General features: G+C 42.9%; 4 protein-coding genes and 1 long non-coding RNA gene across 19 annotated transcripts; 2 read left to right on the top strand and 3 right to left on the bottom strand.

Annotated features, from left to right (window-relative positions):
- The first annotated feature begins 19638 nt into the window (after nucleotides 1-19638).
- NSMAF (neutral sphingomyelinase activation associated factor) lies at nucleotides 19639-81447 on the top strand. Of its 5 annotated transcripts, none has more exons than XR_010598882.1 (31): nucleotides 19639-19840; nucleotides 33368-33457; nucleotides 33563-33641; nucleotides 33733-33800; nucleotides 33889-33925; nucleotides 40289-40339; nucleotides 44391-44462; nucleotides 45238-45285; nucleotides 45381-45433; nucleotides 46011-46140; nucleotides 47324-47395; nucleotides 48509-48617; nucleotides 51703-51879; nucleotides 53264-53343; nucleotides 55646-55736; nucleotides 55832-55895; nucleotides 56018-56069; nucleotides 56987-57107; nucleotides 57502-57633; nucleotides 59327-59369; nucleotides 59822-59985; nucleotides 65181-65289; nucleotides 66316-66374; nucleotides 67788-68520; nucleotides 73378-74297; nucleotides 74545-74668; nucleotides 75574-75657; nucleotides 76809-76959; nucleotides 77566-77668; nucleotides 78491-78600; nucleotides 81054-81447. XR_010598882.1 is itself a non-coding variant. In XM_065585603.1 (31 exons), the coding sequence occupies exons 1-31, from the start codon at nucleotides 19788-19790 to the stop codon at nucleotides 81146-81148; spliced, it is 2757 nt and encodes a 918-aa protein (XP_065441675.1). In that variant the 5' UTR covers nucleotides 19639-19787; the 3' UTR covers nucleotides 81149-81447. The 5 variants fall into 5 exon arrangements, 2 of the variants coding, with proteins under 2 accessions (XP_065441675.1, XP_023969875.3); XM_065585603.1 differs by having other exon boundaries at nucleotides 67788-67855; nucleotides 74230-74297; XR_010598881.1 differs by lacking the exon at nucleotides 76809-76959 and having other exon boundaries at nucleotides 67788-67855; nucleotides 74230-74297.
- A 15502-nt stretch (nucleotides 81448-96949) lies between these two features.
- SDCBP (syndecan binding protein) lies at nucleotides 96950-126736 on the bottom strand. 5 transcript variants are annotated; one of them, XM_005301162.5, is made up of 9 exons: nucleotides 125987-126736; nucleotides 116901-116967; nucleotides 114362-114440; nucleotides 106670-106779; nucleotides 106118-106276; nucleotides 102677-102852; nucleotides 101111-101282; nucleotides 100307-100398; nucleotides 96950-97758 (listed from the first exon to the last, which is right to left on the bottom strand). In XM_005301162.5, exons 2-9 carry the CDS (start codon nucleotides 116949-116951, stop codon nucleotides 97704-97706), a joined length of 894 nt encoding a protein of 297 aa, XP_005301219.1. In that variant the 5' UTR covers nucleotides 116952-116967; nucleotides 125987-126736; the 3' UTR covers nucleotides 96950-97703. The 5 variants fall into 5 exon arrangements, with proteins under 5 accessions (XP_005301219.1, XP_005301218.1, XP_065441679.1 ...); XM_005301161.5 differs by having other exon boundaries at nucleotides 106118-106279; nucleotides 125987-126249; XM_065585607.1 differs by lacking the exon at nucleotides 125987-126736 and adding an exon at nucleotides 125631-125868.
- Nucleotides 126737-129439: 2703 nt separating this feature from the next.
- LOC112059910 (uncharacterized) lies at nucleotides 129440-207369 on the bottom strand. Its single transcript, XR_006176046.2, has 3 exons — nucleotides 207231-207369; nucleotides 135481-135538; nucleotides 129440-129576 (listed from the first exon to the last, which is right to left on the bottom strand). It is a non-coding gene; the product is annotated as an uncharacterized LOC112059910 (long non-coding RNA).
- On the top strand, nucleotides 152029-170265 carry LOC101944838 (cytochrome P450 7A1). Of its 3 annotated transcripts, none has more exons than XM_005301164.2 (6): nucleotides 152029-152203; nucleotides 156054-156294; nucleotides 159368-159978; nucleotides 161555-161685; nucleotides 166069-166244; nucleotides 167096-170265. In XM_005301164.2, exons 1-6 carry the CDS (start codon nucleotides 152124-152126, stop codon nucleotides 167393-167395), a joined length of 1539 nt encoding a protein of 512 aa, XP_005301221.1. In that variant the 5' UTR covers nucleotides 152029-152123; the 3' UTR covers nucleotides 167396-170265. The 3 variants fall into 3 exon arrangements, with proteins under 3 accessions (XP_005301221.1, XP_065441674.1, XP_065441672.1); XM_065585602.1 differs by having other exon boundaries at nucleotides 152053-152203; nucleotides 156236-156294; XM_065585600.1 differs by lacking the exon at nucleotides 152029-152203 and adding an exon at nucleotides 154096-154591.
- A 1314-nt stretch (nucleotides 207370-208683) lies between the features above and the next one.
- On the bottom strand, nucleotides 208684-240730 carry UBXN2B (UBX domain protein 2B). Of its 5 annotated transcripts, none has more exons than XM_065585604.1 (9): nucleotides 240458-240730; nucleotides 237055-237209; nucleotides 234504-234575; nucleotides 231715-231877; nucleotides 231277-231363; nucleotides 227399-227508; nucleotides 222714-222851; nucleotides 211327-211488; nucleotides 208684-210408 (listed from the first exon to the last, which is right to left on the bottom strand). In XM_065585604.1, exons 3-9 carry the CDS (start codon nucleotides 234527-234529, stop codon nucleotides 210246-210248), a joined length of 849 nt encoding a protein of 282 aa, XP_065441676.1. In that variant the 5' UTR covers nucleotides 234530-234575; nucleotides 237055-237209; nucleotides 240458-240730; the 3' UTR covers nucleotides 208684-210245. The 5 variants fall into 5 exon arrangements, with proteins under 5 accessions (XP_065441676.1, XP_008168998.2, XP_065441677.1 ...); XM_008170776.4 differs by having other exon boundaries at nucleotides 237055-237158; nucleotides 240458-240687; XM_065585605.1 differs by having other exon boundaries at nucleotides 237055-237819; nucleotides 238484-240634.
- Nucleotides 240731-288358: the final 47628 nt, after the last annotated feature.

The raw sequence follows: 288358 nt of genomic DNA, 5'->3' as shown, positions 1-288358 counted from the left end.
TTATAATAAAGGTATTTGTCTAACACTTGACTGGGATGAATCCCTTTTCTGTTTTTAGGACATATTTGTGCAGGACTACATCCCAGGTGCTCCATGGTGCTGCTTTGCAGCACTACTATGTACTCTTCTGGCCTGATCCTGCATTCCTTATACACAAAAAGCTCCTATTGGCTTCAGTGTTAAAGAATGCAGGACTGTTTATCTTTAGTGTAATTACATATACATTGTGCCTGATTCTTCACTCACATTGGTTTGATCTCTGTGTAATGCCACTGACTGCAGTGGAGTTATTTCTGATGTTCACCAGGGTAAGTGAGTGGAGAATCAGGCCCATTATTTCTTATGCTCACCCAGGGTAACTGAAAACAACCTCCTCCGCAAGTTCCCAGGACGCACTTGACTAGGGTTCTGGGTATTGCATTGCCAACTCTAAGCACTGTAATTTTATTTCTTTGCTAAAGACCATTAGGTCTTGCATGCACGGTTAAAGATCAATTAACATGAAAAGATTCTTTATTAATAGAGAAATGGAGAATTAACACAGAGCAAAAATCCTTATTATTGCCAGTGCTTTTAATTTCTGAAGAAGCAAAACAAACTGAATTAAATCTGACGTTTCATGCAATTTTTCATGCATGTAGATCTTGGTATGGAACAAAAGCATGCACTTTGTGTGAACTCCATACCCCCATTTTTTACTTTTTTATTAATTTTTCTTTTGAATTCACAACATGTTTCTTTTATGAGTGCTTTCCAGTGGCCAAAAATAATATCTCTAAATTCCAATGGCTTTTAACCAAAGAGTATGTAGCGCAGTGGATAATGCCTCTGCCTTATATCCCAAAGATATTGAGTTCAAATTTATAGGTGCTGTATTTTTATTTTTAAAATTTCATGGGCTAGATTCTCAGCTGGCATAAATTGGAGAACTTCATTGACTCATGGAGTTGTGCTAAGTTATACTAGTTTAGGACCTGGCCCAATACCTTTTTTTTCAGTATCAAATGCAGCATTCAGTATTAATACACTAACAATTTGTTTGATGTCTGTAACCAGATGTTTTCATTGTCAGTATAAAGGTACCCTGTGCATTCATGAAAATGACTAGGCTGTGTGAAAGCGGGAACGTGGGCATGAAATGATACTAAAATTAGAACTTCCCCAAGCAGACGCCTCCTGACATCTATAGAAAAGATGCCTGAGTAGGGACTGAGAAATCCTAACTGTACTGAAGTCAATGGGAGTTTCACTATTAATAGCAATGGGGCTAGGATTTCACCCATCATCTTTTCTCTAAATACCTTTTGAGGTTCTGGGCCAAAAGGACTGAAAAGGACGAGGACAGAGAACAGAGCCATGGTTTTGCCCCTGTGAATGGCCAAGAGAGCTAATCAGGGGCAAAGGAGGTAAGATGGTTCATGAGTAGTGCAGTGAGTGTGCATGAGTGCCCTACCAGAGAGTCCCAAGGAGGACTTCTGTTTGAGTCATAAGCTTACTCAGGTGAAGGTTTATTTGGAATCTGTTTGAGTAAGGAGCAAAGAACTTGGTCTACACTGAACAGGAACAATGCAGGTAACAGCACTGTTCTGTCAACATGCTGCAATGCTCTAGAGGAAGGTCTGTATTGAGGAATAAGAGGATAGTTAAGTTTCCATGTCCTTTCAGTCGGCACATAAAACAGAATCTAGCCCTTAGTGAAGTGTTGGGGGTTAATATTTCTTAGCAATATCATTATATCCGGATTACCTTTAGAATTAGCTAAGTTTATACTATTTCAACAAATACGATTTAGGAGATAACTGTACAATCATATAAGGAAAGAAAGCTTCTGAGCTGCCATGAAAAGTTAATTATTCTGGTTACAACTATAATCAAGGCACTGCAAGTAATTAAAATGATGATCATTTTTACCATGGCTGTAAAAATTAGTTTTCTGTGTTCTGTGATTCAAGCGGGCTTATGGGAAGTATTAGGAGATTGTGATGTGTAATATCAGAATGCTTCCATGACTGTCTGTAGTTTTAGAAAAGATTTTAATGGGCATCTCCTTATCCTTCTGATTTTTGGCTTATTTCTGTGAGTGTTGGTTCCAGTGATAAAATACAGATTTGGCTTCCAGTACTCAGATTGTCTGCAAAAAAGGCTAAAAATGCACACATTTTTTCTGGCACTTTTGAAAAGATCTTGATAATGATTTTAGAAATAAAAGTTGACTGGGTGCTACAATGAATGGTGTGATTTTCAAATGGTTTTTTATTAGTGTAGCTCACATTAGTGTAGATCACATTTTATGATCAGATTAAATTTTGTTATATTTGGATGAAATGTAGTGAGCCTATAGTCAGAAACCCACAAAAAAAACTAGTTACTTTTAAGTAGAATGCCAAATTCTTCCCAAATATATCTCCTGTGCAAACACATTAACTTCCTGGTTGTAACTGAGGCAGAGTTTGGCCCAGTATGCTGAGGAAATTAATGTAATTTTTTGCCCAAAAAAACCCCAACAACAAACACAACTGAGCTTTAAGTGGATGGAGTCACATGAAGTCACATAGCCAATCAAATATGTTGAGAAGGACTTCCTAGTTGAGCAGCGACACATCTGTCATAGTTCAGGGCAACTGCACCTGTATTTCTGCCTTGTGATCCAGCAAGGGCACCAACTTTTAGGCTCCTAGCTCCTCAGCTTGAGTGAAGACCCACATCTTTCTCCCTCCTAGCCACTGTTTGTCGAGGCTACACAGCTCCCTGCCTACAATATGAGTTCTCCAGTAAGTCAGATTGCCTCAGCAGGCCTGTTTTGCTTTCTCCTCAGAGACTATGAACATTATAATTGCCCAGAGTTATAGGTTACTGCACACCCCTTTCTACACAAGCCCATTTATTCTTAAGGTGAAAGCATTATAGAGAAACATTAAAAATAATAAAAGAACCTACACTCACTAAAAGTTTCCCAGAGATCACTTCCAATCCCAACAACAGCTCTGGCAGACGATCAGTACTTCAAACCCCACCAAGGGGATTTTTCTGTGGTTACAAGTCTATAGCAGCTGTTAACTCAGAACAAGTACACCCATGAATCTGTGAGTCAGTCCTTTGTACAATTTGGGTCTTTGATCTTGAGACCCTGGGAAAAACATCAACAGGCAATCACCCTTCTGAGGGCATAGTTTCAAAGGGATGGGTTTTTGCATAACCAGAGATGGGGGGGAGAGAGGGAAGAGGAGAGGGAAATTGCAACCACCACCGCCTCAGATATTTCCTAGGAAATTCACTTCACACATATTGTCCCAAAAGTTCATGCTTGTCTGCCACATTGTTCAATACAGTCCTTTGATGATCCAGGCCTGCAGTAATACATAACCTTTGCAGTTTACAATGGACTCCAAAGATACTTAAACTTAATTCAGTAAGATCTCCCAAAGATTGCAGGAAATGGCCATATCTGTCACAAGACCCACCAGGCAAAAAAGCATACACTTCTTCATGTCTGAAATATCACAGAAATTAAGTGGATGAGAGGAAGAATTGAAGATCATCGGGGCCACCCAGAGGATTCAGGGGGCCTGGGGCAAAGCAATTTTGGGGGCCCCTTCCATAAAAAAAGGTTGCAATACTATAGAATATTATATTCTCGTGGGGGCCTGGGGCAAATTGCCCCACTTCCACCCCACCTCCGGGCAGCCCTGAAGATCATTAATATCCACGCCTGCAATTGTGAAAAATTGGTATGAGAGAAACATCCATCTGATCCTAATAGATTAACCCTGCTCAATGCGCCAGGAGTAGTTGTAAATCGCTTGGTGGTTTATCCTTCTGCCAGGATCATCAAAGTTCTGTAGTAAAAGGAGTTGCAAATATAATCAGTACTAAAGCAGGAAGGGAAACAAAGCAAAAAAAAGTGTTAAATGTAATTCTAAAACTTCTTGATGTGAAAAGGATTGTTTTAAAACACAATGGCAAGGACCACATTTTGTCCTCCAGTTTTACAACTGCGAGAGAATCTGCCCCATTAGGTCACAAATTGGGGTAAGAGTTTGAAGCATCATGGAATCACCTCTCTGTATTCAACTCTGTGGAAGGTACACGCTGTGTAAACTCTACTCAGTCATGGTTGCTCTGATTTTAGGACTGTGGCTAGGTGGGGAGCAGTTGCACTCCATAGCATCATTTCCCTGAAAACTCCTCAGAGAGCTCCATGTTACAAATGGGGAATTAGGGTTCTGAAGAGAACCAAACAGAGTGCAGACATTTTCCTGGATAATCCAGCTAGCCAAAGCTTGAGTTTGGGGGGATTTCTCTGTGGATTTGGGGATATGGCCATGTTCCCTGCCCACTACGCAACTAGGTCGGACCAACCTCCTGACTGCATAGTTTGGCAGAAACTCCATGATTTTAAGACTGCAAATATTTCTGCCTAAAGTTTTGTGTGGGAAGGCAGGATTTGGGTTTTTATGTTTTACATTAAACTACTGTAATTTATTTGCACACTGCTATATATTACATTATTTTTTCAGATTATTAGAAATATTCCATGAATTAACTTTTACAAGACAGGTAAGAACACATAGGACAAGCAGACACTTAGCCAAGCAGACAGGCTTGTTGATCTTTTCGAGATCATTTTTGTTCTGGGGTAGAATTTCACAACTGATTTTTGTTTTGTTAATCTTATTACATGTGAATCTACCCCTGAACAAAACAAAGCACTTTGCTTCAGGCCAAGCATTACAAAAGTACACTAGCAAATGAATCTTCTCATGCTGTGGGTGATTAATATGTATACAGTGTTAGTTTAGTGCCATCAAGTGACCAAAAATGTGAAACAACACTTCTACATTTTGTAATCAAATGAAAACTGAACTGTTATCCTTTTCATAAAAGAATGGGGAATTTTCTGAAAAGTTTTATTAAAACAAAAGGTATTTCTAAAAAGTGAAAGAATCTAAAAGTTAGTTTCAAAGTCTCTCACATATTTTGATAAAACTAGGCCTCCACTCCTTTACTAGCTAAATTTGTTTGAAGAACATGAACTCTTGGGGTAAAATCCTAGTTCCATTCTCTCTCTCTCACTCACACACACACACACACACACACACACACACACACACTCTCTCTCTCTCTCTCTCTCCTTCCCAGTTATAGCCCGATTCCGCACTCTGGTCTGGGATTTAGGATGGAGTGCTCTCTTCATTTAGTGAGGAAGACATTTGTTTTCCTCAAGGATAGTTCTGTATTTGTAAATGAGCCAGCACATCCCTCAGGAATCAATCACCTCTCACGGTCAGTACTTTCTGTCCGCAGATAGACCATCAATCTATCTAGTGTTCCACAATTGCAGGCCCTAGAGAAAAAAGGGGAGTGAACAAGCCACAAGGGTTAAGGAACAATTACTCTGTGTGGCATATTTTCCCTTTTTCATGGCCCTAATACTATGTTAAAACCAAGATTTTTCCAAACTGGTACTTAAATCCTTATGTAAGTCCTGGACATATAGTACTGGGGCCCTTGAGAGACAGGATACTAGACTGCATGGCTACATAGATTATTGGTCAGATTCAGAATGACAATTGCTGTGTTCTAGAATATATGATGCTGCCCCATCACAAACTCACTAAACAGTACATGTGATAAAACATTTCTACAAATCTATCCATCTAGTTAATGAAACCAAAATATTTCTAGAGCACCCATTGCTGTAGTAGCTAAGCACTAATAAGTTGCCATTTTGATTTTATTGGACCATTTTAAAAATAAACTTTTATTCTGAGTACAGGCATATTTCATTTTTTAGGGTGGATGTGTTGTAATAGAATCACACCAGCAGGGGGAACTCTAAATCAAGCTACAGGGAAATATTAGCCCCCCCCCTTCGCCCCCCCCCCCCCCCACACACACACACACAAGCAGGAAATGCTGTATGCAATCAGATAGAGAACTTTAAAACACATTTGATAAGGAGGCAAGTTATCAAATGTGCTTAGAAAACCAAATGCAAGTGCCTGAAAATCAAAGGGAATACACAAGAAGTACTAAACTATCACCCTACTGGAGTTTGATTGTGGTCACAAGGACGGATTAAAAAATTATGTAGTAGGGCTACAGCCCATCTTGTTAAAGTGGTAGTGCAGATATGACTAATAAGGCTATGGCTGACTTCTAAAGCTATTTTGTCTGTAGCATCCAATACCTCTAAATATATGCATGGAACAAACAGTATGATAGACCATAAAGCTTCACTTTCATCTAAGACTGCTGGTGACAATATAAGCAAGAAGAACAAAGCTTGAGTGGCTTGACCATTTTACGAGAGCCTATTATTTATAGTTTATTCTACTTTTTTAAAATACTAGGATTAAAAACAAAAGCCCTGCATGTGTGCCCTTTAACGTTCAAAGTGTTTGGTATGTTGTATGTTAGGATTCCCATACATGTTAGTGACAGTCGTGTGCCAGCCCAATGCCTTGAACATTTAGAACCGCTGTAAACTTTCAAATGTATATCTAACCATTGACATCACTTCCTCTCATCTTTTTGCACTTGCATTGGTTTGTTCCTCTACCCTTCTACATCTCTTGTTTTTTCATATGAAAGAGTAAATTGAGTATGTTAAAGACAGCTTCCTTCTCACCAGAGAAGTTACTCAAAGCCCTCTGGAGAGAGCCAATGGGGGGAGCAGGGTATTAGTGCCCTCCTGCTCCCCACAACCCTGGCCATGTGGGGCTGGAGCTGTCCCCCAGGAGGTGGCTTTGGCCTTAGGGTGACCACCCAACCTGAATTGGGTGGGACAGTCCCGAAGCATAGTACCTAGATAAATCATTCCAAGGCAGCATTGGTCCCAGATTCCCAGCGGTGCTGCTCTGTGCCTGAGGCTCAGGGGTAGCGCCAGCTTCTTCCTGGTTGGGGGAGATTAGATGGGCCTTAGCCCCGCAACGAGGCCCTGCCCCCTGCTTCTCCTCTGGAGCTGGGCAGTAGTAAGCCACTGAGGGATCCCAGGCTGCTGTGGGGAGTCCTGGACCCTCCACCTACCCATTGGCACACCCCACGGGGTGGGGACACAGGCCCGGGGCTGTTATTGGGCACCCCATCCCCTCGTCCAGGGCAGGTTGAGGGTCATGGGCTCCCCACAGCAGCCTGGACTCCCTGGGTGGCTCTTAACATTGCCAGGCTCTGGCTTCTGGACTAGCCAGGGTCGGGGCCTCAGGGGGAAGAGGAAGAGCAAGGGGCGCGGCTTTTGCCTTTTAGTGGTCACCCTACTCAGCCTATGTCTTCATCAGGAAGGCACAGAGCAACAGCAGCACAGGAGCAAAGGAACACAGCCATAGAGGTGCCCTCTACTCTGGAAAGAAACAAGGGAAACAGCTAAAACACCTTCCCTTCTCCTTCACTGCCAGAGCACCTCCACTTCTATGAAAGTTCCCAACTCTCTGTGGAGGGCAGAGTGGCAGTAGAAGCAGCATCCCAGCCAAAGAGGCCCACCTCCCCACTCACCAAAACCCTTCCCAGGAAATAGACAATGTGGGGGAAGCAGGGCCCAAGTGCTTTTCCTCATCCACTGGCTGGAGTCCTCATTCTCTCCAGGAAGACACAGCAGCAGGGACCGGAAGTCCCTGACAGAGAAACCACACTGCCAGACATGCAGATAGAGACAATGGCAGAAACTGTGTCCAAAGACACTCTCCCTCTGCCACTACCCCCGTCTCTCACTCAGGGCTGGTCTACACTGGGGGGGGGGGGAATCGATCTAAGATACGAGAATAGCGTAGCTGAAGTCGACGTATCTTAGATCGACTTACTTCCCATCCTCACGGCGTGGGATCGACGGCCGCGGCTCCCCCGTTGACCCCACTTCCGCCTCTCGCCCTGGTGGAGTTCCGGACTCGACGGGTAGTGCGTTCAGGGATCGATTTATCGCATCTAGATGAGACGCGATAAATCGATCCCCGATAGATCGATTGCTACCCGCCGATCAGGCGGGTGGTGAAGATGTACCCACAGTCACCAGTTTGTCAACCTTGGCTTTGAGGAACTGTACTGATCACCTGACTGAAGCTGAAACCTGGAAAGATAGAGATGATTCTGGTAGCAAGGGGAAGTACTTACAAGAATTTGCCTCCCTACCAAATTCACGGTCCATTTTGATCAATTTCATGGTCATACTGTAGTGGGTGTTGTGGTACTGTTACCCTTATTTATGCTCTGCTGCGGGCAGTGGCACTGCCTTCAGAGCTGGGAAGCTGGAGAGTGGTAGCTGTTGGCTGGGAGCCCAGGTCCGAAGGCAGAGCCACCGCCAGCAGCAGCGCAGAATGAAGGATGGTATGCTATGGTATTGCCACAGAACCCTTACATCTGTGCTGCTGCCTGCAGCCCTGGGCCTTCAGTCAGCAGCCACCGCTCTCCAGCCGCCCAGCTCTGAAGGCAGCAGCGCAGGAGTAAGGGTGGTATGGTACGGTATGGTATTGCCACCCTTACTTCTGCACTGCTGCTGGTGAGCATATGCTTTTATTAATGGCTTTTTCCTCTTAGGAATTTTGAATGTTTTAATTACTGGAATATATTATGAGTTGCTGCTTAATTTATTTCCTGCATATTGCTGAATGATGCAGTTCTGAGTAGATTCTCACACGTTATACTGTTTCAGCTCTTTGAACATAAGGCCACTGAAGTCAGGTTTATTATAATAAGGCAGCAATGTCAAATAGAGTACTTCTCTTTCAAATCATACCAAGTAGAGATGCTAAGCTTGATGCTTGAAAAATGATCCAGCGCTTATGGATCCAGGCCAGAAACCCCAATGTCGTCTTGGAAAATTTTCCAAACACACAAGGAACCAGAATTGCATCTCTCTGCTAGGATAAAAATCAGAATCAGTTTAAAATGCAGACGACTGCTTCTTCCTCTCTTCTCCTAACCTGTCAGTTGTTATTAGTATAGAGCAGAGTTAGGGGCCTTTTCTCTTTGAAGCACTCTTCTTTTAGTGTCCCAACTACACGTATTTCCTGAAACAATTCCTGTTTTTTAAAAACACTATGAATACAAAAAGGACAAAATCTAAATTGTACTCATTGTTACTTTCTAGAACTATTGGAAAATAGGAGATAACAATACTGACAGGGACAGAAGGTACACAATTTTCCAGATCAAAAAGAATTCTGGTGTAGTGTTAATACCTATACCCATTAAGGCATCCATTTTCAGTCTACTAAATCACACAATATCAGATTTTGTGTAGAACTTATTACCTTGGTGAATCAGGTTCAGATTTATGCAAGAGAGGCTGTTAAAAAAATGGTGATTTTGATCACATATGGGGAAATGTTCCACAGCTAACTGTTTCTGTGAAAAGCAATCTCACTCATGAATCTACTTTACTGAACTGTGATGGTGACATAAATATGAATCCCTCTCATCCTCTAGCACAGTGGTGCCCAAACTGTGGGGCGTGGAGGAACGGCCAGGGGGGCACAGCAGGGCCTGGGCCAGCCCCCACAAGGGGGTGGGGAGGGAGTGCCACCTAGCCCCACTCTGCATCCAGCTCTGCTCTGGCTCCGCCCCCAGCCCTTGGCCGCAGCTACGGCTCTAGTTCGGTTCCTGCTCCCCAGCCCCCGCTCCCGGCCGCAACTCTGCTCCCAGCCTGGAAGAGGTGAGGCGTGAACACATTCTATTACTAGTAAGGGGGGACACGAGAGGAAAAGTTTGGAGACCTCTGCTCTAGCACCAGCTTCTCTTAGCAGTCAGGATGGTGGTGAACTCAGAGTAGAAGTCTCCAGTAAATAAATGGGTTAACATATCATGGGATGTTTGTCCATGGAAAAACTTAGAAGCATTACAAAAGATTCTTAGCTGAGATTTTTTTAAAGGGCTCAGCTAAAGCCTGACTAAGCAAATCAGATGGCGTATCATACGGGGTAGAGCAACAGGCAAATACTTTGTTACTTCTTTTGAACTTTTGGAAATCATTCAGCTACTATGATGAACCACAACTGTTCCCTAAAATACTTGTACAGAATTATCTCCAACTATACTGTCTTTGGGGTTGCCAGCAGTGTCACAATATAAGGGACGGCCCTTTTTTAAATAAAAAATTGCATGCCCCATACTAAATTGGTTGGGGATGCCTTTTATCCCATATTTCCTCTTCTGGCCACTCCCTCCCTTTTTGCAGGCACATCTACACATGCTGAAGGATACAGCAGGAAGAGTTCATTGGTTGCTTTTTCCCTCTGTACTAAGTTCTGATGGGTGGCTCTATCCCCCAGGAGACAGGGCTATTGGGGATGCAGCCAACCAAGAGGGCCCTCCCTACAGCTAACAGAGCCAGCTCCTGCAGGGTAGCTAGGCTTGGCTGAGTCAGGAGTCAGCGATGGACTTGGGGGCTGCCTGGGGAGCTGGGAGAAGGACCAGAGCTGTTGCATAGCCAGAAGGAACAACAGCTAGTTGGGCAGGTTTCTGGATATTGGTGTCAGGCAAAAGCTAAGAACCCCCAACCTCATTCTCCCTCTGCACTTTGCAACAAAGCCTCTCCCATCAGGGGGTCTATCATAATCCCAGATAAAGTAAAGCCCCTGTCTTCAGTATTCTCCTTCAGTACTTCACTCACTACTCCTCCTATGCAACAACTCTAAATGCCAGCATTCTATTGGAATGCCTGCATTGTAAAGGTCCTGGTGGGTGTTTTGCCCCACCTACCAGGTAAATAAGGCCTTGTTTACACACAAACAGTTGAATTGGTTTAAATAAAATAGATTTTAAAATGAATTTAATCAAAGTGGTACAACCCCCTGTGTGGACACACTTAAACTGGTTTGCAACTGACTTATATACATTTAGCAGAATTAAATTAAGTATAGGGTGACCATATTTACCAAAGGGAAAACGGGACACCACGTGGGGCTGGCCTGAGCTGCTGGCCTGAGCCCTGCCTCCCCCATGTGAAGAGCTCTCAACCGAGCCTAGCCGGCTCCCCATGTGGGACTGGCATCACTGCTCATCCGAGACCTACCTGCCCCCCACACATCAGTTGGCAAGAGCAAATGAGATAAATGCCCACTTTTGCCAAAAAAGTCAGGACAGCCGAGACAGGTCTTATAAAAGGGACTGTCCCATCCAAAATGGGACATATGGTCACCCTAACTAAGTAGATATAAGCCAGTTGTAAACTGATTTAAGTGTGTTCACATCAAGGTTTGCAGTGGTTTAACTCAGGGGTAGGCAACCTATGGCACGCATGCCGAAGGCGGCACGTGAGTTGATTTTCAGTGGCACTCACACTGCCCGGGTCCTGGCCACCAGTCTGGGGGGCTCTGCATTTTAATTTAATTTTAAATGAAGCTTCTTAAACATTTTAAAAACTTTATTTACTTTACATACAACAATAGTTTAGTTATATATTATAAACTTATAGAAAGAGACCTTCTACAAATGTTAAAATGTATTATTGGCATGCGAAACCTTAAATTAGAGTGAATAAATGAAGACTCGGCACACCACTTCTGAAAGGTTGCCGACCCCTGGTTTAACTAAATCAAATTAAAAACTGATTTTAGTTAAACTAATGCAACTTTTGTGTGTAGGCCAGGTTGTAGGCATTCCTCTGTGCAAGACAACAGATAGCACAAAATTTTGTTCCTCAGACACAATGGGCCAAATTCATCCATTATTATTATTATTATTGTGGTAGTGCCAAGAGGAATCAGTCAGGGATTGAACCCCATTGTGAGTACACATACATAATGAAAAGATGGTGCCTGCCCCAAAGAACTTACAATTGGAATTCACTTTACAGAATTTAGCCCAAAGAAAGCTATCTTTTAAAAGAGCAAAAATATTAACTCAGATCTTCTCAACACAAACTGCTAATGCCATTAATGTATCAGTTAGTTGCAAAATGTGAGATAATTATGAGAGCTCATTTGAAAATGTCAATTTCAAAATTTCAGTGAAAAATGGTGTGAGGTTATCTGATTTAAATATGACCATATAGATCATTGTTGCAACCACTGTTATATAGTTGCAACAAATCTTGTACAAAGGTTGTCAAGTAAGGTGTCTATGGAAAGGTTATAATTTGCTGAATATGATTATGCTATTTGTATGCATGTATCGTTTTTGTATTTGAAGTTATGAGTATTGGCTCTATACCTGAATTTCAAATGTTTGCTCCTGGGGTAATGCCCACAAGGTATTTAGCCTGCACATCTTGGAGGGACTATTCAGATTAAGTGGCCCATCAAGAAACACTTAACTGACAATGGACCATGGGAGACACCCATCTACACTGAATGGACTGTCCCATAAATGTTCTGTCTGGGATATAGGTAATGATTTCCTGCTGTGACTAAGCAAAATTATGCATGGACATGTGACTTTCCCATGTGACTCCAAACACCATCTTGTTACTGTAATTTTCCACAGTAAGAAAAATGGGATTCCCTCCACATGGCAGAAGATATAAAACACCTCCGGGAAACACCTCCATTTAGCCTCTTTCCTGCTCCAGACCTCTGTCCTGCTCCAGCCTGTGGACTATGGATTTACACTAATGGGAGCATTCTAATCAAGGAATTGAGGACCTTCCAATGAGTTGGAAGCAACCAGAAACCTGACTTAAGCCAGCAGTTTATTCCATCACTGCTACGAGCCTGAACCTAGAACTTTCCAATTATTGTATGTATTTGATTCCTTTAACCAATTTTAACTCTCACCTTTCTTTGTTTCTTTTTATAAATAAACCTTTAGATTTTAGATACTAATGCATTGGCAACAGAGTGATCTTTGGGTAAGATCTGAGTTGTATATTGACCTGGGTGTGTGGCTGGTCCTTTGGGATCAGAAGAACCTGTTATTTGATGAAATTGGTTTTAAAGAACCACTCATTTATAAGTCTAGTGTTTTTGGTGGCGATACAAGGACTGGAATGCCTAAGGAAACTGCTGTTCTGACTTCTTGTTAGCCAGTGTGGTGAAACAGACGTTTACTTTTGTTTCTGGTTTGGTATACCAGTTTTGGGGTATGTCCGCCCTATTTCTCAGCAGTTTGTCCTGAATTTAGGTATTCTCAGTTGTGACCCACGAAGGCACGGTTACAAATGGCAACACATTTCAATGCAATTTTTCTTGGAAGGTTATATTTGCTGATCAGCTCTAGTAATAATTAATAGGCCAGAATATCTCCTCCCAACTCCACTGTTATATAATATGCCACTGGTTGCCTCTTGTCCACCGCTCAGTGAATTTGAAATGTGCTCAGCAGTGGCCAAATATTGCTTCCATTAAAAAGCCAATGGAAGTTTTACTGTTGACTTAACTAGAGGCAGCTAGGACAACACTGAGCACTTCAGAAAACTCTACTCGTACTAATTTTATAGGCATCTAGTGAGGATCCTAAAGTGATTCTTAGCACTGAAAGTTAAACAGGAAAATGTCTTACTTATACCCACTAAATGAGATAACATCTGCTGCATACATATTACCCTAGACATCTCTGCTAATAAAATACTAACCACTCCTGAAACATGACACCTATATTCACATCCACAGTAATGAATACTAGGCGGGCGGGGGAAAGTGTTGTGCATATTTTCTCCCCCTTCCTGAAAACATTTATGCACATGCTTAACTTTATGCTTTTAGGTAACGCTGATCAGAAATTTTATGACTAAACTTAGTTTAGTAGAAAAATGCCAGTTTGGTAGAACTAGTGCTTAATGTCTGGAGGGATGGGGTATGTTGTGGGGGGTCACAGATCTCAGATTTTTTTTTTTTTTTAAGTTTTAGGAGGTCACTATGGGGTTAAAAGCTTCTACCAGAGCTGCTGACCCACACAGCCCCCTGGGCTCTGCTCCACTGCCACATGGACGGGTACTGCCCACTCATTGGCCCACCCATCCATCCACCATGCACTCAGGGGTCTGTATCCCTGGGGGAGTAGAACTGAGACTGGGCTGTGAGCAGCAAGAACCCAGGAAGCAGTAGTTGTAACCTGGCTGGAAAACATTGCAAAGATTTTGGGTGAGCTAAACTTCATTAGACAGGAGAGCATCTTGTTAATTAATCTAGGTGCTAGAATGCGTGTTTCCCACCCCTGCTCCACTCCACCCCTTCCCCGAACTAGGTCCTGACCGGGGGACTGCAGCAGGGGTCGGGTGCATCCTGCACTCACTGGGTGGCAGGAAATGGAGCGACTCAGCCCCAGCCCACTCCGCCGGTTCGTGCTGGGGGGGGCGGTTTCCCCCCTGCCCCCCATGCCTGGGGAGCAGATGGAGTGGTGGGGAAGGGGCATGGGATGGGGAAAAGAAGGGGATGGGGGAAGCGGGGGCAGGGGAAAAGATGCTTATACACTAATGCGAGGAGCCTAGGTAACAAAATGGAAGAAGTAGAGCTACTGGTGCTGAAGTGAAACCAGATACAGCTCTAGCTCGATATAACGCTGTCCTTGGGAGCCAAAAAATCTTACTGTGTTATAGGTGAAACTGCGTTATATCGAACTTGGTTTGATCCGCCGAAGTGCGCAGCCCCACCCCTCCCCGGAGCACTGCTTTACTGCATTATATCTGAATTTGTGTTATATCGGGTCGCGTTATATCGGGGTAGAGGTGTATTAGAGGGATAACAGAAACATGGTGGGATAGTAGTCATGACTGGAGTACAGATATTGAAGGGTATGTGTTGTTTAGGACAGACAGAAATAAAGGCAAAGGTGGTGGAGTAGCATTGTATATCAATGATGAGGTAGAAAAAAGAAGTGATGGAATGGATAAGACAGAGTCTGTCTGGGCAAAAATCATATTGGGGAAGAAAGCTACTAGAGCTTCCCTTGGGATAGTGCTTGGGGTGTGCTATAGACCACCAGGATATGATTTGGATATAGATAGAGACCTCTTTGATGTTTTTAATGAAGTAAATATTAATGGGAATTGTGTGATCATGGGGGATTTTAACTGCCCAGATATAGACTGGAGGACAAGGGCTAGTAATAATAATAGGGCTCAGTTTTTCCTGGATGTGATAGCTGATGGATTCCTTAACCAAGAGGGGATGCCATTTTAGATTTGGTTTTGGTGAGTAGTGAGGACCTCATAGAAGAAATGATTGTAGGGGACAACCTTGGTTCGAGCGATCATGAGCTAATTCAGTGCAAACTGAATGGAAGGATAACCAAAAATAGATCTGTGACTAGGGTTTTTGATTTCAAAAGGGCTAATTTAAAAAAATTAAGGAAATTAGTTAGGGAAGTGGATTGGACTGAAGAACTTGTGATCTAAAGGCAGAGGAGGCCTGGAATTACTTCAAGTCAAAGTTGCAGAAACTATCAGAAGTCTGCATCCCAAGAAAGGGGAAAAAATTCATAGGCAGGAGTTGTAGACCAAGCTGGATGAGCAAGCATCTCAGAGAGGTGATTAAGAAAAAGCAGAAAGCCTACAAGGAATGGAAGATGGGAGGGATCAGCAAGGAAAGGTACCTTATTGACGTCAGAACATGTAGAGATAAAGTCAGAAAGGCCAAAAGCCATGTAGAGTTGGACCTTGCAAAGGGAATTAAAACCAATAGTAAAAGGTTCTATAGCCATATAAATAACAAGAATACAAAGAAAGAAGAAGTGGGACCGCTAAATATTGAGGATTGAGTGGAGGTTAAGGATAGTCTAGGCATGGCCGAATATATCTAAACAAATACTTTGCCTCAGTCTTTAATGAGGCTAATGAGGAACTTAGGGATAATGGCAGGATGACAAATGGGAATGAGGATATGGAGGTAGATATTACCACATCCAAGGTAGAAGCCAAACTCGAACAGCTTAATGGGACTAAATCGGGGGCCCCAGATAATCTTCATCCAAGAATATTAAAGGAACTGGCACATGAAATTGCAAGCCCATTAGCAAGAATTTTTAATGAATCTGTAAACTCAGGGGTTGTACCGTATGTCTGGAGAATTGCTAACATAGTTCCTATTTTTAAGAAAGGGAAAAAAAGTGATCCGGGTGACTACAGGCCTGTTAGTTTGACATCTGTAGTATGCAAGGTCTTGGAAAAAATTTTGAAGGAGAAAGTAGTTAAGGACATTGAGGTCAATGGTAATTGGGACAAAATACAACATGGTTTTACAAAAGGTAGATCATGCCAAACCAACCTGATCTCCTTCTTTGAGAAGGTAACAGATTTTTTAGACAAAGGAAATGCAGTGGATTTAATTTACCTCGATTTCAGTAAGACATTTGAAATGGTTACACATGGGGAATTATTAGCTAAATTGGAAAAGATGGGGATCAATATGAAAATTGAAAGGTGGATAAGGAACTGGTTAAAGGGGAGACTACAACAGGTTGTACTGAAAGGTGAACTGTCAGGCTGGAGGGAGGTTACTAGTGGAGTTCCTCAGAGATCGGTTTTGGGACCAATCTTATTTAATCTTTTTATTACTGACCTGGGCACAAAAAGTGGGAATGTGCTAATAAAGTTTGCGGATGACACAAAGCTGGGAGGTATGGCCAATACAGAGAAGGACCAGGATATCATACAGGAAGATCTGGATGACTTTGTAAACTGGAAAGTAATAGGATGAAAAGTGCAAGGTCATGCATTTAGGGATTAATAGCAAGAATTGTGGTTATAAGCTGGGGACGCATCAGTTGGAAGTAACAGAGGAGGAGAAGGACCTCGGAGTATTGGTTGATCACAGGATGACTATGAGCCACCAATGTGATATGGGCGTGAAAAAAGCTATTGCGATCTTGGGATGCATCAGGCGAGGTATTTCCAGTAGAGATAAGGAGGTGTTAGTACCATTATACAAGGCACTGGCGAGACCTCATCTGGAATACTGTGTGCAGTTCTGGTCTCCCATGTTTAAGAAGCATGAATTCAAACTGGAACAGGTACAGAAAAGGGCTACTAGGATGATCCAAGGAATGGAAAACCTGTCTTATGAAAGGAGATTCAAAGAGCTCGGCTTGTTTAGCCTAACAAAAAGAAGGCTGAGGGGAGATGTGATTGCTCTCTATAAATACATCAGAGGGATAAATACCGGGGAGGGAGAGGAATTATTTAAGCTCAGTACTGATGTGAACACAAGAACAAATGGATATAAACTGGCCATTAGGAAGTTTAGACTTGAAATTAGACAAAGGTTTCTAACCATCAGAGGAGTGAAGTTCTGGAACAGTCTTCCAGGGGGAATAGTGGAGGCAAAAGACATATCTGGCTTCAAGACTAAGCTTGACAAGTTTATGGAGGGGACGGTATGATGGGGAGCCTAATTTTGGCTATTAATTGGTCTTTGACTATTTGCGCTAAATATGGCCAATGGCTTGTGATGGGATGTTAGATGGGGTGGGATCTGAGTTACTACAGAGAATTCTTTCCTGGGTGTCTGGCTGGTGAGTCTTGCCCACATGCTCAGGGTTTAGCTGATCGCCATTATTTGGGGTCGGGAAGGAATTTTCCCCTTGGGCAGATTGGGAGAGGCCCTGAGGGTTTTTTGCCTTCCTCTGCAGCGTGGGGCACAGGTCACTTGCTGGAGGATACTTTGCACCTTGAAGTCTTTAAACCATGATTTGAGGACTTCAATGGCTCAGATGTAAGATAGGGGTTTGTTACAGGAGTGGGTGAGATTCTGTGGCCTGCACTGTGCAGGAGGTCAGACTAGAGGATCATAATGGTCCCTTCTGACCTTAAAGTCTGTGAAATCTATGAAATCTAAAGATAGCTACAGCACTGGTCCCAGGGTTTAAGAATCTGAAGCGCCTTCCAAAATCTGAGAGGAATGATATGTGGAGCACGCTTTCAGAAGTCTTAAAAGGGCAACACTACAATGTGGAAACCACAGAACCCAAACCACCAAAAAAGAAAATCATCCTTCTGCTGGTGGCATCTGACTCAGATAATGAAAAGGAACATGCGTTAGTCCGCACTACTTTGGATTGTTGTCAAGCAGAACCCATCATCAGCATGGATGCATGTCCCCTGGAATGGTGGTTGAAGCATAAAGGGACATATGAATCTTTAGTGCATCTGGCATGTAAATATCTTGCAACCCCAGCTACCACAATGCAATGAGAATGCCTGTTCTCACTTTCAGGTGACATTGTAAACAAGAAGTGGGCAGCATTATCTCCTGCAAATGTAAACAAACTTGTTTGTCTTCACGATTGGCTGAACAAGAAGTAGGACTGAGTGGACTTGTAGGCTCTAAAATTTTTAATTGTTTTATTTTTGAATGCATTTTTTCATACATGATTCTACATTTGTAAGTTCAACTTTCATGACAAAGAGATTGCACTACAATACTTGTATTAGGTGAATTGAAAAATACCATTTCTTTTGTTTTTGTACCGTGCAAATACTTGTAATAAAAATAAATATAAAGTGAGCTCTGTACACTTGGTATTCTGTGTTGTAATTGAAATCAATAAAATGTAGAAAGCATCCACAATATTTAAATAAATGGTCTATTATTTAGGGTTACCATACGTCCGGATTTTCCTGGACATGTCCGGCTTTTTGGGCCTCAAATCCCCGTCCGGGGGGAAATCCCAAAAAGCCGGACATGTCTGGGAAAATAGGGAAGGAGGGCCCAGCGGTGCGGGGCTGGGGGCCGGTGCGGTGCTCAGCCGGGGGCCGGGGGCCAGTGCGGTGCTCGGTTGGGGGCGTGGGCACTTGGCCGGGGGCCGGCGCGGTGCTCGGCCAGGGGCCGGGGTCCAGTGCGGTGCTCGGTTGGGGACGCGGGCACTTGGCCGGGGGCCGGGGTCAGTGCAGTGCTCGGCCGGGGGACGGGCGCGGGCACTTGGCTGGGGGCTGGGGTCAGCGCGGTGCTCAGCCGGGGGCCGGGGGCGTGCGCACTTGGCTGGGGGCCGGCGCGGTGCTCGGCCGGAGCTGGGGCGGCGGGCGCGGGCAGTTGGCCGGGGGCCCCAGGGCCCAATCCAGGCGGGAGACGCCGGGGGCAGAGCCTCTTGGCCTGGGCCGGCCGGCCGCCAAAGAGAGCCGCTCGGCCAGGAGGGCCGGACTGAGCCGCGCCGCACCCCGCCCCAGCCTACCTGCTGCCTCCCTGTTTCAGGCTTCCCGTGAACATTTGATTCGCGGGAAGCAGGGGAGGGAGAGGAGCAGAGGGCAGAGCGTTCAGGGGAGGGGGCAGAGTTGGGGGGGGACCGGGGCCCCATGGAGTGTCCTCCTTTTTAAAAATTAAAATATGGTAACCCTATATTATTATTTAACAATGCAATTCATCGTGATTATTTTTTTTAATTGCTTGACAGCCCTAATCTGATCCATTGAGACTCCAGGAGGACGATGTCCTTAAGGCCTAGTTCTGCCATCAGCTCTGCAGGGGCAGAGTCCCGCGGGGTGCGCAGACAGCACCGCGCACAGCTCTGATTGCCCAGTCAGGGCCCCTGCCCGGCCCGGCGCGGCGGCTCGGGTTATGGGGAAGGAGGCTAGTGGCGGTGGCCCGGCTTTGGCGCCGGCTCTGCGTAACTGGGAAGAGCTGGGAGCCCCGCTCGGGCCCGCCCACTGCCCGGCCTGGTTAATAACCAATAACAGCAGTAGCCGCTGCTTGGGGGCGTGTCCCCCGCACGGGCCCGGCAGGGGGCCGGGCTCTGGCACATCCCTGCAGCCGCCACCGCCGTGCGCCGTGTGGACGGAGCCCGACTCGGGCCTGGCGAGCGGGGTTTGCAGCCGCTCGCTGCCCGCTGCGGGATAAATGCGCCAGGGGCGGCGCGGGCGCCCCGGGCAGTGAGGGGGAGGTCGGCCGGCCCCGCGCTCTCCACCCCCGGCGGGGCCTGCGGGCGGCCCCATGGCTTTCACCCGGAAGAGGCGGCAGGAGCAGCAGCTCTACTCCAAGGAGAGGTGGGTACTCCGCCGCGGGCTCGGTTGGGCCGGGCTGCGATGGGGGAGGCTCCGGCTTGGCCTCCTGCGGCCCGGGCGCCGACAGACTCCCCCCAGCTCCCCCGAGAGAGGAAGGGCAGGTTTGAGCAGCGCTGACACTTCCCCCTTCGCTCCCCAAGGGGAGGGGGTCACATTTGTGCAGCACTGACAGTTCCCTTCTCCTTTCACAGTGCGGTGTCTCCTGCTGGGCTGTGCATAGTGCAAACGCTCTCTCACATGCACACAGACTTATACCCAGGGAGCAGGTGTTCAGGACATATGTAAGACAGGATAAAGATCTGTTTATTGTTTCATTTGTGGTATGGGGTTGGGAAGATGACATAAACGCTACTCTGAGCACTTCTGGTTAATGGGGAAGACCAGTCACACACTTTGGGTCAGGCCTAACTCTAATTAGTATGAAATGATCAGGAGAATCATTCCCTAAAATAGGGTTAGCTAAAGTTGGAAAAGTCTCTTAAAGAGACATAAATATATTGTCTACTTCGGGGGTTGGCAACCTTTCAGAAGTGGTGTGCCGAGTCTTCATTTAGTCACTCTGATTTAAGGTTTCACGTGCCAATGTTTTAACGTTTTTAGAAGGTCTCTTTCTAGAAGTCTATAATATATAACTAAACTATTGTATATAAAGTAAATAAGGGTTTTAAAATGTTTAAGAAGCTTCATTTAAAATTAAATTAAAATGCAGAGTTCCCCGGACTGGTGGCCAGGACCTGGGCAGTGTGAGTGCTACTGAAGATCAGGTTGCCTACCCCTGATCTACTTTAAGATCCACATTAAAACCGTAGCCATGTCGGTTGTGTACTCAGTAGCTTAAAACACTATAAGTATCATTTTTGGCACACATTGCAGTGCCAGTAGCAATAGGGATGGAGTAGTAAACTAATCACGTGCCCATTTTACAAATGCTATTCTTGTGAGTGCTTCTCTGCAGCTGTTGGATGCATTGCACTCTTCATCCTTGGCAAGGAAACCACAGGACGATGAGACAAACTGAATGGCTAACTAACCAATGGCTAATGGAAAAGGAGAGCTGGGGTGAAATTAGTAAAGCATTCTACATATGCATTAAATACAAATGTCCATTGGATTACTTTTATATTATTGAATATTTAATTCTTTTTTTTTAATAATAAAAGATACCACTTTTATGCTACTCTGATGCTTTTGGGGGTAGCGTTGGGCACTGCCATAGGAGAAGGGTGTGAGTCCTAGGAATATACCGCCTTGAGGGTATAAATTAGAGGGGAAAAAATCTTGTCTGAGGAGGAGGAAAAGAACAATCCTTAAAGCTCTGATGGGGCAAAGAAGTTCTTAGAGCGGAAAAGAGGATAGGAAAGAAACACTAAATCTGTTCCACCAAATTTCTTATTTTGTGGAAGAATGGTTTTCTTTTGTTTGAATGGAGAACTTTTAAATTGTAAAAAACATGATGAGATCAGGGATTGGAAAATCTAGTAGTGGCTGATAGAAAAGGTGAGGGTCCCATCACCTGGGTCTGTGGGCAGACTCAAGTCTAATTCACAGTCCATTATTTTTGGACTGTCATCACCACTTCCGAGAGGTCTTCTCAGCCACTGAAATCTATAACGAGTATTTTTCTCCCAAATTTAATCTCACAATTTTATTGCCTACTAACGTTTCTAATTTCAGCAATTCAAGAAATACTGATTTCCGTCTTTACTAGTATTTGTAACCACTCCCAGTTTAATATCTGTGGATTTCATTTCAATTGCTTGCTCCTTCCCAATAATTAGTTAAAATCAAAGTTCCTTTGAGCCAGTGGCTCATGGGGGTGACATGGTTAAGTGATGTCAATTTCATAGCCAGAAGTACACAAGGTAATGATGTGGCCAATGTGTCCTAGTGCCTTTGACTGCCCTAACCCGATGGACCAGCTAGCCATTTTGCAGCTGGGTGAACTGGAGATGGCCTTTCAGTGTGAAATCGAGTGAGACTTGAACCCACAACCTTCAGAATTGTGATCATGTGATTGTACCTGCAGATCCCTTTGTTTTGATACCCAAATAGATGCTCCCCCTTTAGTATATTGGTTTGTACCCTTTTTATGACAAAGAAGAGGTGAAAACATTTAAAGCAGGGGTAGTCAGTAAGCGCAGACTCTGGGCCAAATCCAGACTGCCAGATGCTTTTGAATGGACCCTGAAATCTTTTTATTTTCATATTATCATTATTGTTATTTTTTAAATTTATTTTCTCTGGACCTTGCCTATACATTGACCAAGAAATTTGGACCCTGACAAAAAATAATTGACCACCCCTGCTTTAAAGTGTTTTTCTGCTCCACTGATTTTTTTTTAAAAAAACATCCGTAATATAAAGTCTTGACACTTCTGTTTTTCTTAGATGCTTTTTCATCCCGTAATTGAAGGGCTAAGCTGTTGAATCTCTAACAGAGAGCTTTTCTTCTATTTGCTTGCTGGGTATTTGTTAAAGGCATTTGGACAGAAGTTGTGCCCCTTTATCTACTAATTTGATCTTGGGTATTGTAACTATGTAACTGAAAGAGATTTGATTTTTTCCCCCCATTTTATTTACTTTGTGCATTTGACCGTTTGTGTATAGTCAGTTTTGTTGGCTTTTTGCACAGCAGCATAGAACAATATTTAAGATATAAGATGATAAAAGTAGAAAATTGACTGAGAGGCAGACATAGTACCTCAAACAACATTTAACTCGCATTATGAAACTGACTAGATTACAAGTTAATTATATCCCTTTAAATAGACGACCTACAGAAAAAGTTTTAAATAATCTCAATAAAAATCATTCCCTTCTCAGTTAATCAAGTTTAACTTTCTTAGTATCTGATTTCATAAGCCTCCTACTTCTCCAGTTATCTACAGTTTTCCAGAAAAACAGGACAACACCAGAATTTCTCGTGTGTGTACAAACTGAGCAAATAAAAAAGCAAGACTTCTTTGTATTTCATAAAAAAATGTCAAACACCAAAAAAGGGCAGAAAACCCAGTGTCTTTTTTTCCTTTTCAGGTCATCTTTCATAGGTTTAGAACAGAAATATCTCTTTCAGATGGGTAGACATCAATTCTCATTTCTCTGACGCTTCTTTTCTCCCATTTGCTTTATAAGAAAATTACTTGAGGGGCATGTATTGTGTCCTTTTCAATTGACTTGAACTAAAATCTTCTATTTTGTACCTGCTGTTTTTGCTGTATGTTTGCTATTTGAAGGAAATAAAACTAGGTTTCTAAAAAGTACACTAATTTTAGTTACAAAATTTACAAGTAAAATGAGATGGTTTTATTTCCTGTAAGATCATTGTAGTATTTATGGATTGAGTTCTCTATGCTGTGGGTTATTAGCGTGAACAGATGCGGGTGGGATTAACTCATTGGTCTGACACTTGATACAGAGAATCTTATAAACCTGTATCTAATGATCTACATCTTGCACTGTTTCTTGTTTAGGAAGCTTATCTGTTTCTGCATTAGTGTTCTGTTTGCATGTAAGATATTGGCAGCATACAGTTCTGCGGGTGGATCCTGAACAAAACAATTGTTTGGCTTTTTTTTCTAAGCGAATAACCTTGTCTTCTCCTCTTGGAGCAAAATATCCAAAACCAAAAACTTACTGAGAGCTGTCATGCTCAAATCCCTGTAAATGAGTGTCACTTCTTATTTATGGATTCTTTGTTCAGTTAATAGTGTCTAAATTTTTATTCAGAGTTTTACTTTACGAATAAGCTGGTGATTCCAGCCATTGCAGATGTTACTCACATTCTGATGCTGCAAGCTGTTCTATACAGATAGATGCCTGATAACTTCAGTGGGGCTCTGTGCAGGCGCAGAGGACCACCCGTGTGGGGCACCTTGCAGAATTGAGGCTTAAAGCTGCACAAGTTGGAAATCCTACTTAAAGTTGCCTCCTCTCAAATGAGTATACCTGTGAAAGGCTGAGAGTGAGCTCAGGGTGGAAACGGAACTTTTATTTATTTTATCTTACTGAAGGCTTTAAAACTCTGTAGTTATCTAAAATCTTCTCTCAGTGAATATAATTGGGCTGATTTGGTAAGCAGACAGCTTAGAGACCCAGTGGGAAGGGAGAGTGGAGGGTAGTGAAACTTCAAATTTTCAGGAATCTATTAATCAGATTGATATGGATACATTTCTCAGCAGGATCCAGGGAGTTCCCTCTCTGCTTAGGCGCTGAGGGTGGTAATGATAGAAATGGGCTTCTCACAAGACATTGACCTTGGTATCCTCACTTTCGTATCTACCTCTTGTTAGTAGGTTTGACCAAGGGGTTCCTGAGGTACAGACTCTCAGGGGAAAAAACAGCGTTTCTTAATGATGACACACTCTAGTAACATATTAACAACTAGGGCTCTGATCATCTCACCAGGATCTCAATTGCTCAAGGGTCCCTGGCACCCATCAGCCTTTTGGGGGAGCTCAGATTAAAGCATTATTTGAAAAAGAGTTTGGTTCTCCACCTTTGTGCATGCGAAGCAGTTCTAAGGCTCATGTGCCTATTTATGTGGCTAATGGATTACAGAGCACATGTGCAGAGAGAGGCTAGCTATCTGGAAAATTCTCTCAGCATCACAAGACCTGAGGGTGTGTTATGGTTAAGGCTGCGAATCTGTCACGGATTCCATGACTTTCTGTGACCTCCATGACTTTTTCGCAGCTGCTGCGACCAGTGTGGATGACCCCCTGGGCTACCTGAGCTACTGGCCCTGGGGCCAACTGCTCAGGTGGCCGTAGGGTCAGCCACAGCAGCCGCTGCTGGAGCGGCTCCGCAGCCAGCCGCACTGTCCGCTGTTGGAGCAGCCACACCAGCCGCTGCTTGGTAGCCCCGGGCAGCTGGCCCCAGGGACTGCCCAGGCTGCGGCCGGTGCCACTGGTCCCGGGGGCCCCCCAGAGTAGCAGGCCCCATGACAGTTAAGATTTAGTTGGGGGTGTTTATAGTAAAAGTCATAGACCGGTTACAGCTGTGAATTTTTGTTTGTTGCCCATGACCGGTCAATGATTTTTTTCTAAAAATATCCATTACTAAATCTTTGCCTTAGTTATGGTCACTGAATCTGTGCACCACCTCAGGCATTGTAGACCAGGTCAGAATCTGAAGTGAAAAAAGCAGACACAGTGCTCCAATCTGCCTCTGTCAAAGGGCTGTTCTTATTTTGAGGAAAAGTAAAGTGAATACAGCAGAATATTCAAAAGGTGCTGAAAACATTTTTTTGAAAGGAAAATAAACCTACATAAGGAAATGCTTGCTGGTAGGGGAGGTGATTGGGATGGAAAAGCAGGTGGGAATAGAGGAGAGGAGTTGGTGGATGGGAGTGGGAAGGACGACACAGAGATAAGTGACGGGATTGGGGAAGAATAGGGGCAAGTTCCTGTCAGCTCCACGTTCCCCTCCCATATGTGTGCCATGATCAGGAGGCCCCCAGCCCATCTACAGGGCTGTGACCCTCCTACCATGCCTCCCTCCAATTTGAACCAGGTTCTGGAGGGAGCTTGCCTATCTGAGTGAGGAGGTCTGAGTCCCTCTCACTGTGCTTTCATGTGAACTGCTATCTGGGGGGTTCCTGTCCTTTGGGAGTGTCTGAGCCCTGAGCCATGCCCTGGTGGTGTGCCAGGATCTGGGGGACCCTGCCCATATATGGGGATGTGACCTCTCCTTCCCTAACCTGGTTTCTGGTGTGTGTTTGCCTTTCTGTGGTGGTGCCACCCACTCCCTAACCCCCTTATGTGATATGCAGGTCAGTGCTGCCCTGGGATCCAGAATCTGGGTGCTCCTGCCCATCTGTAGGGGTCTGATTCCCGCCCGTGAGCTAGATTTTGGGGCGGGAGGGGACTTGCCTCTCTTGGAGTGTCTGGAATCTTCTCCTTACCCTCTCATGTGAACTGGGATCTAGATTTCCTTGTGTCTCTAAGGAGGCCTGAGTCCATCTCCCTACCACCTCCTCCCATGTAAATTAGGATCTGGGAAGCCCTGCCCCGGTGGGTGGAATGTCCACCGACATGAATGGAGCAATTTGTGCATCACAGAGCTATTGTTTCAGGCTGTATTAATCTCCATTGGGTGTTCTGTTTCAGCTGAGAACAAGGCCATGTCTATACTACCACTTTATGTCAGCAAAACTTATGTCGCTCAAGGGTGTGAAAAAAAACACCCTCCCGAGCGACTTAAGTTTTACTGGCATAAATGGTAGTGTGGACAGTGCTATGTCAGCAGGAGAGCTTCTCCTGCTAACATAGGTACCGTTGCTTGTGGTGGTAGTTTTATTATGTCAATGGGAGAACTCTCTCCTGTTGGCATAGTGGCTACACAAGCGATCTTACAGCAGCACTGCTGCATCGGTACAGCGGTGCTGCTGTAAGCTCTCTAGTGTAGACATGGCCCAATTCATCGAGATGAATGGGCACTTAACACCTCTCTGAGGCTGCTATGCTGCTCCCCTCCAGTCTCCCTCTAATTTCATAATGAAGCGTCAGGTCAGCCGTAGCTACGGTTGGGATTCTTGCTTAAAGGCTGACTCTTTTGAGGGTGTAGCTACACTTAAAACACTATAGCAGCACAGATAGCGCTTCAGGGTAAATACTACCTACGTCGATGGGAGGGGTTCTTCTGTTGGTGTAGGTAATCCACCTCCCCGACAGGTGGTAGCTATGCTGGCAGGAGACGGAAGAATTCTTGGGGAATACAGATCCTGGAGGTAGTCTGCAATCCTCTGCTCAAGGCTGCTTGGAAGGGGGCTGCCTTGTTTCTTCCCCCATGGTCAAACACTTTGCCATGCCACTGGACAATGACTTCAGGAGGCACCATTGCGGCACACAGTCTAGCAGCATATGGACCTGGTCTGCAGCCAGACACATCCAGGAGCTTCAGTTACTCTCAGGAGTGAGATATCAGGTACAATCACCACCAGCTGTGGAAGACGGAGCTAGTTTTAAGTGCAATAGCCCTATCCGCTTGTACTGATGGCCCAGTGCTATCCCCCTATTGTTCCAACTCACCCCTTTCTTCCCCAGGCTATACTCAGCATGGCTAGGGCTGCCACCATGCTCTGAGTCCCAAGGGGAAGTGAGAATGTTGCGCTTGTAACTTGTGTGGATCAAGAGGAGTAAATGCACTGACAGTAGTACCTCTGCCCATTGTATCTTTAGCAGCTGCAAATGTGGCCTTGAGGTTCTCTTCATCCACACCAGTGGAGTGGCTCAGCCAGATAAGGAGGAAAAAGAAGAGGACAAGGGAAGACATATTCCAGGAAGTCCTGCAAGCCTCTGGTGCTTTGGATTGCGAGCAGAGGGCTTGGCGGGTGGCGATCATGACAAAATGCAGAGGGATAGCAAGAACAGGAGAAACAGGCAGCAAGAGATGATAGTGCTTCTCTAAGAACAGAGACATGCTGTGATCGCTGAATGAACTTCAGGCTGAACACATCTGTTCTTACCTCCCTCCAAAGGCAATAGAGAACTGCATTTCAGGACCTCCCTACACTCCCCTGCTACATTTCACATATCTTAGAGTACACTGGGCACTCCACCTTGCAGGAGATTTACACAAAATGACAGCCACACATACACCCTGTAAGAGCCTCGTTGCTGTATGTGCTTGTGAATTCCTTGTTCCTTCCCCTTTTCCCTGTATGTATGAAGTTTACCTCAGCATTACATAGGTATGTTTGCATGGGTGTGGAATAAAAATTTACTTATGGAAACTGAATTTATTATTCTCCAATATAAGGTGGTTGCTTAATGTTCACAGAGAATAGCAGTGGGTGCATTTGCATCGTTATAGTAGTGTGTGCACAGCAGTCATTACAAGGTTCATAGTATGGTGCAAAAAAAAAAAAAAAACAGTGCCAGGCGCAGCTCACTACAGCAACACACATTACTGTGGCTCATTGTTAAAATGCTCCTTCAAAATCTCCCTGAGCCAGATAGCTCCCCGTTGAGCTCTTCTTATAGCCGTGCTATCTGGCTGCTCAAAATCAGCAGACAGCTGTTCCACCTCTGCGGAAACTTCTCCTCCTTTGCTTCACATATTAGGAAGCACACAGCAGGCACCTATGATAATGGGAATATTGTCCTCGCTGAAGTCTAACCTCCTGAGTAGAAAGTGCCAGTGACCCTTCAAATGGCCAAAGGCCCATTCAGCAGTCATTCTGCGTCTGCTGAGATTGTTGTTGAAGCGCTCCTTGCTGTTGTCGAGGTGACCAGTGTACGGCTTCATGAGCCATGGGAGTAAGGGGTAGGCTGGGTCTCCCAGGTTCACTATTGGCATTTCCACATCCCCAGCGGTAATCCTGCGGTCTGGAAAGAAAGTCCCTGCTTGCAACTTTCTGTACAGGCCTGTGATCCTAAAGCTGTATGCATCATGCACCTTCCCTGACCAGCCCATGTTGATGTTGGTGAAACAACCCCAGTGACCCACCAGCGCTTGCAATATCATAGAAGAGTAGGCCTTTCTGTTGATGTACTCTGTCGCAAAGCAGTGTGGTGCCAAAATAGGCATATGTGGGCCATCTATTGCCCCACCGCAGTTAGGGAATCCCATTGTTGCAAAACCATCCACTATTTCCCGCACAGTGCCCAGAGTCGCAGCCCTTCTTAGCAGGATGCAATTAATGACCCAGCACACTAGCAGCAACCCCCACGATGGACTGACTCCAAACTGATTCCCGACCGATTGATAGCAATCTGGCATTGCCGGCTTCCTCATAGTGATCACCACTTGCTTCTCCGCTGTGAATGCAGCTCTCATTTTGGTGTCGCTGTGCCGGAGGGCTGGGGCGAGCTCTGCCCACCGTTCCAGGAAAGTGTTCTTGCCCATCCAAAAGTTCTGCAGCCACTGCTCATCATCCCATACCTGTATAATGATGTGATCCCATCACTCAGTGCTTGTTTCTTGGGCCCAGAACTGACGGTCCATCGTGGGCAACTGCTCCGTGAATCCCAACAGCAATTTGAATTGTTTCTTTCCATGGCACACAGTAAGGCAAACACCAAGGCATCTGCTTCAGACTCCCAGCTCAGGGAACGCTGAAGGATCAGATGTGTTCATAATGCTCCCCACAATACTGAAAAGCAGTGCAAGATCCATGCTTTTTGACAGAAATGGCGGGTGTGCAGGTTACTGGGGCTGCTGAAAAGTGTTGCGAAACCTACATGGAATGATGGGATGGAGAAAACTGAATCATGGGATGCTGAACCTGCTCCCATGAGGTATTGCATACCTTTTCTAAAACACTCTGCCGTAGATGGTAGCGAGTTGCAAAGTGGGATAGCTACCCAGGGTGCACTGCTCTCTGTTGCAAGAGCTATTACTGTGGATGCACTCCGCTGATACACAGTGTAGCACATATGCAATAGGGTTGCCAATTTTGGTTGGATGTATTTCTGGAGAGTTCATTATATGATATAATCTTTAATTAAAGATTAATCTAATTCCTGGAGACTCCAGGACAATCCTGGAGGGTTGGCAGCCTGACAGTGGTTTAATTACAGCGGCAGCTGTATGTTGCCATAATTTGAGTCAACTTAACTTTGTAGTGTAGACAAGCTTTTGGTGTTAGGATGTTTGGCCGTTTTCCTCCACAGGTACAGTGGCGTGTGTCAACACTTTTTTTTTTTTTTTCCAATATTCAGGTGTAAATAATAATCTGTGGCCCAGGGTCAAGTACTCAAGCAGTTTTCTATTCATGTGTCTTAGTATCTCCTCAGGCGAGATCTTTTTTTTTTTTTTTAATTTCTTCTTCAGAAATTATATTCCACTTAGTCACCACATTGATTTTTCATGTATCTTAGTAAATTAATCCATTAATTTAATTGGCACAGTGTAGAAAACAGAGCTATGAATGAAAGCTGTCCAAGCAAAACTATAGGCTGTGCTTGGTTACCGTAGGCATTTTAAATTCAGCTGGCACTGTGATATGTACAGTATTAAAGTGCTAAGCACTTTCAACACCCACTGACATCAATGGGAGTTGAAGTCACTAAGTACTTTGCAGGTTCTAGTCCCTAAATACGGTGATCTTTTGTGAATATGTAATCTCTTATATAATAGCAAATGCTTTTCAAGCCTCCGGTTACTAGGTTCATACCCCTCCATTACCAAGCTGTATTTCAGGTTTCAGCACATCTCATGAAAGTAACTAACAGGCAGTCTGGAACTCCCCCATCTCCAGTATGTTTTTTTAAAAAGCTAAAACAAACATGTATAAATAGCCCTTTTTTGATATAGACTTTAACAATCTCATCATGCCATTTCAGGGAGATATCCGGGTGAGCCAATACACAATATTACAATGCTTCCTGTTTCACAATCAGTCTGACTTGGTTAATTGAATATCAGTTGAATTCCTTTCCTTAAACTCACATCATCTCCTCTTTTAATGTACACATCGATACTGATGTGCACCCTAAAGGGTTTCCCCCGGCTCTCAATAAATATTTTTACGTAAAGAAGTGAGACCAGCTTGTGATCTTAGGTAGTCACCAGAGTTTCATTGACGCCTTCTGATTGCCAGATACACTTTCTGGAGAATGTTTCTGTGGATGTAGCCCCTTTGCAGGCAGTCTGCTTGCAGACATGGTGTATATTCAATTAAGTTCCCTTACACTGGCTGCTTGCTGGTGTCATTATGTTGGAACTGGTAGGATAGTTGCTTCCAGAAAAAAAATTATATTGAACAGCAGGGTTTGAGTTGGCACATTGTGTTGATAGTGTCAAAAAAGGGAAACTGTACTCTTGTGGTATTCTCTTGTGGTTTCCATTTTAAAATGAATTTCTCTTTGCTCTGGCCTTCTACTGCTGTAATACAAATAATAAATAATTATCTTAATTAATATTTTCACATTGGTTTCAGAAACAGTAGATGGTAATCCTATGTATCCTAGTTGTCCTGCTCTCTCTTAAAATACAGCCCCAAGGCCCCAAAAGTCGGCAGGGTGGCTCAGGCAGATATAGTACCAGAAGCTCCTTTTAGCTGACTAGATTTTAAATGCTCAAGTCCAATATATGAAGCCCTTCCCCTTTCCTAGGCTTCATAGCCTGAGCTCCAGCTCGAGCCTCAACTTCAAAGCAATGTCTCTACAGCTGTGTTTAGAGTGCTAGTGTGAGCCCTGATAACCCGAGTCTCTTGACCCACTCTGGGAGGCTCACTCCTGCTAGTAGCCCCAAAACATTGTGTAGAGTTATCCTTTGTGCTCTTTTGAAAGCTGGCCCCTCTTGTTTAACCAACAAAGATGTCCTTTTCCTTTGTCTTCTGTTTTAAGGGTAGTTTTGCCTTTTTAAAGCAGTCTACTATTTTTCATTCCAATCCCACACTTAAGATAAAATATTGAATGATCCTCAAAGAAGTAATAATTTATCAGATACTCATTATGATGTGTTGCTATCAATGTATTTCTGAGCAATTAAACTGCATAGTGGTTCTACAACTTGTGGCCATATCTATGACAAGTGTGTTGTCTTGACTTACAGAGAGGCAACATAATTTGATTATATTACATACTCCTGGGGGAATTCTGCGACATTGCACAATGCAGAATTTTGCAGAAAATTAGCGTGCATGCAAAATTTCCCCTTTCCCTCCACAGAAATGTGATGCAGAGATGTTGGTCGCCACTAGGGGCCGCTGGACCTAGCAGAGCCCAGCTCACAAATAGATATGGCCAGGAGGAGGGGGAAGAGGAGGGAACTTGAGGGTTCCCAGCCACTGCAGTTCCCAGCATGAGCTCAAGGCAGGAGGGGGTGGCGCCACACAGGAAACTCTATGTAAGCGTGGGACCCAGCATCAGTTGTTTCTCCCTCTGGATCCCTGGGCTCTGGGGAGTAGAGGGTGTGAGCATCAGGGCTGGGGTGCCCGCAGTTGGGCTCTGGGGGAGAGGAAGTGTGAGTGTCTAGGCCAGGGGGAGGAGCCATAGCTGGCCTCTGGGGAGTAGGGGATGTGAGTGTCTGGGCTAGGGGGGGCAGACCCACAGCTGGCCTCTTGGGGATAGGGGGTGTGAGTGACTGGGTGGGGGATGGGCATGGCTGGGCTCTGGTGGGGAGGGGCTGAGTGTGTCTGGCCTCCGGCTGGGCTCTGACTGGGAGGGGGCAGAGAAACAGGAAATGGGCTGTCATAGGGGCTTCTTTAACTCTCTACTCCTGGGAGAATTTTTGTCTGTGTCTGTATTATTACAGACACATTTGCTGACGGGTATTTTGGAATAAATTACCAAAATAATTGAAACTGGTATATTATATAGTTTTATTTTGACAAATACAATTTGCAGAATTTAAAATATTGTGTGCAGAATTTTTAATTTTTTGGTGCAGAATTCCCTCAGGAATATATTACACAAGTGCTTCCTGTGATGCACTTAAAGTGAAGTTTTAGGTGTGGGTCACTTAGGGCTTGAGCCCAACAACATTGAAGTCAAATTTCCATTGGCTTCAATGGGCTTTGAATCAGCTGGTTATAGTGCTGAGCTATTTAATATTGTTAACAATTAGTGTTAATTAGGTAAGTGTCTTACACATGGCAAATTTCTGATAGCAACTGTCGATTTACATACTTCCAGAAAGCTGACCACTTTTTGGTGTTAAGAGAATTCTTAGTCATCCACGGTTCTCTCTAACTTCACAGGTTTCAGAGGGGTAGCCGTGTTAATCTGTATCAGCAAAAACAACGAGGAGTCCTTGTGGCACTTTAGAGACTAACAAATTTATTTGGGCATATGTTAGTCTCTAATTTCACAAAGACCCTAAAGGTAAGGGCCAGACACTAGTTTTCACTCATACCAAATAATGGAATTAAGAAGGGCTGAAACAAATTTTGACTGAAAGTGGGGGGGAAACATCACCCTTTTATTTCTAATACAGAAAGCAAGGCCTTTCAGAAGGATTAATTGTTGTGGTTATTCACAGATTGCCCAAACAATCTTGGCAGTGCAGTTTTAAAAAATGTTTATTATTATAATAACTGAAAAGATTATGCATATACATAATGTTTTCCTTATATTTTCAATAACATGTAAATCTAAGTGATGGTGGCATAGATAATATCAAATGATTCAAGGCTATATGGTAGAGAGAAGCCTTACTTATTTTGAAATAATTGATTGCTTCCTGTTTCCGTTTAAACTGGTGTGAGTTCAGCTTCTGTGAACTGTGCTAGGTGATACTTGTTCCATGGTTTACCTTGATCAGGTTGAGCCATACTGGCCTTTGTGGTCCTGCTGGGTTCATCCAGGTAATCAAGATTGTTTTTTTGACCAGCATAGTAACAGAGCATAAAAGATCTCTTTTATGGTGTTTAACACTTCAGAAATGCCTAAAACACAATTGTATTTTTTAGGAAAGCCCGCCTCCAACATGTCTTTAATTGTGTTACTCCTACCCATTTGACAGTATATTTTAATAAGAACAATGCAGAGTCTGATCCCTGCACGAAGAGAAAAGTTTCTTAAAAAAACGAAAACATTTCCCTCTCGTTTTTTTTATTTGTAGGTTTTCGCTGCTCCTTCTTAATCTGGAGGAATATTATTTTGAACAGCATACGGCTAATCATATTATAAACACAGACTGCAGAGATGAAAGGTAGAAAACCATTTGTGTTTTGAAAATTATACTGGAGTCATTCCGCTATTGGATCTCAATTTGGTTATGCAAATCTTTTTTTTTTCTTTTTCCTTTTCTTTTTAGGAAAATCAGAGGTTCACTAAAAATCTGCTCAAAATCAATTATTTTTGAACCAGATGAGAAAATCCAGCCCATTATTAAGGTAAATTGTCCAGTCTGATCATTTGGTAGTAACTTAGTTTCTTTTTAAAATGTATGTTTAAAGAAATACATATTTCTATAACTTGCTGCAGATCCCATTGCGAGACTGTATTAGTATAGAAGCACCAGAAGATAATGAAGCAAATAATCCTTTCACCTGGTATGTGAATTTAAGATGTTTAGATACTTCTATTTTTGTTTTTAATAAGTGGAATACTTGTATTTCAAGTACCTTATCTACATTATAGGTATACACCTGGAGTGATTTCTGTTGTATCCAATCAGGTAAGAAAAACATATAACAAATTCATGGTTCATAACTAAGAAAAGTTTTTTCTAGGATTTCTTTAAGCATTTTCAAAAAACAATATTGGACACAATGAACTAGAAAATAATATGCCACATTACCGTTCTTAGCATCTTTCATAAATAAGTAAATACAGAAAAAAAGAAATGTTCAACTCAAACTTAGTTGACGTTGACATGTTGAGGGTATCTCTTGAATAGATGGTAAGTCAGATACGATAAATTTACCTCCAAGCTCAATTGCAAATTGCCTAGTAAAGATAATATTTTCAGAAATGAATGGATACAGGAGGATCACTTTTATCATTAAAAACCAAGGGAGGTGTATTTCAACTTTGATACTTCTTGTTTTGGTCTTTCTATATCTCTTGCAGTTTTTCTGACTCTCCACTACCATCATGGCTTGCTTACATCTGTCTTTTCAAAGATTCAAGTGGAAAACTCAGTTCAAAGATTGGACTCTACTGTGTGTGCATTTAAAATTTTCAGTAACTGAACATGAAGTATGGAAGTAATGTTAGAGCATGGAATGTCTTGGATATAGTTAATTCAAATTTGCAAATAATGTTCAACACTCTAAGCTTCATTTAAAAAAATGGAGCGGATCTAAAGATTTCAAAATTAGAAAGACTTCAACAAAAAATGGACACACTTTTCATGAAATCTTTTGAGAAAAAAATTCAACCCATTTTCATTTTGGTCCACTGGTAGATTTCACACTTGTAATCTTGTTTTTGCCCTAATAAAGAACAAATTGCTACAGTTGAAAATTAATTTGGGCAGGTCACTAGACTGTCTACATGGGAAAGTTGTACTAGTTATACTGATGTAGTTATACCCAGTACAGTTAGTTATTCTATTTTCAGTGTAGAGCTGCTGTGAAAATGGCATTATGGGTCCATGGCAACAACTTCTATATAAAATGTCCTCTGTTTACAAATATAAAGATGCCTTTCTAACAACCAGTCCTGCAAACTCAGTCAGGTCCCTAAGAGTGGAGCTATGTTCTTTTCCTTTTCGTCCCCACACTCTCCTGTTAAAGTTGTGAAGAACAAAACACATTAGCCCAATCTGTAGTCCAAGGAGGATTCCTCTTGCAGTATCTCAAAAACATCTTTTATAATAGAAAGTGTTCGGCAAACTAAATATGAGGTAGTTAGGTGCTACCATCTCCTTCCTATAACACTGCTCTACAGCCAAAATGCTTCTGAAATAAATGTAGTCAAACTTTACTAATTCTGGGTCACTGAGAACGAAAATGATGCTTAAAATTGTTGTTTGGCTCTAGTTTTCAAGATATGCTATTGGGTCAGTATATACGACCCTTGACTTGGGAATGGCGGAGGATAAGTGAGTTATAAAGGGGAGGGATCTCAATTTAAACCAGAAATGACTAAAATATATCTTTGACTGGATCTATGACTAAATCTATGACTGGGTTTGGACAGTACTTGCTTTTTAGGCAAAACAATGAATAATGCAATCTGAAGCTGGTATTGGGTCATACATGATATGAATTGCATCATGTTATTCCTAGAAGTAAGCTTTGTTATGATTGTATCATCCATGACATCACTCTGCTGAACAAATTGCCCTATATCAGCTCTAGAAATCATACAGTGTCGTGCTCTCTTATTTGCCAGTGTTTGATTTTGCAAAGGGACACATTTCTGTTTAGCCAAAGTGAGCAGAGATGCCTCGTACTTGTGTGAACAGTGCAGATAACTTCTGCTATGTTTGTGGTGAAGTGACTTTTGCATCATAAAAGCGCAGTATGACCACTATGGTTAAGAAAGCCTATCGCCTTTATTTTGGCTGCAAAATTGGAGATCAGGACAAGAGGTGGGCCCCACACATATGCTGCAACACTTGTGCAACAAATCTTGGCCAGTGGTTGAACAGGAAAAGGAAATCTATGCCTTTTGCAGTGCCAATGATTTGGAGAGCGCCAACAACTCATACCAGCAATTGTTACTTCTGCATGGTGCCTCCAGTTGGGAAAGGTGTGTCAAAGAAGAAAAAGTGGACTGTGCATTATCCAAACATTCCATCAGCTATACGCCCATTACCCCACGGAGAAGGACTGCCGGTTCCTGATGCACCAGAATCATTCTCACTTGAGTCAGACGAGGAAGAGGATGAAACTTCTGGTCCTGAACCATCAATGTCACTGGACCCACATTTTCTCCCATCCTCCTCCTCTGAACCACACCTCATAACACAAGGTGAACTGAATGACCTTGTCAGGGATTTGGAACTACCCAAGAGTAAGGCAGAGCTGTTGGGCTCCAGACTACAGCAGTGGAATCTCCTGGCAGGTGATGTTAGGGTTTCCATGTTCCGTGAGCGTCAAAAGGATCTTGTCCCATTCTTCTTCATGGAAGGTGATCTTGTAGTCTGCAACAACATCGATGGTGTGATTGCAGCCCTAACATCGTTCACGATCCAGATGAGTGGAGACTGTTCATTGATTCATTGAAGACGAGTCTTAAAGCTGTTTTACTGCATAATGGCAATGTTTTGCCATCAATTCCAGTTGGTCATGCAGTCCATATGAAGGAAACCTATGACAACATGAAACAACTTTTGAGGTGCATAAACTATGACCAGTGGCAGCTTTGTGGCGATTTGAAGGTTGTTGCTCTCTTGCTTGGTCTGCAGACTGGATACACAAAGTATTGCTGTTTTCTCTGCGAATGGGATAATCGTGCAAGAGATTCCCACTACATTAAGAAAGATTGTCCACTCCGACAGTCACTGGAGCCTGGGAGGAAAAGTGTTCAGTATCCACCACTTGTTGAATCAAGGAAGATTTTGTTACCCCCCTTACACATCAAGCTGGGTCTGATAAAGAACTTTGTCAAGGCCATTGACAAAACACAAGCAGCTTTCAAGTACCTCCGTGGAAAATTTCCAAGGTTAAATGAAGCTAAGATAAAGGAAGGTGTCTTTGTTGGTCCTCAGATTCGTTAACTTCTTCGAGATGATGCATTTGACCATGCACTGCGTGGCAAGGAAAAGATGGCATGGAAAGCCTTCCAGTTAGTGGCAATAAATTTTCTCGGAAACAACAAGGCAGACAACTACAGGTTGTTGGTGGAAAACCTCCTCAAGGCATACAAAAGCCTTGGTTGCAACATGTCACTAAAGACACACATTTTTTTGCACTCTCATCTAGATTTTTTTCCACCGAACTACGGAGCAGTGAGCGACGAGCATGGCGAGCGATTTCACCAGGACATTGCAACGATGGAGAAACGCTATCGGGGCAAATGGAGCCCATCAATGCTTGCAGACTATTGCTGGACAGTGACAAGAGATGCTCCATTTAATGAATACAAGAGACAAGCCAAGAAGCACCGAGTAGACACTGAATAGGACTAAACTATGTACATAATAGTTTTTTGCCTTTGTTTCATAATAAATTGTATTTATATAACCCTTTAAAAATCAGCAAAAGTGTTACATAAACAGGACAGGTGAAATATCATCATGTAAAGCAACCATAAACACATGAAAAGACCTAGGTTTACAATTTATGATTAAAACTTTATCTACACAATATACATAGACATAAAATGTAAAAACTTAAATATCTTAGAAACAGTAGCCAATCAGTTGTTTTAATTGTCATATTTGAATTCAGCACATCAAAATACATAATAAATAGCACATTTTATCTCTGAAGCAGACGACTTCTCAAAAATTGTAGACCAGTGTAATCAGGTGTGCTGGAACAATTTTCCTAAGGGGGTGCTGATGATGGAAACCAGGTCTTTGGTGTTTGTTATTACTACTTCAAGCCAGAGGATGCAGGAGCACTCTTCGTTCCAGCACCACTGCCGATAATACTGGTAATGTATGGAAATCCTTGGCTGAAAGCTGTGATATAAAAAGCATTTTATATAAAAGGGAGGGAATTTAACGTGTATAAAATGTGTATAATTGACACTTTCTGATGTCTGTCAGACTCTGTGCAGAGAAACCTTTCTTAGTATATAAGACTTAGACCTCATTACATCCATTTTGTAATAAGTTGTAGTTACCGTGAATTATAATGGAACAGGTGTACAATATATTCACAGACAGGATTACTTTCTCTGTAAACTCAAAGCTCATTGCCAGTGTATGACTGAATAAGAAGCCTTTTGTTTTGATTGCTAGTAATGGGCAACTGAAAAGCTATTTAATGCCATAATAGCTGCAAAATAAAACCTGTAATGTGAAGATCATTGGAGATTATCAAAACAGTATAAAAATACTGTAACTTCTGCTTTTGTTATCTCTGAGGAATAACAAGATGCATTAATAATATATGTTAAAACCTGAAAGTGTCTTTTCTGTTATGCTTGTTTGGTAATGCAGATGCTTTCAACCTTCATGTTCTATTTGCTAATTTAAATTTGGGATATCTATTTGAGAGTTCTCCAAACTGTAAAATATTCATTTAACATGCAGTAATACAAGCTAACTGCAATGTAAGCAAATCTTAGATATAAGGCCCCGATCCTGAAATGTGGGCAAACCTCTGTGCCTGCACAGAGCTTGTTGCTAGATCAGCGCTTTCATAGCCATAGTTTGTTTGATTATTACCAGAGCACCTAAGAGCTCTAGTCATGGACCAGTACCCCATTGTGTTAGATGTTGGTTGTACAAAGACAGAAGAAAAAGACAGCCCCTGTCCCAAAGAGATAATAGATGTCTACAGACAGGTAGATGGGGGAGTGCAAGGAAACAATGATCAATATTGGTCAGCACAGTCAGCAGTGCTCTCAGCACACCAGTACCCATTGTCAAGTTTTTTGCAGGTATCACTGAAAAGGAGAATAGTGAGGTAGCTTTCTGGATGTTTACAGGGAACTACTCCCAAGCGTGAAGGGCAGCATGAGAGAAAGCATAAAGGTACTTTTTTGAAAATTTAACAGGTGGCCAGTTGGAGGTGACATCTTTTCAATGGACCGTTCTGGCCTTGGAATCTATGAATCTTGAGAGTAAATGAGAGGCAGGCCATGAAGGGCCTTGAAAGTGAAGACGGTCTGGAATAGTAGTTTGATTTAAATATTAAAACTAATTCAAAGAAGAACATTAGAAAAGTTAAGTGCAAAACAAATTCTAGGAAAGGGCTGTATACCAAACAGCCTTCCAATAAGTATAGTTAGACTTCAGTGCTCTTTCCTTACATTGCATTTAATCCTCTAAATATTGTGGACTCTTTTAGCAAATAGAATAAAAATGCACTAAATCAAAAAAGATGTTTAAGAAATTAAGCTTCTTGGTTGAGTTGAACACTTGTGCCTTTTGTAGGTGGTGGTCATATTGCTGAAAAGCGATAGCTCTCACTAGCAGAAGTCACTCAAACTAAAAGAGTGCAATCCTGCTTCTATCTTGCTTAACAGTAGTTTACTGTCTTTAAAACCAGAAAGTGCTTACAACTTGTTAAACCTGTTCTTACATCAGTTTTAGTCCTTTATTTATTTATTTATTTATTTATTTATTTATTTTATTTTATTTTATTTATTGAATGCCTTTCTTCAGCAGTATCACCAGTGAACATGCCGCGCTAATGACAACTTAAATTCGGGATACAGCTAATTGAGTGAAAGGCATCATAACATAATTTAGTTAAAAACATTTAATATCACTGACTTTATTATTAATATTTGTTTCTATCTTTGGTCTTTTTACATAGCTTAGTAAAACAGTAATGTTGACAAGTTATTTTAACAGTCATAAATCTTTAACTTTTTGAATCTTTGAATCTCAACATCTACCATCACTAAATAATTATTGTCTGATCCCCACATAATTTCCTGCAACTGTAAAAATTTAACTAATAAAAAGCTTAAAAATAAACATTGATATTATCCATCAAAATTATATATACAAAAATTGCATTCTGCCAAGCCTAATTATATAGGATTAGAAAACAAAGCAAAAGCTGCCAAGTTTAAGAATGGATACAAGTCCTCATGCTTTAGGGCATAACCAACTTCTAAATGAAGAGTTTTATGAATGATGTTTTATGAATTTCTAAATGAAGAAATTTTCCTTACAAAAAGGTAGTTCCATAATTGCCCACATCTCGGTTTCTTGCACCTTACTCTGAAGCATCTGGTACTGGCCACTTTTGGCAACAGGGTACCAGATGGGCCATTCCTGGCAATTTCTATTTCTGACCTCTTTGTCACTGTCACTCCCCTCTTGCTTCCTCCCTGCGCAGACCTCCACATACACATCATGAGTGCACACACTTTATCCACATATTGTCACCAAACTATATATTTCATAGAGAATTTATTGTCCAAGTGTATTCTGGCTAAATGATCTTTTATCCTTTTTCAGGCTTTTCTCATTAAAGAACAAAACATTATTGCACCCTATAAAACTGAAAGAGTAAGTAGACATTTTTCATTATGTTTAACCATCTAAGGATTTTATATGAACTATGCTCTTGTTCCTGAAAGAGCAAGCTTGATTATTTAATTGCCATCTGAGTTTTATGGAAAGAAATGCAAAGTACTTATAATAAGTACTTCTGTGTATTGTATAATAAACATAGTCTGGGTATTTGCCTTAATGAATGCATAATGTGTTGTCAAAGGTCTAAGGCTGCCATGACTTGATATTGAAACAAACTTTGTATGCATTTAAAAGCTTTTCAATTGCTAGGTTAAACTAGATCAAGGAAAGGCAAATGAAGAAAGAAAATGCAGTGCAAAGAAACCAGTTTTTATAAATTTGCTGTGAAAGAACATAAGCGCTCAAATACCAACAAACTTCGTTCTTACCCAGAAGTTACTGGAAAAGAGTGAACAGGCACAAGAATTGTTTAAATTGCCCCAAATATTCTATCTTCCTTTAAATAAGAGCAAGATTTCAAGGATAACACAGCCCACAAACTCCTATTTCTATAATGAACAGCAACATGTCTTGGGAATGCTCTCTTGCTCCCTTCACAACTTTTTTAGGTTTTCTGTGTACTGTTTATTAACTAGATCTCTATTCATAAAGCATAAGCACTCTTGAAAGTTAGGGGGAAACAGTAAAAACCTTGTTGCACTGCTTTTCCCGTTATTCACCAGCAGTATGTTGGCAGTACAGACAATAAAACCTTATTGACAGGAAAAGGTCCCTGTGACAGGGTGCTGGGCTGGGACTGCTGAGCCAGCTCTCTGTCATGCCGATTAAGGGAGGTAGATTGGAGCTCCCTAGAGAAACCTGTGCCTGATTGACAAAGGGGAAACATCTGCCAGCCCAGTTAGCCTGGGTCTGCAGAGGAAGGAAGCCAAGGTGGGGCAGACAGAAAGGGGGAAGCCAGAGAGTGGCAGGAGAGGGGTAGTTCCCCACTCCCCCCCCCGGTTGCAGAAATTGAGAAGCCCTTAAGGCTGAAACCTCCAAGCTTTAGCTGGTGAGAAGGCGGTGGGATTACACACTGTAAATAAACTGCACCGGTGATTGCTGAGCCAGAAGGTCTCAGTGGTTTTGGAACAGAGCAGAGGCAGGAGTAAAGGGGGCCCTGCTATGCCATGTTACAGTCCTGGACAATAACAAATCCAGCTGGATTGAGCTTGACGGGAAAAGATTGAGTCCTTGCTCCAGAATTCAAACTTACTGGAGGCTAACTAGTTGGGAGGAACTTTTTTGGTCCAGTTCGTGTCAATTATCTTTAGGTACTGGAGCGGAATTTTTTTTTCTTGTCATTTCTGTTCCTAACTAATCCTTATTTATGTGAGTGGTAGGGAATCATAACTAACACCATAAAGGGATGCAGCTGTATTGCTGCATGTTAAAACAAGAAACCTAGTGTTTCTTCCATAGCTTCAAGGGCTCACTTGTTCTGCTGTTGCCAAACCGATCTTCCCCCTGAATGATTACTAATTCCAGATGCTCATCTGAGTACTTTGCTCTGGTGCTAAGTTTAGGTATGTGTGTTTTGAAACTCCACTGATCCTCTCCAGTTAGCACCTATGTAGTCACACTCTCCAGCAAATCAGAATATCCTGAGTAGTTTTTGTTATCTTTCCATGTGACTGGGGAGATGGACTTTTTCTAAGATCCCTTTTGCCTATGTTGGCTCTAAATAACCCACGACACTGAAAAGCGGCTCTTCTGCAAAATAAATCTTTCATTGCATCTACCTATATCCCAGTGTCACCAAATTCCTCTTAGTATTCATCTTGCCTCATTAGGTTATCTATTTAAAAAATCACAGGAGTTTATTTGATATACTTTTATACCATATGTCAGGGTTGTCAGAAGATTCTGTGATCTCCTTGCAGTGATACAATAGAGTGCAGACCTAAAATGTAGATAGATAAAATTGAACCTTGTTTTTAATGTTCAGTATTTTTCCATTGTACATATTCTCCTTCCTCATTCAGAGACCTGTACTGCAATTAACCTGCATAGCCTGATCTGCTAAAATGTTGTAGATTAGAAACTTTTGTCTAAAAGGTATACAGTAGCACTAAACATATCCTACAATAAAAACTAGATAAGCATGTACTGGTTCTAAAGTTACAAATAAATATGTTGACCCTCTGTTTTGGGTGTACAAGCATTTAAAAGCTTTTGCTTCTAACTAGGGCTGTCGATTAATCGTAGTTAACTCAAAAATTAATCACGATTAATCACAGTTTTAATTGCACTGTTAAACAATAGAATACCAATTGAAATTTCATTAAATATTTTTTGATGTTTTTCTACATTTTCAAATATATTGATTTCAATTACAACACAGAATACAAAGTGTACAGTGCTCACTTTATATTTTTATTAAATATTTACACTGCAAAAATGATAAACAAAAGAAATAGTATTTTTCAATTCACCTCATACAAATACTGTAGTGCAATCTCTTTATCATGAAAGTGCAACTGAAACAAATGTAGAATTTTTTTGTTACATAACTGCACTCAAAAAGAAAACAATGTAAAACTTTAGAGCCTACAAGTCCACTCAGTCCTACTTCTTGTTCAGCCAATCGCTCACACAAACAAGTTTGTTTATATTTACGGGAGATAATGCTGCCAGCATTGCAAGGTATTGACATGCCAGATATACTAAACATTCGTATACCTCTTCATGCTTTGGCCACCATTCCAGAGGACAGGCTTCCATGGTGATAACAGTCATTTTAAAAAAACAATGCGTTAATTAAATTTGTAACTGAACTACGTGGGGGAGAACTGTATGTCTCCTGCTCTGTTTTACCCACATTCTGCCATATATTTCATGTTATAGCAGTCTAAGTTGATGACCCAGCACGTGTTGTTCATCTTAAGAACACTTTCACTATAGATTTCACAAAACACAAAGTAGGTAGCAATGTGAGATTTCTAAAGGTAGCTACAGCACTTGACCCAGGGTTTAAGAATCTGAGAGGCACAAGGTGTAGTGCATGCTTTCAGAAGTCTTAAAAGAGCAACAGTCCGATGCGGAAACTACAGAACCCAAACCACCAAAAAAGAAAATCAACCTTCTGCTGGTCGCTTCTGACTCAGATGATGAAAATGAACATGTGTTGGTCCACATTGCTTTGGATTGTTATCGAGCAGAACCCATCATCAGCATGGACGCATGTCCTCTGGAATGGTGGTTGAAGTATAAAGGGACATGTGAATCTTTGGTGCATCTACCATGTAAATATCTTGAGATGCCGGCTACAATGGTGTCCTGCAAAGAACTGTTCTCACTTTCAGGTGACATTGTAAACAAGAAGCGGGCAGCATTGTCTCCTGCAAATGTAAAAAAAACTTGTTTTTCTGAGCGATTGGCTGCACATGAAGTAGGACTGAGTGGACTTGTAGGCTCTAAAGTTTTGCATAGTTTCATTTTGGAATGCAGGTTTTTTTTTTTTCCACATAATTTTACATTTTTAAGTTCAACTTTCCTGATAAAGAGATTGCACTACAGTACTTGTATGAGGTGAATTGAATACTATTTCTTTTGTGTTTTACAATGCACATATTTGTATTCAAAAATATAAAGTGAGCACTGTACATTTTGTATACTGTGTTTTAATTCAAATCAATATATTTGAAAATGTAGAAAACATCAAACAATAATAGAATACAATTTATTTAAATATTTTTGAACAGTGCAATTAATTGTGTGATTAATCACGATTAATTTTTATAATCACGATTAACTTTTTAATCGTTTGACAGCCCTACTTCTAACACTAGAATAATCTGAAAACTTGTCTCAAAATGTTTATTAAATACTGAATAGCTTGCCAAATACCACTTAAAAAGCAAATTTACTCCAATGAAGCTGCATTTTGTAATTTATTGTATATTTGTCATGGGTATGAAATCCAAAATAGTTCAAGAATGCCACCTTCTTTTAAAATCCATTTTGGCTAGAGAGTGTGTGGTCTTTTGGTACTGTGCTTTAATTATAGTCTCTCATCCGTATTAAACGTACTTTTTGTCTTTGGTAGGGTAAAACTGAATACCTCTTTCAATTGGATGTTGCTGGGAAGGTGGATGACGTTACACAAACTCTACTTCAGGTACAAGTGTTTGACAGCTTTGCAAACTTCACCACCACATCATCTAATTTTGGAATATGTGATACAGGTAGAATCTCTCTAAGCAAATAGTTTTATAGATTCATAGACTCTAGGACTGGAAGGGACCTTGAGAGGTCATAGAGTCCAGTCCCCTGCCCTCATGGCAGGACCATATACTGTCTAAACCATCACTGATAGACATTTATCTAACCTACTCTTAAATATCTCCAGAGATGGAGATTCCACAACCTCCCTAGGCAATTTATTCCAGTGTTTAACCACCCTGACAGTTAGGAACTTTTTTCTAATGTCCAACCATAAACCTCCCTTGCTGCAGTTTAAGCCCATTGCTTCTTGTTCTATCCTTAGAGGCTAAGATGAACAAGTGTTCTCCCTCCTCCTTATGACACCCTTTTAGATACCTGAATAGCTTCACCTTCTGAAGGCAAATGAAAGGACATGCCTAAGAATACTACCAATTTGCTTGGAGCACCTGTGATAACGTACACTAATCAAACATAGTGCTCATTTTGAAATCTGCCTTATACGTCTCTCTTAGAAAACTTTTATTTCTTGATGGTGCTTGTCTGTATAGACCAGATATTAAAATGACTTCAAATTTGAACAGTAGATCTGAGTAATAATTTCTTTTACAATTATTGCACGTCATTTCTCTGTTAACAGTCAGTGTGCAAGTCTGCTGAGTGCCCTCAACTTCTGTTGACTGTAGTATGAATCTATATGGTATTTAATTTTAACTCCTTTTTTTTATTAGCTCAACCGGGCCTCTCACCTGGACAAGCTGGGAGATCAGGCTGCCATGGTAAATCCAATGACCTATTTTAAGGGCATGTTGTTGTTGATGATGATGATCTGACTGCAATTAGGAATATAAAACATTTTAATCTTTTTTCTTAGATAACTGCTATATTGCAGTCACGTTTGGCTAGAACATCATTTGATAAAAACAGGTATGTTTCCAATTATTTTTTACTACAAAATTCAAGCTTGTTTAGAGATTAACAAAAGCTAATTAGCTTGTTTAAAGTGTTTAGGAAAACCTTGTTTACCACAGCATGTGCGTTTTAATTTAGAGGATCTTACTTCTCTTTGCATTATGACTCAGTATTGTAGCACCTTACATTTAGCATAGAGGATGGAAAATTCTCTGCTATAAAGTTAAATTTGTTACCTTTTAAACATCTTCATACTGTTCTGAGTCCTTATCCATGAGTTTCTGGTGGAAATATGGCATTTCTGAATGGACTGTGAAAAATGTGGCAGTGCGTGTGAAGCTGTCAATGCTTTAAAATGATGGCTGCTGCAGAATGTGATGGGGACTGTGTAACAACTTCTACTTTGGAGTGGCAGGGAAGATAGGGAGAGGACTCTGGTACATTTTTCAGATAACCTGTTTTAGGCATGCAATAAGATGCACGTAGAAAAATTTCTAGAGCAGTGTGTGACCATTTCAGTTAAGCAGGAACCAGTGAGAGATATATTGACTTCTGTGTTTTTTGTTTTTGTTTTTTTTTAAACTTTTCTCAGATTTCAAAATGTTTCTGAAACTTTGCATATGGAATGTGAAGCAGAAATGGTGACACCACTGGTGACTAATCCAGGGCATGTATGCATCACTGATGCAAACCTGTATTTCCAGCCTCTTAATGGATATCCTGTAAGTAAACAAAATTTCAAGTGTGATTTTTTTTTTTTTTTTCACCCTGCACATCTGTGTACCATATATAACTTATTTTTTCTAGATGACTCCTCATAAGAAAATGCCTCCTCTTGGAACAGAAGCAATAAGCACCTACGTAGATGTAATTTGTTGTGCTGATTAAAGTAATAACCATTTAATTTTCCACAGTTTTCCTGTGTTGACTGTTCATATGTAATATTATACATATCACTTAAATTACTGGGACTGTTTCTTGATCTTGACTATTTAATTGAAATGAAAACATAGTTCTTACTTTTTGATTTGTCAGAGAGAGATTATTTTCATTGGATTACTGGCCTAATAGCAGTTATTCAATTGCATGGTAGACTTTCCTTGTCTGAATATTCCATGTAATTTACAATGTATAGGACCTTATTCTGAAGTACTGTCCCTGCATACTGGAGATTTGAGTACATTCTGTGTCTAGTTAAAACTGAACAAGGTTAACTACATGTAGGGGGCTGTCCAGTTCCTGACCTACTAAACTTTTTTTCCACGGGGGGAAGGTGGAGGGTGTTGTAGATTAAACTGGTTGATCATTGCTGCTTCATTCATGGGACAGTTTGTGCTGTCAAAGGGTTAAAATTATTCTAAAACAATTGTTTAAAAATCTGTTCCCAAACCTACTATAGATTACCACTCACTATGCGTTTGTAATGTCCTAAAGTCAGATCCGCTGCCACCTTGTGTTCTGTTAGGTGAAAGAAATGCTATTTTATGTTTGTCCATAAGGTGGTATCCATAGCTAGCAAATATTTTTCCCAGCATGCTTACTCTTCAAGGACCCTTTCCATATTCTGACAACTTCCTCATTTTTGCCTTCTACTGTTGTGTGACTAGGGTTGTTTGAGAAAATTTTAGAATGACCTATAAACAGTGGAGTTGCCACTAAAGTTGTCTCTCAATCTGGGAAGCTGCCAATAGCAAAATAATTATTTCTCCTACAAAATAACTATTTCTGTAGGAGAACAGGGGTAGTTTCTTCTCTAATGTGGTGGATAAATCTTGCCTCCAGGGCATTACATGCCTACAAACAAAAAAAACCCTTGTTTAATTTCCTTGAATGTTACTGATATCATATATAAGAATCTGTGGAGTATTAATGCTTTTGGGATATGTTTTGATTTTTATTTTACAGAAACCTGTGGTTCACATAATGATGCACAATGTCCGTCGCATCTACAAAAGAAGACATGGTCTAATGCCATTGGTGAGCTGGGGTTGGTTACTTTTAGCCACATATATTGCTAATACCTTTCACACTTACTTTTTCTCCCACTGGATAAATTCAGAGAAACTCCTCTTGCTTTCTGAGATTAAGAATAGGACTGCAGTTTTCACCCACCATTTACGTTTTGTTAGCAAGGTAGAAGTTATAAACTGAAAGGAACAGTGAAATGTCTGTATGAGGGGTGAGGGCCTCTTCCATGGGTACTTTTTAAAAATTAATATTTCAGTTTGGTATTAGTGGAGACTAGTCCAGATCTTATGCTAAAAAGCTATTTAAAGGATTTTACTTAATTTGCTGATTATTCCGATATGTGAATGAGATGGAAACTTAAGTACACTCTCCGGTTCTACTGACCTGTATTACAGTTCTTTCACAGTGAAATAACAGACCTACTTTCTTTTGTTTGCCATAAAGTAATTTGGTTTATACATTGACTTCCGTGGCTTTACAGTGCCCAGATTTGGGGTATATTGACATCCCTAATGATTTCTTTTAAATTACATATTCTTCTGCAAAATGGCCAGGTTGGTAAATGTGAGTTCTAAAGATTATATATAATCTTGAAGTACAAGAAGGAAATTGTGTTAGGTTACATGACTGATGTGAGAGAGTGGCACAGGGGCAGCACAACAATTCTGCACTGAGATCTTGGTTGTACACTTTCAGTGGTTTTGTTTGTTTTTAACATAATGTAAATGTAAACTCTAGGTGTAACACCATTTGAGGGGAGGGACCCAAAGGGGCTCACTTTGGCCTTGTTTCAGTCAATTACTATATATTTTATAAAGTTAAAATGTGTACTGTGTATTGTATATGAAATTGTTAGATTGTCTCATTTGGATCAGTTGTGTACAGCCATAAATTTCCTTTCTCTGATTACAAGAAAATGCATGTGTATATGGTTGAGGAGGGGAGGCATCTTTACAACAGGCAGCGTATTAGCCAATAGTTAGGCAAAACTGCTGACGAATTTCTTGTATGGGAACAGTCTTAAGTTTTGGGTGTCGCTAACTGAATTTGGCTGTTAGTAACATGGGCAGTAGGGCTTGTCGCTGAATTTCTAGACTTAATTTTTCTCCTTTAATTTCAAAGGGTCTAGAAGTATTTTGCACAGAAAATGACCTGTGTTCTGACATCTACTTAAAATTCTACAACTCTCAAGATCGAGATGAGCTCTATTTCTATATTGCAACATATCTAGGTTTGAAACCATTTATTTATTAAATGTCCTACTTCGTTCCCTTGTGGGGAATATGCTGGGTTCTGTTGTCTTGATGTGTGGGAAGAGGTAGGTCACAATTGTGACGGGTTGGAGCACAGAACCCCACCTTGGGAGCTGCCACCTGATGTGCCAAGACTACTTCTGTCCTTGCCTTCCCTCTGCCAGCTCGGAACCCCAGCACCCCGTCTTGCTGAGCCAGATACTCCCATCTGCTCCAACACAGACCCAGGGTCTGAACCAACTGCCCAAAAGCTGCAGACTTAACTGAAAACATCTTACAGAAGTTGCTTGTCTCTAACACTCAGATGCCCAACTCCCAATTGGGTCTAAACCCAAATAAATCTATTTTACCCTGTATAAAGCTTATGCAGGGTAAACTCATAAATTGTTTGCCCTCTCTAACACTGATAGAGAGAGATGCACAGCTGTTTGCCTCCCCAGGTATTAATACATACTCCGAGTTAATTAACTCGTAAAAAATGATTTTATTAAATACAGAAACTAGAATTTAAGTGGTTCCGAGTAGTACTAGACAGAACAAAGTAAGTCACGAAGCAAAATAAAATAAAATGCGCAAATCTATGTCTAATCAAACTGAATACAGATAAGATCCTCACCAGTTCCAGAATGCTCCCTTTTACAGACTAATCTCCTTTTAGCCTGGGTCCAGCAATCACTCACACCCCTTGTACACTATCCTTTGTTCCAGTTTCTTTCAAGTATCCTGCGGGGTGAAGAGGCTCTCTCTTTAGCCAGCTGAAGACAAAATGGAGGGGGTCTCCCACAGGCTTAAATAGACTTTCACTTGTGGGTGAAGACTCCCTCCTCACTCCTATGCAAAGTCCAGCTCCAAGATGGAGTTTAGGAGTCACCTGGGCAAGTCACATGTCCATGCATGACTCACAATTTTTACAGGTAGCATCCATTGTTTACATGCTACCTTGAACGTCCTCAAGTAGTCTTCTTATGTGGATTGGAACATTCCAAGATCCATTGTCCTTTAAGTGTTTCTTGATTAGGTACTTAATTTCTACATTCCTTTCTCCAGGAATTGACCAAATGCTCTACTAAGGTTATTTAGAAATCAAGCCAGTACACAGCCAACATTCATAACATTAATAACTTTTAATACAAAAATGTTACATGCATACAAATAGGATTAATACATTCAGTAGATCATAACCTTTACGGAGATATGTTACATGCTATATGTAGCATTAAAACACATTCTAAGCATATTTCCATAAAGCCTTATGGGAGGTACCGTCACAACAATTATGCATCTTTTTAATAGGTGGAAAGCTCCATTCCTCCGTAGACTTTTGGGCATATGGGAGTCTATTTAGAGGCCACCTGTACCCCCTATAATAGGGGTCGGCAACCTTTGGCATGCGGCCCATCAGGGTAATCTGCCGGCGGGCCACGAGACATTTTGTTTACATTGATCGTCTGCAGGCACGGCCCTCCCCCACAGCTCCCAGTGGCCACGGTTTGCTGTTCCCAGCCAATGGGAGCTGCGGAAAGCAGTGGCCACCCTTGCTGCTCCCCACAGTTCCCATTGTCCAGGAACGGCGAACCGTGGCCACTGGGAGATGCCGGGGGCCGTGCCTGTGGACGGTCAACATAAACAAAATATCTTGTGGCCCGCCGGCAGATTACCCTGATGGGCTGCTTGCCGAAGGTTGCCAACTCATGTTCTATAAAAGTTACTGGGTAGCTGCAGGGGAAGGAGAATGAGAAGGTATGAAGAATATCCGGTTTCTACATATCTATGCTGTAGGAGCATATATAGGCCCCCCTCTTCCCCTCGCTACAGGTTACCATGCTTGCACTGTAACTAGCTAAAGATTTTTTATTTTTGGTGGAGGTTGGCAGGGGAGTTGGTTTCTAGAAGCCACCCACAGACTTGCATCTAATCTTTGATAGTGTTAAAGGACCTGTCGTCTGCTACGCCACCACCCCGAAATTGCCTGTATCAGCCTTTGTAACTGTGCTTTCTAGTTGCAGAAGATTGTATCTTCCACCTTGATTGTTGGCTTCTTTGTTTTTTTTTAAATAAGAGATGAATGCCAGTCATTCATCAGTAGGATTAAAAGTACAGGGTGTTCGTTACCAGACTGGGCCAATATTGTTAGGGGGAGTTCACTTTGTGACAACATGTATTTGTGAAATAGCTCTCAACAGTGCATCCTACTATCTCTTCAGCTTATGGACTCAATGAAGGTGTTAACGACAGAATTGTGTTAATGAATAACATAATTAATGTCTGTGAATAATTTAAGAAGAGGCTGGCATACAAATCCCAACCCCCTTAGTCTGTGATAAACCCAGTGTATGTCACAGGGGTGAGAGATAGCAGAATCTACTTAGATATGCTCAAATATAATCAAAGAAGCAGCCAACGTGGCAACAGTACCATATTCTGGAAATGGTCTGTCAGCTCAGGCCATCTTTTCCTTTAAGAGTATGGCTTGCATATCCATACTTCCATTAGAATCGTATTATTTGGTTTTGGAGCTAATGGAGGGGAGGATCTCTGACAGACACTCCACTCCGTATTCCGCAGGCAAAGAGATCCTCCTGTAGTAATTTCCTTTTTTCTGTGTGGTGTTGGTATTGCACCTTCATCCAATCTGTTTGTTAAACAGGACCTCATTCACAGAAAGGTGGGACCACATTTCACTAACTGATGTTAAGCAGGCACCATTAGTTACTCCATAGCAAAACAAATTCCTTTCATGTAGTCTCATCCCTTAGTAAACCATGATCCAGAATCTTAAGGGTCTTCTCACTACTAAGAAGAAAATTCTTCAAATACTGTAGACGTCATGTTTCTCTTTACTTTCACAAATGTTTAGTCTTTTTCCCCTGTCCAGTCAATTGGACTCCTTAATGATTTTTATGCATTTTAAAGCTATGGATAGGTATGTTTTAATTAGATTGTTTAAACATTATACATTTGCAGTGTATAATGCAGTGAAATAATTCAAGGTGCTTTAACGCTAAGTATCTTTTAGAATAGAGAAAGAAGTTTAATATTTTATTTTTATTTTTATTTTTTAAGAAAATCATATTACAGAGCAGACGGCTGAGAGTTACATGTTGCAATGGCAGCGAGGTCATATTTCAAACTACCAGTACCTTCTTCATCTCAACAATCTGGCTGATCGGAGCTGCAATGATCTCTCCCAGTATCCTGTATTTCCTTGGATCATAGCAGATTATTCTAGTTCAGAATTAGGTAAACAACATATATAGGAGGAAAAAACAGTCTGCACATGATGTACAAATCTGAAACTGCTGCTTTTATACTGCATAAAAATCATGCCACATCAATCTGAGGTTGGAGGGTAAGGAACAGGATGTTAATCAGTATGTTAATCCCAGCTCTATTGTGTCAAACAAGTGACCGTGTCTGATTTCCCCATCTGTAAAATGGGGCTAATACTTGATGAGGTGTGAAGCTTAACTAATGTTTGTAAAAAATTGAGGTGCTTGCTAAAAGGGCCACATTGTCTTCTTCCACAATATTTTTTATGAATGAGTCAACAATATCTGGTGGTCAATAATCTCAACAGCGTTTTGCATTTTCTTATAATCTATATGGAGCAATCATATGATAGTCTGGCATGAAACAGACTGATAAGGTACAGAAGAAATGTATGGACCAGGGGTTGCTAGACTGGGGCCAACACCATTTTCTGAGAAACGCTTCCTAAAAAAGGGAGGTTCAAGGCAGGGTGCTAACTGTCAAGGTTAGTGCCTAAACTGGCTTCCTGAGTAAGGTTTTAATTATAACGTTTTGTGTTGCTGGTAGCTTGCCCTCTTCAAAGTTGTGAATGCCTTTGCCGTTAATGGGCCCAGTTTGACTTCGCTTGTGCTTCTCAGCTCCCACTCAGACACCTCCTATTCAAACAATGTTGTTGTGACACAATGAAGGTGTCAAGTTACTTAAGGGATGGTATGGGGAAGATATGTCATTTATCTGTGCCTCAAGGCCACTGGGGCCCATATTAACAGATGGGAGATGTTTGCCCAATCGTCATGCTGTGGAACATATAATGTTAGCAAAATCCTACTCCAGAGCTAGCCTTTGTGTGCAACTTTTAGATAAGCTGAAAAACTAATGTTGGGAACGGGTATAGTCACTTAGGGCAAGTCTACAGCACAAAATTAAGTCAACCTAAGTTATGTCTACATGCAGCCACTGCAGTAATTGAATAGTTTTGCATATCCACACTACACACCTTGTGTTGGTGGTGCATGTCCTCATCAGGAGCACGTGCACCGATTTAAGTGTCAGTGTGGGACATTGTGGTACTACTTCTGAAAGGTGTCAACAATTGATGTAAGCAATGCACTGGCACTGTCGCCCTAACTACATCAAACTAAGCGCTACGCCTCTCATGAAGGTGGAGTTAAGTCAATGAGTTACATCGGTGGGAGCTACGTTTTAGTGTAAGCTGCCTTATGTTGACCTAACTCTATAGTGTAGGCCAGGCCTTAGTGCGAGAGCTTCTTGTGCCTGTAGGAAGAGGAGGAAAATGTTGTTTTAAAATATTAGTTTTTAAGTGATTCCTATCAGTGGTAGCAATCCATACAGATTAATTTCTTTTCTCTTTTAGATTTGACAAAGCCTGAAACATTCCGGGACCTTAGTAAACCAGTTGGTGCTTTGAATAAAGAAAGGCTGGAAAGACTACTGGTATGTGGAGTTCTGGTTTTTTTTGTTTTATAATTTGTGACCTACAAATCTTATTACTAAGAGGACTCCGTTTTCCATCTAGCATCTCTTGAGAGGATGAAATTCGCACAATACAAAAATAAAATAAACATGCTTGTATGACTTGTATTCAGATATTTCTAGGATTTTTCACTGTATTTCCTATGTTCTGCGATTCTTAAAACTGTTATTGAAACTTAGACTACAAACATCAGAAGCAAACTCTACCTGTATTAAGTTAGTGTGGTGTGGAATTCAATATATCCATAACTAATAGTGCAAACTTAAATATCTAAGAAGCACTGCATGTAAAATATGGAAAACAAACTTGTTAGCCTCATATTTATGATGAGATTTTTCTGCCTCTTTAAAATGAAGTCCACTAGAGAGTTAACTGTTGTGATTGCTTTTCCATGGATACTACGACGATTAGCTATATAAAACCCTATGATAGATGGATAGATTACGAAACATAATGTAAAATAAGTGTGTGTGGTTCAGTGAAATTATTTTTAAGAAGAACATAAGAATCTCTTTTAAAAAACAATATAGTTACAAATTAAGGTAGAACGTAGGCACATGCTTCTAAAGCCATGTCTGTATTTATGTCGGCAAAACATATGTCGTTCGGGGAGGTGAAAAAGCACCCCCTCGAGCGACATACGTTTTGCTGGCATAAGCGCTTGGTGCACAGCGCTGTGTCTCCTGCCGACATAGCTACTGCCGCTCGTTTAGGTAGTTTTATTATGTCAACGGGAGAGCTCTCTCCTGTCAGCATAGAGTGGCTACATGAGCGATCTTACAGTTGCACAGCTGTATTAATACAGCTGTGCCACCGTAAGCTTCCTAGTATAGACATGGCCTAAGTCTCTGAGAAAAGGGGTTTAATGGAGAGGGGAAAGTGGGGGAATATTAAAAAAAAAAAAAAATTTAAATCCACACATATGGCAAAAGACCAGGGTAAAAAGTGACTGATTAATACCTGAAATGGAGTACTGCCACCGTACTTCATATGCAGTTATAGACAATACCGCGTAAGAAATTCCTTCTCATTCCACATCAGGCAGGAATTTTTTTTTTATGAGCAATCTAACATATAAATGCAGTGTTTGAAAGATCCCCATCTCTTCACTGGCATTAGACTTCATGATTGTAATTCTTAGACATAAAGCTGCAAAAACACTTTAGAGAATCCTAGTATATTCTTTATAGGACCTGTCTTATTGGCAAATTGGCAGCATTAAGTATCAGAGGGGTAGCCGTGTTAGTCTGAATCTGTAAAAAGCAACAGAGGGTCCTGTGGCACCTTTGAGACTAACAGAAGTACTGGGAGCATAAGCTTTCGTGGGTAAGAACCTCACTTCTTCAGATGCAAGACATCTGAAGAAGTGAGGTTCTTACCCACGAAAGCTTATGCTCCCAGTACTTCTGTTAGTCTCAAAGGTGCCACAGGACCCTCTGTTGCTTTTGGCAGCATTAAGTTATCATAAAGGAACAATCATATGAAGAATATAAATATCCTTAAGCAATTCAACAGCATGGGGATAATTATTAAGCTCTTTAAGAAGCACTGGGACACGAAATTCTTGCCAGATCAGTAGCATCTTTACTGGTGAAAAAGAGAGAAGGATTTTAAAGAAATAAAGATTCTTAATGTAAATTCTGATTTCCACCCCTACATTTCTTTGATTTTATGCTCTGAATCAGTTGATTGCTTTATTTGTATTGGAATACATTCTAATTTCAAGAGGTATCTTGAATACATAAGTCTCTGCTAATAGATACCATTGAGTTGGAGTTGCATATGGAAAGGCAGCATGTCCAGATAAAACACTTAAAAATTACTGTAGTGATACATGTTTGGAAACTTACATAGATTCTTGGTCTATGATTGTTATGGATGATTTAAAGAAGTGTAACCTTTAACTTATCCTAAGATGTGAAGAAGAGCTATAACGCTGAATTTATAGACATGCCATAAACTTACAAAAATGCAAACTGCCAGTGTACCTTGTTTTTTTCCACTTTCAGCCTGTTCTGCTCTTTTTAGCTTACGAGGAATGCATTTCAGATAGTGTGTGTATAATGGAATACAGGAATTCCTTACTGAGATTAAGTATCTGTAACTATACAATTTAAAAGCTTTGTATTGTGTTTTTATCTGAATGAGAAGAAGTGTTTAATCCTAGCTTAAGTTTTTTGATAAACATGTGTGTGTTTAATACAGAGGAAAAAAATACTACTCTAATTTTAAACAGTTTGTCTTTTTTTCAATATGTTGCAGACACGTTATCGGGAAATGCCAGAGCCTAAGTTTATGTATGGCAGCCACTACTCGTCTCCAGGTTATGTTCTGTTCTATCTTGTTAGAGTTGGTAAGATTGCTTTCATTGCAAGTCTTTTGAATACCTGGTGGGTTTGAAAATAAGCAGAATTTGGACAGATCTGACTTCCATTCTTATCTCCCCAGCACCAGAGTACATGCTTTGTTTACAAAATGGAAAGTTTGATCATGCTGACAGAACATTCAACAGGTTGGTTTAATTTGAATTTAACAGATTTATTTTTCATTATAATATTGTTTCCTTTAAATTGCATGCTTATATGGGGCTTAAACTTTCCTGACCAATATACCTTTGACTTGTATTATGTCTAGTATTGCAGAAACCTGGAAAAACTGTCTGGATGGTGCAACAGACTTCAAAGAGGTAAGTAGCCAGAAGCTACTTGAGGTCACATTACCTGACTGTTCTGTCCTCCTTTTTTCCATTTCAAAAATTTTAAATTTCTGTTGGTTGCTTCCTTATGGAAGCCTTGCTACGCTTGGTTTGAGCTTGGCACTGGAGATAGGTTTAAATGCCTTCTCTGAATGGTCACATGGCTTTTGGTGGGCTGCTTTTCCTTTTTTTTTTTTTTTTTTTTTTTTAATAGTTCTATTTTGATCTGATCTTTAGTTAGAGATTTTAAGCGAAGATCATGAGATTATTCTACCAAGTTCCTTTCCTTGCTGAATATAATTGGGACTTGGCTTTTATAGTGCAGCCCATTTTGGGGGTTTAGAATTATAGTTCATCTTTTTTTTTTTTTTTTTTGTATCTTCTGTTTTTAAGCATCACAGAAATATTGTGTTTGAGACATCTTAAAAGCTTTCTCATTGTTCTTAATGTCTTTTAAAAAACTAAAGGAGATCTGTCACGTAGATGTTTGGAGCTGGTAAATTATGCTTCACTGACATCAGAGAAGCTTGAATTGGGAAAGGAGGCTTTTCTTAACATTGCAGTCCAGTTTTCCACTGCAGAATTAGGAGTGGTTAATTATATCTGACTTAGACAACTGGCGTACCTGAAATGCTTTAGAACCTTGGCCTGATATGTTTGTCAGAGTTCTATTTACTATTTTCAGAACTTTAAAATTGAATCTATACAAGGCTTTTTATCTACCTTTAAAATGCTTTGGGGACTTTCCAGAATGTTGACAACTTTGTAATACTGTAATGTTATAATATGCCATGTGTTTTTAGCAGTGTTGTTTCAGTATATGTATTGATGCATTTCATTTAAAATGATAAAAAATAAAGGAAATCCTGGAATTTTTTTCTTCCCTCCCTCTTCCATCCTCGCACTAGCTGATTCCAGAATTCTATGAAAATGATTCCAGTTTTCTATTAAATAGTCTGAAACTGGACCTGGGGAAAAGACAGGGAGGAAAGATGGTTGAACATGTAGAACTTCCTCCTTGGGCATCAGGTAATGACATTCTGAATGCATTTCCTAAACTCAATACTGCACACAGTTTACCTTCATTGCTTTCAGACTCTTGGAATCCTTTGTGTCTCCCACCTCCAAATTTTATTTTTCTCTTCTGTTCTATTTTGTGTTACAAAAACTTAAATGAAAATAAGTACAGGTATTGGGGAGGAATAATCTAAAGTGGCTATTAATGAATGAAGATCATATTCTTATATGAATGTATAAATCAAATACTTTTTTTCAAAATGTTACTAAATAGCTGAAGTAGTGTTTTATTTTAATAAATCTGGAAGGTTTCTCCATGGAATGTCTGTGAGGGGTGAGAGAGAGGAGAGTTCATCCACATTTAACAGTAGTAGATTTCTGCACTGATTAAACTTTCTCTTGTTAGATCCTGATGACTTTCTTCAGAAGAGCCAAAATGCCTTAGAAAGCCAGTACGTGTCAGAACATCTCCATGAATGGATTGACTTAATATTTGGCTACAAGCAGAAGGGAAGTGAAGCCATTGCAGCCCACAATGGTAAATTGTAAAATTCTCTAAAGAATCACTTTTTTGACATTCTAACTAAACTTGGATGGAAAATGTGACTAGCAAGGTTTCCATGCTGCCCTGCATTCTTTTGAACATGCATCAAGCCTGTGTTTGATCCTTCAGTACTTGAGAAAATTGCCAATCCTTTTCCACTGGAAATAGTGACTCATCTTCTAAAACGTATTCCCTTTCTTGTAATGTCTGTCTTCCCGGAATACAGTATATAAATGAGAAATGTTTGATTATATATTGTGTGTTGATGTTGCACTTAGAGTTACCAGACAGCAAGTGTGAAAAATCGGGACGGGGATGGGGGTAATAGAGGCCTATATAAGACAAAACCCCAAATATCGGGACTGTCCCTATAAAATCGGGACATCTGGTCACCCTTGCTGCACTTAAAATGACAGTCAAGGGAGACCGACAATATTTTTGTCTGTTATTTACTCAAGTCAATGATAATGGCAATTTGGTGCTGAAATAGTCTCTTGTGTATTTCTCATTTCTGCCCAGAAATTGCAGCATGAAACTTCAGGTTCATGTGGGTAACGTTCTTTTCCAAGAAGAAAGTGAGAGGGAAGGGAAAGGATAAATAGGTCGCTGGGCTTCTCCCTGTGTGCCACTCTAGTGACAGTAACTCTTTGACTCACTTATGTTTCCTTCTTTTAATTTTTTTGTGATCTTTATTTTGAGAGTCTTATTGCTCTGTCTTTGCTATAATTAGCCCGGAATATTAAGACATTGTAAATAATTAAAGAAAAGTAATACATTATTTTCTGAGTGACTGAAAACTGTTTGCAGCATCAAAAGCAGTTCTTTCATGATGAAGTTCTCTGCATTAAACTACTGAAAGTCTGCTACATCAGAAATCTGATATCTATTTTAGTTGTTTTTTTAATACATTAACTAACTTCTCAGTGAGGAAACACATAACATTTTGCCAAACCAAGTGGATTTCAGAAAGGGGGGGGTGGAAGAGTGGATAAAACACCTTTATCTGTTCTAAGCATCTTCCCCCACACACACATTCTTGAGTTTCCTTTATAACCACCTCTAAGCCAAACAACCATGTAGTCAGTTCTTGTTAGTCTTGTTACATAGCTTTAATTTAGATGTAGCTGAATGTGAGGCACATGTAGCTTAGTTGTACTAAGCTAAGTTTTATGTCTCTGAATTACATTCAATGTTTATCTTCCTGGGGAGCAAGAGATTAAGATCAGAAAATCCATCCTAGACCTATTAGCAAGTTAGTACTGCAGAGATCTAATGAGGAAGTAATATTTGGGGGGTTTAATCACAGTTTACAAAATTCTCACTTTCTTACAGATAGGGGATTAGTCCACTGTGATGATGGGCTCTTATAATGATGTAATAAGATCACTGTTGTGTATCCAGTTACTGAGAGTCTTTGAAAAAAACAGAAAACGTGCTAGGGAAATGCATAGAGTCAGGAAAAGTGGTATCTGAAACTGTTTTTTCCTCTTTGGCCTAGCTCATACTTTTCTATGCATCAAATGGCTTGAAACAAACTATAACTTGCAGTAGGTGTGAGGTGGGTGGAATTGCAAAGATGTGTAACACAGTTAAATATTCATGTAGTTTACAGTTGGTGTGTGAGTTGAAAAAAATAAGCCATGTTTATCTACATTGTGCAAATGGCTCTCTTTCCCTCTTCTTTCAGTGTTTCATCCATTAACTTATGAAGGTGGAGTGGATTTGAACAGGTAATTAAATGCTTATAAGCAATGTTTGGTAGAGGCACATAATAAATTTCTCTTTATCCCATAAAGTTCCCTGTTAACTATCTAAGTGCTCCCAACAATTGAGAGAACCATTCTGTTTTGGATTCCAAAAGACAGTGTCCACCAATCTTACCATTGTAACAAAGATTGAATTGAAGGATTATGCTTTCAAATGTCTGTGCAGTCTGAGATTTCAGTTACACTAATACAAATTGCTATATTTGCAGAGTAGCATGCATGCAATTATTGCTGTTGTACACACAATCATGGTTATGTGCTTGCATGCAATTGTCCGGTCAGCTGTGTAATAGGTCAGTTGTGTATGCCTTTACTGTGACTGTATTTTACAGCAATAACTGCACACATGTGCCTACATTTTCAGAAACAATCTTTCTGTCTTAAAATATTTCACTGAACACTTTGCTTTTCTTAAGTATTATGGACCCCAATGAGAAAGTAGCTCTGTTGACACAAATCTTGGAGTTTGGACAGACACCGAAACAGTTGTTTACAACTCCTCATCCCCGGAGGATAATACCGAAGTTCAAAAGTTTGTCTCGAACATCCAGTCACAATGTTTCCATAGCTGAATCTCCAGGTAAACGTATAAAAGAATCTTAATTATTGTTTGTATTGCTATCTGATAACATAGCTGACTTGAACTTATTTCTGGGAGGGCTGTATCTTTTGTTTCAGAGGATCATATGTTATATAACTTGGTTGGCTGCTTCCCTTGTAAATCATGGAGAAATAACTACAGGAACCGAAGGCTCTGACAGAAAACAGACTTTTGCCTGGCAACTCTCTCTTTATTTTGTTTTAAACAACCAAAAATGGAAGCATTGTCTTGTTGAGCTCTGATTATTCAGTTTGCCTCTTAAAATTGTTTCAAGGGTTTAAATGAACATCAGATATTATTTCTATCATCGATATACAGGCCTATAAGTATACAGCAAGTAAATAACTCCTGCAGTTAATATGCAAATTACAGCACTCAGTTTTTCTATTTTATGTGGTGTTGACTTTACCAAAAAAAAGTGAATTCTGTGACCTGTGAAGTACCAGATTGACAGCAGCGGCAATCAAATTAGTCTGTCCACAGCATACGTACAGGATGCGCACTGGCAGTGCAAGCTCCACACAGTGTCCCACTAATGTACTTTTAACCCTGTCCTGGAAGGATCACCTCTAGGGTGAGAGGGTAATTCAGTTCCTATGTCCACTTAATAATTTAACCACCATTGAAATGGCCAGCAAGGGTGCCAGTCAAGATGGTGGCTCTTGTGATGTGGACAGTGGTCTACTTAGAATTGGACTGAAACATCAGACCATGTATATGCTTAAATCAGTCTCTGTACCAGATGACTGTAGGGTAGCTAATGTAGCGCTGATTTTTAAAAAAGGCTCCAAAGGGGATCCTGGCAATTATAGGCTGGCAAGCCTAACTTCAGTACCAGGCCAGCTGGTTGAAACTCTAGTAACAAGCAGAATTATCAGACATGTAGATAAACGCGGTATGTTGGGGAAGAGTCAACGTAGCTTTTGTAAAGGGAAATAACACCTCAGCAATCTATTAGAATTCTTTGAGGGGGTCAACAAGCATGTGGGCAAGTTATTACAGTATACTTGGACTTTCAGAAAGTCTTTGACAAGGTCCCACTCCAAAGGCTCTTAAACAAAGTAAACACTCATGGGTTAAGAGAGAAGCTCCACTCATGAATGAGTAACTGCTTAAAAGATAGGAAACAAAGGGTAGGAATTAATTGTCAGTTTTAACAACGGAGAGAGGTAAATAGTGGAGTCCTCCAAGGATCTGTACCAGGACCAGTGCTGCTCAACATAAATGGAGGGTGAACAGTGAGGTGGCAAAATTTGCTGACGATATAAAATTAATCACAATAGTTAAGTCCAAAACTGACTGCACAAAGTTACGTGGAGAATCTCACAAAACTCTGTGACTGGCCACAAAATGACTGACAAAATTCAATGTAATGCACATTGGAAAAAATATTCCCAACTATACATACAAATGATGATGTCTAAATTATGAAGTCCAAGAGATCTTGGAGTCATGGATAGTTTTCTGAAAACATCCATTCAATGTGCAGCAACAGTCAAAAAAGCTAACAATGTTAAGAACCATTATATTAGGAAAGAACCATTAGGAAAGGGTTAGTTAAATAATAAAACAAATGATATGATAATGCCACTATATAAACCCATGGTATGCCTGTTTCCTGGGGTTATCTGAACCTGAAAAAATAGTAACCTGTCTGTGTTTTCTAGGCAGTTTCAGGACATAAATCACTAGGGCCACAGCTTGTCTATCTGATAAATGATTGGTACACACAAGAGTGCTTTCACTCAAAAATCTTTGTTTTTATTGAGTCCAAAGCGCACGCCTAAAATAACAATAGTCTTGAGCACCCCAGATATAGTTACCCAAAGTCTGAGATGGTGTCAAGTGGTCAGCAGTACATTTCCAGTGGCCAGCCGTTCTTCTAGCTGCGGTGGAGTTGGATGGCAGTCTCTTAGCTCATCAAAATCCTCTCCAAAACTTCTCCAAATTGCACTCTCAACTAATCTCTTTTATAGTTTGATCAAAACAAAGCACATAACTCACAGTAACTCCTAATGGGCTAATAATTTCCCTAGCAACAGCAAAAAAAAAAAAAAAAATCTACTTATTAGCAAAGCAACTCCCACACCCAGATCCAAGGTCAGCTATCCACACTCCCTCCCCGTCTCATGAATCTGTCACTTTCTCTCTTCTTGTCAGCAACAGTGAAGCTGTACAGCTGTTTTGTCTGCTCTGGCAAAGATCAAATTATTCCTGACTATGTGGTGTTCTTGTGTCCAAATAATGGTGACTGAATAACAAAATGGCTGCGGTTTCGTCAATTCCAGTTTGTCATAACACACCCACACCTAGAATACCACATGCAGTTCTGGTCATCCCGTCTCAAAAAAGCGATATTAGAATTGGAAGAGGTGCAGAGAAGATGTTGGAATTATTAACGTTTATGAAGGGTATTAGCTCGACACTAATTTAACCGTAAATTCCTTTATTAAATTCAAAGGCCACATGACATTTATGCAATTGCTCTGAACATGCCTATAAAGTCTAACTAATAAGCAATTTACTACACCAAATACAGTAACAAAACATTTATAAGCATTTGCTCCATATACTTACAAACGGGCTAAATGCATCCATATTGGTCGGTTCCAAAGTGGTCAGGCAGGTATTAGCAGTGAAGCTTTTAAGAGTTTCCTTTCTATACCCTTTAACAAACAAATGATGTCATTGCCAATTACTGACTTCCGCTAAAAAACAATTTGGGATAAATCACCCTTATTTGCAGTCTTAATCCAGATAAAATTTACCACCTCCTTTCTCCCCAAGGCCTTTCCTCCCTATCACTTCGCCTCCTTGCTGGCCAGCAGTTTTTCTTTTGCATCTGGTTCACATAGGCCCTAATTTTTGAAATAACACTGGTGTGTGGCGTGGGAAGGGCCATGTTGGCTCATTTAAAACACATTCTGTTTGTCTTGTTTAAAACCATCTGCAGTCACCCCTATCCATCATGAGACCTCCTTTTTAGAACTTTTCCTTATTTCATTAGTTATTCTTTGAACCAGACATCTTCACTACTTCATTCCTTCTGGCCTTATAACTAAGGCTAAGATTTTGTCGCAGTTATTTGTAGTAAAAGTTACGGACAGGTCGGGGGCAACAAACAAAAATTCACGCAGCTCATGACTTACTAAAAATAACTGTACAAGCTGCGGCAAAGGCGCACAGCTCCAGCTGCAGCCCCCACCACGGGGCAGAGGCTCACGGCGGAGGCCCCTGTGCAAGCAGCAGGACAGAGATGCGTGGCCCTAGCGATGACCCCCAGCAGAAGCTGTGGGGCAGAGGCGCACGGCGCCGGCCCACAGCAGAAACTGCAGGGCAGGGGCGTGTGGCCCCCGGTGGCAGCCCCCAACGCAAGCCATCGGGGAGGGGTGCACGACCCCGGCAGCGGCTCCCACCGCGGGACTACGTGGGGTACATAGTCCCAGCCACGGCTCCAACTGCTGACAGAAGCTGAAGAAGTCACGGAGGTCCGGTAAAGTCACGGAATCCATGACTGCTGTGACCTCCATGACTAAATCGTAGCCTTACTTATAACTTATTATTTTCAAGGCTTTCCTTTTGCTTGCTAGGCAGGGCCTTTCTTTGCAAAACACACATTTTGTTAACCAAACTTAAGATAACCCTAATTCTTTAATTTCATATTTATCCTACAGAAGGGCAATACAAGTAATTAGTGGTATGGAACAGATTGTACATGAGGAGAGATTCAAAAGACTGGGACTGTTCAGCTTTGAAAAGAAACAAGGATGGATATGAAAGAGGTCTAGAAAATCATGAACAGTGTGGAGAAAGTGAATAGGGAAGTGTTGTTTACCTCTCACATAACCCAAGAACTAAGGATCAGCCAATGAAAATAATAGGCAGCAGGTTTAAAACAAATAAAAAGAAGTGCTTCTTTACACAACATGCAGTCAACGTATGGAACTTATTGCCATGGGATGTTGTGAAGGCCAAGAGTAATACTGGGCTAAAAAAAGAATTAGACAAGTTCATAGAGAATAGGTCCGTCAATGGCTATTAGCCAAGATGCTTAAGGATGCAGCCCCATGTTCTGGGTGTCCCTAAACATCTAACTGCCTGAAATGAGCTGGATGACAAGTGATGTTCACTCGAAATTAACTTTTGTTCATTCCCTCTGAAGCAGGGGTTCCCAAACTTGGTTCGCGGCTTGTTCAAGGTAAGCCCCTGGCAGGCCGCGAGACACTTTGTTTACCTGAGCGTCCGCAGGTGTGGCCACTCGCAGATCCCAATGGCCACGGTTTGCAGTTCCCGGTCAATGGGAGCTGCGGGAAGCGGCGCAGGCCGTGAACCAAGTTTGGGAACCCCTGCTCTGAAGCAACTGGCATTGACCACTATCGGAAGAAAGGATACTGGGGCTAGATGGACCATTGGTCTAGCCCAGTATGACCATTATGTTCTTATACCCTATCAGTTATCAGCAAATATGATATGCTTTTGACCCCCGTCTTAGATTTATATCATTTTCCTCATTCCCCTATTGGGTGATCTTTAACTTTGAAGTACAGGAGTGACAATACAGGTTGCTGTTTTAAGTAGAATGTCTCTTCCAAATGACTCACGTAGAATTAATTCTAAAATTATGTTGAGTGGTTTGCCAAAATAGGATTCTATTAAAAAAAATTCCAGAAATTTAAACATCTCTAAATCATGCTATGTATTCTCACAGCTTGGCAATTCTTATTGAGTTGGTGGTATTCTTGGTAGCAGTTGCCCCATAGTAAGCTCATTTAATTTCTTTAATTAACCTTTGAAAAACATAAGCCATAATTTTAAACCTACAGCTTTACAGAATCTGACTCTTAAATACATGAACATAAAAGTGGCAGCCAGTCATAACAGAAGAACATATACTGTCTAAAAACTTCTGATCCATTTAGGAATTAACCTGAAGATTTCTGGCTATTTATGTTCTTGATTTCTGTCAATAAATTTGTGGGGCAGTTAAACATTCTCTCATAAATTCTCTCCTCTCTATAATAGAACTGGAAATAATAGAGATGCTGCATATGCCTTTTTGTATCATTTAATATAGTCATATTTGGTATAACGTCAACTCATTTATTATCTGAAGTCTATCTTTTTTTTAATTTTCAATTTGTGACTTCTCATTTTATGGTGGTATTATATTTTAGTTTCTCCAAGTGAAGAATCTTTTGAAGATTTGACAGAAGAAAGTATAACACTTGCATGGAACAACATTGCCAAACTAAAGTTAGATGAGCAACATAAAATTCATAAAGAGTAAGTCTTTGTAATGTCCTTGTCTGTGGTATAATTATCTCAAAATCCAATAATCTCCTGTAGTCATCCTGCTAGTTATTGGATCATGTGTTTATCTGGATGCATCATGTGAAGGAAAGCCTCTAGACCAGGGGTGGGCAACTTTTTTGGCCCGAAGGCCACATCAGGGAATAGAAATGTTATGGCAGGCCATGAATGCTCACAAAATTGAGGTTGGGGTGCGGGATCTGGGGTAGGGCTGAGGATGAGAGGTTTGGGTGCAGGAGGTGCTCCAGGCTGGGATCGAGGGGTTTGGAGAGCGGGAGGGGGATCAGGGCTGGGGTAAGGGGTTGGGGCGTGGGGAGAGGCTAGGGATGCAGGCTTACTTCAAGCGGCTCCCAGAAGCAGTGGCATGTCCCTTCTCTGGCTCCTACACGGAGGCGCTGCCAGGAGGCTCTGTGCGCTGCCCCATCTGCAGGCACCGCCCCTGCAGCTCCCATTGGAGTGCATAGGAGCCGGAGAGAGGCCATGCCGCGGCTTCCAGGAGCTGCGTGGTGCGGCCCCCGACCCAGTGCCCCAGCTTAAAATGGCTTGTGGGCTGTAGTTTGCCCACCCCTGTTCTAGAAGGTGCCTTCCTTCATGAGATTATCTGGTGGTTTGGTAGTGAAAAATGAGTTGTATACTATGAATTGGCCTGATATTTTAAGTCCTCTTATTATTGGCTGTCCCAATAGCAGCTAAATGATTTAAGTGGGTGTGGGCTAATTTAGGCTTTCACCACCTTAAGCAGGTCCTTTTTGGTTAGGATTGAAGCATGCTGGCAGAACAATGTGCACTGCTCCTTCCAGTTCTTTGGCAAGGAATATTTTTGTCTGTAAAATTGTGATGCACTCTACAATTTTTGTAGTAGTAATTTGCTTGAGTGTCTAAATTAACCCTTGTGAAGATCAAATACTGAATTGCTGCTGTAAAAAAGTCACTGTACAGTATGATTGTTAGAATTAAATACCCTTTGAATTCACTTCCAAACTTATTTGCCTTGAATAGGGAAATTACTGGAATAGCAGTCTCTTGCAATGGATCTTCAGTTTTCACAACATCTCAAGGTGGGTATTCTCGTATAAGTGTCTTCTTGTAGGACACTGTGATGCAAACATAGCATCACTGTGTTATAATGTCTTGACTTAATGAAGTTGCATGAACCATCAAAAATTGACCACTCAAAGTGTACTTTTTGCTTTTTGGATGGGATTTGCAAAAGTACTTAGCATTGGCCTAGCTCTGCTGTTCTTGAATTCATGGGAGTAACTTCACTGAGAACAGAGTTAGGCCAATGCAGTGATATTGAAAATCCTACCCTTAGGTTGTTTCTTGGACTTTTTCAATAAAGTAATCCACTGTTTGACCTCTAGACAGGCTTTCATGACCTGTCGAATGCAAAAATCTGTGTCAGCCTGTACTATGGAGCCACCATCAGTGTTTCCATTATGTGTCTGTTTCTGTCAAAAAACATGTGCATAGATACGGTCTTAAAAATCTTCAACAATAGTCTAATGTGATCTGAAGGCTTCTTATCTGAATGAGTTTGGGATAGTCAGGTTATCCAGCTCATGCCAAACAAATGTTAATAAAACTGTATACTGCATTACAACGTGTATTCTGCCATATATTTAACACACTTAAAACACCTATAAAACCAATTTTAGGTCACTTTTCATATACATAATTGTCATGCTGTTGAAGTTGCATATTGAAAATTTCCAGGTGCCAAGTAATTGAGAAACTGATAATGCTGGTAAACTTCTCTTTTCTAATGTTACAAAATTCCATTTGCTAGCTTATTGGCTCACAAGATACCTGAAATCTAAACCTGTCAATGATGCAAAGTAGATTATTGCTACTCCTGAACCTCAGATCCGTGTAAAATTTGGTGTAGGGGATTATTTTAAAAAAATCTATTCCAAGGAGTAAGTGTCAACTGATGTATTAGTGGGTAGAGTGCAAATTAAGTGGGAAAAGGATGCATGCTGGATTAAGTTAAATTGCAGGACTCTGCAACTTCTTTTGGATACTAGATCTGTGTTACAAGCATGCAGAAGTGAGAGTCCTGTGGGAGCTATACCTCTTAGTCAGGAAGTTTATCTTGCACATTAAAATATCAGTGATGAACAACAACTCAGAATGTTTAAAGGTTACACCTGCAACATACCTGAGTTATCTTGGGTTACATTTGAATATAAAACACCAGGACTGCCTTTCCCTTCAACTCCCTGTTCTCCTTCCTCATGCAGTTCTTCAGAATTAAGAAAGAAAAATGCTCTGTAGTTTCTGTATTTAACAGTAGCCTACAATGTGGCTCTTATAGTGGCTTTTTAGAAGTGATATATGCATCCCTTGCCTGCTGTTAGACCTAAATATTTGAATATTCACACAGGAGCAAAAAATTATTCGTTTAGATTAGAGTATTGCAATACAGTCCTGTTCTGTCTTTGTAATTATTTCCCTAATGTTTGCATTAGATTCAACCTTGAAGATGTTTTCTAAAGAATCAAAAACGCTCCAAAGAAGTGTGTCCTTTTCAAACATGGTGAGTAGTTATTGTCCTTAAGGGAAGTCGTCCTGAAAGCTACCCACAGAAAGATGTCCCTTATCAGCAGTATATCAGTGAAATGCCAGGTTTGCCTTTGTTTCCTTCCTTCTGCATTCTCTCTTGCACGAGTAATTTACCGACGTGGGATGAGGTTCAGTACTGTGCCTCCGAAGAAGCATAGCACAACTTGCGCCTTCCCAAGTTTGGGCTGCTCTGAGGCCCAGTGTAAACCTTGTGATGTAACTGACACCTCCAGGGGGTCTGCCTACATTACATAAATTCATCACTGGCTGCCTAAGGCCAGCCATGCTGCCCAGAATCTGCAGCACTACATGCTCTCTCATGCCCGACATGTCCCGTGTACTAAGACTTGTAAGGGGATCCTTGGAAGAACATCTCTTGTCTATCTTCCTCTGTGCCAGGGGAGTTATCCACCAGAGGGAGCTGAGGCTTTTAGAGCCTCTTTACATAGCTCCTGCCATTTTAGTTAGCATAAAGGGTCTGGAGCCAGGGTGAGAATCTCACCTGTGGCATTGACTAGGCTGCTGCTACTTCTGACTGTGACCGCTGTTTTCTTTTCATTAGTACTTTTTTCCTAATCCTTGGCCAGGGAACCAGTTTCTCTCATTAATGGGCCTTGTCTACACTGACATTTCTCTTAGGCCTGGTCTACACTAGGCGTTTATGTCGAAGTTAGCGCCGTTAAATCGAATTAACCCTGCACCCGTCCACACTGCGATGCTATTTAGTTCGACATAGAGGTCTCTTTAATTCGACTTCTGTACTCCTCCCCAACGAGGGGAGTAGCGCTAAATTCGACATGGCCATGTCGAATTAGGCTAGGTGTGGATGGAAATCGACGCTAATAGCTCCGGGAGCTATCCCACAGTGCACCACTCTGTTGACGCTCTGGACAGCAGTGCGAGCTCGGATGCTCTGACCAGCCACACAGGAAAAGCCCCGGGAAAATTTGAATTTGAATTCCTTTTCCTGTCTGGCCAGTTTGAATCTCATTTCCTGTCTGGACATCGTGGCGAGCACAGCAGCACTGGCAACGATGCAGAGCTCTCCAGCAGTGATGGCCATGCAGTCTGGGAATAGAAAGAGAGCCCCAGCATGGACTGATCGTGAAGTCTTGGATCTCATCGCTGTGTGGGGCGATGAGTCCGTGCTTTCCGAGCTGCGATCCAAAAGAAGGAATGCAAAGATCTACGAGAAGATCTCTAAAGACATGGCAGAGAGAGGATACAGCCGGGATGCAACGCAGTGCCGCGTGAAAATCAAGGAGCTGAGACAAGGCTACCAGAAGACCAAAGAGGCAAACGGATGCTCCGGATCCCATCCCCAGACATCCCGTTTCTACGAGGCACTGCATTCCATCCTCGGTGCTGCCGCCACCACTACCCCACCAGTGACCGTGGACTCTGAGGATGGGATACTGTCCACGGCCGGTTCCTCAGACATGTTAGGGGACGGGGAAGATGAGGAAGGAGATGAGGAGGGCGAGGCAGTTGGCAGATCTCACAACGCTGATTTCCCCGACAGCCAGGATCTCTTCATCACCCTTACAGAGATCCCCTACGAAGCGTCCCCAGCCATTACCCCGGACACAGAATCTGGTGAAGGATCAGCCAGTAAGTGTTGTAAACATCTAAACATTTATTTTTAACAAAACAGGAATATTAACAATTAAAAGAATGGGTTGTTCATGATTAGTGTGCCCTAGGCGCTTAACGGTTTAGTAAGGGGCAGTGCAAGTTTTGAAAAGAAATCTAGCAATGTCCGGTTTTCAGTGATTGTCCTGCACAAGCCGCTCTACTGTGTATTCCCTGCTACTGCAGCTACAGTAAAATGCGGTCTATATGTGCGGGGATAGAGCAGTAATCCTCCTGGGACATCTCGATGAAGCTCTCCTGGAGGTAACTTGAAAGCCGTTGCATGAGGTTCTTGGGGAGAGCGGCCTTATTGGGTCCTCCGAAGTACGACACGTTGCCGCGCCACGAGATTATCAGGTACTCGGGGATCATTGCTCTGCACAGCAGGGCGGCATACGGCCCTGGTCTTTGGAGGCTTTCCCGGAGCATTCTCTCTTTGTCGCTCTCGGAGATCCTCATCAGGGTGATGTCGGCCATGGTGACCTGCTTTTAATTAGGTAGGGGAATGTTAGTGTTGGGACTGCTTTCCCGTTCCTTTACAGAACTGTCACCGCTGGTTTGCAGCCACGCGGTGGAGGCGGGAGAGGGGCAGCCGAAAGGGATCATTCCCGGGGACAGCCGCGAGGGGGTGGGACAGGGGCAGAGTTCCCGCTTGCCGGATTGCTGGCAGCAGGGACTGACATTGATTTAAATGTGAAATGAGGCCAGTGGTAATATAAAAGTTTTAAACTGCCACAAGTGTACGGCTTACCATGTCTGCCTGCAACAGAAATTCCGTTGTGCTGCCTCGCTTCTCAAATGTGCTGTTCAAGACCCCAGGCACAGAATGCGAAGGCCGAGAATTCGACCTTGTGCTGAGTGCGCATGTGAAAGGTGCTGTGCATGGTCTTGTTCACAGAGAAAGACTATGTTCTTTGTTCACAACTACATTTATCTTTCAGAGGAATTCACTCCCTTTTTCCCATTTCCACAGCCCCGTCTGCGACTGTCTCACAACCTAGCCTGGAATCACACTCCCAGAGGCTAGCGCGGATTAGGCGTAGGAAGAAGAGGACACGGGAGGACATGTTCTCTGAGCTTATGGCCTCTTCCCAAGCCCAGGCAGCACAGCAGACCCAGTGGCGGGAGAACTTGACCCGAATGCACCAAGCCAACATGGATCGGGAGGAGAGGTGGCGGCAGGAAGACCAGCAGGCGACTCAAACGCTGCTTGGACTACTGAGGGAGCAAACGGACACGCTCCGGCGCCTTGTGGATGTTCTGCAGGAACGGAGGCAGGAGGACAGAGCCCCGCTGCAGTCCATCTCTAACCGCCCTCCCCCGCCACCAAGTCCCATACCCACCTCACCCAAAGTGCAAAGAAGGAGAGGCGGCAGAGTCCCTGCTAACTCTCACTCCACCCCTGCAGAGAGCTCTAGTAGCAGAAGGCTCTCATTTCCCAAAATTTGAAAAGTTCTTTCCTTCCCGCCTGACACAAGCCCACGTCCAAGTTTCACCTCCCAATGCCATGTGTAGTTGATAATAAAAAATTCGTTTCTGTTAACTACTGTTTCAATCATGTTCTTTTGGAGGAGGAGGGGAAAGGGGGTTGGAAATTGGACAGGACAGTCTCCTTTGGCAGGGTACATAGTCGGGGGCAGGCACAGCAGCAGGGCATATACACAGTGCAGTGATGCAGTGACTAGTTGCCCCGGTTAGTCTGGGAGGTTGTTTTGATGTAATGTTGGGGGGGGTGGGTTGCTCTGTGACTTTGTGGCGGGGGAGGGCAGTTACAGATCTTAAGCGCCGGTCCTTAGACAGGATCACAGAGCCACACAGCATGGGATCTGTAACCGTCCTCCCCCTGCCACAAAGTCAAATAGACCTCCCATACACACAGTCCCGATCAGGAGGGGTGACAGGCTCCGTTGAAACAAGCATCCCACCGCAGCGGAGCCTGTCAATCCTTGAGTTTAGAAGCTGCATTCGCATCACAACACTAGACCCGCCCCGCACCACAGTCTGCGTCCCAGTTTTAAAAAATTCCCGCTAAAACAGTATTAAAGAAAACGGTGTGCTTTAACAAAGTAGAACTATTTTTATTTCGACACGTGTGTTGGAGGGGGGGTGAAGGGGGTATGTAACTGGATAGGATAGTCAACATTACCTGGGTAAAGAAACGGGGGCAGGTTTAGCTTCTCAGTACACAAACTATAAAATCACAGGTTACCCTGCTCACTCAGGAACTTTGCTTTCAAAGCCTCCCGGATGCACAGCGCTTCCCGCTGGTCTCTTCTAATCGCCCGGCTGTCTGGCTGTGAGTAATCACCAGCCAGGCTATTTTCCTCAACCTCCCACCCCGCCATAAAGGTCTCCCCCTTGCTCTCACAGAGATTGTGGAGCACACAGCAAGCTGCTATAACAATGGGGATATTGGTTTCGCTGAGATCACAGCGAGTCAGTAAGCTTCTCCATCTCCCCTTGAGACGGCCAAAAGCACACTCCACCACCATTCTGCACTTGCTCAGCCGGTAGTTGAAGAGTTCTTTTTCAGTGTCCAGGGCGCCAGTATAGGGCTTCATGAGCCAGGGCATTAGCGGGTAGGCTGGGTCCCCGAGGATGACTATAGGCATCTCCACATCCCCAACAGTTATTTTGTGGTCCGGGAAGTAAATACCTTGTTGCAGCCGTCTAAACAGACCAGAGTTCCTGAAAACACGAGCGTCATGAACCTTGCCCGGCCATCCCACGTAGATGTTGGTAAAACGTCCCCTGTGGTCCACCAGTGCTTGCAGCACCATGGAAAAGTATCCCTTTCGGTTAATGTACTGGGTGGCCTGGTGGTCCGGTGCCAGGATAGGGATGTGAGTTCCATCTATGGCCCCACCGCAGTTTGGGAATCCCATCGCTGCGAAGCCATCTATGATCGCCTCCACGTTTCCCAGGGTCACTACCTTTGGCAGCAGTACATCAACGATTGCCTTCGCTACTTGCATCACAACAACCCCCACGGTAGATTTGCCCACCCCAAACTGGTTCGCGACTGACCGGTAGCTGTCTGGCGTTGCAAGCTTCCACAGGGCTATGGCCACTCGCTTCTGTACACTCAGTGCAGCTCGCAACCGGGTGTCACTGCGCTTCAGGGCAGGGGACAGCAACTCACAAAGTTCCAGGAAAGTTCCCTTCCGCATGCGAAAGTTTCGCAGCCACTGGGATTCATCCCAGACCTGCAGCACTATGCGGTCCCACCACTCAGTGCTTGTCTCCCGTGCCCAGAATCGCCGTTCCACGGCATCAACATGACCCATTGCCACTGTGATGTCCTCGGCGCTGGGTCGCCTGCTTTCTGACAGGTCTGTGCTACTCTCAGACTTCAGGACATCACCGCGGTGCCGTAGCCTCCTTGCCTGACTTTTCTGCATCTGCCTCAGGGAAACCTTTATGATAAGCTGCGAGACGTTGAGAGCGGCCACAACTGCAGCGATGGTCGCAGCGGGCTCCATGCTCGGAGTACAGTGGCGTCCGCGCTGTCAATGACTGGAAAAGCGCGCGAACTGTTTTCCCGCCGGCGCTTTCAGGGAGGGAGGGCGGGAGTGATGGACGGATGACGACAGTTTCCCAAAAGCACCCTCGACTCATTTTGTTACCCAGAAGGCATTGCCGGCTACACCCAGAATTCCAATGGGCAGAGGGGACTGCGGGAACTGTGGGATAGCTGACCACAGTGCACCGCTTCGAATGTCGACGCTATCACCGTTAGTGTGGACGCACAAAGTCGAATTACTGTCCTTAGTGTGGACACACACGTTCGACTTTGCAATATCGATTACAAAAATTCGATGCAAGTAAAATCGAACTACTCTCGTAGTGTAGACAAGGCCTTAGTCTCCTATAGGTGCAGTGCAGCTACATTGCAGAAATGGTGAAAGACCTAGTAGAGACTTGCAACTGCCTTTCTGCCACTGTTACACCTAACCCTGCTTAGAGCAGGTGTAGCACGCAAGGCAATAAAAACACCAGCAACAGAACTGCACAAATTCTCCCACTGTTGCTGGTAGTGTTGCTGGTAATGTAACTACAGCAAATTTCAATAGACAAGCTAGTGTAGACAAAGGCCTTAGCAGTAACAGCACTGTCCTTCCTTAAATATTCTTCACTTGTTTAGAGTTAACAGGGCTGCTTTTTTACTTATGCACTGCGGAGAGAATTCCCTTTCACAAACAGAAAAATATAATCTTCATGCAACCCTTTTCATGAAAATACCATTCTCTGACTAGTAGTTATCACGAGATGGTTCTTTGGCAGCGTAAATATAGAACAAAAGCTTCCATTTACTTTGGTGGTTTCAAGTTTGTTCAGTATTTGCTGTGTCGCAAGTTGATAGGTAGCTGCAAAATTGGAAAGCTTGCTCATGCAAATAGGAGGAACCAGGATGAAGCAATGCACTGTATTCTTGAAGCATGAGCTAAGATTTACTGTATTCTCCATAAAATACTGGAGTTGCAGCTCTCATGCAAAGCTGGTAACTCTTTTATGTTGGCCATAGTGAATCCACCATCCTTTAAGGCAATAAGAGTTAATCTCTGACACCAGTCACAAATTTTTTGGAGAACATGAAATGCATAAGATGTAGATACTGTTTGTTTTTTTCCCCCAATATGTGCTAATGCACTTTAATTGACTTCTATGCTATCTGGCACTAAATTGAACACTGCTTTATTTTCCTTTTCGTTATAGGCTTTGTCATCTTGTTTAATCTTACCAGGAGATACCACTGTCATAAGCTCTTCGTGGGACAATCATATGTGTGTATTTATTTGTGGATTATTTTTAATTATACCATTTTTGGGTAACTATGATTTATGAAATTTCTTTTGAGAACATGGAAGTAAGTCGCTATCAGGAAGCATTTACTCTTTTTCTACATTTTTTGGTAGATTTCTATCTGTTGTTTAGAAATTATAGAAGCCAAATTATTTTAACTTATTTCAAATCTATAAAATTTTGCTCTCTGAAGCTATACTTTCATAACTAATACTTTTTTCCTGATAGCTATTTTTATTCAGTCGCATTTGGAAGACGGCAGGATACCCTAATGGGACATGATGATGCTGTCAGCAAGATCTGCTGGCATGATAATCGCTTGTATTCTGCATCTTGGGACTCCACTGTAAAGGTTTGTATGTCAGCCACTTTACTACTTGTACTCATCGTTTTCATTAAGGTGATAGTGGAATACTCCAGAGTTCGTGATAGTAGCTGTCCTGTTATTAACAAAGATTGCTGAAATTGTGTCTAATCACTATTCTATGGTAATGACAACTTTTTGCGGACCCCTGAGACATAGTCTGCAAACCCCCAGAGTCCGCAGACCACAGGTTGAAAACCACTGTACCTTAAATCCAATCAAAAGTTAAAGGTAATGCACTACTTAAATGGAATATCTTGCAGTGATGCCAGTGCTCTATGATCTGTATTGACTACCTATTGGGTTTTGAGTGGAAATTAAGGTGTTGGCTTTGCCTTATGATCATTAAATGGGAAAAGAGCTGCCTAATTAAAATATCACCTCTCCCTGTCTAATACTGCCATAGTTAGAATCGGAGACCTCCCCCCAGCACATTTGTTTTGAGGGGGGGCTGCTGGCATCATTTGGGTGCCCCCCAACTTTGAAATTCGTCACTGCCCTTAAGGGCATTCTGCAAAGCCTGCCTGTTTGGTGGATTGAGGGGCAGGAATGTTTTGTCATGTTTTCTTGCTCAATGGGTTGAGGATGCTTCTGTTTGGTAGAGTGGAGTATGCTGCTGCTACTAATTGTTATAGACTAAATTCTTCATGATTTGTCAAGAGAGTGTAGAACTTTTTGACAGGCAGGTTTGATGTTTAATCCAAAACCAGAATTATTTTTCCTTTTACTTAACTTACAGAAACTTCCTCCTTGTCTCTAACTGACCTTTGTACAGCTTTTAGTTAGCACAAACAACTGACCTTGCAATGACAGAGCTAGGTAATAAAAAAAATAGTTAACATGACAAGTTGTCCTAATGCTTGTTTAAACAAACTGCAATGTTGGTATTCTAGGTGTGGCACTGTGCTCCTGCAGAGGTCCTGGGCCCCAAAAGACATCATTTTGAATTGCTTGCTGAGTTAGAACATGATGTTAGTGTGAGTATGGAAATGTACATATATAACTTCTAATCAATCAAAGACTATAGTCTGGAGTTACTTGACAATATGTCAATCAAGCTTTTAAAAGATAAACCAACAAAAGCGAAAATTCTGAATTAAGACTACCATTCATCAAAGGCTGACAGTTGCTAGATATTGCAAGAATGCCAAGACTAGGAGGGAATAGAATAGACTAAGGGCAAAGTGAAAGTAACTCCAAATATTTTTCTCTTTTCTTACAAGAATTGGTTCAAGTATCCACTTCTGGAGAGTGGAAAGCTTGTATAAAGAAATGGGTTTTCTTATTATTTGTCAGGCACTGCTTGTGGTGTGTGCAAAGGGTTCATGGGCTCTTTCAGTAAATCAAAATAAATTTGTCTGAAGTATTTGCATCCTCATGCCTTCTGTACAAATACCAAATTTACCGGTTTAGAGTTTTTAGTTAAGTCTGACTTGTTTTCCATATTTTGTACTTTGCTATGATATATGTTATCATAAAGACCACTATGACTATCTAAATACATTGTAGGTGTTTGGCTCAAACATTCAATTAAAAATAAATATGGGCAGATACAGGATTTGTGTACATTTGTATCTCAGTAACTTCTAACATCATTCCTGCAGAATATTTAGAACTCTTTCATTTAAATTTCTTAAACATCTCAGTGGATTTATTTATAGATCACAAGAAGGCAACAATGCCTGGTAAAATTTACCAACAGCATCCAAGAATATCAAAAACAGATGGGTTGGGCAAAGCACAGGCTAGTGGTTTTCTAGACTTGCTTTCTATGGTTAAACATTTCATTAACTAATTAGAAATGTAGGCTGTAATCAGTCATCTTCTCTTGGATAAGATCTTAAATATCAATTCAAATGTCTGATTCTGCAAGGAAAAAGAACGCTTATAAATCTGCTTAAGACTCCATTTATGACACGCTTCCCCTCCATTTCCTGCTCACATATAGTTGGCAAGGATTTTATATTTAAAAAAAAAGTCAGGATTTTATATAAAAATATGTAATCAACTGATGCAATAAAATTGGATACTTATGGAAGACAGGCTTGCTTTGTGAACACTTAAAGATCTATCAAGAATGCCCATGTGAGAGCTGAGTAAAGGAATAATGTGGTACTTAATTGTCTAGGTAAATACTATCAACCTAAATGCTGCAAATGCAATGCTGGTGTCCGGAACCAAAGAAGGTACCATTAGTATTTGGGATGTTACTACTGCCACTATGTTGCACCAACTTTCATGTCATTCAGGGACCGTGTATGATGCTGCTTTTAGTCCTGGTATGTTGTGTTTAAGTCTCTTCTAATATGCAGATGTTGAGAGAGATGAGAATTGCTAGAGGAATCTCCGTCTTTGTATAGCTCTATTATACATTGATATCTGGATTTTTAACATAATTGTAGATTTTAAATGTTCAGCTATAGTCAGACACAAATCTCCAGTGTCCAGGTTTTATCAGTGCTTTGCAGTACCATACTTGATGTTAGAATACTGTTTTCTGGGCTAGTGATAAATTGCTTGGTTTTTTTTGCTTGAAGATTTATTTACTCCTCATTATCTGAGACATAACTGGAATAACTGCTTTTAATTAAAACATGATGTTTTCTGACATACCTAACTAATGTGCAATATTAGTCATAATTCCTTTCTTTGACCACTGGAAATACACCTCTACCCCGACATGACACGACCCGATATAAGACGGTAAATCAGCACTCTGGGGGGCGGGGCTGCGCGCTCCAGCGGATCAAAGCAAGTTCAATATAACGCGGTTTCACCTATAACGCGGTAAGATTTTTTGGCTCCCGAGGACAGCGTTATATTGGGGAAGAGGTATATTAGATATGCATTACTGTATGTGTTTAATACATTTAATTTTTGTATAGACAGCAGACATCTGCTCAGCACAGGAGAAGATGGCTGTTTTAAAGTAATAGATGTGCAAACTGGAATGCTCATCTCTTCTATGGCCTCAGAGCAGCCACAAAGGTAATGCCGAGAGAAAGCTCTGTGTGAAGCCCAATCCCTTCTAGCTACAGTGGCTGTAATTGATAGTTATGTCTCTGAATTATAGTCGGGGCAGGAAGTGGATATCTGTGTTTGCATCAAATGCCCAAAGGGAATGTGGAAATGACACAGATATTAAACACGTCTAAGGTATATGTCATCTAGGAGAAATGGGGTCATCTTAACAAGAGATGCATGTATCAACAGAGGGAAGTGCAAAGGCTGGGATTCTGTGTGTATTGTCTGCTGCAGCCAAAGTTTCTCAACTTGGATGCTAGAGCTAGGCACTTGTATAAATGGCCTGCCTGTCAGATGTGCTAAGCAGCTGCAGTTTTCACTGAAATTAGTGAGAGCGGACACTGAAAATTATTACAGTTCATAGATGCAATTTTGTGTGTAGTTCAGCAGCTGTAAAAGATCTTGGATTCAAAACTTGTTAGTTTGTAGTATACCAAAAACTATAGAAGTGTCCTTGTTATCTTGCGCTAAAGAAAGCATCAGTTTTAACTTGAAGGGCTCTCTTCCCCGCCTATCTCTACTCAGACTGATCTAATGTTTCAGAATATAGAGCAATATGATATGTGATTTAAACTATCGACAGAGAGTTTTCTTCATTTTTAAAACTTTCCCTTTATCCTTGCACCTAACTCTCATTGCTTAATTCATAGAGCAGCATTGGCCTCAGTACTAAGTAGAACAGTTTTTTATGCATAGGTGATGGGCTAAATTAAGAGGTAGAAGAGTCTTAAATAAATAATGCCACTTAATGCAAATGGGCTAAATGATTACTGAATTATTTTGCAGATGTTTCAAATGGGATGGACATACTGTGTTATCAGGAAGCCAGTCTGGTGAATTATTGGTTTGGGACCTTCTTGCAGGAAAAGTTATTGAAAGAATCAAAGGACATACAGGTGTGTGTGTGCAGTGCTGTGTAATCTCCTAGGGCCAAATCCACAAAGGGACTTAGGTGCCTAAACCCCAGTTTTAGGGGCCTAAATCCCAGATTTAGGCTCCCCTGTGATCCCGCCTACTCCTGTGGTGTCTAAACTCACTCAATCCCTAAATTTTTGCTGTAAATGTTCCCTATGTTTCTGCCTCTGCACATGCAGACTGCTGCCTCCCTCTAGGTATCTGGACAACTATCTCCTGTCTAGGCCCTAGCACCATCCACAAATGGGGGAACGATAGGTGCTACTCTGCCTATCTTGTTTGCAGAGCCTGATCTGGTAGACATGCTTAGAGCAGTCTAACTACACGCACAGCAACCAAAGGGTGGTGGGGAGGAGGTCTCTCTCTTTTAACCTTCAGCACAATGCCTAGGGTATTCCCCAAGACGGTAGGAGACCCAGGCGAGTCTCTCCTATTGAATCTGTTCCACTTTAATTCAGTGTTTGAATAGTTAAATATGAATTGGACCAGAGGGAGTGAGGTCATGTCTACACTATGGGCGCTACCGTCCTGTAGCTATACTGTTGTAGCTCTGTAGTGTAGATACTTCCTACCGCAGTGGAAGGGGTTTTTCCTTCATTATTGCCTATCCACCTCTCCATGCAGCAAAATGCTATGCCAGGGGTTCGGTTGGCTTCACTATTGTGCTCGGGGTATGAATTTTTCACACCTTTGCGTGCTGTAGCTCGGTGAATCTAAATTTTAAGTGTAGACCAGGTCTCAGAGTGACTATATAGTCCATTGGCTTCAGCACTCAACTGAGTGGGGAGAAACCCCTGTTCAAATCCTTTCCCTCATCAGGCAGAGGAGGAATTGGTCTGTGATCTTCTGCATCCCAGGTGAGTGCTCTAACCATTGGGCTAATGGTTATAAGGGAGATCCTCCTCCTTCTCTAGTTTTGTGTGGAATGCGGCAGGCACCTAACTTATTGCTGCAGAAAGGGGCTTAGGCGCCTAAGCTGCCTGACTTCAGGAGAGAGGTTCCTGGCTGTGGGTCATAGGCAGAGAAAGGCAACTCACTCCATGAGAAGGGCGGGACTGAGGATATACCCCTCTTATTGGCATCTCCCCTGGGCTGGCTTATGCAGCTCCTCACCTAGCGTGTTGGCTTTTGTGGATCCCATTCGGTCTCTCCCCATGTTGTGTATAGTGAGCCCAGGCACCTAATTCAGGCTTTGTGGACTCCATTGTTCCAGTGATTTTTCTATGCACCTAAAAGTTAAGCATTTCAACACCCTACATGCCTTTGTGAATCTGAGTCCCAGTTGTGTGCAAGGTTCCTTTTTCCAAAGGAGCACTGTCCTCTGACATGCGTCGTACAACAGTTACAATTTCTGACATAGTCACCAGTTGAGGCGAACTGGAATTTAGAATCCAATGACAATTGGATCAGATGCTAAATTTAAGACCATAGAAAGTTTCCCATTGGCTTTAGTGGAAGATGCAGAGGACCCTTAAGCCATTATTCCTGGGCCAGCAGCATTATAAAGGGAGATGATCTGTCCCTTGGGTGGCATGAGGGAGGAAGAGAAAAGATTAACAGGAGAAATGTTGAATTCTACTGATTTGGGTGTTTCAGTGGTGCTGATGGAAACAGGATGCTCTAATAGCATTCAAGGTCTAGTATACTCCAGCTATGGCAAAATACCCAGGTTTCTGCAGCAGATGTGAGATTTTGGGAAAGTCAGAGTTTGTATTTTCCACATTTAATAAAACCTAATTTTGAAAAAATCTGTCCAAAGTCCATATATTTATTTTGATATCAAATTCAATTTTACAGTCTCCACACTTTGTTTCAGTGCGTTAGTCTGACACAAAGCTGTTTCAGGGCGTCTAAGGGCTTGAAGATAATACCATCTAGCATCAGTTTGCTTTTAAGGTTTCCCTTGATCTTATGAGGGCTGGAAACAGCAATGTAATAAAAGCTTGTGTGTGAAATTCAGCTCTACGTGGAGGGGTAGAATCTCAGAAAACACAAGGGTTCTGGCCATATGCTCCCACTGAAGTGTATTGTAGGATTGTGTAGGATGCCAACTCCGATTTTAACATGCAAGTGGCAGTGTTTAAGAATGCTGTGAAGGGTCCTCTGAAAGTTGGGCTAAAGGAAAATTCTTGTAGCCTTCTACCAGTTGATTAGAGTGGAAATGGCTGTGGCTAAATTGATTCATTCAATTCAAAAGACTGCTAAAGATATGCAGTGTCCTGGAGTGAAGTATAAGTACTGTAAATGAGATCACTGATCCTCACTGAGCATGCTCAAGCAAGAGAAATTTAAGCCTGTGCTTTCAGTGCTATTAATTGGATCAAAACTACCCATCAAATATCTCCTGCAAACTTGTTTTTTAAAATCGTACACTTCTCAAATCTTCCCACTGTATTTGTATCTAACACACAATTCAATTATCTGTTTTTCTCAGGTGCTGTAACTTGTATGTGGATGAATGAGCAATGCAGCAGTATTATCACAGGAGGGGAAGATAAACAAATCATGTTCTGGAAACTGCAATATTAAGTGCCTTTTCCCTCCAGATATTTAAAGGAACTCAGTGTATTTTAAACCAAACTTTGTAAAGGAACTTACCCATGTGCAATGATGGCTGCGGAAGGTCAACCAAATAGAAAGCTTGGTTTATCTAAAACTTTCTAGCTTATGGTGACTTCATTTAAAGCTCTTATACTGTAATTTCCATACTGTAATATTTTTGTTTGTATTTCATTATGGCTGTCATATATTGTCTCAACTTGAAAATGCTCGTCTTAATTTGAGATGAAAGACTTATTTTTCTGTAATTAAAGAGATTTTAACTTGCAGACACTGTGTGATCTACTTGAACTGCATCAAATAGGGTAGTGTATGTTTGAATTAATAAAGCAAGCCTCTCATTTCCGCAAGGACCACGTTTGTGGTGCATCTGGTGCATCATTTTTTTTTTTATTGGAGGCTTCTAAGCAAAAGCGCTTTCATCAACCTCTGCTCTTTACAAATTTATTAGAAGGAAACACCATGATCTTCACTTAGCCCTACCACTCTAAAGAGTCTCTCCCCTCTATCACACCTACCTTCTTCCTAGTAAGTAGAACTGCCAACTTCTTGTGTTTTAACAGGGGGTAAAGGAGGAATCCTTACTCATGAACAGAAAGTGAGTCTATACCTGAGGCAGCTGTCATACTTCAATCACCTACAGGATAGCTGCAGTAGGTCCCACTTGGAGCAGAACAAATGTTTCTCCTGCACAAAGGGAGCAGAATTGGGGATTGTGAGAAAGAGATTACTTACCAATAACTTGTTCTTCCAGTTGCCTTTGTATATTCACAGTGGTGGAATTGGTACCTCCTGGGGTTGAGCTGCAGAGCCACCATAGGTGTTGTGGGGGAACGGGGGGTGGACATGTGCATTCAAATAGGAAAGTGATATCAGCACCCTACTCCTACATTCATCCTCCCAAACTAGAGTTCTGATGTTTTGTAGAACAATGCAGAGGGGAAGGTGGGCAAGTAGTGTGATTGCAGAAGTGACTGAGAATAGTAACCTCATCTTATTTGGGGCCCCTGTGTATCCTCAGCAGGGGGAGATTAGTGAGCAGTGCCCCTTGATGGACAGTGAACGAGGAGGTCCATAGAAGAATATGGACTAGCACTGCTCTCCCAACTGGGCATCCGAGCATGAATGTGAAGTCTGCTGCTTGTATGTCTGGTGCTGCTCTGTGAACAGGAATGTGCCTGAAAAAAGCCCCAGATGTGGCAGCAGCTCTAGCAGGAGTGTATTTTAATCCCGGGAGCATTGTGGTTGTAGCTAAAGTGTCACCTCACTCTATACATCTTAGTATCCTTCCAAGGAGGGTCAAGTTAGAGCTGACCCCCTGGGTTACCAAGCTCACAACTGAGTCCTGTTCCACTGGCAGAGTCTAGTAAGGGAACCATGATTAAAACGGGGGGAAAAAACTTCCAGCAAAAAACACATTGTTACACTGAAAGTTTTGCCAAATTGTTTTTTGGTTTGGGAGGGGGGAAGAGGAGGATGGGGATGGGAGGGACTTTTTTTTTTTTTTTTTTTGAGAGAAATTGAAATGTCTAGACACTGGAAATATTTTGATTTTTCCATGCAAAATGACTTGGAAATTTTCATTTTTTTAAAGCAAAATTGATGTTAAATACTCAAAACTGAAACAAACATTTGATTTTTTTTAATTCAATTTTGGTTTGACCCAAAATTAATTTTGTTTTTTTTGGAATTGCCAGCAAACTGAAAAGTTGGTTCTTCGAGTGATTGCTCCTGTGTATTCCACAGTAGGTGAGCGTGCTCGCCACGTGCACCGGTGCTGGAAGGTTTTCCCTTAGCATCCGTAGTGGGGGAACACCGCTGTGACCCCTGGAGTGGCGCCGACATATCGCGCTATAAAGGGGGCTGTGTGCTCCCCCCACCCTCAATTCCTTTTTGCCACTAGTGAAGGTAGTCGGAACTTGTGCTCCAGCTTTGCTGCAGCATTTCTAGCCTTAGTGGTATCCAGCTTTCCCTGAAGTTACTTGTTGAACTTTTCTCTGTTAGTGCTGGGCTCGGGGCATGCCCCGTGGTCCAGGCTTCAAGAAGTGCAACTCTTGTCGCAATTCTATGCCCAAAAGCAATCCACACACTCAGTGTTTTCGCTGGACGAGGCTCACATTAGTGAAAAGTGTAAAATCTGCCACTCCTTCAAGCCGTGAACAAAGAAGGAGCGGGGGGGCGAGGGGTGGATTAGCTCAGTGGTTTGAGCATTGGCCTGCTAAACCCAGGGTTGCGAGTTCAATCCTTCAGGGGGCCACTTAGGGATCTGGGGCAAAAATCAGTACTTGGTCCTGCTAATGAATGCAGGGGGCTGGACTTGATGACCTTTCAAGGTCCCTTCCAGTTCTAGGAGATAGGATATCTCCATTAATTTAATTTAATCCGACTCCGAGCTCTCCTAATGGAGTCGGCGTTGCCCCAGCACCGGCGTGTCGAGCCGACTCTGTGCCGGGCACCTCATCCTCGGCGCGCAGCGAAGCGCCCCAGGTGCGCCGTCCTGATTCCGCGCCCAGTACTGCGTCATCAGAGCGCAGCGAGGCCCCGTCGATGAGCCGGCACCGCTCCCCTTCTAAGAAGCAAGGGAAGACTCAGCGGCACCAGGAGAAAGATCCGGGTGAGGCTAGACCCGCGTTGGGCAGCCCACGATCCCCATCGGGACCGAGACCTCCGACTCGGGTAGAGCGGTGTAGTCCGGTGCCGTCCACGCGTGCCTCGCCAGAGGTGAGAATGCCTTTGATGCCGGAGGCAGCTCAGGCCACGTGCGACATCATGACACTTCCGGTACCGGGAGTGCCGCTTCAGTCGGGCCCCCTATCCCGTGGGAAGCCATTGCTCAGTGCCCATCGACCCTCTCTGGACGTCTCTGAGGTCAAGGTACCGTCCCGAGTTGAAGGGCTGAGTGGCGGACCTCGGCGCACCTCCACGCTGCGAGCAGAATCGTCTGCGAGCGAGCTTTCCACCTCCACTCCGAGAGACCGTAGAAGAGGCACTAAGAGACGGCGCCGCTCCTCTTCGAGCCTTGACTGCAGGGACAGGTCTCGGCAGCGGCGGCACTGCTGTTCACGCTCCGGCACCCACCGTGGAAGGCGCTACGCCTGGAGCTCGTCACGGGAGTCCCAGGCACCGAGGTGTCGTAGTCTTGGGCGCCAGAGGCACTATGGGGACAGCACTCCCAACTCCCACCTGTCGTCGTCCTCCAGGGGCCGGAGTCGTCCTCCTCCAGGGGCCGGAGTCGTCATGTACGGGACCGCTCCAGCTGTTCGTACGGCACCGTCCACTCGTCTCGAACTTCGCTTCGGCACGCAGCCCCCCTCGTTGAGCCGCTCGGTGCTACAAGACCAGCCGGCCCTTCCGGGCCACCCTCGCGTCCCAGGGCCAGGCCGTTCCCTGGCAGGGACAGTGGTGCCAGTGGGCACCGTGGCCCCAGGCACCGGCACGACCCCGCTCCGTGGCGGGAGTGTCCCAGGCCCAGCCGACATCACCGCCTCGGCACCGCGATGAGGCAGTGGGCACCGACCCTCCTGCACTAACTCGGGCCCCGGGTCAGGACGTCGAGCTTTCGGTACAGCTGGGTGCAGATGGCACCGACCTCCTTGGCACCAGATGATTCCGTGGCGCCACCCCCTCCGATCTCTCGAGGATTTCAAGGCCCACCAGGAGCTACTCAAGAGGGTGGCATCAAACCTCCAGCTCCAGCCCGAGGAGATGGAGGAACCATCGGACACATGGTTTAATGTCCTGACCTCCTCGATGCCGGCGCGCGTGGCCCTCCCGCTCCATCAGTGGGTGGCCAATATCACTACTGGCCTCTGGCAAACCCCTGCATCTCTTTGTCCAATCTCCAAGAAGGCCGAGCGGAAGTACTTTGTGCCCACGAAGGGGCACGAGTACTTATACTCCCATCCAACTCCGCACTCTCTAGTGGTGGAATCTGTGAACCACCGAGAGAGACGCAGCCAACCCCCTCCGAAGGACAAAGACGCTCGCAGGCTGGATTCCTTTGGGAGAAAGGTTTCTTCGTCTGTGAACTTTCAGCTCAGAGTAGCCAACCATCAGGCACTCTTGAGCAGATATGATTTTAACCTGTGGGGGTCCCTTCCCAAGTTTGAGTCCTCCCTCCACGAGGAGGACAGGAAGGAGTTCCGGGCTCTGGTTGATGAGGGTGCGATGGTGGCTAAAGCGGCCCTCCAGGCAGCCGCCGATGCGGCGGACATGGCCGCTTGTTCGATGGCCGTGGCAATTTCCATGAGAAGGGCGTCCTGGCTTTCGCTCTCTGGCCTATCGGCTGAGTCCCAGTCGATCATGCAGGACCTGCCGTTCGAGGGTCAGGCCCTGTTTGCAGATCAAACAGACGCGTTTGCATGGGATGAAAGACTCCCGTACTACCCTGCAGATGCTAGGCCTGTACGTCCCGCTGGCCAAGGACAAGCCCAGGCCTCACACCTCTGCTCCACAGGCAGATATGAGCCCCCGCCTAAGAAACAGCAGGAGCAGAGGCGCCGGTCACAACGCCAATACCATCGGCCCCTTGTCTGGGGCCCTCAAAGGCCAGGGAAGCGGTGTTTTTGACTGCTTGCGAGGGGGTCACCGGGACTGTTGCTGGGTTAACCTCCTCCACCCCCCCCAGTTAATAAAGTTCAGGTTTGCAAATCGACCTGCCTTCCGTTTGCAATGGTTCCGTATCACTACGGACCGCTGGGTCCTCAACGCTATAGCCCTGGGGTACAGGTTGCAGTTTGTTTCGCCCCCTCCCAATTGCCATCCGGCCAGGGAGTCGGCGGAGGACCCAGAACATGCGCTCCTCCTACGTCAGGAGGTACAGCGCCTCCTCTCCCTGGGAGTTGTGGAGAGAGTACCTTGGGAATTTTGGGGCAAGGGGTTTTATTCTAGGTATTTCCTCATCCCGAAGGCGAAGGGCGGGCTTCGGCCCATTCTCGATCTGCGAAAGCTCAACCAGTTCTTGGTATGCTGCAAATTCCGCATGGTGGCCCTAGCCTCTATTATTTCCTCCCTAGACCCGGGGGATTGGGTTGCAGCGCTGGACCTTCAGGATGCCTACTTCCACATCCACATTTTCGAGGGTCACAGGCGCTTCCTCCGTTTCCTGATAGGTCAGGACCAGTTGCAGGCCTCCGATGGGGTTTCGGATGCCTTGGACCTGGGCTGGGGAGCCCACGTGGGGGACATCAGGACCCAGGGTATGTGGTCACCAGAGGAACTGCCCCTGCAAATAAATGTCAGGGAACTCAGGGCAGTGCGCCCGGTGTGCCTGGCCTTTCGCCAGCGCTTACAAGGGAAGGTGGTCAGAGTCCTCATGGACAACACCACCGCAATGTATTACGTCAACAGGCAAGGGGGCACGCGCTCCAAAACCTTCTGCCAGGAAGCCCAACTCCTATGGGAGTTCTGTATAGCCCACAACATCCTCCTCCGAGCATTCCATCTACCCAGCAAGAGCAACCCGCTTGCAGATCACCTGAGCAGAGTGTTCTTACAACAACATGAGTGGTCCCTGCACAGGGAGGTGGCAGAATGGATTTTCTTTCAGTGGGGCACTCCCCAGGTAGACCTATTCGCTACAGCCCAGAACCACCTGCGTCCTAGGTTCTGCTCCAGGGTGATAGAAGGCGTTGGGACCATGATGGACGTGTTCCTGCTTGATTGGTCGGGGCCCCTGATGTATGCCTTCCCGCCCTTCCCCCTCATAGGCAGGGTCCTACAGAAGGTGAAGTCAGATGGGCGAGAATTATCCTGATAGCCCGGATTGGGCCTGTCAACATTGGTATGGGACCTTACTGCAACTCCCGCCCCCCCCTCGCAGGCTGCTGCTCCGCCCGGACCTCCTCTCCCAGGAGGGAGGTCGTCTCCTCCCTCCCAACCTGGCCCCACTCTACCTGACTGCGTGACTGCTCCGTGGCTAGATGCGGAGGTGTACCGAGGCTATGAGACAGGTCCTACTTGAAAGCAGGAAGCCTTCCACACAGAGGGCCTGCCTGACTAAGTGGTATCAGTTCTCCTCATGGGTGAGGGAGAGAGGTTCTGCTCTGCTCCAACTGGTCCCAGACTACCTCCTGTCCCTTAGGACCCAAGGGCTAGCTCCCTCCTCAATCAGGGTGCACCTGGCACCCATTTCGGCCTTCCACCCTCCGGTGGCAGAACAGTCAGTGTTCTCCCACCCCATGACTTCCAGGTTTTTAAAGGGTTTGGACAGAGTGTTCCCTTATGCTAGACCCTGGTTCCTCCTTGGGACCTGAACCTGGTACTGTCACATCTCACAGGACCGCCCCCCCTCCCTTTGAGCCCTTGGCCACTTGTTCCTGGTCCCACTTATTTGAGAAAGTGGTGTTTTTGGGGCTATCACCTCAGCCTGCAGGGTTTCAGAGCTTAGGGCACTGACCTCGGCACCCCCGTACATGGTCTTCCATAAGGGGAAGGGCCAGCTTTGTCCACACCCAGCCTTCCTACCGAAGGAAGTCTCAGCGTTTTATATGGACCAGAACATCTTCCTACCTGTCCTGTGTCCTAAGCCCCATTCCTCCAATGAGGAACACCGCCTACACGTGCTAGATGTGTGTAGGGCGCTGGCCTTTTACTTAGATCAAACAAGGCCATTCTGAAAATCCCCTCAGCTTTTCATTGCTACGGCCGAGCGCATGAGAGGGCAACCGGTTTCCACCCAGCGGATTTCCTGCTGGATCACCTCGTGCATATGCACGTGTTATGAGCTGGCTGGGGTTGCCCCGCCTCCTATTGTTAAGGCGCATTTGACTAGAGCCCAGGCTTCGTCAGTGGCCGATGTAGCTCATGTCCCTATTCAGGACATCTGCAGGGCTGCTACATGGTCCTCAGTCCATACTTTTGGATCGCATTATGCGATCGTCTCCCAAGCAAGGGACGACGACGGGTTTGGTAGGGCAGTGCTTCGCCCAGGTAACCCTTAACCTTTATCATTTAGAACTCCTACCCACCTCGTCAGGTATAGCTTGGAGTCACCTACTGTGGAATACACAGGAGCAATCACCCGAAGAAGAAAGGACAGTTCTTCTTCGAGTGCTTGCTCATATCCATTCCATTAGGTGTGTGCGTGCCGCGTGCACGATCGTCGGAAGATTTTCTACCCTAGCAACACCGGCGGGTCGGCTGTGGAGCCCCCTAGAGTGGCGCCTTCATGGCGCTGAATATATACCCCAGCCGACCCAGCGCCCCCTCAGTTCCTTCTTACCGCCCCTGACGGTCGTTGGAACTGTGGAGCGCGGCATAGCTGTTCTCCACTCTCCCTAGCTTAGTTATTCGCAGTTATAGTTATAGTTCTAGTGTTTATAGTTAAATAGTTTTTAAAAGTTGTTCTAGTTGTTTTAGTAGTTCAGGGGATTAAGGGGGTCGTCTCCCCCTTTCTCCCCCGGCCGCGGGGCCGGGCTCATGCCCAACGCTCCCGGCTTCAAGCAGTGCGCCTCCTGCGCTAAGCCTATGCCCACGAGCGACCCGCACGACTCCTGTCTGAAGTGCCTGGGAGAATCCCATCAAACAGATAAGTGCAAGATCTGTAAGGCCTTCAGACCAAGGACCAAGAAGGAGCGGGACTTTCAGCTCCGGCAACTCCTGATGGAGGCGGCACTTAGTCCGGACGCTCCATCTACAAGTCAGGCCCCGGCACCTAGCGCCTCGGTGCGCAGTGCCCCGGCGGCACCGGCTATGCCGACCACGCGAGTGGCGTCGGACAAGCCTCCCCGGCACCGGACCTCGTCGGCACCGCAAGCACAGCAAGTGCCTCGGCGCCGGTCATTATCCCCGGGGCATAAAAAAGCCCATAAGATGGGGACCTCCGTGCCGAAGACGCCGGCTCCCCCAGTGCCGGGGGTAGAGCCGCGTCCGCCGGTGGAGCACCGGAAACAGGTGCCTCCAGCACCGTCGACTCCGGCGCCGAGGCCGTTGAGTCCGGTGCAGATAGCGTCTCCACTGAGACCGGCGGTGATACAGTGCCTCCCGTCGACTCCAGAGACCTTCGAGGCGGCGAGAGACTTAATAGCTCTCACGGAGCCGGCACCGCCTCAACCACCGGCACCGACGGCACCGTTGACTCGCCCGGTCCAGTCGAGGGGGAAACCTGCCTTGATGCGCCCTCCATCGCAAGGGCTGGAACCTCGGCACCGGTCCAGGTCCCGAAGCAGGTCCCCACGTCGCTCGCAGTCCCGGCGCCGAATGTCACCTCGGCACCGGTCGTACTCGCGGCCAAGATCTTCGTCGTGGCACCGCTCTACGTCTCGGCACCGCTATGATCGTCGGCACCGATCAACGTCGAGACGTAGTTCTCGGCACCGCTACGGCCGACGCTCGACGTCGAGAGGCCGCTCCCGGCACCGGGCATACTCCAGGTCCTCGTCGAGGTCCAGATCCGACTCCCGGCACCGACGAGGTCATCGGCACCGATCGCGGTCCCGGCACCGTTCGCCGGCAACGCGTAGAGATAGATCATCTCCGGACTGGCACCGTGCGGCACCGCAGCCCACGGGAATCGTTTCGACTCTCTCGGCACCGCCATGGCCATCGAGATCGGTGTCTCGCTCCTCGGAGGACCTATCGAGATCGGCATACCCCCTTCAGGGGCAAGCCGAGGAACAGGACTTGGGCCATTGGCAGGAGATAACAGAGGACCATTCTCATGGCCCATCTCACTGGTCGTTTTGGACCCCGTGGGCGTACCATCAGGCGCAAGGGGCTCCAATAGCTTCGACCTCTCGCTCGGGTCACTCCGTTAGAAGGGCCCCGGAGTCCATCTCTCGGCCTCCGCCAGGGGGCATGGAGGCTTCCGTGTCCGCACCACCTGGCGCCCTGGACCCAAGCGCAGGTGATGCTCCGGCCCAGGAGCAGGGAGACCAGGACCCTCCCTTGGATCCTGTACCACCGGAGGCATCTTCCTCTTCCTCTCCGGATGAGGCAGTGGCGGGCACATCGTGCACAGGTCCACCTCCAATAGATCTTCGGGCTCACCAGGATCTCCTGCGTAGGATGGCCCGTAATATGGACCTGCAGGCAGAGGAGATAGTGGAGGTGCAGGACCCCATCGTGAATATCCTCGGAGCGGATGCCCCATCGAGGGTGGCATTACCCCTGATCCGCACGATACAAGCCAATGCAACTACGATATGGCAAACTCCTGCCTCTATCCCACCCACAGCGAGAGGGGTGGAAAGGAAATACTTTGTCCCGTCCAAAGACTACGGGTACTTGTATACCCACCCCCAGCCGTGTTCACTGGTGGTGGCATCAGTGAACGCAAGGGAGCGCCACGGTCAGCAGGCCGCAGCGCCCAAATCGAAGGAGGCTAAGCGCCTCGATTTGTTCGGCCGTAAAGTTTACTCAGCCGGAGGGCTGCAACTTAGAGCGGCTAACCAGCAGGCGCTCTTGAGCCGCTATAACTTTAACTCCTGGAACTCTATGGGGAAGTTCAAGGAGTTGGTTCCCCAAGAGTCCAGGGAGGAGTTTGGAGCCCTGGTAGAGGAGGGTAAGAAGGTGGCTCGGACCTCCTTACAGGCCTCCTTAGACATAGCGGACTCTGCTGCGAGAACCCTGGCCTCAGGTATCGCTATGCGGAGGATCTCCTGGCTCCAGGTTTCGGGTCTGCCTCAGGAACTGCAGCAATCCCTGCAGGATCTGCCCTTCGAAGGACAAGGGTTGTTTTCAGAAAAGACGGACTCTCGCCTGCAGAGCCTCAAGGACTCCAGGACAATCATGCGTTCCCTGGGGATGCATGTTGTGGGCACTCAGCGCAGGCCATTTAGGCCGCAGCCTCAGCGCTTCTACCCCCCCCGCCTCGTCAGAGACAGGACTCGGCCCGGAGGCGAGGGCGAGGTGGTAGACGAAGGTGGACCGGCCCTCAACCCGGTCAGAACCAGGGGCCACCTAGACCACCTTCAGGCCCCAGGCAGAACTTTTGAAGGTGCGGTCGAGGACGGCGCCCCAGTCATCCCCCAGGATCCAGCCCCCTCCTTTCGGGATCGCCTTTCCCATTTCCACCGTGCCTGGTCCCTTATAACTTCGGACCGTTGGGTCCTTCGCACGGTGGACAGGGGATATGCTATCCAGTTTTCTTCAATCCCCCCCTCCTCCCCCCCTTCCCCGTCCCTCTTCAGGGACCCTTCTCACGAGCAACTTCTTATACAGGAAGTTTCCACGCTCCTTGCTATGGGGGCCATAGAGGAGGTTCCAGTGGAGTTAAGGGGCAGGGGATTCTATTCCCGTTACTTCCTCATTCCCAAGTCCAAAGGAGGTCTGCGACCCATCTTGGACTTGCGCGGACTCAACAAATTCGTAGTAAAGTTGAAGTTCCGCATGGTCTCTTTGGGGACCATTATCCCTTCCCTCAATCCTGGAGACTGGTTCGCCGCCCTCGACATGAAAGATGCATACTTTCACATCGCAATTTACCCGCCTCACAGACGCTTTCTGCGGTTCGTGGTAAGCAAGGTGCACTACCAATTTGCAGTCCTTCCCTTCGGCCTATCCTCGGCCCCAAGGGTGTTCACGAAATGTATGGCTGTCGTGGCAGCGTACCTTCGTCGGCAAGGGATACAGGTGTTCCCGTACCTAGACGACTGGCTGGTACGCGGTCGCACCAAAGAGCAAGTTCGAGCTCACGTCCACATAATAGTGCACACATTCAACAAGTTGGGCATCCTACTCAACAAGGACAAATCCACTCTAGAACCTACCCAGAGAATAGAATTCATCGGCGCAGTCCTAGACTCCAGACGCGCACAAGCCATCCTGCCAGACAACCTCTTTTGCACCATCACGAGCCTCATTCAAGGGCTCAAGGCCTTCCCAACTACCACGGTGAGGTCGTGCCTTACCCTGCTGGGTCACATGGCTTCCTGCACGTACGTAACCAGGCATGCCAGACTTCGGCTTCGCCCACTCCAGACCTGGGTGTCATCGATATACCGCCCACATCGGGACAGCCTGAACATGGTGGTCACGGTCCCGAACTCGGTCCTGACCTCCCTCACCTGGTGGCTAGATCACAAGGTGGTTTGCGAGGGGATGCCATTTCACGGCCCACAACCCTCTTTGCACCTGGTCACAGACTCTTCATCTCTGGGTTGGGGCGCCCATCTCAACGAACACCATACCCAGGGCCTGTGGACGGCATCCCAGCGAGCCCTGCACATCAATGTTCGGGAACTGATGGCGGTGCGCCTGGCGTGCCAGGCATTTCTCAATCTCCTACGTGGCCGCTGTGTGTTAGTTCTCATCGACAACACCACGGCCATGTTTTACATCAACAAGCAAGGAGGAGCACGTTCGTCAATTCTATGCCAAGAGGCCATTCGCCTGTGGGACTTCTGCATCGCCCACTCAATCCATCTCACGGCATCGTTCCTCCCTGGAGTCCAGAACACTTTAGCGGACCGACTCAGCAGGTCCTTTCAGACGCACGAGTGGTCTATCCGTCCGGACATCATACATTCCGTTTTCCAGAAGTGGGGGTTTCCCCAGATAGACCTGTTTGCATCTCGAGACAACAGGAAGTGCCACGTGTTCTGCTCCCTGCAAGGTCGAGCTCCGGGCTCCCTCTCGGATGCGTTTCTCCTTCCCTGGAAAGACCACCTGTTTTATGCCTTCCCTCCGTTTCCTCTGGTCCACAAGGTACTGCTCAAATTGCGCAGAGACCAGGCACAGGTGATTCTGATCGCCCCAGCGTGGCCGAGACAACATTGGTACACCACGCTGTTGGAGCTCTCGGTTCAAACACCGATCCCGCTTCCATTATGCCCGGATCTCATCTCTCAGGACCACGGCCGCCTGCGTCACCCCGACCTGCAATCACTCCACCTCACGGCGTGGCTGCTCCATGGTTCACCCAGGCAGAGCAGCAGTGCTCGCACTCTGTCCAACAGATTCTGCTGAGCAGTAGGAAGCCCTCAACACGGACCACATACTTGGCCAAGTGGAAGCGGTTCTCCTGTTGGTGCGAACAACGAGCTACGTCCCCGTTACAGGCACCTATTCCTCTCATATTGGAATATCTCCTCTCCCTAAAACAGCAAGGGTTGGCGATATCTTCAATTAGAGTTCACCTGGCCGCTATATCGGCTTTTCACCCAGGGAAACTCGCGTCTTCGGTATTCTCTAACCCGATGGTCGTTAGATTCCTCAAGGGCTTAGACCGGATGTACCCACAACAACGTCAGCCCGTTCCGACGTGGGACCTCAACCTGGTTCTCTCCAAGCTCACAGGTCCTCCATTCGAGCCACTGGCCACCTGTTCACTTCTGTACCTATCCTGGAAGACAGCCTTCCTCGTAGCCATCACCTCAGCAAGGCGCGTTTCTGAACTCAGGGCGCTTACATCTGAGCCCCCTTACACAGTTTTTCATAAGGATAAAGTGCAGCTTCGTCCACATCCTGCCTTTCTCCCTAAGGTGGTTTCTCCTTTTCATATCAACCAGGATATATTTCTCCCGGTCTTTCATCCTAAACCACATGCCACTTGCCAGGATCAACGTTTGCATTCTCTGGACGTACGCAGAGCCCTGGCCTTCTATATTGACCGCACAAGGCACTTTAGAAAGACGACGCAACTCTTTGTTGCAGTGGCCGACCGAATGAAAGGCTCACCGGTCTCCTCACAACGCCTATCCTCCTGGATTACGTCTTGCATCCGGACTTGCTATGACCTGGCAGGTGTCTCAGCACCGCACCTCACCGCTCACTCCACGAGGGCCCAGGCTTCCTCGACGGCTTTCCTGGCACAAGTTCCGATCCAGGACATTTGTAGAGCAGCGGTTTGGTCATCAGTCCACACGTTTACAGCTCACTATGCACTAGTGCAGCAGTCCAGAGACGATGCTGCTTTCGGATCAGCGGTTTTGCACACAGCAATGTCTCACTCCGACCCCACCACCTAAGTTGGGCTTGGGAGTCACCTAATGGAATGGATATGAGCAAGCACTCGAAGAAGAAAATACGGTTACTCACCGTTGTAACTGTTGTTCTTCGAGATGTGTTGCTCATATCCATTCCAAACCCGCCCCCCGTCCCCACTGTCGGAGTAGCCGGCAAGAAGGAACTGAGGGGGCGCCGGGTCGGCCGGGGTATATATTCAGCGCCATGAAGGCGCCACTCTAGGGGGCTCCACAGCCGACCCGCCGGTGTTGCTAGGGTAGAAAATCTTCCGACGATCATGCACGCGGCGCGCACACACCTAATGGAATGGATATGAGCAACACATCTCGAAGAACACCAGTTACAACGGTGAGTAACCGTCTTTTACCTGTTCCGTAACTGGTGTTCTTTGAGATGTGTTGCTCCTGTCTATTCCACATCCCACCCTCCTTCCCCTCTGTTGGAGGGATCTGGCAAGAAGGAACTGAGGGTGGGGGGGGGAGCACGTAGCCCCCTTTATAGCGCAATATGTCGGCGCCACTTCAGGGGTTGCAGCGGTGCTCCCCCACTATGGATGCTGCTAAGGGAAAAACTTCCAGCACTGGTGCACATGGCAGTGCTATTGCTTGACAGCAGGGGGTGCTAATCCCACAAGCACATACACAGAGATGGTTTGAAAGAAAAAAAAAAACCCCAAACAATGGGGGCATAAATGCCATCCCTTTCCTGTTGCAAACCTACATAGGGAATTTGAATGAAGCACTACTGCCTAGGCAGAGCCTTGGGACTAGAGTCACAAACAGAGCTAGCCACCTAACTCCCCGCTTTAGATTTAACTGCCTTTCACAGCTCCCCCCACCCACCCACCTGTGGGTACAGATGAAGCCACCTCAATCCTGATGCTCTCCCAGAGCTAATGGCCTCACTCACACCTCAACCCAAACGGGAGCCTCAAGGTAGCTAAGCTATTCAGCCCCTTATCTCTGCAGTGGCATCTGAGCACCAGGAGGCATTCAGAGAACATGCCTAAATGGTTGTAGCTTGGGCCAAGCAGGTTGGGAATTTGGGGAGGCTGTCTGCCCCAGAACACCCAATAGCCTACTGCTTAGGGAAAGCACCTAGGTTTGAAATCCCTTTTCTGACTGATTTAGCCTACCTACTGAGAAAAAACAGTGCAAAAGCAGTGCCTAACTCTCTTTGAGGGGCAAGGCTTAGGTCCCTCTCTTTCCCTCAGTATTTCCTACTAACTAGGTTGGTTTGCTGGCTTCTGTAGTTGATGGAGTTAGGCCCCTAAATGCCTTTGAGGCTCTTTGCCTCAATGACTTGGCCAAAGTCAGACAGGAAATCCATGCCAGAGCAGGGAACCTGACTCCCTTCCCACTGCGTATCTGTTTCCTGTCAGACTGATTCCTAGAATGACAATGGCATGCATCTGCTTCTCTTCAGGAAGGGAGGGAGGTTTTTCTTCCATGAGCAGCAACAACTCAATTGAGTCTGAACAGCTATTGCATTTTAGTAACGAGTGGGAGTTCTATACATTTTCCTTCAACAGTCCCCAAGATCAGCATCAACCCTTTGTTGATCAATTGACTTTTTGGGGAGAGCAACAGTGATGACTTGCAGCTTGCAAACAGTGCAACAGTGATGACTTGCAGCTTGCAAACAACCTGAAATAACAGTTATGATTGGGGAGGCCTGAGAAACTTAAGCCTCCCATCACTGAAGTCAGTTACACCCGCACAGACATCCCCTAGTCTCAAACAGATCACAAGGGAGTTGCCTTCTGATTTTACCAGAGTCTTGCTTGAAAGCTTTCTTTCCCACCATTTTTCAGGAAACAAGTTTTGTTTGCAAGACCAGTAGGTTCTTGACAGGAAGAATGCACAATTAGCTGTATATACTGGATCAATCACATAAATGACCCAACCTCATATAGGCAAAGACTTCTTTTGTACTGGAATTGGTTTAGGAGCAGCTCACCCTCTAAAAACTTTAGCTTAGATTAAGATTCAGGAAGCAATGGACAACCCTATGTTCAAACAGTTGATGCCCTGGTGTAGGAGCACAAAGCAGGACAAATTTGTGCCAATCATTGGCCTATGGCATCATCTGGCCCCATTTCATTAGTAAATATGGGAAGTGGGGCCCTATCCCTCATGCAAGTATGGAAAACAGTTCAGCATGCATTAAACCTCCATTTCAAATTATGAGAAGGATGTAATGTTTGTAGTTGCATAGATTTTCTGTTAAAAATGCACAATTGTGAAATCTAGGCATTTTAAAATTAGAAGTAATTTCACTAATTACACTTTCTGCTGAATGCCTTTTATTTATTTATTTCTAAATGTTTTGCCCCTATTGTTGTCAGACCCTCAAAGAAACAGGGCAAACTAACTCCATAAAGGGGAAAGAGTGAAATTGACACCACACACACGACAAATACAGGAAGCTCTTTACAATACGTTGTGCTGTAAATATTCAACTTATACCAATTAGCTCTTATTTGCAACAGTAGGTAATGTGTATGTTTAAGTACAGTGTCCCTTTAAGTCTAAAAAGCTCTGGGGCTGTTTCAAACCAAGACTGCTACTAGCCAAAACCATTTACAGGAAAGGAAAACCATTTCTATGCTAACCCATTGGAGCTGCTGTTGAAGAACTACCAATAGAAAACCATCTCCTCCTTAAAGAAGGAATGCTTCCATTGTTCAGATGCCAACCAGGAATAGCATTTTGCACAAAGTATCCATTTTAATTTAATTAGGATATACTTCCTGGTTAACATTTATCCTTAAGCTCAGTTTGCTTGAACAGTCATTAATTGACAACGTTACGCTGCATTTTAAAATGGTCATCCTACATCTTAAAAAAAAAAATATCCACGAAGTTTTGCAATCTTATTTGGTTATTCCTGAACTTTATTTTTAAACATGGTTAAGGATACAGAATTTAAGAATATTCAAGAGTTACAATTTGTAAAGTAAGAGTAGTAAAAAGTTGAGCATAACAATCGATATTTATATACTTTACCATTTAAAGCGCTTCTTTAAGGTTTAATGCCAATATTAGCTAAACATGGTTTTCAATTGGCTTTTTTTGGCCAACAAGATTACTTGAACAAAAAGTACACTACCACTAAAATAGTCAATCTTCTAAATATACTGTTCTAAATATATGGTTACAAAGAGAAGGCAATAAAAATACTTATTCGTCCAAAAAGGAACATACAAAGAGCAGCAATATGTTCTAAATCATGGATAACTGATATCACGTGCAGAAGAAACATGTATTAGTTTCCTTTAGTTGCAATGGCTTATAATCATAGAAACAGTAGTAAACTAGAGTAGCATGATCCTACAGAAAAAGAGATCAGCAGAACTTTGTTGAAAATTTCACATTTGTAAAATCAGCATTAGACTACAAATAAGTCTTACAGTTGTATGAATAAACAAGATAACATGTTGAACTGTAACATTCCCAGGCATTATATATATATATAAAATGTAAAATGTTCAATACAGCATATCTCCTCTTGGCCTCAAGGAAGGCTCATGTGTAGAATCCAGAAGTTGCTGAGCAGAATAGCCCAAGATTAGCCGAGTTCTCATTACAGATGCATATATAATACAATGGCTTTAAATTTAGACTTCAGGGATTGTATGGTCCATCAGACTTTTCATGATGCCAGAAGCCATTCTGGGGGGTGGAAAAAAAAAAAAGTCTCCTTTACTAAATTTAAAAAACCCCCAAACCCTTACTTTGTTATTAAAAATAATGCAAAGAAAGCAAAACTAGAGAATACATGAGACAAAGTTTTAAATCAAAGCGTTTTGTCTTACTAGGTTAACAGAACATTGCAGCAAATGATATAGAAAACTAGCAGGCAACTGTGCTGTTGGCATTTTATTCTACCTTGTATGTTAGCAAAGAAAACAGACTATTCTAATATAGCTTGTATATGGGTGCAGAACTGGGAGATGTATTCTGTCTGATGTCTACTATAGAGAAACTGCTAAGTGTAACAGATAAGGATAACTTTTTTTTACATCCTCAACATTGAAAGCAATACGTTTGTCATACTGCAACCAGAACAGGTGCTCAGGTAGTGGCAGTAGCTTAAATCACTAATGAAGAAGATGGCAAGAATGTCACAGTTTTACACGGAGAATAGTGGAGTCTAGTCCAGCTTAACAGAACACTTGTCAGCTGAAACAGCTAAAAAAAATTAGATTAGGGATCCTGGAGAGGGAGTTTCCTACTGGAGTTGGGTTCTTGGTGCATAGCTGAAATCATATATACTCAAATATATAACAGTAGCTGGACTAGTTTTAGTGCATCACCATGGTCTAACACTGCGATGGGCAAACTTTTTGGCCCGAAGGCCATATCTGGGTATAGAAATTGTATGGTGGGCCATGAATGCTCACAAAATTGGGGTCAGGGTGTGGGAGGAGGTGAGGGCTCTGGCTGGGTGTGCAGGCTATAGGATGGGGCTGGGTATGAAGTGTTTGGGGTGTAGGAGGGGGCTCCAGGCTGGGACCGAGGGGGATCAGGGCTGGGGCAACGGGTTGGGGCATGGAGGGGTAGCTCAGGGGTGCAGGCTCCAAGCAGCGCTTACCTCAAGTGGCTCCTGGAAGCAGCAGCAGGTCCCCCCTCCGGCTCCTACACAGAAGCGCAGCCAGGCAGCTCTGCTGTGCACTGCCCTGTCCACAGGCTCCGCTCTTGTAGCTCACATTGGCCATGGTCCCAGCCAATGGGTCGGGGGCAGTGTGCGGAGTGGAGCTCCCTGGCTGCCCCTATGCGTAGGAGCTGGAGGGGGGGACATGCCGCTGCTTCTGGGGGCCACGCAGACAAGCCCCAGACCCCGTTCCCCAGCAGGAGCTCGAAGGCCAGATTAAAATGGCTGGCGGGCTGGATGCGGCCCATGGGCTGTAGTTTGCCCAGCCCTGGTCCAACAGGGAAGTTAGTATGCAACAGGATTCACACCCCTCTAGTGCACATTGCCTCACTGTGTAGGCAAGCCCTTTCTATTTATTGGACAATCCTGTTAATACACGCCAGAATGATATTAGCCTTTTTCACAACTGCACCATATTGTTAGCTCATATTCAACTTGTGATCCACTAGAAATCCCAAATCCTCTTCTGCTGACTACTGCCTAGCTAGTTATTTCCTATTTTGTAGATGCGCATTTGATTTTTCCTTCTTAAGTGTAGTACTTTGCACTTATCTTTACTGAATTTCATCTTGTTGATTTCAGACAAAATTTTACAATTTGTTGAGGTCATTTTGAATTCTAAACCTGTCCTCCAAATTGCTTGGAATCCTTCCCAGTTTGGTGTCATACGCAAACTCTCCACTCCATTATCCAAGTAACTAATGAAAACATTGACTAGTACTGGACCTAGGACTGACACGGGTTGGACTCCCAAACTAATACATCTCCCAAACTGACAGCAAATCCCTGATAAATATTTGAGATTTCAAATACATTGCTATATTCAAAAATCCATTACAACTCTGAAATATCATTTGGCTAAATTTCAAAGAGGGCTGTTACTTTGAAAAACGTTAATGAACCAGAAAGTTACATATTACAGATTTTTTGTATATGAGATCTTTTAATCTGACTGGGTTAACAGGATTAAAGGCAATGATTTCCCAGTCCCAAAAGACTCCATTTCAGGTTTACAACTGTTTGAAGTAAAAGGTATTTCTCTAATCAGCTACTCTAACATTACACATGAACTCTGCCTGAGTCACAGCAGGACTGAAATGAAATACAAATACTGTTCTACAATAATCTGAGATCTAGTCTAAACTGTGGGAGTTTTGTATGTTATACACTTCCCCCATAAAGCTATTTCAGTGCCCTAATTCCTTGCCACTAACTTCTTCTGTAACAGTTTACTCTGTTTTGTTTGCAGAAAACAAGTTTTCAAACTTTTGTCTTAAAAGGATACCATGGTCATACCCCACAAATTGAGATTTAATATCTTTTTAGTGAACTGAAACATTACACCAAAGCCCTTAGCGTAAATGTATTTCCACAGCATGCCTGATGCCAGATTTGGTATTTTCTTGACTCAATCACATAAAATGCATTTACGTTTGAGAGTTAAAATTTACCCTAGAACCAAAGGAGTAATTGTCCATTGGAATATTATTTCCACAACACTTAATAAGCAGATTTGTGCAACTAATTAGCTATTTTTAAAAAATGATTCAAAGTTTTCTTGCTTACCTCTTAATTATGTGTTCAAAGATATATGAAGGCATGATAGTAATTGTCACAACATTCCCAGCTGTTGCCAATATATCTGCAATTTGGGAGTCCTGTTAATGAAATACAAATGAACAAAACCTCATGATCTGAATCTTTGAAATCCTTCCGCATCTGCCTAGCAGCTACGAACTATAAACAGGGCACAAAGAACCTTTTCAAAATGTCTGCAAGGAAGCACTAAGGAAAGATATCCAATGTAGACTAGGACCAAACAACAGCTTTTACCATTACTAAAAGATCCCTGGTCTTGGAACACAAGGGTCAGCGTGTACCCTGACACAAGAAGGAAACCCTTGACTGGAAGTCATAAGTTCGCAGGGCAATCACTGCCAATGTTGATACTGGCAAGTGAACATCTAGCAAGCTGTACCTCATGTCTCCAGATGGAGCAGGAGAATAAAATACCAGGCACACAATTCTTAGAGAAGCTATGCTGAGGCAGAGAGTTTAAGAAAGTTGATGACAAAAACCTAAGGATAAAACTAGTTAAGAGCCTAACTCTATTAAAAGCCATTTCTACCTGGCTAAGAGACACAGTAAACTGGAATAATCAGATAGAAGACCCTCTGATATGGAGATGTTAAAATTTTGTTGAGCACTCTTGATTACATCGACTGGTAAAAAGTCACATCACTAAGTGTTCAGAATGACTCTCGTATACCATACTTGAGATCTTCTAAAAGCACCACTCCCCTCTCAGAAGAGTACGAAGATAGGACGATTGTTACGCTGAATTTGTTTTTGTAAAGCACATTACTTTACCTTCAGTCCAATTACGTTCTGGCCATTTATTTCACACATGTTGTGCTCTGTAAGAAGTCCATTTCTAGCAGCAGAACTGTCTTTTACTATTGAGGTTACTTTTCCATTTTTGAATATGAAACCAACATGACCTGTGCTGTCCTTATGCATAGTAAGAGTTCGTTCAAAAGGCCTGTAAGAAATATGTTCACAACATATTACTGTACTATATTCAGTAAGTATTCAACATATACTGAACAATTCCACAAGAGATTAGAGTTACTACTAAAAACCTGTAGAGTTGTTATTGTAAATGTTATAATATATTATGGGATGCATTATTTTGACCTACAAGTATTCCTTTTGTCTGAAATATCTGTTCTCAATATTGGTACTATTCACCTTGCTAGCTAAAATATTTATAAAAATTATACAGATTAAGCTCAATACATTCACAGAATTCCGTTTTGATTATTCAATTGTATGAGTAATTGCCATTTCAGTTTCAAGTTATGATTCTAATACAAAATGCAAAAAAAAAGTTCACTTCAGTATTGAAAGAGACTATGGTATTTTAGGTGACTAATGTACTCTACACACCCTTACATTCAACTATATGCTGAAACATCTTGATATAACCAGCTACTTCACTTAATTTAAGCTTATTTTTCCACTCAAGCTATAATCATTGTTCATTGGCTTTTTACTGATATTCCCCTATGCCATAGGAAATATGTAAATTTCCCACCCTCTTTAACATATATACATTTACATTTTAAATTACATGTTCTTGTAGAATGGATTGGTCTGCAAGTGTTACAAGATAACTAACATAGCATTGGCACATATCATCGATTAGATCATTGGTCTCCTTTCTGAAGGCCTAATACTCGCCCACATACAAACTTGCACTGGTGTGTTTTTAAACCAGTTTAAGTTAACAAGTGCAAATGTGTATGCAGACACTTAGTTTAACTAACAGTGTAAAAAACACACCGCTAATTAAAACGGCACAAGTTTGTATTGCTAAAGACAAAGTTAAAGGGTAACTTCAAAGCTTTCAATATGAAAATTAAGATTCCAGATCAATACCAAAATACTGTATGCGTTTATACGTAAAGACATATTTTAAGGCAAAAATCTTGGAAATAATTGAATATCAGTGGCTCTGCCATGAATAACTTAGAACCTTGAACTCAGGACTAGACAGATAGTAAATGAAATTGTCTTAAGATACTTGTATACTTTTTTCTATTCAAAAGAGGCCTAGACCAAAGTAGCAAAAACCTAAGCAGAACTGCATTGGCAGAGTTTGCGAGAAACTGTGCATAATACCTGCCTGCGACAGAGTTAGCCCTTGCCAACAGTCTTAATTTAACAGATTTACTCATGAAATATTAGACATGAAAAGGAAGCTTCTGAACTACTTAGACTGTAAGCTCTTTGGGGCAGGGATAGTCATTGTTATGCATGTTTGGTGCTTAAACACAGAAGAATCCCATGCCTGGACTAGGGACCCATTGTGCTACTGCAATACAAATAAATAATAATGAACAATCACTTTCCATTTTTACTTGATAGTTTTACCTGTCACGAATGATCATCGAAATTCTCTCCCCTGAAGCCTGCTTGAGAACTTTATGGGATTTCTCAGAGCTCCATCCTGCACAATTTTCACCATTAATTTGCAGAACTTGGTCCCCAAACCTCAGACCAGCTAAAGATGCTGGAGAGTTGGCTTGTACTAACTGGACAAATATACCCTAAATGGAATGATAAAAATTTATCATTATTCTTGAATGTTAACAGTCAGAAAAAGTTCCCAGTGCCTATTTTATACATTACATATAGTATACATAAACAGCAAGCAGAAGATGGGTTGAACAACTGCAACTTTTAAAAATACAGATACACTGCAGGAGATGAATAGGCCTTTTTTTTTAAATACATACAAAGGTGACCTACAAAAGCTAAAAAGCTTATTAATCCTTTTCTGATACAATGAAGGCCTGAAATCTTGTTTTTCATTTTTAAAAATGAAGTATTACCACCACAGAACTATCAGGAAGTGATAGACAGAACTGCAGGATCTCTTGGCGTCTCAAAGCAGGTTTACTGTGAGCTTTAAAGATTTGCATTAAGTGGTGAAGGATGGTGACTCTTTAGCAATGGATTTTACGTATCTCAAATGCTAGTCTGAGATAAATAGGTGTTAACACAGTTGACTGAAAACCCCTTCCTCTTTCAACTACTCAGCTTTGATTCCTGTGAGCTTGTTTTAGTAGTGCTTCAGTCATCATGGACCCTGTCTACAGTTAGAAAGGAAAACTAGAAATACTAGGAGCCCTAATGTAGATAGGGTTGTGTCTGCAATTATGGTTATCAACACCATGCTATTAGACTTGCTCCCACTTCACTTTCATGAAAGGATGCTGAATGCTAAACCCCACCTGTGCTGGGGCACAAAGATCCTAACACCTGTTCAGTTGACAATAGTGGGATGTTTCCGAAATGCAGACAAAACCTTAGAGACTTCAAGATAGCCCACACCAGAATTTCTAGTTTAAAAAAGCCATAAGATAATTAAACTTTTGATACCTCAAAAGATATCTCAAATGCTAGTCTGAGATAAATAGGTGTTAACACAGTTGACTGAAAACCCCTTCCTCTTTCAACTACTCAGCTTTGATTCCTGTGAGCTTGTTTTAGTAGTGCTTCAGTCATCATGGACCCTGTCTACAGTTAGAAAGGAAAACTAGAAATACTAGGAGCCCTAATGTAGATAGGGTTGTGTCTGCAATTATGGTTATCAACACCATGCTATTAGACTTGCTCCCACTTCACTTTCATGAAAGGATGCTGAATGCTAAACCCCACCTGTGCTGGGGCACAAAGATCCTAACACCTGTTCAGTTGACAATAGTGGGATGTTTCCGAAATGCAGACAAAACCTTAGAGACTTCAAGATAGCCCACACCAGAATTTCTAGTTTAAAAAAGCCATAAGATAATTAAACTTTTGATACCTTGGACACAAGCCCAGTTTCTCCTGATTTTGCAGGTCAGTTTTTAAGAATGTGACAAGTTAACATGTCTGTTTCACAGTTGGGAATAGTCAGAGGCCACAATGAGGAGAGACTGGCTGCAGAGAAGTTAAAATGATTTCTTTGCACCTTTGGTCACCACAAAGGAGAACAACAAAAGCAAACTTTGGCGTTACTCTTTGTAGATAGTGTAGGCCAAATCAGAGCTTCACTTTACCTAATGTTCCCCCATCAGTAGCATATGGTCCTAATCTAAAGGTGATGCAGGCACTCTTACTAGTGGTTAATAGCATAATGAGAAATTAAACTACAATGTGTTACCCATTGAAAGTTTAGGAATAAAGACTAAAGCTATTGAGCTAGTGACCAAAATGCCATTTAACAAGTACAATAGCAGATAACTGAAAGGTGTCCAATATCTGTGTGACACTGCACCCTGTATTCTTCGTAGTGATATTATTATGATACGATTAACATAATTACGATGCATTTTGTACAAGATGGGTCATGTGAGGTGTCATTGGGAAAGTTATGATTTGCTGAATATGATTTGTATGCATGTATCATTTTTGTATCTAAAATTAGGAACATTGACTACATATCTGTATTTCATCGTGCTTACTCTGGGTAAGACCCACAACTAGCCTTTCAAATACAACAATGAAGAAGCCAGACGGGGCTGATGGCCTATCAGCAAAGACAATGGACTGTGAAATAGATTAACCTTCCTGTGGGCATTTTGGCCAGCCTGTAAGCAATGGCTGTTATAACACTGCAAGGGCATGCGACCAGAGCACGTCTCTCGACTCCATCTTGGATGTCAGTATTTTTCCACAAACCAGTTTGGGAACCAAGTTTTGAAACAAAGGGTTCCCCGCCATATGCTAAAACTATATAAGGTAGAGGAGGGACGACATCAGTGGTTCTTTGCTCCCCACACAAGACAACTCCTGGAAACACCTGAGCAACAAAGACTGAATTAGGGGGGGGAAGTGCTGGATCCAGGCTGAAGGGATTTCTAGCCTGTATATGAAACAACTGGGCATGCCAAACTGCAAAGCAAGGGTCGACTCTGCAGCCCGCTTGTATCATCTGTAAGGGTGAGATACTGTTAATTCAAATCCTATCTTTCTAGGATGTTAAGCTTAGTTTGCATTTTTGTTTATTTACTAGGTAATCTGCCTTTGATCTGTTTGCAATCACTTATAACAACTTAAAATCTATCTTTTGTAGTTAATAAATGTATTTTATGCTTTAATCTAAACCAGTGAGTTTGGAGTGAAGTGCATGGGAATCTTAGCTCAGAGGGGCTGTTGCATTTCCTCTCCACATTGCGAGGGGAGGTGAATTGGATAATAAATTCATACTGGGTTGGGATTTGTACCAGGGCAGGACAGTACAGCTCTGGGGTCCTAGGCTGGGAAACTGGTGGTTATGTTGGCTGTAGTCTCTCTCTTGTTGGTTCACATGCAGTGGCTAGTCAGAGAACTGCAGCTGGGAGTGGTTCTACCTGTGTGGAAGTGTAAGACCGGGAGCATATCTGCAGCTTGTCACAGCAGCACAGTGTGAGAGGGAGCCCAGGCTGGTGGGGCTCAGTGGTACCCCAGGGGGAGGGAAACCTGTCACAATCTGTACTTACTATATAAAGAGGTGCTATGTGTAAACTTAGGTACTAAATGTACAAGTAGTACATAATGCCAGTTGCTTCTATACATTTATATAAAAGTAAATTATGTAGTACTTAAGTTTAGATCTCTAATCTATTAGTATATTTTGAAAGCGTTAACAGAAGACAAAACAGCAGCCATAGATAAGACACTAGAAACGTTATACACTTGGTAGAAGTTTACCCCATTTTATATTAAACACAAAGACATGCCTTTGCATCAGCAACTTCACACTCCCATACAATTTAATTTTGATTACAACAGGATTCACTTACTGATCTACAGAATCAAGACAGAATTAAGTTTCCATATACTTACATTGTCTATAGATTTAAGACGAAGTCCGATTTTTCCATCCTGATCTTTACACACAATTATTTCACGGATGCCTTGTTTAATCTCTGCTCTGCGAATTCCAACATCATTTCCAGTTACTGGAGCCACCATATAATTCACACTGGAGGGTCTTGTTACCAGCTGCTGATGATTAAAAACCACACAACAAACTACTTAGAACAGCACCTTGTGTAGACAGCTGAACAAGACATGTCAGTCAAAATGAAATCACATTTTCACACAAATAAATGAAATTTTAAGATGTCTTACTTCTAGTTATTTTGGGGATAATAAAATTGTTCAAGTGTAGTAAAAATGTCTTTATACAAAGTTCTTACTGAAAGGTAAACTCTAGAGATGGAATGACTTAGCATCTTAAGATCATTAATCCATCACTGGTTAACTATGGTAATGACCAGAAGTATAATCCACTAAATAGAATAGGTGGAGTCCTATTTTTAAGAGCAAGTTATTTTGTTAATAAATATCCTGTCTGTGTTTTCTAAAAATCAGGTTTACTTGAATGGTACCTACCCCCTGAGATTGTGTATCTGCAACCACTGGCAAGTTTTTCTGTACCTCTTCTTCATTAAGACTCAGACCCATGTACTCAGAAAGTTCTGGGTATAGTCTGGGATAGAGGCCTAGTGAAAGAAAAAAAAATACAAAGTAAATGATTCACTATTTAGAATATAGAAAATGTTTATTCACTAAAATACTAAATATTTACTGATTTACTAGAAGAACACTGTAGATTACGTTCCTATATGTTACTTGTCTGTTCCAGTACTTTACTTCAAGGTCAACTGCATCAATAGCAACAAACTTTGCCTCTGAAAGCACATGCAATATCATCCATTAGAACAGTACTACTATTTTGTCACCCATCTTAAGATACTTGGCTACTTCCACATTTTACATAAGGCACTCTCCATTGTTCAGGTAATTTTTAGCCTTTTTTTTTTTAAATCCCAGTAGAATCTATTTCACACCATTTTTAGTTTCCAGTGATTCATGAAAACAAGGGTGAAGGGATTTGACATCACAGACATGAGGTGAGAAACCACTTAAAAGCTCTGGAAATCTCTGAGCAGAAGGCATGCACTTTTGTCTCCCCAGGCCTGTGCGGAAGTGGTGGGAGGGGGGACCATTTCCCTTTCACCCCATTCCCAGGACTATATGAGGAACTCTGCATTGGGAGGTACCCAATCTGGATGGGCATGCACATGTTGCAAGGGAGCAAAGTATCAGATAAATAGTTCTCTCAGAGACTCAGGGACTCCATACAGACTCTCTTTGCTTTTTGAAGATCCCCAGGTACCTGTGAAGTTTTGGAAGGCAAGAGGCCATAGCCATATCCTGTCAACAGGGGAAAGAAGAATAAGCCTAAAGGAATTCCCTCCCAGTATACCCCTTTCCACAGGTTTTACCAGAAGCATGTCCAGTGTGACCCTCAGTTATTTCAACTTTCTGGGGTGGTTGTACTGAATATGAGTAAGCAAAGGTTAGAAAAGCATGAACTATTCATTCTCTTCAATACCTATTTGTTTTGCCACTTAAATTAGTTGATGCATAAATTAAAATTGAAAAGGATGATCTGTCCTGAACAATAGTAATCACATTTTAACTAACTGTGGTGTCAATTTCCCTAGGGCAACAAGGTATTTTAATTACTTAAAAAATATTTTAAGTATAAATTCAGTATTTTAAATTACCGATGAAATTATTAAGTACCCTGATACAGTGTGTAGTACCAGCAAGTTAATGGCACTATGAAAACCTTCTTCTATCTCGCAAGTTCAAAATGCTGAGTGTTACACAAAAGATTTTGCATTTAAAACTACTGTGAATTTGCTTTTCATTGTACAATGTTTTAAGTGTTTCACTGTACTTAGTGATTAATATATTTCTGCTTTCAATAGTATCAGCTGACAGTAAACATCTTGATAGTTTGCTCTAACACAATTCACTTCTTACAGCTATATGAAACCGAGGCACACAATCCACTTTATAAGACGGTGTTTGGCCAAATCTTGCATGGGAATAAAAGCCTTCAGAAGGGCCAGAAAGCTATTAGTTGCAAGTCAGTTTCTGTGGAATAGTAACATCAAGGGAGCAGAATGTGCTTTCCCACAGAGCAAACAGGTATTATTACATCATGGCAAAAATTGGAAGAAGTTATTGCTTTATTACAACAAGAAGAGAGTCAATTTTGTTGATAGGAAGTGGTATAAAAATATTTTAATATTGAGTTGTTGGTCACTGGAAATTTCAGGAAAGCCATGAAGATGTTTTTTTAAAATCAAAAAGAACTGTTCCAAGACATTTAACACTTAATAGTTTAAAGCCATAAAACTGTACTCAACTATGATGGAGAAAAAGCCAATTTTTTAAAGAATAGTTCTGCTCAATAGCAGTGCAGTTGGGTGACCAAAAAAGGGGGGGGCAATTAATTATGGTGGAGCAGTGGCACCTCTATAATTAAGGTTGCTCCACAATATCTGTTTAAAGGTTACCTTTCCTAAATCCTCTAAAATTGACATGTTCAGTCAGATCTCTTTGAAATTTGGTATGCCTTGGGAGGGTGTAGAGCAGGACTGGTGATCCAAATGGAGTCATTTGAGCCCATGGTGCAGAAATACAAGTCCGCCCGCAAAAAACAGCAATATTTAAAAAAAAGTTTCTAGGTTGGGTTTTTTTTGCCCAGAGCTAAAGAACTATTGACAGAAGGCGGGTCAAAATAATCTCAATCTGTCAAATCTTATCCAAGATAGTGCATGGCACCCATGAAATCTCTGGGGGAAGACCCAAACTGAGAAAAGTAGTAAGAAAAAGCAGCAATACAGAAAAAGTGCTAGATTTCCATTACTGCCATTCATAAGCTTTGAAGCTCCACTCTTGCAAGTGCTCTCAAAATTGAAACAGTTAAACGGACTGCTCTGAAATTTGGTGTGCTTCATGGTGGCGTGGGATAGCATTAGATGATACAAATTTGGGGGTCACCTGACCAAGGGATTCCTGCATTACTGCCCCCCCCAAATTGTTTCCTTTTGTTGCCCTATATTGTTAAAGTGAGAGGTGCTAAGGATGGGATGAATCAACAGAGCTCTGGATGGCTGTGAATTCAACCTTCAGTTAACAAAACTAAAGATAAGTTAATCACAAACCCTCCACCTAAGACAAAAGAAGTTATGGATGAGTGGCTGGAGGTTGTTATAATCACGGATGGCAATTTTATTTTGGGGATAATGTAATCAGTCACTGAGTGAAAAACTTAGACATGTAAATGCTTCCTGGGAGGGAAAGCGTATCAGGGAGGAGAGGAATAGAGGGGAAAAGGGGTTGGGGCTGCAGAAAAGAGATGAGGGTTATGTGGATGGATGGCACCTGCAACTCTGCCAGTACATCCCAAGCCCTGTGCACCACCAATACTGCCAGTACATCCCAATCTGGATGGAATGCTATGGGTGACAGTGAACAGGCTGTAAAAGGAGACAAGGTGCTTCTGTATTTCAGGAATAGTGGGGTGGGCAGAGAAAAGGTGTGTGTTAACAGGGCCTACTGGGGCACTGCTGAAAGAGCAGAGTTAAGGTTGCATGGGCAATCTTAACTGTGCATTTCCTAGTTTTCAGAAGTTTGAGTTTTGCTCAACTCAATGTTCTGCAAGGTAACAACATTCCACCAAGCAAACTTAATGCTGCATTAAAATATTTAAAACCATTGAATCTTATAGTGACTAGTTCTTCAAGATGTTGTTGTTCACATGGATCCTATGTTCATGAAGTCAGAACCTTTGAACAGCAGTTTCAGAGCCATCCTTGTGCATCCCCACCAGAGGGCTCAAAGGCCAGAGTGGCTACAACCCACCCTTAGTTTTCTTTACCTGGGATTTTGAAATGGCAAGTGAACGCCAAAGAAGCAGAGATAGGGTTTGTGGGATCTATGTGGACAATAACCCATTCTCAAAGAATCATCGTTACTTTAAGGTAAGTAAACTGTTTTTCCTTTGAGTGTGTGCACACGTGTGGGGACTGCACTCTAGTCAGGGTGACTAATAAGCAGACATGCCAAACCTGCGGAAAAAAAAAAGCAGAAATTGGCTTGTTTTTGACTTAATTAGCTTGGGAGTTACTTGTTGGCTTGTTGCTTTTGGGGGGGGGGGGGGGGGGGGGGGCGGGGGATTGGCTCCTAGCAAGCGGGGGCAAGAGAGTCAGGGGTGCACTGCGGGCCCACCACAGTCCCAGACAGCACACCGGAGGAAGGGGGGGGGAGCGGGGGAGATCTAGTCATATAGAGTGTTGGTGTTCTTAGGGATTGGCTTGTTTTGAAATGGGATGAGTTTAATTTTTGGCTTATTGTGAAAATTGGGGTGCTTATTTACCACAACTGTGCTAAAAAGCAGTATGGAAGATGGTACTGAGGAGTCTTAACTGCCACTAACAGTGCCCTACCAAATCTCACAGCCAGGAGAAGGACACAGTCTTTAACAAAGGTAAGCAGACTACCACAATTAGCTGCCTTGCAAATTTTAGATATGATGATGCGTCCAAAGCATGCACAAAATGCAGCTTGTGCAGTAGTGGAGTGAGCTTTAGCATTTGAAGGAAAAGGTGTATCAGCCACATTACTGCAGACTGAAATACATGCATAGTTCTTTTTTATATTCTCTGGGAGACAATGGGTTGACCCTTAGGAGTACCAGAGATGGCAAGAAAAAGATGGGAAGTCTGTGTAAAAGGCTTTGTCTTATCAAGATAATATAACAAGATCTTTGAAACATCCAGGATGTAGAGTTTCTTTTCTTCTGAAGAACAAAAGAAAACAGGTAAATTAATTGTAGTTCAAATGAGTGTGACAAGTTTGGGAATAAACTTGCAATGAGGTCTTTACACCAATTTATCTCTGTGGAACATTGAGAGAGAAGGGTCAGCCATAAAAGACTGGAGTTTGGTCACCCTTCTGGCTGATGTAATGTTGACTAAAGAGACCATCTTGAGGGTAAGATAGTGTAAAGTACACTCCAAGAGGCTTAAAAGGGGGGCTTGTAAGGACAATGTGGATCTTAATATTGGAGACAGTTCTCTAACTGCTGGATAAGTATGGAGTAACTACTTTAGAAATCTAGATACTGTGGGGTGAGTGAAAAATGAACATGATGGTACAGGGGGATGGCATGCTGAGAACACTGCAAGGTGGCTTTTGATAGAACTGAACAAGAAGTCCAGTGCTTTAAGTACCAAATATATTATAGGTTTTGGGGGTTTTTGCATTTTTCCCTTTTGTCTGGAGGTGGTCTGGGTGCATATACAATGCATCTGTGATCAATGTCTTTGTAGGAGGAGCAGAGAAGGGAACCTGTCTGAATATATTTGGGGTCTAACCACCCATTCAGTGCCAATAAAATAGGTGTCCTGACACTACAGTCACATGCTCATTTGATGTCCTGTAAGGTAATATACTAGGTTTAATCAGCCTTTTAAATGGACCCAGGTGAAGTCTGGCTAATAGCGTCACATAAAAGCAAGGTGATGTGGGCTAAAAGTTTGAGGCAGTTTTCTTACTGTAGTTGACATTCAATTTGATACTGATCATCATATGAAGAGAAAAATCTGCATTCGGTAATATATGTTTTTGCTGATTTGGAATCCACTACAACTCTTATAAACTATCATTTATGATGGATTGAGACACAATTTTTCACAAGTTACCATGAGGCCCAGCTATCTGAACAAGACAAGTTTTGAGCATGAAGGGACAGGATGATGGAGGCAAGACACCATTTCTTCCTTTAGGCGATTTTCATTAAAGGACCATGAAGGACAAGAAAGGGGATGGGTAGGGGTTAAGGACTGAAACGGGATGGAACAGCCATGGGAGATAACTTTTAATACCCATCTGTCTGTTATCATGCTCCAAGTTTGATGGAAGAACAAAAGCCAGCATCTAAAGACAGAGTTTGGAGACTGCTTTTGAGTGACTTTAGTGTGGTTCTCGACCCTCACATCAAACCTGTTGTTCTGGAAGCAGCTGTAGATGGCTCAACAAACAAGGAAGATTGTCTTGTCCAACAGAATCTCAGCTTCTCCCTGGTTAGGTACTCAGAAGACCATTGTTGAGAGAAGGCAAGTGGTCTTCTGCCTTGACTAACATCCTAGTATTTGAAGATCTTACAATTTGGGGCTGAAGTGTAGATGCCCCCAAAAAACTGTGTGTAATAAATCTGTGCTTTCAAATGACATCCTCAATTGCATTTCACTGAATGCCAGAGGCTTGCAGCAATGAAGCTATGGGCAGTTGCCACAGCAGCCACAGATCAAGCTGTGTCCTATTTATTTGTTGCTGACTGTAACAATGTTTAAGCCACTAGTCCTCTTCAACTATTCCTTTCAATTCCCCACTCAAGTCTCAGAGGAGTTTAGCTAGATGGAGAATACCTGATCCCACGTAAGATATTTTGCATTTAAGCCCTGATGATTAGCAACTCATAGTTCCAGTGACCCTGACAAATAGGCTTTTCTCCAAAATAAATCTAATTTCTTGGGTGTCTGTCTTTTGGAATGTTCTTAAATTGCTTGGTCTTTTCATGGACCACATTAATCATCAACAAACCCAATGTTGGATAGAGTCAGAACTGTTCAAACCCCTTTTAGGGTAACCAATGTGTCTTTTCTGCTGTCTTAGCCAGAAGAGGCAGTGTGGCTGGTGCCTGTCAGAGTCTTTGCTGGATCTAATATGCCCTCATTAATTGCTGTCCTAGCAAAAACAGAAGAATGTAGAAGAACAAAGAGCTTGTGAGCTTTTTCTTCTATCACGGATGTTCTATCTTGAGAGTCTCAACACTGAGGGAGAGCAGCTCCAGCCGTGCTCTGAAGTCATCAAAGGCTGATACATGAGTTGAAGAGAAAGTCTCATCAGGAGAAGATGAAGAGGAGTCCCTGGGAGATGGTATGTTGCTCAGGGGGCACTAACGCCCATTCCTCCTCTGCCAGCTGCTGATGTTCTTCCCTGTCTGCAGATAAAGATCAAGACCCTCTATACTTCCTTCTAGATCATTCAAGAAGGATCAGCCCTTGGATGCAGGTCCCCGGTGTGCCTATAGGTAAGACTTGTTCTGATAGGGTTGACCAGGCCATTGCCCTGCCATACAGGAAGTCCTGGTCTGTAGAGAGAGACCTTAGTCTGATCTGTCAGAAAAAGGTTCCCTGCTGGATAGTGGAGAGGTGGTATGTGCTGGAGATGAAGAAAAAACATCTTCTAGAGGCAGTGCCAATCTTCAAGATAACCTCAGTACTGGGAGGTCAGAAATATGCACCAGTATTGAATGTAAACACGGGTGATAAGGGTGGTACTGGGGCATAATTATCTCCTTCAACATTGAATCAGGTGGTAAATTTAAGGCCTTCATTGACAGGGCTGATGTTGGCACGGGTGCCAATGTTCATGCTGATATTTACTAGTTACCAGTATTTTCAGGTATGGGTACCAAATGTGACTTCAGTTCAATGGCCACTGCTATTCAAAGATTTTTGACCTGAGGAGCATGAGGTTCATCCAAAATTAGATGTGTCACATGTAGTCACATACTCTAAGAAGAAACATGTTTTTATCATGAAAAGTGGCAAGTCAGTTTGTATCAGTCTTTAACACATGCCACCTCTCCAAAACACTGATCTTAAAACATCAGCAGGAACTTCATGCAGAAACTTCATACTGTCACACTATTCCACTTTCCAGGCCTCTCCCCAGTACTAGAGACAGGATCCCTGCCCCGTCCCAAAATTCCCCCTCAATTTAGGATTGTGTGTGCAGGGATGAAAAATATGCAAAGATAATGGTGACAGCCCTCAAACTTGCAAATCTCCCACGGATTTCAAGGGAGATAATGGCACAAAGAGCAGGCATCCCACTAACTCCCCAGCTTCGGAACTGTAATCACTTGAAAGAGGTATCCGCAGTGCGGGAAAGGGAAGAAAATATATATTAACCACACAACTCCCTCTAATTACTTCATTTTTAAAAAATTCTGTAGACTACCACTCAAATATTTGCATTTACAGAGGACACAGTTTGACTCTTAGTTAACAATGAAAGAATTATTTTGTTCTCCTATACAGTACAGTTTGACTGTACTTCAAGCTCCCCTTCAAAAGAGTGTTTGTTTAAAAAATTTCAGGATTTTACAGTTTTTTTCAAAACATCAACTTTTTGTATAGTACATAAACTTACTTCCATCTTGAGGGATGGGAGTGGAGGCTTCAGACAAAATTGCTGAATTGGCAGGGTTTGAAGAAAAGGCAGTCTGGGCCTAACAGGAAAAAGGAATTCACATGCATTATTCTGTACAAGAGAGACTATTAGATAGTTGCGAGGTCAAATGTTCATGTTTTTAGAAAGTACAGTTCGTTATATTAAAGGACAAAACTTCGGAACTCATTCTTGGATCTGAACACCAATTAATATGGATCTGAACACTAATTCATATAAATGGAATCTTTTTCAATGGTGTTAAAATTGGTTAATTAAATTAAATATCACTTGTCAAAACAGCTTACAGCTGTGACTTTCTACAGGGAAAAAGCAAGGGCAACAGCATAAAGAGGTAGTACCATATAAAGAAAGAGGGTTGGTAAATTTATTAAATGTAAATATACTTTCTGAAAGACTCAGAATTTAAGACATTTACACTAAACTTCTCATCTAGCATACAAGAGACACTAAGAAGTTTAAGATGTTCTGAAATGGCACTGTTTAAATGCAATATGAAATTTATAAAACTTCAGCAATTGCAAATACACCTCTACCCCGATATAACACTGTCCTCCGGAGCCAAAAACATCTTACCACGCTATAGGTGAAACCGCATTATATTGAACTTGCTTTGATCCGCCGGAGTGCACAGCCCCACCAACCCGGAGCACTGCTCCGAATTCGTGTTATATCGGGTCGCGTTATATCGGGATAGAGGTGTACCCAAAATAGTTTATTTTAATTCAGTAATTCATAAGCACCTTCAGAGTCTAGATGTGTCAAACTCATCCAATCCCACCTATCTCTTCTTGTGCGACACACAGGGATTAATTGTGAATCAAAGCTAAAAAGTCAACAATCCTTTAACATTAACCGCTCCTATTAGAGAAGCAGTGAACCTTCTAATTAGATTTGTATACAGAACTCAAAGAAGTGGGTTATTACAAGAGAGGACACAATGTTTACAGCAAATGCCCCCCAAAATACTCTATTTATAAATTAGTATTTGCTAGTCACTGGAAGAGAGTAAACGATAAGCTTATTTGTAATACTAGGTATTTCCTTCCTATTCAGTCTCCCATCTTTTGGTAGTTTTAGAGAACCTAGATAGGTTTTCTACGCCTCTGAATGCAAGCCAGGTACTACTCGCTATTTAAAAATTACCTTTAAATCAAACTAGTTGCCACAGTTCATGGTTATCTGACATTTTACAATAAAGTTAAAAGAACACAGGCATCAATACAGTGTAATGCATTATGATTTAACAACCTAATTCAACACATTGGTCAAATTAACCAACAATTTAAGAAAACAACATGTAAAAAAAATAAGCCACCACTAATAATGCCTTCTCTAGAAAGCTGTGGATTAGAAGTCAAACAAGTTGCATTTGAAAATAAATTAAAACAATTGTAATGGTTTAATACAACAAGCCATTTAGGGGTTAATTTCCAGTTTAACTATCCCTGTTGTTCAAATCTGTCCATTTAACCTATACTCACTGGCTGAGACGAGAGAATTTGCGCGTTTTGCTTCAAAAAAAATTATTGATTTGGTTGTAACACCAATCACTAACATGGTTACAGAACCATCACTGGTAATACAAAAGAAAAAACATGTTCGAACAAGATGCTTCTAAGTGTAAAAGACAACCAGGCTACTGCAAGCTAAACTTCTAGCGTGGACAGGCCCTTATAAAGGCTGGTTAGCAGATTCATTAAACTTAAAACTTTACATCAGACCACATGCTGGAGCACCAAATAGTTTAATCTTGATCACTGAGAGCAGCAGTGAAACTGGAGTGGTCCAAACCTAGAACATTGAGCTCAATTAACTGTCCCAAAAAGAAACCACATATATTTATTAAACACAATATTCCAGGATGCAGACTGTGCTTGGAGATCAAAATTTCAAGTGGGGGTGGAAATAACTTGACAGTACTTGTAGTCAAGGGGTTGTTTTCTTTATTACACACACTAAGTGAGATGTGAAAAGTGTGTCTACTGACCTATCTAGCAGAGTTGAATAAAAGTTTTAGTTTTGTTCTAGGAAGAGAGGCAGTTTTTAAAATCAGAATTTTGTTACTCAGTGGTTTACTGTATTATCTAACTTTTATTTGCTGCAGCCTTTATCCTTAAAATAAAATGTACATCTGTTATCTTTAAATTGTCATTTTGATATAAGCAGAGAAGTTGCTATTAACTTTTAGATACCAGCAAATAAACAACTATTTGATTTAAAAGGATAAGTGTTCCATATGGATCACATAAGATTTACATTGAAATATTTGTAAGAGCAAGCTCTCCTAATTTAAGGAAGTATTAATATCCAACCCATCCAAATAGGTGGCAAACTACCAAAAAAAATAAAGACTTTATAGTAATTTAGTCAAGTATTAAATGTAGTACCCACACATTTAACATGAGAAACTGGTTTTAGAAATGAAATTAATATTAATTGAACTGTTCATTTTTAACTAGAACTCATCTCAGAAAGAAGTCTATATATTTCACCATACCTGAATTACCTTGTCCACTTTCAGATCTTCCAGAGAAGGATAGAGAGACATTTTTGTGCAATTTCCACTAAAGAAAAATAAGAACATTATTTTAATAATCAAGTTATTTTACTCCCAACAGTATATAAAATGCCAAGTAAAGCTTGGAAGTTGGCTATGTTAAAAGCTACTGTCCAGAAAAGTGAATTTCTGTTAGCATCAAAGAAGAGTAAATCATGTTATAGACGAAAGATGAAACGCTCAGTTAATCTGTAGTCTAAAGTCTTGCTTAATGTTGAACAAAAAGCTTCAGGATAGATTGATGCATAGGAGCATTACTAACATTATCATCAGACTTCTATTCTATCAACCAAAGAACCTCCAAATGTTCAATTTTACTGAAAGATAGATCTGGAATGTAAACAGAACTTCTAATGGAGAGAACTGTGTTCCAAAAGAAATATTTTATTCTATAAAGGTGGATTTCTAGAAGCCAGAATTCATAGAACCACAGGTTTAGATGGGACCAGAAGGGTCATCTAGTCTAACCCCCTGCTAAAATGCAGAATTTTTGTGTGTCAAAATCAAAGACAGATAGCTAATCCAGCCTCTTTCTGAAAACCTCCAGCAAAGGAGATTCCACAACTTCCTTAGGCAGTTTGTTCCATTGTGCTACTGTTCTTACAGTTAGGCAGTTTTTCCTGAGATTTAATCTAAATCTGCTATGCTGTAGTTTGAACCCATTGCCTCTTATCCTGCCCTCTGTTGCAAGAGAACACAATTATTTTCCATCTTTTTTATGGCAGCCTTTCCAGTATTTGAAAACTGCTATCATGTCCCCCCTTAATCTCCTCTTTTCCAAACTAAATGTACCCAGTTCTTTCAGCCTTTACTCATATGGTTTGCATTCCATCCCTTTGATCATCTTTGTTGCTCATCTCTGGAATCTTTCCAGTTTCTCTATATCGTGATCAAAATTGGACACAGTAGTCCAGCTGAGGTCTAACCAGCACCAAGTAAAGCAGTACTATCACCTCCTGTGACTTGTGTGCTATGCCTCTCGTAATGCAACCAAAAATTGCATTTGCTTTTATTTGCAACAGCACCACATTGTTTACTCATGCTGAGGTTGTGATCCACCACAACTCCCAGATCCTTCTCAGCAGTGCTGCTGCTGACAAGCCAGTTATTGCTCATTCTCTATTTATTCATTTGGTTTTTCTTCCCCAAGTGTAGCACCTTACATTTGTCTTTATTGAATTTCATTTTGTTGTCTATAGCCCAGTTGTTCAATTTAAGATCCCCTTGAATTTTAGTTCTACCCTCCAAAGTGTTTGCTACCCTCCAAAGTGTTTGCAACACCCCCCCCCAGCTTTGTATTATCTGCAAATTTAATTAATTAATTTTAAAAATAATCTCTATTCCTACATCCAGGTCATTAATAAACAAGTTAAATAACACCAGACTGAGAACAGATCCCTGTGAACCCCACTTGAGACCTCCTTCCAATTTGACATTCTATTAATAGTCACTTTTTTTGCAGCTGTTTAACCAATTATGTATTCACTTAATTCACATAGTTCTACTGAGCCCACCTTTCTCCAGTTTACTTATGAGAATGTCACACGGGACTGTGTCAAAAATCCAGGTGTATTATGTCCACTGCATTCCCTCTATCCACCAAACCAATTACTTTGTCAAAGAAGGAAATCAAGCTGGTTTGGCATGACTTCCTTTTACTAAATCCATGCTGGCTGTTAGTGATCACACCTTCACACTCCAAGTATTTGCAAATTTAATGTTTTATACCCTTGCGTAGCTTCACAGATATCAAAGTCAGGCTGACTGGTCTATAGATCCATAGGCTCCTTCTTTCTCCCCTTTTTAAAGATGGATACTATATTGTCCTGGAGGACTGGAGAAGGGCTCTCTCCTGTCATTCATGAGTTTGCAGGGCTCCAAGATTTCTTCAGCTAATTCCTTCAGCACCCTGGGGTGAATAGTATCAGACCCTGCTGAATTGAATTCATTCAAATTAATCAGAAGATCTGACGTGTTCTTTACTTATCCTTATTGCATTCCTTCTCTTTTATTTTCTATGATAACTTTGTCAGTAATTCTGTCACATGTTATTTTTTATGTGAAGACTGAAGCAAAGTAGGTATTCAGCAGCTCTACCTATCTTCCATAGTCAGCTCACCTTCTCCACTGAGTAGTAAACCCACACCATCCCTGATCTTTCTTTTTTGCCTGACATATTTGTCAAAACCCTTCTTAGTCTTGGCTTTCCTGATTTTATCCCTACACACTCATGCTATTTGCATGTATATTTACATAGTTACATGGCCCTCTTTCCATTTCCTGTATGTATCCCTTTTGGTTTTTAGATAGCTAAAAAGCTCCTTGTGCTGCCACACTGGTGTCCTATGGCTCTTCGCTTTCCTCTGCATTGCAATAGCTTGATGTTGAGCCTCTAGTATTACATCTTTTAGGAACTACTGGCCCCCTTCAACACCTTTTCTTCTTAATTGGTCTCTCCCCAGGACCTTGCCTACTATTTCTCTGAGTTGAAGTCTGCCTTTTTGAAGTCCTGTATCCTTGTTTTGCTGTTCGGGTCCTTGTTTCTTTAGGAACTTGAATTCTATCAGAGCATGATCACTTCTTCCCAATTTCCTAACCACCTTTGCATTCGCAACTAGTTTATCCCTGTTGGTCAAAACCAGATCCAAAATGGATGACCCCTCGTTGTTTAGTCAACTTTTTGAATCAGAAAGTTGCTCCCTACATATGGTAAGAGCTTGCAGGACATCATATATTTTGCTGTATTAGACTTCCAACAGCTATCAGGAAAGTTAAAATCCCCCATTAATAGAAGCTTGTGTACGTTAGCTAATCTTGTTACCTACTTGAAGAATGCTGAATTAGAAGTTGTGTCCTTCTAATTAAGTTGAAGAAAAGTGTAAACATGAAATTCCAGATGTGCCACCTTAAGTGCAGCCCTATGAAATCCATGTTAACGAGAACACGGACAGAATTGCGGAATCAAAACAACATCGAATCCAGGCTCTCCCTGGCACTAGGACCACAGCACAGGCAGGCAAGGTGGGCTGCACAGCTGAACTATGCGTAGCCACTGGAGGTAATAGAGCATTGGGCACTGGGTGGAGGGAGTGTAGGGACTAGGGGAGAAGTGCCAGCATCTGGGATTAAGGGCAGCTTCTGAGAACTCAGCTCTTTGCTGTGTCAGCTTCATGTCAGGAGTTGCAACTCCTATGCAGACTCCAGCCATGCAACAAAACATTGATCAGTACAACAAACTACCACCTCCCCACACAGTTCTGGTGAGGGGTGGAGAAGAATGGTTGGTGTTTCTGTAAACCACTCAGAATGAGCCCACCTCAGTTCCACGGGATCTTTGCGCTTACTGGAAGGTTATGAAGGGACGAATGCCTAAAGTAGCAGAGGTTGCCCTACCTTACATCTTCCTTGTCAGCTCTGTAGACACAGAGAGAAGCTTTAGTAAATATAAAAATCTACTTATAGACAAGAGGGAATCACTTTCTGAGGAAAACACTAAAAGACTAACCATAATGTATCACAATGGAAATGTCCACCAGAGATGGCAAAAACATTTAAGTTTATGAATTTGTAATGCTACTCAGCAATAAACTAAATTTCAAACTATCAAATCAAATTTAAAATTAATTTGAGCAGGAAGGAAGGAAGCTTAAAAGTACTGAGTTTAATTTAAAATGGCAACAATGAATGCTGCAAGGATAGTTTATTTTATGTTTGGTACTTTTTTAAATTTTTAATTATTCAAATATTAATTCAGTTAAATTGACAGTGTACGAGGCTCTTCTGTGGACTTCTTGTGTTACTGTTCACCAATGTCAGTTTGGTCATATTACTAAGTGCTACTTTAAAAAGTGATTTAAAATGTATTACTTTTACCATATACTGCAGGATTTATTTAAATTGTACGCTTTTTTCCTAAAGTTATTTTTTGCAATCCAATTCTGAACATTAATGTATTTATTTATAGTAGGTCCACTTAACTGTTGTCAATGCAAACAATTTTGATTAAAAATCAAAGAATTTTTTTTTAAATGGAAAAAACAAAATCATAAAATAAAACCGAAAACCCACAATAATAAAATGGATTTCATAGGGCCCTACTTACATATTTCCATAGCTTCTGATTCCTATGACGTTTATAAGGCCAACTCACTGAACAAACAACTGGATTCCATTAAAGCCACTTTGTGCCACATTAGTAATAGTGAGTGACCTAAAACAACCAGAATTAGTCAGTGGAGAATTCCCCTTATGTAAGTGAACTTCACCATGAGTGGAAAGCTGGCAGAAGTGGCTAGACCGGGGGTTCTCAACCTTTTTCTTTCTGAGCCCCCCCAGCATGCTATAAAACCTTCATGACCCACCTATGTCACAACTGATTTTCTGCTTATAAAAGCCAGGGTTGGCATTAGAGGGTAGCAAACAGGGCAACTGCTTGAGGCCCCATGCCACAGGGAGCCCCATGAAGCTAAGCTGCTCAGGCTTCAGCTTCGGCCCCAGCCGGGGAGTATCAGGGCCTCAGGCTTCAGCTTTCTGCCCTGGGCCCCAGTGAGTCTGATGCTTGCCCTGTTTGACGGAACCCTTGAAACCTGCTCACGACCCCTCAGAGGGGCCCGGACCCCTGGTTGAGAAGCACTGGGCTAGACCTCCTCTTGTAAAACACCCCCTTCACCCATAGGTTAAGGATAGGAAAGGGGCAGGTCATTGACTTTCCAGATCCTCATTTCACCACATGTGATTTTCCAATGGATCTTATGGAAGTTAGAGTAGGACCCCCTGCTGCTCTAACTTCTGCCAGGACTAGGTGGCTGAAGATCAGAGAGCCACAATTACTGCATATTATCTGCACATGAACTCCCACTGAAGTCAAAAGGAACTCCATATAAAGTTTGGAAACACTGGACCCTAAAGTTATTTGTGCTTTCCTTTCTTAATAAAAAGTATATGAACTGTCAAGAAAAAGAGGGTTTTGCCATGTAATCTGGCATGCATGGTTCAAAACTTTCTGTTCTCATTTATGCAAGTATCAAGTGCCAGTTTCAAACTTAAAAGATAGGATTTAAATCCTATCAGGTCATTAATCCATAACCTGTTGATTAACTTTGCTATTTACAGAAGTTAACTTCCTTGTCTGCTTTTAAACAGATTACTTATATACATCTTCTTAACACTATCCCAAGTGCATAGCCTAATTTTGCAGCAATACAATAGACATGCCTATGCCAGTGTCATTCCAATCATTAACAGATTTTTGTGATTCAGGTAGTTACCTGACAGACAGCTCCTACAATGTCAATTTGCACTATAATCAAGCTTTAGGAAAAAATGCTCAAAATTCAATATCCCTGTGCATTACATGGCACGGTACAGTAATATCTACCTATTTCTAGGGTATCAGTAGTGTATCTAAATGCTACATCTGTGTCTAACTGTTTATGGTTTAAATTAAACCAACAAGGAATTGGGATTGAGCCTATTTCCAAAATCTCTAGTTCAGAGGACCCCAAACTGTGGAGCAAGCCCCTATAGAGGTGCCCAGGCCAGTCCCCATGCGGGGGGGCGGGGATGAACCACCAACCAGCTCTGCTCTGGTCCCACCCCCAGATGGTGCCCAGCTCCCAGCCCTCCCTCAGCCTTGGCCACCGACCATGGCCCAGATGTACTCGGCCTCGCCCCCAGTTTCTGGCCATGGCCCCTCAACAGGCCACATTCCCATCCCAGCCTCAGCTCCCTTACCCTGCCCTGTCATCCCATCCCCCCCCCGGGGAGCCACATCCCCAGTCCTGGCCATAGGGGGGGAGAGCACAACACTGAAAAGTTTGGGGTCCAGTGCTCTAGTTGTTCCAATTGAAGAGGATGTAACTTCAGCATTAAGGCCTTAAATTCACTGAGCCAGTGTATATTTAACCAGTTTAGAACTCTCTTTAAAACCAGAGTTAACCTGAACCAGTTAAGTCTTCTTTTCCCCTCATAGCCAGAGTGGATGAGCTCAAACAAAATCCTGCAAAATCCTTACTCATGCAAGCAGTCCTTCAGACTTCTGCTTGCACAAAGTAAGCCAATAAAGAGAAAAAGAATCTCAGCTTTCTTATAATTTTTTTTTAGCAATGTTACCTGATCACAAATAGGAGGGGAGATGGTCCCTGCAATCACAAAGAGATGGGAAAATGGCCTGAGCAGCATGCTGCTAGAATGAGGTTCGCAGTATGGAAGATTGAGTCTTTCTTATTTATAAATGTAAATTTGCAATGAGTCAAAATGTAAAAACCTTAACTGCAACCACAACATCAGATAACAGTAATCACTGAATGTCTTGGTCCAAGCTTCTAAAGAAAATTCTACTAAGAAATGGCATCTTTAGTAATATTGGGTATTCTAATGGTCTAAAAATTCCAATTATTTAAAGAAAAAAGTCATGTATTCAGCTGAAATTTATCATTAAATGGTCAGATTTATACAAATATTAAAAGCCACCAAGATGAAAAATCTTGAAAGAACTCCCCACTGTAATTAGCTATTGCAGTACATTGTGGTAACAGCAGACAACTTCTACCACAGACTTAGTAGCTTGTAGCTAGTTTGTTAGTTAACATATTATGACAAAAGTATGGACAGAAATCACTACCCTATTATTAGAGCTATTTAAAGTTATGAGAAACACTGAGCAGGAAAAGGATTCTGTCTCCTCACACAATCACTTAACTTGATTTTTGTACAGAGATGACTCAGTCCATTTTTGTTTATAAATTCTTGCATGCTGGTATAGGCTGCAAAACCCAACAAGGGGGGGGGGGGGGGAATTAGAAAAGTGACTCAAAGACAGGGGCGGGGGGAGAATGGTAACTGAACTAGTTTTAAACTTTAAAAAGCTTTTCATTAAAACAGATTGCCCCCCTTTTCCCAAAATATTGGCCTGTAGATGTGTCTTGTTGCTTCTCTAATATCCGTCCTACAGACTCCACTGCCAGCAACAGCTGTACATCCCCTAGTTCACAGACTCCACCAATGTCATCTCTATCCCTAGAGATCAGCCACTGGTTCAAATTCAACCCAGAAAGACCAAAGTTATACTAGTTGGAAGAGAGAAACACTTCCACGAACCAGCCAAGCAACTGTTCTCATATTCCATCAAGGACATCTGCAACCTATTCACTAAAAAGATTTGAAGCCTCATGGTCTCATCTTAATTGCCACTTAGTCTGGAGTTCAGGGCAGCATCAGTGATGAAAAAGTCTTCTTATACCTTCAATTTACTGCTAAATTACTCCTCTCTCAGACAAGGAAGATATGTTGCAAAAGTGCACCTGGCATTCATCGTGGCTCCACTCTGGATTGCTACAACTACTAGCATCTGCATTTGAAGCTGAAGTTTCAGCTTGTGCAGAATGCAGCAACCCAATTCTCCAGTGCCACTGCAAGGCCTTAGTTATCATTAAGGACATTCGTGAGTCAGGATGCAGTTATATCAGCAATCATCTTCATCCACAGCCCACTAAGTAGGCAGTCCTTCTCTCAAACAATTTAGTTTACAAATCCAGGACAAAGTGAGAATCAGAGTGAAGTCATTCTCAGAAGAGGAGTTACGGAGTTTTCAGAGGAAAACAGTCTAATCCAGAATAGTACCATCTTCAGAGTTATTTGGGAACCCACACACAAAAGCAATCCTTCAAGAAAACAAATAAACCTTCCAACCAACTATAGTCCAAGCCCATCCTCCTCTATCAAGGCACAAGAAGATTAACAAACCTAGTCATGCAATCCTCATTAGGAAGCTCCAGGTAGGTTACCTGAGAAGCACTTAGATTAGGTAGTGACAGGCATAGGGGCTGGGGGGGGGCGGAGAGAGAGCGGGGGAAACAGGGCTGATATCTTTAGTCTGTGGTTAGTTCTCTGCCTCTAAGAATATAGGCATAGATAAATATATACGATAGATCCTGGGTAAAAAAAACTTGTGGTCTCAATAGAAAATGAAAAGCAAATCAGTCAGCCAGTACACAAATGAAAAGCCAATTTACATAGGCAATCCTAACCGACCCATTGTTGCAAGGAAGTTAGATGAGCCTTACTTACAAACAGACAAGTATTTATTCATCATCTTCTCTAGTGTTCAAAGTATCCATAAATTAAAACTTTAATCCCAAATAGTTTTACCCAACCACTGCTAAAGGAAGAAGCTGAAATACAGTAGTATCTCAATCTTAGCCGTGTTTTCAAGGAGATAGTTAAGGACTCTGTCTAAAATGTCGACATCCTAGCAATAAAATCTGTTACTAAATGCAGAAGTCAAAGCAATTTAGTTTGCAAAAACTAAGAACATTAACCAAGTTATGGCACAGAAGCCTGAATTAGCCACTGGATGGTTTGTAAAGTGCTACAGCGCCAGCTGCGGCCCTCCCTGTCTTGTGAGCACACCAGATCTAGCCCACCGACCCTTTCAAGGGGAGGTAAAAGATTGCCAAAGATACAAAACAAAAACCACCTTCTCCAGTAAACCGAGCCGAGCAGATTAAGCACTAATTACTCTCGCTGGGTAATCACCAGAAAGCCCAGGGGAGCAGGGGCTCGGCCCAGCCCAGACCCCCCAACCCTGAAGCCAGGGCTGCCTTATTTCGGGGGGGCGGGTGCGGCTGTGGGAGACTTGCAGGATTTCCCATTGCGGCGTCTCCACGGTACCTAGAGCTGGTGTTTGCCAACTTCAAGGGGCAGGAGATCGGGTAAATAACGCCCTGCTCCTCACGGGCCGCCGCCCCGCTCCCAGCCGCCGCCGCCGCCCCGCTATGTGTATGTGGCGGGACCCTCGGGGCTTTACTCCCCGCCCCGCCCCGGAGAGGTGGGGGAGCGCGGGGCCCAGCGCCTGCCCGCAGCCCGAAGGTAACGGCCGGGCCGGGCGCGCTCCGTACTACCCCCGCCCAGCCACTGCGGCTCTCGGGGTTGGGCGGCAGCGGCGAGCGAGCCGGGGAAATGGGGGGGGGGGGGTGACACCGCCCGGAGGGGAGGGGAAGAGCCAGGCTGCCCACCCCGACACTCACCGGCCGAGGCGGTGGCGGCAACTGCTGTTCTCAGGCCGCTATCGGCTCCGGCTCCGGCTCCGGCTCCTGGCGACGCGGCTCTGCTAAGGGAACGACGATGGAGGCTACGGAACAACGGCTTAGTGCGCTGCTATGCGCATGCGCCGCCCCCGGGGCCCCGTGACACGGGGGAAGGAGGGGGCGGGGAGTCTCTTGCCCGCTGCGAGCAGGTTCTGTCCCCCCCGTCATTCCGGGGCAGGCACCCGCCCTCCTCGCGCGTCTGCGGGGGAGGAGCGGCCCCGGCGGGGGCGGGGACTGCCCGAACCCCATCGTCCGCAGCCCGGTCTGCAGGGCTGTGCCCGCCTAGCGCGGTGTTACACCAGGGCCGCCCAGAGGATTCAGGGGGCCTGGGGTCTTCGGCGGCGGGTCCCGGGGCGGAAAGACCCCCCGCCGCCGAATTGCCCCGAAGACCCGGAGCGGAAGAAGCTCCGGGGGCCCGGGCCCCACAAGGGTTTTACCCCGGAGGGATCCCGCTCCAGGGGCCCCGAAAAAACTCTCGTGGGGGCCCTGCGGGGCCTGGAGCAAATTGCCCCACTTGCCCCCCCTCGGGCGGCCCTGTGTTACACCCCCCTCCCCGCCCTGTGCACAGCAACGAGCCCAACTGCGTCCTCATCCCCCAGCGCCCCTCACCCGCCCCCCAACCCGTGACCGGAGCTGCTGGCTCAGCAGCATAATGACTCCCCACTTCCTTCGGTAACCCCGGCGCGTGACAAACCGCGCTGGGCTCTGGTTTAACCTCGGGGGGGGGGGGGGCCGCTCCCAGTCCCATTCCAGCGGCTCTGAGCCGCTGATTGCAGCGGTCCCGGAGACCCTCGCCCTGGGGGTTGAAGTGACCCCCATCATTTACGGGGTTTACAGTTTTGTTTACTGGCTTTCAGCACCCCCGGCTGTAAAAATTGTTTCGGCACCTATGCCCTGGAAGTGACTCAGTTGACAACGGAGTTAACTTGAGTTCATCTATACAGCACAGTCCTGATTAAAGAAACGAAACTCCTCATCAGGGCCTCTGTGTCATGCTGGGAACAAGAGAACTGATTTTACATGTGTCACAGCCCTGAATTACGCCCTTCTACTTTCATAGCCTTGAGGTATGATTTTGGCATGGGTCTGACAAGAAATCATGTGACAGTTGTGCATGATGTGAAGGGTTGTTGTTTTTTTAAATAGCTAGAAGGTTGGGATAATCTCTCCGTCCCTATTCTTCAAAGCCGATAATGATGACCTGTACAACGCCAGTTCCCGTTTGCATTTTTTGAGACTTTTACGATCTTCAGCAGCCTGTGGGAACTTTTCGGTTCAAAATTTCTCCAAGTCTTCCTTCAACTTCATTCGTATGAGCTTGCAGAGAAGGGAGTACTCTAGCCTGTTGCTACCACTTCTTTTCATTTTCCTCCTCTTCTCCAATTAAGGGCTGGTCTACACTGGGGGGGGAGGGGTCGATGTAAGGTACGCAACTTCAGTCGACGTATCTTATTTCGACTTACCTCCCATCTTCACAGCGCGGGATTGACGGCTGCGGCTCCCCCGTCAACTACGCTACCGCCGCCCACCCTGGTGGAGTTCCGGAGTCGATGGGAGCGCGTTTGGGGATTGATATATCGTGTCTAGATGAGACGCGATATATTGATCCCCGATAGATCGATCGCTATCCGCCGACCCGGCGGGTAAGTCTGGACATACCCAAAGTCTTTGTATTCGCTGAGATTCTTCTGCTAGCTCTTCTTGGTCTTTCACATTCAGCTGATTTCATACACCGTTTCAGTCTCTTACTGAAGTTCTCATAATTGTCGTCTAGGAGGCTCCAATCTTTCCTAGAAATGTTTTCCTTCAGGATTGCTTCGTCGAAAGCTACTGGTTGGTGCCTTCTTTTCACCATACACAGTGCCTTTTTCTCCACCTTCATAGTGAACATGAGTCTGACTTTCAGTAGGCGATGATCACTACCGATATTGAATGATGGCACTACTGAAATATCCTGCACGATGCATCGTCTATCGATCAGAAAGTAATCAATTTCATTTTTTGTCTTCGCGTTTGGTGCGATCCAGGTCCATCTTCTGTTGGCCTTTTGGAACCAGGTGTTACCAATGAACATTCTCCTCATCTCTGCCAATATAGCTAGTCGTTCTCGTGCGTTTCGTTCTCCAATACCATACCTTCCTATGAACTTTTTTCCCTCTTCCAACCTTGGCGTTAAACTCTCCCATCACAATTGTATATGTAGAACTCTTAATGAGAGTTTCCTCCAGTTCCTGATAGAATCCTTCCACATCATCATTTTCGCATGCACTTGTGGGAGCATAGATCTGGATGATTTTGAGGGTACTATTTCGGTTCAATCGGAGGTAAAGCAACCCGCTACGTGATGACTTCAAATGGCATGAGACAATTTTCGAAGACCATTCCTTGTTTATGATGAATCCGACTCCTCCAATTGTCTTTGTGCCTTCTCCTTTTCCTAAAATGACCGTGCTTCCATCCCTCTAGCTGACCTCCATCTCCTTCTTTCATCATGTTTTGCAAACACCCAGCACATCGCAGGCTGTTTTTGCCTTTTCTTCCATGAGATGGTTTATCGGTTCCTCCCTCGTCAGTGTTCTGCAGTTACTAGTGCACACAGAGAAATTTAATGTTGAAACACCTCAAGGATAACTTGGAAGAGTCCTTTGAAATGTGTCTTCTGGCCTTCCTGAGAGTGATTCAGCTTCATAGCATGGCATCTGTACACCATCCAGGCTTTGCATACATACCTCAGAGTTGGCAAACACAATGGTTTTGTAGACCTTCAGTTTTGTCTGACTGATGTCTCTTCGCTCCCGCACATTTGCACGTATTCTGCCAAAGGTCACGCTTGCTTTGGAAAATCTGGTGTTGGTTTCACCATCAATGTGAACTGCATGTGACAGTGTACTGCTGACGTAGGTGAACCCTCTTCAGTATGATTTTCTCTGCCATGCTTCCAGATGCCTTTTGTGACTGACGCCAGGATTGGCATCAGATACCAGACTAATGGCAAGCTCTTCAATTTGAAGAGACTATAGGAGAAGACAAAAGGTACAGGAAGTGACTGTTCATGATCTTCTATTTGCTGATGGCTGTTCCCTGAATGCCAAATTTGAGTCTGATATGTAGCGGAGTATGGATTATTTTTCTTCAGTTTATGACAATTTAGGTCTCACAATCAACATCAAGAAGACAGAAGTGATGTACCAGCCTGCACCAGGAAAGCCTTATGTAGAGCCTACTATCACAATGAATGGCCAAACCCTCCAGGCAGTGGACCATATAGGTAGTATGTATGTATATTCACGGTTACAGGGCTAGCTGAATCTCTGATTTGTTCAAGTGCACTCTTAATGGTATCAGGTCTTGTTCCCTTACCTGTCTTTAGGGTAGAATCACACAATTCTCCTTTCTTCAGACCAGGTACTGGGCTGTAGTACCCTGTGGATCAGCTGTGCCTTCCAGCAGGTCTGAGTGGGTTTGGGTTCCTGTGGTTCTTCCCTTCAGGAATCTGTGACCCGTGGTTTATAGTGACCCAGAACTGCCTTCTTAAAACAAAAGTATTGTTTATTTAACCATAGAAACAACACAAGGGTTATTTGCATATCTATCATACCTAGTGTCCTAGGCATGCCTATTTTACCTCGGACTCCTAATCTCGGGGGGGGGGGGGGGGGGGGGGGGGAGGAAGGAGAGGGGGTTGAGTGTCAGTTTTCAAAAACCCAGGTAAGTCCTTATGGGACTTTCCTGCTATGGTTCTTTTTTTCCCCAGTTTTCTGGACTTGGACTTACTGCCCAACATCAGTTTGGTGAGCTATACAGGCTCAGAGGTAGAACATACAAGCTGATGGCTCTTGTATCATTCCTGAAGTGTTTGCTGAGAGGTGTATATTGAGATCCACCTCCCCTTTCCTGGGTGTATTTCCTGACAATCCTGCTATTGAATTAACTCAATATATGCATACAGTAAAACCGCACAGTAACCAGGTCATACATAATATTTATAAATTCATACAGGAAATCCAAAATTCATCACAACCAACGTAATTTATAGAGCTGGCTGGAAAACAAAAACCTATATTTGTGAACAAATTTTAAATTGTTTTGTTTCAAAGTTTTCAAAATTTTGGGGGGAGGAGTTGAACATTTTCAAGATTTTTTTTTAATGCATTTACTGTTTTAACTTCTGCTAGTTTCTGCTGTGCTGAATTGGCCTTGAGCAATGACCTTTCCTGAATTGGAGAATAAGAAAAGAAGATAGAAGGAAAAAGTGGGAGTGTCTTTAACAATTATAACTTAACAAGCCTCACATACTGTGAAAATATTTGTATAGGGATAAGTACCTTAGCAACCTGAGATAAAAAAATATTACGCAAGATAAATGTAATAGGCTACGTCTACACTACCCGCCTGAATCGGCGGGTAGAAATCGATCTCTCAGGGATCAAATTATCGCGTCTTGTTGGGACGCGACAATTGATCCCTGAATTGATGCTTGTACTCCACCCAGCACAGGTAGGAGTAAGCGCCGTCGATGGGGGAGCCGCGGAGGTCGATTTGCCGCCGTCCTCACAGAGGGGTAAGTCGGCTCGGATACGATTGAATTCAGCTACGCTATTCGCATAGCTGAATTTGCGTAGCTGAAATCGACACCCCCGCCCCGTAGTGAGGACGTAGCCATAGATATTCTCACTATATGTATGACAGAAATGTCATCTAAATAGCTAAAGGTAGACTTCTAAATGTTATTGTTTTTAAATGCAACAAAATGGAGTTAAATGCTTTTAGTGTATGTAAATAGTTAAAAAAGGGAGGACTTGCAAGCATTACTCCTGAGTAGTTATTCTTTACCCTAGCGCACAAATCAGATAAATGTAGTATTTTTAAAGGTGTATTTAACTGAGCTGTTGTAGAACTAAAAATAGCATATTTAAAACTCTCATATAAAATTGTTTCCTTTGGTTTTGAATAGCAAGATCAAGTAGGGCTGGTTGCTTTTCAGATTAACTGTTTATGGAGAGGAGTCCTTAATTTCTTAGCCATTGAAGTTAGCAGGAGTTTTGCTTGAGTAAGGGTTACAGAATTAGATCTATTGTTTGAGAGCAGAGCAGAGAAACACATGGTGAAGTCATCAGTTTTTTGCTCACTTAAATTGCAACCAATAGCTTGGAAATATTTCTGTTGTTGAAATACTTTTTTAAACAAACCCTGTTATTGTGCTAACATCCGGAGAATAACAGACTCTACCCCTGGGAAATAACTAGTCATCAGCAGCTGAAGAATTCCTAATAAAATAATCCATGGCAGATAATGGGGGCATTTTCCTCTTGGAACTGGAAATAGACTGTTCTTTGCTCACGAGAAAGCTCTCTGACCATCCAGCAGCGAACAGTTGTGAAGAGTCACTTGGACTTTACAGAGAGCAAAGACATTTTGTGTGTGTTTGTATATGGCAAAGAGGGATCCAGCATGTATGTGGCAGATATAATTATTAAAAAAACTAAATTAAAAGAACATTATTAAGGTTGCAAAGTCAAGCACTCAAACGTTAGGAAATGCCAGAATGAAGGTTGCCTTTGCAATGTTAATTTGGCCCTCTTGTGCATATCCATGATGATACAGTCTTTAAATCACATGACCATGTGCTATTTTTTTCCACTTCTGGCTCATTCCAAGGAGGGACAGTGCTAACTGAATGAGCAGCTATTCAGTTTTCTCCTTGTTCAACAAGTAGCCCTATGACTTATTTACTGCACACTAATCAACCTGGCTTTGATGGAGGAATTATTTATTTCCTCATAGGCTTTTCTGTGTGGTTCACAAACATTAATTAACTTATTTTCAGAGATGAGGGAATATTATTATTCCCATTTTACAAATGGGGACTGAGACACAGAGAGATTAAAGTAAAAAAAAATATATATATGAATTTTGGGTACCCAGTTTGAGATGCCTATAGCCTGTTTTTCCCCCCTGAGAAATTTGAATCCTGCATCACTTTATTGGTCAGTACACACCTTCTGACTCCAGATTTTTACTGGGGTTCTGGCTGCATTTTTATCCCATGCCACCTGATTTATGCACATCCCATCCATGGGCCTACAAAGTCACAGAACAGCCTTTTCAACCTCCTCCTAACACTGGCCAACATGGCCATTCATCACACCAGGTGGAGGAAGCTAGACAGGGGGTTTCTCTGTAACTGGGGCCTACTTCCATTCCCTTGTTCGGTCATGTCTCTAGGCTGAGTTCCTCTGGGCAGTGTCCACTGATTCCTTGCTCACCTTTGAGGAACAATGGGTGCTGTCCAGGGTTCTCTGCTCAGTGTCCACATCTGGTTTCTTGATTTTCAATCTTGAACCTCACTCCCATTTCTGTTTTCTCGTTTGTTGTCCTTTGTAATTAATTGGAGCCTGGCCTTGGTGGTTCCTCTCCCTTAGTTGTGGGGGATGGCCTTTAGTTTTGGGTGGGCCTAGATGCACCTGTCCCTAGTACTTCAAATACTACATACTTTCCAACTCCAGAACCTCTTGCGGAAGTTCTGGCTGCACTTTTCCTCACATCCCATGTGTGGTCCTGTAAAGTCACGGGACCACCTTGCCAAACTCCTCTTGGCACTGGCCAAGACAGCTGGATGGGGGCGATGCTCTGCAATCATGGGGCCTATTTCTGATCCCTCGTACGATCATGCCTCCAGGAGAGTTCCTCCGAGCAGTGTCCACTGAGTCCCTAGCTGCCTTTGAAGAGCAGTGGGCTCTGTCAGATTCTTTGCTTGGTGTTCCCTTCTAGATTCCTGATTCGTTACCTCTGACCTCCTTCCTGCTCCTGCTCTTGCTCTTTCATCTGTGGCCCTCCATAATCTACTGAAGCCTGGATTTAGTGGTGCATACCTCTTAGTTGTGGACAAGGGCCTTTAATTTTGGGCAGGCCCAGACTTGCCTTTCCCAAGCTTGTGTAACAAACGAGGCAGGAGCCTTACAGACAACAGCCTCTTTCATCACATGACTGATTTATTCCCTGTGAGAGGAGACAGGAAAGAAAAGTCAGGAAGTGGGTGGAGTGAAGCTCTGCACTTGTAAATAGAGGGGCTTATTGTGCCTTTTCTGTAACTAAATCACAGGTGGGGTTCCAGTGGAAGGGATAGTGACTGAATGAGCTAATATGCCTTTTCCATCTCCTACCTTGTATGAGTTCATGTTTTAATACGATGAAGGCTGGAAGCTGAACTAGACAGATTAGCATTGAAATAAAGCTCACATTTTAACAGGGTAATTAACCATTAGAACAACATACAAAGGGATGTAGTAGATTTTTAGTCTCTTGAAATCTCTAAATCAAGAGTACATGTTCTAAAAGATCGAACAGAAGTTAGGGGCTTGATGTAGTAACTACTGGGTAGGAAATCAGATTAGATTATAATGTAGCCCTCAAAATAAAATGGAACAATTGAGTGTTTCTCTGCATTCTGCCGGTAGTAGAAGTGTAGCAAATGCTACATTCTATCCAGCTGAAACTGCAGTAGTGGTTTAGGTAGAATGTTATTAAGTGAGTTAGAATTCATCCAGGACACTGGGACTTTGCAACTTTTATGAAAAGTGCCATGGGATCTTTAATCACTTTAAGTGGTCAGAACCTCCATTTTATAACTCAGTGCCTCCCCTCCCCCATCAGCAGCACAATGACCTTGCATACTTTCCCAAAGCACTGTCTCAATACTAACTTAGAGCAGAGGGAAGAACACTATATTAACAGTACTTTCTGCAGCTCATGGGTTTTTCTTGGAAGTCTGCCATCTAATTACTGACCAAACTAAACCTGTTTAGTTTATAAGGTCAGAAGTCTTAGATGGTATGGCTGCAGGAACACCCATGTGAACACCAATTTGTAAAGAAAATAATTTCACATATCTAAATTTTCCATCTGTTTCTATTCTGTCTTCTACCCCTCTTTTCATATCTCCTCACTTAGTGTAGGAACATACTAGGAATAAAATCCTCTCTTCCAGCATTTACTAGTTTTTATTTCTCTCTTCTCTTCCCTCTTCTTTCAGTATATTTTTTCCCCTCTCTCCTCCTTTTCCTTTGGTTGAAGTCTTTCTCCCTTCAGCGCATGCCCAGATATAAGCATGCTAAGCGCTAGTTCTACAGCCTTTACCAATTTAAAAGAAAAAAAAATAGAGACAAAAAAAATTCTAATGATTTTGGTACCAACATCCTGATGTTTACAGGGACAAAATAATTTGTTTACACACAACTGTACAACAGCAAAATGCAGTGTACTTAGTTTGGACAAAGGACAATTTAGCTGTGCATTTTTTGTTGCTTTTTAAATTTGTGGAGAAACTGAAAGAAAGGCTGCTTCTGAATTCCTGCTCCATCTGCTGGAGTAATACAACATGGCTTGTCACATGCTTGGAGCAGATTAGGATCTTTTTCTGTTGGTTTTTTGCATAACTCTTCTTCACTGTACAGTCATTTTTTCATACTAATAGCTACCATTTTGTGATTTTTTTAATTTTGACTTTTTTAAAACTACTTTTTTCTCTGTTAAACTGAGTGCTTTTAGTTATTCACTTGAAACTAATGAAAGTTATGTTTAAATATGCTGTTTTAATTAGGGCCTCATCTTTAAACAAATGATATTGCACTAGTTTTAAGAGTACACTTTTAAAGTAATAACTATTAGCCATAACCCTTCTCCTCATGCTACATTTTGTGTCCACTTCTCCAATTCTGTGTCATTTGCTACTTCTTCTCATTTGTGTTCTCTCTTTCACCCACTTGTATTTTGCTTCTGCTTCACTGGCTGTTCCCTCTTTTCAATTTGTTCTGAAGTGAAACTTAATAGAATCCTGATCCTTTGCATCACTGTTTGCCAATATCAAAGATCAGGAATTGAGTAGACTCCCTTTGCTACCAGCTGCCAATGGAAAAAAAATAAAGCACAATAAAATCATTTACAAACAAAAGTTGTAAAATCACAATGCTAAATGTTATTAAAATCTGCTTATTTGACAGAGGGGAAACTATCTATCCAGAAGTCATATTTCATATTGTTTGGAATTATGGAGAACAAATGATCCCAGTCCAGGGCATCTGCACCTATATTCCCCCTCCATGGTCACTTGAGGACATTGATTCTAGCCTCCAGACTCCTCAGCGATTACCTCTCTTGGGTAGAGACCTGGGTTGGTCTGTCTCTCTCTCTCCCTCTCCCCCTCTCTCCTTCCCAGGTTTTTGAGGCTGCACAGTTCCCTGCTTACTGTGATATCCTCAGCAAGCCAGGCTGTCTAAACAGGCCAGCGTCTGTGTTTTCTTTCTCTTCTGTAACTGCCAGCAGTCATAAATGACTACCCAGCCTTTTTGTAAGCAAGCACATTTATTCTTAAAGTAAAAACATTACAGAAAAAAAGATTAACAAAAATAAAAGAACCTACACGTTAAGAAACTTACCAGAAGTCATGCGTCAGTCTTATTGGGCCTTGGTAGGTCAAGTCCTTGAAAAGGAATCCTATCAGAAGTGGAAACATGGAAAAATTTCTAAGGAGGAGTATAGCAGAATTGCATAAACATGTAAGGACAAAATCAGAAAGCCTGGTGCACAGAATGACTTACACCTAGCAAGGGAGATAAAAGGAAACAAGAAGCAGTTCTTTAAATACATTAGGAGCAACAGGAAGATGAAGGAAAGTGTAGATCCTCTACTTAGTAGGGAAGAAGAGCTAATAACAGATAACATCTGGGCAGTTCCATGTCTATTTTGATTTAATCTTCACTAAAATGTTAATGGTGACCAGATACTCAACATAATTAATATTAACAAGGGGGAAGGAACAGAAACCAAAATAGGGAAAGAATAGGTAAGATAAGTTACCTATTATTATTAGATAAGTTAGATGTATTCAGGTCAGCAGGGCCTAATGAAATTCATCCTAGGGTATTTAAGGAACTAGCTGAAGCAATCTCGAAACCATTAGCAATTATCTTTGAGAACTCCCAGAGGATGGGTGAGGTCCAGAGGACTGGAGAAGGGCAAACATGTTCCCCTTTTTAAAGATAGGTACTAAATTGGACCTGGGAAATTATAGACCTATCAGCCTAACTTTAATATCTGGAAAGGTATTGGAACAAATTATTAAACAATCAATTTGAAAGCATATAGAGGATAATAGGGTCATAGCCAGTATGAATAAAATGTGTCAGCTGTAAATATTATAAGCACAACCTCCACTCCATTATCCAAGTAATTAATGAAAATATTGAACAGTACCAGACTCAGGAGTAACCCTTGCAGGATCCCATTAGATATGTCCTCCCAGTTTGACAGAGAACCATTCATAACTGCTCTTTGAGTATGGGTTTTCAAGAAGTTGTACACCTACTTTATAGTAATTTCATCTACACTGCATTTCCCTAGTTTGCTTATGAGAATATCATGTGGGACTACTGTGTCTAAAGCCTTATTAAAATCAAGACATATAACATCTATTGCTTTCTCCCGTCCACTAAGCTAATAACCCAGTCAAAGAAGAACATTAGGTTGGTTTGGCATGATTTGTTCTTGACAAATACATGTTGGCTATTACTTATCCTATTATCTTCTAGGTGCTTACAGACTGATTGTTTAATAACACTGCTCTACAGCCAAAATGCTTCTGAAATAAATGTAGTCAAACTTTACAAATTCTGGGTCACTGAGAACGAAAATGATGCTTAAAATTGTTGATTGGCTCTAGTTTTCAAGATATGCTATTGGGTCAGTATATACGACCCTTGACTTGGGAATGGCGGAGGATAAGTGAGTTATAAAGGGAAGGGATCTCAATTTAAACCAGAAATGACTAAAATACATCTTTGACTGGATCTATGACTAAATCTATGACTGGGTTTGGACAGTACTTGCTTTTTAGGCAAAACAATGAATGATGCAATCTGAAGCTGGTATTGCGTCATACATGATATGAATTGCATCATGTTATTCCTAGAAGTCATGGATGATGCAATCATAACGAAGCTTACATCACTCTGCTGAACAAATTGCCCTATATCAGCTCTAGAAATCATACAGTGTTGTGTTCTCGTATTTGTCAGTGTTTGATTTTACAAAGGGACACATTTCTGTTTAGCCAAAGTGAGCAGAGATGCCTCGTACTTGTGTGAACAGTGCAGATAACTTCTGCTATGTTTGTGGTGAAGTGACTTTTGCATCACAAAAGCACAGTATAACCACTATGGTTAAGAAAGCCTATCACCTTTATTTTGGCTGCAAAATTGGAGATCAGGACAAGAGGTGGGCCCCACACATATGCTGCAACACTTCTGCAACAAATCTTCGCCAGTGGTTGAACAGGAAAAGGAAATCTATGCCTTTTGCAGTGCCAATGATTTGGAGAGTGCCAACAGATCATTCCAGCAATTGTTACTTCTGCATGGTGCCTCCAGTTGGGAAAGGTGTGTCAAAGAAGAAAAAGTGGACTGTGCATTATCCAAACATTCCATCAGCTATACACCCAGTACCCCACGGAGAAGGACTGCCAGTTCCTGATGCACCAGAATCATTCTCACTTGAGTCAGACGAGGAAGGGGAAGAGGATGAAACTTCTGGTCCTGAACCATCAATGTCACAGGACCCACATTTTCTCCCATCCTCCTCCTCTGAACCACACCTCATAACACAAGGTGAACTGAATGACCTTGTCAGGGATTTGGAACTACCCAAGAGTAAGGCAGAGCTGTTGGGCTCCAGACTACAGCAGTGGAATCTCCTGGCAGGTGATGTTAGGGTTTCCATGTTCCGTGACCGTCAAAAGGATCTTGTCCCATTCTTCTTCATGGAAGGTGATCTTGTAGCCTGCAACAACATCGATGGTGTGATGGCAGCCCTCAACATCGTTCACGATCCAGATGAGTGGAGACTGTTCATTGATTCATCGAAGACAAGTCTTAAAGCTGTTTTACTGCATAATGGCAATGTTTTGCCATCAATTCCAGTTGGTCATGCAGTCCATATGAAGGAAGTCTATGACAACATGAAATAACTTTTGAGGTGCATAAACTATGACCAACATCAGTGGCAGCTTTGTGGCTGATTTGAAAGTTGTTGCTCTCTTGCTTGGTCTGCAGACTGGATACACAAAGTACTTCTGTTTTCTCTGCGAATGGGATAGTCGTGCAAGAGATTCCCACTACATCAAGAAAGATTGGCCACTCCGACAGTCATTGGAGCCTGGGAAGAAAAGTGTTCAGCATCCACCACTTGTTGAATCAAGGAAGATTTTGTTACCACCCTTACACATCAAGCTGGGTCTGATGAAGAACTTTGTCAAGGCCATTGACAAAACACAAGCAGCTTTCAAGTACCTCAGTGGAAAATTTCCAAGGTTAAGTGAAGCTAAGATAAAGGAAGGTGTCTTTGTTGGTCCTCAGATTCGTGAACTACTTCGAGATGATGCATTTGACCATGCACTGCGTGGCAAGGAAAAGACGGCATGGAAAGCTTTCCAGTTAGTGGCAATAAATTTTCGCAGAAACAACAAGGCAGACAACTACAGGTTGTTGGTGGAAAACCTCCTCAAGGCATACAAAAGCCTTGGTTGCAACATGTCACTAAAGATACATTTTTTGCACTCTCATCTAGATTTTTTTCCACCGAACTGCTGAGCAGTGAGCGACGAGCATGGCGAGCGATTTCACCAGGACATTGCAACAATGGAGAAACGCTATCAGGGCAAATGGAGCCCATCAATGCTTGCAGACTATTGCTGGACAGTGACAAGAGATGCTCCATTTAATGAATACAAGAGACAAGCCAAGAAGCGCCAAGTAGACACTGCATAGGACTAAACTATGTACATAATAGTTTTTTGCCTTTTGTTTCATAATACATTTTATTTATATAACCCTTTTGCTGATTTTTAAGGTGTTACATAAACAGGACACGTGAAATATTATCATGTAAAGCAACCATAAACACATGAAAAGACCTAGGTTTACAATTTATGATTAAAACTCTACTATCTACACAATATAGATAGACATAAGATGTAAAAACTTAAATATCTTAGAAACAGTAGCCGATCAGTTGTTTTAATTGTCATATTTGAATTCAGCACATCAAAATACATAATAAATAGCACATTTTATCTCTGAAGCAGACGACTTCTCAAAAATTGTAGACCAGTGTAATCTGTTCCAGTATCTTTCCAGTATTGAATTTAGGTTGATTGGTCTATAATTTCTGGGGAATTCTAGATAGAACATAGACATCAACCTGTTCATTCTCAAGAAACAGTGGTCTATTCAATATTCAATAAAATTTGAAATGTTCAGTGACTACTATGTTTGGAACAGAAGAGAAAGAAAACCACTTCTCAAGATTGGACAGCTTCCTTGATTGTCCCAGTGCAAATATAATTCATTGTAGCAGAGTACTAAAACATTAACTTCTAAGATTCTTCTAGGTATAACTGGATGAAATAAAGCAGGTCACCTGGTCTCAGAGGATGTGAGTGCTGCACCTTTGCCACATTTCCATGGTAAGAATCAGACAGGATTTGACAAAGAGCATGAGAATAACACAGAAATCTAGAACTAAGAGCATCATATTTTCTGATTTCTTTTGTGTACCTTTAAGGATTTGGGCTGGCCTATGAAAAACTAGGGAGTCTTGGTCTAGGTATGTTTCTTTCTACTATGTATCTTTCATTTTATTTTTTTAGCCTTTTTTGATTTTTTGCCCCCCAGAAATTTTATTTTCTTTAAGAGAACTGAATCCTAGAATGAGCTTTTTACTACAGTCCATCATAGGAAAGGTAAACAACTTCTGAGGAGAGGTGAAAAAAGAGCCTAGTCTGATTGGGTTATCAGTGAAGTACACAGACTAGAGTACACAGCTGACACACAATGTCCAGAAAAAGCCTGAAACCTCAGACAAGAGAAGAGTGGAGGGAAAAGATTGACATTAATTTTGTTATAAGAACATAAGAACGGCCGTACCGGGTCAGACCAAAGGTCCATCTAGCCCAGTATCCTGTCTACCGACAGTGGCCAATGCCAGGTGCCCCAGAGAGAGTGAACATAACAGGCAGTGATCAAGTGATCTCTCTCCTGCCATCCATCTCCACCCTCTGACAAACAGAGGCTAGGGACACCATTCCTTAACCATCCTGGCTAATAGCCATTAGTGGACATAACCACCATGAATTTATCCAGTTCTCTTTTAAACGCTGTTATAGTCCTAGCCTTCACAACCTCCTCAGGTAAGGAGTCCCACAAGTTGACTGTGCTATGTTTACACTGGCAACTGAACGACAAAACTTTTGGATTTCAGAGGTGTTAAAAAAACGAACAAACAGCCCTCCCTCCCCAAAAGACAAAAGTTTTGCCGATGACAAGCGCCACTCATTTGGGGGTGGAAGGTTTTTGTCGGCAGGAAAGCCAACAAACAGCGGTTACACTGCACGCCTTTTAGCGGCATTGCTGTAGCGACACAGCCCTGTCACTAAAAGCTGCGTAGTGTAGACATAGTCTGAGACTTATACCAACTGTTAACATAAGGCCTGGTGACTTTTGTCACAGATACCAGGCTACCTGCATCTCTGACCCTTTCTGGTCTCTGAGTTCCCTTCCTCAGGCCTCAAGCCATCACCTCTTTTGGGGCAGAATCACGTGGTTCGCTCATTCTCAGACCAGGCCCAGGGCTGCAGTCCCCTCTGTACCAACTGTGATTACATCAGGAGGCCTGACTTGTTAGGTTCAATACCTGCAGCTCTCTACCCTCCTGGAGCTAGGACCACTGATATCCAGTGACCAGATAGCCTTCTTAAAGCAAAGGATTGTTTATTTAGAACCAAAGCATTTCAGAACAAAAGACTGCACAATGAAGAACAGTTTACACCCATGCCTATCTTGCCTAAGGATTACCATTGCCTGGAAGTTTGGGAAGCCCCCCGACTGCTTCAGATATTCCTGCAGTCTCTGTGACTGTCCCCTAGGCGACCAGCTCGCTAACAACTCCTCACCCCCCCTCCTCCGCAGCCCTCTCTCCAGGGAGTCTTCTTAACTGCTCAATGTGCCAGTAATTGAGCTGCAGCCTGGAAGTAGCATTTTCACTGCTAAAAGGTCAGCTGTTTTGTAATCACTCCCAAGTGTTTGTTAGGAAGCCGTTTATCTAAAACCATTGTGTTGTCTTCTTCCTTGTCTATCCAACAGCTCCCTATTAAACTAAAACACCACATTCATACACGAAAGCCCAGTAACCCAATATAGCTATATAATGACTGACCTGATTAACCAGGTCCCATACTGTATTCATAAGATTATTACCCATCATTATTTCTAGATCATTACATAGCAGCTGCACATCCACTACAATTTTTTCATCAGTAAAACTGAACTGTTGCTGTATAAAATGGTCAGAGTTCTACTTCTTATATGGAAACGTTCATAAGCAAACCGGTAAGTAGGTGCTAGAGTGGCTGAAATACTTCTCTGGTGGATTGTATTTACTGAGGGACTACCTATCCTAAATTCTCAATTACTGAGGGACAATCTACACTCATTGCTGTATTTATTTTCCACAGCTACTATTAGTATAACCTTTTATGAGTGATGTACCAGAATATTTGGATGCTAATATCTAAACAGTATTGTTAAATGTATTAACCTTAATTTGGGATAGTGCAGATTATGTACTATATGTATTTTATTACTTTTAAACCAAACTTTGTACTTTTGGATAATTTAAGCATTATACCCAGAAGTATATTATTCCTTAACCTGTGTATTAGATAATTTTAGCATTTGCTTTAATAAAATTTTTAAATCTGCCTATTAGGTCATCTAGTACTTTACCAGGGCAATGCAGGATTGTTCTCTATGGCATATTTGCTAGTACTTTACTCAGTCTCCTTTCAAATGCTTCAAAAATGGGTCTTCTCCACTTCCTTTGAGACTGTTCCACAGTCTAAGGAAGAAGGCGAAGACTGAAAAAGAATAGTAAGCTAGTTTTTGGTCAATTTACCTCTGATATCACAACCCCAACACATAATCCAAAGGTAACAATAATCTATTATGGGGCACCAACAGAGCCAGAAGGAGGCAGAGAAAATAATGGGGAAGTGGAGGATGCAAGAAACTACCTTTGATGTCACAATCCCATCTCCTAACAATAAGTTTTCCCTTTGAAATGGGGAAAATCAGCAGAAGTTGAAGTGGAATAGGGAAGAAGCAGACTAGTGCTGATCATTCCCTCCCAGGATGGGCTATTAGTACAGACCGAAGTGCTTGCTCATTACTAGAGAGGAAGGAGGAAATCCTGGCCCTGTGGAAGTCAGCAGCAACTCTTGCATTGACTCCAGTGAGGCCAGGATTTTATCTGAACCCCAATGACAGAGGTGAGCTAAACTGGCACTGTAGAGTGGGGAAGGCTCCCTTTCCACTACCTGCCTAAACTACCTTTAGTCTGACTAAAATAAAGACTTCCTTCTCAAGTGCTATTAGTACAATAAACTTTCAAAAGCCCTATATTTATTTTACAAAGAAGAAGAATACTTTTAAAGGAGGATACAATTATCCTTCCAAAAGGCACTTATAGTAATGGAAATAAAACCCACAAATATCAAGAGGTAAATTCTATTACTGCTAGTTCTAGCCCACAAAAGCTTACGAAGCTTATGCCCAAATAAGTTTGTTAGTCTATAAGATGCCACAAGGACTCCTCGTTGTTTCTATTATTGCTGTAGAATACATTATTCAAGTGCCAGTTCATGGAATGCCACTAGGTGGAGATGTTATGTAATCAGTCACTTTACAGGCAAAGTAAGAAGATGCTGAGCTAGAAGCAGATATCTTGCGACTGTTCTAAACTTTTGTTTCCCGCTTTCATTCTTTATTATTCAAGTTTCCAACATAGGTTTTTACATATTTCACTGATGTAATTGTATCTTCTGGTTGCAATGCCATAACAATACAATCTGTTGCTGACGGTGAGCTACAGCTTTCTTTTTGTATTGCTTTCTCTGGTTCTTTTGATAGCTGATGTTAACAGAGATCTCACAAAATATATAGGGAAAAGCAGCAAAAGGCAAAGTGTCTCTTCACCAGGGACATTTGTTATCAACCATCACAGCACAAACAGAAATTATAATAAGCAGCATCTAAGTACATTGCTTATTGCCACTTCTCATAACTCACTCCTTTCCCTGCTATGCTCCACTGCTCCCGAGTTATGAGGCTATCACTAACGGGGAACAAATTATGCCCATTTTATACACTCTCTCTAAATATTATGGGTCAAATCATGACATTACTGGTGGGAGCCGTGAGGGCTGAGGAAGCAACGTAGTCTCAGCTACACATAAAGCTGGACTGTTAGGGGCTCCTGAGCAGCTGCACACAGGTGAAGAAGCTCCCCTACACCTTGTGTAGCTTTCTAGGGAACAATAGCAGTTCCTTTGCCTGCACTGTGGCGAGAGCAGGGACTACTTGCTCAGGCTGCCATAAGAAATGTGTGACCTTGCTTGCTCCTCCGCATTGGCCCACAGAGTAGAGCAGGAGCATTCTCGGCAGATCAATGTCTGCTGCAAGGTATGCATCATCCCCCATGTGTAGGAGTGGTTCCAGGAGAAATTGGCATAATCTCTCTGGTGCTCTTTTTATGGGCAGTATAGCTACACATCCCCTCCTCCTCAAAACTGTGACATTAAAGGCACAATTTAACCCGTATACTCTGTGGTCATTCTGCCAGCATTGGCTCTGACTCATGGCCAAGATGGAAGTGCTGCTAGTTGTATCTTATTACTGCTAGTATCGGCCTCTCACTAGTGCATGCTATCAATCACAGTATGTGCACTGACTCCATCTATACCCTCTAGTGGGCTTTCCTGTTGGGTCTTGGGTGCATTTTAGTACCAGGAATCCCTCTCCATGTTGTCTTTAGGGATGGACAGGTATTCACTGGATAGCACAACGCAGAGCAGGACTGGGACCCTGTGGCAGGAGAGGCTGTTAAAATATTTGTTTTTTCAAGAAAAGGTTGAATGAAATCCAATTGCTTAAAAAACAGAAACCCTGTTTTCTAGTACAGTTTAGTCCATACTAATTGTCATCAAACAAATCAATGTATTGCAGATCTGCACCACTCTTTCCAACCAGTATTTCTAAGGCACGAGCAGTTAAACTGACCCTATTACAAATATTAGGGCCAAAGTCATGCTAAAGGTATACCATGACTACTTTTTTTAAAGTAGAAAGTTATTGGCCAAATAAAACAAGGCCCTGGCCTGCACTCAATGTGATGGCATTTCTTTGTTTGTCTGCCTGTAAGGCGATATCTTTTGAACACTGCATCCAATCAATTCCAAAACTCCAGGGAATGTTCTAGGCATCAAAGGGCAGAACCCCATTAATTTTGGTGAAAATGGAAAAGCTAGAAATGCCTGGTCTGATCAGAGTTCCGGAGGGGGGCACACTGAGATTGCTCAGATCAAATTGCAAAGAATGGGGCAGACAATCCCTCAAACTGGTGGTTATTCTAATACTTAGATTCAACAAGCTTCTATAATACCTTACTGGTTACCCAGAAGCCAAAAACCACAGTTCCCTTAAAGCAACCCAGCCTTGAGCTCCCACCCAGACAGCCAAGTCAAATATGATGACGATCACTGAAAATCTTGTTCATCATATAAAAAATTCTACCAATCCAAAAGGATTGGACACATTACCCACCAGGTTAATAAATATCTTGGATCTTACCCAAATACACGCTCACAGCTAGTTCTTATTAATTAAGCTAAAATTTATTTTAAAAGAAAAGAGAGTATTGGTTAAAAGATCATTATACATACAGATATGAATAGAGTTCTTAGGTCAGCTTCATAGTAGAGATGGTGAGCTTTAGAGCTGTAAAGAGTTCTTTCAGAATTAGTCCATAGGTTACAGTCCAATGTCCAATATCAGGGTGATCCAGATAGGACTAAAGATCTCAAACTTCCTCTGATGAAGCCTAAGCACATCTGAGATAAAAGGATCAGGGCCCAAGAGTTCTTTTTATAGAATTCTGGCAGGCTATTGACAGCCTCTTGACAACAGGTGTTCCTTGGATGAAGCATTGTGATTTAAGTAGAATCACCTATTTTCTATGTATACACAGGTAACTAGTTGCATTCATTAGCATATGGTAATTATCCATAAAGCAGTTCATAGACAATTTACTACAAACTTCAAAGAGAAATATAGACAATGAAATTATTACATTCAGGTTTCATCTAAATGTTAATATTCCCTTTTGTTCTCTGAATCAATAGATATAGTAACAGACAGGAACCATCTGTTTATATGGTTAACATCTAACAAGATATAAGTTAATACATACAATTACTATTACCTCTAATTCTCTAACAATACAGGTTTGCATTTCAAAGCTTTAGTCTATTTAACAGGAAATGGCCCTAGTTACCATTTACATACTTTTCTAACACATCTCTACAAGTTGAATTTGGGTCATTTAGCTTGCTAGTTGTTTAACCCTTTCTGGCTTAATATCACACCTGGTTTCCACTCGTATAAGCGAGAGGGGAAAAAAATAAAAAATATAAATAAAGGCTCCCAATGGCCTATTGGGTGCTGCCAGCAGATGAATCTCTCTGGTGTCTTTTGCTGCTACTTACACATCACAGGCAGTAGCTTCATAAATTAATCTCTTTCCTTGGGTGTACAGCAATGGTTTTCAAAATTTTTGTATTGATGACCCCTTTCACACAGCAATCCTCTGAGTGTGACCCCCCCCTTATACATTAAAAGGGGGGGGGGTAATTTAATTTAATGGGGGCTCGGGGCTGTCAGCTCCACAGAGTTGACAGCTCACGACCCCCATATAAACACCTTGCGACCCCTTGAGGAGTTCCAACCCTCCAGTTTGAGAACCCCTGGCATACAGTGTGGCTCACATAAACAACATGTGCAGCCCTCTAGTATTTGTGAGTACCCAATAATTGTGCTAGGCATATCTGTGCGATCAGCCATAGTGGTATTTTATTTGTGGTGTTACAAAATATTTTCTCTTAAAAAAAAGTGGGCATGAATTTGACTCCTCTGCCTGTAACAGCAATCGAGGTAGGCTGTGTCACTGACCGAGATGTGGATGGTCATACCAGTGGCTAGGGCAGGAGTCAGGCTTACTGGCCAGAGCAGAAGTTGGTAGTCAGGAATCAGAGCCCAGAGTCAGAGGCAAGTCAGAGTTGAAGTCAAGAACTGGAGCCAAGGGTCACCTGGAGTGAGGCCAGGCAGGGGCAGTGCTGGGAATATGCAGGCACAGGAGCTATTGCAGACACCGCTGAATGCTTTGAGCAGCTGCTGAACTGTTGCTGGGCTTCAGAGCTGGTCTGCTGACTCTTCCAATCAATCGGGTGGTGTAGCCAATCAGGCAGCCTATTACAGTCCGGCTGCACTCATTAGGTTGCCTGGAGACTGATTCTGCTGCAGGCCATGCTTCCTGACTGTAATCCCCTGCCAGCTCCAGGGAGCCTCTACGCCTGGTTTCTTGGGGTACTTCCGATGGAACTCTTACAAAAAGGTCTAGGGCATGGATGTTCTCTACCAGTTCCCAAGAATCACAGAATCATAGAACCAGAAGGGACCTCAAGAGGTCAGATAGTCCAGTCCCCTGCATTCGTGGCAGGACTATCTAGACCGGGGGTAGGCAACCTATGGCTCGTGTGCCGAAGGCAGCACGCGAGCTGATTTTCAATGGCACTCACACTGCCTGGGTCCTGGCCACCAATAGTTTGTATATTATAGACTTATAGAAAGAGACCTTCGAAAATCGTTAAAATGTATTACTGGCACGCGAAACCTTAAATTAGAGTGAATAAATGAAGACTCGGCACAACACTTCTGAAAGATTGCTGACCCCGATCTAGACCATTCCTGACAGGTGATTGTCTAACCTGTTCTTAAAAATCTCCAATGATGGAGATTCCACAACCTCCCTAGGCAATTTATTCCAGGGCTTAACCACCCTGACAGTTAGGAAGTTTTTCCTAATGTCCAACCTAAATTGCCCTTGCTGCAATTTAAGCCCATTGCTTCTTGTCCTCCTCCTTATAACAACCTTTTACATACTTGAAAACTTCTTGTCCAGACCATAACCTTCCCAGTCCACCAGGTACTGGAGCCATCCCCTAATTTGCCAGAATTGAGGATCAACTTCCATGGGTTCAGGTGACGGAGAAGAGAGTAGTGATGGGAGTGCAGAGCCAGAAGGCTGTCAGGAGCCAGGAGGACCATCTTTTTTCTTGGCTGCATTCAGTCAGGTAATTGTCAATCTTGATCCATAGTTCGGCTAAGGGATCCAGGCTGGACGGGGATTCCACCCATGCCAGTTCATCTTTAATATCATCATTTAGGCCAAGCTGGAAATGATAATGCCAGGCAGCCTCATTTCACTTGGTATCTATTATCAAGCATGGAACTCTGCTGCATATTTAGCCTTTCTGCGGCAGCACCTGATGGTTGGCTTTGGCCATATACTCATGTCTCAGATCACTGAAGATCACTGCCAAAACTCAAAGAATGTCCTCAAATTGTCCCAGAAGGGGGCTTGAGTTTTCCAGGAATGGAGACACCCAAGCCACGGCCTCCCCAGTAAGCAGGCTCATAATCAATTCCACTCAGGCTTGGTCAGTGGGGTACAACTGTGGTCACAGTAGAAATAGGAGCAGATACCGATTTAGGAACCCAGAAAACCCAGTGTGGCAATTGCTATTGAACTTGTCAGGTATGGGGAGCTTGGGCTCACTGGCAGTAGGGTTTGGAACTGAAGGAGGTTTGGCTTGAACTTGCATGACTCCATTCTGCACCTGCAGAGTGGCAACATGGGCCTGCGAGGTCTGTAGGGCTTCCACTATCTCTGTCAGAGAGATATTGTCCTTTGTAGAATCCAGAGTCACCAGATCAAGGTAACTCCTCAAGGTGTCAGTGACCAGGATATGGGTGGTTGTGCCTACTTACCTGGAGTGAAGCTAGGCAGAAGTAGGAGCTACCACAGCCATGGGCAAATGCTTTGAGCAGCCACTGAACTGCTGCTGCTGCTGGGCTTAAGAGTTGATCTCCTGACTCTTTCAAACCAATCAGGTGGTGTAGCCAATGAGGCAGCCTGTTATAGGCCAGCTGCATTTATTAGGTTGCCTGGAAACTCTCAGCTGCCAGCCCTTCTTCCAGACTGGCTCTGCTGCAGGCTCTGATTCCTGACAGACTGGCATCAAGTTTCTCCATAATTCCCTGCCTTGCACAATTTGATTTCTATAGTACATGGAGAAATCAAAAGGCTGCTACTTTTAGACTTGCTGCTCCTTCTTCTGGAGTAGTTGAATCCAGTTTGTGAAAGGCATAATGACATTATCGCATTGTACTGTACCTACACAAGTCAGGAAATAAGGAGCAGGTGTGACAGAACTATCTAGATGTATGTGTTATGCTGTCATGAGCCAATGATCTTAAAATAAAATAGGTCAATATCTGTTATATGAATAAATCCTATTACTGCTAGATGACCTTCCAGCTCATAGGAGACAGAAATTTTTGCAGACACGCCCCTTGTTTATTGAAAAATGTTTTGCTAAACAAAAGACTAAGACCTATACATGGGAAGAAAAGAGACATTGTTTTGCATAAAGTGACATCCAGAATTGAAAGGGTTTTATCTTATTGCTCAATGTGCAAATTTCCCATAATGGAAATTACCAGCTTGGTACAGTGGGAGTAAGGAACATGAGTCATACAAAGTGGTGACCAGAAGAGGATATAAGGAGTAGCCTGTAAGCTTAGTTACAAAGGGATGTGAGATCGAACTTTCAGCTGACATGCAAAAGGAGACAGCCTTCAGACAGAGAGAGGGAACTCTTTTTTTTTTAAATGATTTTTTTCTTTGTTAAAGAAAATTTAAAATTGCCTCAGATACAATAGCATAGTTAAGGGCTATTTGCAGCCCCACAGCCTGCCTGGAATTTGGAGCAAGGGGACGTGGGATAAGGAGATTTCTATCCATCAGATTTTCAGTCTGCTGACTCTGGCTTTGCTCTGGGAGTTTTGCCCAAGGGCCAAATTCTGCAGTACTTACAAAAGGAAAACTCCCACTGACATTTCCACCATGCTTCTGGAGCAAATCTCCTGCGTGGGAAATTTCACGTAGAAGTGAATTGCACAACATGATAATTAGAAAGGAAGAAAAGTCTCTGGGTCCTCAAAATTTCATGGTTCACAAAATTAGATGAATATAAAAAACACACAATGAATCGCCCCAAAAATTCCTAAAATCCACACTAGTTTTACACAGTTCTAACCAACTCACCACTTTTGTGTGGCGTGGTGGGAATGAGAAGATTGGGATGCTTTTCATGTGGTGGAGAAGAGTTAGCAGGGTTTCTGAGTCAATTATGACTTTATGGAAGGATATGAAGCTGGTGGGCTAAGTCCTCTGCTACATCCAATAATTATACTGTGAACAGCTACCACACCTGTGATACCCTCTAACAAAATGGTAGTAGATTGTAAATGTGTATACATTTGCATAAATTTGCAAAACCATTAGAAGCACATATCTTCTAACTATATCTTGCAAGTGCTTATCAGGAATTTTCATTTACATACAAACCAGATAATTGCTATAAAACATGTTAGTGCCAGGGCTATTTCTCAACACATGTTCTAAGTAGAGGGAAATACTGTTGTGTCTTAGACAGTAAAGCTTGAGAACTACTGGAAAATGTTGGCATTTTAATGACAATCACTGTATAGTGAGCTGGGATAAAGTGCTCACATGTACCCAATTTCATGTTCATTTACTGTAAGGGCACATTCAAAAATAAGCACAGAGGTGAGCCTACAAAATGATTGTAGATCTTCAGCTTTTTTTTTTTTAAATAAGTGAGGTCCCAAATGACTGATGAAACATCTCTTACTATCAGAATCTTCTAAATTGTCCAAATGCCATTGCTGATATTGGTGGGATGCCAAGATTTGAGCTCCTATTGGCAAGAGTCTGAACTACAATCAAAGCTTCATTTGTATTGATTACAGTTGTATTCAGGGCTGGCTCCAGGCAACAGCTTACCAAGCAGGTGCTTGGGGCAGCCACTTCGGAGAGGGGCGGCACGTGCAGCTGTTCGACGGCAATTCTGCATACGGTCCCTCACTCCTGCTCGGAGCGAAGGACCTCCCGCTGAATTGCCACCGCAGATCGCAATCACCATTGCGATCGCGGCTTTTTTTTATTTGTTTGTCTGCTTGGGGCGGCCAAAACCCTGGAGCCGGCCCTGGTTGTATTATAACAGCAATATTACAGCCACTCCTTTTTCCGCATTGGAGATCCAGTGTCCTCATTGTGATAAACTACTCTACCTTTGGTCTTGTAATGTATCACTCGGAAATCAGACTATTGACAAGAAAAAGCAGATGTGTAATGACACGGTCATATAATCAAGTAGCCCTTTTTCAGTGGAATTCCCTTTAAGATTAGATTGAATTTCCATTTCTTGAGAATAGGCCTCTAAAATCTACCATTGAGTCATTAAAGAATGCAAAGAGTAGGTGACTACTCTGAATCCTTACCCCTCTCTAAGCAGAGGGAGTACCCTGATATCAGAACACACACACGCACACATATTGGATTAGTGTTCAGACTGACCCTTCTCCCTGGGTTCTTCTTTTATTGGGAGTCAAAATAATAATAACAGAATAAGCTAGGCTGCTCTTAGGAATTCCCTCCAGAACCTCTCTGTCTCAGACCCTAGTCACCTCTGCCCAGAAAGTCACTCCCACTTATTTTTATTCAAGATGGTGCTAGTGAGCCAGCAAGAATCAGTCAGCAGCCCCAGACAGGTTCTAACAGTGTGTGTGTGAGGGGTAGGTGGGTACAGAGTGGTAAGGATGAGAGAGGAACAGTTTCTGAGTCAGGTGGGATGGAAGTTCTGCGTCTATAGTGAAGTAGGTAGCACAGGAAAAGGTTTTGAGCCTGGACGTTTAGATGAACAGGACCTTGGATTTTGAGCTAGAGGGAAGAGTGAGGTCAAAGGGGGAGGGGCTTCAGAGCTATATGTGAGATGAGTAGGAAAGCATGAGTTCTAGGTTTTGAGCTAAGGGGAAAGAAGATCTGGAATATTGTGGGGTCAGGCTGAAGGAGATTTCTGAGCAGGAATGGGTTAGGTTAGACGGAGAATCTGATGGGGTCAAAGTTTCTGAAAGGGGAGGGAAATGGCAGAATTGAGTGTAGGTGAGTGGAGAGAATGGACCAGAGTGCCCAGATCCAGCCAAGATTTTGACTAAATTGGTGGTGTGCAGACAGGGGGGAAGAAGATAGATCAGGAGGTAAGAGCTAGACTGGAGGAGAGAGGGGGAGGCTGAGACTAGTCAGAAACAGCAAAATGAGCTAATGCTGTTTTCTCCTACCTCTGCCCTCTGCTATAACTGTGTCAATGTTTTTCATGTTGACAGTGATAGATGATTGGAGAGGGAAAACAGTCTTTTTCTTCCCATTTTCCTATTAACCTCTCATTCCCAGCCAAAATCTTCCTCGGACTCCCTTGAAAATTTAGTCAATCTGCAGGGAGAACATTAGGTGAGTAGGGTACCATGGCAGAAGAGTCAGGGAACTATGGTAAGTACTTGGGGCACCAGCTACCACTGTCTGTATGTTGGCTAGTCCTCTCATGTATTGCTAAACTTGAACTATAAACTGTAGTTGATAAATCTACATGACAGATCAAAACACACCTGAGAGACCTTCAAATTATCAACTATTACAGCTCTTTGATTACTTTGGAACCTCTACTGATACCAGCTCAAGGCCATCTCTGCAACTGTATAGATTAATCCTCTCAAGTTTTTTTTACGGAGATATCAGTCAGAATGAAGACATAATAGCTTCTGTCCAGAAATGGTTAATTAATAGCTTGCCTAGGTTATTTAAGTTCAATTAAGTAAATTGGTGCCCCTGATCTATATAAAAAGTGGCTGTTTGATTTGTCGTTTGCATCACTCTCAGTCTTTAAAGTGTACCAAGCTACTCTTTTTTACTTGAAATTTCACTGTAATTGCCTGAAATGTTAGCAGCATCTTTGATCTGGGGAATAGTGGTGATACTATGCTGTTGTTTTTGGTTTATTCTGGGAATAAGAAGGAGGTAAGGTTTCTTTTTAAACATATCCCAACGCTAATTTCTGTAAAAAGATAGTGTGTGTATATAGCTGAGATAAAACTAGTCTGAACATTGGCAGATTGATAAGTAAAGGATAACTGGTGATGCTGGTGTTTGTTCTTTGAAATCTTTATATTATAATGGCATTTTTGTGTACATAAATTTAAAAAAAAACAAAAACCAAGCAGGCTATGCAAATCCATATTCATGACTAACAGAAGACAGAGATACAATGAAAGAGGAATCCATTTGTAAATGAGATTATAAATAATCATAATTTGGGTCTGATTTTCAGAAGTTCTTAGTATGTGCAGCTTTTGTTGAAATCAATAGGATTTGCAGGTGCTCACTATTTTTGAGAAATCAGATCCTACATGTTTATGCTTCTGATGTACAAATGACTGGTTTATTCCTTATACCTTTTTCCATTTTATTTTCTGTATCAATGTAGTTTAATCTGGACTGTAGCAATATTGAACTCCTACTTTTAATGCTGGTTACCATTTGGCTTGTTTACTGTATTGAGTAAATACTCTCAAGCCTTTATCGTACTGGCATGTGCTCTGTACAGAAACAAAGAAATTCATGAATATATTTACTATAAAAAGTGGCTCTTTGACTTGTCTTTTGCATCACTCTCTGTTTTTAAAGTGTACCAAACTGTTAGCTACTCCTTTCTACTTGAAACTCCTGAAATTTCACTCAGATTGCCTGAAATGTTAGCAGCATCTTTGATCTGGGGAATAGTGATCTTCTGTAAGTTGTAATACTTTGGCTTCATCTTGGTTGTTGTGTTTAGTGTACTGGTGCTGGGTGGTGTTGTGGCCTATGCTATACAGGTTAGATTAAGAGGTGATTGTAGCAGGATGGTCTGCCCCTTTAAGGGCCTGCAGAGCTAGGGAGCAGCAGGCTGTGGCCGGGGCCGGCTCCAGGCACCAGCCCACCAAGCATGTGCTTGGGGTGGCGCCTGGAGAGGGGTGGCGCAGCGGGGCGCTCCGGCCCGAAAGTGGGGCTGCAACTGGGCTTGCCACCTTCCCCGCGGCGCTCCGGTCGGGAAGAGTGGGGCCCCGGCTGGGCTCGCCGCCCTCCCCCCAGCGTTCCAGCCGGTCGGGGAGAGCGGAGAGCCCTGTCCGGGCTGTCCGCCCTGCTCCCGGCGCTCTGGCCGCCGGGGAGAGCGGAGAGCCCTGGCCGGGCTCGTCGCCCCCCTCCCAGCGCTCTGGCTGCCAGGGAGAGCAGAGAGCCCCAGCCGGGCTCGCCGCCCTCCTCCCGGTGCTCTGGCCGCCGGGGAGAGCGGAGAGCCCCGGCCGGGCTCGCCGCCCTCCTCCCGGCGCTCTGGCCGCCGGGGAGAGCAGAGAGCCCTGGCCGGGCTCGCCGCCCTCCTCCCGGTGCTTGGTCCCCGGGGAGAGCGGAGAGCCCCGGCCAGGCTGAGAAGAGAGCCCCAGCCGGGCTCACCGCCCTCCCCCTGGTGCTCCGTCTGGTCGGGGATTGTGGCAGCAACAAAGCCAGAGCTGGCCCTGGCTGTGGCTTAAAGAGAAGCCCAGCAGGCAGCTTTTGGGAACCAGCTGATCCAGCAGGGAATCAGATCCAGTCATCAGCTGCTGCTTAGCTAGACCAGCTAGTTCCCAACACGTGCTTGCTGGGCTTCTCCATAGGCCACAGCCTGCTGCTCCCTAGCTCTGCAGGTGCTTAACGGCACAGACCGCCCTGTGGTCCCTTCTGACTTTAAACTCTATGACTCTGACTCGTATTATTTAAAAGTTATTAGTGACTTACTGTGGGTGTCCATATCCAGGAATACAGTTGTTTGGATCCCAGTTCAACAAAGCACCTGATCACATGCTTAATTTTAAGCATGTGCTTAAGTGCTTTGTTGAAATGGGGCCTGTGGGCAAAACTCCCATTGATTTCAGTGGTGCAGGGTCAGATCCAAGTAGAATGTGCAAACAATACTGTAATACTCTTTCTTTGGTGGGTTCAAAGGGCTCAGCATTCAGTGTGCTAGAGAATTTTGCAAGCCAAAGACCGACCAAATAAATGAAATAATCCCATCTTCGTGTCTCTGGAGGTCCAAATGATGCTTGTTCATCCATCTTCAATTCCTCCTTTCTTTCTGTCCATTAGAACTGTTAGTAATAAGTTTGTTTTTTATACAGTCTTAATTGAGTGTGTATTTGAGGTAATGTTATCTATTTTAGAGTTTGCAGAGCAACTAAGGGGCTGATTCTTGCAAAGTGCCATGCATCCTCAACTCCCAAGGGGTATTGAGGACACTGAAGCAACGGTCAGGTGTTCAGCAACTCCTAGGATCAGGCTCTAGAGGGGCTGAACCTACGCTACTTAAGGAGCTTTGCCACTGACTTCTGCTGGAACAGGGTGAGGCCCTAGGTGCTCATTGCCCGATAAAGTCAATGAGAGCTGAGCCAATGACTTTAATGAGAGCAAGTGTGGATTCTTACTTACAGAAACTACAAACCAGAAATTCTAGACCTCATTCTGGAAAGCATTACTCACATGAGGATTGCCTATTTGCCTGAATAATCCCATTGAAGTCAGTGGGACTAGCATGTTATAAGGAAGAGAATGGCAATTATTTTTCACAACACATTTTCAAAAAAGTGGTTGTCTTTAAACTTTCCCATGAAAATTTTGTATAGTTTCCACTGAAGAGCTGAAAACCAAATACTTTTCATATTCAAAACCCACGTACAGCAAACATTTTGGTTTTCAGTATAAACTTTTAGTGTCCCCAAAAATGAATCTTAATTTGTTTGTTTTTTAACACAGATTTTTTTTATTTTTTTTTTAAACATAGAAATTTTTCAGGTTTCAAATTTCTTGTTGAAAAACTGGAGAGTTTCTACCAAAAGTGAAACTTTTCCTGAATATTTTCATTTGTTTCAAAAACCATTTTTTGGGAGACCAGCTCTCTATACTCAGCTCAGGATCAGGGCCGGCTCCAGCATTTCTGCCCCCTCCAAGCAAAAAAAAAAAAAAGCCGCGATTGGCGGCAATTGGAAAAAAAAAAGCCGTGCTCGACGGCGGAAGTTCAGTGGCAGGTCCTTCACTCCTAGAGGCAAATCCCGAATTGCCGCAGGTGCTGCCCCTCTCCCTTGGCCGCCCCAAGCACCTGCTTGTTAAGCTGGTGCCTGGAGCCGGTCCTGCTCAGGATGGGTTGGTAAGACTGGGCCCTACAGCAGGTCACCTACAAAGCAGAAATATCAGCAGACAGGTTGTCAGGAAAAAGCAAATAAAATGACAAAAAATAAACAAAAACTGAGTAACCGAAAGATAAAGCAAATAAATGTCCTTTTCATCATGCCATGAAAGCTGCCAAACTAGGGCTCTGGCAGACTGTCCTGAGAAATCAGTTCAGGTAGCACAGGTCCTGTACTGAGCAAGCTTTGCCACAAGTCCTGAAAAGTACTGGGATGGGCTCCAACAACAAGAATATCCCAGACAATATTAACTGCTGGGATGGGGTATTTATTTAAGGCACAATTACTTAACTGCTTGCAATGAATAGAATGTTACATTTTAAACGGTGAAAAAGAACCTACCCAAATGTAAAAAATAAAAGCTAGAGTGATATAGCTTAAGTACATTTTTTGTTATTCTTGGATTCTAATAAGGCTTCTGTAGGCTTAAGGTCATTCTTTCTAATATACGATAGACCTCATAATGGATTTATTATGAAAAGGAGGGCAATCTCCCATCAACACTGATAGAAACTGAATGTTATAAATAGGCTGGTATCACAATCTTATTTAGCTGGCCTAACTGAAGGACAGGTCTTAATTTATAACCTTAATTTGTAACATTTGTTTGTAACTTGTAGGCGTCCAGGTGAGCCGCCAGTGGAAAATGGGCTACTTCCATATCTGGGCTGCGCTTTGCAATTTGGTGCCAACCCTCTTGAATTTCTCAAAGCAAGACAAAAGAAATATGGGCACATTTTCACTTGCAAAGTGGCTGGAAAATATGTTCATTTTCTCACTGACCCTTTTTCATACCATTCAGTGATGCGCCAAGGAAGGCATTTGGACTGGAAAAAGTTCCACTTTGCTGCTTCTGCAAAGGTACTGCTTTACAATAACTGTAGTATTTTAATATATTTTAATATTTACTATGAAAAAATCAACATGGTCAAGTCATTCTGTACCTAGCTAATCTATATGTGACTTTTCAGTATGTCTGCCTGTCTGAAAGATAGTTTGTCTCCTGGCTCAAATCATAGAATCATAGAAGATTAGGGTTCGAAGAGACCTCAGGAGGTCATCTAGTCCAATCCCCTGCTCAAAGCAGGACCAACACCAACTAAATCATCCCAGCCATGGCAATGTGTCAGATATTTTATTCCTTAATATAAATAACAATGGGTTTTGCAAAAACAGATTTAGGTTATCCAAGAATAAGGTGACCAGATGTCTCGGTTTTATAGGGACAGTCCCGATTTTTGGGTCTTTTTCTTATATAGGCTCCTATTATCCCCCATTCACTGTCCTGATTTTTCATACTTGCTGTCTGGTCACCCTATCCAAGAATGACATTATTTAGTTATGTAATCTCACAAAAATACTAGAACAAAAGTACAGCACAAGATGGTTTGCACTATTGTGAATTTATATTGAATTGACTAATTTTAAAAACAAATGTACTGCTTGTGAAAGATGCCAGATTAGCAGCCCTGGAAACTGAAATCCTCTGTATATCCACAGAGCAGATCTGGCATAGACTCCCATCAGTACAAGTTTCTTCCCATTAGCCTAGCATTGTTCTTCAGTCACTAGTTGGAGGGATCACATCTGGAAGTCTCATTCAGGCCCATTCAAACCTTGGCTTTTCTGCCAACAGAATAACAGTTATGGTGTTGGCTGTGTAATGTGGAAGCCTGTGTCCTAGAATCTAAATTCTAGATTAATCCACACACTCATTTCACTGAGGACCTCAAACAACACTTAGATGGTAATGACTTTTGTCACTATTGATTTATTCCTTTATTTGCCCTGCAATGACACCCTGAGAAGCAAATATACCTCTATAAAATAGAATGTGTCTTTACAAATCAGTTTAATCTTATCTCAGACCACAAACACTAAAATGCCTTAATCATAACTCAGGCTATGTCTACACTGCAGTTGGACATCTGTGGCTGGCCCATGCCAGCTGACTTGGGCTTGTGAGGCTTGGACTAAGGGCATGGGCGGCAGGTATAAGAGGCTTGTGGAGACTAAGCCTCCCCAAACAGGGCAAGAAATAATGGTTGAGACACACCTCCCTTTGGAGTCAGGCTGGCCAGCCGCCTTTGGAGCACTGCTGCTTGAAGCTTCTGAGAAGTGGGGGCGCCACTGGTGTCTGGACTGTGGCCCTTCCCATGCTCTGCCCTAAGGCCCTGCTCCTGCTTGGCCTTTCCCCCCACCCGCGCTGCACATCTTCCCCCTGAGGCCCCACCGGCACTGCACCTCTTCCCCCTGAGGCCTCACCCTCACTCCGCCTCTTCCTGCCCCCACTCTGCCTCCTCTCCAAAAGCCCCCTGCCTGCCTCTTGCTTCTCTCTGCCCCTGTCGCTTGCCCCTAAGGCAGGAGGGAGCAGAAAGGAGTGAGCAGTGGGCGGGCAGCCTCGGGGGAGTGGGTGGAGAAGAGCGAGTGGTGGGCGGGAGGCCCTCGGGAATAGGGGCAGAGAGAGACAAGCAGTGATAGGCGGGGTGTCCTCAAGAGAGGAGGGAGGAGAGGAGCAAGCAGCAGGCAGGGGTCCTTGGGAGAGGGGGCAGAGAGGAGCGAGTGGCAGGTGCAGGGCCCTCAGGGGAAGAGGCAGAGCGAAGATGCGAAGAGGCAGAGTGGGGGCGGAGCCTCGGGTAGGGTGACCAGATAGCAAGTGTGAAAAAATCAGAACAGAGGGTGGGGGTAATAGGCACCTATATAAGACAACACCCCAAATATCAGAAGTGTCCCTATAAAATCGGGACATCTGGTCACCCTAGCCTTGGGGGGAAGATGCTGAGCGGGGCAGAGCCTCAGGATGGAGTGGAGGCCAGGGCCACAGTTCAGGCGCCGGTGGGCCCCCCCCACTGCTAGGAAGCTTCTCACGTGCCACCTACGGCTAAGGGGCTGTTTAAATGCAGTATAGATGTTCGGGCTTGAGCTGGAGTCCGAGATCTGGGACGCCTCCCCCCGGCCTCACGGAGTCCTAGAGCCTGGGCTCCAGCCCAAGCTGGAATGTTTACACTGCTGCTAAACAGACCCTTAGCCCGAGTCCTATGAGCCCAAGTCAGCTGGCACAGGCCAGCTGTGGGTTTTTAATTGCAGTGTACACATACCTTATGTGACTATTGCATGATGTCACTACACGGCAGAGTTCAGGTTGCTTGGGTGCCTTCACTGTGAATTACCATACCTTAATGTGTCTAGTTTTATTTTGAATTAAACTTCAACTCAATTGCCTGGGTTTGTAATGCTTGTTTTGGGGACAAATACAATATCCTTGTAATTTTTTTACCGTTAAGTTGCTGAAATGTACTCTCAAGTTTAACTGCAGCTTAACATCATTTTCTGTCTGTGCTTTCATCCAGTAAGGTCCCTATCTTGCAAGCTGCAGAGTGTGTTCACTCCCTTTAATGACAATGGAAATTGAGGGCACTCAGCACCTCTCAGGAGATGCTTAGCACTTTGGAGAATTAGGCCCTAACCCTTTAAAAACTATCTGGTCAACTAAGGGCCCAATCAATCTCTTATTGAAGTCAGTGAAAAGATTCCCAATGGGAACTAACTGAATCCCTAAGGATATGTCTACACTGCAATAAAACACCCATGGCAGGCTTGCGTGGCTTGGGCTGTGGGGCTATGAAACTGTAGTGTAGACATTCAGGCTAGCTGATCCAGGCCAGTCGTGGATGTTTTACTGGAGAGCAGACATACCCTAAGTGATCGTACTTATTTATTTATAAGCATATATCATAGACTATTTTTGTGTGCTTATTACATACTTACGAAGACTTGTGGCCAATTATCACTTTACAGAGTTGACAGTTCTTACTATATGTCCCTGTGTTAAATTATGAAGATGACATATTGGCTATGATTTCCCTTGTAAATGATTATTTACCAAGATTGTGATGATCCTCATTAATCTTACATGCAATTTATTTGGTGGCAGGCTTTTGGACATGGCAGTATTGACCCACGTGATGGAAACACCACTGAAAATATGCACCAGACTTTCATTAGAACCCTGCAAGGTAATGCCCTGAATTCCCTCATTGAAGCTATGACGGAAAACCTACAATATGTCATGCTGCAATCAAGTACATCTAAACTGCATTCCAACAACTGGGTAACAGATGGGCTTTACGCATTCTGTTGCCGGGTGATGTTTGAATCTGGCTTTTTAACGCTTTTTGGTACAGAGTTTAATTCAACCCAAGACAAGAATCTATCTCAGCGGGAAACCCAGAGAGCACTTATTCTAAATGCTCTTGAAAACTTCAAGGAGTTTGATAAAATCTTCCCAGCCCTTGTCGCAGGCGTGCCTATCCATGTGTTCAAGAGCGCCCACAATGCACGGGAGAAGCTGGCAGAGGCTCTGCTCCATGAGAACCTCAGAAAAAGGAACAACATCTCTGAGCTCGTCACTCTCCGTATGTTCTTAAATGATACTCTGTCGACTTTTGATGATAAGGAAAAAGCAAAAACCCACCTGGCTGTACTATGGGCTTCACAAGCTAACACAATACCTGCTACTTTCTGGAGTTTGTTCTATCTTATTAGGTAAGTAGCAGTGTTTGCAGTTTCTGAAGTAAAATAACTTCTTGGCTTTGTTGTCACTCAGAAATTGTCTCAGCATTAAAGGTCAAATTCTGCTCTTGGATGAATGTCAAATCCAGGTCTCGCTGATGTCAATGGGAAAACTCCTATAGATTTCTGCAGGCCCAGGATTTTGTCCTGCATGAGTAAGACCCCCACAGAAACTCCTCTCATGCAGCCCAGGAAAGGAGATAGTCCCACATAGTGTTTTTCTGCATTAGAGACATTTACTAAAAATGTCTCGTCCAATGCTGTGAGCCCTGGTATAGACAAGACTCCTGCAGCCACAGATGCTTTTAACGCTATGTCAATTAAACCTTCAGAGCAAATCTAAACAACACAATATTAAAATCACCAGTGGCTGTGGAAGCCTTGATTACACTAGGGCTCCCAACATTAGGTCCAGTGGGACATTTTTAGATTGTTTCCCTAGAATAGACAAGGTTTTATTGCACACTTTTGTTTATCTGCCCATCTGTTGGATTCACAGCTATATATTGGCTGCTTTACAGAAAAAAAAAGATAGGCTTCTGCGAGCCTATATTGATGTAGCACTGTTGAAGTTAATGGAGCTATACCAATTTGCACCATCTTAGGATCTGACTAATAGGTCCTAATTCTTCACTCTGCTACCCTGTTTTCACTTTGATGTAACTCCACTGCATCCAAATCCCCTACATGTCTTAAAAAAATCTCAGGCTAAATTTCTAAATCTGTACTTTTCAAGATGAGACTTTACACCGCCTGCCTACATTTCTGTCATAAATTGACTTAAAATTAAAGAACACCATACCTACCTGCTAATGATAATGATTGAGCTTTAACTAGCACATTTCATTCAAAAATCCATAAGGGATCTATTAATTTTACAAATTCTGATCCTGAAGTCATTGGGCACACCCATTGATTTCCATGGAAGTTCTGTGCCCCCCCAAGGACTGTGGGATTACAACCTGTATATCTGTTTAAAATCATGTAATCCATTACAAACATCTGCCATATCTGTATGAAGACCAGATAGTGAAGGATACGTTATTTAATTTAAACTATGGGGAGGTATTTTTTTAATTTTTGTTTTGGTAGGCAGAATATAATTATCCAACTGGATACAAGCCAGGGCAGCTGATAATGTGAATGTGATCTATAATCTCTCTCCTAGATTTTTAGCTGCAATGGGGCTTTCTCCTAATCTAGGATTGATTGCTATATTCCTTATTCTTGGCATTGCTTAACCGAGATGTCATTATTTAACAGCATTATACACATTAATTTGGTCTTGCTCTAAATTGGATACTGAACCAAATCTTTGAAGACCTTTTCAGTGTTTTGAACAACCAGGATTTTCCCAATATAATAAGTATACTTATATTTTTACCCTAGATTCTTATGTAGTTTTTTTGTTTTACCAGGTTACATCCATGGATTAACAAACTACACTGTAGACAGGAAAAAAATGAATATCATATTTAACAGCAAACCTTTTGTATATTACTTAAGTTACAAGTAAGAAATATTTTTGTTTCTGGTATATTGATTTTAGGAGCCCAGAAGCAATGAAAGCAGCTACTGAAGAGGTGCAAAAAACACTGGGAAATGCTGGTGAAAAGATCGATTTAGATGGCAAATGTATCTCCTTGAATCGAAAACAACTGGATAATATGCCAGTATTAGGTATGGTCATCACATGTAACAGTACCAGGAACACCCAGATATTTTTCTATCTATAGTCAATAAAACACTTGCTATGAAATGCTAAATGACTATCCAACAGCAGGATAATAAAGCTACACTATATCTTTAGTTAGCAAAGGCCAAACTCTCAGCAGTCCTGAGGTCTGTGGTGTGGGGATTATCATAATTTTGAAAAGAATCCCGATTTTCCCCATATAATTTCATGTATGAGTTATGCTTAAGTACTATGTCATGCAGCACCAGTGATCTATAGGTAAGTCAAAGTAAGGTTGTATTTTGTTTTTGTTTTTTTAAAAGGGCTAAGATCAAACAGAAGGATCTTACCATATTTGGAGTTGCAACTAATGCTTGAGGAATGTTAAACAATGAATTTCTAACATGGCTAAAAGCATTATTATTATGATGCATATTTTTTAAAATATGGGTAACATTTTCCAAAGCACCCAAGTGACTGAGGAGCTCACCCACATGTCACTTAGACCCCTGTTAATTTCAATGAAAGTTAGGAGCCTAAATACTTGTGAGGATCTGGGCCTTACAGCTATTGAAATTGTTGCCCTATAATTACTGGTGGGGGGAAGTTCAATGTAACTTTTTTTAAAAGCATTGTTCCTTTTTGTCAATATCATTCTCCTCCCTTGAGCACTAAGGCTTAGGAAGATACTGCCACACTATTCTGATTTTTTTTTCTCCACATCTTTCTCCATCATCTTTATTCCATTCCACATCTCAGTGCAGGACCATTCCCCAGTCTCAAGTATTTTGTGCCTCCAGTTTCTAACGTTTCCCTGGGAGGAAAGTGGAGTGTCCTCCCAAGATGATCAGCACAGAGTGTTACCTCTGTACAGATCTCACCACTCCCTCATAGGGCAAAGAGATGTCAGCCACCTCTGCTGCAGTATCCTCCCATCCCCACAATCCTCCAGGGGAGTAGGAGCCCACAGCTGGAGAGTGGTTGGGTAGGGCTAGGAGCTGCGTATTGAGGGACCTGCAATTTCAGGCGGTGGAACTGTTTCTTTTTCCACAATGGTGAGGAAAATCCTGCTGAAGAACAATTCTAGAGGGAGGCCACAAAGGGATCTTGTCAGTTTTCTCCCTATCCAGCCCCTTTCCTTGTTTGTTTCCCTGGGAAGAGTGATCCAGGACACAGTTTTCTTTTTAGGATCAAATTGACTTTTAAACACTTGAAGTTGGCATGATAAACAAAAATAGGTCTACAAACTAGGGTCCTTGATTTTAAAAGGGAAAACTTTAAAATATTAAGAGAATTAGTTAGGCAAGTTGACTGGACTGAAGTCAAACTTCAGAAAAACTTATAGGGAAGGGTTGCAGACCAAACTGGATGAACAAGCATCTGAAATGGGTTATTAAGAGAAAGCGGAAAGACCTCAAGGAATCGAAGAAGGGATGGCTCGGCAAGAAAATCTACCAGGGGTCACTGAATGAAATTAATAGGCAGCAGGTTTAGAACAAACAAAAGGAGTACTTCTTCACACAAAGCACAGTCAATGTGTGGAATTCATTGCCAGTGGATGTTATGAAGGCCAAAAGTATAACTGGATTAAAAAAAGAATTAGATAAATTCATGGAAGATCAGCCATTGATGGACCTTTAGCCAAAAGAGTCAGGGTCTCAGCCCCATAATCTGGTGTCCCTAAGCCTCTGACTGCCAGATGCTGGGACTGGACAACAGGGGATGGATCACTCAATTGCCCTGTTCTGTACATTCCCTTTGAAGCATCTGGCACTGGCCACTGTCGGAAAACAGGATACTGGGCTCGATGGACCATTGGTCTGACCAATTATGGCTATTCTTATGTTCTTACCTCTTGGAAGTCTGAAAGTGTAGGGATAAAGCGAGAACTTCCAAAAGCCAAGCAGAGCTGGATGTTGCAAAGGAAATTAAAACCAATAGTAAAGTGTTCTTTAGCCACATAAATAAAAAAGGAACCAAGAAAAGAAGAAGTGGGACTGCTAAGCCCAGAGGACAGGGTGAAGATTAACAATAAACTAGGTATGGCCCAACACCTAAGTGAATACTTTGCCTCAGTTTTTAATAAGGGCATTGACGAGGTTGGGGCAGTGGCAGGGTGGCTAATGAAAACAAGGATATGCAAGTAGAAGTTACCAAATCTGAGATGGAAGCCAAACTCAGACAGGTTAATGGGATCAAATCAAGGAGGCTGAATAATCTCCATCTAAAAATATTAAAGGAACTGGCACATGAAATTGCAAACCCAAAAGCAAGGATTTTTAATGAATCAATAAACTTAGAGGTTGTACCCTATGTCTAGAGAATTGTACATATAGTACCTATATTTAAGAAAGGAAAAAAAAGGGAGCCGGGAAACTATGGCTTGCTAAGTTTGACCTCAGTTGTATGCAAGGTCTTAGAACAAATCTTGAAAGAGGGAGTAATTAAAGACAGAGAGATAAATGGAAATTGGGACAACACACAACATGGTTTTACAAAAGGTAGAGCGTACCAGACCAACCCGATCTCTTTCTTTGCAAAGACAATCAGTTTTCTAGGAAAAGGAAATCCAATCTACCTATATTTCAGTAAAGTATTTGATACAGTTGCATATGGGAAATTATTAGTTAAATTGAAGAAGACGGGGATTAATATGAGAACTGAAAGGTGGATAAGGAACTGGTTAAAGGGGAGACTAGAACAGGTTATACTGAAAGGTGAACTGTCAGGCCGAAGGGAGGTTACTAGTAGAGTTCCTCAAGGATTGATCTTGACCCGTCTTATTTATTATTTCATTAATTACCTTGGCACAAAAAGTGGGAGTGTGCTAATAAAATTTGCAGATGACACAAAGTTGGGAGGTATTACCAAAGCAGAGTAGGACCAGGATATCATATAAGAAGATTTGGACAACATTGAAAACTGGAGTAATAGAAATAGGATGAAATGTAATAGTGCAAAGCGCAAGATCATGAACTTGGGAATAATAAGAGATTTTGCTGTAAGATGGAGAATTATCAGTTGGAAGCAACAGAGTATTTGTCCATCATAGGATGACTATGAGTCGCCAGTGTGATGCGGCCATGAAAAAGGGTAATTCAGTCCTAGGATGCATTAGGTGAGCTACAGCTACTTCTAATCGAGTTAGGGAAATGTTATTACCATTTGTTGGGGGCTGCCTGGGTGCCCTAGACTGGCAGTAATGTCTAGTGCCAAGTGTCTATGGCCACTCCGCCTAGCGGCTACAGATCACAGCAGTATTGCCCAGAGAGATGAGGGCTGCTCTGCCTACTGGCTATAGTCCCAAAGGAGTGGGGGTAGGGAAACCCAGCCCCCCCTACTCCACTGGGGCCTGACCCAGGGACCATATATGTGGCCTAGGATCTGGTACACTTACTCATGCCCCCTGGGTCATTTACTACCTCTGTTCCCTGTACTTCTGTTGCTGTCACAGCTCAGTCTTGGGATCTCCCTTAGCATCCTCCCCAGTTCATCTCCGGAGCCTCTTCCCATGGTGACAGTGAGTTGTCACCCTCAGCTCCTGTAATTGACGGGCTTCCAGCAGCTTGCTTAGGAGGCTTGGTCCCAACAGCTTGGAGTTCTGGTGACTTCTCAGTAGGAGACTGCTGCACTCAATTGCTTTCCTCCCTCAGTCAGCCCAGACTGAGCTGAGCTGCTCCTTTCTGAATGCCACTGCAACAGTGTTCCTGACTTTATATTCTCAGTGCTTTGTCCAACAATGATGTTTCACCAGTTAGTGTCTGTTATGTATTGCAGGCTCTGGTGATACTTAACCTATACATTGTATGCTCCAAAACAATATGAATGGCTAGAACTGGTGTGTGTGTGTGTGTATATATATAAATAAAATCAATGCAAATGTGCTACACATATACGTATATATGGAGATGCATAATTTCCATATTAGTAATAAAATAGTTTCCATATTAAATGAAATTTGATGGTTGCAAATAAAACTTAGGGGAATTCTTCTCTTTATCAACCTCTTACGCTGTTTTCTTAGCTCTATTCATTTTAGCAGTTTCCTTCTCTCCATAATGTTTCAAGTGAGGGGGGGAGGGATAGCTCAGTGGTTTGAGCATTGGCCTGCTAAACCCAGGGTTGTGAGTTCAATCCTTGAGGGGGCCACTTGGGGATTTGGGGCAAAATCAGTACTTGGTCCTGCTAGTGAAGGCAGGGGGCTGGACTCAATGACCTTTCAAGGTCCCTTCCAGTTCTAGGAGATGAGATATCTCCATTAATTTAATTTAATTTAATATTGCATGTTATAGAAGATTACAGGCAATTTAAACTGTGCAACACCCCCCCCCCCAAGGGGATAAATAAATTCTTTTCATATTAATCATTTTCTTTTTCTCTCTCTACAGATAGTATTATCAAGGAAGCAATGAGGTTGTCCAGTGCATCCATGACTGTCAGAGTTGCTAAGGAGGATTTCACTTTGCACTTGGATAACGACTCCTACAACATCCGCAAAGATGACATTGTAGCTCTTTATCCTCAGCTGCTGCACTTTGATCCAGACATCTATGCTGATCCCTTGGTGAGTAATTACAGGGACATACAAACTCCCTGTTCCAGGAGATGTTAACTGCCTGTTAATAAGGCATAAGGTTAATAAGACCTCAGTGCCCCCGTGCTTCACTCTACCTCACAGGTCCTGGATTTATGCCTGGGAACTCCCTGAACAGGTAGGGATGGGGAGTGCAGTGGAGGCAGCAAAATTGGCACTGGCCTTCCATCACTCTGCAGAAAATTCTTTGGCTGAGAAAAAAGTAGTGTTGATAGGTTTAAAGGCAGTTCCCTTCAGCCTTCCTCAGCCAGAGAAAGCCACCATGTTGTGATGTTTCAAGTGAGGACAAGAGAAGGGGAAGTCCTTAAGGACATACAGTGGTGATGAGAGAAGTGGGAAAGACTTCCAATTTGGACCCATGTACAAAAAGCTAAATTGTAGCTGTCCTCTGTGTGGGTCAGTAAAAGACAAGTAGAGGTGTGAAAAGCTTTCCAACACTGATGCCCCTGCACAGGGGCTGGTATTTTGCTACCCCAATTGCAAGAGCTGCTCAGGGTAAGGGGCCTTGCGGAGGCTAACCTCTCCCAAAAGGGTTTGGAGGACTCGAGGCATGGCCAGCTACAGATAGGGTGACCAGACAGCAGGTGTGAAAAATTGGGGCAGGGGGTAGGGTTATATATAGGAGCCTATATAAGAAAAAGACCCAAAAATCGGGACTGTCCCTATAAAATTGGGACATCTGGTCACCCTAGCTACAGAGGAGGAGCATACTGTGCATTGGCTGCTCTTCCCAGGAAGCATTGTGTCAGTACGGTTGCACATCCTCCCCGCCCTGTATAATCTGGCTCTAATAGACATTAAACTTTCAACTTTCATTACAGACATTCAAGTATGATCGCTATCTCAATGAGAATGGAGAAGAAAAGACTATCTTCTATCGCAACGGTCACAAGTTAAGATATTATTACATGCCATTTGGATCAGGAATAGCAAAATGTCCTGGAAGATTATTTGCTGTCCATGAAATCAAACAGTTTTTGACTTTGGTACTTTCATACTTTGAAATCGAGCTTCTTGACAGCAATGTGCCATGTCCTTCTTTAGACCAATCCCGAGCAGGGCTGGGTATTTTACAACCAACTAATGACATTCATTTCAAGTACAGATTAAAATGTCTGTGAATATATAAAACATTTTACCTATAGGGGAAAAAAATCAGTATTCAGATTATCATTGATCTAAAAACCCCAAACAGATTACACCATAATGCTAATGCAATGTGAACATCACACAGTGCTGGTAGGGATTACAGAAACGGTTGTTTTTCCTTTCACCAGGGTTATCATAGGCAAACTGAGATTTTTGTATTGGGGAATCAGGCATACATTTTCTTTTTTGCCAGCAAACACAACTTCTTCCTGTGAATGGAGTAAGAAAGAATATTGCCCTCTGAGTTAAATAATTTCCCCATATTTGCTTGTTAACAATTTTTTTGCCATTTTCACAGATGAAAGGTCTTATTTTTTTCATTATTGTAACATTTTTGTTGTATAATGGCAGGACATTTTTGTTTTGTGCCTGTGGAAAATGCTTTATGTTTTCATGAAAAACTAGCACAATTTTTGAGAAAAACCTACAAAATGTTTCACGTTTTAGTGAAACTGCATCAGCTTGTACTATATTCCTGGTGTGAGAATCTTTTCACAAAACTCTAACCACATGGGTGTGAATCATATTGACTGATGGAAATGCTTCTCTCAGTTGTCTGCTGTTTCGTCATTTTTCAACAGTCCAATGTCATAAAGCACTGAGGTCAACCATGATTCGTTGTGCTATTCTATACAATTTTATTCATTTCAGTGTTCCAAACACTCGGTATTTAACATCGTACACGAGCAATTAAATTTGGATTGATTTTTTAGGAAAATTTCTTCAGGGTATAAGAGGTGGTTTTGTGGTCATCTGTCAATGAAAAGAACAAATGAGAATCTAATCTATAGTTGTTTTTCCCCATTCCTTGTTTTTAGGGATTGAAGATCTGATCTTGCAACCCTTACTCATGAGAGTAACCCCTGTCCAGAAAGAGATCACATAAAGAGCGATCAGCCATTTCCAAACTCCATATACAGACAAATATTCCATTACAACTAGTAAAAGTTATTCCTAAATTAAGAATTTGGGATTGAGCCCTAAATCTGCTTTAGATTTTCCATCTGCTTCCCTTCTCACTAGCCTTTATTTTAAGTATTCCTGCAGAAAGAAAAAGAAATGATTCTGCTATTTGTAATTATTTATTACCCATATTTTGTCTTCTAATTTTATTTACTCACTTTTCATTTTCAAAAGAGAACTGGTAAAAGCAGAAAATGACACCATCACTTCATGTCTTACTTATAGTGTTTTAACTGTTATGTACAATGTAAATATATTTTAATTTCTTATTGTAGCTGATATGGTTGTAACCTTAAAATATGGAGTATTTTCGTAGTTTTGTCAATCATATTTATGTATAATGTATAATCCATTTACCATACGTTGCTGCTCCCACCTAGGGTGCATTAGAAGTACAAAAGTATGCTACTCATTCACAGCCTCACAGGCCTTGCTGCTTTTACAGTATGGCTCCTTTCCTCTTTTTTAAAAAATAACTTTTTAAAAATCAATGTTCTGAAGTTGGTGGAGGCAGTGGGATATGGTGTGCAGCATATTCTTCCACTATGAAAAGTGGTAACTAGTAGAATGAAAACAAAAAATAATGGGGAAAGACTATGAAAACACTTCCTCTACTATTTTAAATATATTTATTGATAAATTAATTTTGCTTTACTTTTACTTTATTCCAGGTTCCCTGGAACATTTAGCCTCTATCTTCCTTCTCCTATCTCCTTTAATTTAGCTGTCTTTTCAGCAACACTTTGTGGCCTAACATGCTACTTTCAGTTCACTTTGTATTTTGAAAACTAACTTGGCAGTGTTAAACAGTTGCTAATGTTGGCCTACATCACCACCTTCCACAGAGATACCTATGGGAAGGAGAACATGACAACAAATTTTCTCCCAGAATTCCATGGGAGACTGGTGCAGGGTCTGCATCTTGTGGAATGAGTATTGATTTTAGCCCCAAACTCTGCTGATTGCAAAGAATCTACAAGAGGCATGAAGGCCTGTGTTAGCTCTGAGGACCTAGTAACTTTTCCCCTTCCACTGCTTCCTGGAAGTGCAGCTCCACTGGAGACAGCTATCGGGCTTTCCCCTGACCATGCCTGCTCCTCTTACAGGAGTTTCACACTGTACAGAGGGTGTGTGCATTTAGGTAGCATAGCCCTAGGGTCTATTATCTTTTCTGGATAATGTCTCTGGGTAATGTTCATGGGAGGGTGATGCACCCTTTCCCTCAGTCTTTCAACTTCTTCTCCAGCTTGCCAGTTCCTACTACCTCTCTCCTCCTTTTAGGTACCTGTCCCAATAAACAGTGCGGCCTAGGGTTTGGGGATGGGGTGTGGTGCCACAGAGGCAACCAACCGCCCCGTACATACTGTACAATACCACTTTACATAACAGTTCAGTTATAAGTAATCTAGCCACCCCATACCTCAGGGCTGGCTCTTAAATCCTTCTGCTAGTGTTTCTCTAGCACTTAAGAGAGCTCATGTTCCCCATTTAGGGACTGATGCAAAGCTCACTGAAGCCAATGGAAGGATGCCCATTGCTTTCAGTGAGCTTTGGATAGGTCCTTAACAAGCAGAATACACCAGAGACAACCTACATATGCAAATTGGCACCGTAGTATCAGCAGCTTGGACACTAAGGAAAATGAACATCACTTGAGTAAAGCATTGAAAAGAACACATTCAATGTACTATTAATGAACTAGAATATGTCTGATACCGATTCAAATGCTAAAATAGCTGTTGCTACCTATTATTAAAAATCTAGATGAAAAAGTGCTTCCTTGCAACTTTCATATGCCCTCCAACATTTGTGCTGGAAATAATCTGAATTGTACTTTAAAAAAAATATCGTTCCAATTAAAATAGTTGTAAATATGTGATTTCTGTGTGTGTGTGATTTTTATTCATACAGTTGTGAGTTGGGCTGAACCTTGTCATGGGTCACGCATAACCACTGCCCTTGAAGACAGTTGTGAGAGACAATTTAAACCCCCTTCACCTAATACAAAAGCATATGTGAGTTCACTCAGAAATTTGAACTATGCTGGCTAAAGGCGTTTGCTGGCCATTACATTGTTTGAGTAAGGGGTGCGTGTGTGTGTGTGTGTGGGGGGGGTTGGATAAAAGGTATGTGGGGATGGAGCGGGGGGGTAAAGAGCAAGATAGAGAGAAGCAGAAAGAAAACCAAGCAGGCACAGCCTGGAAGCACAGCACCTGGCCCTGGGAGAAGCCTAGAGAGAGGCTTTGGGTTGGGATGCTGGCTGAAAAAGGCCTGGACCTGTAAGCAAGGACACTGTCTCCCATTGTTCAATTCCTCCTTGTTCAGGCAAATGGGGCTTTGTAATTCTTTGCAAATAAACAAAACTGCCTCAAAGAAATACCTGACTCTCATCAGATTCTCCTCCTATCTGGAACAACTCACAGCACCACAATTTGGGCTCCCCACTTGGGTCCAAAGTAGTAACAATACTGTATATTAGATAACTTTGCTCTAAAAATGAGTCCCCATAACATACAAAGCATTGAAGGAAGAGAAGGCCTTGAGTGAAAAAGGAATTATATTAAATCCAGATCCAATGTAGAATGAATCTATGCTGGCATTGGGGCTGAAATGGTTGAGGGGGCTTAAATGCAGCTAGCACTCCCAAGACATTTAGAAGCTGTGGCTTTGCAGTTTTTTCTCTTGTCACTGTATCCATGAACTTTGTTTTAAAAATTAGGTTGTTAAATAAAATTCTAGCCTGAGACTAAATCTTTAGGGCTCTCATAAGGACTTAGCTATTGTGGCCAACACTATTTTAAAAAGGTCTATTTTGTTGAATGATATTGTTATTCATGGCACATGACTAAGTCCTCGCCCCTGCTTGGTTCTGGGCCAGAGCTGGAAATATGGGCAGGCTGCACCACCATCAAGATGGAAGAAAGGTTGGGCCAAATTTGGGAGGCACTGTGACCCTGTGCACCATGTTGCAATGACACTGACTCAAATTTGGCCCAGCCACTGCCCTCCTCTCCCCCTTTATGACAGAGGAGTGTCTGGGCTGCAACCCAGTGGAATAGTGGCGCTGCAACCCCATGGAATGGCTTGGCCCCTCCCACTTTTGCAATCTTTCTGGTGTCCATGAGCACCAGGCACCCCCAGCACCCTGGGAGAAATGGAGCAGGGCACATTTCCAGTTCCCAGGAGGGTGGGAGGATTGGATCTGGGCTTTTGGTACCTCCTGGAGAAGTGGAAATGAAGGAGGCTCTCAGAACTGCTGGCCCCTGGTGGGGATGGTGCTCTTCAGCTTGACTGCGCCTCTGGGTAAGAGCTTGGGATTAGGTGCAGCGGACAGAGCTCAGAGCTGGGTGCAGGGCAATGTGGAGGGTAGAATGCGGAGCTGGGTATGTGGCAGCAGGAGGGGAGCGTGTGTAGATCTGGATGCAGGGGAAAGAGCGCAGGTCTGGGTACAGAGGCTGTGGGGGCAGGGAGGGAGTGTGCAGGGGGGAAGTACTGGGGGAGAGAGCTTGGGGCTGATTGCAAGGCAGAGGAGGGAGAGCTCTGCGCTCTCTCCTTAGGCAAATTCTGGTTGCGTGGCTGGTGTGACTTGTATTTCCATAGCACTTGCCTCTTCAAAGTGCTGTTCAAATGTTAACCAGCTCACCCTACTAAAAGTCTGGATGCATCTCTCAACCACATCAGACCAGCCAGCTCTCACAAGCCTCCTCTGAACAAACAGGGCACCTCCCCAGCCCAGTCCAGCTTCCCTTATTTCTTGCCCCGTTGTGAGGAGGACCAATGCCCTGCTACCTATTTGATTGTCTTCCAAGGTAAAATGTCAGCCCTGCGCCTTCTCTTCAAATATAACTCATATTTCGCTCCACCTCTTTCAGGCTTCTTCTTGTTTTCTTTCTCCTTTATTTATACTCCTCTTTGCCTTCTTCCTTTCTCCTCCTCACTCTGTCCCTCCTTTAGTTTTCCTTCTCTTAAAGCCCCTCCCTCTTCCTATCTCAGACTCCCACTTTTAGGCTTCAGCTGAGGGCCACACTCCCCAGGGGACAATATTGATGCTGTCAGGCTGAGTGCTGTTCGTACCAACCTCCTAGCCAGCAGGTACAGTCAGGGCTCTCTGTGCCAGAGGCTCTCCTGCTCAGTTCAGAGGGAACACAGATGGTGCATAGGAGATGACAATGCCTGTGGCACAGAGAATGCTGTACTCTGCCAGGCGGGGAAAGAGAAGAAATATCTGCCTGACTCCTGCCCAATGCAGTAACAGCACAGTTTGGCAAAAAATTGAACTTTTGTCCTAGAAGAACTGGAAATCAAACAGAGGCAAATGGGATGCGTTGTGGTTTGAGGTCCTACAAATCAGTCCAGAGACACTGCTGTGGCAGAAGCAGATAGTGTCCCATAGTGCTCTTGTGCAGTAGCTAGAAAATTTTCTGGGTCAGCTGGGTAGGACTATACAAACTGCACTACACCTGATCAGAGAATATTAATGGACTGGACTGATTGATCATGAGTTTCACCAGAACCCAGTTCTACCCTGATTTCAAGTCCTAGCTACATTTTTCTCACCACACCTTTCAGAACCTTTCCCAGCCAATCTTTCCTGTAAATTACTTTGTAAATACTCAATCTCACTTTCTGAATTCATTGCTTTCAGTGTTCCACTATTGCCATACGAAAGAAGAAGTGGATTATAACTTTAGTCATGATGTCCTGAAACACATTCATAATCAGTATCCACATATTATATATCCTGGAATTTATTTCATAATTATACCATCCTCCTTCCACACATGCTTCAGAACACAGAATAAAAGTAACATTATCCCGATGCTATTTTATAAAATTTCTGCAAATAGATATCTTTAGAACTTAATCACTATTTGAATGTCTTTGTATTTTGTCTGTATTGTTCACAAATAGTTTTATGTATGCAAAGCAAAAGTAGAAAATTCAGTTTGTATTAATAAAAAATTCTAAATGCTAGAATAGTCTCAGACTATAAATGTCTCCTTCATCTTCTCCTGAAGGAGCTATTCACTTAATTTAAAAAAGCCCATAACTCACTCATGATACATGCTTGACTTAAACCTGTAAAAGCAAGGACACTCATAGATAACGCTATGCTTCCAGGCTGACAACATGGCCTCAACTGACTCCTTGCTACCATGGGATTACAGTAAATAGGATTTATAATATAACACACTGGTCTGATGCCATTGAAATATTGGTAAGTTCCCCTTCATCATGTATGCCTCCAGACTATTTCTGAAAGGCAAACTCTATTTTCAATTCATGTAATGTGGCTGTCTCATAATATGAGTATGAATTTACATATTGTAAAATGCTGTTGAAATGTTATTGAGCATGCACAGCCACCAGCTTGTATATAGTAATAACTCAAAAGTTTTGTAATTAAAAGTCTTCACAAAAAAGACCAAGCATGGAAGGGTCCAAAATGGTCAAGCACAAAGTGAAAAAAGAACATTTAAAAAAAAAAGATGATGTTTTCCTGCTGTAGATTTAATGCTCAAAAACTGCATCAGCCAAAAATGTGCAAGGATCCACACAACCAGACAATTACATCTGAAGGATCTCTTTTCAGGATCAGGACTCTATGTTGCATGCTGTATAACTTATGAACATACAATGCTCTTATACTTATTTCAGTCATAATAGTAACACTCAGCACTTTTCATCTTCAAAATGCTTTTCAGACATTAAATTATTGTAATTAATGTTTATTTTTTATGTATAGGACAGTAGCACTCAAAATTTGCTCTGCAACCAAAGGGTAAGACATAGGTGAGATTCTTCAGAAGCGCCTAATAGAACTAGACCAGGGATCGGCAACCTTTGGCACGCGGGCTGAGGGATCTGCTGGCCACCGCTTCCCGCAGCCCCCATTCGCCTGGAGCGGCAAACCTGCGGAAGCGGCAGGTAAACAAACAGGCCCGGCCTGCCAGGGTGCTTACCCTGGCGGGCCGTGTGCCAAAAATTGCCGATCCCTGAATTAGACCTAGATCCTCAAAGGTATTTAGACACTTAACTCCCATTGATGTCAAGAACAACTTGAATAGCCAAACAAAGAACACCTGTAAAGTGTATTTTATATTTGATACATATAAAAACTTGGGCTCTTGGTACTTCATATTTATCCACCCTCAATCTTCATCAGTACTACTCATGTGATAAAAGAGCTGCATATGTGTGTTTAAAGGATTAGGGCCTCAGGTGAAAACCAGTATTATTAATATGTTGGTGTAAATAGATTAGCTGTGATGTATATTTTCAAGTAATCATTTTATATGTAGATTGTGAAATCATAGAATCATAGAATCATAGAATATCAGAGTTGGAAGGGACCTCAAGAGGTCATCTAGTCCAACCCCCTGCTCAAAGCAGGACCAATTCCCAGCTAAATCATCCCAGCCAGGGCTTTGTCAAGCCGGGCCTTAAAAACCTCCAAGGAAGGAGACTCCACCACCTCCCTAGGTAACGCATTCCAGTGTTTCACCACCCTCCTAGTGAAATAGTTTTTCCTGATATCCAACCTGGACCTCCCCCACTGCAACTTGAGACCATTGCTCCTTGTTCTGTCGTCTGCCACCACTGAGAACAGCCGAGCTCCATCCTCTTTGGAACCCCCCTTCAGGTAGTTGAAGGCTGCTATCAAATCCCCCCTCATTCTTCTCTTCTGGAGACTAAACAATCCCAGTTCCCTCAGCCTCTCCTCATAAGTCATGTGCTCCAGACCCCTAATCATTTTTGTTGCCCTCCGCTGGACTCTTTCCAATTTTTCCACATCCTTCTTGTAGTGTGGGGCCCAAAACTGGACACAGTATTCCAGATGAGGCCTCACCAATGTCGAATAAAGGGGAACGATCACGTCCCTCGATCTGCTGGCAATGCCCCTACTTATACAGCCCAAAATGCCGTTAGCCTTCTTGGCAACAAGAGCACGTGGGTCACAGTGGACGAGAAGCTGGATGTTGCCTTCTTGGCAACAAGAGCAACTTGTTGACTCATATCCAGCTTCTCGTCCACTGTGACCCCTAGGTCCTTTTCTGCAGAACTGCTACCTAGCCATTCGGTCCCTAGTCTGTAGCAGTGCATGGGATTCTTCCGTCCTAAGTGCAGGACTCTGCACTTGTCCTTGTTGAACCTCATCAGGTTTTTTTCGGCCCAATCTTCTAATTTGTCTAGGTCCCTCTGTATCCGATCCCTATCCTCTAGTGTATCTACCACGCCTCCTAGTTTAGTGTCATCTGCAAACTTGCTGAGAGTACAGTCCACACCATCCTCCAGATCATTAATAAAGATATTAAACAAAACCGGCCCCAGGACCGACCCTTGGGGCACTCCGCTTGAAACCGGCTGCCAACTAGACATGGAGCCATTGATCACTACCCGTTGAGCCCGACGATCTAGCCAGCTTTCTATCCACCTTACAGTCCATTCATCCAGCCCATACTTCTTTAACTTGGCGGCAAGAATACTGTGGGAGACCGTATCAAAAGCTTTGCTAAAGTCAAGGAATAACACATCCACTGCTTTCCCCTCATCCACAGAGCCAGTTATCTCATCATAGAAGGCAATTAGGTTAGTCAGGCACGACTTCCCCTTCGTGAATCCATGCTGACTGTTCCTGATCACTTTCCTCTCCTCTAAATGTTTCATAATTGATTCCTTGAGGACCTGCTCCATGATTTTTCCAGGGACTGAGGTGAGGCTGACTGGCCTGTAGTTCCCCGGATCCTCCTTCTTCCCTTTTTTAAAGATGGGCACTACATTAGCCTTTTTCCAGTCATCTGGGACCTCGCCCGATCGCCATGAGTTTTCAAAAATAATGGCTAATGGCTCTGCAATCTCACCCGCCAACTCCTTTAGCACCCTCGGATGCAGCGCATCCGGCCCCATGGACTTGTGCACGTCCAGTTTTTCTAAATAGTCCCAAACCACTTCTTTCTCCACAGAGGGTTGGTCACCTTCTCCCCATGCTGTACTGCCCAGTGCAGCAGTCTGGGAGCTGACCTTGTTTGTGAGACAGAGGCAAAAAAATCATTGAGTACATTAGCTTTTTCCACATCCTTGGTCACTAGGTTGCCTCCCTCATTCAGTAAGGGGCCCACACTTTCCTTGATTTTCTTCTTGTTGCTAACATACCTGAAGAAACCCTTCTTGTTACTCTTAACATCTCTTGCTAACTGCAACTCCAAGTGTGATTTGGCCTTCCTGATTTCACTCCTGCACGCCTGAGCAATATTTTTATACTCCTCCCTGGTCATTTGTCCAATCTTCCACTTCTTGTAAGCTTCTTTTTTGCGTTTAAGATCAGCAAGGATTTCACTGTTTAGCCAAGCTGGTCGCCTGCCATATTTACTATTCTTTCTACACATCGGGATGGTTTGTTCCTGCAACCTCAATAAGGATTCTTTAAAATACAGCCAGCTCTCCTGGACCCCTTTGCCCTTCATGTTATTCTCCCAGGGGATCCTGCCCATCTGTTCCCTGAGGGAGTCAAAGTCTGCTTTTCTGAAGTCCAGGGTCCGTATTCTGCTGCTCTCCTTTCTTCCTTGTGTCAGGATCCTGAACTCGACCATCTCATGGTCACTGCCTCCCAGGTTCCCATCCACTTTTGCTTCCCCTACTAGTTCTTCTCTGTTTGTGAGTAGCAGGTCAAGAAAAGCTTTGCCCCTAGTTGGTTCCTCCAGCACTTGCACCAGGAAATTGTCCCCTACACTATCCAAAAATTTCCTGGATTGCCTGTGCACCGCTGTATTGCTCTCCCAGCAGATATCAGGGTGATTAAAGTCTCCCATGAGAACCAGGGCCTGCGATCTAGCAACTTCTGCTAGTTGCCAGAAGAAAGCCTCGTCCACCTCATCCCCCTGGTCTGGTGGTCTATAGCAGACTCCAACCACGACATCACCCTTGTTGCTCACACTTCTCAACTTTATCCAGAGACTCTCAGGTTTTTCTGCAGTTTCATACCGGAGCTCTGAGCAGTCATACTCCTCTCTTACATACAACGCAACTCCCCCACCTTTTCTGCCCTGCCTGTCCTTCCTGAACAGTTTATATCCATCCATGACAGTACTCCAGTCATGTGAGTTATCCCACCAAGTCTCTGTTATTCCAATCACATCATAGTTCCCTGACTGTGCCAGGACTTCCAGTTCTTCCTGCTTGTTTCCCAGGCTTCTTGCATTTGTGTATAGGCACTTAAGATAACTCATCGATCGTCTCTCTTTCTCAGCATGAGACAGGAGTCCTCCCCTCTTGCACTCTCCTGCTTGTGCTTCCTCCCAGGATCCCATTTCCCCACTTACCTCAGGTGCAGTAGTTTAAATATGCAGATAATGCTGGTAGAATGAAGACTTCTTAGCAGCAGATGTTATACAGTGAGATCCACATTTTCAAAAAATATCCTCTAATGTTGGGTATTTCTCTTTCTGGGTGCCACACCTTGGACACCTGTTGCTTGATTTTCACTTATTCTCAGCAGTCACAACTCTAGTTGGAAGCTGTAGGTGTTTAGCATCTCTGTAACTCAGCCTCCTTCATGGTCCAGAAGGCACTCAAAATTAAAGATCACTTTTGAAAATTTGTTCCTGAAGTTTTCTAAGGGTATGTCTACACTGCAATGTAAGCCCAGAGATTGAACTCAAGCTCAAGCCTACCCCCTCTTCTGTCTACAACTAAATCTCACTAACCCAGGGGCCAGGACCACAGGGGGTGGAAGGTCTGAGCCTGAGTCAAGCCAGGACCAAAGGTTCAAGCTGAATTACATTGCAGTGTAGACACAGCCCCACTGGCCTCATGCTCTGGGAATCCATCAAAAGTATCCCACAATCCTATGGGACAATGTTGTTTTCCCTCTGGACATCCAAGTTTGATGGACGGTCAAGTTTTCCCACACAGCAAAGAGCAAATGAGCAAAGAGCTAGAGTGGCTACTTTTTGGGAGGGCACTAGGAAGTCTGCGATATGGGTGGTTGAACTCGAGCCCACATAATACAGTGTGGACTCTGGATCCCCAGGTTGGGACCAGGATTCAACAATTACTAACCTGGGGTTACAAATGAGTGAAGACATTCAAGTCCTAGCTTAACAAATCTGAGGTCTGTTTACTCGAGTTCTACTAACTCTGGGCTTACGCTGTAGTGTAGACATACTCTGAGGGTCAGTTTGAAGCCATAGTTATTAGTTCTGCTTCATACTCAGCCAGGAAATAAGATTTTTCTTGATGAGGAAAAGATATTTCGCCACAGCCTTCTCCATAAACATCACAGGTTGGAAACGTGGCTAAAATTGACAAGATTAACAGAATTGAGACTTTTTTTTTTTTAAACCAAGAGCCTAACAATAACTTGTCTGAGATATGGTGGCATGTTGTCCTCCTTCATGGACAGGTCAACTGTTTTCACCAGTAAAGGACCAAATACTTTTATCTAGTTTTAACTAGCCATGAAGGACATGTCTTCATATTACAATTTGTAACTTCAAGTTTGCCAAGTGAAATTGGCCAAAACTCAGTGAGAAAAGCATCATATTTGCCCCTGCTCTGAAATATTACTTAAAAGCAACAGAGGGTCCTGTGGCACCTTTAAGACTACCAGAAGTATTGGGAGCATAAGCTTTCGTGGGTAAGAACCTGCCTCTGGAAATTTCCATTACTTGCATCTGAAGAAGTGAGGTTCTTACCCACGAAAGCTTATGCTCCCAATACTTCTGGTAGTCTTAAAGGTGCCACAGGACCCTCTGTTGCTTTTTACAGATTCAGACTAACACAGCTATCCCTCTGATACTTAAAATATTACTGACACCACAGAACCAGCCAATCTGTTCCGAATCCGATGAATCATATCTATGAAGTAGATAGAAGCTTTTCACAATGAGCAAAACTCCACTCTGTATCTGAGTGGAGGCAGACTGAGTTGACCAATATTTCCATTGCCTGGAATGGTTTCTCGGATCCAGACTTTGTGGTCACAGTATCGGAGGAAAGGAAGACTTACATCACAGCCACAATATAAGACTTCACAAATGTTTCATGCCATGATCCATTGGGATCAGAGCATTTTTTCTGCTGATAACTCTCCAGGCTTCTCCATGTCTGCTCATCTTTTGCACTTCATAAGAATCCTGTAATAGTAGCCACTAAATACACACACCTGTCACATGACAGAGGTATTTAGCTTTGGAGGATTGAACCAAGTCACGTGACTGGGACCAGGAAATAAAGTTTCTTATAGCTTCATAGATTCAAAGGCCAGAAGGGACCCTTGTGATCATCTAGCCTGACCTCCTGTACAACACCGGACATAGAACTTCTCCCAAATAATTCCAAGAACATAGCTTTTAGAAACATATACAACCTTGATTTAAAAATTGTTAGTGATGAAGAATCCACCACAACCCTTCATAAATTGTTCCAATGGTTAATTATTCTCACTATTAACAATTTATGCCTTATTTCCAGTCTGAATTTGTCTAGCTTCAACTTCTAGACATTGGATTGTGTTTTACCTTTCTATGCTAGATTGAAGAGTCCATTATTAAATATTTGCTCCCCATGTAGATACTTGTAGACTATAATCAAGTCACCTCTTAACCTTCTCTTTGTGAAGCTAAATAGATTGAGCTCCTGGAATCTATCACTATAAGGCATATTTTCTAATTCTTTAATCATTCTCATGGCTCTTTTCTGAACCCTGTCCAATTTATCAACATCCTTCTTGAACTGTGGCACCAGAACTGGACACAGTATTCCAGCAGCTGTCACACCACTGCCAAATAACCTCTCTACTCCTACTCAAGATTACCCTGCTTATGCATCCCAGGATCACATTGTTCTTTCAGCGTCACACTGGGAACTCATGTTCAGCTGATTATCCATTGCAACCCCATAATCTTTTTCAGAGTTACTGCTACCCAGGGAGCAGTCCCCATCCTGTAAGTATAGCCTACATTCTTTGTTCCAGAAGTACACGTTTACATTTAGCTGTATTAAAATGCATATTGTTGCTTGCACCTAGGTATCAAGTCATCCAGATTGTTTTGAATCAGTGACCTGTCCTTTTTGTTATTTAAAACTCCCCCAATTTTTGTGTCACCTGCAAACTTTATCAGTGATGAATTTATTTTCTTCCAGGTCATTGATAAAAATGTTAAATAATGTAAGGCCAAGTACCAATCTCTGTGGGACTCCACTGGCATCAAACCCACTCAGTGATGATTCCCTGATTACAGTTACATTTTGAGACCTATGAGTTAACCAGTACTTTGCCAGCATTGCTCTCTGTAAGACCCTTATTCCAAATACCAAGATGTCCTCTAAAGATGACACAGACGGCAGGGACATTTAGAACTCACTGTTTCATTAATCAAAGATTATCAGTGTCCCTTAGACCAGTGATTCTCAACCAGGGGTACGTGTACCCCTGGGGGTACACAGAGGTCTTCCAGGGGGTACATCAACTCATCTAGATATTTGCCTACTTTTACAAGAGGCTACATAAAAAGCACTAGTGAAGTCAGTACATACTATGGATGTGGACTTGTTTATACTGCTTTATATATTATACACTGAAATGTAAGTACAATATTTATATTCCAATTGATTTATTTTATAATTATATGGTAAAAATGAGAACATAAGCAATTTTTCAGTAATAGTGTGCTGTGACACTTTTGCCTTTTTATGTCTGATTTTGTAAGCAAGTAGTTTTTAAGTGAGGCGAAACTTGGGGTAAGCAAGACAAATCAGACTCCTGAAAGGGGTACAGTAGTCTGGAAAGGTTGAGAGCCAATGCCTTAGAGGGTATCAGTAACATAGAGAAGTTGTTTTATTTCTCTCCTGTCGCAATGCATAACCTTTAGCCGATACCTAATTTTAACACACACAAAAAAGGCCAGTTCTGTCTATGCTAGGAAACTGACCAGTTGCCAACAATTGGCAAAGATGAATCCCACTGAGCCAGCACCGAAAATGATTTAGCTGCTGGCACAGACATAACAAAACTATTATGGAGCCTGATTGAGACTTTGTGGGTATGACTACACTGCAATAAAACACCTGCAGCTGGCCTTGTCAGCTGACTTGGGCTTGCAGGGCTACAAAATTGCAGTGTAGACCCCAATCTGGGCTTAGGTAGAGCTCAGGTTCTAGAAACTTGCCGGGGGGAGGGTCCCAGAGCCCGGGCTCCAGCGCGAGCCCGGATGGCTACACTGCAATTTTACAGACCCACAGTTTAAGCCCTACCAACCAGAGTCAGCTGACACAGGTTAGCTACAGGTGTTTTATTGCAGTTTAGACATACCCTCTGGAACCACGCTTCTGTAACAGTAATGAAAATGATTTTGTTCCATCTATATTAGCAGGTAAATCAACATCAAGGGGACTGCCTGCTGACAGTCACTGTCAGGAATACGTTTATGTCCTACTGTAGATGGGGCATCATTGTACAATATATGCAGAAGATAAGCCTACTTCTGGCCTAAAATATAACCACATGCTGTTGCCATTGTTGCCATTAGAAGATAAACATTTCCTAACACACAGGACAACGTTCCCACAGTTATTTATTTATTATAATTTAATAATGGATCAGATCCTCAGCTGGTGTAAATCAATGTGGCTCCGTTGGACTAGCTGAGGACCTAGACCTATGGGATCAGAATTCAGACTTAGATTTGAATGTTATCTGGACTTATATTCCTCTTAGGACAGTAAACTAGGCCTTGTCTAGATTTAAAGTTGCCCCAGTTTAACTTTAAAAGAGTTAAAAAACAATTTAGTTAAACTAGTGCATAACCCTGTGTGAATGCTGTTAATTTGATTTAAAATGATTTCATTTAACTAGATTCCTTTAGACACTCAAAACTGATTTAAAATCACACCTTCAAACAAGTGCAGATATGTATATGAGCAAGGGTTATATACAGTCATACTGTAATCATGTTGTACCTATTCTTTCTGATACACATGCATACACCAAAACTGCAGTGTGCACTAGGACCAGGTTTGAGAGCACTTAACATAGGTCACTGAACAGACATCAGAGGGTAATAACTTTCTCTCACTGCTGATTTGGGCTGGATTTCAAAGGATGATTTATTGATGAAAAACTTTGTAACCCATTACCCATCTCCTGAGCTAGCCAGACCCCAAAAGAGAAATTAATAAGTTTAAAATAATGGCACCAGTGTCCTTAACAAGATTACCACCCTGCGGGAAATGCTGTTGTGTAGCAGAGGAGCCTAGACAGAGAGAGACTATTTTTGTTCCTAGATGTAGTTATGTTAAACAGAATTTAATAAAGTGAGCACCACATTTTTGGTTTTTATCTAAATTACACATTGCAAAACTTTGCTCTCAGTAGACAATAGTAACCTCAGACCAGATCCTCAGCTGCTGTAAATCAGCATAGCTCCAGTGAAGCCAATAGAACTGTGCCTGATGTTCACCAGCTGAAGCTCTGGCCTCCTTTGGGTTAATTCTTTTGTATTTACTTAACCCATGGTAACTTTATTTTACAAGGCTCTTCTGTCACAACAACTTCAGTTAAGGACAGGTATATTAAGGCCTCCTATGTGAACCACTATTACGATAACTCAGCTAAGGATAGCAGCATTCAGGACATGGCAAGTCAAATTGTTAGATTTCTAATGTTTTCTTTGAAAAACAAAGAAAAAAGGGAATTTCCATGTACAAAACATGTTAGTTTCATACTGGGATTGAGAAAACAAGCAATAAAAAAAAAGCAGTAAGGGTCTGATTGAATGGGAGCTGGATTGGGTTTATCCTCCGCTTCCCCCCGCCAAGTGGAAGTGGTGGGAGTTCTCCCCACTGAACCTGTGGCTCTACTGAGACCAGTGTGGGATTTGGAGGCAATGCTGCAAATCAGGCCCATCCATAGGGAGGTCTGGTGCCACTTCACCTTGAATGGTCCCTTGAAATATGAGTTAACTACTTATGCTAAATAATCTGTTCCATCTTTATTGAGCTGTGGCAGTCTGAGTACGTTTCACAGACTTGGAGAAGAGCTCTGGGTACGCTTGAAAGCTTGTCTCTCTCACCAACAGAAGTTGGTCTAATAAAAGATATCACATCACCCACCTGCTCTCTCTATATTGCCTTTCACTCTCCCTCAGTTCCATGACAAAACAGCTAGGATGGATCTGTTCTTCAAAGGTTTCCCCTACCAGCTGATGCCACCTTGTGGGAGGTGGGGTGGTTCAAATCACAGAGGGAGACCTCCCCAAGTTAATGTTGTGCTGGACAGAATTAACTGAAGTGAGTAATCTGTGAGTGGATGTGGGGCATGCTGCCACAGAGAGGTGGGGGCCTGCAGTTCTAGCTCTTTCCAGACTGTGGAGGTCCCAGTTTCCATGGAGCGCCAGTTGGAGTGGGGTCAGAAGGCTGACCAATACTGCAGAGGCCACACTTCATAGTTCCATGCATGCCACCAGGATTTGCCAAATCACAAAATCCCTCCTGCTTTTGGAAGCAGAGTGTGGTGATATGACCCCATACTATTTGACTCCATAAAGCATATTGAGATACAGTTGGTATGAAAGTTATACAAGATAAAGCGATACCGTATGCTGTTAACAATACTACTAGTTAAGAAACTGAAACATGGTTCAAAACCCAAATTACATTTCCCATTTCACTTTTATTATTAATTATTAGGTTAGAGTGAATTTACAAAAACTACCGGGCTGAATTCAGTTGTCTGCTAAATACATTTTGCACTGCTGCCCCCTGCGTGGGTGTGTGTGCACATGTCAGATTCAGGCTGGGAGAAAGCTGGGCTTTGGAAAAGTGTTGTAGAGCTGAACTCCGGTATGCCCCATTCCTCAGGGCAGAAGTTCGAGTAGGGCCCCTGCTGCTAAGGCTTTGGCTAGTGCTGGGCAGCTGGGGATCAAGGAGGGACAGCTAGTTCCTGGCAGCCTCCACTGCCCACTACATCAGAGCACAGCTCAGACATAGGGGAGAATGGGGGTGGGGGGTGCCTTAGACTTCAGGGTTGTATAATTTTAACACTATTAAATTCACATTATTTTCAGTAATAAAACATTTCACTCCCTTTTACCTTTGCATTCCCTCTCCAATCATGACCCTACCCTAGGGTGACCAGATGTCCTGATTTTATAGGGACAGTCCTGATTTTGGGGTCTTTTCTTATATATTATCCCCCACCCCCTGTCCTGATTTTTCACACTTGCTGTCTGGTCGCCCTACCCTGCCCAGATAAAAATACTTAAAAAGCACCTTGCAGTTTGTGCAATGCATTGCTGGTGATAGGACAGAGGAAGAGATTCTCTCTCCTTGTTTGCTACTTTCAGGAGGAAGAAACAGAGAGCTGTTCTAAGAGGGTAGGGAGGGTACATCTGTGTTTTGGTTTACTCCAGTAGCTGAGAAAACTCTGGACTGAGTTACACCAGTGCCTCTGAGGAGTGAGGTCATACAGACGTGAGGGCAGAAACTGGTCCAAAGTCTATAGCTGCTACACCTATGCTAATGTAATCCAAATACTTCAGCAATCAATAAGCACTTTTTTTGCTATGGTCAGATAACATTGCAAGGTTGAGTTTTGTTCACTTGTAGTCCAACTAGTAGGTTTTTTTAAAAAAAGTATTTGAATTACTGGTAGTGGACAAGAATAACTCTCACTGATAATTAAAGACTATACAATCAGCAAAAAACAGACAGATCCTATTTGTTAGCAAATTGAGACAAATCTTCATCTGTAGCTTTTTCAAATATTCAAAAATATTCATTTTTACGTATATGTAAATACAATTTATGTAATTGTGTGTTTCCTCTTTTAGAAGCTGTGTGTCAACCTCAGATTGTTAATGAAAGTGAGAGTTGATGAAGTTGAGATAAAGTCTAGGATATTTAGCCACCTACCTCCATTTAATTTCAGACAGAGCTATGTTGCTGGCTATATACCCCTGTAAGTTTTAAACAATTCAACTTCATCTGCTGTGACCTCTTTGTTAGGCATAGAATCTGTTTATCTTCATTCCAGCAGTTAAAAAAAGAGGGGGTGGGTGGGTGGGAAGGGGACAGTAAAGGAAGAGTTTTCTGTCCTGTCCTTTTTCAGGGTTTATCTGATTCCCAGCTGTGCATTTTCTTATGGAGGTGAGCCATTCTACAGAGAAGGGTGTCATTCATTAAATTTCTGTTAGTCAGATACAGCATACATAGGACATCTTTCACTTGCCTTTCAAATGTCTAAGGCCTGGTCTGCACTGGGGGGGGGAGGGGAAGATCAATCTAAGTTACGCAACTTCAGCTACGTGAATAACGTAGATGAAGTCGACGTACTTAGATCTATTCACTGTGGTGTCTTCACTGCGGTGAGTCGACCACTGCTGCTCTCCCGTTGACTCTGCCTGCTTCTCTCGTGGCGGTGGAGTACAGGAGTCGACGGGAGAGCATTCAGGAGTCGATTTATTGCATCTAGACTAGACACGATAAATCACCCCCCGCTGGATGGATTGCTGCTCGCTAATCTGGCGGGTAGTATTGACATACCCTTAGTTTCTCTGGATCAGTGGTCCCCAACCTTTTCAGTGTGGCGGGTGCCTGATGACTAGCCGCCGAAGAGCACGGCCACCGGACAAGCAGCTGCCAAAATGCTGCTGAGAAGTGGCAAAGTGAAGAAGCGTTGCCGCCGAAATGCAGCCGAGAAACAGCGTCATCAAGAGGCGTCGCCACCGAAATGCCGCCGAAAAGCTTCTCAGTGGCATTTCGGCAGCGGGGTGCTCCCTTGTCAGTAGGCCGGTGCACATAGATGTCTAAGGCCTGGTCTACACTGGGTGGTGGTGGTGGTGGGGGGAAACGATCTAAGTTATGCAACTTCAGCTACTTAGATCTACTCACTGCGTTGGGGACCACTGCTCTGGATCCTGTTTTGGATTTTAAGTTGTGCACTTAGCACATATGCGCTCTGAAGAGAACAGTCTCTTACTGTAAACTGTTCCATACAACAGTGTCTGAAGGAAAATGCTGACATTATAATCAAGTGGCAGAGGTGAAGGAATGAGGAAAAAACATTGGGTAAAATTTTCTGAAATACTTAATGTAACTAAGAAATCTGAGCTCCATCTACTTTGAGATTTAGGCTTTTAAGTCATTTGGCCCCTTTTGAAAATTTGAAAATTGCATCCATGATCTTAGAGTAAACAGATATCTATAGCAGTGTAAAAAGACACACACTGTCCGTGAACCAGGTGAACAATCCAATTTGTAAAGTGGGTAATATACACAACCAGCAGGCTATACCTAGGGCCAAATTCTGCTCTCATTTACATTACAGCAACTGCAATTGGAGTTATTCTGGATGCAGACCCAGCTTAAATAAACTAAGCAATTGTTTAAGGTCCCAAGCAGCTCAAGGGGGACCCCTATTCAGTTTTTATTATGTGTTATGTGTGGAGGGGCAAAAATATTCCTGCTTAGAGCCCCCAGTGGGCTAGCACCGCCTCTGTCTGGATGCACGCTGGCCTGAGCAGAATAGTCTGCCACAATCTTCCTTGCGCCTGTTCAGATGGCTTAGGAGAGGATGATCACTGGCAAAAATAGCTACTGCCCCTAAGTAACTTTAGATTTAAATACTTTTGCTTTTGGTGCAAGATGTAGAAAAGGTTACATATTGTTAAGTGGACCAATATCAATGTAAACATACACTTCAGTGGCCATTGTTGACTCAAGCTTGTTTTCTGCCAAGACTGACAACCCTACGGGACAAAACAAACTCAAACAAGTTTCTTCATGGTTCACATCTCTGACATGTGCATGTAAGGGTATGAAATTGGTACGTATGAATATAGCACATATAGACATTCCCGAGTTAGCTTTGATCTAATTAGATCAAATAGACACTTGAGTATGTACCTAAGGTTCTGGGAGGGATGGGGTTAGCCCACGCAACCACTTGTGCTGCTGCAGCTTCACCCTGCTAGCTTTGATCTAGCTCAATCAAAGTTAGCCCAAGTATGGCTACCCCGGCTGCAATCACAAGTCTGATTGCAAATCCTTAGTCTGATTTACTACAGAGGCTACATATTTTATGTTATTTTTAAATGAAAACTGGCATAATGTAGTTCACAGTTAAGATAAACAAATATCCCCCAGCATTTCTTTTGTTCTTTTCAAAGATAACACTCATTTCTGAACTTAATCACAGCAGGTAGAAAAATCCTGCAAAGATTTCAAAAGCTAGTGCATCAGTTGATTAAATCACCTTTTGAAAGCCCTGGTATGTAGAGAGAGATGTGATTAGAATTCCATAGCATGTTGTATAAGAGCAGATTGGAAGGAGACGAAGGCTATGTCTACATTGCAATAAAAGACCTGTGGCTGGCCCTGCTCAGCTGACTTGGGCTCATGGGGTTCGGGCTGAGGGGCAATAAAATAGCAGTATAGATGTTCGGGCTTGGGCTGGAGCCTGGGCTCTGGGACCTTCCCACTTCACGGGAGTCCGGGCTGCAGCTTGAGCCAAAACATCTGCACTGCAATTTTATAGTACCGTAGCTTGAGCTGTGCCACGAGTCTTTTATTGCAGGGTAGACATACTCAACATGTCTCAGAAGCTTAATAGTGAGATAAGGAGGCTTTCAGTTCTTGGTCACTGCTTCAACATCAGGACAATTCAGAAGTAACTGAGGCCAATAATCTCAAACTGGAGTGCCTACAGTGAGGTAACATTTTCAATGTCAGTAGACATTTTCAGAGGTGCTGAGCATACCCTGATCCTTCTGTAGCAATAGACTGATAGTCCTAGTGGTCTGGGATAGATCCCCGGCCTCTCTTGGAACTACAGGGTGACAGATGGCCTCAAGTGGTCCCCAAGACACTACTTAGGGCCCGATCCTCAGTTTCCCCTCTAGTTTCTTTGTGCCACCTGTACTGTGGACATTCTTGCATGGCTGCTGCATGGGCTATGGGTAGGTCAATCTCAGCATGTCATCCTCTGTCTCTTCTCCCATGCTGTGCCTGAATGTTTGTCTTATACTACGCAGCATGCAGGAGTAGGGCCCTGGAGACTCAGAAGCTAGACAGTGGAAAGAGATTAACTATCAGTCCATCCAGCAGCTATAGAGAAACCTCTCTCCCCTCCGCCACTCCCACACGAGTGCTTTGAAATAAGGACAAATAATTTAAGAATAAGGTTGTTTAAGAGGTGATGTAAAGAGCTGCTCCAAGGAAGCCATTTGTAGTGCATAACAGCAACACCCTTTATTGCTCCTACAAACCCCTTAAAAACAATGCTACATATTCCTGAGTGCCCTCTATTGGCACATTATCTATTTACATATATACAGACACAGAGCACTCTTGTAACAAAGGTTGAGATCAAACTCTTAACTGGCAATGATCGAATCCAGATTTAAAGCTACAGTTCCAGAGTTGGAAGGCTTTCCTCCATGTTTGTGCAGAAGCATTCAGCGAATGATTTTTTTCTGAGACAATAAGGGCAGATGACTGACTACCAGTGGAGTGGGTTCTACAGTCAAAAAGCGTGTATGCAATGCAATGGCCAGATCCTTAGCTAATATACATCAGCATAGCTCTATTTCCTTGTGGCTATGCCAATGCACAACAACTGAAAATCTGGCTCTGTGTGTGGATTCTGGGGAGAAAGGACAGCATAATATCACCTTCGCCAGACTTTCCCACAAGGTGCTTGACTTCTTGGGGGAGACACCCATTTGGGTTTATGATTTAATTTAGGACCAGATCCACAAAAGGATTTAGGCATCTAACTGCCACTTTAGGCTCCCAAATCCAACCACTGAGATCCTTATAATCCCATCTCAGCTGCTGCCTAATGTGCAGGTGCTTAAAGTCTCTCGGGCACCTACATTTCTGCTCTTAAAGTCACCAAGGTGTCTAAGTTTCTGCCACTGGGCACGTGCACAGCTGCCTCTAGCCTGATGGCTGGCACCGACCTCACACCTAAGAGCAGTCAGGATTCTTAAGCTAGGTGTTCCCCGCCTCTCTTGTCTGTGGGGCCTGATCTGATAGGCATGCCCAAAGCATACTGCACTCCACACCTAATGACGAGAGGGAGGAGGTGGTGGCTTCTCTTATAACCTCTGACCTATTGGTTAGGGCACTCAGCCAGGGTGTGGGAGATCCTGGCTGAACCCCTGCTCTGCCAGAAGTGAAGAAGGAATTTGAATTTGGGTTTCCCACCTCTCAGGTGAGTGTCTTGACATTGGACTACAGGATATTTTTGTATAGGTCTCTCTCAATCTTTCCGGTAGAAGTTTCTCCATTGTGTTTAAATAATTAAATATGCGTCGGGACATAGTGAGAATGAGTCTAGTGATTAGAGCACTCTCTTAAGAGATGAGGAAATCCCTTCTTCACATGAGGTAGAGGTAAACATTGAACTGGGGGTGACTAAAGGGATACCCTCTGCCTCCTTTCCCTCCCCCACTCCAGCTGTTTTATGGGGGTTTAAGCATATACCACCAACTTTCTTGCAAGAAATGGCATAAGCGCCTAACTCCAGGAGAGGATTCACAGCTGTGCATTGTGAATAGCGATAGGCACCTTGCTCCAGCCCAGATTTAGATGCCCAGTTCTGAGAGGGATGGGATTTAGGCCATACCCTTTCCCTCAGAATCTGTTTTTCGCTAGCTCCCCATTCAGTGTGCTGGCTTTTGTGGAACCCATTCTGAGGTGCCCAACTCTCCCCATGCATTGTATAGGGAGCCTGGGTGCCTACCTCAGGGATGTGGATTTCACAAGGTAGCAAGCAGCCTAAAAATTAGGCACTGCAATGCTGACCATTGCAACATCTGAGTCCCTTTGTAGATTTAACCCTTAGTCTCCATGCACATTCATTTCTCGGCCTCTCTGTGAGTACTCCAAGAGCACTAATAAGGGTGCTAGTAATTGTGAAGCAGAATTTGTTAGAACTGATCTCTTTATCTTTCAGGTCAACAAAACAAAATAGCTACATGCGCTAAATAAAACATAGCGGACTGAGCGCGCATGCACACATACACATGATAGCACTCAGGATTTGGCACTCTGGATCAAAGTTATTTGGTGATAGAATTCAGCCTTGAGCATTTAGCCTTGAACAGCATTTGTTAAGGTCTTCCACTACTACAGCTATCTCTAAACAACAAACTGCACTTTCAATTAGCCTTGAACCTTTGTGCAGGTGTTTTCCAATAAATAATTGCCAGAAAATATGTTCTATTTCAAGGCTGTCAAATAACAGCTAACAGCAGCAGCTTAGGTAAGTATTATTATTAATATTTATTTAGTATAAAAAATAAAATATTTGATAACTATAACATAAATAAGATAACATGCAATAACCATCTGATTAAGATAAAGGGATGTTAACATTTATGGTCCCAAATTAGATTAACCTGACATTTAAAAACAATTTAGGGTTGGTTTTTTTAAATAATCTTTTTTTACCCTCATGGCATCATTACAGGGCAGAGTTAAGATTGTCTGGGTGCTTTAACTGTTCATTTCCAGACACTGACATGCTTGGATTTCTTTTACATTTAACCCTAACTCTGAATTTCCTTTGTTATGATTGTTTTTGGGAAGAATTACAACATTCTCATGATTTTTTTCTCCCCTTAAATTACTGATATATACGTCCAGATTTAACTTCATTTTTGCATAGTTTTTTGCAAGTGAATTGTATATATTATGTAAAATTGTAATAAACTTATCAAAGGCTAAGCCAATAAAAATAGACTGGATGAGTATGGCAATGAAAATAGGATAAATATACATGCATGAAAACAAATATTATAAGATGCTACATGTATGTAATATGATAAAAATATTGCATGATATTATTTAAGAAATAGTATAAGATGTTGAAATGAAGGGGTATGGGACATTTGCCAAAGTCCCATTTTCACAAGTGACCAGCACTGCAAGTAGGGCAGTCCAGTGCATTATGCCATACCAGTACGCTATTTATAGCTGGTATGCCATACCGGAAAGACACAGGAGGAGCAGAACGTAGGCCCACCAGGTGGCCCCACTCCAGCAGCTCCTCTGGCGTGGCTGTTCTGTCCCCAGCCCTTCCACGCAGCTGTTTCTAGTGTCTCCTGTCTGGAGTCTGTAGGCAGCCCTGCCAGAGGACAGGGCTGGGGGCGGTATAACCGCGCTGGAGGAGCGGCCCCACATTCTGCTCCTTTCACCACTGCGGTTCCCAGGAGAGCCCTGAACCACAGGGCTCTCCTGGGGACCACAGCAGCGAAAGGAGCTGAATGTCAGGTGGCCCCATGCTGGCAGCTCCTCCGGCCCGGCTGTACCACCCCTAGCCTCGCTCCCAGCAGCCCTGTCCTCCGGTGGGGCTGCTGTACAGACCACGGACAGGACAGGAGATGCAGCTGTGTTTAAGGGCTGGGGGCAGTACAGCCGCGCTGGAGAAGCTGCCGGTGTGGGGCCACGCAGTGGCCCCACGTTCTGCTCCTTTCACTGCTGCGGATCTGTAGAGCCATGAGGTTCAAAAGTCTCTGGCACAGCGGGAGAAGAACAGAGCTCTCAACTCCCCCCTACCCCGTCAAGGTAACATGGGACGGATCATGGGGAGGGGTGAGGGAGAGCGCGGGGCCCCAGGCTGGGGGCAGGGTCACATGAGGAGTCACGAGGGGTCACATGGGGAGGTCATGTGCCCCTTCCTCTTTAGCTGGTGCAGCGTACCGGTAACAAATGAATTCTACTTGCACCACAGCAAGTGACAAGCACTTAGGAGACTAAGGCTGATGGACTTTCGATGATACTTTGGTTCCTAAGTCACTTAGATGCTTTCAAAAATGTTACTGGATATTATAATGTGTGCACACAAAGGGAGAGTTAAGAGTAACTTTGGCATATCCTGATCTGAAGGTTTAACCATGCAACCGTAACTATCTTTTAACACTTTTCTTTATATGGAATTACATGTAGATCCTGCATCACATTTCTCCACGGACATATTACAGGCCATTGCTTTGGAGCTGCTTTAGGGTAGGATGTTCCATGGGTGTTCTGTGTTGGCCTCACTCTGCTCCACATGGGAGTTTTACCATTGATTTCAATGGTAAGAAAGTAAGGCCAATACTGACCCCTCTTTCAAATGCCACTTCTAACCTTTAGCAGAAAAACGTAGGTAGCATTTATATTCTTTTAAAAATATCAGAGAGGAACACCCCCAGGTATTTTGGGAGCAGTATTCTTTTAATAATTTTGTATCTGCCCTTGATTCATCAGAACAAACAAAGACAGGCCACTCAGTTGACATTACACTTCGGTGCACAGGTTACATGACTGCAGCAGCCATTGTCCAAGTAAAACAAATGTTGAACAGTGGTGAGATGCACCTTGGATAACCCCTTTATGCAAAAGGTTGGAACAGCTCAGAGGCAGGGCTCTATCTTTCTTGTTTACTTTGAAATTTACCTGAAAAGAAGTTAAATTAAGGCCTAATCAAAAAGCAAACCCAATGATTATTTCATTAGGCTACTGCTTTTGTTTGCTGTTTATAAAGATAAGGTACTCCGAGCTGATCAAATTGCCACTGTAGCTTCTGACCCACAAAAGCTTTCTGTGGCTATATAGGAATAGAAATTTCTCCCTAGTTGGGAGCCCCATCAAAGCCAGTGTCTCACAGATGGGTGAAGCTACCCCCATTCTGACTCCACCCTTTTGAGCTCATAGGAATTACATCAGACATTGTAGGGAAGAATTTTAAATGAGTCTGAAGACACCAAGGAAGTCCCTGGCTGACAATTTCACTCTGCCACAGAAAACAGTGAGGGAGAAGAGGAGTAGTATTGTCAGCCCCAAAGGCTAAAACAAACATGAATCAGACCCCACCCACCCAAAATCATGAGACTAAAAAAAACAAATCTTACAATTTGGGGCCCAAAAATTATACTGTGTTTTCCTTTCTGACCTCTATCTGCCCAGCTCCAATGTGTGCATGTGACAGCATGGCCAGCACTCCCAGATTCAGAGGCCACCATGATTCCAGCCCCACTGCAGGTGGGGTTGCTTAGGGTTACCATATTTTAATTTAAAAATAGGAGGACACTCCACGGGGCCCCGGCCCCGCCCCAACTCCACCCCTTCCTCGCCCCAGCCCCGCTCCAGCCCCGCCCCAACTCCGCCCCTACTCTGCCCCCCTCCCCTGAACGCTCCGCCCCCTGCTCCTCCCCCTTCCCTGCTCCCCACGAATCAAATGTTCGCGGGAAGCCTGAAACAGGGAGGCAGCAGGTAAGCTGGGGCGGGGCGCGGCCCAGTCCGGCCCCCCCAGCCGAGCGGCTCCCTCTGGCAGCTGGCCGCCCCAAGCCAAGAGGCTCTGACCCCGGCGTCTCCTGCCCGGGTCCTGGGGCGCTGGCCCCCGGCCGAGCACCGCCGGCCCTAGCCCCCAGCCCCCGCACCGCCGGGCCTGGCCTCTACCCCGCTGGCTCCGCACTGCCGGCTCCAGCCCCTGGTCGAGCACCGCCGGCTCCTCCCTCCCTATTTTCCCAGACATGTCCGGCTTTTTGGGATTTCCTCCCGGACGGGGATTTGAGGCCCAAAAAGCCAGACATGTCCGGGAAAATCCGGACGTATGGTAACCTTGGGTTGCTGGCTGCCCCAAAGTTCTAATTAATTAATACTGTGCCCCACATCTCATTAGTCATCCCCCAGCACAGAAGTTAATTCTGCACCCGCAGCCCCACCCCTGTCCTTTGCCCCTCAGTGCATCTTCACTCCTCCTGCAGCGCTAGGGGTTCTTCACCCCCCCTCTTCCCCTTCCCAGTCATGGTGGGGCAGGGAGAAGAGAACAGTCTGACCCATTGTTCGCAGAAGGGAAGGGAGGAAGGAGCGGCAGAGCTTCCTGAATTGCTGGGCTCTTTCTGCTCTGTGAGAATAGTGTTGGCTGCTCCTTCTCCCCCCACCCTCCTCCCTGACACCTCCTCTCAGTTCCTGAGGAGGGATGACAGCTCTGCTTGTTTCATGTAGAAGCCCTGACTCACTGCCTTCCCCACCTCCCAGGCAAGAGGAGCCAGTCAGAGGCGGTTTTGCCCAGGCAAGGCTGAAATACAATGAGCTTGAGCATTTTACATCAGTGGGAGATTTTGGCACCAGTGAGGGCCAAAACCCCATTACTTGCAATGAAATTGTGCAGATTGGTAATACTGGAAGGCTGAAGGTTTCTTATACCCTTCCAAACCAAAACAACAATCAAGGAGTGAGGCCCCTCAAGGATTCAGATGGTTGGGGAAACTCAAATGGCAGAAAAGCATTGGGTGTGAGGTTCTGTGGGAATGGGACTGGAACCCTGGATCTGTGAGGTGCAGGATGGCCAATACCTACATACCACTACCCAGCAGCCCTGGTAACCTGCACGTGTTACCACATAGATCCTGTGCAGATAAATACCACAGGAAGTACTGCCTTGGAAGGCTGGATTACAGCCCTGATTGGTCCAGGCACCCTATTTAAGCCCAGAAGGAGTTTTAGGAAGTGTCTGTGTAACAAGCCAAACTCCCGTCAGCTGTAGCAATGGTCCTGCCTCTTGGATCACTCTTAGGGCACGTCTTCACTACCCGCCGGATTGGCGGGTAGCAAGCAATCTATTGGGGATCAACTTATCGCGTCTAGTGAAGACGCGATAAAATCGATCCCTGATCGCTCTGCCGTTGACTCCAGAAATCCACCGCGGCAAGAGGCGGAAGCGGAGTCGACGGCGGCATGGCAGCGGTCGACTCGCCGCCGTCCTCACAGCCAGGTAAGTTGACCTAAAATATGCAACTTCAGCTACGCTATTCACATAGCTGAAGTTGCGTATCTTAGGTCGACCCCCCCCCGTAGTGTAGACCTAGCCTTGACTCCTGACCCCTTGTGCTGACTCCAGCTCTGATTCCTGGTTCCTGACTCCGGCTCTAATGCCTGGTTCCTGACTCCAGGTCTGATGCTGGATTCTAACTCCTGCTTCCTGACTTCAGGTCTGTTTCCGGCTTCTCACTGCTACAGCTCTGATCACTATGTCTGACCTCCCAAGCTCCAGTAGTTACAGTTTGCATAGACCCACACCTAACCTCCCCCACAGAAATGGCCCCAGTTGGGGGAATGGAAGCAGCAGCCTTCCCACTAACCAGGGTACTCCAAAGAGCAACAGAACTGCAGGAGTGGGTTGCCCACCTCCAGGCTGAAAACCATGCACTGCAGGCCAACTGTTGGCCGAGAATAAGGGCCTTCAGAAACAAGTGGCCTGCTCACACAAAGGAAACACTTCACTCTAGGCATGGATCATGATCCCATCTCCTGAAGAAGCAGCATACTCACCATGTTAGAACCATCCTAGAGAGATTGCATCAGTGCAACCTGAACGTGAAGTTGGAGAAGTGCGTTTTTGACCAAACCTCCAAAGAATTCCTAGGGTTTATTCTACCCCCCAGAAAGTATTGAGATGGATCAGAAAAAGGTGGAGGCCATTCACAACTGGGCGATGCTGTGGTGCACCTGAGACCTCCAACACTTCTTAGGCTTCACCAATTTCCATTAGTGTTTTATCACAGACTTTGGGCAAATAGCGCCTATGACCAACTTCCTCCATAAAAATGGAAGATTTGTCAGGCCCCTGAAGCCCAACATGTGTTTGCACAACTCAAACTCACCTTCATCACTGCCCTGGTATACCCACATGTGTAAGCTGATGCATCCAACATGGCAATCAAGGCAGTGCCCTCTCAGAGGCACGGTTCCCAACAGTTACTATATCTGTGCACCTACTACTCCAGGAAACTCACTGCCACAGAGCAAAATTATGAGGTCTTGGATGCAGAACTCCGGGCAATCAAAGACGCTTTTGAAGAGTGGTGTCACTACCTCGAAGGGACTCCATGTCCAGTACAGGTCTATACGGACCACAAAAACCTTGAACATCTACGCAAGGCCAAAGCACTGAACCAGAGACAACTCAGGTGGGCTACATTCTTCTAACGCTTCGACTTTATCACTACCTATCTCCCAGGGGCCAAAATGGTAAGGCTGAGGCACTATCCTGAAAGGGGGAATATCACGCAGGCCCAGAAAAAGCCTAGCCAGGAGCTGCCCTGCATTGTCAAGCCCCATAATTTCCTGAATACCATCATTCAACAAGATCTAATCACCTTCAACTGACCTCAAGGAAGGGGATTTCTTCTGAAGAGCTAAGGGCAGGGGGAAAGGGACAACACTCTATGCAGGATAGGATAATATATGTGACTGGATGCATATATGTCCCACTGGGAGTTCCCCAGATAGAGGTGATGCATCTGTACCATGACTCTCCCCAAGTGGTGCATTTTGGTCATCTTAAAACCTATTGCCTGGCCTTCCATTTCTTCTGGTGGCCTCAAATGCAAGCCACAATACAGACTTACATTGACTCCTGTTACTTGTGCATCCACCCCAAGACACACCACCACAAACTACTTGGCCTTCTCCTGCCCCTGGAGACCCTGCCAAGGCCCTGGGTGGCCATCATTCATTGTCAAACTTCCTGGCCTCACAGCAATCCTGACTGTTGTGGACCAATTTACCAAGATGGCACACTTCATCCCCTGCATCCACCTACCAGTCTCTGAAGAAACAGCTCAGCTTCCAGAGAAACATGTAGTCGGCTTTCATGGGCTCCTGGACCATGTTATTTAGTATTGAGGCCCACTGTTCATCTTACACTTTTTGCAGGAAGCCTTCCTGCTATTTGGAGTCCGCGTTTACACCTCTTCAGCACACCACCCGCAGACAGATGGCCAGGGTAAGCCAAATATTACAACAATACCTACGATGCTTCGTCATTTACCACCAGAACAACTGGTCTGCACTCCTGCCCTACACAGAATTCACATATAAGACTGACCATAACTCCACTGGGTCAAATCTTTTTTTTGGCCAATTATGGGTTTCACCCGGCAATTGTGTTAGTACCTGCCAGATTTGGGGAAGTGACTGGATTCAATAGATTTACCATGTCCAAGAAGAGTTAAAGGCCAATTTGAGGAAGCAAAGTGATATGCAGACTGTTGATGAAGGGAAAGACCAACACTTTCAGTAGGCCAAAATGTGTGCCTTGCCACAAAACACCTGTGCACAGATAGGCCGTCCCACAAACAAAACTACCAGTTCCTTGGGCCATACTGTATCTGTCAACAGAAGGCGAGAAGCTGTTCTAGATTTGATTTTCACAAATAGAGAGGAACTGGTTGAGAATTTGAAATTGGAAGGCATCTTGGGTGAAAGTGATCTAAGGATGATTCTAAGGAATAGAAGAAGGGAAAAGAGCAATGTAAGGAAGTGCGTGTGTCTCTCCCCTTCTGACAGGGCAGGAGGCCGCACCTCCTCACTGCTTCGCAAGCAGGGCGCAGCTCACAGCCAGTGAGTACTAATCACCAGGTGGAGTTAGTCCTTCTGCCAAATCCCTCAATCGGGGCAGTGAGCAGGCCTGGTCGGCAATCAGCCCAGGCCTTAATTAGTCTTTCCGCCCCAGTCCCTCACTCAGGGCGGTTCATAGTTTATATCTCAGGCTGAGTCTGTGCGACACAGCCCAGCAGTTCAGGGTGGGGAATTAGCTCCCAACCGGGAGTGGCAGCAAATGCGCCTGGCGCCCTAGCTCCAGCAAGTGCCAGACCAATTCAGGCCTCCTGGCCTATTAGTGGGGAGGTGGCCACCCTTCACAGGTGGGGTGCTGGACGCAGGCCCTCTCACTCCACTGCATCCAAGCCCAGGGCCCTATTGGTGGCCCTATTCGCCACTAGGTCAGTGGGGATTCGCCTGCAACATGCTGGCCAGTTCACAATAATTCTACAGCTGAACCCTATTTGGTGTCCCTGGGCTCCTTCCTACCCTTCCCAGCTTGGGGTACCTGGGTTGTCCTCAGTCTCCCCTGGGTAAACAGCCAATGGCAGCCCCAGCAGTTCATCGGCATTGCTGGTCTCCGGCAATTCAGGTAACTCCTCTGGTCAGGCAGCCGTCTCTTTCAGCTCTGGGCTCTGGCAGCAAGGGAGCGACATCCTGCTCCTCTGGCAGCTCTCCCCCTTCTGAGCTAGGAGGTTGGCCTTTTATAGTCCCACTTCCTGTCCTGCCCCTCTGCTTCCGGCGGGGCGACCACGGGTAGCCTGGTTCTGTCCACCAGGGGGTGATATCAGGTCTCTTCCCTTCTGACAGGGCGGGAGGCTGCACCTCCTCGCTACAAGCAGGGCCGGCTCCAGGCACCAGCGCAGGAAGCAGGTGCTTGGGGCGGCCAATGGAAAGGTGTGGCACGTCTGGGTCTTCGGCAGCAATTCGGCGGCGGGTCCCTCAGTCCCTCTCCGAGGGAAGGACCGGCTGCCGAATTGCCGAAGAATGAAGCGGCACGGTAGAGCAGCCGCCGAAGTGCCACCAATCGCAGTCCCCCCCCTTCACCGAGCTTGGGGCGGCAAAAAAGCTGGAGCCGGCCCTGGCTATAAGCAAAATAAGGATAATGGATTTCAAGAAGGCAGACTTCAACAAACACAGGGAGTTGGTAGGTAAGCTTTTATGGGAAGCAAGTTTAAGGGGAAAAACAGTTTGAGAGAGCGGGCAGTTTTTCAAAGAGACATTATTAAGGGCACAAGAGCAAACTATCCCACTGTGTAGGAAAGCTAGGAAGTGTGGCAAGAGACCACTCTAGCATAACCAAGAGATCTTCAATGATCTGAAACTCAAAAAAGAGTCCTACAAAAAAGTGGAAACTAGGCACAAAAAGAGATTAAACTATTTAGAGACTGTGATGCTACACTCCATAATGCTTTATAGAAATATGCTTATGAGTGTAAATATGACATACTTGGAATATATTTTATGCTAGATATGCCATGTAACATCTTTGCAAAGGTTATGATCTACTGAATAATATTCATCCTATTTGTATGCATGCATTTTATATGCATTCATTTTTATATTTAAAGTTATTAATATTGGTTATATATTTGTACCTCAATGTGTTTGATTCTAAGTAGTACCAGTGAAGCATTTGGCCAGTTTATTGTGAAGGAACTCTTCAGATTAAGTGCCCAATCAAGAAACACTTAACTGACAATGGACCTGGGGAGACTCCAATCCACATACGAGGCGCCTTCCTGGGAACGTTCAAGGTAGCATGTGAGAAGTGGCTGCTCTATCTTTAAAAAGCTGAATCATTCATGGACATATGACTTTCCTAGGTGGCTACAAACTACATCTTGTTGATATGATTTTGCACAGAAGAACAAAGGCGTTTCCACCCACAAGAGAGAGAATATAAAAGGCCCTGTAAGCCTTTCCATTTTGTCTTCAGCTGGTTCAAGTGATGGCCCCTCCACCCCAAAGAGATGCCTGAAAGAAACTGGAACAAGGAACTGTAGCTACGGGGATGTGAGTAATTGCTGGACCCAGGCCATAAACTACAATGTTGGCCTGAAAAGGATTGGGCCCAGACTAGGAAGGAGTCTAGTCTGTGAAAGAAGCTTATTGGACCATCTCTGAGGGTGAGATTTAACTGTATTCAGTTTCTTAAATGTATTAGTCTTAGACTTGCATGTTTTGCTTTATTTTACTTGGTGACTTACTTTGTTCTGTTATTACTTGGAACCACTTAAATCCTACTTTTTATACTTAATAAAATCACTTTTGTTTATTAATTAACCCAGCGTAAGTAAGTAATACCTTGGGGAGCAAACAGCTGTGCATATCTCTCTATCAGTTTTATAGAGGGCGGACAATTTGAGTTTACCCTGTATAAGCTTTATACAGAGTAAAATGGATGTATTCAGGGTTTAGGCTCCCAGAAAGACTGAATACTGAGTGCTTAGAAAGTCCCTGTTAATTGAGAAGCCCCTGGGCTAAGTGAATCTTAGTTTTTGTGAACTGCAGGGTGGTGTGGCCAATCTCTTGGTCTGTGCTGGAGTAGACTGGTGTGTCTAGTTCAGCAAGACGGGAGTGGAGGGAAGCCTTTTCTGGTGAGGGGTTTGTTCTCAGTGTTATCTCAGCACATCTAGTGACAGTCCTGAGGGAGTTTCTGTGACCCAACCCGTCAAAGAGACATACAGGGTAGCAAGCAAACATTCTACAAATGAATGAAGCAAGAGGAAGACCACGGTCAGGGTAGGCCCATTACTCAATGAGGAGGGAAAGACAACAGAAAATGGAGGTCATTAATGATCTGGAAGATGGCGTGGACTGCACCCTCAGTAAGTTTGCAGATGACACTAAACTGGGAGGAGTGGTAGATACGCTGGAGGGTAGGGATAGCATACAGCGGGACCTAGACAAATTCGAGGATTGGGCCAAAAGAAATCTGATGAGGCTCAACAAGGACAAGTGCCGAGTCCTGCACTAAGGACGGAAGAATCCCATGCACTGCTACAGACTAGGGACCGAATGGCTAGACAGAAGTTCTGCAGAAAAGAACCTAGGGATTACAGTGGACAAGAAACTGGTTATGAGTCTACAGCGTGCCCTTGTTGCCAAGAAGGCTAATGGCATTTTGGGCTGTTTAAGTAGGAGCATTGCCAGCAGAGCGAGGGACATGATCATTCCCCTCTATTCAACATTGGTGAGGCCTCATCTGGAGTACCGTGTCCAGTTTTGGGCCTCACACTACAAGAGGGATGTGGAAAAATTGGAAAGAATCCAGCGGAGGGCAACAAAAATGATTAGGGGGCTGGAACACATGACTTATGAGGAGAGGCTGAGAGAACTGGGATTGTTTAGTTTACAGAAGAGAAGAATGAGGGGAGATTTGATAGCTGGTTTCAACTACCTGAAAGGAGATTCCAAAGAGGATGGATCTAGACCAGGGGTAGGCAACCTTTCAGAAGTGGTGTGCCGAGTCTTCATTTATTCACTTTAATTTAAGGTTTCACGTGCTGGTAATACATTTTAATGTTTTTTTAGAAGGGGTCTCTCTCTCTAAGTCTATATTATATAACTAAACTATTGTTGTATGTAAAGTAAACAAGGTTTTCAAAATGTTTAAGAAGCTTCATTTAAAATTAAATTAAAATGCTGATCTTACGCCGCCAGCCTACTCAGCCCGCTGGGTGAGGGGTGGGGGGTTCAGGGCAGAGGGCTGAGTGTTGGGGGGGGGGGGACTCGAGGTCAGGGCAGAGGGCTGGGGTGTGTGGGGGTCCAGGGCAAAAGGCTGGATGTGGGGGGGTTCAGGGCAGAGGGCTGGGTGTGTGGGGGGGACTCAAGGTCAGGTCAGAGGGCTGGGGTATGTGGGGGGGTTCAGGGCAGAGGGCTGGGTGTTGGGGGGGCTCAAGGTCAGGCCAGAGGGCTGGGGTGTGTGGACGTGCAGGGCACAAGGCTGGGTGTGGGGGGGTTCAGAGCAGAGGGCTGGGGGGGATGTGGAGGTGCAGGGCAGAAGGCTGGGTGTTGGGGGCGACTCGAGGTCAGGGCAGAGGGTTGGAGGTGTGTGGGGGTGCAGGGCAGAAGGCTGGGTGTTGGGGTGCAGGGCAGAAGGCTAGGTGTTGGGGGCAACTCAAGGTCAGGGCAGAGGGCTGGGGTGTGTGTGGGGGTGCAGGGCAGAAGGCTGGGTGTTGGGGGCGACTCAAGGTCAGGGCAGAGGGCTGGGGGTGTGTGGGGGTGCAGGGCAGAAGGCTGGGTGTGGGGGGGGTTCAGGGCAGAGGGCTGAGGTGTGTGTGGGGGTGCAGGGTAGAAGGCTGGGTGTTGGGGGGACTCGAGGTCAGGGCAGAGGGCTAGGGTGTGTGTGGGGGTGCAGGGCAGAAGGCTAGGTGTTGGGGGCGACTCAAGGTCAGGGCAGAGGGCTGGGGGGTGTGGGGGTGCAGGGCAGAAGGCTGGGTGTTGGGGGGACTCGAGGTCAGGGCAGAGGGCTAGGGTGTGTGTGGGGGTGCAGGGCAGAAGGCTAGGTGTTGGGGGCGACTCAAGGTCAGGGCAGAGGGCTGGGGGGTGTGGGGGTGCAGGGCAGAAGGCTGGGTGTTGGGGGGACTCGAGGTCAGGGCAGAGGGCTGGGGTGTGTGTGGGGGTGCAGGGCAGAAGGCTAGGTGTTGGGGGCGACTCAAGGTCAGGGCAGAGGGCTGGGGTGTGTGTGGGGGTGCAAGGCAGAAGGCTGGGTGTGGGGGGGGTTCAGGGCAGACGGCTGAGGTGTGTGTGGAGATGCAGGGCAGAAGGCTGGGTGTTGGGGGCAACTCGAGGTCAGGGCAAAGGGCTGGGGGGTCAGGGCAGAGGGCTAGGGTGCTCGGCTCATGGGGGGTGCTCCCAGACCCCTGCCCTGAGCAGCTCATGGCAGGGGGCTGGGAGGGATATGCCTCGTTCCACCCCCTTCCCCAAGGCCTGTCCCTACCTCTCTCTGCCTGCTCTACGGAGCAGCGAGCACGCTGGGCTCGGCTCTGCTCCTCTGGGAGGAGGAGGGGCTGGAATGCACCACCTTGTGCAAAGAAGCGGGGGAGAAGGGAAGCTTGGCTGCTGCAGGACCAAGCTTCTGCCTCCTGCCCCCGCAGGGGAGAGTGGTGGGCGAGGGGGCTGAGTGAGGCGGGGGGCCGGGACCCCCTCCCCACCGCTCTCCCCTGTGGGGGCAGGAGGCAGAAACTTGATCCTGCGGCAGCCAAGCTTCCCCCTCCCCCACTTCTTCCCACAGCGTGGTGTGTTCCGGCCCCTCCGCTCCCTCCTCTCACCCGCAGGCAGCGTGCCACTCAAAATCGGCTTGCGTGCCGTAGGTTGCCGACCCCTGATCTAGACTGTTCTCAGTGGTACCAGATGACAGAATAAGGAGTAATGGTCTCAAATTGCAGTGGGAGAGGTTTAGCTTGGATATTAGCACTAGGAGGGTGGTGAAACACTGGAATGGGTTACCTAGGGAGGTGGTGGAATCTCCTTCCTTAGAGATTGTTAAGGTCAGGCTTGACAAAGCCCTGGCTGGGATGATGTAGTTGGAGATTGGTCCTGCTTTGAGCAGGGGGTTGGACTAGATGACCTCCTGAGATCCCTTCCAACCCAGATATTCTATGAAAATGAGGAAATGGCAGAAGTACTAAATGACTTTTTAGTTTTAGTTTTCACCAAATAGGTTAGTGGCAAATGGGTGTCTAACAGAGTGAATGCCAGTGAAAATGAGGTAGGATCAGGGCCAGATTTCCAGCTACAGTAGGCACGTGCCTAGGGGCACCGGTGTTCTAGAGGTGCCTAAAAGTTAAGTGGGTTAAAAGTTTCATTTTTTTTTAATGGAAAACACAAGGTCAGCTATAGGCGGGAAGGGTGCTGAAGAGGTTGTGCTTAGGGGCGCATAAGGTGTAAATATGCCCCTTGGTGGGATCTGAGGATAAAATAGGGAAAGAACAAGTTAAAAATTACTTAGACAACTTAGACCTCTTTAAGTCAGCAGGGCCTGGGAAATACATTCTAGAATACTCAAGGAGCTGACTGAAGAGATATCAGAGCCATTAGTGATTATCTTCGAAAACTCATGGAAGACAGGAGAGATTCCAGAGGACTGGAAGAGAGAAAATATATGCCCATCCATAAAAAGGGGAATAAGGACAACCTGGGGAATTACAGATCAGTCAACTTAACTTCAGTACCCAGAAAGATAATGGAGCAAATAATCAAGCAATCCATTTTGCAAACACCTAGAAGATAAGGTGATAAGTAACAGGCAGCATGAATTTGTCAGGTTTGACATGATTTGTTCTTGATTAATTCATGCTGCCTGTTACTTATCACCTTATTATCTTCTAGGTGTTTGCCCTGATAAGGCCTCCGCTGGAGTATTGTGTCCAGTTCTGGACACAACATTTCAGGAAAGATGCAGACAAATTGGAGGAAGTCCAGAGGAGAGCAAAAAAATTAAAGTTCTAGAAAACATGACCTCTGAGGGAAGATTGAAAAAAACTGGATTTGTTTAGTCTGGAGTAGAGAAGACCGAGGAGGGGACATGATAAGTTTTCAAGGATGTAAAAAGTTGTTATAAGGAGGAGGGAGAAACATTGTTCTCCTTAACCTCTGAGAATAGGACAAGAAGCAATGGGCTTAAATTGCAACAAGGGAGCTTTAGGTTGGACACTAGGAAAAACTTCTTAACAGTAAGGGTAGTTAAGCACTGGAACAAATTGCCTAGAGAGATTGTGGAATCTCTGTCACTGGAGGTTTTTAAGAACAGGTTAGACAAATACCTGTCAGGAATCGCCAAGTTATTATGTAGCCCTGCCTTGAGTGCAGGGGACTGGACTAGATGACCTATTGAGGTTCCTTCCAATCCTACACTTCTCTGATATCTCATTGACTGGTGAGGTTACAGCCCTGAAGAATGGTCCTGGGAATCAGCTGCCCATATCCAAGCATCTGACCTTGTGGATGCCTTTTCATAAAACCACCCGTACAAGCCTGGTTCAGCAGTTAGGGGTGCCCCTAAAGGAGGAAAGGTGATGTGAAGTCCTACAGGGAGAGGTCTGCGGGATGGTTCACCCCTCCATGCTGCGACCCTGTGGCCAAGGTAGAGTTGCATGCATTACCACATAGACCCTGTAGAGACAAACACCACAGGAAGTACTGCTTCAGAAGGCTGGACTGACAGCTTCCCTTGTGGTCTCTCTTGGGTCCAGGCACTCTATTTAAGCCCAGGAGTTGTTCCAGGAAGTGTCCATACAATAAGGTGGACTTCCTGCCAAGCATAGCAATGGACCTGCCTCTTGGCTTGCTCTCAGACTCCTTGTTTTTGATTCCAGCTCTGAACAGAAGCTGTTCCTGGCTTCTTACTGCCACTGCTTCAACTACTAGCCCTGACTGTTCAAGCTCCACTCGTATCAGTGCGGGGGGTGGGCTCACAGCACTGTTCCATTATGGGAAGGCCTGATTGCCAACTGCTTCTATGCTAACTCATGTCTCCCTTTTGGGTCTGTAAAAGCCCCCTCCTTTCCTCTAATACTCACTGTAGCCTTTTGTAACCCACTGCACTGGGAGAGGCCATTGGTTTTCATGCTGTTTTGACCAAGAATGAGTGAAGAGAGTGGGTTAGGTTCCAGGCACAACTTTTACCTTCTCTACCTCCCCCTAGTGGTTAAAAGGCTGCTTTCTCTGGGCATGGATTATGTGAAACACCCACACAACAGTCACTTGTTTAAAACAAGATTTATTAGATAAAGAGAAGCACATCAAAATAAAAGAAATGATTCATAGAATATACCGCATCCCTTAGCTTCATTAAAAGAGAAGAAAAGAAAATTGAACATGGTCCTGAAAGCAGGTCTTATCTGTGACCCAACCCTGGTCAAAACTGAGAGCCTTGCATGGCTGATTCTGGAGAGATACTCCCCTCCCTAACCCAGACCATTTTTCTCCAGCTACAGACACACAATTTAGGGATTGGTGAACAGCTGCATTGTCTAGGGGATGCGCCAGTGAGGATAAGAGGACACTTGCATGATGATAATGGCGGTCTTTCAAATGCTTAACCACCAAACTCAAGTACAGCCTTGTGCAGTTTATTTGGTCTGGCTGTCTCCAGTTTATCCAGGCCTCTTACTGAAGGCTCCATCACTTTTCCATTGCTGCAAAGTATAAATTATTGATAGAACCCAGATGCTCCATCACAGAGATGAACTCAAAGACAGTCGAAACAGCCAAATTTTGACTTTTTTTGAACCAAAGCCATAAATCAGCCCCAAAGTGCATGACAACTAGCCAAACTTCAACAACACATGCACAAGCCTTGGCAAATCCTGACCGAGTTTAGAAACAAAACCCTAATCCAGATTTGTTTTGCCTGGTTGAGAGTTTTATTACAAAACCAGCATACTGTTTTGATTGCCTTAAACAGAAATACAACATACAGAATGCAGTACAAGAAACAGTATTACTGAATGTCATGTCATTATTATATGGGAAAGGTTATCTGTAAATACTCTGCATAAAGATTTCAGTATTAGTAAAATACAATCTACTTCTCTATGATAGAGTTAAACCTCTATCGCAGCAACATTTAATGAGGGTTTAATTACTGTACTTTTCAGAGACTATTCAGTTAGAGTATCTGAGTTTGCAGCAGATGGGGCTTTAAGAACTCTACTCCATACACCACAGTTCTAGGAAAAGTCATAAAATGAAACTTGTTTGTAATTCGCCTTGGCCACTCCTGAAGGTCATTTGGAAATCACTAACACCAGGTCATCACTACCTGCTCTGCTTGCGCAGTAGATTGGGTAATAGCTGCCTGTATAGGCTTTCAGGCAAACAGACCTTGCCAGGTTGGCATTTTCTGAATTTTTATGGGCTGAGCTAAACAATCACTTCAAAAGGGTAAAAAATAAATAAATAAAGCAAATGGACAAACATTTTGGTTTATTGGAGAGCGTCACAGAGACAGCTCGGAGTATAATATACACTGTTGTTGGCTAATTTTGCTTGCCCATTAACAGCTATGGGTGGAGAAACCAAATAAATTTATCAAACTGTATTGTTTAATAATTATATTTTAGTAGCATCCAGAGGTCCCAATCAGAACATGCAGAGCCACTGTGCTAGGTAGGTACTGTACAAACACATACAAAGATCTGTAGAAAGGCCCAGGTCCTCAAAGATATCAATGGTGATGGGGCCATACAGTTGACAATCCAAACTCCCAGTCCTGCAAACATGCCTGATTTATGCATGGAAGTGGTCCCATCAATTTTAATGGAATTACTCATGTGTGTCAACTTTTGTATGTGTGTAAGTGTTTGCAGGATCAACATCTATGGAGACAGCATGAATGTTGAGCCTATTCAGAAAGTCAGGTATAGCTGAATATCCACCAGACAATATTTGTCATGGCTGGAAATAGTCAGTGTGGAATTGAAGAGAGATTTGGAAAGTAAAACTTCTATTGAAATATCTTACCTGTATTGTGTTCAAAATCCTCTCAAATTTGTCTCCTGTCAAAGGTTGCCTGACCTATTATATAATATAAAATAAAATATACAGCTCTGAACAGCTATCTACTTATATTTTTAATGTAGTCCACATAGTTTTACAAGAAGTGATAAAACCAAGCAGAGCCTTCCTCACCACCTCTAAGGCTGAGATCTGAGAACAGAATTTGCTTAGATTGGCAACAACAGAAATCTAATAAGTACTATATCAGCAAAGCTCTTGCCGTGCTTACACACCAGTGGGGATCAAAGTCCAGTTTTACTGGATTAACTAAAACAAAATTAAGTATCAGCTGTCAAGTGAGCTGTAACAGGGTGGAAAACCAGCACCGTATAGCCTGGAGTACAAAATGTATCTAACAGGGTTTATTGCCATCCAACAATGCCAAAAATGCTTTTTAAATTAAATTTAAAAAATGTTTTGGGCAGCCATCTTTTAAAATAACTCAAAAGAGCTTCTTTCAGCCAAGGTTTTCCCTTGTGTATGTAGAGGGTCTGGTTGCTATAACAAGGCAAGGTTGAGAAAGTGAGATTTTGTAGATGACACTTCTCACATAGGACCTAATCCAAATGTGTTTCAGAGCAGAAGTACATGAGACTAATAATAAAGGGGGTTGGATTCCTTAGCAGCTTGGCACCTATGACTAGATGTTGCTAAGCACACTGCTAGCCAGGGTAAGGAGAATCAAGGTGTGGTGTGCAGGGGACTGCACAGATGCATGACCAGAGACCATTGCATGCACCTTCCCCCAGCCTGAAAACCTTAGGGGGGATGGGCAGGTATTGTGTCTATTTTTGCCTGGGTTGGGGGGCGCAATCAAAAATTGTAACTCGGGGGGGGGGGGGGGGGGTCAGCTCAAAAAGTTTAAAAACTGCTGCCTGAATACCTCCAAATATATAATTAATAAATACAAATGCATGTTGTATTTTCTCTGAGCTCTTTAATCTTGAAGTTAAGACTTGTACCCAGATGTTACAAAGCTCTTACATTAGAAGTTCACTGGCTATTTAAAATAAAGAAAGGGTGACAACATGTAGTTAGGTCTTTGAACAACCCTGAAAAATGAAAACCTGTTTCTTTTATGCAACCACCGTTCCTTATGCATCAAAGTAAGCTGTTTAATTTGTTATTACCTGTGCACTGCTTATATTTTATTAGGGATGGACGTGAAGCTAATCATTGAATCCAAACATGCCCAAAGTTTGGAGTGGTTCAGAACCATATCAGAACTCTGACTTGGAAATCTATATTTTATGTACCAAGTATTTAGGTCTAGTATTTAAAATAATTGTTTTAAACATATATTTCCTTCCTCCCTCACCTCACATACACAACACTCACCATGCAACACACACAAACAACTGCTTCTTTGTCACAACATAAAAGAGAATAATAGAATATGAAAAAGTTGTCTGGGACATTTTTAGCTTAAAGTCTTTTCTTTATTGATTAGCACACACAATGTATTTGTATTTGTGATTGTTTAAATCATGCAGATATTTGTCTTACAAACCATTTGACCTCATATATGGTTGCAAATGATTGAAAATTACTTATAGTTGGAAATGTCTGCTTTGAGGTAAGAATTTAAAATAAATTCTACTGACCAAGGGTGAGCTAAGTATAGTGAATTAAGTTTTCAAGTTTTTGGGAAATAATATTAAAGATAACATTCTATACATATTGGCACATGGGATGCAGCCCATTCGCCTCATCTAAGGTTTGATCCTCTCTTTTGACGCACAGTATGCAGATTTATAATATCTGTGGCTGTGTAAGTACAGGAGCCCATTTTCTATTTCACACTATTCTATCTGCTCAGCAGAATGCAGGATTAAACTCTTTGAAAAAAATATATTTTCAAATAATTGCCATGGTTTAATCACGCAGCTGCCAGTGAGAATAAAGAAAATTGCATAACTAAATCCCCATTGCACTACTTTAAAAATATAACACTTTTGGCCAAAATACAAAATACGAAGAGCTAAAGTCGAGGTACAAAACTGCATGCACAACTGCACATCTTCTTGTGTGTATTCAAGTGACTGCATAAACAAGTCTTGTGTTTGTGCACACAAATGTTATTTGGGCACCTAAATAACTGCTTACGCATGGAATTGTGTATCTGCATAGGTCTCAATTGAACATGGGTGTTTGAATGTGATCATCAAGCCATTTCTTTTGAAAATGTGGAGCTTGATGTTTGTCCATTAGTTGCTATTACTCTCTACTATTTCTGTTTAAAGTAAATTCTTTCCAACATGAGAATTACAACTGGAGCATGAGTGAGAACAATATTAAATATGAGTGAGAACAATATTAAATATAATCAGAAAAGGCTGAGATTTGTTTTTCGTTTGTTACTGATCCATTCATAGTGAAGGTTATAGGATAATTTACAGGAAAAATATTTATAGGTTAATTACATAAAATAATTATACTGCACCAACAAAACACTACAAACAGAATATTTTAAAATCATATTAGGGCATGTACACATGTCAACTTACAAAGAGAATACTTGAAAATCTATGTGCTAAGGGAAATAAACATATCTCAACCTACTGAGTAAAGTGTTCAAAAGGCTGTTTGTCACTGCAGCATAAATCATTTCCTTAGTGCAAGACTTACCAAGTGTGTAAAAAGACACTGACTCCCTGAAAAAACTGCTTTTCTGCCCTAAAAATATCTGAATAATAAAGTGATAGCTGTGTTTCTCAAGTAGCTTATTAGTTTTTGCTGAGTTTTGGAACGTATCAATTTATACAAGCTTAGTTTTAAAACTGTAAAAACACTCTAAAATCTGATTCAAATATGCTATCATTGGAAGACAGAACAGAAATAAAAACAAAAAACTGATCTGTACAAGTGAAAGAAGATGTTGATTTGATTCCCTCCCTCTGCACCACTGGAAGCATCCTTGTATGACAGTTTGGCACAATACCTATCCCCAAAAGCTATATTGCACTGACAGGTGCAAGATTACTTTAGTTGTTGAAGAATCACAGTGTTAAGTATATCTGCTTCTTGTAGTGTCAGACTTTCATCTGTTAGCTCTTTATTTGGAAATGTAGTCACAAGAACAAAGTCAGCTGCTGCAAATGCAGGATGGGACTGGATAATAAAGTCTCGAATATCCATAATCCTGTTGGAATAAATATAATGGTATTATATAAACACTGAAAATTACTAATGATTTAATTTATACAGGAATCAGCTGCCAACACCAGTAAAGGTAAAAAATTTGAATACTGCAAATACAGCATGCACTCCCACACCCCAGGTGAGTGCCCTATGCACCAGGCATTGACTATTCTGGAATGCATCTCTTTCCGGCTCTTTGCAACTACCTAAAATGTCACTGTTTTGTCCATATGCAGAATGGAAGTGTTTTTGAAACCTCAACAATTTTAACAGGACAGGAAATTTGTTTCCTGCACAGCTCTATTCCCAACCTGCCAGCATCACCATTATTTTAATTGGACTGAGCTTCAGCCAACTTGCTCTCAACCAAATACTGGGAAAGAAGAGAGGTTGTACTATTAATGTCTGCTAAAATAAAGAGCCCTAGCATTGCTAGTCCCTCTGCTCACTGATTGCACCACAGCCAAAACTGTCTCACTCTGCCCATCATAGCTCTCACATAAATGTAGAGCAGGAAATGTGACAACAGCAGAACATTGCCAAACTTGGAACAAATGCACCCTTAGAACGGATAAGTAATTGCTTAACACCACACATCAACCAGCCAAACAAAAGTGCTTCTCAAAGCTATATCCAAACTAAAAACCCAGAATACGAGTATGTATGATGAAAGTTATATAAATTTAACAGTTACCAAATGCCTGAATCTGATCACCTCCAAAAGTGTTATTCTACATCTAGTGTTCCTCTACTGCAAACGTTCATAATTAATAACCTGCTTATACACTTTACTTGTTTTACCATCATTCTTGCTTTTTTATATGCCAGCTGCTATTTTAGTTCCTTTTCTATCTACTAGATACAAAACAATCTTGCTGAAAGAAGCGTGGTTACTTGTATCTCTATGGCATTAGTTTACCTGTGTGTTTGATTGAATCTTTGTATCAAACGGCTTCCATCCGCTAGCCTAATCTGAATTTTAGTTGTTGCAATGGAGTCATCAATCAGAACAGTTGCATTAAGAATGGATTTATCCTCTTCTTCTGGGGAAGAAGGTGTACTGACAATTTCAGGTGTGAGGCTAAAGGATTGAAGTATAGGTGTTACTGAAAGAAAGCACAACTGAAAAGATGCATTCTAGAACATTTCTTATCTTTCTTTTCTATCTGAAACCAGTATCATGCACTGTATACTAATTGACTTGAGTATTGAAAAGTGTCAAAATTGTTTGCATTAATATATGGATAAGATTTTATATATGTGCATTTTAGTTACACAAGAAGATTTTCTCCATACATGAGATTTCTTGTACATTATTTTTTATATACAAGACTATTTCATGTAGGGATATAAATATTGTTTAGAAAGTTAACCGTTTAAACAATAAAAAATATTTCATTTAAATGGTTAACAGATTAAAGGGCCGGGGCTGGCGCAGGGATTAACGGTTAAGGTGGGTTAACCGGTAAAACTAATGCTTACAGGTTAACCGGTAAACATTTTACATCCCTAATTTAATGCACATCACTACTATAAAAGGGAAGGCTAATACAGTTGCATAATTTTATATATATGGAGAGAGGATCATAAAACAACATTTTTGTGTATGTTAATACTAGAGCATGAAACAACATGTGCACGATTTAAATTTTATTCATTGTACCTTATGGGCCATATTTGGAGATAATGTAAGTGGTTATGTAAATTATACATTGGCAGTTGGCCCTAAGTGCTTCAGTTTATGCTTTCATACACCTTGTTGACTGTGCCTGCTACAACCTTTCTCAGTCTCTTCACCCTCTCAGGATATTATTTATGCTGATTTACTGATATTTAATTTACACCCACCATTTAAGTCACCTCTGAATTTGGCATTTTACGCACAAGAATGCGGATTAGTATAGGGATTGGTAAATCTATTGTAAAGATGGTGAAGGGAAGTGTTTTGGCTCTGGTTAGGTGTAGTCCAGGGTTTGATTTTGGGTTGGAGATTGCATCCTGGCCAGGATCTGAATCTGAGAGTGCTATAATCTCATGATAGAGAAGGGTGGAGTAGATAACATTAAAAAGAACAAAAGCTTTCAGAAACTGTAATGTTTACAGCTTGGACTATTTTTCACACACCTAGCAGCTGTGCTTTAATGAATGCACTAATGCCAAATTTATCTGCTTTCTACTTCTTCCCTCTTGGTCATCTAAGTCTGTATATAATTTAAACATTTATGTGATTTACATCACCTACATTTTCATTTGTTTTTAGTACTGATTCCTCTTTCCCTAGCCTCATATTCTAGGTTTGGCTAATTTACATTGCATACTCATTTGGAGTAAGGAATTATGCCCCATTTAATTTATGTGGAGATATACCTATCTCATAGAACTGGAAGGGATCCTGAAAGGTCATCGAGTCCAGCCCCCTGCCTTCACTAGCAGGACCAAGTACTGATTTTTGCCCCAGATCCCTAAGTGGCCCCCTCAAGGATTGAACTCACAACCCTGGGTTTTAGCAGGCCAATGCTCAAACCACTGAGCTATCCCTCCCCCCACTGTAAATGTAATAATGTAAATATTATTCAGCAATATGGTTATACTTAAAAGTTTAAAAATGATGCTTCGTTAAAGAAAACTTGGGAAACTGACCACTGTGTGACAAACAAGTTAGCCTTTTAATCACATACTCTCTAATGAATTTTGTATCTATTAGATTACCTTTTCCCACTGTTTATGGAGTTAAGACCTTAGGGGCCACAAAATCGGAAGTACATACAACTACATGCAGAAAAACAAACAATGCAATTGTGTGCCCAATTTCCATGCATAATTAATCAGTTTGCAAATGCCATCAAAATGTTTGTAAATGCAAATGGCCAAATCTGAATTCAACTGGCCCTTAGCAGCACATTTTCTTCATGTGTGCAACCCATCCATTTAGTGCTTGAGAAATTCCATGATTTTTTAAAAAGGCACTAAACATATGAAGAAATGTAAATTTGCATACTACAAACTAAACTGTTTTGTATTAGAAATTAAGAGCTATTTATACATCCTTGAGTGATGAGATGCAAATTTTGTAAGACTGGAAACTAACATCATTAGAACATAAAAAAAAAAAAAAAAATCTAAGGACAGCATAAAATCATTTTTTCTAATGTGGAGTATTCTACTACTTATATATAATATGTGTATCTACACACACACACACAAGCACAAAATATGTAGGGAATACATGATGGTGTGGTACGAAAGATTTTATCCGCATGAGTTTGGCATGGGCATATTGCTCAGAAGAGGTTAAGCCATGAGTTCTAAAACATGCATGTCGTCCAGGGTTGAGAAAACTTTTATATCACAATGTGATACATTGTGCATGCGATTTTAAGCATAATGATCCAGATTCTCAGCTTGTGTCAACTGGCATCACTGTTCAAAATCAACAGAACTATGCAGATTTACACAAGTTAAGAATTTGGCCTTGTAAGGCCCTTTCATATCCCTCCATCTGGAAAACCAAATTCCTTTGTTACAATGAGTCCACAGTGTAAAGGGGTCAGAGGAAGCCAAAGATCATAAGCAACAGACCATCTGACAGTGACCTAAAATAGATTTTCAAGGGCAGGAAGAATGCTAGAAGCTGATAGTTTCTCCTTTCCAATGATATAAAACTTCTGCTTCTAACTCTGCAGGGCTGAAAGATCACATTTTTTATGGAGAGAAAAGTTGTTACTGGCCTAGGACTAAATCTTGCCTCTCCAGGGCTTGGGCAGGTGTAATTTTGCAGGAAAGGAAGAGAAATCATTTGGCTGGAAGGTTAATATTTAAAAAAAATAAAAGCTATTTAAAGCTGAGTAAGGGTTTGTGATATAAGATTAAGTCCAGGGAGATGGAAGATAAGTGAGGGGAGCAAAGACACAGGTTAAACAAATTTATAAAATAGTTCTGAAATGTATCACATGGAAACCACTTCCACATACATAACATATATGTACTATGCCCTCTACTTAGCAGGAAAGGGGAGCTAATGCATGACAACAAGAAGGCTGAGGTGTTTAATGCATAGTTTGCTTCAGTCTTCATTAAAGGTAAATTGTGATAAGATACTTTAAACAATATTAACTACAAGGGGAAGGAACACAAGCTAAAATAGGAAAAGAACAGGTTAAAAAATATTTAGATATGCTAGATATATTCAAGTAAGCAGGGCCTGATGAAATTCACCTTAGGAACTAGCTGAAGCAATCTCAGAACCATTAGTGATTATTTTTGAGAACTCATGGAGGATCAGTGAGGTCCCAGAGGACTGAACAAGGGTAAATATAGTACCTATCTTTAAAAAGGGGAACAAAGACAACCTGGGGAATTATAGACCAGTCAGCCTAACTTCAATACCTGGAAAGATACTGGAACAAATTATTAAACAATCAATTTGTAAGCATGTAGAGGATAATTGGGTTATAAGAAATAGCCAATTGTCAAGAACAAATCATACCAAACCAACCTAATTTCCTCCCTTGACAGGGTTACTAGACAAATGGACAGGGGGAAAGCAGTATATATCTTGATTTTAGTAAGGCTTTTGACACAGTCCCACGTGACGTTCTCAAAAGCAAAAAGGGAAATGTAGTCTAGATGAAATTACCATAAGGTGGATGCAAAACTGATTGAAACACTGTATTGAAGGAGTAGTTATCAGTGGTTTACTCTCAAAGTGGAGGGACATATCTAGTGTGGTCCACAGGGATTTATGATGGGTCCAGTACTAGTCAGTATTTTTATTAATGACTTGAGAGTATGCTTACAAAATTTGCAGGTAACTCCAAGCTGGGAGTGGCTGCTTGCACTTTGGAAGACAGGATTAGAATTAAAAATGACCTTGACAAATTGGAGAATTGGTCTGAAATCACCAAGATGAAATTCAATAAAGACAAGTGCAAAGCACTACACTTAGGAAGGAAAAATCAAATGCACATATACAGAATGGGGAATAACTGGCATGGCATTAGTACTGCTGAAAAGGATCTGGGGGTTATACTGGATCACAAACTGTTGAGTCAACAATGTGATGCAGTTGTGAAAAAAGCTAATAATCATTCTGGGGTGTGTTAACAGGAATGTCATGTGTAAGACATGGGAGGTAATTCTCCTGCTCTACTCAGCATGGGTGAGGTCTCAGCTGGAGTACAGTGTCCAGTTTCGGGGGCCTCACTTTAGCAAAGATGTGGGCAAAATAGAGAGAGAGAGTCCAGAGGAGAGCAACAAAAATGATAAAAGGTTTAGAAAACTGGACCTATGAGGAAAGGTTAATAAAACTGGGACTGTTTAGTCTTGAGAAACGAAGACTGAGGGGGAGTGGGACCTGAAAACAGTCTTCAAATATGTTAAGGGCTGTTATAAAGCGCATGGTGATCAATTGTTTTCCAGGTCCACTGAAGGTAGAACAAGAAGTAACAGACTTAATCTGCTGCAAGGGAGATTTAGGTTAGATATTATGAAAAGCTAATTAGAAGGATAGTTAAGTACTGGAATAGGTTACCGACACAGGTTGTGGAATCCCCATCATTGGAGGTTTTTAACAGGTTAGACAAACACCCGTTTGGTATAATTGGTTCTGCCTCAGCACAGGTCCCTTCCAGTCCTACATTTCTATGATTCTACAGCTAACCCAAGTAATAATTTTATACTTGTCTAATTTTAAGAAGTACCCACCCAATTCCCTTCAAACTTAACTTAATTTACCCATTGACAATATACAAAAATTTCACTTGACATCATTTTAAGGAAATCTGTAATGTAGAAATAGGTGTTTATAATGGAATATTTCCAGGAGGTTTAATTAGATCACCTCTCGCACACCTCTTCCTCCACTCATGCTTCAGTACTAAGATGATGGAATGGACTGTGCATGCACAATCGAGATTCCTGCTATATATTACTGCCTAATAAAATGTGTTGAACCATATATAAACAACACATTATTTAGTGTAGGTTCTGTGGTCTTTAGAGACCAAAGTACAAGTAGCTTTTCTAACACCACATTGCAGGTCCATTTATTTTTCTTAAAAGATTCACCTGCCTTGGGAAGAAAGTGGTGCACTCTCCTCCTCTAGCACAGGACCAGCTATAATTTGGTACTAAATGAAGTAGCAGGGATTAGGAAGTGATGAAGAGCGTTAAGCATTAGGTAATTTTCCCTTTCTATCTACAGATATACCTCTACCCAGATATAACGCGACCCGATATAACACAAATTCAGATATAACGCGGTAAAGCAGTGCTCTGGGGGGGGCGAAGCTGCGCACTCCGGCGGATCAAAGCAAGTTAGATATAATGCGGTTTCACCTATAACGCGGTAAGATTTTTTGGCTCCCGAGGACAGCGTTATATCGGGGTAGAGGTGTATTTTTTCTGATCAAGATCGAATAAAACCTGAGTCCAAAATTGAACTCCATTTAAGTCAACGTGGTTACAACATGATAAATTTGGCCCATAATCCTTAACAAGTAGTGGAAGCTAGGAGAACTGGGGATGGAATGCAGGAGGAAAACAGATCTGAAATTCTTGGAAGAATAAAAATATCATTCTGGTGCCAACAGCTGGTAAAACACAGAGCTTGAGACAGTCTTGATGAAAATTATGAAAGTATTTTCTAAAATGGAAGAAAAATCATTCTGGTTGAAGATATTTGAGTGGCATGAAATGTGCAAAGATGCTGGGGACAGAGAAAGCGAGAGAGAACATTACTCAAATTTGGCAGTAATCAGACATGGATTATAGCTTATATCAGTGGTGGGCAACCTGAGGCCCGTCAGGGTAATCTGCTGGTGGGCCACAAGACAGTTTGTTTACATTTGCACGGCCGCCCGCAGCTCCCAGTGGCCGCAGTTTGCCATTTCTAGCCAATGGGAACTGCGGGAAGTGGCGTGGGCCGCAGGAACGTGCTGGCTGCCGATTCTCGCAGCTCCCATCGGCCGGGAATGGCGAACTGCAGCCACTGGGAGCTGCAGACGGCCGTACAAATGTAAACAAACTGTCCGGGCGACCCGCCAGCGGATTACCCTCACAGGCTGAGTGCAGCCCGTGGGCCGCAGGTTGCCCACGACTGGCTTATATTGAAAGCTCCAAATCAAACACTCATGCAATTAATGAAACCCGCTTTTGACACTTACATCCCACACACCTTACCTGCAAATGAAAGGTTTTTCAGCAAATTCATTTGAATATGTCAGTTAAGTGCAAAGAAGGAAGACTTGGAGAGTGAGAAACTGAAGAGGAGTTTTGAATCAACAACAACATGTAGCTATTGCCTGTTATAATCAAACAAATCTGCTTATGTGATCTTAGATATGTTATATATTTATTTTATACTGTAATAAGATCTATTTTAACATAGTTAAAAATGAATTAAGCTATTTCCAAAAAGGCATCAGAATTGCCTTGCTGAAAAAGTTAATACACATTATATAACATGGTGAGCATCAAGCAGGTGAGGTATTTACTATTCAACTGCTAGGCATTATTGAGTAAGTCTATAAGGCTGCTCTGGAGCCTATGGATCTGTGTTACATAAAAGCTTGATGACAGAATGTTACAAGTATATTTGTTGCTGCTTATTCTTGCTGAGTTACCTTGAACAGTTTTTTAGAGCCTTGTCTAAAAAGTTATAGTATTTCAAGTCTGATTAGGGATGCAAGCTGACTGTCACATCTCAGATGCTCAGTCACTAAAACATATTTTGCAGTTGCACTATTATGTAACTGTTTAGAATTTTATAATCCACATATTCTTGCCCCCAGATACCAGACTAAGCAATTCAAAGGCAGATGTCAGATTCTTTAACATTATTGCTTATGTTTCAACTACTATTATCTATGTACTTCAGCTTTTTGTAGCAGCATTTGAAGTTCTCACCAGAATTTCATTGGAATTAAGGTTTTAACATCATGCAATTTATTGTTCATATTCATTTTGTGTCAAATAAATCAAGTGGGATTCTCAAATGAATCTCTCTTCTGTTTAAGGATACTAGAACAGTCAATAGTGTAGCTGGGAGTCTTATAATCAAAGGTGTTACCAGTTTATATATTATATCACAATATTTCTGCCACTGGCATTTCAGCCAATAGATGCTTTAATTGCTGCCATACAGAAATCCCATCAGGAACTTGGTCAAGTATCAGACTATGAAAATGTTCATGGCTAAAAGCAGAAAATGACAGAGAAGGATGGCGGTTGGATGGCTCAGGGAATTAGTAATGGAATATACAGTTTGCTATTTATACTGATCATTGGATCAAATACAGACCAAGTACCAACAGCTATAAGGTTGAATGAATTAGTGGTCTCAGTCAAATTCCTATTGAACTGGTGCCTTCCTTAAAATCTCCAACAAAGCAGGCGAAGTTTTTGGCAGTCTCACGTGAGACAGCAAGGAATTAACGATGCTCAAGACTTAAGTGTGAAGGACTTTGTTCTCACCCACAACTATTTCACATTTGGGGACAATATATACCTTCAAGTCAGCGGCACTGCTATGGGTACCCACATGGCCCCACAGTATGCCAACATTTTTATGGCTGACTTAGAACAACGCTTCCTCAGCTCTCATCCCCTAACGCCCCTACTCTATTTGCGCTACATTGATGACATCTTCATCATCTGGACCCAGGGAAAAGAAGCCCTTGAGGAATTCCACCATGACTTCAACAATTTCCATCCCACCATCAACCTCAGCCTGGACCAGTCCACACAAGAGATCCACTTCGTGGACACTATAGTGCTAATAAGCGATGCTCACATAAATACCACCCTATACCGAAAACCTACTGACTACTATACTTACCTACATGCCTTCAGCTTTCATCTAGACCACATCACACGATCCATTGCCTACAGCCAAGCTCTAAGATACAACCACATTTGCTCCAACCCCTCAGAAAGAGACAAACACCTACAAGATTTCTATCAAGCGTTCTTAAAACTACAATACCCACCTGCTGAAGTGAAGAAACAAATTGACAGAGCAGGAAGAATACCCAGAAGTCACCTACTACAGGACAGGCCCAACAAAGAAAGTAACAGAACGCGACTAGCCGTCACCTTCAGCCCCCAACTAAAACCTCTCCAGCGCATCATCAAGGATCTACAACCTATCCAGAAGGACGATCCCTCACTCTCACGGATCTTGGGAGACAGGCCAGTCCTCGCTTACAGACAGCCCCGCAATAAGAAGCAAATACTCACCAGCAACCATACACCACACAACAAAAACACTAACCCAGGAACCTATCCTTGCAACAAAGCCCATTGCCAACTCTGTCCACATATCTATTCAACGGACACCATCATAGGACCTAATCACATCAGCCACACCATCAGGGACTCATTCACCTGCACATCTACGAATGTAATATATGCCATCATGTGCCAGCAATGCCCCTCTGTCATGTACATTGGCCAAACTGGATAGTCTCTACGTAAAACAATAAATGGACACAAATCAGACGTCAAGAATTATAACATTCAAAAACCAGTCAGAGCACACTTCAACCTCCCTGAACACTCAATTACAGACCTAAAAGTCTCAATTCTTCAACAAAAAAACTTCAGAAACAGACTCCAACGAGAAACTGAAGAACTGGAATTAATTTGCAAACTGGACACCATTAAATTAGGCTTGAATAAAGACTGGGAGTGGATGGGTCATTACACAAACTAAAAACTATTTTCCCATGCTAATTTTCCCCCTTCTGTTACTCACACCTTCTTTTCAACGGTTTCAAATAGGTCATCCTGATTATCACTACAAAAGTTTTTTTCCTCCTGCTGCTGATTAATCAATTAAGGTGGGCTGTCTCGTTATAGCTGGTATGGCAACCCCCATTTTTTCATGTTTTCTCTCTCTCTATATATATATATCTTCCTACTGTATTTTCCACTGCATGCATCTGATGAAGTGGGTTTTAGCCCACAAAAGCTTATGCCCAAATCAATTTGTTAGTCTCCAAGGTGCCACAAGTACTCCTTGTTCTTTCTTTTTTTTTTTTTTTTTTAAAAATGTATAAACTGTAGTCCTTCCAGATCAGGGTTGAGGCATATTGGCAAGATGGCATGGGGAATCCTATACTGCGGCTCCCAACATTCTACTCATTCAGATAATAAAAGAAGGGCTTCAATCTGCATGGCAATCAATCCATTACTTTTAATCAGCTACATTTCCTTAATAACGGAAGGACAGGTCTATGTATAAATTAATTTATCAAGTGTCTAGGTAAACTGATCTGGCAGATTGGAATGACATTCCACTATGAATGTCAAATTCCACTTCATCATACTCTAGAAACAGTAATAAAGCAGCAAGTTTAAATCTGAATAGAATAATTTTAACACATCGCTTATATTTTTCCCCAATGATTATAGGCAGAACTGATAGCACCACCCTTTGTTAATGTTGCTCCAAAACGTTCCATTATTAGGGTGACCATATATCCCATTTTGGCTGGGACAGTCCCCTTTTTATGCCCTATCTAGGATGTCCTGACATTTTTGGCAAAAGTGTGCATTTGTCACAAAAGCAAATGGGACAAATGCAGTTTTGCCAAAGCGGAGGAAAAGATTTTGGGGGGTGGGCAGAGGGAGTGACGACATCAGATGTCAGACCTTGGGCTGTCAGCCCCAGCCCTGGGTGGTGGGGCTAGGGTTGTCAGACCTGTGCTGGGGGGAGGGGGAAAAGGCTGCGGTGAGCCCCACATGGGGGGCAGGGTGGGGAGGGTTGTGTGGAGTGGTGGTGGAAGGCTCGCTATGTCAAACCTGGGCAGTGGGGCTCAGGCTTCAGCCCCAGCCCTGGGTGTCGGAGCTAGGTCTGTCAGCCCTACCCTGGGAGGGAAAGGCTAGGGCAAGCCCCACATGGGATAGGGAGAGAGACGCTCCGGCTGTCAACCCCGGGCAGCGGGGCTCAGGCAAGCCCCATGTGGTGTCCTGTTTTCCCTTTGGGAAATATGGTCACCCTATCCATTATAAGATCTTGGTTTTAGTTGCCTATAAAACTTAGCCAAATGTTAAGCATTCAGGCTGAAATGTTCTATGCTGGGTGTCCACTTCAGACTGAATTTTTTGTAAAATTTTAGCAAAAATGGTTGAGCCACATCTGAGAATAAAGATAAGGGTAAACTATGTTGTTTTGCCAGTGTTAAAAAAAATATCTTATAACTATGAAAACTCCATGCTTTGAAGCAGGGATGTGAAATTTGGCTGGGGTATCACCCTGGTTTCAAGGATGCAGCTTCTGCTGTTCCCATGAAAAAAAAACCCTACATTTGACCAATTTATCCAAAAATGAGTATGTGATTATGTAATTAAGCAGGGCTGCCAGAGATGGGAGGAGGGGGAAGGGGAAGGGGCAGTTTGCCCCAGGCCCCCTGTTTGAGAGGGCCCACAAAATGACAAAGGGACGGCCAAGCCAAATTTGAGTGAAGAGGTGTTGCAACATGGTGAACGGGATTGCAATGCCACTCAGGTTTGATGCCTGCCATCAATAATGCAGGGAGCGAATTGCCCATCTCAGCCAGGCCCAGAACCCACAGTCACCGTTGTTGGCATCATGATGCCAGGCTTGAGGCGCCCTACCATGCTGAGAGACCAGAGGAAGGAGTAAGGTCACGGAATACCACTCCCGCTAGTGGCAGGGCTAGAGTTCAGAGAGAGGCAAGACTGGCTACATGCAGAGAAGAGCATCCCTTCCTGTGGGGAAGGCAGCAACCACACAGGCCTGGGGCCTCACTGACCCCTCTTCTCCATCCTCTCCCCTCCTCTTAAACTCTTTCATTTCCATGGTAATTTTTTTTTATTTGGATGGGGACATCAGTTTCAGATTTTGAACCTGACCCCCAAAACACTCTCTGCAGCCTTGAAGACTGTAAAATAAGGCATGCACACAATGGGACAGAATTACATTGCAAAGGCAACCTTAATTCTGGGATCTTCTAACTCTTAAGTTTGGACATATTTGACTTGTGATATTTTGGATGAATAAAGTATTTGTTTTCACTACATTCTCTGACCAAGACTGATCAGTAAACACTTCTGGTATTAATTACTGTTAAGTGGAAAGTGCACTGAGTTACTACTCCAGAAGTGTCCGATGACTCAATTAAAATCAGTGTCTGAAAGCACTATTTCAAATAGCATCATAGAAAACATTACAAAAGTAAAATGTATCTTTTTCAGCCATCCTGAGCTCTACTCTTCTCTTTAATTGCAAATTACACATGCACATGACAGAAGAGAACATTCATTTGTTAAATTTATTTTTACCTTCCAAGCTTTTGTCCTTCTCCACTGAAAGCTTTGAATTTCAGTCTAGGCTTTTCATATTCCTGTTCTTGGTGGTCTTCCATATCCAAGTTAACTTGGCCACCATGCACCAACCGTTGAAGTTCCAAAGGAATCTCTCTTAAATGCAAAAAAATAAACCATTTTAGCTGTCTCCTAAAAGTACGCAGTAGAAATTCCCAATTACAGTACAGTAAAACATTTCAGTATGGATCCTACAAGAGCCTAAACAATATTTTAATAAAGAGTGGAAACTAGTGCCCTATCTGTATCAAAATGCAGAGGAATCCAATTGCGCCTACTTCTTCTAGAAGCTAGACTAGACTAAAGACTAATGGATGTATAAATGTAGTTCATTATTAAGTCACAAGTTGAAATCTAGGGTGCACGGATACAATGAATGAGTGTACAATCTTAATAGCCACATTTTGCAAATGATGTTCAAACAGATGAAGTTACTGGGGAGTTCTGTGTTAAAAAAAAGTGAGATGGAATATTGCCCATACTTAGATATTTTTAATATTTTGGTTGAGAATTTAAAAAATAATCAAAAGGAAAAGAATTTAGAAATAATGTCTAAAAACAGTTGCTAGAATGATTATAATTTTTCACTTATCAAACATTTTTAAAGTTTTCTCAAGTAATCTCTAATGCAGGGGCGGGGAACCTTTTTTCTATCAGGGGCCACTGACCCACAGAAAAAAAAAAATCAGTCACAGACCACACACAGCCCCGCTGGCGGGGAGGGAAGCGTAAGGGGGCGTGGAGGCTTGGGGCTTCCCCTACTCTCTGGGGTGGGGCCAGAAATGAGGGGTTCAGGGTGCAGCAGTGGGCTCTGGGCTGGGACAGGGGGTTGGGGTGCGGGAGGGGGTGAGGGTTCTGGCTGGGGATGCAGGCTCTGGGGTGGGGCTGGGGATGAGGAGTTTGGGGTGTAGGAGGGGGCTCAGGGCAGGGGAAGGGGGTTGGGGGTGCACGTGGTGTCTAAGAGGGAGTTAGGGTGCAGGAAGGGGGGTTTTGAACTGGGGCCGGGGTGCGGGTAGGGATGCAGGCTCTGCGAGATAGTTTGGGTGCGGGAGGGAGCTGAGACCTCGGGGTTGGGGTGCGGGGTCTGGGAGGGAGTTAAGGTGTGTCAGGGGGCTTGGGGTGCAGGCTCTGACCGGGTGGCACTTACCTGAGGCGGCTCCTGGTTGGCTGTGCAGTGGGGCTAAGGCAGGCTTCCTGCAGGCCCTGGCCCCACGCTGCTCCCGGAAGCGGCCGGCATGTGTGGCCCCGAGGTGGAAGGGCGGTCGGGGCCTCTGCACAGAGCATGCTGCCCATGCCCGCAGGAGCCGCGCTCACAGCTCCCATTGGCTACAGTTCCCAGCCAATGGGAGTTGTGGAGCTGGTGCTGGGGGCAGCATGTGGAACTTCCCTGATCGCCCCTCCACCCGGGAGCTGTGAGGGTGGGTGGGAGGGGAGGGCGCCGAGGTTCAGGGTTTCTGGCCCACGGCATGGAGACTTGCTGCGGGCTGGATTAAATTAAGTAACGGGCTGAATCTGGCTTGTGGGCCGGAGGTTCCCCATCCCTGCTCTAATGCAATACATTTTTTTTGCCTATCAATCACAGTCCTTAACAGGGATCATAATCCAATTCAGGTGAGGAAAAACACCTTGAGAAATAATCAACTGATTTGATTATTATATTGCAGTAGTACCCAGGGCCCTCAATTAGTAACATCACCCCACTGTGCTAGGTGCTGTACAAATACATACAAAGACACAACCTCTACCCTGAAGATCTTACAATCTTTGGCCTGGTCCACACTAAGCCCCCAGTTCGAACTAAGATACGCAACTTCAGCTACATGAATAACTTAGCTGAAGTCGAAGTATCTTAGTTCGAACTTAAAGGTACTTACCGCAGGTCCACACACGGCAGGCAGGCTCCCCCGTCGACTCCGCCTACTCCTCTCGCAGAGCAGGATTACCGGCGTCGACGGCGAGCACTTCCGGGATCGATTTATCGCGTCTAGATAAGACGCGATAAATCGATCCCAGGAGATCGATTGCTGGCCGCCGAACCAGCGGGTAAGTATAGATGTACCCTCAGACAACAATCAATATGTAAAAGGTGGAGGAAAGAGGGATGCAATCTAATATATACATATATTCATATACAATAAGAGATATAAAAACTACTTTGGATTGTTATTGAGCAGAACCCGTCATCAGCATGGACACATGTCCCCTGCAATGGTGGTTGAAGCATGAAGGGACATATGAATCTTTAGCGCATCTGGCACGTAAATATCTTGCAATGCTACCTACAAAAGTGCCATGCAAATGCCTGTTCTCACTTTCTGGTGACATTGTAAATAAGAAGAGGGCAGTGTTATCTTCTGTAAATGTAAATGAACCTGTTTGTCTTAGCAATTGGCTGAACAAGAAGTAGGACTGAGAGGACTTGTAGGCTTTAAAATTTTACATTGTTTTATTTTTGAATGCAGTTTTTTGTACATAATTCTACATTTGTAAGTTCAACTTTTATGATAAAGAGATTGCACTACAGTACTTGTATTAGGTTAATTGAAAAATACTATTTCTTTTGATTTTTTACAGTGCAAATACTTGTAATCTAAAATAAATATAAAGTGAGCTGTGTACTCTTTATATTCTGTGTTGTAATTGAATATATTTGAAATGTAGAAAACATCTAAAATATTTAAATAAATGGTATTCTATTATTGTTTAACAATGCGATTAAATCGCGTGATTAAAAAAAATTAATTGCTTGGCGGCCTTAATTAAAACATTATTTATGTTAAGGAATAAACACACCTGTTTTGCTCAGCCCAGCATAATATGAATATTCAAAAAGAAGGAGGCTTATGTTGCAGTGAATAAGCCGTGAATTATTTTGAATCACAGCTGGCACTTCTGAGCCTAGTGCTGGAGGTGGCCATCATATTGAAGTATTATGTTATTTGTGGCACAGGCCAGATGGAGACCCAATCTTAGCATTTGACTACACATCACAGGTTGTGTGATTTGTAAAGTGCTCTAACATGCTGCACTCTAACTCCTCTACGCCAGCAGAGTCTACATGGTCTAAAAGGAAATTAGTTCACATTAACATAGTCCGATGAGAATTAGGCACCTTTTAGAGTGAATCAGCAGGTCTCCAAGGAGTAGTTAGAGCATTTTATAAATCCCACCCTCTGGCACATTTTGCCAGTGCTATGTACATAGGCCCTAAGCGACTGAACTAATGTACAATTTGCTTTAATAGTGTTTAACCGTCATAAAAATATGGTAAACATAATATTTTAATAATAAAACTTCAGATATTTTCTTCTGACTGTAAAAAGCATAGATGTGCACCTGTATTTTGATCCATTGCAAAGAGGTCCCTATGACAGTAACTTCTCATTTAAAGTCGTCCCGGTTAATGTTGTTTTATTGCTGATTAATTAGAGAACATGCTCGTTTAAAGTTGCGCAATGCTCCCTTATAACGTTGTTTGGCAGCTGCTTTATCCACTGCTTGCAGAAAGAGCAGCCCATTGGAGCGAGCTGGTGAGGGCTTGGAACCAGGGTGGACCGGCAGCCCCCCCATCAGCTCCCCGCTCCCCTAAGTTTCCTGTGCGGCAGCCGCCCAGCAGGATATCAATTACTGGGCAGTTCAGCTGTCCCTCCCTCCACTGCCATGTGCTACTCCTGCCCTATGCTTTGGAGCTGCTCCCGGGAACCTCCTGCTTGCTGTGCAGAGGGGTGTGGGGGAAGAGGGGTGCTAATGTCAGGGTGTCCCCCACTTCCCGCGCTCCTGTACCTTATCTCCAGAGCAGGGGGGGCGGGACACCAGGACAGAGGGAGCTTGCTAGCAGCAGCTGCTGTCTCAACTTGCTGATCTAATTAAAAAGGCAATGTACTTAACGTGGGGTCAGAGTACTTAAAGGGGAAATGTGCGTCTCTCTCTCACACACACTGTATGTCTCTGTCTCTCTCTGCCATGCTGTCTCCCCTCCCTCCATTCGTGCTGCCTTGGAGAGTGTGAGGCTACATTAACAACAATGTGTTAACCCTTGAGGGCTCAACTGAGTGCTAGTTCATCATTTAGCAGTAAGGCATTCCCTGGGAAATATCCCACCCTCTGATTTCACCACCCCAACCATCATTGCTGTGTACAGTATTAAATTGTTTAAAACTTATACTGTGTGTGTGTGTGTGTGTGTGTGTGTGTATATACACACACAAAGTATAAGTTTTTTAAATATATATACACACACACACACACACACACACACACACACTATAAGTTATATTATATATATAGTTTTTATCTCACGAAAAAAATTTCCCTGGAACCTAACTCCCCCCTCCCCCCCATTTACATTAATTCTTATGGGGAAATTGGATTCGCTTAACATCGTTTCACTTAAGGTAGCATTTTTCAGGAACATAACTACGTTAAGCGAGGAGTTACTGTACACTGTCTGTATCTCTGCAGGAACATCAATCAGCCTAATCTTGTTTCTGGTAGAAGGATTATTTAATGTTTCAGTACTCAGTTGCTTTACACTGCAGAAAGGTTATATACTTTTAATAATAATCACTGTTTTATTACTATTTCCCTTCTCTCCACCTGACTGCTCTGATATAGTCAGCAAAATAACCACCATTATAACTTACCCTCTTTTAACAGACTCAAGAAACTGAGCATTTGTTGGGTCTGTGTAAGTTCTCAACTCTCCATCATCTAAACTGAAACCATTCCTCCACAGTTTAAGCAAAATTTGAACCTATTGAGCAAAGAAAGTATAATAAAAAACTAAACAAAAAAATTCCTAAGCAATTATCTGCTGATCTTTTTTGTTAGCTTTGTACATATTGGCAAACATTAGAGTACTGAATCTAAAACAAAACACATTTTGTAGCAAAACACAGAAACATAAGATAGAAGGCAAAAGAAATAAAAACGTGTTCGCTTTTGTAAAGAGATTTTGGACTGTCATTTTTAGATTAACCCAAAAAAGTGATATTGACTTCTAGTAACATTTGCACTGTTGCTACAGTTGAAATTACAAACTTAGTGGTACTGAGACCTCCGACAGATTGGCAACCTTGTACTTCACAATAAGCCTTGACTTTTATCAGTGACATAGCTAATAGATAAAATACAAGGTACACAGAAAATATATGCCAACAATAGTGTACTAGGCTTAACAGGTGATGCAACTGCTTTCAAAATAGCGAATACTGTTTTTGTTTAAAATTGACCTAGCACACACAAACTTGTAGATTACTTCTACTATTCTAATCGCTTGTGGAATAAAGCAAGAGTTAAAGTTACTAATTCCCATAACTAGCTTTATCATAGTTATTTTTATTGTAACACCTCAGAGCCCCAAGTCATGGACTAGGACCCCACTCTGATAGACACTGTATAACACAGAACAAAAATACAGACCCTGCCTGCCCCCAAGACCTTACAATCCAAGTGTAAGCTAAGAGACAATAGATGGGTACAGACAGACTGACCGGGGAGTACAAGGAAACAATGAGACATATTGGTCAGCATGGTATGTATGATGTGTATTCTCAGCATATCCAGCAGCCTAACCATTGTCATATTTTCTGTAGGCCTCAGGGCAAAGGAGAATTTTAAAAGAGGGATTCAAAATAGGATAATGAGTTTGTTTTGTGCATGCTTACAGGGAGTTTCTCCAAGGCACAACGGGCAGCATGAGAGAAAGCATGAAAGTACTTGTCTGCAAATGTAACAAGTGGGTGATTGAGACTAGCATCATAGATTTATTGGAGGTAGGAGTCAACCTTTCAATGATAGAGAGATGACAGGTAGGGAGGAGGATAGTCATGAAAGGCCTTGAAAGTGCAGATAAGTAGTTTATATTTGATACAATAGAGAAGAAGGAAGCCTGTGAAGAGATACAAAGAGAAAGGTTACATAGTCGAAGTGATGAGCTAGGAAAATGATCTTTGCAGAAGCATTCTTGGTGGAAATAAGCAGGGCAAGACTGCATTTGTCAAGGCGAGAGAAAGGAAGTTTCAATAATCAAGATGCGATTACTTAAGCATTTATACAACACTAAACAATTATACAATGCTTTACAAAACATAAAAGGACATTCCTGCCCAGAAGAGGTTGCATTCTAAAACAGATGAGGAAAAAATTCAGGAAAATATCTGGGTGAGAGAGTGTGACTTACTCCCAGGGAAAATTGGTAAGAACATTTCAGGGTTAACAGAAGAAATATGTGGAAGTCTGGATTTACAAGAAGCAGCAAGAGATTTCTCCCAAGCTTGGGAAAAGCATAAAAGATGAGGCATAGAGTAGGAAAAGGAGAATGAGGGAGCAGCAGAGAGAGATGATTATAGTGCAGAAAAGGAGCATGCAAGAGCATAGGAAGAAAGAAAAGTAGAGATAAGGATAGGGCAAAATTGTGCAGAATCTTAAAGGCAAGAATGAGAAACCTGATGCAGTAAGAAAAGAATCCAGCAAAAGGCTGAAGGGGACAATTATAAAGGCAGAGTAGATGCAGATAAAGATGACTTTAGCAATGGTATTTTGGATAGATGGGAGAGAGGTAGAGGTGAGAATTCCGAAGACCACAGAGGAAGTGGTTGCAGGAAGGAAGATGAATATGACAAAAGCATAGACAAGGGTTTTAACACTGGCTATAGTTGAATTTTGTTTTTTTAGGGCTTGCAAACACAGGACTTGTGCAGAAATCCAGGGTGTGACTGTAGAGCACACTAGCAGGCCATGAGGACTCTGCTACTGCACACTAAAAGTTCTGTGGTGTGCTTTGATTTACTGCTGTTTCATACAACCTGTTTCAAACAACAGTGGGTCAAAGCACACTACAGAACTGTTGGTATGAAGTAGCAGGATCCAAACAGGGATTTAGTGTGTGCAACAGGCTAGTGTGCTGTTCATTCACACACTTTGTTTATATGTAGACAAGCCCTTAGAAAGGAAGAAGTGACAGAACTTAACACTAGTTATGGTGCAGAAAGAGCAGGAGAAGTCAAAGATAACACCAAGATTGCAAATATGGGAGAGTAGTGGAGTTGACAATGGTGTTAAGAAAAGAAAATGAAGATAGATTAGGAGAAAAGTTCAGGGTTGGAGGAAATGAGTTTGAGATGGCAGGAGGACATTCATGTAAGTATATCAAACATAGTGAAGAGGTGGACAGAGGGATGAAGATTAGAGGCAGAGAATTAGACTTGTAAAATAATTTGCATAGAGGTGTTAGCTCCACATGATTTCAGCTATCTTGAGCACAGAGGACAAAGAGGAGATGACCTAGCACAGGACCCTGAAGGGCACCAGAGAGAGAAAGATACTTTAGTGTTAATTTAGTTTTACTGATATTATAGTGTAGTTTTACTCTGAAAAGTGACTATATAAAAATGGCATCATTTTAGTTCACAATTCTATTCCCTGTGTATATTCAGAGTCATGTCTGCTCTCTTTGGTGGCAAAAGTAAGCTTTACTGTTCTTTACTCCTGTTAGTACTGCTGACCAAGCTCAGCTAAGATTCAATTACTGCTGATGTTTTTTCCATCTTGTGCATCAATAAAGTTGTTTATTAAGCTCCTATCAGTCACACCTATCCAAGTCTGCTGAAAACAATGGCAATCAGGAAACAACTCTATTCTATTCAATTTGTCATACAGAGCCCAGCACTTTCACAGGTGTAGGTGAGGGCCCAATTTGGATGTCAGAACATTTATTATTGGTGATGATGCATGATATGGAAAGAACCCTGTTTGACTCTCAGTGTGCAAATAATATGCAAGGCTGACAGGAAAAGACATCTTGCCAACTATAACTTAACACACAAATCACTGAGCTACAACAACACAGAAAACTATTATGCCACTTTTATAAAGAAAGGTTTATAAAGTATAACCATTCTGGTTGTTTTCTCTTCACCCTAAACTGGACTTAAAATTAGTCAAATATAATATTTATTTTCTTCCTACACAATATCAACTTTAGAAGGATCTTATCTAGCTAGTGAGTATTCCAGTAGCTTATTATCAATGACACTCAGTTTTCTATTTCACAGGGAATAAAGACAACACACAAAATTGCAAGTTATGAATTGTTGTGAGATGCTTAATAGGGCTGAATCAACACAACTAATGCCTATAGAGCTTTTAAATATGGTAGGCACCTCCTCACAAAATTAAGCGTTTAATTCGAAAGGAGCACTTTGCAACTCATATTAGAGTCACAGAGCACTCACAGCAATACAACCCTTTCTTTTCACAACACTGGACCCAGTCAGCCAACTTCTTTGCCGAACACCTCTTTCCTCTACCAGAAGAGGCTCTGCACTTCATAATCTATGTATTTTTGTCCATGTAGACCCTTTGGCTTTAAGAAATTATTCTTAAAATGTACATTACATGGCTCTATAGCTATTCATTATAAACAAAACTATTGTTATATAAAAACATTATCTTGACAACTTGGGCTTCAAACATTGCAGGATGTGTAGCACTATTTTCTGCTATTCAACATTTTACTTACATCTTGCCCATTCGGATTTTCTCCATATATATATTCAGAGCGCTTCCGGGATGAGTCACCCAATCTGTATCCACCACCTGAAAATGACTGATAAAATATTTAAAAGAAAGTTAATTACAAAAATTAAACAGCTTGAATAGATACGTGAAACAATTTACAAAGATATTTAATGGGGTGCAAGCATATAAATTAAAATGTGAACAAGCCTGCTTCTTTAGTTAACACAAACACACAATGTTCTAACTGATATGCCTTCTAATTAGCAAATTAGGTAGTTAGAAATTCTAACCATGCTAAGCAGTCAGTGTACTATGAAATGTTAAGATTGAAAATTGAATATTTGCAAGCATTAGTAATATAATTTACAAGACAATAAGCCCTGTAGGCAAAAATAACTAATTCATTTGGTTTTTACTAAACTATCTTTTTTATACTTACTTTAGCTTTACTAAAATCACCTGAGGCTCTTGCGGCTTCATCCAGTGGAACTGCCCCATGTTCTTTCGCCTCTTTGAAAAGTTCACCAACAATTTTACTGGGATTCTTATTAGAAGGCCCAACAATCTGTAGTCCGCTATATTCTGAGTCACCTGAGTAAAATCTTTAAACAATAATGTTCATCAGTGATGATCCTTCTGAAGTAATTGATGGACACCCATTTTTCAATAAAAAAGCTCAGTAAACAAATGGAGCCAAATTCTGGCACAAAACCTCTTCACTTTGATAACAGAAGCATTCCACCCAGTTCTGGTTTTCCCAATACACAAAGAAGCACTACTAAAAGAATTGTTACAGTAGTGGACCTACAAAGGTATAGAGGTTCCTAGAGGTTAGGAACCATGGTCATATGAACACAGTCCCGACATAGCTGTGACTTTACATGCCTTATCTTGTGTGGATTCCAAAGAATAATCTCCACTGGGAGGTTCTGTGCATGAGACTATGGCTGGTCTGATCAAATGCAGATGCATTGGAAAATCAGATGCACAATTAACACTGCCTTTGTAGAATTAACGTACAACTATTTGGGAGAACAACTAAAAATAGCACCAAAGTGAGATCTTAGGCTTAATGGTCTATTATGGTCTCATTTCTAACAATATTAGTTCTTTTTAACTACAATTAATTTATATTCTGAGGCACTTTAGAGTTTGCAGTAACTTCAGAGAAAACCATTGGATAAAACAAACAGTAGTAAACATCTAGCTTATTTTCAAACTAGACTAATTTCTAGCCATTGCATGAGATCCATTTCATAGAGTGTATTATTTAGTAGTTTTATTATCTGTAATCAGAAGTTATATACATGTCGGAGAGTAAGATTAAGAGACTAGAAGTGCTAGTGGCTAATGTATGTTTAGACACCATGGTGATGGATGCTATCCAAATTTAGATAGATAGATATGACATACTGCCAAGCTGTAGCATCTTTGATTTATGTTCTATTTGATTTGATTTTAAACAGCCAATAAAATGCTGAATGCTTCTGATTCTCCTTGGGTATACTATTTAAGTATAGGAGGCAAGGTGAGTTGATTCAGGATAAAACAAGTCAATCTGCTGCTGCTTACTAGAATAAAACTGATTCTGCTATCTCAACACTGATGTCTATAAACTAAGGGTGATGTGATGAAGCGGAGGTGATTGTTCTAACAAGATATTAACTTATTGCTAGCAGTTTAAGGATTAAGTGTTACCTTTTATATTAAATACAAGATTCACACAAATGAAGGTAACAAAGGAACACAAATATCATGGGGTAGCCATGTTAGTCTGTATCCACAAAAACAACGAGGAGTCCGGTGGCACCTTAAAGACTAACAGATTTATTTGGGCATAAGCTTTCATGGGTAAAAAACCCACTTCTTCAGATGCATGGAGTGAAAATTACAGATGCAGGCATTATTATACTGACACATGAAGAGAAGGGAGTTACCTAACAAGTGGAGAACCAGTGTTGACAGGGCCAATCAGGGTGGATGTAGTCCACTCCCAATAATTGATGAGGAGGTGTCAATGTCAGGAGAGGGAAAGTTGCTTTTGTAGTGAGCCAGCCACTCCCAGTCCCTGTTCAAGCCCAAATTAATGGTGTTAAATTTGCAAATGAATTTTAGTTCTGCAGTTTCTTTTTGAAGTCTGTTTTTGAAGTTTTTTTGTTCAAGTATGGCTACTTTTAAATCTATTATAGAATGTCCAGGGAGATGGACGTGTTCTCCTACTGGCTTTTGTATGTTACTATTCCTGATGTCCGATTTGTATCCAACAAAGTTAAGCTGTGAAACAAGAACACAAACACAGAGAAGAGGGGAAAAGATTCATTAGAAAAGATTTGAGTTAGATTATTCTAGAGGAAAATTACTCAATATGCACCCAGGGCTGGATCCAGGTTTTCTGCAGCCCAAAGCGGCGGAAAAAACAAAACAAAACAAAAACAAAAAAACGACGGCACTTCGGCAGCAGCTCAAAGAGAAAGAGGGACTGAGGGACCCACTGCCGAAGACCCGAATGGGCCGCCCCAATAGCGGACAGAGTGCCACCCCTTTGTATTGGCTGTCCCAAGCACCTGCTTCCTTAGCTGGCGCCTGGAGCTGGCCCTGTATGCACCTGTGTAAATCTGACTATGACCCAAAAACCAAAAATGATTTAAATAAAAGGTGCTAGAGTTGCTTACCAAATATAATGGACAGTAATGCTGAGGTAAAAAATAAGCATATTTGGAAGAGTTACTAGCACATTTTAATACCTCTATCTCATATTCATTTCAGTCCAGAAATAAAATCTAAGAAATATATAATTATGTTACATATTTTGTAAATATAAATTTGATTTAATTTTAAAATTTATTTTCCTAAATTTGGCCTGAGCATTATGGATTATCAAGAGCAATATTTTACGGGGGCAGAGGTATGTTAAAATAAATATTACATGTAAAACCAAGGAGATTAAGAATGAAAGCTTACAGTTCAGAAAGATTCAGATTATAGTTTGAAAATTGGACAAAGCATTTTATTTTAAATAGGAAAGGCTATCCTCCATACTTCATGTCACCATTTCCCTCTAATGAGTCACACAACAGCCCTTATGTTACCACTTAGAGCAAAGACTAAGATCAACACCATTATGAAGAAAGAAGAAAGGGAAAAATGTATGAATGAAAAAAAATAAAATCTAGATTAATATTCTATTCATAATTGTTATAGATAAATAAGCTTCTGTTTTTACAGTACCTTTGGTTTTCTTTGTCATCACTCATGCTTCTTTCTGGTTTTCTCAAGCTTCTGAAGGAGTCAATTTTTAGACTGCCAACAAATATTTTAAAAAACTCAGTTTTATTAAAAACATTACTGATATATATCCTGCATAATATATCCACTTTAACAAGCACTTCACACTTATGACTATGTAAAATGGTTAGTTTTTTATATACTTAACAAAACAAAAAAAAAAAAGAGCGAAAATAAGGACTCTCAAAAGTTCTGACCTGATGGGCTCCAACAGCCATTCAGGCTAACTGTTTATGTATTTTATAAAATAATTCTAAATTGCTGACCTACTGTAACAGCATATGTTCTTTTGGCCACATAGTTCCAAATATTCACCATGTAGCAAGGAAAGAATGGAGGGCAGCTCATTTAGGGCCATACAGCAATGCCCTTATGCATGCTGAATGACAATTTACTCCACAAGTGGCCTCACTAACATCAGTAGGTAACATTCAATGTGAATAAGGGTTGCAGAATCTGGCCCTTAACCTTCAATTATATTTGAAAACTGGCTTTGTAGTACTTGAACTACAATGGGACCAACCAGCATCATTATTATTTATTTATATTACCAAAGTGCTAGGAGCCCCAGTCATGAACCAGGACCCCATTGTGATAGGTGCAGTACACAGACCAAAAAGACAGTCACTGCTCCCAAAGAGCTTACAAGCAGTAGTTTCCGCTATTCCTTTCTGTTTATTACATGGATTCAAAAATATTCTTAAAGCCAACACTGCAAAGGTTTACAGTAAACATTTAGAATGAATTTAACAGATACTTTGAAATAGGGAATCAGAACCACTGTACTAGCTTCACATCCATGGGATAGTCCACCACTGGTGCACACTGCCATAGCTCCACTGACTTCAATGGAACTTTGACAATCGATGTAGACCAGTGTTTCTCAAACAGGGGCTGCCGCTCGTGTAGGGAAAGCCCCTGGCAGGCCGGGCTGGTTTGTTTACCTGCCCCATCCACAGGTCCAGCCGATCGCGGCTCCCACTGGCTGGTTCACCGCTGCAGGACAATGGGAGCTGTGGGAAGAGCAGCCAGTACGTCCCTCGGCCCGCGCCGCTTCCAGCGGCAAACCGCGGCCAGTGGGAGCCGCGATCGGCCGGACCTCTGGACGGGGCAGGTAAACAAACCGGCCTGGCCCGCCAGGGGCTTTCCCTGCACAAGCAGCGGCCCCAGTTTGAGAAACACTGATGTAGACTACAATCTAGCCAAATTAGGAATTATTTAACATTGTGTTAAGGGGGCATCTTTTCTTTCCAAAAGAGATTCATCTGAGTCATGGTATATGATTGCCAATAAAGAGCTAGAGTTTGCCAACATATACCATTCTGAAGTATTCAAGATTCAGTACCAACCTATTCCCTACATGGAATAGGAAGTAACTATAATAACTTTGTGGTATGTATTGGCAAGCAGCTTTTTAATAGTGATATCTGTAGATTGGTGATCTCAACCAGAAACAATTATTATTGTCCCCCAAGTATCCAGCCTTGGGCTGAATTTCATCTTTCCAGAGATCCATGTGCACAAATGGACTGTAGGTTTGTCACCAGTCATGGAGATGTCCGCTGGTATATACCCATTTAAAAAAAAAATGAGATTCACATTGACACATCTGTGTGGCTGGGGTCTTTTTAGAAAGACACCCAAGCCTTGTGTTTGGTTTATCATGTCCCAGTCACTTGCCACATATAGATTGTTTTTTTTTTTTTAAACCAAACACATCTTACTGTTCAGTTTTTTTGTATTTCATTAATTTAAACTTGGCATGATTTTTTTAAAATTTATTTGAGAATGCTATAATGAATCTCCATATATTCTGTTATGTGAACCCTAAGTACTTAAAGCAAATTCTTGTTGGCCACATGCACCTAAACATGCCAGAAAAAAACAGAGAAAAATATATTACATTCCTCTACCACACAGAAGTTGTCCACCCAAGTTCTTTGTTCCCATGAAGAACCTTAGAGGATATTTGCCAATTCTCCTATGGTAGATGCTGCTGAGGGATAATTTTGGATAGGGCTTAACAGTCACGGATCATAGTCCTCATGTTGACATGAGCACTGTGGTTTCCTGACCCAGAAGAGGCACTTATGCATAGCCTTCCATGTGAATTGCTCCTGATCCTAACAGTTGTTCCCCCCAAAAGAATACAGGTCATACGTCCAAATCTGTGACAGCATAACTACTTCTGCATTTAACTTTAAGCCTTTTGCCAGCATCTAACAGAAACATAAAGTGGTTGGGAACAGTTGCAGAATGAAGACTGCTCGATAAATAAATATATGCTACAAACACTTCCTAAGGAAGCAAAGTATTATAGGGTCCTGCACTTTACTCTTCTGTGTTGTTATAGCTTTTTAAACAAGCATTGGAATATAATACCTCTTTGAGATCAAATTTCTGAATGTTGTGACAAAAGCAGGATTAGTAAACTGAAACAGATATTATAGATGTCAAATAAATTACTAATCCTAATGTACAAAACACTTCTTACCTCTGAACTGGTACTCTTGGGTTACCGACCACTGTAGCTGGTGGTCTGTCAGAATGGGATAACTTGCCTTTAACTTCATCTTCATATAACCCAGCCAAAGCCAACTACATACAATACCAGACTTTTTAGAAAATCTATAAGACTAGAGATATAAACTATACAAAGAACAAGAGAATAAACATTGTATGCATTGTTTTAGAAGCCTAGGTTCCTTATTGATTTAGAAACATGAGTGACATTATTCAGATACTCATATAAATATTTGTCTGGATACCTGTACTCTGAAATAAATACACATGTATTTATTTACATATTAAACACAAATCTGAATTACCTCATTAAGAATGACAAGACTTTTATACAGAAGCATCTGTTCAGAATACATAGAAAGCACTCATATTACTTGTAAAAGGTTAAGACAAAGCTATTCTGTGTTTATGTGAAACAATATGCCTTTCAATAAGGTTGTTAGAGAACACAACAGTAATAGCTTTTAATTTATATTTTTCCAGTTCCTATATAACATGTTTACAACCATGACAGAATGTACTAATATTAAGATCCCAATTCAGCAAAGCACTTAAGCATGTGTTTAACACTGACTTCAGCAAGTGCTTAAAGGCTTACACCCAAGCATAATAACGTGTATTAGAAAGGCTTTCCCCAAGGATAGCCCTATATGCTGCCATTTCTCTGGCAGATTCAGCTTTAAGAACAGTATGCGAAGGGATACCAAATATGACATTTTTGGTAGCTTGATTTCAACTTAACGGGAGAGGAGAGGGTGCTGCTGCAGTGACCTGAGCACGGGAGCTGTGGCCACTCAGGCACCTTGGACACCCAGTGCCTCTCTCAAAGCTGTGCTTTGAATAAACCCAGTGCAATATAATACTAAATACTCCAAAAATTGGATCACAGGCATCTCCAATTGGGCACCCAAAATTAGCGGATATTTTTTATTTCAATCGCACTGTGCCTCAGTTCCAAATTTGTAAAATGGACATACCACCCATGTACCTCCCAGGGTTGTGAAAATTAATTCATTAACATTTGTGAAGCACACAAATACTTTAGTGATGAGCACCATAAAGAAGTCCAAGAAGAAATTAGTAATTCTGTCTTCAGAGCAGATTTTCAATAGAGTGCAGTAAATAAGTCATGGGGCCAACCATTGAACAATGATTAGAAATATTGACTAGCTGCTCACAGAGTAAATGCCATCCATTCTGAGCTCTGAAAGAGGCAAGGGCCCTGTAGAAAAAAGTAGTATATAACATAGTTATCATAATGAGTATGCACAAATGGGGTGAATTAAGGTTGCCCAGCAACCTTAATACTGGCATTCCCTCACTTTTGAGTGCTTGGCTTTGCAACCTCAATAATGTTCTTTTAATGTAGTTTTTTTGTATGGAATAAATTATTATTGTACTTATAATTTAGATGTTGTACTTAGTTTTTGTAAATATTAAAATTTTTGTCTCAAAAACGGAGTTCTAAAATTTCATTCTGCTTTTCTCTGGAGTGATATTAACATTTCACCACATAGTGCTGCAGGGCTACAGTTCTACTATGGGTTGGCTTACAAACAACAAACATTCAAATAAAGAGAGCCCTCTGCAAGACAAACTGTTTTAGAATCACAGTATTTAAGACTGTAATAAGTATTGTGATGAGACGCTCATTATCCAGGAAAGTAAAGTAGCTGAAGAACTGAGGGCTATTAAGAAAATCATACAGAGTAGTGAGATTGCAATAGAACTTTTAAAATACACCCAGTGTCTCAAACTTAATATGCATTCTACAGATTTGTGCTAGTTAAAAAGGGAACTTTTATTTTAGATAAATTTAACACCATGAAAGACCATCTACTCAAAAAGCCTGCTTAACTACAAGTCCGATCTTCAACAGTTTGGAAACCTGAAGATGAATGTAACTACTGTATGCTTCAGTTAAAAATGTTAGTCTCAATAGACTCATAGACTTTATCAACAATAATTAATGTGCAAACTTAATATTAGTAAGTAAAAAGGAAAAATGGTCAGGACTGGTCAGCAATGTATTGGCCTTATGTGTAATTTAAACAAGAACAGTAATACTGCCTAGAGTTTCACATTTCTTTTACTTAAGTAATAGCTAAGGGTAGGTCTACGCTTAGGTATTGTGTAGAGTAGACACAGAATGCCCAATTAGCATGGGTATAAAATAGCAGTGTAGACAATGAGGCATGGTTGAGTACAGCAGAAGGCCCTACATGCCTGAACGCTAGAGTATATATTCCACACAGCTCTTTACATGCCAGCAGCTCTCCGCTGGAGACTTTCACTTCCACATGTAGCTAAACACCACAGTGAGTGTGGACACAACCTGCCCTTCACTGCAGCATGTAGCTACACACAATGGTATTGGAACAATTTTTATAGTGGGGGTGCTGAAAGCCATTGAACAAAACTGTATACCCTGTATATGATGAAAACCGCTTCAAGCCAGGGGTTGTTGGCGCACCCCCAGCACAAGGACCCCTAGCTACACATACCCTACATGCTGCTGCAAGCATGGGCAAGCATAGACATGGTTTTAAAGAGTTTTATTTGGAAGCATTTCATAGTTTTAAAGCTGGTGGGAAAATGAATGCTGATAAAGAAATGGTTACAGCAGAGATTTTATATCATTTCTTTGCAGGAAGCTAACAATGGGAGCCAAACTCTCTGCAGGCTGAGGCACCTCTCCATTGCTCTAGTGCAGGGGTTTCCAGGCAAACTGCGGCTGCTGGGAGCTGCGAGCGGCCCTACCTGCGGACACTCAGGTAAACAAAAGTCTGGCGGCCCACCAGGGGCTTACCCTGAACGAGCTGCAAACCAAGTTTGGGAACCTCTGCTCTAGTGTTTGAAAGCCAGGCTCAACGGCACAAGAGGGTTTTTGCATTAAGCAGCTTTATTCGGGCCTTGCAAACAAGAGCTGGCAGCCTCATCGGGCCTGGCTATTAAGTCCTGAAAAATATGGGTCTTGTGAGAGAAGGGGTGTGACACAAAGCCAGCCACCTGCCTCCGCCTGGCGGATCACTCCACACCATGTGGCAGGTTACGGCCCCGTGGGGAGCAGCACGGCGGGGGATGGCCCAGGGGCAGGGTGCCAGGTGTGTGCATGGAAAGGGCAGGCAGCAGCCCCCCGCCAGCGCTCAGCTCCCTGTGCCCCGCTCCGCCGGGAAATACAGCCCGCCGGGCGGCGCCTCTAACCGCAGAGCCTGGGCTTGGCCAGGCCAGCCTCCCGCGCCCGATCCAGCCCTCGCCCAGCAGCCCGGAGCACCGCAGCCGCCGGGACGGGACGGGACGGGACGGCACCTGTCGGGGAGGCGCCGCCGGGCTCTCGTTTATCATTCCCAAGTATCGTCCCGGCCCTTCCGCACCTGTAAGTCCCGGGCCGTGGGTGGCCGGGCATTAGCCCGGGGCCCTTCGTCCCGCCGCGGCCCGCCAACCGCCGCCTCTTCCTGCTGGCCCGCTGCTTCCCCGCCGTCCGCCATCTTCAGCTGCACGGAGGGAGCCGCTCCCCGCGGCCCGGCTGGCTGCGGACCTGCGGCTGGAGTGAAGCGCCGCAGAGCACTTCCGTAGCCAGGCTACCATGGCAACAGGAGGAGCGGGACTGGACCAGCCTCCTACTCCCTAGCCCCGCCTCCTTCGCTGGACCCGCCCAATGTATGTATGGGCGCGCCCGCGCCCGAACCGTGTGTGATTGCGCGCGCGCCTGCTCCTCTCTGAGTGTGTGCGTTCACCTCCCCCCCTATGTTTGCAGGTCCCCGCCCGCTGCCAGGTGTGATTGACCGTCTGCCTGTTGTAGGCATGCAGATGCATAGGTGCTGGAACTAGGGGTGCTGCTGCACCCCCTGGCCTGGAGTGGTTTCCATTATATACAGGGTTTACAGTTTGGTTCAATGGCTCTCAGTAGCCCCACTATACAAATTGTTCCAGCACCCTTGTGCATATGCCCACCTGCCCATGTATGAGCCCTCACTTGTGCGTGTGTGTGTGCGCGCGCGCGCACCCACAGGCACCCATCTATGTGTCTGCCTATTCCTATGTATGTTTCTGCCTGTCCCTATGTGCGTCTGCACGCGTCTGCCCCTGTGTGGGTATGGTGTGCATGGGTGTATGCACCTGCCTGCCCCTGTGTTTGTGTATGTATACATCTGTCCACCCATGGGTGTGCCTGCCCACCCCACGGGTGTGCCTGACTGCCCCATGTGTGTGTGTGCCTGTGTATTAGGGTTGCCAGGTGTCCAGTTTTTGCCTGGAATGCCTGGTCAAAAGGGGACCCTGGCAGCTCTGGTCAGCACCACTGACTGGGCCGTTAAAATACGGTCGGTGGCGCAGTGGGACTAAGGCAGGCTCCCTGCCTGCCCTGGCTCTGCGCGGCTCCCGGAAGCGGCTGGCATTTCCCTGCAGCCCCTACGCAGAGGGGCAATCAGGGAAGCTCCATGCACTGCCCCGCCCCCCAGTGCCGGCTCCGCAACTCCCATTGGCCAATGTGGGGTGGCACCTGCTGGCGCAGGCAGCGCACAGAGCCCCCTGGCCCGTCTGCCTAGGAGGAGCCTTCAGGGAGCTGTGCGGAACTAGGGCAGGCAGGGAGCCATCAGAAGTAATTGCCGCCTAGCTGGAGCCCGTACTCCAAACCCCCTCCAGCTCTCCAACCCCAGGTCGGAACGCCCTTCCACATCCTAACTCCCTCCAAGAGTCTGTACCCCAAGCCCCTCATCCCTGGTCCCACACCAGAGCCTGCATCCCCAACCAGAGCCCTCACATCCCAACCCTCTGCCCCAGCCCTGAGTCCCCTCTCACACCCAAACTCTCTCCTGGAACCTGCACCCTGCATCCCCTCCTGCACTTCAACCCCCTACCCCAGCCCTGAGCCCCCTTCTGCACCCCAAACCCCTAATCTCCAGCCCCACCCCAGAGCCCACACCGCCAGCCGGAGCCTTCACCTCCTTCCGCACTGCAGCTCCCTGCCTCATCCCAGAGCCTGCTCCTGCACCCTGAACCCCTCATTTCTGGCCCCACCCCAGAGCCCACACCCCCAGCTGGAGCCCTCCCCCCTCCCCCCCTCATCCCAACCTCCTGCCCCAGCCCCGTGAAAGTGAGTGAGGGTGGGGGAGAGTGAGCGACAGAGTCGGGGGGATGGAGTGGGGCAGGTTTTGTGCGATTAGAAAGTTGGCAACCCTACTACGTGTATGTGTGCACGCCTGCCTGCCCTTGTGTGTATGTGTCCACCCGTCCACCCCGTGTGTGTGTGCCCACCTGTCTGTGTGTTTGTGCACATATGCACACCCACCTTCCCTGTGTGTGTGTGTGGCCCTGTGTGCCTGCCTGCCTGTCCCTGTGATTGTCTGCTTCTACCTGCCCCAGGTGTGAATGTGCACCTGCCAGTCTGTCTGCCCCTGTGCGGCTGTGGCTGCCTGCACACGTGTAAGGGACAATGTGTGTGTGTGCGTCTGCATGTGTGTATCTGCCTGCCTGCCCTGAGCACAGGCACTGACTTTCGTTTTTGCCAGTGGGTGCTCCTGTCCACTCCCCTCCCCTGTGCAAATGGTGGGTATGGTCTCAGCGGGGAAGAGGCTGAGCGGGGCCGTGGCCTCGGGGGGGTAGGGGGAAGAGGCCAAGTGGGGGTGGGGCTACAGTTCGAGTGCTGGGGCCCACAAAAGTTTAATCTGGCCCTGCAGGTGCTGAGCACCGCCTAATTTTTTTTCGATGGGTGCTTGAGCCTCAGAGCACCACAAAGTCGGCGCCTATGGCCCTGAGTGTATCTGCATCTGCCTGCCCCTGTGTGTGTGTGTGTCTGCCTGCCCCTCTGTGTGTATGTGCCTGGCTGTCCCATGTATGTGTGTCTCTGGCTCTTTCAGTCCCCTCCTATCCTAGCCTGTTTGTGCGATGAGTCTCTGTTGCCACAATGTAGTGTGACATGCCAGAATCATCTCTTTATTTGTACTTTAGAGTAATAGCCTAAACTCTGGTATCAAAACAGCAGTGAGAGTGTGCAGGCTAGTCAGGGGTAGATTTACACCCCAGCTTGCAGTAAACTAAAAGGTGCTGTAGATAAGCCGTTATAGTAATTATCTGATTTTTAAGATTTTCTAATAATAGTAACAATCCTATTTTTAATGCAGGGTTATTAACTTAAATCTTTGGGCACCCTTATAACATATTGCAGAAAGGCACAGAGACATGATGAGTTCATCATTAGTTAACAGTATTGCCAACCCCACGCATTCAAAAACCATGAGTCAGGCCCCCAAAATAAAAAAGAGTACCTTAAAAATCCTGCAGTTTTAAAAAAATACTGCTGGTTTCCTTTTATTTGCCTTCTGGTGTTTGAGCCTTGGGGTTCTCTGCTACCGTGCGGGTTAGAAACTTACCTTTTAAAAATATGAAATCTGAGATTCTCACATAATCATATGAGTCCAGGAGCTGGGGCCTTAAGAAAAAAATCTACGTATTATGGCTCTCACAATAATATTACCAGAGTTGGCACCACTGTGGGTAGCATGAGTCAGAAACCAAAGTTACAACTAGAAATTTAGAAACCAATGATTTTTTCATAATCCCCTCCCTCAGCACCAGGTAATGTCCCACGTGCTTATTTTCTGCAGGACATATTACGTCTCAAGTTGCAGTGAAATCAGAGTTGAATATGCATAGCTAAGCCTCAGTGTGACCGTATATGTAGATAATGTATAGCAAGTAATGTTTCCCCTAAAGCATAGCTCCAATTGCTATATATTGCATGCATTTCTGCCGGTTGTAGTGAATCATCCAGTACAGTGGACAATTTCTCACTTTGGCACAATGTATCAATTGGCCCCTTACTGCTTTGCTATGTTGAATTGTCACTGCTGAATATAGCAAGGTGGATTGTCTCAATCACTCAGGATAGGAAGCTTTGAGAAATGTCACCTTAGCACATTATAGGAATAAAGCAGCAGAATGGTAGTGTTTTTAGTTTACAAGAATAAAATTAAAAAATAAACTGTAGAAAGTGGGGCAGAAAATGAAGGAAGGATAAAGGAAAAGAAACCTTAACTTGAGTTCCTAACAAATATTGGTATTCATTCATGGACTGCACACCTACTGTAAAATATCAACATCACCAGCTAAACTGCTAAAAATAAATAAAATAGAAATAGAAATCAACCAACACCAATTGGCTACATAGTTGAGGATCTTATTTGAGTATGCCAAGGATGAAAATGTACTCACGTGCTTCATTTATCTTTCCTTTGGCTGATTAGTGAAATGCAGTTGTTGCCTAAAAGAAAATGCCATCTTCCTAGAGTGACATAGTCTGAATTAGGAGAGGGAAACCAAATTATAATTGCTCTAAAATCCAAATGAATTTATGAAGAAATTAAGCTTATTGCAGCCAGATGTCCTATATTTTGAAGGGACTATCTTTCTCCAAACACTGGCACTATTCCTGCTTGCCACTCTTGATTGCCTGCTCTAGGATAAAGCATTTCAAGATATCACCTGAATACAGATTAACATTAATTTTTTTCATTGAGAAAGTATATAAACCCGAACATCTGCAAATGCAAATCAGGCTACCCTAAGATGCCATTTTAATTTGCATAATATTATTGCTGGGACCAATGCTTTTCTGCACAGCTGTAAATTTAAAATAGTTAATTACTATCTTGCAGCTATCTTTCCTTAATTAAAAGTAATCTTGTATTTTTTTTATTTCTAAAATGCTTTTTCAATTATCCCAGCTATTCCCCCCGTTTCCCCACCACTCCCCTCCCAAAATTAAAATAAAATATATTAGGGAGGGAAAAGGCCTACATTCAAAGCTAATCACATAGATCCAGTTCAGGTGATACTTCTAGGCATGTATACACTACAACATACAACCCCATCTGCAGATCTAGTTTAGGAATGATTGTCCCGTTATCTAGTTATAACTGATTCCTGTAGCATAGATGCACCTTAACAGAATTCCATAACAACGCAAACTTTAGGAAAAGCAAAGGATGGCTGCTTTCTAATCCCTTGGGACATCCTGGCACAAATGAACACTGATTAGGTCTCAGAATAGCAGCAGCGTTAGTCTGTATCCACAAAAAGAACAGGCGTACTTGTGGCACTTTAGAGACTAACACATTTATTTTGTGTTTGTGACTGTAACTGAAAGTTTCTTCAAAGATTGTCAGATTTATAGACCACCAAGAGAGTTCACAGGCTCTCACTCACAAACACTCCAAGGGTCTGATCTTGCATTCCTTTCAAATCTTTGGGAATCAACAGAAGTGTTGGGTGTACAGAGAACGCATGATCAGCCACCAGAAAACGTCTGTAGCTTATGCTCAAATAAATTTGTTAGTCTCTAAGGTGCCACAAGTACTCCTGTTCTTTTTTACTGATTAGGTCAGCATTAACTTCTAGGGCTTCCCATCCTACTTAGTGAAAGTCCCTAGCAAAGCATAGTTGGGTGAACATCAGAAGGAAGGGAAGACATAGGGAACTAAAAAGCGGGGAGGGGGCACAAACCTGTTCCCTCAAACCTAGGGTTACCATTCGTCCGGATTCCCCCGGACATGTCTGGCTTTTCTGAGTTAAAAATAGCGTCCGGGGGGAATTTGTAAATGTCCGGACTTCCCCCCAATGCAGAGCGCGTGCGGCTGACAGGGCAGCCGGCCAGGTGGTGCCACTTGCACTAGGCTCCGGCAGCCAGAGAGAGCCCCTCCTCCACTTCCCCCCTCCTCTCACCTGCAGCTGAGATCACTCCCCTCCTGTCTCTCCCTCCCTCCCGCTCCCTGCATTCGCAGCCGGCCCGCCGCTCGCAATGGGCCTCCGGCAGTCTGGAGCTCCTCCCCCTGCCCAGCGCGCCGCTCCGCAGCACTCTGCGAGGGCGGGAACCGGGCTATGAGCTCCGTGGGGGAGTGTGGCAGCGTGTCGGGTTGCGCGTGGAGCCCGACACGCTGTTCTGAGCGGCACAGCAAGGGGGCCAGGGGGATGGAGAAGGGGCAGGGAGGTTCTGAAGGGGGCAGTCAAGAGACAGGGATGGGTCAGGAGTTCGGGGGGGGGCTGTCTGGGGGTTGGGGGTGTAAGGTTTTGGGCAGTCAGGGGACAGGTAGGGGGTAGGGTCCTAGGGGGCAGTTAGGGTGGGGGGGGGTCTCAGAAGGAGGCAGTTAGGGGACAAGGAACAGGGAGGCTTAGGTAGGGGGTGGGGTTCTGTAGGGCAGTTAGGAGCAGGTGTCTCAGGAGGGGGCAGTCAGGGGACAGGGAGCAGAGTGATTTAGATGGGTTGGGAGTTCTGGGGGGGGCTGTCAGGGTGTGGGGAGTGGTTGGATGGGGCGTGGGAGTCCCTGGTGTCTGTCTGGGGGTGGGGGAGTGGATAAGGGTTGGGGCAGTCAGGGGACAGGTAGGGGGTAGAGTCCTAGGGGGCCAGCTAGGATGGGGGGAGGGTCTCAGGAGGGGGCAGTCAGGGGATAGGTAGAGGATAGGGTTCTAGGGGGCCAGTTAGGATGGGGGGGAAGGTCTCAGGAGGGGGCAGTCAGGGGACAAGGAGCAGGGAGGCTTAGGTAGGGGGTGGGGTTCTGTAGGGCAGTTAGGAGCAGGGGTCTCAGGAGGGGGCAGTCAGGGGACAGGGAGCAGAGTAGTTTAGATGGGTTGGGAGTTCTGGGGGGGGGCTGTCAGGGTGTGGGGAGTGGTTGGATGGGGCGTGGGAGTCCCTGGTGTCTGTCTGGGGGTGGGGGGTGGATAAGGGTTGGGGCAGTCAGGGGACAGGTAGGGGGTAGGGTCCTAGGGGGCCAGTTAGGATGGGGGGGAAGGTCTCAGGAGGGGGCAGTCAGGGGACAAGGAGCAGGGAGGCTTAGGTAGGGGGTGGAGTCCTGGGGAGCAGTTAGGTAGGGTTACCATATGTCCGGTTTCTCCCAGACATGTCCGGCTTTTTGGTCCTCAAATCCCCGTCCGGGGAGAATTGCCAAAAAGCCAAACATGTCTGGGAAAATAGCTTTGCCGGCATCCCTGCCCCAGTCCCCTGCTTACTTTGCGGCTCCCGCAGGCTGCGAGCTCAGGCGGATTTCCCCACGGCGGCGGCTGCTGCTGCTCCCCCCAGACACCTCAGCTCTGTGGAGCTGAAGAGCCGAGCTGCCCGAGCGCTACCAGCTTCACGGTTTGCCGGGCAGCCCCCAGACCTCCAGACCCTGCGCCCTCGGCCGGGCGCTTCCCCAGCGCAGCCGAAGCCTGGGAGGGGAAGCACCCATCCAGGGGCGCAGGGTCTGGAGGTCTGGGGGCTTCCCGGCAAACCATGAAGCCGGTAGCGCTCGGGCAGCTGTTTCGCGGCTGGGAGGGAGGAGGGGGAATGCGGGGCGCTCAGGGGAAGGGATGGAGTTGGGGCGGGGAAGTGGCAGAGTTGGGGTGGGGAAGGGGTGGGGCCAGGGCCCCGTAGAGTGTCCTCTTTTTTTAATGCGGAAATATGGTAACCCTACTCAAACCCACAGAGGAAAACTGATAAGGGAACTTGGCAATTGGAAATGTACACCATTTCTAGTCTTTTATGTGGAATGATGGATGTAAGGGACAATGTGGCTCTTTATTTCCAAAATCCCCACCGAAGGTTGTGCCATAAGGCATTGAAAGATTATTAAAATACAGTTAATATGTATTTTTAAAAAGTATTGAAAGACAGCACTTGAAATTGTTCTGATTGTCATTCTGAAACAAACCATTTTAAGGATCTTCCATAAATTGTGTTGGGATTTATTAAACACTCTTGTAAAAATTTTCTGTTTATGGATGGGCCAATACTCCTTTTAATTGTTCTGGTTTCTTTTTACTGGTTTCCTTTTATGTATGTATGTGTATACACACATGCGTGTGTGCTACAGATGTTTTTTGGGGGCTGATCATGCGTTCTCTGCACACCCAACACTTCTGTTGATTCCAAAAGATGTGAAAGGAATGCAAGATCAGACCCTTGGAGTGTTTGTGAGCAAGAGCCTGTGAACTCTCTTGGTGGTCTATAAATCTGACAATCTTTGAAGAAACTTTCAGTTACAGTCACAAACACAAATCCATTTACTTTTTTCATTCTTAACTTTTCCTTCCTTATTTTTGCAGCTCTGCTGCCTCCAAGATTCCTAATAATTTCAGGGATGATAATACATGTCTAGGCACAGTAAGATCAGGTCCTCCATGCACTGTAGCATTCCCTCCTGTGAGCAGAGGAAGGATTCCCGCTGGGAAGGTGTGAAAAGGGGCACACCACCTACATGACATTAGTTTCCCTGATCCCTTTGCCTGACCCAGCAGGAGCCCATCAGTGAGTGCTCTATGTATGGAGTTATGGTTTCATAGTGTGTGGGAATAGGAGACTGGGGTTGATTTCTCAACTAATGTGGGCTTGGAGTCAACTGGAGTCTTTCCAGCAACTTCAGGCTCTGGATCAGAGCCTTAGTGAATAAAGTAATGCAGGCCATGTCAAAATTCACTTTCCCGCATCTCTAAGAAAGGCTCTGGAGGCAGCAACCAGCAGGGAATTCCCTTGTAGTGTGGCTTCTTCAGAAGCTATGTTCTCATAGAGCTTGAGATTGAGAAGGTAGTAGGGAGTCCTGTCTGCCCTGTGCCTTTGTCATTCTCAGAGAATAAACCCTGATTTTGGGGCCTGAACACCCTGGCACTTCTTGGAGGTTAGAATGGGAGGGAACATGTGTCTCCCACCCCAGCAGAAGAATTACAAGGAAACTGTGTTAGAGTGGCATTTCTTGTACTCTAAATTGATATAGGCCATGTGGTGGAGAAGATAGGCCCCAATCCTGCCACTGACTATGAGGTGGCAGACCCCTGCAGCTATGCAGAGCCCCATTGGATGTGTCTACACTTCAATGTAAGGCCATTGGTAGTGGCATGTGAGTCAGCTAACCCGTTCTAGGGAACATAGGAGCTAGAACTAGGGGTGCTGGGGGTGCAGCAGCACCCCCTGGCTTAAAGCGGTTTCCATCATATACAGGGTTTACAGTTTGGTTCAATGGCTCTCAGCACCCCCACTATACATATTTTCCGAGCACCCCTGTTAGGGAACCGTGGGCGTAAGCATCTACAGTGTATTTTAACCTATGTTAAGACTGTTCTAGCTCATGCTCAAACCTAGGGCTCTGGAATCCACACTGCAGTGCACAGACCCAAGTAAAATTAACCAAGTTATGATTTGATAAATATAATTATCCTGTTTATATCATAGAATCATAGAATATCAGGGTTGGAAGGGACCTCAGGAGGTCATCTAGTCAAACCCCCTGCTCAAAGCAGGACCAATTCCCAACAAAATCATCCCAGCCAGGGCTTTGTCAAGCCTGACCTTCTTTGTCAAGCCTTATATACATGTATCATCTTTCTATCTAAAGTTATTAATATTGGCCATGGACTTGTATCTTATACATGTGTTGTATTCCTGGGCAACACCTGTAAAATAAGATTTACATCAAGGCTAGACAACTGTGTGTTGATGGCTCATTAAGGATATATCACTCTAACATAGAAGAAACTCATCCTTTCCAGTAGCCTTCCTGCAGACACCTCAGCAGTCTAGTCCATTAGTATTACAAACTTTTATTAAATTATTTGTATGTATATGATCTATTAAACATTATTAACTCTCTTATTCTTTTCTTTCATTATTAAACCTTTAATTTTTAGTTAGGCTATCTCTACATTACACAGCTTTTAGCGACATGGCTGTATCGCCACAGCCGTGCTGCTAAAAGTCGCATAGCGTAGCCACTGTTTGTTGGCTCTCCTGACAACAAAAAATTTCTACTCCCAACAAGCGGCATTTGCGTTGTCAACAGGAGAGCGCTCCTGCCAACAACGCACTGTTCACACTGGCATTTGTTGCGGCAAAACTTTTGTCTTTCAGTTTTTTGTTTTTTTTAACACCTCTGAAAGACAAAAGTTTTGTCGTTCAATTGACAGTGTAGACACAGCCTTACTAAAGGATTGGCATCAGCGTGACTATTGGGTAAGATCTGAGTTATATATTGACCTGACTATGTGGCTGATTTTCTGGGATTAAAAGAATTGTGTTTGATTAAATTGGTTTTCAGTAACCACACATCAGAGAGCCCAGTGTCTCGGTGGTGAGAGAAGAGCTGAAATGCCTTAGGAGACTGTGTCTTTAACTTCTTGTTAACCAGTGTGGTGAGACAGAAATTTACTTTTGTTACTAACTTGGTATAATCTAATGAGAGAATAATCACTAGTTTGAGGTGAGTCTGCCCTATTTCTCAGCAGTTTGTCCTGAATTTGGCATCCACAGCTGTGACGCACTGAGACACGGTGACAATCGAGTCACAATACCCTATCCCAGAGTCCCTAGCACCAACTGCCCACCTCTGCCTGAAATGCAGCTGCGTAGCCCTAGGACCATTGTGCTCTGTGTAAAAACTTTACTGCTTGCCCTGGATGTTATCAGGAAGTAGCTTGCTTTGCAAAAGGCTTGTTCAGTTCTCTCTCCATTGCAAACCCAGGAGATTTTCTGACAGTGTGCTTGCAGATCTGTGATCAGAAGAGAATGGGTTAACCTTGACCTGAGCTGCTGCTGTTTGCAAAGGAGGGGGTGGCTTCTGTTTTCAATAGAATGGATTGCCGATTGTAGGGATAAAGAGGACTAAGGAAGTTGTCCCACGGAATTGTGGGATACTCCCAGGACCTGAGTCAAGTGGGGCTGTGTCTACACTGCAAAGTAATAAGGAGTCGGACTGTGGCTCCAGCTTAACTCGAGCTCGGACCCTCCAGCCCTGAGATCTGAGCCCTGGGTTAGCATAGTTGCCGTGTTAACGCAAAGGGGGTTAGGCTTGAGCCCAAGCTCAAGCATGGGCTTATGTTGCAATGTAGACATACCCATTGACTTCAGTGGGGCTTCATGTGGGAGGAGAGTTCTGCTTCCATGCAACAAATTCAGCATCAGGGTCATAGTCTTTTGTCAGTCACAAAGCCATTTGTATTTTCATAAGGATTTGCACTGACATTCTCAGTCTTTTGTCCATGACAAAAAGACTGTGATGTCATAAACCCAGGACTTTGACTTATTAATTATATTATTAATATTATGATTTATATTGTGGTAGCACCCTAGGCCCGTTCTGCTAACATTGTAGAAACATATAGCAAATTGTTTACATCTAAGTATAAAGGGAGAGACTTGGACTGGAAGCTCTTTGGGGCAGGGACTGTCTTTTTGTTCTGTGTTTGTACAACGCCTACTACACAGGGGTACTGCTCCATGGTCATGAGTCCTAGCACTATGGTAACACAAGAATTAAATAATAATAAAAGGTGGATACAGCAAAGAGGTGGGGTAAGCACAACCTAATCATGGAGAAAACACAAGCTAACTTATTATGGTCAGAATAAGTCATAACACCTTAGCTGCCTAACAATTGACTTAGATGCAGGATCAAGCAAAGGGAAAAGCTGGCCCATGAGAGATTTACATTTGTATGACCACAAACATATATCCGCAACAATAGCAAAGAGAACCCACAAAAGAACCCACAGTCAGTTTTTGAAAAACTATTTATACTAATTATATTTGAAGCTTTACACTGCATAAATCCAGTTAAAATATTAAACCAACTTTTTCCAGTGAGATCTATTTCCGTCCTAGTTCCTTGTCACTTTAGTCTAGAATTTCTCTGGATTCACATTATAGTTTGCATTATATTTTGTTACTGATTTTATTTTTAGCTAATTGCAGAATGATGATATCCAGAAGGCTGTTAATTTCTCACTGTTCTTTGGTTTTCTGCAAGTGTTTCATCACTGAGCAGTCTTTGTGCTGGTCATATTTGCCCACGTTATTGAAAATACATTTAATAATGTAAGTTCAGCTGTGGGATGTATAAATGAAATGTAGTTGACCTTTACTTGACAAGACTTATGTGTCTGCAAAGTTTTCTAACATGAAATAGAAACAGCAGAACAAAATGAAGGATAAAGAAGAGAGAACAGAAAAAAAAATACAGAAAAAAACCCCTAGAGCTGTCAATGTTGCTAATACTCTCAGAACTGAACTGGTTGTAGCAGCAATGGACCGGGTCAAGGAGAATATTTAAGTGCCTTTGAAATGAAGGCACAGTCCATTTGAACTCCACTCTGCCTCATCTATGCACCTGACTGAGTAGAAGCATACCAAGGGTTCAAGAATACTCAAAAGAGAACAGATGAATCATCCCACAGACAATCCATTGCTGCAAAAGAAGGAAAATGCTTCTTTGATAACTATTGTAAAGGTATTTTTTAATGATTACATTCTTACATATTTTGTAGATGCTTTCAAAAATCATGGGACATAAAGTTAATCTTAGTTGGGCTATTCCTTTTTTCTGTTCTGCTACCCAGCTCCCTCTCCTCCTCAAGGCAGCTGCCAGTGGAGAGAAACTTGGGCAGGCATGGAGAAGGATTCGGAGGTGAGGTGAGGGTTGGAGAGGGACTAAGCTCCACAGGCTACAGAAGAGGTTTGGAAAGTAGGCTGCAGGAAGGAAGCAGCAGGCTCTTAGAAGAGCAGGAAGGGCACATTTAAGATGCTGGCAGTCAGTTTACCACAGCACTCCTACCAATGCTACCACCAATGGAGCTGCAATGATGGAAACATTTAACAAAAGGCTAGCGTAGTCACAATCTACATCAGACTATGCAGAAGACTCTATGCACAGGTCCTAAGCAAGCACTGCTTGCTGAGCACTAGGGCTTTGGCTCTTCACTGTTTTTAAAGCAGAACTTATCAGGCCAGACTCAGCCACTAATGTGATTACGTTCTGCCTAGAGATAAAATACTCCTAAAAATGCTATTTTTATCATATCTGAGTAAAAGCTTTTTTTTCTAGGAGCATTGATATTTTCCCATCAGGTTTATTTGTATATGCTCATTTTCTTTTTATTATAGCCTGCTATGAATATACTCTTTTAAATATGTGGTAAAAGGAGAGCAGCAGGAAAATTACATGATGATAGGCAAAACCCTGCTTGTCTTACTCCCTTGAATAATCTAATTGAAATCAAGTGGTGTAACACAAACAGGATTTGGATTAATATATGTAACATAATATATCTTCTGTGACCCACATTTGACAATAGCTATGAAGCAATAGTCCCACAGCTATAAAAAAAAATCAGTTTTTCTAAAATGAATTGGTGCAGTGTTTCTATAGATATTCTTAATAATTATGGCTTCAGTCCTGCACAGCTCATGGGACTACTCACAAAGTGTAAAACGACCATTAATCTAATTTTGCTTAGACTGCTACTTTATAGATGCTGAATTAGACTACAAGGAAAAAAATTAAAGTTGTGTAAAAGCTCTGACTCTGAAAAAGATTTGGGGGTCCTGGTGGAGAATCAGCTGAACATGAGCTCCCAATGTGACACTGTGGCCAAAAAAACTAATGCGATCCTGGGATGCATAAACAGGGGAATCTCAAGTAGGAGTAGAGAGAGGTTATTTTGCCTCTGTATTTGGCACTTGTGCGACCACTACTAGAACACGGTCCAGTTCTGATGCCCACAATTCAGGAACGATGTTGATAAATTGGAGAGAGTTCAGAGACGAGCCATGAGAATAATTAAAGGTTTAGAAAACATGCCTTATAGTGATAGACTCAAGGACCTCAATCTAACAAAGAGAAGGTTAAGGGGTGGCTTATTTACAGTCTATACATATCTACATAGGAAACAAATATTTTATTATTTACTCTTCAGTCTAACAGCGAAAGGTATAACATGATCCAATGGCTGGAAATTGAAGCTAGACAAATTTAGACTAGAAATAAGGCATACATTTTTAACAGTGAGAGTTATTAACCCTTGGAACAATTTACCAAGGGTTTCGGCAGATTTCTCACGTTTCAATGTGAATTTTGCCTGAGTTAGCCCTTCAGGATTTGGCCTACTCATTTCTTCTAAACTTCATAGAATAATTTGTGCTGAACATTATTTGTTTTATGAGATCTCCATACAGTTCAGAGCAGGAGTTCTGAAATGAGGGATGCTGGGAGTGTGGCAGCACCTCCAGTTTGAAGTGGTTTCCAGCATATACAGGATTTACAGTTTGTACAGCACCCCCCCACTATAAAAATTGTTCCAGCACCACTGGTTCAGAATTAAAAAAACAACAGTCATTGTTTTGTCTCCCACTGAATTCTTCTCATAATGCAAATAAAATGCAAAAAAGAAAAAATCTTACTACAAAAGAGAAAAACATTGGAGATGTGATTTACCACTAGGTGGCACTCATATAACGGTAAGTAGTAACTCTGAAGGGAATATTTTAAAACTTTGTTCCTCACTATTACCTTTTCTACACCACGGTTTACTATTTAATATAATCATCATTTCTTATTTGTATTGCCATCATGCCTAGGAGCTCTAGGCAGCAACCAGGGCACCATTGTATTAGGTGCTGTACAAACACAGAACGAAAAGAAAAGTGTTTTGTTCCTCCACTATTTCAGGTTACAGGACAGTTACTTGCCACATAGGACTCTTGGGGATTCCCAGGAGTCTCATTAAAATTCTACCAATAAATTGAAGGTCAGGTGTAGATGATTTACCTGTCTCTCATGGAGCTGATCCTATATGGATCCCATATCACACGCAGAAAGGCCTCAGCTCGAAAACTGCCAGTTACACCAATTGGCAGGCACTTTATAAAATAATTCCCAAGGGGATATTCCCCCTCAAGGTATCTCACCCTCCACTTCAAATTAAAAGTTGAAGGCTGTGCTATATTTTTAATGTACCCCATATGTTTTTTTCAAGGCAAAGTAAATTTCCAGTTTTTAACATAAGCATCTCACCGCCTTCCCTGTTTATGGAAAGCATTTTTGTTTAAATTGGAAAACAAGTGAGCATATCCTCCAGTCTTGCTCCCCTATTTATCAGACCAAGGGGTTTATCACTGATAAAGGGAGAATAATTTGGGGGGAACCCCTTGTTGAAATATTGACAGCACATCACAGCCAAAGCCGATTTCTTCCTTGATTTGCTAGTAGCAATCACATTGAATTCATCCCTTTTGAGATTAATTTGCAGGTAGAGTTTTCTGATGTGCCTCAGGCTGCTTTATTTTTATGGTGTTGCTAAATCTTATGATGCTATCAAACAATATTTGGCCATTTTCTTAAACCTCCAGTTTCTGGAGTCTCAGCTTTCCATTTTTTAAAAAGTTTTCTAGACTTCATAGTGATGAAGAAGTGTTTGAAAATATGACCCATGTGCACCCTAATAATAATAATATAAAACCAACAACCCAGAAGACAAGTAAAAAGAATCCCAAATATATTTTAAAATAAAATTTCATGATTTTAAGCCAATATTATGATTTGGGGAGTCAGGAGAGGGGTGACTCATGAGCTTTGCATCCTTGGGATTAACCATACTGCTTTGAGGAGTTCAAAGAGTTGTGGCTTTTAGGTCTGGAAACACTTGCTCTGAGAGTCTTTTTTGGTCTTTCTGTTTCTTTTCTCTCTCTTATACCTATTTTTTCACAGGACAGATTTGAGTTGAAGTTTGGGGTGGTAGTGGGGATGGGGAGGGAGAAGTGGGAAAGGAGCCAGGAAGTACATGAGATGCTCTTTCTCCATTCACTTGCACATCCAACTTTTACCTCATTGTATGGCCTAGAGCGTGATTTTCTGCAGGGATTTTGTCAATGGCGTCTCTTCTGCATCCCCATTTCCCTGAGCAGCGTTAGCCCTATTCCTTCTTCCCTGGCTGTTCTGTGTTGCAACAAGCATGGCAGCAGCTGGTAGGAAGAGCAGTGGGACAGGAACCCAATGACAAGAGGCAGGTGTTGGCTGCTGCTCAGCAGCCATAACAGTATCGCTAGATACTTAAAAATAAATGGTAGGGATGCAAAACTGCAAATCTCCTACTGTTAATATGACTTTGTTAGGTTCTGCCATCACTGGGGTCGAGTAACATGTGTAACCTGTCACAACCTGCTACCTGAGATATGATTGGCACAAACCATTATGGTGAGGCACATCAGAAAAACACCCCTGAAGAAATGATCATCAAGCAAACCAGGTGAGTCTCTGCATTGCTTGGTACAGGGAGACATTGTGGCCTTAGCAGAGCACAGAATCCAATATAGCTGTGCCTGGGCCATGACACTTACTTCTCTGTCATTGCACTGAAATGGTGTTTTAATGTGTTTTTTAAGATTTCCCATTGACACCTACAAAGTTCAGACCCAACTAAAATATTACTGCCATTCTGAGGAAGTGTTTTGACATATTTCAAATCCAACTGCCCTCCAAGTTGTGTGTGTCCCACCTCTAGTTTTGTGGAACTTAATTTCAGACTCTCTGCTAGGAAATGAATATTCTTGTCAGCTAAGCCAAAGGTTAACCTCTTGTAATCTAGCCAGTGGGAGAACTCGGCATTCACATTCCAAGGAAGGACTACGGCAGAGATATGTGTTCATCCCACTCTTACATCAGGTTGTAAATCCATTCAACCAGCCATACACCGTTACAGTAGTGAAGGGTTGCTGGCTGACCCTACAGTACAGATAAGCGGTATTAACAGAATGCAGAGTATCTGTGAGGATTAGTGGAAGAGTCAAGATGTGCACTCCCAATTTCATGTTTGTGCGGCAGAATAGCTTCTTACAATTTACATAGCATTGCTAGCTTAGTCAGATTTCAGAAAACAGGTGCTGATTGCTGTGGGTTTCTTCTGGCACTTTTACAACAAATGCTGATTTCCCGCTCACCCTGAACTGTTTTGCATCGAGATGAAAATGCTATATAATGGGATCTGTTCTCCAGCCACTCCTAGAGTACTAAGCATTGCTTTTTATTTTCTACTGAGTCTCTACATTATGAGATGTTAACCACAGGCAAGGTTCTTCCTGGACCAGGCATGCAGATGCAATGAAGAGCTGAAGGGTTCACTTACGGAGAAAGACACTGCTCTGAGAATGGCTTCATACACTCCTGTGTCTGTCAAAGTTCCCTTGAGCCAATGGCTCACTGAGCTGTAAATATCCATGTGTGTGGTCTGTGGTTGTATACACATATGTGGCTTGAATTTCATTTGCTTTTTGCACTATTCACTATTCATGTTGATTATTATTGGTGGTATTACATGACTGTAGTTCCCTACTCTCATCAGCGTCAAATCTATGCAGATAGATGTGCTACTAGCAAGAATTTATTTGGCTGTTAGTGGGAATGGGGTTCTTTTACATGTCTTCTCCAAGATCTGTGGAATTGCACCCAATATTTTTGATTTATTTTTCCGTTGCTCCATTAGTCAGCTGGCATTAGCCAAGGAGGGAAAATATGATTGAATCTTGGCACTTACAGACAAGTCATAATTGGTTTAGTAGAGTTGGAAGGTAGGTCGTGTAATTTAGCTGAGTTTGCCAAGGATATAGGTCAGGGATCGGCAATGTTTGGCACGCGGCTCGCCAGGGTAAGCACCCTGGCGGGTCGGGCCGGTTTGTTTACCTGCCACGTCCGCAGGTTTGGCTGATCGCGGCTCCCACTGGCTGCGGTTTGCCGTCCCAGCCAACGGGGGCTGTGGGAAGTGGCGTGGGCTGAGGGATGTGCTGGCCGCTGCTTCCCGCCGCCCCCATGGGCCTAGAGCAGCGAACCGTGGCCAGTGGGAGTCCTGCAGACGCAGCAGGTAAACAAACCGGCCCGGCCCGCCAGGGTGCTTACCCTGGCAGGCCGCATGCCAAAGTTTGCCGATCCCTGAAATAGGTTCTAATGGGGAAACAATAACAAAATAAAAAGAGATATTTGATCAACAGAGTGATTACTTCTGATGTGATAAAAGTGGGACAGCATCTTCATGAACCAGTTAAATTTTAGTATATATTTGTGTCAGGAAACTAATTAACCCATTTCATCTTATGCTAAAAGAAAAAGAAAGTACATACTAAATTAGACAACAGATAGTTGCTTAATTAATTAATAACGATCCTGCCTATTTGTAGGACTCTTTGGCACTTTTCTCAGGACTGGGAGTATTAAACCACATTCTGCCTATCCAAGCACCTCCTGAATTTTCAATGTCATAGGTATTTTCACATCCTGCCTTAAGCTTTTGTATAATATTGCACTGTGTTGCAGAACTGCTAGTGGGCTGCCTTTCAGTGGTGGGTGAAAAGATCACTGTGTAGAATTGTATAGCACTTGAAGAACTTGTCTACATGGGAAAGTTATATTGATATAAATTAAGGTGTGAATTTAAAGAGAAATAATATACCGGTATAATGCCTCATGTGAACACTCTTATTCTGGTGTAAGAGTGCCTTTTTTTTTTTGGTTTAGTTTATGTCACTTTGGAACAGATTTAAACTAAACCAAAAATACCTACTCTTATTTTGGAACAAGCGAATCCACATGGGACTTGTATTGGTATAACTATATTGGTTTAGCTGTATGAGAATTATACTGATATAACTGATAAAACTGTCCTGTGTAGACAAGCCCTCCATTTTTAAAGTGCTTTCAGAGTCTTGAGGATGTAAAGTTCTCTATACATTTATTATAAAATTCTTAGTTATTATGCTTATTATTTTTCCCTGAAAAGCAAGCCTCTTTGAAACAGAGATGAAACCAAACCAAAACCCTGAATCTGAACATAATACCTTTGGGAAAGTTGAGATCCAGAGACAAATGTCATATCTTTTTGAAACAGATAAAACAAGTCCCACATGGTTTACTTTTTCAGAGGCTGTCCAGCCAAAACGTTAAAAACTGAGGTCCTGTTTGCACTGCATAGACATAAAGGAGTCCATGGTTTGTTTTGTTGGACTGGGCATATGCCCCCATTGTCTTTGGCCTGAATTTTCCTTTTCTTCACAATTTTGTGTAGGACCTCAGATGATTCCTCTATTGTAGATGGTGCATTTGAATGTGACTGTAAAGGACCTTTTCTAACCTGGTTTAAGACATTGCAAAATTATTAGGCATGTGATCTGCTGCTGCTACTGCTTTCCCAAAATTGGTGATCTAGCAATTGTGAGGGAGTTATTTCTGACTAAGAAACAACCATCATAAATTCCATTTGCAATGGTATGCTAGTGATAAACTGTCCAAGGGAAAGAATAAGTGTATCTATCATTGCTATTTATATGACCTCCATTACTGTACCATCTGAGCACTTCACAGTCTTTAATGTATTTAGATTCACATCACCCTTGGCAGTTTGGAGGTACTATCACCCCATTTTACAGGTGGGGACTGAACCACAGAGAGGTTAAGGGCCAGATTTTTTAAAGTATTTAGGCATCTAAAGATGTAGATAGGCACCTAGAGGGATTTTGAAAAGTGCCTAGGCACCTTGGTCCTAAGTAGCTGGCCCAAAGTCACACAAGAAGTCTGTGGTGGTCATCCAAATCCTGGGCTAGTGCCCTTTGAAAAAGTTCAGATCCAGAAACAAACTTGATATCCTTCATAAACAGTTAAAATGAGTTTATTACAAGCAATTCTGACATAGTATAAGTAGATCAGGTTTCAGCCAGGTAAGAAAAACAGAAGACAAAACAGCTAAATTCCTATTAAACTAGAATATCACTTTGCATCTAGCAATCTGAAATTAAATATCATGTTTCTAATTTGGTTGGATTTTACATTCATCTGTAGGCTCTATAGTACTTGTTGGAATTCGGCTTTATTTTTGAGCAACCAGAATGAAGTTGCTTCTGAGTAGCAGTCAGAAGCTTAAATAATGGAGTGTGTGTGTTTTGTTTAAACTGAACTCTAACATTAACCTTATGTTACACAATTAGGTTAAAAATTAAGAGAAGACTGGAAAGTAAATTACATCCCTCTTTGTGGCTCTGTGGGGCATGGCTATATACCACATATGACCTAGAGAAAGTAAAATAAATCTAGAATTAAAGTTTATTAACAAACCAATGTAATAAGGCTGAATAAATTAAGCTGTCAGATGCCAGTCATTACATATTCTTCTGTGATGCATGGCAGTTGGAGACAAAGACTGTGCATATTATGCTAATATTATTTAGTCTACTCAGTATCCATGACATCGTATCCCGGTGAGTCTAGACTACAACAAAATTATTCCTCATAGAGAAGAGAAAGAACTAAGGTTAATGAAATTGCATTTTAGCACCACGGTGAAGTAAAACACATCTCTGACTAGAGTACAGAATAGTATTTGGGATATTCATGAGCTATTCTGTGGGCTCTCTGATTCTCATTAGCATGTGCACCATAGAATCGCCCTGTCAAAGGACACTTATTCTGCTTAACAATATAACAAGGGATTTACTGTGATTGTTGGATTATAGAGTCCAATTACTTAGATTTTTGGATTGTGCACAATGTAAAAATTACACTAAAGGCCTAATTTTTAAATGGCCTCCAGAAATACAGCTGTCATTTGAAAATATGGCCCTAAAGGTATGAGTAAAGCCTGGAAATTTAGCATTAAAAGATGACTTTTCATTTCAATTTGTCTTGTTATTCTGTGGTGTTTTAAATGGCTTCTGATTTCATGCAAGACAAACTTCTCATTTCCAACCAGGATCTATTTAACTTAAAATAAATGAATGGATCTAGACCAAAAATCTGTGCATTGTTTCTATTATAGGGCCTGATTCTGTCACCCTTACTGAAGCTGAGCAGTACCTTACAATCAATGGAACTACTAAGCCCCTTAGGGCAGGGACCGTCTGTTTGTTCTGTATTTTTACTGCACCTAGCTGTCCTGGTCTAGGACTCGGCCTCCCATGTCTCAACAGCCCATGAAAGTGAGCCTCCCAGCCCAGGCAGACAGATTTGGACTAGCAGGGCTCATGCTAGTGCTCTAAAAATAGCTATCTAGGTAGTTCTTTGATGTTGCAGTTCGTGCTCTGAAGCTGAAGGCTTGGGGGTTTCACAGCCCAAGCCATAACTTCAAAGTGCTGTCTACACAGCTATTGTTGGAGCACCAGCATGAGCCTTCCTAACAGGAGTCTGTTGACCCAAGTTGTGAGGCTTGCTGCCACGGGCTGTGTAGACATATCCTTAGGTACTATGAGAATACAAATAACAATACTCCAAGAGTAACATACTACTCTGCAAGTAAGGGTGGGCCCATAGTTAATTTACATATTTAATTTTTGTTGTATACTACACAAAGTCTTAACTACAGGAGAACAACTGTGTCCCTTCTAGTAAGCCTTGAATCCTGATATTACTGGATGTTGAATCTTCCTAATGTACCATATAGTGTACAGTAACAGCTAAAGATATTGATACCAGAGGACTTAGTGATCCATCATTGGCCTATGTTTAAAAGGAAAACATTGTTATGATACTAAGTACTTTAACTGTTTTTTAGAAAAGGATAATGCTTTTAATTTATCATAGTAAATTTGACATTTAGTCTAGTACTAATTCACTAGTGCAATAATACTAAGTGAGACTGGTGGTCTGGCAATACTGTAATGTGCTATTATGTGGGGTTTCTGAGTGTGAATTAGTATTACATGGTGCATTCAACTCTTAGGTCAATACCAAGGGCCAAGAACATTGCAGAAAGTAAACAGAAGAGAACCTCACAATTCTCTGTAGCCACCTTTCTGACCCTTTCAGGAATGGTGTTGATACTTTCCTAAAAGATCTATGGCCAGCTCTCCTTAACTAGAAAAGGTGGGGCAGATCCTCAGCTAGTATACATTTTAATAGCTCAAGTAGAACTATGGCAATTTAACCTTATTGAGGATCTGCCTAAGGATACAAAGTATGACACAAAAAATACGGAAGGTGTGGAAGAGTGAAAGTGAATAATCGTGTCGGGGAAATGATGGAGGAGGCAGGAGGGAAGAGTGGAAATCCTTGGGATTCTGAAAAGGTATACATGTCACTAAGAGAAAGCATGGAGGTTTTGTAAATGCACAAGGAAAAAAAGAAAACGAACAAGTGAACTCATGCTCATCTCTGCAAGTAACATATCTGATGCCAAGACAGGTTCTGAATTGAATTATGTAACTAATTACAATGACATTTTTCATAGCCCTTGGTGTGTACCTTAGACATTGGATTAGGATTCAGTTTGAGGTGGATGTTTTTCCTGACAGAAAGTAGAATTTTCTAGATGAGTGGCCAGAGACCTATAAACTAACTAGAATGACAGTGGGATGATGGTTCTGTTGTAGCGTGAAGTATAAGGAATCAGTTGAAAGGGATAAAAAACCAGTTTTGGGATGATGGGAACCATTAATTGTTTCAATTAGATAAAACTATGTAAAATAGCAGATCACATCTGGAGCTGTGAAGTGCAATGAATTAATTTATACATGATGCATTAATATATCTGATCAGACCAGCAAAGATTATCCATAACTTGCTTTGCTGATCAAAGTATTTTAACTATAATAAATAGGGGGTGAAAGGATTTAAACAAATTTCTAGAAAGCTGTTTCACACCACATTTTAGCAAATGGAAATTTGGATAGCCTCCCTTCCCCCCCAAATAAGATCTAAAATATTTAATCCTTGTTATCAACAATAAATCTAAATATATTATTTAATTAAGTTTAACTTCAAAAATGAATAGAGCAAAATTAGAGCTAGCTAATTGGGACCAATTAAAATTTAGCATATGGAGAAAAAAAGATTAATTTAAAATAACTTAGTTTCCACAATACTATATATACTCAGTGCATTACTCATGAATATGCCTAATAAATACTTTGCTGATTTTAACAGTCAGTTTCAGAATGTTATTTGGGGAGTGGGAAAAAATCTCCACATTTCATTTAATAAATTGTACATCCACTTACTTCCAAAGGATGGAAGATTTGGGAATATGAAAACAGACTGTGATTTATTTACCACTAGGCCATTTATATACTGATTAAAAGAAAAATTCCAGGATGAGTTGGACATGGCAGAAGGGAATAATGCAGGGAACCCATCTGCCTTAAAGTGCTTCTGTGCAAGACTCACACTAGCAAGATTATGCCTCTAGCCAGATACTATAGATGGATTTCAGAATTCAAAATAGGATTTGCAAAAAGTGCTCAGCCTTTACCTAGCTCTGTTCCCATTGAGATCGCAGGTAGAATTTCCACTGGTTTCAATAGGGGCAGATTTGTCCAATGCTAAATGCTTTTGAAAATCCCATCTTTAAAGTCTTTAAACACTCATCTGATAACAGGGTTTGGTTTTTTTTATCGTCTGCAACTATACCATAAAACAAACCGAAACCTCCCACAATGTGGATGAAGCTTGGAAGAAAATGCCTCTGCAGAACTCCAGCGTCTGTGTTAAAATTGCTACTTAACTCAGACCATAACAACTTGACAAGCCTCACATAACAATATAAGACTTTGCAAATGCTTACTGAACAGGAAAATGTCAAAAACAAAGCAATATAATTTATTTGCCACTAAGCATAACAGCAATCTCAACCCAAGGCCGCTTAATTTAATGAGAGAATCTCCTAGCTCTTACGCAAGTACTCCTACAGGAGATACTGGGGAGCAACAGGTCAGCTTATCAGCCAGTGTTGACCATACTGTTGCATTTGTGTAGCCTGCATGTTATCTTCTGTTTAACCTCTGCCAGTACTTTTGTTCCTATGATGCTGCTGTTCGTAGTCAAATGATGCTGTTCTCTATTGCTTTTCAGCCTGGACTAAATTCTACCATTGTATAGACCCTATGTCCCTCTTTCTTAACGCAATGCTGTCAAAAATGTTAGTCATCTATTTACAGTGCTGACATCTCTATGTTGTTGATTTACAATTCTGGCACATATTCTTGTCCACGCTTAAAACACTTTTTTAATTTAATTCCAATTTATAATCTTGGGGCCAATTTTTGCCTTGCAAAGCCTTTGAGGCCAATTAGGTCATAAGCCAGTGCTGCATTTGGCCTGGTAACTTTGTCAGCATTTTATTTTATATATTTAGCGTTAAGTCTGATAGTTTTTATTAAATTAGAAGTTTTGGTCAAGAGCAGGAATAACTGGAATTGTACCCAAACTGGTGTTTGTCTCTTTTCTTTCCTTAAACATTAATATTCACATTCACCAAAGGCAGAAAAGCATTAAAATATACAGCAGTCTATTCTGTTCTGTTCCAAGAATATGTCATACAGTTAGATATTGAACAGACTTGTGTGCAACAGAGCAGACTTAACTGAGATGACTAAAGAAAATGTTATCATTAGTTCAGTGGGCAAACTGCATTAGGAGACAGAAAACACTGTGTGGAAGCCAGTAGTATTAAGTTATTACTTACTGGTCACAATCATGTTACAAGCCACATCCAAAAATATCAATACTGCTGCTGAAGGTAGAACTGACAAAAAATGAAAATACAGCATATTGGACTAAGAGGAAGAAAATGAAGTGGCAAACATTTCTGTCCACTCCCTTCCCCCACACCGAAACTAGAAGACCGACAGATCTGGATGAAGGAAATGATTATCTGGCTCTTCCCTAACCAGACTACATGGAGTATTGAGGAGCAAATTTAGGGATGGAAATGAATCATGATGGTTTTTGACACAAAGTGGTTGCCATAGTGTTTTCCAAAAGTTTCTAAGTATATGGAGAAAATGTGGTTCTCCTATGCCAATGTGCAGTAACGGTGTCAAATTATAACTTTTTAATGGCAACCACTTGTGAGATACCAGTACCTATATATTTCTACCTGCAGCAAAACTTGAAAACTCAAAACCAAAGCACATAATCTCCTGCCTTAATTCCAATGTAGTGTTCCATAAAATGTATTGTACAGCAGTAAGCACGCTGTTGATGCTTAGAAAAACATAAGAACGTAGTCATTGGTCAGTGAACTATATGTATTTGAAATATTATGCATGTACCCAGGTACTGAGTATGTGCATTTTGTAAATTTAAAATGCATACAGAACTCACTTGCAGAAAAATCATTGAGTTACTGAATGGCATCTAGTTTACAAAGGAGACATCATATATCATAAAATAAATACCACTAATAGATATCATAGAGCTACCATCTAAGGTTTTTCTAATTGTCTTGAGATCAGTGTAAGTTTACACACACACAATCTAGTGTTTCCTCTTTTCTAATAAATCCTACCCTACCAATGAACAAAGTAATAAAATACACAATGGCAGGTGGACATCATAGGGGAGATCCTCAGATGGTATAAATTGTCATAGCTCCATTGAAGTCAGTGGATCTATGACAACTTACCCCAAGGGAGGAGTTGCTCCCATGTATGTAGTTTGGTGTGAGCCATCCCACACAAATCTCATCACTGAATAAGCTCATGTCAAGTGTACCACTGGTATCACAAAGGTCCTGATTCTGCCAAGAGAACTGCATAGGCAGATCTCTGTGCCTGAAGGCCTATTTCTGGCTTGAGGCCAATTTTACCTTAAATCTCATCAGAGGCCTTAAAGGGTATGAACAGCCTTATAGTGTGCCATCGGCAACATCATCTCTATGTAGCTTTTTCCAGGGAGTAGGAGAGCACCTTGTTGCACCCTTTCAAACAGCTTTCACTCAAATCAGAAAAATATTTTTATACAGTATTTATAAAATGTGTTGTTCAGGGTAAATCTTTGGAGAAGTGAAAAATAATTCCCATGAATCACTTTAAAAAGTACTTTTACAAGTGTGTTAATATTTTAGCTTCTATTTGCCAAAACATTTGAATAGGCATTTCCATTGCTGTAGGATGGACTGAATTCATCTGTGGTGTATATCCACTGAAGTAAATGCAACGTCAGGGATAAATTTGGCATATTTACAAACTAGAATCCAAATGAGAGAGACATTGTTAATCCTTACAGACAAAAGGCAGTGGTTTCCTTAGCAATGAGAATGACATGAAAGCTCCCAGAAGAGGTTCTTTCTTCTTTCTGGTGGTTTTCTTCCAGTAAATTCATTTGTTTACCTACTTGCATCAAGAATCAGATACTTAATGTCTAGCTTCAATTGATATTGTGAACTGATGCGGAGAGAATGGATTAACTGTTTGTTCTTATTGCTAAGCCTCTAGTAAACTCCAGCAGGTTCACCTCTGTCTACATTTAGAAACATTAATGAATTTTTAATGTTAATATTCAATTCCTTCTTGATGCTAAGGGTACAGATTTGCAGCTATAGTAACTGTCACAGCATTGAAATAATCAGTGTGGACTGGTGTCCTTTAGAATGATTTCTGTTCTAACATTGGTGGGTCACATGAATGAGTTTCATTGTAAAAACCACGAGCCTTACATTTAGCACTAGGGGTATAGTAAGCAGAAAGGATTTTTCCCACCTGTTAGGAAGCCAACATCTTTTGATTACAAATTCATTTTTGGATCCTTTATCTGGAAGCTCTTTATAATAATCCACACCAAATAAAAAGAATACGGATACAAAATATTTGGGATCTGATTCTTAAAGCCCCTTTACAGCACTTTGGAAGGGTGAAAGGGGTTTAAGCCCATTTTACTCTACATGAAGGGCTTTTTATACCATTCTTTCAAAGAAAATCAGGCCATCTGTGTATGATCAGTGATAGGTAAAATTATAATGTCATTTGGATGGGATATGCATGTTTTTTTCTAATGCTGCCTCTTCCCTATCTACACATTCTCTGCACTAAATTCTACATTAGCCAGAAGCAGAAATTCACAGTACTGCTGTCTCCCCTCTTGTGTAAAAACATAGATGTTTAACTAAATTCACCCTCAGTGAAGATAGTGAAGTTACATTGGGATTAATTTGCTTATTATTTTAAAGGGGAGTTGAATTGATATAAATCAATTTGGGTGGAACAGAAGCAGTGATGTTTTGTACTCCAATTCTCTTCTCGGAAGCCCTATGATCTATGGTTTAACACAGCAGTTCTCAAAGTTCACTGCACTGTGACCCCCTTCTGACAACAAATATTATTACATGACCGCAGGAGGGGAGCTGAAGCCTGAGCCTGCCCCAGCCCCACTGCCCCAGGCAGCAGGGCCAAGGGGGGGGAGGGGCCTGTAACCTGAGCCCTGCTGCCCAGTGCTGAAGCCAAAGCCTGAGCCCCGCTGCCTGGGGCTGAAGCCCTTGGCATGGGCAGTGGGTGAACCCTGGGCTCAGGGAGGCTAGCCCCCGGTCCAGTCCACCCCTTCCACCTGAGGTCACCGTTTGAGTGCCTACAGCCCCAGAGCACCTCCAGCCCCAGAGCAGTGGGTGGGAAGTGCGCGAACTCCCCTGGCCCTGGAGCACTGGGCGATGCAGCCCCAGCGCCCCCACCCCTGGAGCGTGGGCAGTGCTGCCCCCCCCCCCAGCGCTGGGTGGCCCCAACCATCCCAAGTCCCAGCCACCCTAGCTCCAGCCCCAGCAGGCTTCCTGGAAGAGGAGCAGCTTCTGTGGGCTGGGACCAACTAGCGGCAAGCAGGATGGTGCCTCGGGGCGGAGCACAGGCAGGGCCACGTGGGGCTGTTTGTGGAGGCACAGCCTTCCCCAGCCTATTATATGTGCTTCCCAGACTTTGGCCCCAAGCCCCAGCAAGTCTAATGCCAGACCTGGCGACCCCATTAAAATGGGGTTGCGACCCACTTTGTGGTCCCGTCCCACTGGTGAGAACTGTTGGACACTTATCTCACCTACACCAGTGACATCAGGAATAATTCCCCTGCAGTTAATTAATTTATTTTTTTACTTTTATTGAGATAGCACCTATGGCATTCAACCAAAATCTCATTGAGCTACATGGCGTACAAACACAGAACAAGAGATTGTACTTACTTCAAGGCAGCAACTAACTAAACTGACCAAACAGATGTTGAAGGGAGAAACCACAGTGGTGGTTTGCGAATGTCATGTTAGTTCCACAATATTTTTTTTAAAACTATCTTTTAGTGTACAACTGGTGAGATCAAAATCAGGCTTTATGGGTCTTCTTTCAGCCACTAGTCCATTGGAGTTAAGAGTCTACTTCTGCCACTAATTGGCTATTTGGTGGAATGCTATTTTGAGACTTGGAAATCTCTCTCAAAGCCCCACATCCAACCCATAGGCCATTTTAATATGTACACTCCCATATCTCCAACACCCCAATATTTTCAGATTGATATTCAGAAATACTCGTCTCACAAAATATGGCTAATATTTATGCTGTTCAGTAAGTTTATCCATCACAACTACAGATATATGTGTGCATAAAATATATTCTCTCTCCTACATACTTACTGATTGGTAGGGTTGACAATAGGCTATTTGTTTTTTGTTATATTTGTACCCCACAAAGGTCTCGTTACACTGCCAGAATAGAGTGAAAGAACCTCCATGTAAATGAGAATCAGGTCTTTAGTGTTTGGGCAAATTTGGTTGCTTATAAAAATGACACATTAATGACAATGACTGAAATCAAAGCGAAGTGGACTGGGACTATATATACTTCCCCACACTCAGTTATTCAATATTTTTCAATTTTGAGCTGCAGGGTCTCTTCTGATTCAGTTCTGGATCAGTGCCAACAGGAATTGTGCCACGCTTTGTGATCAGCATATGATGTTGCAATCTTCCAGTAATGTAAGTCTACCACTAGGTAGCATGATTGCCTTTATTTATTTATTTGGTTATATCCTGAAACTAGTATTGCCTTCAAAAAACGATCAACCCTTCTTTGCTGAAAATCATCAACTATTCTCTGTCCTAGCACTCGATACAGCAAAGTGCTGACCATTTTGGCCCTGATCCCATTGACTTCATATGCTTAGAGCTAAGCATGCACTTAAATGTGTAGCTGGATTGGGGCCGAAGAACTCAAACAAGTAAGCCCTCAAACTCATTTTAACTTTAGTGGCATTATACCTGTGTAAGGTCACAGGCGAACCAGGCCGGAATAGTGGAAAAGAGAAGTTTTGCCAATGTAGGATGATTCCTGACTGTACATTACAACATGAATAGCAGTGACCACAATAGTGAAGGCTGCACTTTTTTTTTTTTTTTACACTAACTGGTTTAAGTTATACATAACTTCCTATCAATTTTACCTGTCAGGCTGAAGTTTCCATGCTTAATCTCTATTTGAAGGGAATCTTTTTCTTTTTAAAAAGTTTGAGCAAAAATAACACAGCTGTTTCTGAGTATGAGTGAAAAATATGTTTTCCCATTATACAAAATAAACCTTAAAACCTAAAAAATAAATAAAAATGCAGCCCTAGTTGGGTAGAACTTAATTTTTTTGCACCTGAATAGCCCTCACTGGGAAAAAATTAGTTTGCGTGTTCTAGTAAAAAATGGTTTTGACTTAGCTGATTTTTTATATGACTTTGAAAAACGAGCTGCAAGATGAACAGAACATTTTTTAACAGCAGTGGTGTTTTTTAATAATCACAAAACATTTTGAACAACTGGAAGATGTGCTGTGAATATGTACTTATTAATGTAGAAATGTACTCAAATGTGACATAACTGCATCAGACCAAAGGTCCATCTAGCCCAGTATCCTGTTTTCTGACAGTGGCCAATGCCAGGTGCCCCAGAGGGAATGAACAGAACAGTATTGGGGGTAGCCGTGTTAGTCTGTATCCACAAAAACAACAAGGAGTCCGGTGGCACCTTAAAGACTAACAGATTTATTTTGGCATAAGCTTTCATGGGTAAAAACTCCAGAAGTGGTCTATCATATCCCCTCTTAGTCATCTCTTTTCCAAGCTGAAAAGTCCCCATCTTATTAATTTTGCCTCATACGGCAGCCATTCCATACCCCTAATCATTTTTGTTGCCCTTTTCTGAACCTTTTCCAATTCCAATATATCTTTTTTGAGATAGGGTGACCACATCTGCACACAGTATTCAAGATGTGGCTGTACCATGGATTTATATGAGGCAATATGATATTTTCTGTCTTATTATCTATCCCTTTCTTAATGATTCCCAACATTCTGTTTGCTTTTTTGACTGCCACTGCACATTGAGTGGATTATGTTTTCCAATGTGCATTACTTTGCATTTATCAACATTGAATTTCATCTGCCATTTTGTTGTCCAATCACCCAGTTTTGAGAGATCCTTTTGTAGCTCTTAGCAGTCTGCCTGGGACTTAATTAGACTGAGTAGCTTTGTATCATCTGCAAATTTTGCCACCTCACTGTTTACCGCTTTTCCCAGATAATTTATGAATATGTTAAATAGGATTGGGCCCAGTATAGACCCCTGGGGGACACCACTAATTACCTCTCTCCATTCTGAAAATTGATAATTTATGCCTACCCTTTGTTTCCTATCTTTTAACCAGTTACCAATCTATGAGAGGACTTTCCCTCTTATCCCATGACTGCTTACTTTGCTTAAGAGCCTTTGGTGAGGGACATTGTCAAAGGCTTTCTGAAAATCTAAATACACTATATCCCCTGGATCCCTCTTGTCCACATGCTTGTTGACCCCCTCAAAGAATTCTAGTAGATTGGTGAGGCATGATTTCCCTTTACGAAAACCATGTCGACTATTTCCCAACAAATTATGTTCATCCATGTGTCTGACAATTTTGATCTTTACTATAGTTTCAACCAGATTGCCCAGTACTGAAGTCAGGCTTACTGGCCTTTTATTGCTGGGGTCACCTCTGGAGCCCTTTTTAAAAATTGGTGTCACATTAGCTATCCTCCAGTCATTTGGTACAGAAGCTGATTTAAATGATAAGTTACAGACTACAATTAGTAGTTCTGCAATTTCACATTTGAGTTCCTTCAGAACTCTTGGGTGAATACCATCTGGTCCTGTGGATACAGACTAACACAGCTACCCCTCTGACATGTGGTCCTGGTGACTTATTACTGTTTAGTTTATCAATTTGTTTCAAAGCCTCCTCTAATGACACCTCTATCTGGGACAAGTCCACAGATTTGTCACCTAAAAAGAATGGCTAAGGTTTGGGACTCTCCCTCACATCCTCAGCCGTGAAGACTGATGCAAAGAATTCATTTAGTTTCTCAGCAATGGCCTTATCGCCCTTGAATGCTCCTTTAGCATCTCGATCGTCCAGTGGCCCACTGATTGTTTAGCAGGCTTCCTGCTTCTGATGTACTTAAAAAAAAAATCTTGCTATTACTTTTTGAGTCTTTGGCTAGCTGTTCTTCACATTCTTTTTTGGCCTTCCTAATTATATCTGTATACTTAATTTGCCAGAGTTTATGCTCCTTTCTATTTTCCTCACTAGAATTTAACTTCCCCTTTTTAAAGGATGCCTTTTTGCCTCTCACTGCTTCTTTTACTTTGTTGTTTAGCCATGGTGGCTCTTTTTTAGTTCTCTTACTATGTTTTTTAATTTGGGGTATACATTTAAGTTGAGCCTCTTTATGGTGTCTTTAAAAAGTTTCCATGCAGCTTGCAGGGATTTTACTTTTGGTGCTGTACCTTTTAATTTCTATTTAACTTTCTTTCACATATAGTGCCACTCCCCCACTAGCACAACCTGTTCTGTCCTTCTGATATATTTTGTACCCTGGTATTACTGTGTCCCATTGATTAACCTCATTCCACCAAGTTTCTGTGATGCCTATTATATCAATATCCTCATTTAATACAAAGCACTCTAGTTCACCCATCTTGTTATTTAGACTTATAGCATTGGTATATGAGCACTTTAAAAATGTGTCACTTTTTAGCTGTCTGCCATTACATGATGTAATTGAATGAGACTTTTTTTCATGTGACTGTTTCTCATGTGCTGGCGATTTGCAATGAATTAACTTGTACAGTATGTGGTGAATGAGTCAAGGGTTCAAGATGTTGAAAACAATGAGGTTGCACAGGTGTAACCTTTGTCCTATAGAGCTTCATTACTGATAATGATGTGCAAACCAGAAAGAACAAAGTGTGGTTTTCCAATCTCTGGCGGAGCTTGCAGTGCTAGCATTTTGGGGAAGTGGGGGAAGAAATCTTTTTACTTCTGTAGTGAACAAATTTAAACTAGAAGTCAACAAGATGCAATAAATATGGGACACCCCTACTTCCATTTTTGCAGAAATGAACTTTAAAATAACAATGTTTCTAAACAATATTCTCATATCTCCCATAACATTGGTGCCTGTCACTGGCGAACAAGTTTATAGAATCGTTTATCAGGTGATAGATCAACATACAAAGCACTCTGACCTGAGTCAGTTCCTGAGCCGCTTCTTAGAGACTGATTGCATAATATGAACACAGATTAGTTCCATCTAGAAAGCAAGATTTCCCATCGAAGTATGAGCCCTACAAATCCTGAGGGAAGGGATTGGACTATACTTCATTCCTAAATGTTATCACCGCCAGCCTCCTCTGAATCTATGTGCTCTGACTCAGATCAGTTTGGAGCAGACTCCCAAGTCAGATAATTTCACATTCAATCACTGATCTCAGGGTCTCTAAGTCAGAAGTGCTTGACTGCAGATTGTTCATCTTTTGTGTTATATTCAAAGGAGCCAAACTGGTGACAAGTCAAACCTGTTACAGAGTGTCTTTCACTGTCAATAGAGGTCACTGAACATCTCTATTCATTCTTTTACCAGGAATCTTTAGCTGATAGTCTCTTTTTCCTGAAGATGGACTTCAGCTTAAAGTTCTCTGGCATGACGTTTTGAAATCATAGCCCCTGACCTTTCCAGACCTTCACTTGCTTTCTGCTCCACAATATGCTCTTCTCTAGACACAGAAGTCAGCTCTTGTGGGTTTTGAACTGCATCATTGATCATACAGATATCCAGGGCTCTGGATAAACAATTATTAAAAAAAAGTTTTAATAGTGTCATTTATATAAAGATGAAAGTATTCTCTAGCTATTTTGCCCTTGTAACTTAGTTTTCCATTTAGTCTCCTAAAATTGTATTCTATTTCCTGGTTTGATCTCTTGTTCCCTTGTTTGAGCTCATGAGAAAACTTAGATACACAATATTCCCCTTTTCCCTGTTCATGTATGGTATCTTCATGTTTCCAGGCTGTAGATGCTTTTTGGCCATTTGCCAACACCATAGTATATGTTTCTGCTTCAGGCTTTTCTTTTCTACTCTATAAAAACCAGCATTTCTGCGGGGAGTGGAAGGTACGGGGGACAACATGTTAACAGCTGCTGAGGCTACAGTGGTCACTAAGGTGACATAGCTTTGATGAAGCATCTCCACAACCAGGTCACGGTCTTGCTTGGAAGATTCTTTGCCTACTCCCTCACCCCTTTCAGGCTATAAAGGCAGGATGCTGCATTTGGGACTTGGCTGAAGATGTGCTACAAAGTAATACTAGTGATAAAGAGCATTTTCAGCACATAATATAAATGTAATGTCTACTGTGGAAGCATTTCTAGCATTAGACACTAGAACTGCTGCTCTGCTTAGGGCTGACTTGGCTTTTCATCCTTCTCTGAAGTAGACAAACTGAGCTCCCTAGAGTTTACTGTGTGTAAATATTCAGAACCGGACCTTAAAAACCAGGATTCTGTCTGCTCTGCGTTGACATTCATGATCTCTTGGCTCTTACAGCAAGAGAGATTCGCCCTAGTGTGCTTGGCCAGTTTCTCTTATTCTCAATATTGCATCACTGCAACAGAGCATGAGTTGCCTGTCATCTTTCACCCCGGGAAGGGCTGTATTTCACTTCCACTGCATGCATATCACTGGAACACACTTTAGCATCCTTTGGGATGACAAGGGCTATATGAATGTATTGCCTTCATATAAATTAGGCTTGGCTAAAGCCATGCCCACTTGGTGTGGCACTCTGTCCCCCTCTAGTGGTTGCTAGACTACGGAGGTTAATGAGCGTGCTACAGCCTAGGCTAAGAGAGCTCAGTCTTTTAGCTCAGGAAGTTGAGGCTTACATATTAAGATCCAGAAGTCCCAGGTGCTGGTCCCTGCTGCTGATGACCCACCCAGGGGCATGAGTGTTATAAGTGGTGTCCTGTTTGGGGAATTGAACTGGGAAGATCCAGAATGCACTTCCTGGCCAGGGGGAGTATGTAAAGCCAGATCTGCTCATTGTGGCACTCAGTCTCCTTCTAACAATGGCTAGACCAATCAGAAGTAACCAGCTTGCTACAGTCTTGACTGAGAGAGGTGAAACTTTTAGCTCAGGTAGTAGGGGCTCACGTATGGAGCTCTAGAGATCCCAGGTTTGATCTTGCTGCTGATCACCCACCCGGGGGTGTCAGCATTACACTTGGATAACTGTTCATCCAACCCTAGCTGTTGAAATGAAAGTAAAGTGCATGTAGATGATATCTGTATCCTGTAACTTAAAGGCAGCATTAGCAGTGAAGTTGTCAGAAGCACTCTATTTGGCAGGCAGAAATGATATAAAACTCCAAGCAGCACAGAGTTACAGAACATTCCTGTCACATAGCATTCTCCTCTTCTCCACTGCCGACTGCTGGCCTGGGTCTTTGAAGCTTTTGTTATATGGTAGCTGTCTGGCATTGCAAGCTTCCACAGGGCTATCGCCACTCACATCTCAACTGTGAGGGCTCTCATCTTGGTATTCTGGCGCTTCAGGGCAGGGGACAGCAAGTCACAGAGTTCCATGAAAGTGCCCTTACGCATGCGAAAGTTTCGCAGCCACTGGGAATCATCCCACACCTGCAACACTATGCGGTCCCACCAATCTGTGCTTGTTTCCCGGGCCCAGAATCGGCGTTCCACGGATAGAACCTTCCCCATTAACAACATGATCTCCAAAGCACCGGGGCCCGCGGTTTGAGAGAATTCTGTGTCCATGTCCATGTCCTCATCACTCTTGTCACTGCGCTGCCGTCGCCGCCTCCTCCTCACTCCATTTTTCTGGTCCTGGTTCAGCATAAACTGCACGAGAATGCGCGAGGTATTTACAATGTTCATGACTGCTGTCTTGAGCTGAGCGGGCTCCATGCTTGCTGTGGTATGAAGTCTGCAGTGTTCACCCAGGAAAAAAGGCATGAAATGGTTGTCTGCCATTGCTTTCATGGAGGGAGGGGTGAGGCTGTACCCAGAACCACCTGCGACAATGTTTTTTGCCCCATCAGGCACTGGGATCTCAACCCAGAATTCCAATGGGCGGGGGAGACTGCGGGAACTATGGGATAGCTATGGGATAACTACCCACAGTGCAACGCTCCGGAAATCGACACTAACCCCGGTACATGGACGCACACCGCCGAATTAATGTGCTTAGTGTGGCCGCATACATTCGACTTTATACAATCTGTTTCCAAAATTCGAATTCGGATTAATCCCGTAGTGTAGACATACCCTTTGTGGCTAAATATCCAGTCTCCGGTAACTAAAGAAGATGAGCCATTTGCAGGCTAACAGAATCCTGTCAGAAGCACTAAAACAATGACACTGCAGTGAACCTTAAAGACCATATGGTCTTGTATGAAATACGGTACACTGCAATCTTTTATGCTTTTTGAAAACCTGGTGGCAGCAATGCTGTATCGGGTAAGCTTTTACATTTAGTATTCCCTCCTAATCAAAAGAGACTATGTGAAAAACTCCTCTCATCGTACAGATGTTCATCCAGAGTTTAATCATGCAAGGTGCTGAGCACTCTGGCTCTGATCCTGTAAACCAGGTTTTACCTTTAAGCATGAGTGGTCCCATTGACTTCAGAGTGATTGCTCACATGCTTAAAGTTAAGCACATGCTTATGTGCTTTGGATGGAGGCAAGAGTTCTCAGCAAATACTAAAGGCCAATTCTCAGGTCAGTTACACTAAGACCCCTTTACACTAATCTGGCATTTTAAGGGCCTTTTATGCGGCTAAAAAAGCATAAAGGGGCCTTGGTGTAACTGAGAATTCAAGCCTATAGATTCAGTGGGTGAGACCTTCACACCAGTTCTGGCCCCTTTAAACCAGCTAAGAGGGCCAGAGCAGCAGAAAGGTCCTAAAAGCCCTTATCTGGCTGTGGAACCATTCACTATGTACAGGCAGAGCAACATACAGCTGTAAGGCAGTTCACTGAAGGCCCCCTCTCAAGCCATGGTGCAGGGGGGCATGTTGAGATCAGATTCAGGGCTGGCAGTGGGAGGGGTGAGCTGGGGTTGAGGTTACAGCACACTGTGCTGTGGAGATTCCAGGCCGGGCAGCAGTCCATAGGGCAGCCCAGGGAGGCTGCTGTAATTTAGACAGGGCTGTCTAAGGGCAAGTCTATACTACAAAATTAAGTCGAGCTAAGTTACATCAATGTACAGCCACTGCAGTAATTAATTCACTTTTGCATGTTCACAGTACACTCCTTGTGTCAGCGGTGCGCGTCCTCACCAGTGTGTTTATACTGATTTAACTGTCAGTGTGGGGCATTGTGGGACGGCTTCTGAAAGGCAGCAACAGACGATGTAAGCAATGTAGTGTCTACACTCGACACTGCGTGGACCTACCTACATCAACTTAAGTGCTACACCTCTCGCAAAGGTGGAGTTATTGAGTCAGTGTAGTGGGCAAGTTACATCGGTGGGAGCTGCATTTTAGTGTAGATGCTTGCAGAGTTAGGTTGATGTAAGCTGCCTTACGTCGACCTAATTGTGTGGTGTAGACCAGGGCTTAGTCATACTGAGGGCTTCTGCAGTCCCCAAAGCAGCACAGGTGTAAAGCCACCTTAGCCTCATCTCTCAAAGGAGCAGCATAGACTCAACCCTGGTCTACACTACAAACTTATGTCAGTATAACTACGTCGCTATGGGGTGTGGAAAATCCATACCCCTGAGTGACTCAGTTATACTGACCAAACTCCCACTGTAGACAGCGCTATGTCAACAGGATGGCTTCTCTTGTTGACATAGCTACTGCCTCTTTGGGAGGTGGGCTACCTATACCAACAGGAGAAGCCCTCCCATCAGCATAGGTAGCATCTTCACTAAGTGCTACAGCGGCATAGCTGCAGCAGCACCACTGTATCATAGACAAGCCCTAATACACTTTAAGGCCAGAAGGGACCATCACGATTGTCTAGTCTGACCTCCTGCAAATTGCAGGCCATATACAACCTCACCCTGTAATAGATCCATAAACTCCTGCTGATTTACCGAAGTCCTCAAATCTTGATTTAAAGACTTGAAGTTACAGAGAATCCATCATTCACTTTAGTTAAAACCAGCAAGTGACCTGTGCCCCCTGCTGAAGAGGGTCTCTGCCATTCTGACCTGAGGGAAAATTCCTTCCCAGCCCCAAACATGGCGATTAGTTAGACCCGGAGCATGTGGATGAGACCCACCAGCTGGACACCTGGGAAAGAATTTTCTGTAGTAACTCAGAGCCCTCCCTCTCAATGTCCCATCTCCAGCCATTGGATATATTTACTAATATCCAACAAGATTTACTGAAGAAGCAACAAGAAGAAAGTCAAGGAAAGTGTGGGCCCCTTACTGAATGAGGGAGGCAACCTAGTGACCGAGGATGTGGAAAAAGCTAATGTACTCAATGATTTTTTTGCCTCTGTCTTCACGAACAAGGTCAGCTCCCAGACTGCTGCACTGGGCAGCACAATATGGGGAGAAGGTGACCAGCCCTCTGTGGAGAAAGAAGTGGTTTGGGACTATTTAGAAAAACTGGACGTGCACAAGTTCATGGGGCCGGATGCGCTGCATCCGAGGGTGCTAAAGGAGTTGGCGGATGAGATTGCAGAGCCATTAGCCACTATTTCTGAAAACTCATGGCGATCGGGGGAGGTCCCGGATGACTGGAAAAAGGCTAATGTACTGCCCATCTTTAAAAAAGGGAAGGAGGAGGATCCGGGGAACTACAGGCCAGTCAGCCTCACCTCAGTCCCTGGAAAAATCATGGAGCATGTCCTCAAGGAATCAATTATGAAACACTTAAAGGAGAGGAAAGTGATCAGGAACAGTCAGCATGGATTCACCAAGAGGAAGTCGTGCCTGATTAACCTAATTGCCTTCTATGATGAGATAACTGGCTCTGTGGATGAGGGGAAAGCAGTGGATGTGTTATTCCTAGACTTTAGCAAAGCTTTTGAAACGGTCTCCCACAGTATTCTTGCCACCAAGTTAAAGAAGTATGGGCTGGATGAATGGACTGTAAGGTGGATAGAAAGCTGGCTAGATCGTCGGGCTCAACGGGTAGTGATCAATGGCTCCATGTCTAGTTGGCAGTCGGTTTCAAGCCGAGTGCCCCAAGGGTCAGTCCTGGGGCCGGTTTTGTTTAATATCTTTATTAATGATATGGAGGATGGTGTGGACTGCACCCTCAGCAAATTTGCAGATGACACTAAACTAGGAGGCATGGTAGATACACTAGAGGGTAGGGATCGGATACAGAGGGACCTAGACAAATTAGAGGATTGGGCCAAAAAAAACCTGACGAGGTTCAACAAGGACAAGTGCAGAATCCTGCACTTAGGACGGAAGAATCCCATGCACTGCTACAGACTAGAGACCGAATGGCTAGGTAGCAGTTCTGCAGAAAAGGACCTAGGGGTCACAGTGGATGAGAAGCTGGATATGAGTCAACAGTGTGCTCTTGTTGCCAAGAAGGATAACAGCATTTTGGGCTGTATAAGTAGGGGCATTGCCAGCAGATTGAGGAACGTGATCGTTCCCCTTTATTTGACATTGGTGAGGCCTCATCTGGAGTACTGTGTCCAGTTTTGGGCCCCACACTACAAGAAGGATATGGAAAAATTGGAAAGAGTCCAGCGGAGGGCAATAAAAATGATTAGGGGTCTGGAGCACATGACTTATGAAGAGAGGCTGAGGGAACTGGGATTGTTTAGTCTCCAGAAGAGAAGAATGAGGGGGGATTTGATAGCAGCCTTCAACTACCTGAAGGGGGGGGATTCCAAAGAGGATGGAGCTTGGCTGTTCTCAGTGGCGGCAGATGACAGAACAAGGAGCAATGGTCTCAAGTTGCAGTGGGGGAGGTCTAGGTTGGATATTAGGAAACACTATTTCACTAGGAGGGTGGTGAAGCACTGGAATGTGTTACCTAGGGAGGTGGTGGTGTCTCCTTCCTTGGAGGTTTTTAAGGCCCGGCTTGACAAATCCCTGACTGGGATGATTTAGTTGGGAATTGGTCCTGCTTTGAGCAGGGGGTTGGACTAGATGACCTCCTGAGGGCCCGTCCAACCCTGATATTCTATGATTCTATAATAGCAGTTGTGGATGGCCATATGCCATTGCAGGCAATCTCATCATACCATCCCTTCCATAAACTTATCAAGCTCAATCTTAAAACAAGTTAGGTCTTTTCCCCCCACTACTCCTATTGGAAGGCTGTTCCAGAACTTCACTCCTCTGATGAGTAATCTAATTTCAAATCTAAACGTATTGATGGCCAGTTAATATCCATTTGTTCTTATGCCAGTATTGTCCCTTAACTTAAATATCTCCTCTCCCTCCCCGGTGCTTCTCCCTCTGATATATTTATAGAGAACAATCATATCTCCCCTCAGCCTTCATTTGGTTAGTCTAAACAAGCTCATTAAGTCTCCTCTCATAAGGTAGGTTCTTCATTCCTCTGATCATCCTAATAGCCCTTCTCTGCACCTGTACCAATTTGAATTAATCTTTCTTAAACACAGGAGATCAAAACTGCACACAGTATTCCAGATGAGATCTCACTCAGAGTGGATATGCATACAGATGTTTGCATGGATAGTGAGTGTATATGAGAGAGACTGAGATTATTGATGAAGCATATAGCAACACCTACAGTTAAGATCAAAGGGATTTTTTCCAGTCCAAAGGGCTTCTTTCAATTGCTTATAACTTATTCAAATTCTTATCTTTCGGCTAAAATCTTCCAGGACTCCAAACAGATGTAGGTGGGGTAAGAGCCTGCAACAACAAGCAAGTGATCAAGTGTCTTGTTAATTCCATAGTTTTTATTTAGAAGGTGTTTAAATGTTATAGTGCTGAGTGTTATATGTAGGCACACACACAGATGTCTCTCCTTTAACAAAATTATCAAAGATTCAGTAGATGTTTATATGGCTGAATTGCTTTTCTAGAGTACCTTGACTTTATTTACTTGTGAAATAGTTTAGATGAGTTTTTTTCCCTTGTCATTTGCTTTAGAAAAGTGTCAAGAATAAATGAAGCTATAAATAGATAAATGGAAAAAGGCAATGGGCATTGCAGTAAAGGTAACACCTCAACAGAATTTGAATGAATAGCCTTTGAAATATGTAGCAGACACTTTATCCATCAGGATTCACAGCTTTTCAGTACAATCCATGGGAATTTACAAAAGTAGAAACAGCCACAGGAGGGCTCCCCTATTGTTCCTTGAGAGCAACAGAAGCACACTGTGAATTACAAGTAAAAAGTAATTAAAAGTTGAATATGAAGCTATAGGGTTCTGCCAGAGCTTCTTTTCTTCTGCATATAGTATCAAGATTTATCTATACATGCATGGAAAATGTCATGTAGATCTAACTATAGAAAGTTGAACAGAAAAAAATGCACACATTTATCCCTAGCTGTCTCCGTAAATAGGCATGTTAAAATTATTTTCTCCAGATGTTAGGGTGATTAGGTTTATAAAAACACACACCTATATTCCCCCTCCATAGTCTCTCAAGGGCAACCACTCAAGGTTTCTGGCTCCCAGCCATCACCTTTCTTGGGTGGAGACCTGCGTCTCTCTCCCTCTGGACCAGGGTTTTAAGGCTGCACAGCTTCCTGCCTTACATTGTAATATCCCTAAAAGTCAGTCTGCACAAGGCCAATGCCTGAGGGCTATGACCAGTGTATTGCCAGCACTTACAAGTTATCACACAGCTCTTTTTCTAAGCAAGCACCTTTATGCATAAGGTAAAAAGCATTACAGTGAAAACAATAAAAGTTCCTATACACAAGCTAAAAGCTTACCAGAGGTCATTCATCAGTATTATGGGGCCCTAGTAGATCAAAGTCCTTCCAATCCACCCGCAAGGGTTGGGGGCTCTTTGGACAAAAGGGCCTGTCTGTTGCTGGATCAGAAAGAAGTCAATTAGACTTAGATTAGAAGATCAGAAAGACGTCCAGAGTCAATTCAAGATCATCCTTTTGTACCAAAAACTCTTTCTTTGTTTCCTAGTCTCCAGAAAACCCAGCCTGAACCAGCATATGCAAACCACTCCAGGGGTGGAACTTCTCTGGAGTAATTTACAATCTCAGGAGTACTCACCTCACACTGTTTTTAGTTCTTGAAGGAGCTGCTGTAATCCACCTCCATGGAGTAGAACACAATCATATATAAACTATTCAAAAATGTAATACAATGGTCCCAAATTTACTGGGTAGAATTGCAATATCTATTACTCATTGCACCCCTGATTCTCAATCAACTTCATTCTTATACAGATAGTAAAGGTGCAGTTTTTCTGACTTGTCTTTAAGTCACTCTTGGGCTGGTGCAGTGCAGTGGGACTCCACAGAGAATGCCCACAGTTATCTTGGTTGTTTTACAGGACACGAGGGCCGCTATGTATTAAATAAAAAAGTTTTTACCCGTCACATGAAGTATTATGGAACCTGACCCCAGTGACGTCAATGGCAAAAATCCCATTGACTTCAATAGGGCCAAGAGGTCACCCCAAAGGCTCAGGTGGTGAAAATCTCCAAAGCTCTGTTGAAATCAATAAAGCTAGATTGATTAACACTAACTGTAGATCTGTAGATTTTATTGGAATAATTTATTTAACTTCAGTGATGTTTTACTTAAAAAAAGAATCAGGTTGTTGGGGGTTTCTTCCATCAGGATTATACTTAGTATGGGAACAGACTAGAGTTTATAAGCAGTAAGTGAGAACTTGCCAGTCCCTCCTGGCACTCCGTAGACCATAGTCACATAAATGGGGGGCGGTGGTCAGGGGGGAATGTCTATGTAATTCAAATTGGGAACTCCCAAAACAGTCTCAGGTCTTTTTTGAAGATGATTGTAGTGCATGTTATCAGCCAAATCAAAGTCTCAGGACACCCCACAATCCTCTATCTAGTCTGCTGTCCTAGAACCCTTTCCAGTTACACATCAACAGAAGTATGGTAACAGAGGAATAATACATTAGTAAATGTTCTCTCTATTTTACAATGGGGAAACGCTTGACAGAAGGGGCCAAATTATTATTTATATACAATAGGTCCTAGGAGCCCTGTTCAAGGGACAGGCCCCCACTGTATTTGGTGCTGTGCATGTATGTAGTAAAGAGGCAGTCCCTGCCCCAAAGAGTTTACAGTATAGGGCCCAGATCCTGAGAGTAATTAACTGTTGGAACAATTTACCAAGGGTCATGGTGGATTCACCCTCATGGGCAATTTTGGATTTTTTTCCCTAAAAGATGTGCTCAAGGAATTATTTTGGGGAAATTTCATGGTCTGTGTTATCCAGGACGTCTGAATAGGTAATCCCAATGGTCCTTTCTGGCTTTCGAATCTCTGAATCCTGTGAATGCAGCCTCAACTGGATTACTCGCATTAGTAAAGCTGAGCATAAGTGTCTGCAGGATCAGGGCCTAGGTTAATGACACGACACCATGGTACAATTTCTGTCACTTCAGTGTGGTTGCATACAGTGTTACTGAGAACAAAATTTGGCCCAGAGACTAGAACATGTTGCACTGCTGCTGTCTGATCTTATAAGCACAGACACCTCACCCAGATAACAGCAAGAGAGACTCCAAGCAGATTCACCTGAGATATATTTTAAGTACATTCACAGCCATGCTCAACTCACAGATTTTTCAATGGGCTTCTCACAAAGCCAATAGCCAGCTTTTGAGAGTTAATTGTATGTTATATCAGGTTGGGGAAGGGCTGCTGATGTTTACTCTAGTGTTTATTTTTGTTCCTTGGCAATTGCACTAGAGGAGAGAAGGCTGAATTTCATCCCCCATTTTGTTTGCGCTATCACTACTGTAGCGATATGCTGGAACAAGCATATTTTTATGTCACAATGAATTGCCAATGTGTCCACTTTATACTTATTTTCCTTGTTTCCATAGAGCAAAACAATCCTGACCTTTAATCCAGACTTTCCTTGGTTCATTTTCTCATATATGTTTTTAGGTCAATTATAGCCTTGCATCACTGCTTGCCTTGTTCTCTGCCAATATGATAAACATTGGAGGAATTTTCATATCAACCTGGCAGTATCTCATCAGATATTCCTTTAAAAGGACTTTTTTTTTTCAATCAAATCCATCAGTTACCATTTTTTAGCTTTGTATTATTTCCCTTTGTTTTCTGCAACGCAAGCTGCAAAATGCACAGAGTCATTCTCAGTCCCTTTGTGATTTAACACCACTCTGGCACCCGCTAGTACCAATCTACTCTCTATAAGTATCTGTTGGCATTTGCATTATGAACTCTGTTATCCAAGGTTTAATAACTCAGCTGTTCAGAATCACTTGGGCTGAAACTTGGCATATAAATTGTCAGCTCAGATGGTAATTATTGCAATAAAATGATTATAGAGTGGCCTTTCCTGTTACCCCAGCCTCAGTCCCTGCTGCAGCATCCCTGGAAACCACTCAGTCACATCAGAAATTAAACACAGAACCTGCTTTCCCCTGCTGATAACAATATGTTGATTCCAGGGGTGGAATCCTGGCCCCAATAAAGTCAGTGTGAGTTTTGCCATTGACCTCAATAGAGCCAAGACTGTATCCCAGTACTATCTTTAGTATTGAACTAGGATATTATCTATAGTAATGGGGAAAATATTGCTTCCCCTCAGTTTCTGTAGTCCTTGAGAAGCAGATTTTATTGCTTAAGCTTTATCTGCTCTTCTCTCCCCCACCCACAATGGGCACATCTATATTCTTGTCACCTCCCTCACCATCTCCAGAAACTGGCTGTTCTTGATGAGTCTTCCAGGCTTCTCCAACTATCCACCTCTGGCTTGAGGTCCACTTCCCTCTCTATCCAAGTCTTTTAACTACTTTGCTCCAATCTGGTCCCCCAATCAGTTAATCTGCTCCCTGCTGCTTCCTGCTCTTTTGGGCAGTGCTATAGAGCTCTGAACAAAGTGTGTGTGGGGGGGAGGGTTCTATCATAACCTGGGAGCAGCAACTTTGGTAAAATAGTGCTTAAAATGTGTCGTGCTGAGTCTTTATTTACTTATTTTGCTGGGGTCTGCAACCCCTTGTGAAATTCTCCCCTCCATTTTAAGCATGGTTTCTAGGGTTCTCTTTCCACTCTATATTGCTGCACCTATCTAGTTTGCCCATTTGCTCCCATCCTTCAACCCCTGAGAAGATTAGCAGGTAAAGGAGAAAATTAGTGGTCAATTGAGTGATTGCTTGGGGAAACATGGGGGACACAGAAAGTGACTGGGAGAGCTGGAAAGAAGGCCAATTGGAGGGCAATGGGCGAGACACAGTGTTGAAGGGGGAAAGTGTAATTTTTTTAGGAGTCTTTTGTACCACACAGTACTGTGTGGATATTGAGAGGAATGTTCAGCTTGCAAAGATAAGGCAGAGATAAGAGAAGTCATGGCTGGAGCAGAATTGGCCTATTATCTTTAAAATATGAAATAGCTCTTTTCAGGAACTAAGAAGAAGATGTGAGTTTCAGGCATCCAGGCTGAGAAAGCGAAGCAACTATGAAGCCCTTAGGTTGATAGATCTCCAGTTACCAGTTAATGTGGATTATGGATTAAAAGAGGGGACATTGCCCATCCTGATCTTCACAGTCCAAAAAAAAAAATCACATGAGAATCATAAAATAGAGACCTGGAAGACCCACCCCCAACAATTTCTCTTTGCAGACTATTTCCTGAAATTGTATCAGGTATTAGAGATAGAGCTGGTTGGGAAATTTTCAAAGTATGGTGTTTTTGGTTTGGTTTTTTGGGTCACAAATATCTATTTGTTGAAAATGAAAGTTTTTGTGGGAAAAGGTCAGTTCTGATGAATTTCTCAACTCACTTTTTAAAAAAAGTTTAGAAATTGTCAAAACATCCCATTTTTGACATTTTTCAAAATTAACATGCTTGGTTTTCTTTCAAAACAATTCTTCATTTAGCTAATTACAGTCCACTCATTTCAAATTTTAAAAAGTGATTGAAATTGAAACAAAATGTTTATTGAACTAAAATGTTTTGATTAACCTGAACTGAAATGTTTATAAACATGTTTGAAATTTCAACTTTTTGTTCCAATTTGGGACAGGAAACATTTCCCAAATCTCAATTTTTTGAGTGTGTGACAGGCAAACCATTTCCTGCCCAGCTCTGATTAGTGGCATTATAAATATCAATACTTCCAGCTTCAGGAAGAAATTAAACTCACTGCTGAAGATGTAAAATCTGTATTGCCAAACATAGGATACTATTTTGACATGATATTTTGAGACTTGTCATTACCTACTAAATATGTGCAACAGTTTTTACCCAATGGAATAAACAAGCATATCTGAGGCAGTGAATGCACTGGAGGAAAAAGCGTGGATGCTGATTCTGAGAAAACAGTAAAGAGTTAGCAGGCAAAGTGTTAGTTGGTTTTAGTAGAGGTTGGGACAATATTGTTGGTCATTATGCATTTTGATTTAAGACAATTTTTTAAAATTTCTATAATTCTTGTCAGAGGCTGTACAGAGAATATGCATGTGACAGGGTGTACCAACCCCGCATGGGGCCAACTGGGGCTGACCAATCACTGTGGGCCCAGGAGGCCATGCCCCCCTGCCGCGCATGCTCCAGGTGGAAGAGCCAGATAAAAAGAGGTAGCCCAGCTCAGTGAGGGCGGTTGGCGGATGGAACAGGACGAGTACTGTGGGTTCCTGCAGAAGTACCTGTGACGCTCCAGGCAATAGAGCCAATAGATCCAGACTACCTCATGGACAACTCACTGACTGCAGAGACTGATGGGAAAGCTGAGCCGCCGCCAGCTGAGGAGATGCCCAGGACGCACTTAGTGGTAGGAAGTGATGCAGGGGAGGTAGTAGAAGGTGGATACCTGAGATCCTGATGGGAAGTTCTCTGGATTCATACGAAGGGTGGAGAGAGTAGGGCCGGGTTCCCCTGACACACCCCAACTGCTACTGTTTTCCCCAGCTAGGAGGCTGTTCTAGATTGTTTGTTTTGCCCTGCCCAGGGGCTGCAGCCTGATTTCTGCTTTGTCCTGCCCAGGGGGCTGATTCCCCAAGGGTTACTGACTGCCCCACCCAGGAGGCTGCAGGGCTGTACACTGTTTGTTTGTTTTGCCCATTCTGGGGCTACGGACTGTTTGTTTATGTGACCCAGTCAGAGGACCGGAACCCACTTGGCTGCAATCACCCGTTTAACAGGGAGTCCCAACAACTGGGTGACAGGGTGTACCAACCCCATACAGGCCAACAGGGGTGACCCACCTCGACACGTAGGGCCCTCATCAAAGTGTACATCTAGATACTCTTTACCTTATCTGATGGGATATGATTTTGGCTCTCTTCCCCCCCAGTAATTTGCTTCTCTCTTTTTGGTGTCATAGGTTGGAATGAAGGGGTTGACACACAGTTGGCTTGCCTGATTGTATGTCTTATACAGGGGTTCACAGCTTCATGCTCCTCTCTTTCCTGGCTTCAAAGGAAAACATTCTTGCTTCCTAGCTATCTATTTTACTATCAAACACACCAGGAAGAAAAAGTTGTTCTCATTTCCACTGTTAATACACTGGGAAATTTAACAAGTGTTGATGAGTGTACACTCAATGCTTAAATAATAATAGCAATATTATAATGTGAAAGTTAAGCAGAATTCGTGAACTGACAGCAGAAGGTGACAAAATGAGGAATTTGAAGATTTTTGCTGAAAGATCCATTTGTAGATACTCCCAAATCAGTTTAAACCTGGCTTCTATTGATTTAGCTCCATTCACTAAGAATTTACTTAATTTATACCTGGCTTATATCAATTTGGCTTAAGTTGATCCATCACTGAATTGAACTAAATCAGACTAAACTGGTGCTTTATTAAGAGAAGTATTTACAGAGATACCACATGTAGCATTTCTAGCCACGTTCTTGCAGACTGACTTCCAGTTGCTTCCTCCAGACTCTTCCTTGGTGTAACCTGTGCTCCTCCCTCCACATTCTATGCAGCTTGCTACAATATGCAGGGGTGTTAAGCTACTGATTAGGCTAGGGTGACCAGATGTCTCGATTTTATAGGGACAGTCCTGATTTTTGGGTCTTTTTCTTATATAGGCTCCTATTACCCCCCACCCCATCCCGATTTTTCGCACTTGCTGTCTGGTCACCCTAGATTAGGCACAATTTTGGATCTTGTGACTCCAAAGTATGACCCACACCCTGGGCTTATTCAGGCCTAAGGCAAAGCCTCAGTCTGAGCTGCACAGAGGAGGTGAAGGCCCAGACTCCTGTGCAATATCTCTGTTCACAGCCCATTCTGCGCATGTGGTTTAAGTGGCAACAAACACAGGGAAATCCTTTTATGAGCCATATTCATGATACAGAGAAGAAACCCACAAATGAAACTGGTACACTGTCATGCTGTACAATTCTTGCACGTATTATGGGGATGATATTGCAATGCCTGGAAGTGATAGGGGTGCCAATTTTGGTTGGATGTATTCCTGGAGGTTTCGTTACATGACATAATCTTTAATTAAAGATTAATCTTTAATTCCTAGAGACTCCAGGACAATCCCGGAGGGTTGGCAACCTTAGGAAGTGGATTCCCTACAGTTGATACTTAACGGGAGATGGGGTGGTCCCTTCCATTTTCTCTTGACCCACAAATTGAATAAAAGTGAGAGCCAGGATCAACGATTGTCCAAGTTGGCCATTATTTTTTTCCTTACGTTTTGCCCAGGGGGGAGCCCTGCGACTGCTCCTGGCAGCAAGAAGCAGCTTAGTGCTGCATTGTAGGGCTGAAGAAACTATTTGTAGATCTGAGTGAGAGCTCCTATCCAGTCCTACTATAGCAATGTGGGAGCAGAACAGATGCATCCCATGATATTTAGCGCCAAGTGTCTTAAAAAAGAACAAACAAACAAAAACAATGAATATAAGAGCGTTCGCAGCCTTTTGAGCACAGCTGCTCCCAATTCCCCCCATCCTGGAAGCTGAAATATTGGGTGGCGTTTGAGTGCCCAGCAACCCTGTCGCAGACGGACAGATGTTTGGTGAGGGAATTCCCTTCCACTTTTGCCTGTCTCTGGGGCTAGCTGCTCCTGTCCTTGTTCCCAAGCATCTCTGGTGGGAAGGAGAATTGCTGGTGTCAGAAATGCATCAGGATTTGAGGGATGACGGGTGCTTAATCCTGGCTGCAGCCCCTGTCAGCAACCCCAGGTTGTTCCTCTGTGCCCCGCAACAACAGCCGTTCAGATGCTTTTCGCTGTTAGCAGGAGAGAAGCCTAGGAGGTTTTGCAGACAGAGCTTATTCCTGGTTTGGGACTAGGAGCTTCCTGGGGACCCTCTAATGCCTCCCCCAAA

The sequence above is a fragment of the Chrysemys picta genome, chromosome 2 (genome assembly GCF_011386835.1).
Source record: "Chrysemys picta bellii isolate R12L10 chromosome 2, ASM1138683v2, whole genome shotgun sequence".
Classification (NCBI taxonomy): Eukaryota; Metazoa; Chordata; order Testudines; family Emydidae; genus Chrysemys; species Chrysemys picta.
This window is presented reverse-complemented; position numbering and strand designations above follow the sequence as displayed.

What these genes read in the sequence shown, in the direction of transcription:
- SDCBP (XM_005301161.5), bottom strand. Translation starts at nt 116,951, where the DNA reads ATGTCTCTCTATCCTTCTCTGGAAGATCTGAAAGTGGACAAGGTAATT. An exon ending in GTCTTAAATCTATAGACAAT is followed by an intron (nt 102,853 to 106,117) that starts GTAAGTATATGG and finishes CATTCCATTTAG; the next exon opens with GGTATATTTGTCCAGTTAGT. An exon ending in AGAACGTAATTGGACTGAAG is followed by an intron (nt 100,399 to 101,110) that starts GTAAAGTAATGT and finishes TTTCATTAACAG; the next exon opens with GACTCCCAAATTGCAGATAT.
- LOC101944838 (XM_005301164.2), top strand. Translation starts at nt 152,124, where the DNA reads ATGTTAGCAGCATCTTTGATCTGGGGAATAGTGGTGATACTATGCTGT. An exon ending in ACTTTGCTGCTTCTGCAAAG is followed by an intron (nt 156,295 to 159,367) that starts GTACTGCTTTAC and finishes ATTTGGTGGCAG; the next exon opens with GCTTTTGGACATGGCAGTAT. An exon ending in AGTTTGTTCTATCTTATTAG is followed by an intron (nt 159,979 to 161,554) that starts GTAAGTAGCAGT and finishes TATTGATTTTAG; the next exon opens with GAGCCCAGAAGCAATGAAAG.
- NSMAF (XM_065585603.1), top strand. Translation starts at nt 19,788, where the DNA reads ATGGCTTTCACCCGGAAGAGGCGGCAGGAGCAGCAGCTCTACTCCAAG. An exon ending in TTTCTGTTGTATCCAATCAG is followed by an intron (nt 33,926 to 40,288) that starts GTAAGAAAAACA and finishes ATCCTTTTTCAG; the next exon opens with GCTTTTCTCATTAAAGAACA. An exon ending in AGCCATTGCAGCCCACAATG is followed by an intron (nt 57,634 to 59,326) that starts GTAAATTGTAAA and finishes CTCTTCTTTCAG; the next exon opens with TGTTTCATCCATTAACTTAT.
- UBXN2B (XM_008170776.4), bottom strand. Translation starts at nt 240,571, where the DNA reads ATGGCGGACGGCGGGGAAGCAGCGGGCCAGCAGGAAGAGGCGGCGGTT. An exon ending in CCAAGAGTACCAGTTCAGAG is followed by an intron (nt 234,576 to 237,054) that starts GTAAGAAGTGTT and finishes ATTTGTTGGCAG; the next exon opens with TCTAAAAATTGACTCCTTCA. An exon ending in GTGATTTTAGTAAAGCTAAA is followed by an intron (nt 231,364 to 231,714) that starts GTAAGTATAAAA and finishes ATATTTTATCAG; the next exon opens with TCATTTTCAGGTGGTGGATA.